At 46.9% G+C, this 266,399-nt stretch overlaps 11 protein-coding genes and 2 non-coding genes across 17 annotated transcripts; 5 read left to right on the plus strand and 8 right to left on the minus strand.

Annotated features, from left to right (window-relative positions):
* Positions 1-1,573: 1,573 nt before the first annotated feature.
* Positions 1,574-1,645, minus strand: TRNAQ-CUG (transfer RNA glutamine (anticodon CUG)). Its single transcript has one exon. It is a non-coding gene; the product is annotated as a tRNA-Gln (tRNA).
* Positions 1,646-11,741: 10,096 nt separating this feature from the next.
* On the plus strand, positions 11,742-12,843 carry LOC132572213 (zinc finger protein 239-like). The gene has a single exon (XM_060239056.1). The coding sequence runs from the start codon at positions 11,907-11,909 to the stop codon at positions 12,837-12,839; it is 933 nt and encodes a 310-aa protein (XP_060095039.1). The 5' UTR covers positions 11,742-11,906; the 3' UTR covers positions 12,840-12,843.
* Positions 12,844-24,932: 12,089 nt separating this feature from the next.
* Positions 24,933-28,974, plus strand: LOC132572212 (gastrula zinc finger protein XlCGF52.1-like). Its single transcript, XM_060239055.1, has 2 exons — positions 24,933-25,173; positions 27,652-28,974. Exons 1-2 carry the CDS (start codon positions 25,158-25,160, stop codon positions 28,911-28,913), a joined length of 1,278 nt encoding a protein of 425 aa, XP_060095038.1. The 5' UTR covers positions 24,933-25,157; the 3' UTR covers positions 28,914-28,974.
* A 7,788-nt stretch (positions 28,975-36,762) lies between these two features.
* On the minus strand, positions 36,763-36,869 carry LOC132573081 (U6 spliceosomal RNA). The gene has a single exon (XR_009555488.1). It is a non-coding gene; the product is annotated as a U6 spliceosomal RNA (small nuclear RNA).
* Positions 36,870-40,085: 3,216 nt separating this feature from the next.
* On the plus strand, positions 40,086-61,761 carry LOC132571826 (uncharacterized). The gene is made up of 7 exons (XM_060238618.1): positions 40,086-40,961; positions 42,916-43,036; positions 43,675-44,552; positions 50,653-50,665; positions 51,596-52,416; positions 59,259-59,385; positions 60,911-61,761. Exons 1-7 carry the CDS (start codon positions 40,164-40,166, stop codon positions 61,759-61,761), a joined length of 3,609 nt encoding a protein of 1,202 aa, XP_060094601.1. The 5' UTR covers positions 40,086-40,163.
* Positions 61,762-77,782: 16,021 nt separating this feature from the next.
* On the minus strand, positions 77,783-95,147 carry LOC132571827 (zinc finger protein ZFP2-like). Its single transcript, XM_060238620.1, has 9 exons — positions 95,053-95,147; positions 92,873-92,953; positions 90,324-90,530; positions 88,715-88,888; positions 87,278-87,300; positions 86,240-86,352; positions 84,486-84,518; positions 83,304-83,378; positions 77,783-79,177 (listed from the first exon to the last, which is right to left on the minus strand). Exons 1-9 carry the CDS (start codon positions 95,074-95,076, stop codon positions 77,814-77,816), a joined length of 2,094 nt encoding a protein of 697 aa, XP_060094603.1. The 5' UTR covers positions 95,077-95,147; the 3' UTR covers positions 77,783-77,813.
* Positions 95,148-99,477: 4,330 nt separating this feature from the next.
* LOC132571828 (zinc finger protein 154-like) lies at positions 99,478-125,253 on the plus strand. Its single transcript, XM_060238621.1, has 11 exons — positions 99,478-99,563; positions 104,218-104,392; positions 107,062-107,136; positions 108,790-108,932; positions 112,276-112,388; positions 112,666-112,716; positions 114,122-114,210; positions 115,040-115,166; positions 116,700-116,819; positions 118,500-119,420; positions 125,120-125,253. The coding sequence occupies exons 1-11, from the start codon at positions 99,478-99,480 to the stop codon at positions 125,251-125,253; spliced, it is 2,034 nt and encodes a 677-aa protein (XP_060094604.1).
* A 17,084-nt stretch (positions 125,254-142,337) lies between these two features.
* LOC132571164 (zinc finger protein 420-like) lies at positions 142,338-154,614 on the minus strand. Its single transcript, XM_060237845.1, has 4 exons — positions 154,473-154,614; positions 151,369-151,537; positions 147,720-147,827; positions 142,338-144,359 (listed from the first exon to the last, which is right to left on the minus strand). Exons 2-4 carry the CDS (start codon positions 151,520-151,522, stop codon positions 142,372-142,374), a joined length of 2,250 nt encoding a protein of 749 aa, XP_060093828.1. The 5' UTR covers positions 151,523-151,537; positions 154,473-154,614; the 3' UTR covers positions 142,338-142,371.
* A 5,858-nt stretch (positions 154,615-160,472) lies between these two features.
* Positions 160,473-177,963, minus strand: LOC132571212 (zinc finger protein 208-like). Its single transcript, XM_060237930.1, has 2 exons — positions 176,337-177,963; positions 160,473-162,098 (listed from the first exon to the last, which is right to left on the minus strand). Exons 1-2 carry the CDS (start codon positions 177,923-177,925, stop codon positions 160,499-160,501), a joined length of 3,189 nt encoding a protein of 1,062 aa, XP_060093913.1. The 5' UTR covers positions 177,926-177,963; the 3' UTR covers positions 160,473-160,498.
* LOC132571829 (neurotrophin receptor-interacting factor homolog) lies at positions 177,942-185,262 on the minus strand. The gene is made up of 7 exons (XM_060238622.1): positions 185,112-185,262; positions 183,003-183,116; positions 180,597-180,692; positions 180,117-180,218; positions 179,654-179,755; positions 178,009-178,242; positions 177,942-177,958 (listed from the first exon to the last, which is right to left on the minus strand). The coding sequence occupies exons 1-7, from the start codon at positions 185,260-185,262 to the stop codon at positions 177,942-177,944; spliced, it is 816 nt and encodes a 271-aa protein (XP_060094605.1).
* Positions 185,263-199,780: 14,518 nt separating this feature from the next.
* On the minus strand, positions 199,781-211,061 carry LOC132571193 (zinc finger and SCAN domain-containing protein 23-like). Its single transcript, XM_060237893.1, has 4 exons — positions 210,978-211,061; positions 207,618-208,402; positions 204,302-204,428; positions 199,781-201,692 (listed from the first exon to the last, which is right to left on the minus strand). Exons 2-4 carry the CDS (start codon positions 208,350-208,352, stop codon positions 200,923-200,925), a joined length of 1,632 nt encoding a protein of 543 aa, XP_060093876.1. The 5' UTR covers positions 208,353-208,402; positions 210,978-211,061; the 3' UTR covers positions 199,781-200,922.
* Positions 211,062-223,068: 12,007 nt separating this feature from the next.
* LOC132571202 (zinc finger protein 85-like) lies at positions 223,069-235,734 on the minus strand. Of its 5 annotated transcripts, none has more exons than XM_060237908.1 (5): positions 235,481-235,734; positions 234,075-234,216; positions 229,149-229,278; positions 228,915-229,022; positions 223,069-223,944 (listed from the first exon to the last, which is right to left on the minus strand). In XM_060237908.1, exons 2-5 carry the CDS (start codon positions 234,153-234,155, stop codon positions 223,190-223,192), a joined length of 1,074 nt encoding a protein of 357 aa, XP_060093891.1. In that variant the 5' UTR covers positions 234,156-234,216; positions 235,481-235,734; the 3' UTR covers positions 223,069-223,189. The 5 variants fall into 5 exon arrangements, with proteins under 5 accessions (XP_060093891.1, XP_060093893.1, XP_060093892.1 ...); XM_060237910.1 differs by having other exon boundaries at positions 223,069-223,941; positions 235,481-235,715; XM_060237909.1 differs by having other exon boundaries at positions 234,075-234,239; positions 235,481-235,713.
* Positions 235,735-248,713: 12,979 nt separating this feature from the next.
* LOC132571171 (zinc finger protein 397-like) lies at positions 248,714-260,385 on the plus strand. Its single transcript, XM_060237860.1, has 7 exons — positions 248,714-248,815; positions 249,396-250,333; positions 251,064-251,172; positions 253,019-253,101; positions 256,365-256,491; positions 257,368-257,472; positions 259,435-260,385. Exons 2-7 carry the CDS (start codon positions 249,632-249,634, stop codon positions 260,244-260,246), a joined length of 1,938 nt encoding a protein of 645 aa, XP_060093843.1. The 5' UTR covers positions 248,714-248,815; positions 249,396-249,631; the 3' UTR covers positions 260,247-260,385.
* The last annotated feature ends 6,014 nt before the right edge of the window (positions 260,386-266,399 follow it).

Here is a 266,399-nt window from a genome sequence, read left to right on the forward strand (position 1 = left end):
GCTGCAGGCCGATTGCTTTGTTAAACTGCCACCCCCCCCCGCCTCCTTTCAAAAAGAGGTGAGTGTACGGGACAAGATCTAAGCCATTCCAGTCAAAGCGCAATTGCAACAGGCAGGACTCCTCATTTGCAAGAGAGTGATCCAGGACTGATAAATCCCGGAGGTGCAGATAGGGGATCCCTCGGTTTGGAGACCCTCCCTCCCCGCTTCAGGGTCATCAAAAAACGGGGAGGGGGGGAAGGGAAATGTCTGCTGGGCACTCCATTATTCCCTATGGAGACTGATTCCCATAGGATATAATGGAGACTTGATTCACAGGTATCTGGGGCTCTCGGGTGTGTTTTGAGGTAGAGGCACCAAATTTTCACCATAGTATCTGATGCCCCTCCTCAAAAAATCCCCCAAGTTTAAAAAGGATTGGATCAGGGGGTCTAATTCTATGAGCCCCCCAAGAAGGTGCCACTATCCTTCATTACTTCCAATGGAGGGAAGACATTTAAAAGGTGTGCTTTAAATGTGATGGCCAGAACTCCCTTGGAGTTCAATTATGCTTGTCACAACCTTGCTTCTGGCTCCAGCCCCAATGTCTCCTGGCTCCACCCCAAAGTTTTCTGGCTCCTTCCCCTAAGTCCCCAGATATTCCTTGAATTGGACTTGGCAACCCTAGGTCGGGGGGGGGGGGGGGAGGAAAGGATGTCTAAGAGCTTGGGACGGAGAGGGCGGGGAGAGGACAGTGGCTGGTTTCCAAAGCTGCCTATTCTAGTTTTAGTGAGATTTTGGGAGACTCTCCAAGGCATGGCGATCAGCGAGGGAAGGGTGGCATTTTGGTCGCTGCACACCGCAGCATTTGATGAAAGGAAACGAGGAAGACAGACGAAACTTTTTGAAGCAGCCTCGCCCAGTTCGAACTGAGTGCATTGCAGGTCACTTCAGTGTTATGCACATTAGTAGGCTGAAGGGTGATTCGATTACATTTGTCTAGGAGCAAAAAACAACACCCTGAAGCAATTAGGGAAAAAACCCTTAGATGATACATCTGTGTGCTCTAGCAGTAAGACTTGCTCCAGTTAGCTTCGTAAGATGGAATTTCTTCCATTTTTGGCTCTGTCTCTCTCTTCCTTCAGATGGAATAATTTGCCACCGTGTATGCTTTAAAGAAGAAAATTGTAGAGGGATCGGCTTAATGACTATTGGCCCTGGTCTCTTGTAGAAGAACCTCCATGTAAAGAAGCAGTGTATCTCAGAGTACCAGTTTGTGGGCCAAACAGCTGGGACAGGTTGCTGACTATGTCTTGCTTATGGGCTGGATCAAACTGTTGAAGGCTCTCGATAAGGTATAGAATCCTAGAGTTGGAAGGGGCCGCACCGGTCATCTAGTCCAACTCCCTGCTCAATGCGGATCAGCCTAGAGCATCCCTGACAAATTTATATAGGTAGTCCCCTGTGCAAGCACCAGCCATTTCCGACTCTGGGGTGATGTTGCTTTGACTTTTTTACAGGGTGGTTTGCCATTGCCTTCCCCAGTCATCTACACTTTATAGACAAATTTATAGAATCAAAAATAGAATTTGGCAGGTTCCACCGAGATTCGAACTCGGATCGCTGGATTCAGAGTCCAGAGTGCTAACCATTACACCATGGAACCAAGCCTGATCCTCCTCCCAGGCTCAGAGAGAACAGGCGAGCCAATGACAAGGTATTTCCAGTCACTGTAGCTCCACCCTCACCCACCCAGGAGAATGAGCAACCCCGAGGTGAAGCAATCATCAACTGCCGCAAGCCAAGCTTATTCTCTTTCCCCAACAGCAGCCTTTGGAGGAAGCCCCTGTGGGGGGCGGGGTCTCATCCAGGATAATCTCCTGATGTGAGCACATGGAAGGAGCCATCCTTGGTTCAGCTCTCTGAGAGGCAGAGAGAGGGCTGGGAAAGCCTTGAGCCTGTTCATGGGGTCTGTTGGGTGGGCTTTGGCACTTCCCTGCCATGGCCCTGGTCCAATTTCCTGTCAGGGAAGGTTTTTGCCCAGTAGAAGGAAGGATGTGCTAGGCTCACATGGGAGGGAAAGCAGTGCCTTCTTCTGTAGCACTGTGCATACATCAAGTGAAGAAAGAGGCTCAGTAGAGCTCTAGTACTATCACTGATCCCGCTCATAGAGGCAAGGAAGGATGGGCTCACTGCTTTCTCAAAACTGTAATGTCTTTGGCAAGTCCATGGGGCTGTGATAATTTTAACAAAATGAACCTTTAAACAGAAGAGCCCTGCTTGATCAGAGCAATAGTCCATCTAGTCCAGCATCCTGTCACACAGTGACCCAACCAGTTCCTCTGCAGGGTCAACAAAAGGGTAAGGCAAGGCCATCCCCTTATGTTGTCTCTTGGCTTGGGGTTCAGAGGCTGACTTCCTCTGAAAATGGAGCCTCCCTTCAGTCACCATGGTTGTAACCAGTGTTCCCTCTCAGCTGAGTTAGTGTGAGCTAACTCACAGTTTGTTTAGCCTCCAGCTCACACATTTTTGTCTTAGCTGAGGAAAAATGGCCCCAAAGCACAATAATTTATGCAGTAGCTCCCAACTTTAATTTCAGTAGCTCACAAAGTAGAATTTTTGCTCAAAAGACTCCACAGATTAGAGGGAGTATTGGTTGTAACTACTGACAGACCTCTCCTCCATGGATCTGGAGGCTTGTTATGAGGAAAAAATTGAGGCGAGGAGAACTGCATGAGCCACTTTTGGGGAGAAAGGCCAGATATAAAGGAAGTAAATAAATAAACTATGGGAACAAAGGGCCAGGGCTATAGGGTTCTGCGCTTGTGTACGTATATGTGAAAAGGATCTTATGGTATTACTGAACGGTAGCTCGAGACATAAAACGGACTTCTCTGTTAATTCTTCTTACCTGTTTCTCTTTACGAGGAGGCATCTATCATGCTGACTAAGAATATCGCCATTCTGTCTCTGTTTGGCTAGAGAAACTTTTCACACAGACATTCCATCCCATCCAGAGAGATCTGCTCTCTGTCAACCTGACTTAGGCTTGGTTCCAAAGGCGCTGCTCTATTGACCTATCAGGACCTCTCCAGCCAAAAAGCTGTTCCATCTGCGGACGAGAGGAGAGAGAGTTTTGCCAATTCCTCTCTATTGCTTCAGATTCCCAGTTTCCCCCACCACTCTGTCCCTTTGGGTCCACTGAACAGGAGGAGTGCAACAGGTGGGGGTCACAGGAGTTTGCAGTGGGTGGTAGAAGGGAAACAGGGCTATTGCCAGGACTTTTTTGTAGCAGGAACTCCTTTGCATATTAGGTCACACCCCTCTTATGTAGTCAATCCTTTAAGAGTTTACAGGGCCTACTGTAAGCTCTTGGAGGATTGGCTACATCAGGGGTGTGTGGCCTAATATGCCTATTCATGGGGTCTGTTGGGTGGGCTTTGGCACTTCCCTCCCATGGCCCTGGTCCAATTTCCTGTCAGGGAAGGTTTTTGCCCAGTAGAAGGAAGGATGTGCTAGGCTCACATGGGAGGGAAAGCAGTGCCTTCTCCTGTGGCACTGTGTGTACATCAAGAGAAGAAAGAGGCTCAGTAGACCTCTAGTACTATCACTGATCCCGCTCATAGAGGCAAGGAAGGATGGGCTCACTGCTTTCTCAAAACTTTAATGTCTTTGGCAAGTCCATGGGGCTGTGATAACTTTAACTTAGCCAATCCTCCAACTTTAACTATGGCTATTGCATTCCTTTCATGCAGCCCCACTTGCATTGCTGAGGATCCAAGCCCATGGCAGAGGTGAGAGGGTGCCTCCTCTTCAGAAGGAGAGATGGTGGATCTGAGAACTCAAGTGGGAGAGGAAATGTCTGAACAGGAGGGAGCCACAGCAGCCCCACATCTGGAGATGAAAAAAGATATGCTCCCAGGTTCTGAATCATGGAAGGAGACAGGAGGAACAACAGGAAGCAGGCTACAGGTAACCAAACACTGAGTCCAATGGTAACAAGAGGAAGAAATTTTACTTCCAAAAATAGAAACACATCTTACATGACATGTAGGTACTTGAAGGGCTGTCATATAGAGGATGGCGCAGAATTGTTTTCTGTGGCCCCAGAAGGTTGGATCAGAGCCCACGGGTTGAAATTAAATCAAAAGAGTTTCTGGCTCAACATTAGGAAGAACTTCCTGACTGCTAGAGCGATTCCTCAGTGGAACAGGCTTCCTTGGGTAAGGGTGGGCTCTCCTTCCTTGGAGGTTTTTAAACAGGCTAGATGCCCAATTGACAGCAATGTGGATCCTGTGAATTTAGGGGGAGGCGTTTGTGGATTTCCTGGGCTCTTCTTCCTTGGAGGTTTTTAAACAGAGGCTAGATGGCCATCTAAAAGCAATGTGGATCCTGTGAATTTAGGGGGAAGCGTTTGTGGATTTCCTGCATTGTGGAGGGAATTGGACTAGATGACCCTGGACTAGACTAGATGACCCTGGACTAGATGACCCTGGAGGTCCCTTCCAACTCTTCTCACCACAGGAGGTGGTGGAGGCCACAAGTATAGCCACCTTCAAGAGGGGTTTAGATAAAAATATGGAGCACAGGTCCATCAGTGGCTATTAGCCACAGTGTATGTGTGTATATAAAATTTTTTGCCACTGTGTGACACAGAGTGTTGGACTGGATGGGCCGTTGGCCTGATCCAACATGGCTTCTCTTATGTTCTTATGATTCTATGAAGTCACTTATTGTGAACAGATTAACTTTTTAAAACTTGCTACAGCTCCAAGGTCAGAGAGAAGAAGAGAGGTCCTAGATAAGATAAAACACAGAAGGCAAACAATGGCCCAAGAGGTTCAACATCTAACTGATGAGAGGCTGGGGGGGCAACTGCCAAGTGTACCTGAGTGGGTGAGTTCTCTTAACCCTTTCCCTCCCCGATCCTCTTGCATGCGGAGCTACAATAAAGTAAGCTTTATTAATTTCAGAGGGAATTTCTCCCAGCTGCATATCTGAAGGGACCCAAGCTAGCCTGACCTTGTCAGGTCTTGGAAGCTAAGCAGGGTCAGCCCTGGTTAATACTTGGATGAGAGACAACCCAGGAAGTCCAGGGTCGCTATGCAGAGGCAGGCAATGGCAAGCCGCCTCTGAATATCTCTTGCCTGGGAAACCCTACAGGCTTGCCATAAGTCTGAGCCCTGAGCCCGTTCCTGGGAAGGGCAGGATAGAAATGTGAAATAATAACTCAGTTGTGACTCGATGGCAGTTTCAACCACCTCACAGTATTTACAGAATCATAGAGTTGGAAGGAACCTCCAGGGTCATCTAATCCAACCCCCTGCACAATGCAGGGACTTCATAAATACCTTTGGGGCTTTTTTTGTAGCAGAAACTCCTTTGCCTATGAGGCCACACACCCCCTGATGTAGCCAATCTTGCTGGAGCTTACAGCAGGCGTACTAAGAACCCTATAAGCTCTTGGAGGATTGGCTACATCAGGGGTGTGTGACCTAATATGCAAAGGAGTTCCTGCTAAAAAAACAGCCCTGAATACCTTCACCACCCAAACATGGGAAGAAAAACTACATAATATATATTTGTTTAAGGAATTCCTTTGCGTGTTAGGTGTAGTTTGGTGTAGTGGCTAGGTGTAGTGTAGTGGTTTAGTGTGGTGGTTAAGCGCATGGACTCTTATCTGAGAGAACCGGGTTTGATTTCCCACTCCTCCACTTGCAGCTGCTGGAATGGCCTTGGGTCAGCCATAGCTATCGCAGGAGTTGTCATAAGAACATAAGAACATAAGAGAAGCCATGTTGGATCAGGCCAACGGCCCATCAAGTCCAACACTCTGTGTCACACAGTGGCAAAAAATGTTATATACACACATACACTGTGGCTAATAGCCACTGGTGGACCTGTGCTCCATACACTGTGGCTAATAGCCACTGATGGACCTGTGCTCCATATTTTTATCTAAACCCCTCTTGAAGGTGGCTATACTTGTGGCCGCCACCACCTCCTGTGGCAGTGAATTCCACATGTTAATCACCCTTTGGGTGAAGAAGTACTTCCTTTTATCTGTCTTAACCTGTCTGCTCAGCAATTTCATCGAATGCCCACGAGTTCTTGTATTGTGAGAAAGGGAGAAAAGTACTTCTTTCTCTACTTTCTCCATTCCATGCATTATCTTGTAAACCTCTATCATGTCACCCCGCAGTCGACGTTTCTCCAAGCTAAAGAGTCCCAAGCGTTTCAACCTTTCTTCATAGGGAAAGTGCTCCAGCCCTTTAATCATTCTAGTTGCCCTTCTCTGCACCTTCTCTAAAGCTATAATATCCTTTTTGAGGTGCGGCGACCAGAACTGCACACAGTACTCCAAATGAGACCGCACCATCGATTTATACAGGGGCATTATGATACTGGCTGATTTGTTTTCAATTCCCTTCCTAATAATTCCCAGCATGGCATTGGCCTTTTTTATTGCAAACGCACACTGTCTTGACACTTTCAGTGAGTTATCTATCATGACCCCAAGATCTCTCTCTTGATCAGTCTCTGCCAGTTCACACCCCATCAACTTGTATTTGTAGCTGGGATTCTTAGCCCCAATGTGCATTACTTTGCACTTGGCCACATTGAACCGCATCTGCCACGTTGACGCCCACTCACCCAGCCTCAACAGATCCCTTTGGAGTTCCTCACAATCCTCTCTGGTTCTCACCACCCTGAACAATTTAGTGTCATCCGCAAACTTGGCCACTTCACTGCTCACTCCGAACTCTAAATCATTTATGAACAAGTTAAAAAGCATGGGACCCAGTACCGAGCCCTGCGGCACCCCACTGCTTACCGTCCTCCACTGCGAAGACTGCCCATTTATACTCACTCTCTGCTTCCTATTACTCAGCCAGTTTTTGATCCACAAGAGGACCTGTCCTTTTACTCCATGATTCTCAAGCTTTCTAAGGAGCCTTTGATGAGGAACTTTATCAAAAGCTTTCTGGAAGTCAAGGTAAACAACATCTATCGGGTCTCCTTTGTCCACATGTTTGTTCACCCCCTCAAAGAAATGCAACAGGTTAGTGAGGCAAGATCTTCCCTTGCAGAACCCATGCTGAGTCTTCCTCAATAACCCGTGTTCATCAATGTGCCTACTCATTCTGTCCTTGATAATGGTTTCTACCAACTTTCCCGGTATTGAAGTCAGGCTGACTGGCCTGTAGTTTCCCGGATCTCCTCTGGAACCTTTTTTAAAGATGGGGGTGACATTTGCTACCTTCCAGTCCTCAGGAATGGAGGCAGATTTCAATGAAAGATTACAGATTTTTGTTAGAAGATCCACAAGTTCAACTTTGAGTTCCTTCAGAACTCTCGGATGTATGCCATCCGGACCCGGTGACTTATTAGTTTTTAATTTGTCTATCAGTTGTAGGACCTCCTCATTTGTCACCTCAATCTGACTCAGGTCTTTCAACACCCCTTCCAAAATTAGTGGTTCTGGGGCGGGCAAAAAGTTCTCATCTTCTACAGTGAAGACGGAGGCAAAAAATTCATTTAGCTTTTCAGCCATTTCCCTATCCTCCTTCAGTAATCCTTTTACCCCATGGTCATCCAAGGGCCCCACTGCCTCCCTGGCTGGTTTCCTACTTCTAATATATTTGAAGAAAGTTTTATTGTTGGTCTTTATGTTTTTTGCAATATGCTCCTCATAGTCCCTTTTTGCCTGCCTGATCACAGTCTTGCATTTGATTTGCCACAGCCTGTGTTCCCTTTTACTAATCTCACTTGGACTGGTTTTCCACCGCTTAAAGGAGTCCTTCTTACCTTTTACAGCTTCCATTACTTTATTTGTTAACCACGCAGGCCTTTTCTTATGCCTGTTTGTGCCTTTCCTAACTTGTGGTATGTATTTTATCTGAGCTTCTAGGATTATAGTTTTAAATAGCGTCCAAGCTTTCTCAAGGGTTTTGACCGTATGTACCTTTCCTTTCAGTTTCTTCCTCACATGCCTCCTCATCTCAGTGTATTTACCCCTTTTAAAGTTAAACGTGGTTGTGGTGGTCTTTTTGGACAACTCCCTATTTATACAAACGGTGAAATCAATAACATTATGGTCACTGCTCCCAAGCGGCGCAATCACTTTTACATCTCTCACCAAGTCTTGGGCATTACTTAGGACCAAATCCAGGATCGCCCCACCCCTGGTAGGTTCTGAGACCATCTGCTCCATAGCACAGTCATTGAGAGCATCAAGAAACTCAATCTCTTTCTCTCGACCAGAACACATATTGACCCAATCAATCTGCGGGTAGTTAAAATCACCTATTACAACACAGTTTTTACGTTTAGCCGCTATCTTTAAGCCTTCCATCATATTATAATCGTCCTCTCTCTTTTGATTTGGTGGGCGATAACAAACTCCCATAGTTAAATTTCCTTTTGGGCCCTCTATGTCAACCCAAAGCATTTCTAAAAGTGAATCTAATTCTCTGATCTCAGCCTTACTGGACCGTATATCCTCTCTGACATACAGAGCCACCCCACCTCCAACCCTTCCCTCCCTATCCTTCCGATATAGCTTATATCCAGGAATCACCGTGTCCCACTGATTCTCCTCATTCCACCAAGTTTCTGAAATTCCCACAATGTCTATGTTTTCTCCCAGCACTAAACATTCCAATTCACCAATTTTACTTTGAACACTTCTAGCATTTGCATACAAACATCTATAATTTCCCAGGCGAGCTAGGCCCGCCACCTTCCTCCTGCCGCCTCGAGACACTGGCAGACAGTCCATATTGTTTGTCACCTTCACAGTGGACAACTCCGGTCCGTTACCCGGTAGAAAAATAGCAGCTAACCCTTCATCTCTTTGAGACGAGTCCTCCCGAACCAGAGACATTTCATCTCCTGTCGGCTTTCCCCCAAGATTTAGTTTAAAAACTGCTCTGCCACCTTTTTGATTTTAAGCGCCAGCAGCCTGGTTCCATCCGGGGACAAGTGGAGACCGTCTCTTTTGTACAGCTCCCGCTTGTTCCAGAAAGCATCCCAGTGCCTAACAAACTTAAACCCTTCCTCCTTACACCATCGTCTCATCCACACATTGAGACTTCTAATTTGTGCCTGTCTCTCCTGCCCTGCACGTGGAACAGGTAGCACTTCCGAGAAGGCTACCTTGGAGGTCCTGGCCTTAAGTCTCCCGCCTAGCAGCCTAAATTTTTCCTCCAGGACCTCACGACTGCATTTCCCCACATCGTTGGTGCCAACATGCACCACGACCACAGGCTCCTCCCCAGCACTGTCTATCAGTCTATCTACTACACGCGTAATGTCCGCTACCTTCGCACCAGGCAGGCAAGTCACCATACGGTCAGTACGCGGTTTCGCCACCCGGCTGTCTACTTGCCTAATGATCGAATCACCAACTACCAATACCCCCCCTCTCCCCCTGCTCAGGGATGGTTCCTTGGCGCGAAAGGATTCCCGCTCACCGACTGAAGAAGAGGTCCCTTCTGAGGGCGCATTCCCCTTATCCTCAGCACGGTGCCCTGTTCCCTCTCGACCCTCACGCTCTCTGGCAGCAACGGGGCTGCTACGTTCAGAGCGGGGCTCATCTAATACGCCCCCGAGAGTCTTCCCCAAGTGCCTAACTGACCGTCTCTGCTTCTCCAGGGCAGTCACCTCGGCCTCAAGGGTACGAACTCGTTCCCTGAGGACCAGGAGCTCCTTGCATCGAGCACACACCCAAGACTTCTGTCCTTTGGGCAGATAGTCATACATGTGACACTCAGTGCAAAACACTGGAAAGCCCCCAACCCCCTGCTGGCATTCTATCTTCATTGTATATATATATATTAAAATATACAGTCCTCTTTAAATGCTGTTTAAGTGGCTCCCCTTCTGGCGGGTCAACTTACCTAAACTTACCTTATTGGGAACTTACCTTATTTGGAGAACAAGGAAGCCAGGGATCTGGGTTCCTGCTCCTTAGAGAGCCCCTAGGCGAAGAGCCACAGGCCAAGAGCCCTTTAGCTCTCGCCCTTCGGCTCGCGCCAAAGGCTCGCGCCTTTGGCAAGGCGCAGCTTAAAATGCAAAGAGGTGGAGCAGGGCACTCCTCAGCAATCACTCTCAATCAGCAGCAATCACTCTCAATCTCTTTCACCCTTAAGGCAGTCAACCAAACAAAGAGCAGTCAACCAAACAAAGAGCAGTTCCCCAGCTATCACACCTTAGAATTTTAGGCAGCCCCACAAACCTTAGAATGTAGTCCTTCAAAACTCAGAAATTCTCAGCAATTTCTCCAGCTGTCTCAGCTATCAGAGCTGCTCTGCTCTGCTCCTCCCAGACCTCTGTGAGATGTGCTCAGCCTTTGGCAAGGCGCAGCTTAAAATGCAAAGAGGTGGAGCAGGGCACTCCTCAGCAATCACTCTCAATCAGCAGCAATCACTCTCAATCTCTTTCACCCTTAAGGCAGTCAACCAAACAAAGAGCAGTCAACCAAACAAAGAGCAGTTCCCCAGCTATCACACCTTAGAATTTTAGGCAGCCCCACAAACCTTAGAATGTAGTCCTTCAAAACTCAGAAATTCTCAGCAATTTCTCCAGCTGTCTCAGCTATCAGAGCTGCTCTGCTCTGCTCCTCCCAGACCTCTGTGAGATGTCAACGGGCAGCTGCTGTGAGAGCCCTCTCAGCCCCACCCACCTCACAGGGTGTCTGTTGTTGGGGGAGAAGATATAGGAGATTGTAAGCTGCTCTGAGTCTCTGATTCAGAGAGAAGGGGGGAGATATAAATCTGCAGTCTTCTTCTTCTTCTTAAAAAAAACAATCAGATTTGATTGAACAACAAAAGATGAGAAGTCTGGGCTCTTTGGGGGCAGGATCTGACCCTTATCAACATGCTTACTCATATCTGAATGGTTTTCTTACTGCCATTTCAGGTGCAGGGAACTTTAGAGAAGGAGGAGGCAAAACTGGTCCCATCAGAGCCAGAGGATAAGTTGAGTTTAACAGGTAAGAGTCTGTTGAGTCTGAACTGCTCAAAGCAGCCGGATCCCTAAGGCAACTTCCCATGCACAAATCTCTGGGTGTTGTGGGGGTGTGTGTGGATTTTTGAAAGCAACAGCAATGTGCTTTCAAGTGGAAGTTCTATGTCATTACAAAGAAGGCAGCAAGCATTCAGGTTCCCCAAATTCTTCATCAGGCCGGGATGTTTAGTAACCCCACAAATAGGAGTGAACATACATGTATAGCACAGGGGTGGCCAAACTCGCTTAATGAAAGAGCCACACAGAATAAACGTCAGAGGTTTGAGAGCCACAAGACATGAATGCCAGACGTGGGTGGGAGGGAGGGAAGGAAGGAAGGAAGGAAGGAAGGAAGGAAGGAAGGAAGGAAGGAAGGAAGGAAGGAAGGAAGGAAGGAAGGAAGGAAGGAAGGAAGGAAAATATATGGAAGGAGAGGTGGAAAGAAAGCAACTTTAATGTATTCTCCAAGCTGCCAGATGGCTTGGAAAAGTGATTTCAAGAAACAAATGCTTTCTCCAAGCTGGCTGATGGGGCAGTGGGAGCTTCGAGAGCCACACAATATGTGTGAAAGAGCCACATGTGGCTCCTGAGCCACAGTTTGGAACACTGCTGGTGTAGGAAAAACAACACTGACTAACAAACAAAACAAGGTTGGAGATAGTAGGGAAGCTTTCTATGCTTGTAACCACCCCCACCACTTCTTGTGGCAACAAATCCCCCATGTTAGTTCTTTCCTTTATCTTGCAGGTATTGGGCAGGTGCACAAGAATTTGGGGAATAGTCTTCAGGAGGAAGGTACTGAGCCTCTGAAACCAAGAGACGTATCGGTGGAAAAGAGCCGTCTTCTCTGGTATTACAAACAAGCAGCAAGACTAGAGAGTCAGCAAGCCCCAGGTAGTGAGGGGGGACACGATCCAATGGAGGGTGTGGTTGAAGCACATCTCTGTTGGGAAGGTAACTTAGTTAGGGATGAACCCCGAAACCATGATTGTGAGAGACTAGAAACACGTGCCAATGAAGAAGGAAACTTTGGACAGAGATCAGTTCTTCTAAAATGCCAAAGAATGCACACAGGAGTGAAACGATACAAGTGCTCAGAGTGTGGCAAGAGCTTCAGTCGAAGCACCAACCTTCTGGTCCATGAAAGGACCCACACAGGAGAGAAACCATACGAGTGCACAGACTGCGGGAGAAGCTTCACCCACAGCTCCAATCTCAGGGCTCATGAGAAAATCCACGCAGGAGACAAACCATATGTATGCACAGACTGTGGGTTGACTTTCTACCACAGCTCAAGCCTTACAGCCCATGAGAGAATCCACACTGGGGAGAACGTGTACAGATGCCCACACTGTGAGAAAGTCTTCACCCGTAGCTCTGTCTTTCGGAAACATGTAAGGATCCACACAGGAGAGAAACCTTTCAAATGTTCTGACTGTGGGAAAAGCTTCTCGCAGAGGTGCAATCTTATTATACATGAGAAGACTCACACAGGAGAGAAACCCTTTAAGTGCTCTGACTGCTGGAGGAGCTTCAGTCGAAAATGTGACCTCATGGCGCACCAGAGAATCCACACAGAGGAAGACCCGTATAAATGTTCTCATTGTGGGAAGAGCTTCTCTCAGAAGTCCAACCTGGTGATACACGAGAGAATCCACACAGACGAGAATCCATATCTGTGCTCACACTGTGGGAAACGCTTCCGTCAGAAGGGAAACCTTGTGATCCACATGCGGATCCACACAGGAGAGAAGCCATATCAGTGCATGGACTGTGGGAAGAGGTTCAGTCAAAAGGGCAGCCTCACATCACATGAGAGAACTCACTCGAAGGAGAAAATAACTATTTAATAGTTTGTCCAAGGGGTAGGGAGTGGGGGGAGGAAGCTTCAGTTGTGGTTTTCTGATTTGCCTTCACTTAAGTGGAGTTTGCATTATTTAAAAATACGGTATTTTAGAAAAATGTAGCACATTACCCAAAACATAATAGCACATTACCCAAAACATTCACAAATCCCATTAGTTACACAATTGTAGGCAGGGCTTTTTTTGAGCAGGAACGCACAGGAACACAATTCCGGCTGGCTTGGCATCAGGGGTTGTGACCTAATATGCAAATGCTGGGCTTTTGCTACAAAAAAAGGCCTGATTGTAGGTATGTCCCAGTAAGGTATTTTATAATTAATGACCCGGGGGGAGGGGAGAGAATGAGGTGCAGCTTCCACCAAAGCAAGATTATGTTAATCGCACAGGCAGTCAGGTCTCTAATGGCTAATCAAAAGCCCTACTGGGCAGGAGACCCATCTGGATCCACCCATTTTCAAAAAACACTTGGAGAGCACCACAAAAAGGTATTGGAAGGTGCCATGGTGCCCACAGTCAAGATGTTGCAGAAATATGCCTTAAAGGCATGAGAAGGCCAATTACTTTCCACCCTTCCTGTCAACAGCTCTCAACATTCCGAGGGTAACAAACACGCTCAGTTCTCACCCTACAAATCAGTTTCTCAACCTGCATCCCTGGGGAACTGCTATTTATTCTCTTGGGAAAGCTTACGTGTGCAAATGGACTACACATAGGTTTCAACGATGGGTAAATCTGGCAACTAGTGGGAGGATTGGGGGACACCAATGTCACTACATCAATTTCAGGTACAACCTGGAAGTGGCGATGGGTAGCTCTAAAAATCACTGGAAACTCTATTGTAAAACCATAGAGGGTTTTTTTGAGATTCCTAGAGCTGCTCATAGTCATTTCCGGGTTGTACCCAAAAGTGACATCATGATGCAGAGGCCAGCAGCAATTTTTTCCATTTATTTTTGTCCTGCTGCCATTTGGAGCAACAGCAGGCAACAAAGATGATCTACTCTACCAATGGGACTCCCTGGGACTATTTCAAGTCCAGAAAATGATTTGAAGGAAGGCTTAAACCCCCTGTGTCCATGTCATTTCCTGTTCTGTTTTTCCCTTCTCTAATCTGCCATTTTTCCTTCTGTCCTTCATGTGTCTTGTTCTGCTGTTTCCCCCTTTCTTCTTCCTTCCTCTTTTCTGTTCCCTCATTTTTCTTTACTTCCTTTTTTCCTGTTCAACCATTTCCCCTTCCTTCCTTTCTCTGTTTTTCCTTCCTCTCATCAAGTTGGGCAGCAAATAAAAGCTGAGATCAAAATGGGCATCTGACAGAGAGATGGAAATTTCTTATTTGTGGGTTTAATTGTTTTATATACCACTTAAGGGGGGGGGGGGACAAAAAAAGCTCTCAGGGCAGTTTGCATCAAAAGCAGATAAAATCACATAACTTTACAATGACCTCAGTGGAAGAGCAGCCATAAAACGCAGACCCATAATTCCTAGCGACAGTAAAAGAGCAGCCATGAAATGCAACCATAAACTAGCCAGCCAGCAATAAAAGGGCGGTGTTATAAGGGACGCAATAAAAGGCAGACGTAAACCAGCCAACAGCAGTAAAAGCAGCTCTGAAAGCCAACAGATCTTTTAGCCAAACAACGATGGTTAAAAGCTCCCTCTTAAAATTCCAGATGGAGCTAAAATTGCTTCCCTCGCAGCTGTGAAGGATCATGGGATATCTAATGCTCTGGAATAGGAGATGGCTGCAAAGTACCTCTTTGTTCTGACATTATATTTTCATTTTAGGGGTGCTTTAAAATATATATATTTTATCCTGCCCAAAATGAGGCCTGGCTTTCATCAGGGGTCATTTTGTAGAAAAAGAGATGCCGGAGCTCATTAATACAACTCATTTGCAGAACTCATTTGCATATGCCACACACCCCTGACATCACATGGAGGTTTACTAAATTATATCAGCTCAGCATCTACCTTCAAGTATTTCTTGAATTATAACTGTCATAATAAAACCTTTCTTCCAACATACTTTTAAAATTATTTTCTCCTATGTGGCCACAGTGGCATGATGATTTCCACCTGCTTTTCCCATTTTTTGTGGGGAAAGATATTAGAAAGCTTGTCAAATGTCAGAGTTCAGCAAAATTCTCACAGGGGGTTGAACAACGGAACCCAGAAGCAAGTATTTCAGGGGAGGGGGGGGAGATAAGAAAGAAAGAGCACAATAAAATTTAGAGGTTCCGGAGCTCTGCTCCTGTGAGCTCCTGCCCAAAATGAGGCCTGGCTTTCATTATGAATTTAGCCTTAGCTTTCTGTTAGGACTGGGGTCCCCAGTGTAGTGCCGGATGGTTGCCAGACTGCCCACTGACAGCTTTTCTAGTGCCTGCCTTTTTAAAGTGGGTGGGGTTAGGTGGGGTTATTGCCCATTGGCAGTTTGGTTGATTATTGCCCATTGGAAGTTTGGTTGCTGCTACCACAACACAAGGATTTTCACAGTGTGGCTGAAGGTAAGCTGCTGCAGCCATTTTGTGACTGGCTGTGCCTCCTGAGACAGCTGTTTTGTGGACGCCATTTTGTGACTGCGCCCACCACACTGCCAGAATTCCAAAAGTGCATGCAAGCTCAAAACCCCTGTGTTAGGAGGAGAATAATGTTCCTTTTCAAGCTGGTTGACTGCTGCTCTTTCAACTCCTCTCTCTCCCTAAGAATTGCTCTTTCACCCTTTCCCCACCCCCCAAAGAAAAATTCTGATGATGTACCAGCTGAAGAAAAAGAGGAATAGCCAACCTCTTCCCTCGCTGGGAATCAAACCCAGGATATTGTGGTGAAAGTACCAAATTCTAACCACTAGCCTACCAGGGAGAGAGCAAAGAAATATTCTCTGTGCCCCAGTTTAAGGACAGGCAGGCTGACCCCACAAGGAGAAAGCAAAGGGACAGGTGGACAACTAGCATGGTTTCTTGTATGGGACAAAGGTGTTCCTTGGCCAGAAGTGGGATGCAAACTGCCAGATCATGACTATGGAGAAATATGTTGTAACTCAGTTGTACAAATCTTCGCCTTTAGATTTAAAAAGATTTTCTGTCTCTTAGCAGAGAACAGGCAAGGGAGGCAAGGTCAATGGCTCTCCAACCTTGCCCACTAATGCTTTAGAATTGCTAACAGCCTCCCTGGTGAGAGACAATGAAATGGTCAGCTTACACCTCCAGCTAGGGGCTGACTCCTAGAAGGGGACAGAGACTTCAGAGGTGAAAAGTGTTTCTTCCTGGAGATTTCAGGAAAGTCTTCTTTGACCCACAGGGGGTGGGTAACAGAGATAATAAAATCCCTTGGTGTGGGGGGGGGGGAAGCCTTTTTTGGCCATTTTCTATCTAGGGAGCAGGAGTCTTCCCTAGGGCTGCCATTGCCCTGTTGGAGATGGGAAAGGCTATTCCTCCCCAGTAGCATGGGCTTCCCAGCCTACTTTCAGCTGCCTATCTGGGTGGGGGTGGATGCAGTAAACATGAGGGAACATCAGCAGCATCCCAACACACTGACATCATTCCCTATGGGCCCTGAAGTAATGTTAGTGAATCAGTGGGGGATGCTGGGGACAAAACTCTATGGTTAAACCATGCCAAACTTCCAGGCTGTCCCCAGCATCCCCTGACAATATGCCAAAGTGCTTCTGGGCACATGAGGAGTGATGTCACTGCAGACGGCTCCTCACTAGTTAAGTCCCCCTGCCGGTTGCCATACCCCACCTGGCAACCCTATTTCTCACACCTGAGCTCCAGTAGGTGGCCGCCATTGCCATGTAGAGCAGATAAATGGGTTGGCTGCTGAGAGAAAGACTCCAGGGTAATGGGAAGCTTTTCGAACTCTGTACTTCTAATTTAAAGAGCCTGTCTTAGAATAAGACCAGTTAGGACATACACAGAGTATGGGGCAGAGGAGTTGCATATTTACACCTTTGAGCTGGTTTGGTGTAGTGGTTAAGTGCGCAGACTCTTACCTGGGAGAACCAGGTTTGATTCCCCACTCCTCCACTTGCAGCTGATGGAATGGCCTTGGGTTAGCCATAGCTCTTGCAGAGCTGTCCTTGAAAGGGGTGCAGCTTCTGGGAGAGCCCTCTCAGCCCCACCCACATCACAAGGTGTCTGTTGTGGTGGGGGGGGGGGAGGTAAAGGAGATTGTAAGCCACTCTGAGATTCAGAGTGTAGGGTAGGATATAAATCCAATATCATATTCTTCTTTTGGATTCCTTAGTTGTTCGCTGTGCTGCGCTACATGGTCCTTTTATTTTTAATAAATGCTTTATAATTTGAAAACTTGTAGTTCTTCTCTGTACTACCTAGACCTCCACTCTTTGAACACATTGTTTAAAGCAGAGGCCAGGGGCCAGTCAGTTGGCAAATCACTAATACCCCAGTGGTGCATAAGTGCAGTAAGCTGTCCCCATGGTAACCAGTCTCTGGGTAGCAGGAGATGTAGGCATGAAGTAGGGCCTTTGAATGGCAACACAGAGATGGAGAGCTAGGAACACTGATCCTCTCAGCAGGTAATGCCTACAAAGGCCAGCTGGTGCAGCAGTACCAAAAGAGGGAGAGAAAACCACTCCAAGTCTTGGGGAAAGCTGGGAAAGCAGTTAGAATCATAGAATCACAGAGTTGGAATGGGCCATACAAGTCATCTAGTCACCCCTGATCAATGCAGGATCAGCCTAGAGCATCCCTGCCAAGTGTTTGTCCAGCCGCTGCTTGAAGTCTGCCAGTGAGGGGGAGACTCACCACCTCCTTCAGTAGCTGATTCCCCTAAGGAGTAGTGATAGTAGCTGATTCCACATTGCCTTGCTTAGCAGAGATTTGGTAGCCGCTGGTGCCTACATGCCTCAAAGGGCAAAATGGAGTGGTACTAGAAGTCAGCGGGGCTGTTCCACTTCATTTACCACTAAACCACCAGAGAGAGGTCCACGCCTTCTCTGCATTGAGAATTCAACCAAGGCCAGCGTAGAAGCTGTCACCTTTCACATGCCACTCCCCCCTCTGGAGAAGATGATGAAGAAAAAGGCATTTCCATTAGAACAGTTTGGGAGGGGGGAGAGAAGCCACCTAGGACAGGGACCTCTAGCCTGGTTTGACCTTGCCAACAGAGTGGGAGAAGCTGAGCAAGAAGGGGTTGCAGAGATTGTGGAAGAAGTTTTTTTCAAAGGACAACCCACACTTGCTATAAATCATGAACACAAACTTCTCTGCAATTCAGACACACGCCCTGCATTGAAGCAAGGATCACACCCCCTAGATTACCAAGCATCTCACACCCAGCGCCGGCCCAAGGGCTCATGGCACCCCACCCCCCGCCACCCCCCACAGTGCTGCAAGCAGCACCACACTCCGTCACACCTCTCCTGAGGGCACTGCACCAAGGCACAGTGCCTGCCCGCCTGCCCCTCCTTCCCTTCCCAACTCCTCCCCTCCCTGCGCGATCACAGCGCATCGTGCCTGGGCTGTACCAGCCGCAATGTGGCGTATATCTTATCATTCATTCCCTCCTCTTTTCTGGAACTGGAAGGGAGGGGGAGCCAAGCCTCCTCCTGCGTGTTCTTTGAGAGATAAGTTGCACACCATGTTGCGGTCAGCAGGGCCCAGGCGCGGCGCACTCTGATCGCACTGTGGGGGAAGAGAAGGGAAGGGAAGGGAAGGGAAGGGAAGGGAAGGGAAGGGAAGGGAAGGGAAGGGAAGGGAAGGAAAGGAAAGGAAAGGAAAGGAAAGGAAAGGAAAGGAAAGGAAAGGAAAGGAAAGGAAAGGAAAGGAAAGGAAAGGAAAGGAAAGGAAAGGAAAGGAAAGGAAAGGAAAGGAAAGGAAAGGAGAGGTGGGTGGCGGCAGGCAGAGGAGGCAGGCAAACTAGGCGCTTGCCTGGGGCACAGGAAGGGGGGAGCCCAATTCAGCGCCCCCACCCTCCTGGCACCCTAGGCAACCGCCTAGTTTGCCTACTGGGTGAGCCAGCCCTGCTCACACCTTTGCCTTTCTTCTGCCGCTGGAAAAAATGCACTGGCCATGTGCAAAAGGCACCATGCCAGGCTGTGCCTTCCCTGAGGCTGGAACTCACAGTGTTCAGGTTACAAGAATGAGGCACTGCCATTCGCTCAAGGGAGACTGCCAGACGCTTTGCGTGGAAAGCTAGGCGATGCATCAGCAAAAAAGAAAACAAGGCACATGCCCTTTCCTGGCCAGGAATCGAACCCGGGCCACAGCGGTGCTGAATCCTGACCACTAGACCACCAGGGGAAAAGACAAAGCAGTGGTCTCTGTGCTCCGACTTCTGGTAAACTAAAACCACATGAAGAAACCAAGGGATCGGTGAGGCATAAGGCCAAAACCTTTGCTGGCCAGGAATCAAACCTGGGCCATGGCAGTGAAAGCCTAACCACTGGACCACCAGGAAGAGAAGCAATCAAATGGTAAACTATCCCAGCTTCTAATACGCTAATACTATAGATTGAGGAATCAAGGTGTGTGTGAGCCACCTGCTTTGGGCAAAAACCTTCCCGGCTGGGAATTGAACCCAGACCGTGGTGGTGAAAGCGCCAAATCCTGACCACCAGGGAGAGAGGCAACTAAATGGTCTCTGTACTCCAATTTCTAGTTGCTTAAAACCATATGGAGAACGCAAGGGGGGTGGGCCACTCACATGAGTTCTTCTCATGTGACAAAAGTCTTCTCTACCATAGATTTTTACCATAGATGTTTTTGCTCCAAAATCAGAGCGTCGACCCAACAGCCTGGATGTGATGTCACTTCCGGGTCTTGTGGGCAGCAGTGTACACACGTCCCTGCTTGTCAGATGGTGCTCCTTCTTCGGGGGGATAAGTTCCCCCCCGCAACGGCCTGTGGAGAAATGAGACTTGGCAGCAAGGGACCCTTGCCTTCACAGGCGGAGGTGGGGGTGGGGGTCTGGTAACCCTAGATCAAGCCAAGTCCCCCTTGGAACTTGGCACCTTTCATATGCTCCACCCACACTACAGAAGGTTGTGAGGGGAAAGACCCCCAAAGGGCCTTTCTCTAAGGGTTGTTTTTGGGAAGAGAAGTCGCTTGGGGCAGAGACGCCTATCAAGGTTTCTCCTTGCCAACAGAGGGCCAAGCTGAGTTTGAGAAGGGGTAGCAAAAATTGTGGGGATTTCCAACACCCCCCCCCCCCAAAAAAAGGATAGCCATGCCAGGTTGTGACTTCCCTCAGGCTAGAACTCAGGATGTTCAGGTTACAAGACTGAGGTGCTGCCAGCTCTTCTAAGGAGGCTGGCAGGGCTGTTTGTGCAGAAAGCCAGATGATGCATCAACAGAAGCAAGCAAGGAAGAAAACAAGGCACACGGCCCTTCTCCAGGCCAGGAAGTGAGAGCACTGAATCCTGACCACTAGACCACCAGGGAGAAAGACAAGGAAATAGTCTCTGTGCTCCAACTTCTGGTAGGCTAAAACCACATGAAGCAATCAAGGGATAGGCGAGCCACCAGCATAAGACAAAAACTTTCCCTGTCCAGGAGTTGGATCCAGATTGTGGCCGTGAATGCACCAAATCATGGCCACTAGACCACCAGGGAGAGAGGTAAGGAAGTGGTCCCTGGGTCCCAGCTTCCAATAGACTAAATCCACACAGGAAAATCTAGAGAGAGGTAAGCAACCAGCAGAAGACAAAACACCTTCCTGGCTGGGAATCAAACTCCGGCTGTGACAGTGAAAGTGCCAAATCTTAACTCTTTGACCAAAAGAGAGAGAAAAGCAAGGGACCTGCACATAGCAGAGGATGGTTTCGATCCATCGACCTCTGGGTTATGGGCCCAGCATGCTTCCGCTGCGCCACTCTGCTGCCTGCCTGGGGAGTGCTCCTCTCTGGCTCCTGTCAGCTTGTCACCTCTGCAGTGCAGTCGGCAAGCGCATTGGCTGGCTACGAACCAGATGGTGATTTGAATGCCCGCAGGGACATCTTCGGATGTGCCTGGTTGTGGCTGAGGAAGGAAACGGAAGCTCATCTGTTCTGCTCTGCATAAGTAAGCTTAATTCCCTCCCTCACTGAGCCTTTAAAAAAAATTGGACATAGGAGAAAAAATCCTGGGAAGTTTGGCTTGCCTGCATAATTGGTCTGCCTGCGAAGGCAGGCTGCAGGAAAAGGGAAGGCATCTATGACAGGGCTCCCTTATTGGCTAGGAACAATGAACCCACTGGCTAGCCCAACCACGGGGCCTACAGTTGCCAACCTCCAGGTGGGGTCTGGAGATCTCTTAAAATGGCAACTGATTTCCAGATGATAGAGATCTGCCCCCCTGGAGAAAACAGCTACTTTGAAGGGTGGGAAAAGTGATGCTCAGTATTCTTGGTGCTTTGGAGGGGCAAGTGTGAGGAAGGACTTCTAGTGTCCTGGCCCCACTGATGGACCTCCTGAGGGAACCTGGGTTTTTTGGCCACTATATGACAGAGTGTTGGACTGAATGAGCCATTAGCCTGATCCAACATGGCTTCTCTTATGTGGGATGTATGGCAATATATCCTGCTGAGATGCCTCCTCAAAACCCACCCTCCCCAGGTTCCACCCCCAAAATCTCAAGGTATTTCCCAACCCAGAGCTGATAACCTGTAAGGAATTGGAGATTGGCTGTGAGGCTTTTGCGAACTTTTTTGCGGACAAGATCGCGTCGCTCCGCCTTGACCTCCCTGCCACATTGGAGGCAGTTAGTGAAACCGAGGCTCCGGGCCTGTCTTCGGATTATGTTCTGGATGGTTTCAGCCCTCTCAGTTTGGAGGAAGTTGACAGGATCCTCTTATCTGCACGCCCAACAACTTGTAAATTGGACCCGTGCCCCTCCTGGCTCATTAAATCTTGCCAGAGGGAGCTTAGATATCCTGTACGGGATATCATAAATAGATCCCTCGCGGAAGGGCAATTTCCAACACAGCTTAAAGAAGCGGTGGTCCGCCCCCTCTTAAAAAAAACATCTCTAGATCCGGCCCAATTGGCTCACTATCGGCCGGTTTCGAATTTGCCCTATTTGGGCAAACTTATTGAGAGGGCAGTGGCGATGCAGTTACAGACCTTCCTGGATGACGCTTCCGTCCTTGACCCTCTTCAGTCCGGCTTTCGCCCGGGCCATGGGACGGAGACGGTGCTGGTCGCCTTAGTAGATGACCTGCAACGGCATCTGGATCGGGGCGGCTCGGCAGTACTGATGTTGTTGGACCTATCGGCAGCGTTCGATACGGTCGACCATCAGCTACTTGCCCGCCGCCTCGCCGACGCGGGGATTCAGGGGTTGGCCTTGCAATGGCTTTCCTCTTTCCTTGAAGGTCGGGGACAGAGGGTCGCGATTGGGGATGAGCTGTCCCGGAGGCACTCGCTTGATTGCGGGGTGCCTCAGGGTGCGGTTCTTTCCCCGATGTTATTTAACATCTACATGCGTCCCCTCGCCCAGATTGCCCGAAGGTACGGGCTGGGTTGTCACCAGTATGCTGATGACACCCAGCTTTATCTGCTTATGGACGGCCGGCCGGTCTCCGCCCCACAAAATCTGGACCGGGCGCTACAGGCTGTGGCTGGGTGGCTCAAACAGAGCGGGCTGAGGCTAAACCCAGCGAAGACAGAGGTCCTTTGCTTGGGCCGTCGTGGCCCAGGGGGGGAAATACCCCTTCCGGTTTTTGACGGTGCGCCGCTGATGGCGGCGCACAGGGTCAAGAGCCTGGGGGTACTTCTGGAGCCTTCCTTAACTATGGAGGCCCAGATAGCAGCCACTGCCAAGTCCGCATTTTTCCATCTTAGGCGGGCTAGGCAGCTGGCTCCCTTCCTGGAACGCGACGATCTAGCAACGGTGATCCATGCTACGGTCACCTCGAGGTTGGACTACTGCAATGCCCTCTACATGGGGCTGCCCCTGTGTCGAACCCGGAAATTGCAGCTGGTGCAGAACGCCGCCGCCCGGCTGTTATTGGGGCTCCCAAGGTGGGAGCACATTCAGCCGGGACTTCGGGCGCTGCACTGGCTGCCAATATCCTACCGAGTTCGATACAAGGTGCTGGTTATTACCTTTAAAGCCCTATATGGTCTAGGACCTGCCTACCTGAGGGACCGTCTCTCCCCGCATGTTCCCCAGAGAGCACTGAGATCGGGATCTCAAAATCTTTTGGTTGTCCCCGGGCCAAAGGAGGCCCGCTTGAAGATCACAAGAGACCGGGCCTTCTCTGTAATGGCTCCATTTTGGTGGAACCAGCTGCCGGAGGAGGTAAGGGCCCTGCGGGATCTCACCCAATTCCGCAGGGCCTGTAAGACAGTCCTCTTCCGGCTGGCCCACAACTAACGGCCCTGTATACCGACTACCGAATGCTGTATATTGTATACTGAATTTTTACCTGAAGCTGAATGGAGTGTAGCTTTACGACTGCTGGCTGTTTTAATTATGTATAGTTATAACAAATGTTTTATTTTAATTATATATTGTGAATTGTTAATTTAAAGTGTAATTTTATACTTTTATGTTAGTTTTATATATGTTGTAAGCCGCCCTGAGCCACTCGATGGGAAGGGCGGGATATAAATCCCAGATAAAAATAAAATAAAAAAAAAAAAACCAGTGTTCCTTCTAAGCTGAGCGAGTGTGAGCTAGCTCACATTTTTTTAGCCTCCAGCTCACGCATTTTTGTCTCAGCTCAGAAAAAATGGCCCTACAGTAAACTAATGTATGCAGTAGCTCACAACTTTAATGTCAGTAGCCCACAACTCTAATGCCAGTTGCTCAAAAAGGTGAACTTTTGCTCACAAGACCCTACAACTTAGAGGGAACATTGCTGGTAACCCCAATCAGACCCTACTTCCCAGTGATCGACATGGGTGTGTCAGAACTTGAGCCCAGGATCCCTTGCACCTAAATGTAGGTGGTATGCTGCAGGGCAAACTATATTGACGCTATGGGAGGGGAATCTCCAGCAAAGAGCAGCCATCGGGGAGCTGGTCAGGGGCTGTCCCCCGGAGACCTTCACCCTGCCATCGAATTATTTATTTATACTCCACCTTTTTGCCCAGGGAAGACCCAAAGTGGCTTACAGTGTTCTCCATTTCATCCTCACACCAACCCTGTAAGGTATGTTAGTGTGGCTTGCTCAAAGTCACCCAGTGCACTTCCATGGCAAAGTGGGGGTTTGATCCTAAGTATCCCAGATCATAGTCTGGTGCTGAATGCTACACTCCTTTGCTTGAGGCAGAACATCTCCTGCAGAGTCCAGAATAGTGCAAAAGGAAACATGGATATGTACAGTATGTATATGTATGGGGGTGTGTGTTAGGGTTGCCAATCTCCAGGTGGGGGCAGGGGATCCCCTGGTTTGGAGGCCCTCCCCCTGCTTCAGGATCATCAGAAAGTGGAGGGAAATGTCTGCTGGTCACTCCATTATTCCCTATGGAAACCAATTCCCATAGGGTATAATGGAGAATTGATCGGTGAGTATCTGGGGCACGGGAGGGGACTGTTTTTTTAGGTAGAGCCACCAAATTTTCAGCACAGCATCTGGTACCTCTCCCCAAAACACCCTCAAAGTTTAAAAAAGATTAGACCAGGGGGGTCCAATTTTGTGAGCCCCAAAAGAAGGTGCCCCTATCCTTCATTATTTCCAGTGGAGGGAAGGCATTTAAAAGGTGTGCGGTCCCTTTCAATGTGATGGCCAGAGCTCCCTTTGGAATTCAGTCATGCTTGTCACACCCTTGCTCCTGGCTCCATCCCCCCCAAGTCCCCAGATATTTCTTGAATTGGATTTGGGAACCCTAAACGGAGGGCGAATCAGACACGCGCCCCGCCCGATTGTGAGAACGCGTGCAGTCAAGGGAGTGGGTCCGCCTAGGCTACGACCAGCAGAGGGCTCTCGAGAGGAGGCGACGGCGGCCGGTTCTTCTCCGGCTTAGCCAGCCTCAGGCAATTGTGAGCCGCGGAGCTTCCGAGGTCAAAGGCGTGCAAGATCCGGGTCGCTTCCCCCACCCCCGTGTGAATGAATGATATGGGGTTTGATTGCAGGAAGAGGCCAGAGCCGGCTTAGGGTGTAAAGCGGCGGGAGGAAACGGAAAGAGCCAAGAAGGATCCGGAACGAGACGCTTTGTATTATTTTCCTCCTCCTTACTGTCTAAAAACCGGGACGGAGCAGCTGCCGGGTTAGTGCAGACGGAGCGATCCGGTTTGACTCGCCTCCCCTTTCCCCTGTAACGCTTCTTTTCCAAACCGAAGGGAATGCAATTCCGATCCTGTCCATGTTTGCTCGGGAAAAAAAGCTACACCGGGTTGGGTAGTGTTTGCACGGGACATGCTTAAAATGGAAGGTCAGCATCGCATCCTTTTAATCCGGATTGATTACAGTGGCGTTATTCTTAACTTCTGCCTCAGTACTCTCAAATGAGTATTTACTAACGATACCAAAACGTAGTGGGAGGCTCCGCATAGTGAAGGGAGCTGGCGGGTTTGAGCCCATGGTTTGCTAAAATGGTTGTTGTCAACCTCCAGGTGATGCCTGGAGATCTCCCGGAATAACAACAGAGATCAAGTCACCAGGAGGAAGTGGCTGCTTTGGAAGGTGGTCTCTAGGAAATGATTCCCAGCTGAATTCCCTTCCCAAACCCCACCCTCCCCAGATCCCACCTCCAAAATCTCCAGATATTTCCCAGCTCAAAATTGGGAATCCTGTTTGCAAACAATACTATTTACTTTAGGGTTTGTAGAATCTTTCGGGCTCAAGTGCCATGTTCTACTGGAGAAAGTTTTTCTTCCAGACGTTTAGTTCTCAGCTGGAAGAAAACGTTTCATTCTCAGTCTGGAAGAAAAACTTTCTCCTGACTGAGAAATGAGAACGAAACGTCTGGAAGAAAAACTTTCTCCAGTAGAACACAGCACTTGAGCCCGAAAGATTCTACAAACCCTAATGATGATGCCAGCTGTGAAAACCTGAAATCTTTGATAATACTATTTACTGATAAGGGTTAATCTTTTGTGTCTGTACCAGGGAGGAAAATGGGACGTCATTATATTAGATTATTATTTATTAATAGCCCACCTTGTTTGCTGAGACTCAAAGTGGATTAAAGTTTAGAAAACAGTGCAGTTAAAAAACAGAACAAAGTATACCATAACCAGTGAAAAAACTGGAATGCAAGAATTAGAAAACTAATGTGCTATAGCAGTTAAAAGTGTTGGGCTAATATCTAGTAGACCTGGGTTTGAATCTTTACTGGTGCCATGGAAGCTTGCTAGGTGACCTTGGGGCAGTCATACGTCCTTAGGTTAACCTGCCTCACAGGGTTGTTGTGAGGATAACGTGGAGGAGAGGAGAACGGTGTCAGCCCCTTTGAGTCCGCACTGGGGAGAAAGACAGGTTGCAAATGAAGTCAATAAACAAATAAAAATAATGCGGCATAAATAACTGTATACAGTAAACGGTGCAATAAATATTATTGCTTAACATTGTAGTAGGCACTATATACAGTGAGGGAAAACTGGGTGCCCTCATGGCTTGCAATTAATCACATCTATAACTATATTAATTAAAAACAGCAAGACTTAAGGGTTGTACTAGAAAATGACAGACCCTAATATACAGAAGTTGGCAGTCACATATATGCGTATTCAGGGCTTTTTTTGAGCAGGAATGCCCAGGAACGCAGTTCCGGCTGGCTTGGCATCAGGGGGGGTGTAGCCTAATATGCAAATGAGTTCCAGCTGTGGGAAACAATGGTGGCATCAGGGGGTGTGGCTTAATATGCAAATAAGTTTCTGCTGGGCTTTTTCTATACAAAAAGCCCCGTGCATATTTATTCTTCTTCTCACTAAGGTACCGCTGTGGGACTTGACAGTAAAAGAATCTTTCTCTCTCCTTCCCAGCTAGGACCTTACAGTCAGGGCAACTGATTGTGGGTGGGGAGAGAACAAAGGGAGGAGATAGGAAGGAAAATCAAAGAGGACATTCTCAAGGCTGAGGGGATTTGCTGTACCATTGTATAATGCATATTCAGTGGGATTAGACAAACTCATTAAGAATACATCTATCACTGGCATGTAGTCATAATGGAACCTCCATGCCCGTAGGCATTGTAGCTCTGGATAGCCATGGAAGCAGAAGACAAGAGCAGCCTGTTGTCTTCATGCCTTATTTGTGGGCTTTCTGGAAGCATCTGGTGGGTCACAGTTGAAAACGGGCTCAGATTCAAGCCAGATGTTTCCACGGGCACAAGGACTTTTGCTCGTGGAGTGCAGTTTTCCTGTTTCAACCTTCATGTGGCCGAAGAGGAGACCCACCCAAGAAAGAGGAATTCAGGGGACATTTTGGTCTACTGTATCTGTGGGGGAGGTGGGAAAGTCATATTCTGTGGGTGAAAGTCCTTAGGATCTAGTCAGGCTCCAACCCAGAATACTAAATGGACCTTTGGTCCACTCCAGCAGGACTCTTGGGATGTTATTCCACAGCAGTGGAGCCACAACAAAAGAGACCTTGCACCTGTTGGAAGCCAATCTCCTTCATCAGCTGATCTTACAACCCCCAGGGTTGGGTGGGTGTGCTATGTGACTGAGTTGTCCCACTGATGGACCTCCTGATGGCACCTGGATTTTGTGACCACTGTGTGACACAGAGTGTTGGACTGGATGGGCCATTGGCCTGATCCAACATGGCTTCTCTTATGTTCTGTCTCCTGATGGCACCTGGATTTTGGTCACTGTGTAACAAAGAGTGTTGGACTGGATGGGCCATTGGCCTGATCCAATATGGCTTCTCTTATGTTCTTATGACATTGTAATTCTATTGTGTTCAGGTTACGGGTCTTTGAATGAGACAGAGGACATGCTTACACAGGAAAGCCGCCTGCGTGAGAAAAAGCACAAGATGTCATCAGGATGCACCAAAGAGAGAGTGTCCTTGCTCCATAAGCAGGGAGATGATATTGAAAGCCAGCTTGAAAACTCAGCAGGGAAGAGATCTGAGAAATCCATGTCTTGCCCAGTGGTGCACAAAGAATTCAGTGACTCAGATGAGCATCAGGTAATCCACAATATTAAGGAGGACGGTGAGACTGAATGTGTGAAAAGCTGCAATCAGAACTCAGTCCTCATTCCATGCGATGAAACAAACATGGTTGAGAAACTCCACAAATGTCTGGAATGTGGGAAAAGCTTCCATTACAGATCCAACCTTGTTGCGCATGAGAGGACCCACACGGGAGAGAAACCTTTTCAGTGTGCCCACTGTGGGAAACGGTTCCGTTTGAGTTCACATCTCTACAGGCATCAGAAGCTGCATACAACCGAGCAGCCATACACATGTCCAGATTGTGGGAAACTTTTCCGTCACAAAACCAGTTTTGACGCACATCAAAGAACCCACACAGGAGAGAAGCCCTTTGTTTGTTTGGACTGTGGGAAGAGTTTCACCCATCAGTCAGGCCTCATTGTCCACAAAAGAACCCACACAGGAGAAAAACCATACTGTTGCACAAAGTGTGGGAAAAACTTTGTTGATAGGTCAACCTTAGTGGCACATGAGAGAGCACACAGGGGAGAGAAGCCACATAAGTGTGCTGAGTGTGGGAAGACTTTTATTCACAGATCCAGGCTCATTGTCCACGAGGAGACCCACACAGGAGAGAAACCGTATAAATGTTCAGACTGTGGCAAAAGCTTCAGTTTAAGCTCCGCCCTCCTCACACATCAGCAGATACACATTGGGGAGAAGCCCTACCAGTGCTCAGACTGTGGCAAAAGCTTTGTGCAGAGAGGAAACCTTGTGGCCCATGAGAGAACCCACACAGGAGAGAGGCCGTATGAATGCCCGGACTGTGGGAAATGTTTCATTGTCAGCTCTAGCCTCCGAACACACCGAAGGACCCACACAGGTGAGAAGCCCTATGAATGCTCAGACTGTGGGAAGAGCTTTAGTCAGAGTTCCGTCCTTATGAGGCACCAGAGGATCCATACGGGTGAGAAGCCACATGAGTGCTCGGACTGTGGGAAACGCTTCTCTCAGCAGTCGAGCCTGATTTCACACGCACGGACGCACACAAGAGAGACGCCAGATTGACTGGGCAGCAGAATTAAAGAGCCCCTGAGACTTGTACTTACTAAAATGAGATGTGTTGTCATTGTTGTGTTATTTTTGAGTGGTGAGAATTTCTGGCAGGAATCAAGTCTTCAGCAAATGTCTTCCTTTCCCTCATTCCTTGTCGTTCTCATAACAATCCTTTCTAAAGGAAATATTAAAGGGGAAGAGAAGCTAAGCGTGTAGAACAAACCATAAAGTAGGCTTCTCTTTCCCACAGTGGCCAACTAGATGCCTCCAAGAGGAAGAGCAGGAAGGAAACACCCCATCCCTTCATTCCCCACAACTGGTATTCAAAGCTATATTGCCTCTGAATATGGAGGCTCCACTGGCAGTCAGGGCTTTTTATGTAGAAAAAAGCGCACCAGGAACTTATTTGCATATTAGGCCACGCCCCCTGATGCCAAGCCAGCTGGAACTACATTCCTGGGCGTTCCTGCTCTAAAAAAAGCCCTGCTGGCTGTAATTTAAGGGGAAATAATCTTAAAATTGTGGGTGTTATTCTCCTGCCCTGCATGATTTGTGGGTGGGGAGAGGGACAGAAGAGCGAGAGAAAGAGAGAGAGCCCTGCTTTCATTTTAAGTTAATATGGAAATATCTCTGGACAGAGTCCTCAGCCCAAGAGTCAGGGTTACCTGATGGAACCAGTCCTTCCTATTACCTCCTGGCTATTGAAAAGGTCTTAAATGGAATGGGGGGGGGGGAGAAAGGATAGGTAAGTATTACAAGCTGATTGGCTAATAAAACACTGAGCCAATCCCTGCAGTTCCTCACTATGTACCTTGTGTGGCCATAGACTTAGACTTATTGGGCTAGAAAGGTTGCCAGCTTCAGGATGGGAAATGATCTCCGTGTGACAGGGATTACTTCCTCTGGAGAAAGTCATCTCGGTTGCTCTCCTCTGTATTTTTTTTCCAGCTCTGCAATGTCTTTTTTTTTTTTTTTTTGCAATATGGTGACCAGAACCCAACACAGTATTCATGAAGAAGATATTGGATTTATATCCCGCCCTCCACTCCGAATTTCAGAGTCTCAGAGTGGCTCACAATCTCCTTTATCTTCCTCCCCCACGACCAAGAGTGGCTCCAGCACGAATAGCGTCCTAGGCAGGTGCCCCCTCTGGTGCCCCCCCCATGACACTCCACTCGCCCATACCTGCCCCGCCACCACGGTGCTCCACTCGCCCACCCCCTGCCGTCGCCACGCTCGTCCCCCACTGCTCGCCACAACTAATACAGCCCTGCTGCCAGCTTCTCACAGCCCGCGCCTGCGCGTTTTGTTAAAAGACTCTCTTAACAAAACGTGCAAGCGCGGGCTGCAAGAAGAAGCCGGCAGCAGGGCTTCGTTTTAGTCATGGGGGGACAAGCGATCGAAGCGCTGCAATGGCGGGGGGGCCGGAGGGGGCTAGCGGGAGTGGGGGGGAGGCAGGCAAACTAAGCACTTGCTTGGGGCACCGGAGGGGGGGAGAGGCCAATTCACTGCCCCCACCTCCTGGCGTCCTAGGCAACCACCTAGTTTGCCTAGTGGGTGAGCCAGCCCTGCCCACAACAGACACCCTGTGAGGTGGGTGGGGTTGAGAGGGCTCTCACAGTAGCTGCCCTTTCAAAGACAACTTCTGCCAGAGCTATGGCTGACCCAAGGCCATTCCAGCAGGTGCAAGTGGAGGAGTGGGGAATCAAACCCGGTTCTCCCAGATAAGACGCACATTTAACCACTACACCAAACTGGCTCCCACAATGAGGCCAGAACATAGATCTATCCAGGGGTATTATAATATTGGCTGTTTGCTCAACATAGAATTTGTCTTTTTCACTGCTGCAGCACGCTGGGTTGACATTTTCATTGGGCTGTCCACTACAACCTCAGTCTCCTTTCCTCTCAGTCTGAGCAAGTTCAGACCCTGTTAGCCTGGTTAGAATTTTTTTTTTGTAACCTGCACTGAATCTGCCACATCAGGACCAACACTAGGGGTTCTGCTGCCCAGGGCAAGGACCCCCCACCAGCGCCCCCATGCAGTCACACGCACGTTGCTGCTGTGACGCCTCTTTCACCTACCCGGGTCCTCAGGGCCAGCACGTGGGAGTCGGCAGGGTAGACAGCTGCTTGGGGCGCTACCCCACCAGGCACCCTTTATTCTCCCTTGCCCACGCAGAGCGCTCCTCTGAGCCTGCCTTGAAGGCTGGCTCAGAGAAGTGCTGCACAGAGCACAACGCTCTTCAGAGGCTTCCTTGGAAGCCTCTGAAGAGTGTAGTGCAGGGGGAAAGTGCAGCACTCTTGTGCACCACCCGCCACTCTCTCGTCCCCCACTCACCGTCCTGCACGATGACATCACTTCTGGTGATGTCATCATGTCGCGTGCATGCAATGAGCTCATAAAGGGCAGAACTCCTAGCACCAGGCTTGTGGGTCCTGGGCAGGCAAAAGTGGCAGTGGGGCTCCTCTGCGCCACTCTGAGGCAATCTTCCGAATAGAAGGCAGCCTCTGAGGTGCACACGTCGCCACCCCGCAGCCCCTTTCACCTGTCCAGGACATGGGCAGGCAAAAGGGGCGGTGGGGTGCCTCTGCACTGCTTGGATGTTGCCTCTGAGCAGTGTGCACATTGCTGCCACACCGCTCCTTTTGCCTGCCTGGGTCTTGGGCAGGCAAAAGGGGCTGCGGTGCCCCTCTGCACCACTCAGAGGCTGTCTTCTCAAGGTAAGGCAGCCTCCAGGCAGTTCAGAGAACCTGGAAGGTGCTGGGCAGGGGGCTGTTTTCTCATTTGGAGCTGCTCCTAATGGAACCAAACTGGCCAGCATGAGCAGGGACCTGCAGCCAGGTGGCGCCCTAGACAGCCGCCTACCTGGCCTACGGTACTTCTACTCTCTGACGATGCACAGTTGTCCACTCACAATTTCCAGAGGCCTTCCTCACAGTCATCCTTGGTTATCACCATCCTGAACAGTGTTGTATCATGCGGATACCTGGCCACTACTTACCCGCAGTTCCAGATCTTTTATGAAATAACACCAGCCCCAGTTCTATTGCTTCAGACTAGTGGCTGAATCTATTGTAAAAATGGTAGTCAGTAGGATTTGGCTGGCTTTTGGCTTTTAGCTTTTTCTCTCTGGGTGTTCTAAATAAATATAGCATTTCAGCTTTTTGAAACAATGCACACATAAGCGTACCTCCTCCCATCCCAGAGATAAATCAAGGTGGGTATCCATGTTAGTCTGCGCCTAGCACTAGAAAAGAACAAAAAGTCTCGATGTACTTCTAAAATTAACAAAATCTGTGGCAGGTTCTGAGCTTTCAACAAAAGCTCCTCCCTTGCCATACACTTCGTTAGTCTTTAAGGCACTACTGGATTCTTGCTCTTTTCTACTAGAGTTGCCAAGTCCAATTCAAGAAATATCTGGGGACTTTGGGGGTGGAGCCAGGGTGTGACAAGCATAACTGAACTGTGAAGGGACTTCTGGCCATCACATTTAAAGGGACCGCACACCTTTTAAATGCCTTCCCTTCACTGGAAATAATGAAGGATAGGGGCACCTTCTTTGGGGACTCATAGAGTTGGACCCCCTGGTCCAATCTTTTTGAAACCTGGGGGGGTAATTTCAGGAGAGGCACTGGATGCTGTGCTGAAAATGTGGTGCCCCTACCTCAAAAAAACCCGTAGCCCCAGATACCCACAGATCAATTCACCATTATACCCTATGGGAATCGGTCTCCACAGTGCCCAGCGGACATTTCCCTTCTCCCCCGCACCTCCTCCCGTTTTCTGATGACCCTGAAGCAGGGAGGGGGGGGGGGGAGAGCCTCCAAACCGGGGGATCCCCTGCCCCCCACCTGGGGATTGGCAGCTCCAACCCCCACCCATGAAAAACCCAACCAACAGCAATAATCATAATAAATAAAAGATGTGCAAGAAAACTCAAGAGAAAGCATCCAATGGGAAGGCACAGAACCTTTTTGCACGAAAAGCACGCGCACCGAAGGCTAGGCGACTTCCTCAAGAGGGTTAAAATCACTGACTTGCGGAAATGCTGCACGGAAGCGCGCCGTGAAGCCACTTCCGGTGCCCTCTCTTCCCTCTCCCTTCCTGGTGGGAATCAGACTTTTGAATTGTCTCCTCCGCGCTGCAGGGGTGCTGCGGGAGCTTCTCCCGGGGGAGGCGCTGCTACGTGCTCCCCTGCTGGATCGGCAAAGGGAGGTGAGTGGCGGGGTGGGCGGCATTCAGGAGGAGTGGAGAGGCAGGGATTGGCGTGGGGGTGGGGAACAGCTGCACAGGTCGCTAGGAGGGAGGGAAACACTGGATTCTCCCGGAGGAGAAAGGAGAGAAGCCACATTTGACTTCCAGAACTAACTTTCCCCGTTTCCTAAAGATTCCGCCCCCCCTCCAGCAAATCAGTTTTGTTAAAGCAATCATGAACCATGTTGATAGATCCAGGTGGGCAGCCGCGTTGGTCTGAAGCAGTAGAACAAAGCAGGAGTCCAGTATCACCTTTAAGACCAACAAACTTTTATTCAGAATAACAAAGTAAGAGTCAAGTGTACCTTTAAGACCAACGAAGTTTTATTCCGATCGTAAGCTTTCGTGTGCTCTAAGTACGCTTCATCGGTCGAGGAATGAGGTACAGTGAGCAGAGCTACATATACACATGTAACATAAATATATACGCCACTCTAGTTTGCCATTAGGAAAAAATACATTAAAATATCGCGGAAGATGGGTTTAGTATATGTAATGAGATAAACAGCCAATATCCCTTGTTTGAGCATGTCAATACAAAAACATTATTCTGATACACTATCCTAAAAGAGCAATACATTGGGATACTATGGGTATATAGCCATACCTGGTGAAAGTGAGTTTAGCATATGTAATGAGATAAAAAAAATACCAATATCCCTGTTCAGTCCTGGGGAGGTGTTTGTTCCAAGTTTCAATGGCAATGTTGTGCAATTCAGATTGAGGCTTAAATGACTTTTATTTTAGAGTTGCCAGATCCAGGTTGGGAAACTCCTGGAGATTTGGGGGTGAAATCTGGGGAGCAAAGGGACCCCCAGTGGGGAACAATGCCATAGAATCCACCCACCAAAGCATCCATTTCCTCCAAGGGAACAGATCTCTGTAGTCTGGAGATCAACTGTAATTCCAGGGGATTCTAAGATCCCACCTGGAAGCTGGCATCGCTATATCAGTGTTCCAAATGCACAAACTGGAATTGTTTAGGAGGGTGTTCTTGGGCAAACTGCGGTGGAATGGACCTGCTCAGAAGCTGTGTTAGTCTGTCGCAGTAGAAAAGAGCAAGGAGCATCTTGAAGAGGGCTTTTTTTTTGTAGCAGGAACTCCTTTGCATATTAGGCTACACCTCCCTGATGGAGCTTACAGTAGGCTCTGTGCTAAGAGCCCTGTAAGCTCTTGGAGGATTGGCTACATCAAGGGGGTGTAGCCTAATATGCAAAGGTGTTCCTGCTACAAAAAAAGCCCCGTTGAAGACTAACAATATTTGTGGCAGGAGATGAACTTTCATGAGTCTTTAGTATCTGAAGAAGTGAGCAGTGGCTCAGGAAAGCGCCTACTCTGCCACCAATGTTGTTAGTCTTTAAGGTGCTACTGAGCTGGTTTTTATTATGGATAAAGTTTTCTGGTGTGCATTGTCATGTTGCCCTGAACGGTTATATTTGCTTGTGCTGTTCTCCCCAACTGCATTATTTTGTTTTACTTGGGATCTTTGCTGTTTAAGAGTCAAATGTTATCATATCCTGTGATCTGCTCACTGGTTGACTGAGAAGTTTGTTTGTTTTCATATTTGTTACCTGCCTCAAGTTCCAATGAGAAAGGTGGGACATGAAGAATGCATTATTGTCAGAGCTTTTTTGTAGCAGGAACTCCTTTGCATATTAGACCACACTCCCCTGATGTAGCCAGTCCTGGAGCTTACAGTAGGCCCTGTAGAGCCAGTTTGGTGTAGTGGTTAAGTGTGCGGACTCTTATCTGGGAGAACCGGGTTTGATTCCCCACTCCTCCACTTGCAGCTGCTGGAATGGCCTTGGGTTAGCCATAGCTATCGCAAGAGTTGTCCTTGAAAGGGCAGCTGCTGTGAGAGCACTCTCAGCCCCATCCACCTCACAGGGTGTCTGTTGTGGGGGGAGAAGACATAGGAGATTGTAAGCCGCTCTGAGTCTCTGATTCAGGGAGAAGGGCGGGGTATAAATCTGCAATTCTTCTTCTTCTTCTTCTTCTTCTTCTTCTTCTTCTTCTTCTTCTTCTTCTTCTTCTTCTTCTTCTTCGCTAAGAGCTCTGTAAGCTCTTGGAGGATTGGCTACATCAAGGGGATGCAGCCTAATATGCAAAGGAGCTCCTGCTACAAAAAAAGCCCTGATTATTGTTATCATTGCTATTTCTCCCTGTCCACCCCTCAAAAAAGAAATCAGAGCTTCTAACAACAATCTTTTTCAGAGCTGCTATGATTTAAAGATTTAATTGGGTTTAGAACTCTTCATAGCATTATTGATTAGGATGGTAAAAATCTAAGATCAGAAGAGCATTGTTTGGAGGTATGCTGCCTTGGAACATGATTCAGTTTATGTATCATCTCTAATAATTGTTGGTAGCATGTTCTGTTATGGATCTGCATTTAAGATTAGAAACCAAAGAACTGCTGTTTTGATCTTCCAGGGCATGCTGTTGCTGATCTCATGCACCTCCAAGGCAGATTAATGGCATAAAATTTATGAACTGCAATTTGCTAATAAGTTCCAATTTAGTTACTCCACCATTTTATCAGGGATCTGGGATTCCCCACTCTCTGAAGGAGCTAATGTCTTGCATATTCCGTTCCTTAGGAAAGTAAATTAATTCAACTATATTGTACTGGCTCATCTTGTGTCCTCCATCCAGCACTAGCGTTTCTGTCAATCCCACTTTATATAACTAACAAAAGTTAGGAGATGCCCTCAGGTGATTCTTGTTTTAACTAGGTCTTCTTTAATTCAACAAACCCAAAAAAACTGTGTTTAGTGACACTACAAAGAATATACAATGTACAAAGAAGTATATTCAACAAATGCATACAATCTTAGATATACTGGCACAGTCTTAGTTACAAAAATTATTTCCAAATGATCAGGGGAGGGACAGTGGCTCAGTGGTAGAGCATCTGCTTGGGAAGCAGAAGGTCCCAGGTTCAATCCCTGGCATCTTCAAAAAAGGGTCTAGGCAAATAGGTGTGAAAAACCTCCGCTTGAGACCCTGGAGAGCCGCTGCCAGTCTGAGAAGACAATACTGACTTTGATGGACCAAGGGTCTGATTCAGTATAAGGCAGCTTCATATGTTCAGTCTCTTTACTCAAGCAGTATCTTAATAATGTTCACTGTTGTCTTCTGATGAATATATATTCTTGAAAAGTAGCCTCAAAATATAACTCCACACAAATAACCTCAAATTATAATTCCACACTACACAATTTCTGGATTTTGAAGAGCGTTTTAGTCCGTGGCCCTTTGTCAGGTAAATTCTATTCCTTCAAGAAAAAACTCTGTTTATATATTCATTCCAAACACATTCATTCCAAACACATATAAATAGAAATTCATATATAGCTTCCTTCCGGGGTCCTGATTAACAATGTTACTCAGCTCCACAGCTTCACATGATTCAGAAGGATTTGGGATAACTATACTGTGCTCCCCCTTTTGTTACTTTGGGTCTTATTTAAACCAGCCTCATTGGAATCCCCCTCCCCTTTCTGTTGTGTGTATAAATTGGATTGATGGACCCTTAACAAAGTGAGCGTTTTCTTCTGAACATTTAAGTTCTGTTAATCTCTAACGTGCCACTGGACTAGTTCCCCAGTTTAGTTTTTTTTTCTAAAGCATGTCATCCTTGCGCAGGGACCATGATAATCTTCCCTGTATTGTTCCAATTTTAGTATATGTGCTGCCGAAACAAGCACCCAGTGTAAGTGTTGTTGGAGGCATGCCACACAAAGCTCCGCTTCTGCAATGCAATGTATTTTTCGAAATATTTATAGTTGGTCTCTGCATGCAAAATATTTGTCAATTCTGGGTCTGGAGTTTGACTGTAATTCCAGGAGATCTCTGGGCTCTGCTTTAGAGGTTGGTCGCCCTAGTGCAGGGGTGGCCAAACTTGCTTAATGTAACAGCCACATAGAATAAATGTCAGATATTGAAGAGCCGCAAGACAGGAAGGAAGGTAGGTAGAAAGGGAGGGAGGGGTGGAAAGAAAGCAACTTTAATTTAAATGCATTCTCTAGGCCACTATCTGGGTTGGCTTGGAGAAGTGATTTAAAGAGACAAATGCCTTCTCCAAACCGACTGATGGGACAGTGGGGGGCATCAAGAGCTACACAATATGTGTTAAAGAGCCACATGTGGCTCCCGAGCCACAGTTTTGCTACCTCTGCCCTAGTGGCTTCCAATAAGATAAGTAAAATCAAGCATTAGGGTTTAAAAAAATCATAGCAGCAAAATTCTTTTAAACACATAAGAAAACATTGACCGCCTCCACCCCTGGTCCCTGTCAGCTTTAGACTCAGGTGGGTAACCATGTTGGTACATGAGGAAGTGTGCTTACACATGAAAGCTTATGCGTTGAATAAAACTTTGTTGGTCTTAACGGTGCCACTGAACTTTTTCTGTCAGTCTTAGAGGCGTTGTTAAAAATCAAGCTTCAGTATCCCTTACAACAACCCTTCAGAGTTGACTTGTTCTGCTGTCTCATATTCCAGATATTGACAGAAACTGTAGCTACTCTAACTGATTTCAGCTAGAGAAGAAAGAATCTGGGAAACGTCTCTAATTCACCCTCCCACAAGTCAGCTTATATTAATTCTTTACTTTGTGCCCCAGCTAAAATTATTTGCCAGCTACATTTTAAACTGGGTTGTTCCCATTTTGGCTTCTTCCCAGATTGCCAAGGGCTCCATCCAAGGGTCATTTTGTAGAAAAATAGGTGGTGGAGCTCATCCAGGAATTGTTATGCAGCTGCACCTACTATTCAATGGATAAGGTGGGGAGGAGGAGAGGGAACCCTCAGAAAGGTTTAGGAGCTGCATTCCTGTGAGCTCCTGCTGAATCCGAGGCCTGGATCTGATATCTGCTAGTTACACTCTGGGCCCACTGAAGTCAGCTAAGCATCCTATGCTGGCAGGCACATAAGACACGGCCTTTTCAGGGGCTGCCCCATATTTATGGAACAGCCTCAATTATGGAACAACATCTTGCGATTTTCAAGAGGCAGCTGAAAACAGTTTTATTTAGGACCCTTCTTGACTGATTTAATTTTTATTTATCAGCGGTTCCTAATTGGGAATTTTAAACTGTGAACTCTTATGCTTTTTTATAATGGTTGTTTTATGTATATTATTTTATTGTGTTTTGTTCATAATCATTTTGTTTATATTGTAAGACGCCCTGAGTTCCACTAGGGAGAAAGGTGCCTAACAAATGTTTTAAAGAAATAAAAATAAATGACTAAATTATGCAGGATGAGGACAGGGGGGCTTTAACACCAGGGCCCACGGGTGTGTCTTTCCCCCTCCCCCAACCTGAGGACGAGTTCTGGAGAAGTCAAAAGTTTACAGTCTTGTGTTGTGTTATTCGGGGCTTTTCTTTTTTTTAGCAGGAATGTACAGAAACGCAGTTCCAGCTGGCTTGGCATGAAGGGGTGTGGCCTAATATGCAAATGAGTCCTTGCTGGGCTTTTTCTACCAAAAAAGCCCTGTGTGAAACAGCGGCGATGTTAGAGGTGTGGCCTAATATGCAAATGAGTTCCTGCTGGGCTTTTTCTACAAGAAAAGCCCTGGTGTTATTTGATTGGTTTTGCATTTAAAACATTACACAGGAAAGTTTGTTTATTGCTCCCTTCTTTTACAACCCTTTGTTAGTACTTGCGGTAACAATGGGAGACAGGAGGGACTCATCTCTCTTTCACTGTCAGACACCTGTAAGAACTGTATTCAGAATACTTGACTGTGGAACTGAACAACAAAATTGGCCCTGACCTGGACAGCCCAGGCAAGCCTGATCTCATCAGATTTTGAAAGCTAAGCAGGGGTGACCTTGGCTAGTATTTCAGTGGGTGACCACCAATACTTCCCTCTAAGCTAGGGATGTCAAACGTGTGGCCTGGGGGCCAAATCAGACTCCCCAAGAGCTCCTTTCAGGCCCCTGAGCAACTGGCCATCATCTGCTTCCTTCTTTCTCTTTCTTGCTCCCTTCTGCATCACACCTTGCTTTGCCAGGCTTGCTCAGTCGCACAGGAGCTACAGAGAAAAGCCTCTATTTTCTCCATTGGTTGAGGTTTCTCTTTTAGGGAACAAGCAGGAGAGAGAGAGCTTGCTTTGCCAGGCTCTTTCAATCACACAGCAGAGCTACTGAGCCAGACCTCTCTTCCTTCTATTGGCTGAGGCTCCTCTCCCTCCTGGTCCCCTAGAGAAGAAAGGGAAGAGCCAGAGCTTCCTTTTCCAGTTCCCAGGATCCCATGGGAGAAATACAAAGAAAGCACCCTTAGGACCAACGAGTGCTAATGATTTAGAATATTGTAAGGTTTTTTTTAAAAAAAATATTTCTGTTTCTTTGTGTCTTTTATAAATTGTATATCTCTGGCACCTAATCTTAAATAGGTACACACATGGCCCGGCCTGACAAGGTCTCATTCATGTCAGATTCGGCCCTTATAACAAATGAGTTTGACACCTTTGCTCTAAACTGTGGAGTTGTTATTGTACTTTTTGAGCTACTGGCATTAACACTGGGAGTTACTGCATGAATAAGTTTACTTTGGGGGCATCCTTCCTGAGATAAGACAAAAATGTCTGCGCTGGAGGCTTAAAAATTCATCTAGCTCACACTAACTCAGCTTAGAGGGAACACTAGCAACCACTAAGGAAGTCCAGGGTTGCTGTGCAGAGACAGGCAATGTCAAGCCACCTCTGATCGTCCCTTTGTCTTCAAGCCCCACTAGGGGTCGCCAGAAAGCTTGACTGGTGGCAAATAAAAGTTACATGGATTTTGACTATGAATTATGAGGTTATTGTGTCAGAGGAGAGATTTGAACTCAGGACTGTGAAGCATAAGAAGAGTTTAGCTCATGCTTCTAACTGCTGCAGAACAGCAGTTCTGATGCTTTTTGTGTTCGATCCGTTTGCAGCATCACTACCGCCTCCTGCTGGTTGGCTTGGAGAATTTCCTGCTGTTGGAAAAAACAACTGACCCAACACTTAGTAATGGAGGACCAGATCACAGCAGCCTCTAAACTATGGCTGGGAACCGAAGGAACAGCAAAAGCCCTACAGGTTGTACATGTAAGGAGTATCGGACAGTTACAGACAGCCCCAGCCCCACAGCAAGTGAAATGTAACACAGGGGAGGGGTTGCAACAGCGCTGGGAAGCCCAGCTGCAGGAGTTCCTGAGGACACTCCAAGCTTCTAATTCTGAAGGGGGGAACACTCAGATGTCTGAGGAGCCCACGCCTTGGGAGGACGCTCAGGCTTTCCTGGCCTCCTTTGAGCAAGTCTTGTCAGCGTGCCGCTGGCCTCAAGACAAGTGGGTGAGCTTTCTCTTGCCGGCCCTCAGGGGAGAAGCTGAGCAGGCCTTCAGAAGCCTCAGTGTCCAAGACAGAGAGGATTATGGGAAGGTCAAGGCCGCCATCTTGCGAAGAGAAGCCATTGTGAGGGAAATGCAGCGCCAGTGCTTCAGACAGCTCTGCTATCAAGAAGTGGAGGGTCCCAGAGCAGTTTATGGGCGACTCCAGCAGCTTTGCCGTCAGTGGCTAAAAGTGGAGAGGCACTCGAAGGAGGAGATCTTGGAGTTGCTGATCCTGGAGCAGTTCCTGACTGTCCTGCCCCAGAAAATGCAGAGCTGGGTCCAAGAACATGGCCCGGAGTCCTGCGCACAGGCTGTGGCCCTGGCTGAGGATTACTTGTTCAAGCAGCAGCAAGAGGCTGAGAAGCAGCAGCAGAAAACACAAGAGTTGGACACTGATGAATTTAAAGGACTGCGGACTGCGCAATACGAGGCTGAGGTGAGGTGGATTTAGATGATTTGCCATTTTTTTATTGCTGATTTGCCATTTTTTTGTTGGCAGAGTCCGAGTGCTGAGAATCCAGAGAGGTAATCAAAGTCTTGCAAGTTCAAACGTGACCAAACAAAAATGGTAATTAGGAGGTTGAAACAAGTGGTAATTAAAGAGGTCATGGAATCAGAGTTGGATGGGACCTCCGGGGTCATCTAGTCCAACCCACTGCACAATGCGGAAAATTCACAGATACCTCCCCTCACACACACACCCAGTGACACCTTCTCCACGCCCAGAAGATAATCTCATACCAGATACAGAGCTGGTCCAAGGTTTGTCACTCTACCAAGTAGGACAGAAAGAGGGCATCTGTGCATAAACTGATGCCATGGCCACACTATAGACCAGGGGTGGCCGAACCTGCTTACACATATAATAAATGTCAGATGTTTGAGAGCCACAAGATATGAATGTCAGATGTTTGAGGGAAGGAAGGAAGGAAAACGTGAGGAGGGAGAGAGGTGAAGAGAAAGCAACTTTTAACTTTTAGTGCATTTTCCAAGCTGCTGGCTGGCTTGGCTTGGAGAAGTAATTTAAAGAGACAAATGCCTTCTCCAAGCCGGCTGATGGGGCGATGGGCTATGAGAGCCATATAATATGTGTGAAAGAGCCACATGGCTATAGACCAAAGCTATCTACCCAAGCTATAGACCAAAAGCAGTTTAATTTCAGTGGCAGAGCCTCTGTTTTGAATCCAGGAGGTCCCAGGTTCAATCCCCAGCAGCTGATGGGTCTCGAGTAACAGGTGCTGGGGAAGACCTTTCTCTGCCAGAGGCCCTGGAGAACCATTGGCAGTCACACTGGCCAAAACTAAGCTAGAATATTCCAAGGGTTTCTACTGATATAGGGAAGTACATGTGGTGTAGTGGTTAGAGCAGATGTCCCCAACATGTTGCCCAAGGGGGCAGTGGTGCCTGCTTTTCCCCATTTTTGTACCCACCAAGTGTTCTAAGATAGCAGACCACAAGAATATAAGAGCCCCGCTGGATGAGACCAGCGGTCCGTCTAGTCTAGCTTCCTACCTCACACAGTGGCCAGCCAGGTCCTCTGGAGGGCCAACAACAGGGCATGGAGGCCAAGGCCTTCCCCTGAGGTCGCCTCCTGACTTTGGGATTCAGAAGTTTAGTGTCTCTGGATGTGGAGGTTCCCCTCAGTCACCGTGGCTATTTATTTATTTATTACTTTAAATTTCTATCCCGCCCTCTCCGCAAGCAGACTCAGGGCAACTAATCATCAGTTATATAATACAATTTAAATTCAATAAAATACATTTAAAAACAATTTGTGGTGCTATACAGCTTTGATATGTCGGGATCTTTCTTTTTTCCTGTTAGTGATCCCATGATATTCGTAGCTCCTCAGCCGTGTGAGGTGGTGGTTCTCTCCTGGTTCAGGTGTTGAAGGCCTGTCGAAACAGTTCAGTTTTATAGGCCCTGCGGAATTGTGAAAGATCCCACAGGGCCCTTATGGCCTCCGATTATCTTCTCCCCATCAATCTATCTAAACCCTTTTGAAAGCTGTTTTTTTTTACGGCCATCATTATAGCCTCCAGCAGCCAATTACACATTTTAATCACTTGCTGTGTGAAGTAGCACAAAGCCATAGCTTCCTGCCCATTCTCTTCCACGTGTGAACCAGACATTAGTGACTGGGCCAAAACCCTCTCTGAGCCCGACTCCTGGATTGTTATCCACTGGATCACACTTTCTTTCTTTCTGGGGGCTAACCTGGATGATAATAATACCTCAACCATTGTTTCTGTCCTACACAGAGTACGTATGTGTGTGTGGGGGGGGAGAGATCACCTGATGAGGGTTAGGATAGGAACATCAGGACAAAACTTGGCCCTCAGTTGCAGCACTGCTCTCTCTGTCTCTGAGTGATTCTGTTTCTCTTCCAGGTTTCGGTTCCATTTGTGGAGGCAGCTGAAGATTCTTCTGAGGCAGGCCAGGTTCAGCTTGTGGATGCCTGGACTGGCAGGGAAGCCAAACAGGAGTATAGTGAGGAGATTACCTTACCAAGTAAGTAAGGGGTCTGTAATTCTGCAACACTGAAGAGGCTGGCTAACCTCATGCCTGCACCCAAAAGCTCATACCTTGAATAAACTTCTGTCAGTCTTAAAGGTGCTTCTGGACTCAAGCATTGTTCTATTGCTTCAAACCAACAGGGCTGCCCACCTTAATTGATGATAGATTCAGGGGGTAGCCATGTTGGTCTGAAGTGGCAGAACAATGTTTGGTAGTTGATTCCACTGTTGAACAACTCTTAACAGCAAAAAGTTTTTGCAAATCCATCAGATACTTTCCTGCCCTTAATTTAAACCCATTATTGTGACTCCTATATTCTGCTGCCAATAGGAACAGCTCCCTGCCCTCCTCTAAGTGACAGCCCTTTAGTTTCAGAAAACCCTCAATTCTTTCAGTTTTTACTCAGGAAAAGTTCCCCACCCTCTCAAGCATTTTGGCTGCCTTTTTCTACCTTTTTTTCTTGTTAAGCTATTTGTCCTTTTGTGCCCAAACAGAAATCTGCTGCTGAATTTGATGTTTATTTTGCGTTTTATTTTAACTGAATTGTCCTATTTTCTGTTGTTTTGTCATCACAGACTTTGGTGGCGGCGGGTTATAAATGTATTAAATAAAACACATTTAAATTCCTGCAGGTAATGGACAGCAATGGGAGACGAAGGTTTCCTTGCCTCAGGAAAGCATTGAACAAGTGGAACTAAACATGGCATCTTTGGGAAGAATTGAAATTTTCCAGAACAATGAGGAAAGAATGACTGTGAGTGGGCAGGGAAACCAACACGAGAGGGATGTGGAGGAATCTGTTTTCTGTGCAAAAGAGGAAAAAGAAGCCGAAGTACAGCAAATGGTCTCCTACCCTGAGGTAGAAAGTGCATCTTCTAACCTTACGAAACCCCAGAATGTTCACACTGGAGAGAAACCACACCTGCCGTGTGATAGGAACAGCTTTGATCACAGACAGGATGACATTATACATGAGAAAACCCACCCAGGAGAGAATAAAGTGCTCAAATGTGCCCTCTGTGGGAAAACCTTTAGCCACACCTCCAGCTTTAAGGAACATGTGAGAACCCATGCCATGGAGGTCCCATATCAGTGCTGTTATTGTGGCAAAAATTTTGTCCAGGGTTCTGTCTTCTGGGAACACATCAAGACCCACACAAGCGAGAAACCATACAAGTGCTCAGATTGTGGGAGAAGCTTCAACCGGAAGTGTTACCTGACAATCCACGAGAGGTTGCACAGGGGAGAGAATCCATACATGTGCATCCATTGTGGGAAAAGCTTCTGCAAGGGGTCTAAGCTTGTCATCCACGAGCGAATCCACACAGGCGAGAACCCCTACATTTGCTCAGAGTGCGGGAAGAGCTTCAATCAGAAAGGCAACCTCGTGACCCACATGCGGATCCACACAGGCGAGAAGCCGTACAAATGCAGTCATTGCGGGAAGACGTTCAGTCAGAAAGCAGGCCTTCGTTCACATGAAAAAACTCACACAGGAGTCAAAAGAACTGTTTAATACAGGCCTGGCAACTTTGGGGGTGGGGGGTGTTGATTTGGACCTGACTGGCAAAAACACAGGAGGTGGCAACAGGTGAGCTTCGGCACCTCAGGTCTAGGCCTCAAGGCCCTGGTTGCTCCTAGTAACCTAATCTGCCCCTGCTTGGTGGATGATAAGTCACTCAAGCCCAGGTGAGAGAACTGGGCCCATAAAATTCTGGTTGACTAATAGGTTTTTTTTAGATGGACAAGGATCTGAGTGTGCTGAATTCATTATGGCTATATTACCTTTGCCCTGACCTGGCTAGCCCAATCTTGTCAGATCTTGGATAAGCAGAGTTGGCCCTGGCTAGGTCTTGGATGGAAGACCACCAAGGAAGTCTAGGGTTGCTACATAGAGGTGGGCAATGGAAAGCCACCTCTGTTCACCTCTTGCTTTGGAAGCCCCATGAAGCCGCCCTGAGCCTACTTTGGCGGTGATGACGGGATACAAATCTAATAAACTGACAGGGGCACCATGAGTGAGCTGCAACTTGATGGCATTTTCCACCACCGTGTTATTTTTAATTAAAGTTTTCCCACCACCCCCTTTAAGGAGATTTATAAAATGCAGCTTCCTAGTTATTAGCTATATCAAGGTAGGTACGTTTGTGTGACAAAATGCCTCTTTGCCATACCAGAGTCCAGGTTATATATGTTTTGCAACTTAATTTTACAACCCCATACAGAGAAGCCATATCCCATTGCATCCAGGGAAATGCTGTTACCTTCACTGAGGTTTTTCTTTTAAATAAATTATTCTACGTAGAATCTTTGTGCGTGTGTGTAAAACATTTTCTACTTTCGAAGAGCACTTAAGCCTATTCTATGAACTATATTAGCTTTCCAGTTGTTAGTACAGCCTTAAAAAAATAAGGTAGCAAAACACCTTATTCATAAGCCAGAGCTATGTGGAAATTCTGAAGTGACTGAGCTTTCTGGTTTAGGAAAAAAAATGAGCAGAGTTTTGTGAAAATTGTGTATGGTCTGGAGAAAGCGAAGGTAAAAAAATTGTTTCTTCCTTTCCCCTATTACTAGAAGTTGGGGGGCACCTAATGAAATTTGACTGTAGAATCTGAACAGGAACTTGGTATTTACTAGAGGATTAGGGAAAGAGATTTGAGATTTATTTTATTCTGGTTTTAATGGAAAATTTAAAAAAATATTATTGTAAGCTGTCTTGAGCCACAAGGAAAAGCAGAGTATAAATGTTTTAATACGTAAAAAAAAGAATAATGGACGTTTCGTCTGTAAACAGCTGCTAGCCTGGTAGCTAGATGAAACCCCCATGGGCTGTCTCTGAATACCATTTGTTTTTGGGACAACAAAAGAGGAAATCTGTTGTCTTCATATCTTCTTTGTGGGCTTCAGAAAGCATTTGGATGGCCACTGTTGGAAACTGGAGGCAGGACCGGATCAACATGTTTTTTGAGGGGGGGGGGGGCAAAATTAAAAAATGATGCCCCCTTATGGGCCATTCTTTCTTATGGTCCCATAGAATACAATGGATTCCAAACCCAATTTGGCACCACCACCTCCCTCCATCGGCGCCCGGGGCAAGCACCCCCCTCTGCCCACCCCCCCTAGATCCGGCCCTGACTAGAGGGTTGACTAGATTGGCCTTCAGTTGGATCCAGGAAGGAAGTTCATATGTTTCTCAGCAAAGCTGAAGAATTTTCAGAAGAGTGAGCCACTGAAAGGTGTGCGGCAAGGGCCTAAACCACCTATGACACTTTATTTACTTTTTAAAAATGTATGTTAATTTCTATTCCGTCCTATCCCACAGATGGGTTCAGGGCAGATTACAACAAATTTAAACAAGTAACAACGAACAATTAGAAACTAGCAATGAATTTAAGCAGTTAAAACTATTAAAACAATAAAACAACTCAAGTTACTCCATTTCAGGTGAAAGACAATTAACTGGGCCATAATACAAACAAAGCTGGGACTGATGGTATCTCAGTAGGCCCGATAAGAGGATGGAATACTGTAGCAAGGGAGTCCTGTGACTATGAGCATCCACTGCCTCACTCAAAGGCCTGATGTAACAGCTCCGTTTTACAGGCCCTAGAAGAAGGTAGCAGATCATGTAGGGCCCTAATCTCTGCATGAATGGTTATGAGGTAGGGATGCCAGTCTTCAGGTGAGATCTGGGGATCCCCTGGAATTATACCTCATCTCCGAACTACAGGGATCAGTTCCCCTGGAGCAAATGGCTGCTTTGGAAGGTGGGTTCTATGGCCCCCTGCCCCACTGAGTTCCCTGTCCTTCCCAGGCTCCACCCCCAAATCGCCAGGAGTTCCCCAACCTGGATCTGGCAACCCTCTCTCCTCCTCCACTGGTGGCCAGAGGGGGCCTGGTAACCTTACATGTTACATGTTAAAAGGTACATTAAGTGGACAGGAAAAATGTCTGAGAAAGAAATGTCCTCATTTTGGCCCAGGCTTGCTAGCAATAGAGTAATTAACAGACATTCTCACATTCTGACACGTTACTGTTTTATTGGTTTCCCACGCAAATACTATCCAGACCAAATGTTCTTTCAATTGTTAATTTCACTATTTTGCCATTGGATTCTAACTTTGCATTCTAAACCACCGCCTACCAGCTATAAGTAGTTCTGCTCACTGTACCCCATTCCATTGTTTGATGAAGTATATGAAAGCTTACATTCTGAATAAAACTTCGTTAGTCTTAAAGGTGATACTGGACTCCTACTTTGTTCTCTTGCGTCCGGCCAACACGGCTGCACTCCTGGATCTACCAGTCCCCTTTGTTTGCTGGCATATCAACTTCTTCGTATTACATATTTTGGGAGGATTGATTTGCAGGCCAAACGTGTTGCCTGCCTTTGTTTAACCCACCTGCCCTTACTAGTTTCACATAATAAAAGTCAGCTTCCTTGCTAGGTGTTTAACATATATCCTTCTATCGTCTGATTCTGCCACCATTTTCTTGTGCTTTGTTGTGGTCTTTGTTTCACCATCTCTGAACTGATACTGGAAGCTGCTGTAATATCCTTTGTGGGAAGGGGACAATTTAAAAAAAACAAAAAACAGTATTTTTGATTATTTTTTAAAAAATGTTTTTTTAATGTAAAGGAGAGGTCTTCTCGGGATGCTGGCCTCTAGGTGGGTAGCAAAAATTAACCCTAAGGTTCTGTGCCCCTGTATAAATCGATGGTGCAGTCTCATTTGGAATACTGTGTGCAATTCTGGTCACCGCACCTCAAAAAGGATATCATAGCATTGGAAAAAGTGCAGAAAAGGGCATCTAGAATGATTAAAGGTTTGGAACACTTTCCCTATGAAGAAAGGTTAAAACGCTTGGGGCTCTTTAGCTTGAAGAAACGTCGACTGCCGGGTGACATGATAGAGGTTTACAAGATTGTGCATGGGATGGAGAAGGTAGAGAAAGAAGTACTTTTCTCCCTTTCTCACAATACAAGAATTCGTGGGCATTCAATTAAATTGCTGAGCAGTCGGGTTAGAACGGATAAAAGGAGGTACTTCTTCACCCAAAGGGTGATTAACATGTGGAATTCACTGCCACAGGAGGTGGTAGCGGCTACAAGCATAGCCAGCTTCAAGAGGGGGTTAGATAAAAATATGGAGCAGAGGTCCATCAGTGGCTATTAGCCACAGTGTGTATATATATGTATATATACCTTTTTTATATAAAAAAATTTTGGCCACTGTGTGACACAGAGTGTTGGACAGTCCTGGATGGGCCATTGGCCTGATCCAACATGGCTTCTCTTATGTGATAACCAGCCTCCAATGAATAAACCAACTTAGAAAAATTCATACAAAAAACTTCTATAATATTTTAAACATTCACATAAACCTCATTTTTACCAACATACTCTGATAAACAGAACACCTAACGTGAAAAGGACAGAGTCTTAAGCTTTATGATGCATAGTCCCATGTAGATATGTCCTTCCAAATTCAAGAGAAATCCTTAGTCCACTTGCTCTTGAGGAGATCCCACAGTCATTCTGAGTTGTTCCAATTCCAGTAATGTGGAATGTACACAGCATACCACAGCGACGAGATTGTACTTTGTATTCCCTCATTTCACTAAAAGCTTTAACCAGCTTTTCTCAATTTTATCAGAGCACAGCAAGATTCCACTTCCTCATTTACAACTAAGTTACAATTCTCTGAAGGTCTTGTGGATATTAATTTTACTTCTTCTTTGATATTTTAATTGGGGTGTTTTTTTATTCCTAATTCTTTTTGCTTGTTGCATTCATGCTAATTTGGAGGTTGAAAAGGCGTTCAGGTGCCATTTGGAATACCACAGAGACACAAAAATGGCGCCTTTGCCTCTGCTAGTGGAGGTTCCATATTAGCTGGGGATTGAACCCTGGATCTTCTGCATCCACCACTCTTGCCCTGAACGTTTGTAGCTGGGTGCCCTAGAAAGTTAAGCCTAATATTTGCACATCAAACTCTTCTTAGAACCACAACAGCAGGTCAAGGCGATATGTTCTACTGCTCAGTTGAAGAAGGAAAGGAGCAATGTGGTCTGATCTCATCAAGGAATCTTATCATTTATAAATAAAGTAATCAAAGTGTATTCATGACATTCCTTTTTAAAACTTCTCTTTTTAATACACTGCTTTGGACAGCAGAAACACAATTCGCTGTGCTCATTTTTTTTTTTCAACAGGGTGTCTGTTGTGGGGGAGGAAGATAAAGGAGATTGTGAGCCACTCTGAGATTTGGAGTGGAGGGTGGGATATCATTGTCGTCATTTTGGCAAAAGATTAATCATAATTCCCAAGCTCTTTAGCATGTTTTGGAATACCCTGTAGGGATTTAATATCCTGTGGTTTTATAATTTTTTAAAAATTTGGGTTAGAGATAGGGTTGCCAATCCCCAGGTGGGGGCAGGGGATACCCAGTTTGGAGGCCCTCCTCCCGCTTCAGGGTCATCAGAAAGTGGGGGTGGGGAGGAAATGTCTTCTGGGCACTCCATTATTCCCTATGAAAACCAATTTCCATAGGGTATAACGGAGAATTGATCTGCGGGTATCTGGGGCTCTGCGGGGGGGTTGTTTTTTGAGGTAGAGGCACCAAATTTGCAGCATATTATCCAGTGCCTCTCCCCAAAGTATCCCCCAAGTTTCAAAAAGATTGGACCAGGGGTCCAATTCTATGAGCCCCAAAAGAAAGTGCCCCTATCCTTCATTCTTTCCAATGGAGGGAAGGCATTTAAAAGGTGTGCGGTACCTCTATATGTGATGGCCAGAACTCCTTTTGGAGTTCAATTATTTGTCACAACCTTGCTCCTGGCTCCACCCCCAAGACTCCTGGCTCCACCCCAAATTCCCCAGATATTTCTTGATTTGGACCTGACAACCCTAGCTGGGGACCGCCAAAGGAGCACCACCGCCACCTAACATCCTGCAAACAGAAATTAAAGTTCGCTAGAAGCCTCTATGGAAACGCCCAGGGATGACTAAAACTTCCACTTTAATTCAGGGAGGGAGTGAATGTTAATGATCGGGGAAGGTCCCTCTTCAGATTCAAGAAACAAAGCGGGAGTAAGTTAAGCTGAACTGGTTAAACCTACCGAGTTGAGCTGTTCCTAGCAAGGCCTGGAAATGTCAGAAGGGAAAGAGACAGAGGGGCTATGGAACCACTTCCTCTCTCCCTCCTCCTAAGGAAGCCCTGGTGGGAAAGTGTCTTTTCAAATCTATATCAATAATGTTTCCCCCCATTCTGATGGGGGAGAGCGTCTGAGTTTGGAGCGGATCGTTTCTTAGGCAACGCGTGCATTTTTTGCATTGCTAAACTTGCGGCAAGAGGTGAGGGGGGGTACCCCAAACTGAGGTTCATTGCGGGGGGGGGAGGTTAGGGGGGAAAGGGGCTCACGGAAAACCAGCTGCTGCGGGGAGGGGGGAGGGTTGCAATGCAAAGGAAAGCCTAGTGGTCCAGCCAGACTTGCTTGGTCAGATGGAAAACGAAAGGGGTGGGGTAGTTCTGAGCTCATGTATGTCAGATCTGGCTCTTCATAACAAATGAGTTTGACACCCCTGGACTAACATTGTCTCACTTCAGATACAGCTAGAATGTGAGTCCTGTCTGTCCTTACAATGTCCTTCAGGTTGCCGTACACTAGGCAAAGCCTTGAGTTCAATGATTGAATGCCTTCAGATTCATGCTTAGGGTAACCCACAATGGAAGACCATTGCTCTCTGAGGCTCCAACCGCAACTATCTGCACAGCAATTGTAAAAGCTGGAGAGTTTCCTAAGCACAAATTTGAAGGAAGTACTGGGTATTCCGTCATTGAACTCGAGGCTTTACCTAGTGTACTGCAGCCTGAAGAAGGCTATTAGCTGCAGCGTATTGTTGGAACTCTCTGTCTGGGGCAAGTGATGCTCTGTATTCTTGGTGCTTGGGAGGGGCAACAATGTGAGGGCTTCTAGTGTCTGGTCCCACTGATGGACCTCCTGATGGCACCTGGGGTTTTTGGCCACTGTGTGACACTGAGTGTTGGACTGGATGGGCCGTTGGCCTGATCCAACATGGCTTCTCTTATATTCTGATGAAATGGATATTTACCTAGGCAGTCCTTTGCTGGTGTTGCTGGGAAATGAAATGGATAGTTACCTAGGCAATTCATTGCTGGCATTGCTGTCCATCAACCTTCTATTGTAATTCTGCCAATTGTTGTTAAATTCTGGCATCAAGTGTTTTTTCTTAATAATACTGAGATCCAATTGTTTCAAAATACAGAACTGAAAGCTAAGACTTGTATTAACAATTCTTACTTCTATATAGTTTTTCCTTTTGTTACAATACCACTTTTCTGTATAACCATATTGTTTTTTGTACAACCAGGAGGCTGGCAACCCTAGCTGCAGCGCGGGGACTTGAACCCACCTCCAGTTCGGCATTCTAACCATTTGGTCTCCCAATTTTTCCATCCTCTCTCACTATTAGAACAAAGCCCTCTTGCTAACTGAGGGTTCATCACCCATCCTTTGGCACTGGATGAGACGACCTCCAAAAGACGCCCTTTGTGCTGGGTGAAATTTCAAGGGTGCCGCCGGGACGTGGGAGCCTCCCCTCCGAACGGTTGAACACAAAGGAGGGAACGGAGCTAAGCCTGAACATGGAGGAGCAGGCCTCAGCCGGCTCTAGACCGTGGGAAGGGATGCAGGGAGAGGCAAAGAAAGGACCACAGGTGGTGCACGTTGGCAGCATTGGGACCTACCTGAGCAAAGGGCCCCTGCCCCAGGTGAAACGAGAACCGGAAGAGGGGCAGCATTGGGAAGCCCAGTGGCAGGAGTTCCTCAAGAGCGTGCAGGCCCCTGACTTGGGACCGCTGCCTCAACCTGCCTCAGGGAATGACTCGAAGGACTTCCAGGCCTCCTTCAAAGGAGTCGTCGACGCCCCACAGTGGTTGAGAGGAGGTTGGGCCACCCAACCCCCGTCTTGCCTCGGCAGAGGAGAAGGTTGCAAGGTGTACCGGAGCTTAGACTCCTTTGCGAAAGTCAAGGGAGAGATTCTGAACGAGGACACCGTCCGTCTGGAGAAGCGGCGCCAGCAGTTCCGGCAGTTCTGCTACCAAGAGGCCAAAGGGCCCCGGGAGGTTTGTGACAAGCTGCGGGAACTTTGCCATCAGTGGCTGAAGCCAGAGAAACGCACCAAAGAGCAGATCCTGGAGCTGCTCATCCTGGAGCAGTTCCTGATCATCCTGCCGTTGGAAATGCAGAGCTGGGTCCGGGAGAGCAGGCCGGAGAGCTGTGCCCGTGCGGTGGCCCTGGCAGAGGACTTCCTGATGGGCCGGCGAGACAGCAAGAGATGGGGAGTGCAGGTGAGAGAAAGCCAGTTGCCTAGAAGAACACAAGAGGGGACTCATGAGGGGATGTGTCCTAGTGTTGCCAGCCCTGGATTGAGAAATGCCTGGAGATTTGGGGATGGAGCCCAGGAAGGGCGGTGCTTGAGGAGGGGAGGGGGATCAATGGAATAGAATGCAATAGACTCCACCCTCCAGAGCAGCCATTTTCTTCAGGCGAACTGATCTCTGTAGTCTGGAGGTCGGTTGTAATTTGGGGAGACCTCCAGGTCACGCCTGGTGATTGGGAACCATGGTGCATTCAGATGTTTCCGAAAACCCACATGAAAATTTTTCAGTTGGTAGGTTTCACCTTGCCAGAGGACAAAACTTAAGATACATGTGCTGAGGTAACATAGGCCTCACTGGTGGACCTCACTATTAGAACAAACCTCATTATTAGAACAAACACTGGCAGTCTTTAGGCACAGAATCATAGAGTTGGAAGGCACCTCTAGGGTCATCTAGTCCAACCCCTGCACAATGCAGGAAACTCACAAACACCTCCCCCTAAATTCACAGGATCTTCATTGCTGTCAGATGGCCATCCAGCCTCTGTTTAAAACCTGCAAGGAAGCATAGCCTACCACCTCCCGAGGAAGCCTGTTCCACTGACGAACCGCTCTAACAGTCAGGAAGTTCTCCTAATGTGGAGCCGGAAACTCTTTTGATTTAATTTCAACCCATTGGTTCTGGTCCTACTTTCCGGGGCCATAGAAAATAATTCCACACCATCCTCTACATGACAACTCTTCAAGTACTTGAAGATGATGATCATATCACCTCTCAGCCATCTCCTCTCCAGTCTAAACATCCCCAGCTCCTTCAACCTTTCCTCCTAGGACTTGGTCTCCAGATCCCTCACCATCTTCGTCGCCCTCCTCTGGACCCGTTCCAGCTTGTTTATATCCTTCTTAAAATGTGGTGCCCAAAATTGAACACAATACTCCAGGTGAGGTCATGCCAGAGCAGAGTAAAGCGATACCATCACATCACGTGATCTGGACACAATACTTCTGTTGATACAGCCCAAAATTGCATTTGGCGTTTTAGCCACCACATTACACTGTTGACTCATGTCCAGCGTATGATCCACTAAGACCCCTAGATCCTATTTGCACATAATACTGCTAAGACAAGTCTCCCCCATCCTATAACCATGCATTGGATTTTTCCTACCTAAATGCAGAACTTTATATTTATCCCTGTTAAAATTCATTTTATTGATTTTAGCCCAGTTTTCAGCCTGTCAGGGTCATCCTGTATCCTGTTTCTGTCTTCTTCTCTGTTTGCAACCCCTCCCAATTTAGTATCATCTGCAAATTTAATAAGCATTCCCTCTGTTCCTTTATCCAAATCATTGATAAAGATGTTGAACAAAACAGGTCCCAGGACAGATCCTTGAGGCACTCCACTTGTCCCTCCTCTCCAAGAGGATGAGGAACCATTCACAAGCACTCTTCAGGTGCGATCTGTCAACCAGTTACAGATCCACCTAATGGTAACAGGATCCAAACCACATTTTACCAACTTGTCAACAAGGATTGTATGTGGAACCTTATCAAAGCCTTATTGAAACCAAGATAAACGATGTCTACAGCATTCCCCTGATCCAGCAAGGTAGTCACTTTCTCAAAAAAAGAGATTCTCCAGAAATTCTCAAAAATAATAGCCAGAGGCTCAGAAATTCTATCTCCAAGCTCTTTTAAAACCCTTGGATGCAATTCATCTGGCCCTGAGGACTTAGTTTCATTTAAAGAAACTAGGTGTTTATGTACTACACCTGTGCTGATCCTAGGTTAGAACTTCATACCCTCCTTATATGTTCTGTTTTTGCCATGTTGAGCACCGTTTCCCTCAGAAGAGAAGACTGAGGAAAAGTAGGAATTGAGCAGTTCCACCCTCTTTTCATAACCTGTTACAAGTTCATTTTCTTGCCCTCACAATGGGCCTACTATGTCCTTGCTCTTTTTCTTACTTTGAACATAAGAAAAGAACCCTTTTTTGTTGTTTTTAGCATCTTTGGCGAGCCTAAGCTCACACTGAACTTTAGCTTTCCTAGCTTTTTCTCTAAAGCACTGGTGATTTGTTTATATTCATCCTTGGTTATAAGACCCTCCTTTCAATTCCTAAAGGAGGTTTTTTTATTTCTCTTTAGAGAGCTGTTTATAGAGCCACTTCAGCTTCTTTAGGCTTTTTCCATTTTTTCTTCTCATAGGAATCGTCTGTGATTGCGCTTTCAGTATTTCACTTTTAAGAAACTCCCACCCCTCCTGAATCCCCTTCCTCCTAAGTATTTCTGACCATGGGATTTTACCCAGCATAGTTCTAAGTTTATCGAAGTTTGCCTTTCTGAAGTCCAACCTATAAGTCTGACTACGTATAGCTTTCCCCTTCCCTAAGACTGTAAATTCCAAAATCACATGGTCACTACTGCCCAAGGTGCCCACTATTTCCACTTCTTCAATCAATTCTTCCTTGTTGGTGAGAATCAAATCCAAGATAGCAGATCCCCTTGTTTCCTTCTTCACTTTCTGGAAAAGGAAGTTGTCAGCAAGACAAGTCAGGAATCTATTTGATTTTTTATTTTTAGCAGAGTTGGACTTCCAACAGATGTCCGGGTAATTGAAATCTCCCACGATCACTGTATCCCTTCTCTTGGAGAACTTTGCAGTCTGCTGTAGAAGTATCTCATCCAAGCTCTCTGCCTGACTTGGTGGTCTATAACAGACCCCCACAATAATATCACTATTATTTCTTACTCCTTTTATCTTTACCCAGAGACTCTCAACTGAGCTGCCATGCTCAGATTCACATATTTCCTCACAAGTATATACCTCCTTCACATATACTGCTACGCCTCCGCCCTTTCTCATTTGCCTGTCCCTTTTAAATAAGTTGTACCCCTGAATCCTAATATTCCAGTTGTGAGTGTCATCCCACCAAGTTTCAGTAAGGCCTATTATGTCATAGTCTCCTTCCTGTATTAGGACTTCCGGTTCCTCCTGTTTGTTTCCCATACTCTGTGCATTAGTGTAGAGACATCGGAATCTACGTTTTATGCATCCCGAGGGTTTAGTTTCCATACAAGCCTGCAAGTTAACATTACCTAGCGTAATGTTCTAATCCCCAGTTTCTGGCATTATACGAGGCTTTGAATTATTATCTCGCTCCCCCATACGATTTAGTTTAAAGCCCTCTTTATTAGGTTAGCAAGGCTGTTACCAAACACCCTTTTTCCTACCGCCGTAAGGTGCAAACCATCTCCCGATAGACCACCATCTTGAAAGCGTAAGCCATGGTCCAGAAATCCGAAACTTTCCTGACGACACCATCGACGTAGCCAGTTGTTTATTTGAAATATTCTTCTTTCTCATCCTAAGCCACGGCCTTCAACAGGAAGCACTGACGAGAACACAACCTGTGCGCCCAGCTCCTTCACCTTCCAACCCAGAGCCACATAGTCTTTTCTATTACGTTTGGGGCTATGATGGGCGGTATCGTTCGTTCCCACGTGGATCAGCAAGAAGGGATAGTAATCCATGGGCTTGATAAGTCTTCCAATCCTTTCTGTCACATGTTGGATGCATGCACCCGGCAGACAGCAGCCCTCTCGGGATGACAAGTCCAGTCAGCACACTTTGGGCTCCACCCCTCTGAGCAAGGAGTCTTCAATCACCACCACCTTCCTGTTCCTATATTGGGGAGCAGAAGCTCCAGGCTTCTTATCCACAGGATCCTGAGAAACTTTCTTCAAGCTTCGTGGAGGCTGGGGAAGTAGCCCCTGTTCCAGTGGTTCAGAATCAGTTACTGTGGGGAGATCCTGGAACCTATTGCTGAGCAGCAGGGGCTCAGAACACCTCCTGATTTTCTTTCTCCTTTGGGTTACATTTTTCCAGGAACCCTCCTCCTTTGTTGGGTTCCCTTCTAATTGATGAGATACCATTTCCTCTCCCTCCTCTTGTCCTTTCAAGAGCGCCTCATGCGTTTTGTCAAGAAAATCCTCTCCTTCCCTTATACACTGCAGTGTGGACAATCGTGCCTCCAGTCCCTGTATCTTCTCCTCCAGCAGGGCCACTAACTTACACTTGCTGCAAGTGTAATTCGTGCTACTCTCAGGTAGAAATACAAACATCCCAGTCTTTACATGTCACTGCCTCTGCTCCCTCAGCAGCCATACTGCTGCAATACATTTCAACTGCCACTTGAAACTACTTGTGGGTAACTACCCACCTTTCTACAGAACCCCCAGATAAGACCCCCAGGTTAAGAGCCACAGGCCAAGAGCCCTTTGCCTCTTGCCCTTCGGCTCACGCCTCTGGCAAAGATGAGCCTTGCAAATTAAAGGCTCAAGCCCCCACCCACCTCTGACTCAACAGCCAGAACAACAGCAGAGGGCGGGGCCAGCAATTACCCCAGACAAACAAGCTCTCCTCACTCAGCAACAGCTACACAAAAGACACACGAAAGCAGTCAGAGAAACCCCTCTCCAGCAGGCACCAAGCACTCACACAGTTCCCTCCCACAGCAACCCTAGGTAATGTTCACTATTAAAACAAACCTCGTTATTAGAACAAACACTGGCAGTCTTCAAGCAGTGGGTGGACGAATACTTGTCAGGGACGCTCTAGGCCAGGGGTGGCCAAGCTTGCTTAATGTAAGAGCCGCATAGATAGAATAAACATCTGAAGTTTGAGAACCTCAAGACATGTATGTCAGATGTTTGAAAGCTGCAAGGGAGGGAGGGAGGAAGGAAGGAAAATAGATGAGAAGGGGGGAAAGAAAGCAGCTTTAAATGAATTCTCAGCTGATTTGGCTTGGAGAAATGATTTAAAGAGACAAATGCCTTCTCCAAGCCAGCTGATGGGACCGTGGGGGCTTTGAGAGTCACACAATATGTGTGAAAGAGCTACTTGTGGCTCCCAAGCCACAGTTTGGCCACCTCTGCTCTAGGCTGATCATGCATTGAGCAGGGGGTGGGACTAGATGGTCTGGATGGCGCTTCCCAATTGTGATTCTGTGGTTCTGTTATTCTCATCTCCGGATGGCACCTGGTTTTTGGCCCTTGTGTGACACAGAGTGTTGGACTGGATGGTCCATTGCCCTGATCCAACATGGCTTCTCTGATGTTCTTAGGGCTCATCAGTTGACAGTTCTTTCTCAAGTACTGGATATATTTGCAGTGGTGCTTGTAAGGAACTAAGGCAGTTAAACGTCTCAATTCCATAGATGAGCCAAATAGTACCATTTTATATGCTACATTACTTATAAATGTTATTTTAATTATTTTAATTGCTTTGTAAATGCTTTCAATCATAAATAAACTTCTTTTAAAGGGGAAAAAATGGTAGAGGGGTGGAGGTGTTTGAGCCCCTGTAGATTTGCCAACTTTGAGTTGTAAAATTCCTGGAAATTTGGGGTAGAGGCTGGAAGGGCAAGGATTGAAGAGGAGAGGCACCTCAGCAGGGTATAATGCCAGAGGGTCAGGGGTGGAATTCTAGCATGAGCTGCTTTGCGTATTAGGCTGCATACCCCTGATGTAGCCAATCCTCAAAGAGCTTACAAGGCTCTTTTTTGTAAACTCTCGGAGGATTGGCTACATCAGGGGTGTGTGGCCTGATATGCAAAGGAGTTCCTGCTAGAATCCCACCCCTGCATAGGGTTACCCTTCCAAGGAGCAATTTCCTCCAGGGTAACCAATCTCTGTAGTCTGGAGATCTGCTCAGAGGAGTTAGCCGCATTAGTCCATTGCTGCAAAATAGTAAAGAATCTAGTAACACCCTTAAGACTAACAAATTTTGAATTTTGGGATAAACAGTAATGGTAAAATAAAGTTTTGATAATAATTAAGGAAATAACTGTGTTTAAAAGAAATCAATGTGCTTGAAGACTGGGATTGATCTGTATTGATGTGGTCACAATTGAAGGTGTTGTTTATGTTATGTATGAGCTGCTTGGAAATGATTGAAGGCAGTGTGTGGGGTTTTTGTAGCCCGGCATGGACTCATTTGCATAATAGGCCACACCCCCTGACATCACCCTTGTTTCACACAGGGCTTTTTTTGGTAGAAAAAGCCCAGCAGGAACTCATATGCATATTAGGCCACACCGCCTGACATCGTCAGCTGGAACTGCTTTCCTGTGTGTTCCTGCTCATAAAAAACCCCCTGTATATACATAGTTACTTCTTTGTTCAGTTCTTTTTCTTTTCCTTTTTCTTTCTGTTCCCTTTAAAGGTTTTTATTTTATTTTAAGGAAGAATCCAGTAGCACTTTTAAGACTAACAAATTTTATTGTAGCATAAGCTTTTGAGAAACACAGTCTTGTCGTTAGATGCATCTGACAAACAAAGCTGTGTTTCTCGAAAGCTTATACTATAATAATATTTATTGGTCTTAAAGGTCCTACTGGATTCTTTACTATTTTGGAGACCTCTTGTGAATCTGCCAAATTTCCAGGTTCCACTTGCTTTGAAAATTTACATCTTTATGTGGCCCCTACCTCCAGCAACTGGTATAAGAACATAAGAGAAGCCATGTTTGATCAGGCCAATGGCCCATCCAGTCCAACACTCTGTGTCACACAGTATTCGTAGGTCCATTGCCTTTGAACATGGAGGTTCTCGTCAGCATCGGGTCTAGTAACCACTACTGGTCCTGTCACCCATGAATTTATCCAATCCTCCTTTAAAGCTATCCAGATTTGTAACTGTCACTACCTCCTGTGACAGGAAGTTCCTCACATGAATTTTGACGGTTGCTGTTGACTGTATCACGGCCGCTCCCTGGAATGTTTTTTCTTTTTCCCATTTACCCTTCCAGGTGCCAGTACCTTTCGCAGAGGTGGCTGGGAATCCCTCTGAAGTAGGCCAGGTTCTCTCAGACACTTGGAACCGGCAGCTTTGCAGAGTAGCCAAGCAGGAGTTGTGCCAAGAAGGAAGCACTCTGGGTAAGACTTTCTTGTGCAGAAAAAGGAAAGGTCCCCTGTGCAAGCACTAGTCGTTTCTGACTCTGGGGTGACATTGCTTTCACGTTTTCACGGTAGACTTTTTACCGGGTGGTTTGCCATTGTCTTCCCCAGTCATCTACGCTTTCCCCCCAGCAAGCTGGGTACTCATTTTAACGACCACAGAAGGATGGAAGGCTGAGTCAACCTCGAGCCGGCTACCTGAACCAGCTTCCACCGGGAATCGAACTCAGGTCGTGAGCAGAGCTTAGGACTACAGTACTCAGCTTTAACACGGCGCCACAGGTCTCTTTCTTGTGCAGAGCAGGTCCATTTATAAGAGTCAACAGACTTGTCATCCAAGAAAAATGTTCTCTTTCTTTTTTTGAAACCTGCAGAAAGTGTTAGGTCTGAAGCCTGATCAAAGTGGAAAGCTGTGTTAGTTTGTCTGTAGCAGTAGAAAACAGCAAGGGTCCAGGAGCACTGTAAAGACTAACAAAATTTGTGGCAGAGGAGGAGCTTTTGTGAGTCACTGCTCACTTCTTCAAATGCCTGAAGCTTGTTTGGACTTGCATCCAAGCTTTGACCTGGAAATCCTGGTGAAGAAAAAAAAGAAGAAGAAGATGATGATGATATTGGATTTGTATCCTGCCCTCCATTCCAAATTTCTCAGAGCGGCTCACAATCTTTACCTTCCTCCCCCACAACAGACACCCTGTGAGGTGGGTGGGGCTGAGAGGGCTCTCACAGCAGCTGCCCTTTCAAGGACAATCTCTGCCAGAGCTATGGCTGACTCAAGGCCATTCCAGCAGCTGCAAGTGGAGGAGTGGGGAATCAAACCTGGTTTTCCCAGATAAGAGTCCGCACACTTAACCACTTACACCAAACTGGCTCTCACGTTAAGCCAATGTGGATGGTATAGAAAGAGGTCCTCAAACTTTTTGACCCTGTGAGCACCTTGGAATTCTGACACAGGGTGGTGGGAACAAAATGGATACTTCAGGAGGCAGAACCAACCACATAGGAAGCCAAAGTGAAGGGGAGAAGAGTGGTCATTTTTTAAAAATACACCAGGAAAGAGAATTAAACCCACTGTTGCGGTGGCAGCTGCTGCTGAAACAATGTTGTTTTAATCTCTGCAGCTCCTGCTTGAGAAGAACCTGGAAATTCTGGGGGTGGAGCCTGGGGAGTGTGGGGCCCACCCTCCAAAGCAGCCATTTTTCCCAGGGGAACTGAGCTTGTTACCTGGAGTTGTAGCCCTGGGAGATCTCCAGACACCACCTGGAGGTTGGCAACCATAGAAATGTCCCCACTTGGACCCACCCACTTTCTAAAAACACTTGATGGGCTCCAGGAAAAGTATCAGAGGACACCACCTTGGGGACTCCAGGTGTAGACGCTCGGCAGCCAGAATAAAAATGCCCATTGATTTCTGCTAGAGAATTGTTGAGAGAATTATGCCAGACAGGTTTGTACCTCATGATTGTATCTCATTATTCTGATCCCCCCTCCCTTTTTTTTCTTTCAGGCAATGGGCTGCTGGGAGATTCCTTTCATCAGGAGGATTCTGATCAAGTGGAACCACACGACGCATCCATGAGAATCGGCTTAGTTTTCCAGCACTGCGAGGAAGGAACAGTGGGGCAGCAAGGGGCAGCAGCGAAGCAGGTGAAGGACACAGAAAACGGGATATCTGAAGCACTTTCCTCTTGGGAAGGTGACTTTCACGAGAAAGAAACCCCAAGGCGCAACTGTGAGGAGCTAAAAATGAGTGCTAACGGTGGTGAGGGAAACTTCAGACCAACTGGAGACCTTCTTAAACACGAAACGGTCCCCACAGTCAAGAAGCCCCTCAAGTCCTCACACTGTGGGGAAATCTTCCCTCAGAGTTCCACCCTTATTGTCCAGGAGAGAAGCCACACAGGGGACAGGCGGTTCAAGTGTTCCGAATGCGGGAAGAGCTTCAATCAGAAACGGTACCTGACGGGGCACAAGCGGATCCACAAGGGGGAGACCCCATACAAATGCTCGGACTGTGGGAGGAGCTTCAATCGCAAGTGGAACCTCATAGCCCACAAGAGGATCCACTCGGGGGAGAACCCCTACAAGTGCTCGGACTGTGGGAAGACATTCAGTCAGAAGGGGAACCTCATGACCCACGTGAGGATCCACACGGGGGAGAAGCCGTACAAATGTGCTGAGTGTGGGAAAAGATTCAGTCAGCGGGCAGGCCTGACTTCACATCGGAAAAGCCACATCAAAATTAACACTGTTGGAAAAGCTACCGTGGGCTATCTGATCTTCTTAAACCTAAGTGAATCCACACAAGAGGGGAGTCCTGTACAAGCTCAAAGAGTACAGACAAGTTTGCCTTCTTGAACTCAACTCGTTTTACATTTGAAGAAAATTAATTTGCATAGGAGCTAACTTTTTTTAAAAAAAAAAAAAACCCCTGACTATAATAGAAACAGATTGTGGTCAAATATTAAAGATCAGATAATTCCTGGGAAGGGGAAAGATTCTCGCTGTGCTTTTGCATGGGTAAAACCTTCATGGATAGTTGCCAGTGGAGCAGAACCAGTCTGTATAAAGTATCAAGGCAAAACTGTTCTTTGTACCATCTTCAGATAGTTGACTGGGGATTGCGTAATTCAGTACTTCACTGCATTTTTTAGAAAAACTCCTTGCACGTGGAAATCTAGGTGGCAAGAAGGAAGTTTATGTCCTGAAGTGCTGCCTTTCTATATGCAGAGACTTTTCTGTGTATTAGGGAGTGAGCATATGAGTGTTCCCTCCTCCCCCTGTAGTCTGTCCCAGAGCAGTTTTACCACATGGTCTGCAGTTAGCATTAACTGAGGTGAAAGGGGGTTGAATGGTATTTCCTAGGAATCTCTTCAAAAGCCATAAAACTTATTTTTGTGGTATTTTGTGGCATTCATAATCCTGAGGAAACTATTCATGCAACCACCTGAATGCATGGTGGTTGTCATTCAGCACATGCACAGAGGTAAGTCATGTGAGTGCTCTGGTGTGTGCAGAAACTGAAATTTGGCTCATGTTATGATCTAGTTTGGGGGTTCCCAACCTTTTTTGAGCCTGTGGGCACCTTTGGAGTTCTGACTCAATGTGATGGGTATGGCCCCAAAATGGCTGCCACAAAATAGCTATAGGAGGAGGTGGAGCCAGCCATAAAATGACTGCCACAGCTTACCTTCCTTTATACAATGAAGACAGTCATATGCTGTGATCGCACACACAAAATAATGCACTTTCAGTGCACTTTCCAACTGAGTTTTGCCAGTTCAGACAGTAAAATCCAGTTGAAAAGTGCACTGAAAGTGCATTGAAAATGCATTATTTTGTGTGTGTGATCACAGTCACACCGTAAAGTTGTGCTGTGATGGCAACCAATACTCCCTCTAAACTGTGAAGCCTTGTGAGCAAAAATTTTACTTTGTGAGCCACTGGCATTAAAGTTGGGAGCTACTGCATAAATTAGTTTACTCTGAGGCCATTTATTCTGAGCTAAGACAAAAATCTGTGAGCTGGAGGCAAAAAACCCCCTGTGAGCTAGCTCACAGAAACTCAGCTTATAGGGAACACTGGTGGTAACTACTGCCCAAGCAACATTTTGAAAAATCTATGCAGCTGATCAAATCTTCTAACCTGGCTGCACTCACTTGGCGGGCACCAGAAAAGTGCCACTCATGCCAATTTGGGGACCCCGATCTAGTTGAAAAACTGAGCTTATCTGACAACACCTGTCTTCCTGGAGCAGATGATGATGATGATGATATTGGATTTATATCCCGCCCTTCACTCCGAAGAGTCTCAGAGCGGCTCACAATCTCCTTTACCTTCCTCCCCCACAACAGACACCCTGTGAGGTGGGTGGGGCTGGAGAGGGCTCTCACAGCAGCTGCCCTTTCAAGGACAACCTCTGCCAGAGCTATGGCTGACCCAAGGCCATTCCAGCAGCTGCAAGTGGAGGAGTGGGGAATCAAACCCGGTTCTCCCGCATAAGAGTCCGCACACTTAACCATTACACCAAACTGGCTCTCCAGGAGCAGGCTCTCAAGCAGGAGACCAAGTTTCATCAAATCCCATGTTCTGTGATCCACGGTGGCCTGCTAGCTGTTTCTGGAAACTCAAAAGCAGGATATGAAGCTGGGGGTTCTGTTTTCTTTACTTTTTTCCTCAGAGCATCTTGGGTTCAGCGGTATACTCCTTCTGTACATGGAGGTTTTATATTTAGATATCAGTACTCATGCTAGCTCATTACAGATTAGTTTCCACTGGAGATGGTAACTAGAGGGATCTAGGACCAGGGGACCCAAAACTGTTTCTTGGCAGGAGGTGGAGCCAAGTCTTCATCTTTTGTATATAAAAGCTACTTTCCATCATTCCATCATGCAGCAATCAGCTGAACTCCAGAAGAGGCTATGCAAATAAAGGGGCAGGCTGGGTTGGGGTTGCCAACCTCCAGATGGTAGCTGGAGATCTGGGACTGCAACTAACATAGTTAAAAACAATAATTTTGAACTGCTTGTAAGCAGATCTAACTAAATGCCATCATGAATAAAACTGTCTTCAGCTGCCTTCTAAAGATTGAGAGGGGGGGGGGCAGGTGCACCTCCCTGGGAAGGTTGTTCCTTAACTGTGGGGCTGCCACCAACAAGGTCCTTTGCCTGCCATTCTGTTTCCTAGCATGCATTGCTTCTTTCTCCTAAGCAAAGAGCTGGTTCAAGGTTTTCTCCACCTCCGTGGACCCAGAGAAGTTTCATGAGACTCTATGAGACATCACCTTTGGGCAGGGCTTTTTTGGTAGAAAAAGCCCAGCATGAACTCATTTGCATATTAGGCCACACCCCCTGATATCGCCATAGCTTCAAATAGGATATTTTGTAGAGAAAGCACAGGAAAACTCATTTACATATTAGGCCACACCTCCTGACACCAAGCCAGCCGGAACTGTGTTCCTGTGCATTCCTGCTAAAAAAAAAAAGCCCTGCCTTTGGGGCTGCAGGGATCACCCATTCAGAAAGACCTTCCTCCACTGAAGTAGATGCTTCGCTTGGGAACTTCCCACCATTGGCCTCAGCACCCCATGGCAGCCATTTTGTGTGACAAAATAACACAGGCAGAATCCTTCCTCCAGTGTTTGATTCCTCCAGCAGAAGAATCTTTTTTAAAAACTTCTGCCGTGTGCTTGAGGCCCTGGGTACTTTGCTGAGGACCCAGTCCCCTCGAAAAAGGGTGAAGAGGCATGGGTGTCATCTGCTATTCAGCTCCTGTTTCGAGAAGGGCTCACATTCATCAACAATAGGAGTCCTATCGGATTGTCAAGTGGCTTCTGCCTTATGGCAGCCGTATGAATTAATCCTATCATTCATGAACAGCCTTGCTCAGGTCTTGCAAACTGAGGGCCATGGCTTCCTTTATTGAATCAACCCATCTCGTATTGGGGCTTCCCTTTTTCCTGCTGCCTTCAGTTTTTTCCTGGCAGCTTCATCTTTTCCTGCGAGTCTCGTCTCTTCATAATGGGACCAAAGTATGATAGCCTCAGTTTGATCATTTTAGCTTCTTGGGAGAATTCAGGGTTGAGTTGATCCACAACCCACTTATTTGTCTTTTTGGTGGTCCATAGAATCAGTAAAACTCTCCTCCAATGCCACATGAAGAACATCAGAAGAGGCCTGCTGGATCAGACCAGTGGGTCCATCTAGTCCAGCATCTGGTCTCACACAGTGGCCAAACAGTTCCTCTGGCTGTCCAAGAACGGGACAGAGGCAGAGGCCTTCCCCTGATGTTGTCTCCTGGCTCTGGGATTAAGAGGCGTAGTGCCTTTTAATGTGGGGATTCCCCCTAAGTCATCGTGACTAGTAGCCATTGATAGACTTTTCCTCCATGAATCTATGTCATCCCCTTTTATAAGAACTATAGAAGTGCTCTGCTAGATCAGACCAATAGTCCATCCATTCCAGCACCCTGTTTCACACAGTGGCCAATCAGGTCCTCTGGAGGGCCAACGAACAGGACACAGAGGCCAAGACCTTCCTCTGATGTTGCCTCCTAGCTCCGGGAACCAGAGGTTTAGTGCCTCTGAATGTGTAGGTTCCCCTCAGTCCCAATGGCTAGTAGCTACTGTTGGACATATCCTCTATAAATCTAACATTCCAAAGGAATCAGTTTTCTTCCTGTCAGCTTTCTTCACATCCATACTTCTGTACTCCCAAAAGCTGTGGCAGAATGAGAGGATTCATTCCTTTCTTTGAGACATTTGGACAGCTGAGGGAGGCATCCCTGGTATTTCAGTACTCTACGCTGTTGCATAGTGAATCTACTTGGAAAAACCAGCCGTGGCTGCTTGCTTCTTCTAGATTAAAAAGGATTTTTTTTCCAATGGACAAACTTTGTAAAAGAAATGCAGCCCATGCTCAAACGACTACTACAAAATTATTTTATTAGCCTTGATGTAGCTTAACAAACACAAACAAGAGAATCTATGCACTGCTGAACACATTTTAATGCCATCCACACACTAAATACATGAGCACGGTGCATTCGCTTTCACTCGTCAGCCTCCCAAATTCGTTAAGACCAGAGGATTGGTGCTGCTTCTGTTCCTAAGTCTTGCTTGTGAATTTCATCAAAGGTCGAACTGATCTTTTTGTGCCCAAAAGAAGTAGAGGTCAACATTCTATGGCTTAGCTTTACCCCTCAGCCCTTTCAATAGAGTTGCCAATCCTTAGGTGGGGGCAGAGAATCTCCCGGTTTGGGGGGGGATGTCTGCCGGGCACTCCATTATTCCCTATGGAGACCGATTCCCATAAGGTATAATGGAGAATTGAATCGTGGGGATCGGGGGGGGGCTGTTTTTTGAAGTAGAGGCCTCAGATTTTCAGCATAGCTTAAAGTGCCTCTCCCTAAAACACCCTCCAAGTTTCAAAAGGATTGGACTATGGGGTCCAATTCTATGAACTCCAAAAGAAGAAGAAGAAATTGGATTTATATTCCGCCCTCCACCCCGAAGAGTCTCAGAGCGGCTCACAATCTCCTTTACCTTCTTCCCCCACAACAGACACCCTGTGAGGTGGGTGATGTCAGTGGGTGTGGCCTAATATGCAAACGAGGATAATATGCTAAGGATAAGGGGAATGCGCCCTCAGAAGGGACCTCTTCTTCGGTTGGTGAACGGAAATCCTTTCGCGCCAAGGAACCATCCCTGAGCAGGGGGAGGGGGGGGGGTTGGTAGTTGGTGATTCGATCCTTAGGCAAATAGACAGCTGGGTGGCGAAACTGCGTAATGACCGTATGGTGACTTGCCTGCCTGGTGCGAAGGTGGCGGACATTACGCGTGTAGTAGATAGGCTGATAGACAGTGCTGAGGAGGAGCCTGTGGTCGTGGTGCATGTTGGCACCAACGATGTGGGGAAATGCAGTCGTGAGGTCCTAGAGGAAAAATTTAGGCTGCTAGACGGGAGACTTAAGGCCAGGACCTCTAAGGTAGCCTTCTCAGAAGTGCTACCTGTTCCACGTGCAGGGCAGGAGAGACAGGCACAAATTAAAAGTCTCAATGTGTGGATGAGACGATGGTGTAAGGAGGAAGGGTTTAAGTTTGTTAGGCACTGGGATGCTTTCTGGAACAAGTGAGAGCTGTACAAAAGAGACGGTCTCCACTTGTCCCCGGATGGAACCAGACTGCTGGCGCTTAAAATCAAAAAGGTGGCAGAGCAGTTTTTAAACAAAATCTTGGGGGAAAGCCGACAGGAGATGAAATGTCTCTGGTTCGGGAGGACTCGTCTCAAAGAGATGAAGGGTTGGCTGCTAATTTTCTACCGGGTAACGGACCAGAGTTGTCCACTGTGATGATGACAAACAGTATGGACTGTCTGCCACAGTCTCGAGGCGACAGGAGGAAGGTGGCGGGCCTAGCTTGCCTGGGAAATTATAGATGTTTGTATACAAATGCTAGAAGTGTTCGAAGTAAAATTGGTGAATTGGAATGTTTAGTGTTGGGAGAAAACATAGACATTGTGGGAATTTCAGAAACTTGGTGGAATGAGGAGAATCAGTGGGACACGGTGATTCCTGAATATAAGCTATATCAGAAGGATAGGGAGGGAAGGGTTGGAGGTGGGGTGGCTCTGTATGTCAGAGAGGATATACAGTCCAGTAAGACTGAGGTCAGAGAATTAGATTCCCTTTTAGAAATGCTTTGGGTTGAAATAGAGGGCCCAAAAGGAAACTTAACTATGGGAGTTTGTTATCGCCCACCAAATCAAAAGAGAGAGGATGATTATAATATGATGGAAGGCTTAAAGATAGCGGCTAAACGTAAAAACTGTGCCGTAATAGGTGATTTTAACTACCCGCAGATTGATTGAGTCAATATGTTTTCTGGTCGAGAGAAAGAAATTGAGTTTCTTGATGCTCTCAATGACTGTGCTATGGAGCAGATGGTCTCAGAACCTACCAGGGGTGGGGCGATCCTGGATTTGGTCCTAAGTAATGCCCAAGACTTGGTGAGAGATGTAAAAGTGATTGCGCCGCTTGGGAGCAGTGACCATAATGTTATAGATTTCACCGTTTGTACAAATAGGGAGTTGTCCAAAAAGACCGCCACAACCACGTTTAACTTTAAAAGGGGTAAATACACTGAGATGAGGGGGCATGTGAGGAGGAAACTGAAAGGAAAGGTACATACGGTCAAAACCCTTGGGGAAGCTTGGACACTATTTAAAACTATAATCCTAGAAGCTCAGATAAAATACATACCAAAAGTTAGGAAAGGCACAAACAGGCATAAGAAAAGGCCTGCATGGTTAACAAACAAAGTAATGGAAGCTGTAAAAGGTAAGAAGGACTCCTTTAAGTGGTGGAAAACCAGTCCAAGCGAGATTAGTAAAAGGGAACACAGGCTGTGGCAAATCAAATGCAAGACTGTGATCAGGCAGGCAAAAAGGGACTATGAGGAGCATATTGCAAAAAACATAAAGACCAACAATAAAACTTTCTTCAAATATATTAGAAGTAGGAAACCAGCCAGGGAGGCAGTGGGGCCCTTGGATGACCATGGGGTAAAAGGATTACTGAAGGAGGATAGGGAAATGGCTGAGAAGCTAAATGAATTTTTTGCCTCCGTCTTCACTGTGGAAGACGAGAACATTTTGCCCGCCCCAGAACCACTAATTTTGGAAGGGGTGTTGAAAGACCTGAGTCAGATTGAGGTGACAAAAGAGGAGGTCCTACAACTGATAGACAAATTAAAAACTAATAAGTCACCGGGTCCGGATGGCATACATCTGAGAGTTCTGAAAGAACTCAAAGTTGAACTTGTGAATCTTCTAACAAAAATCTGTAATCTTTCATTGAAATCTGCCTCCGTTCCTGAGGACTGGAAGGTAGCAAATGTCACCCCCATCTTTAAAAAGGGTTCCAGAGGAGATCCGGGAAATTACAGGCCAGTCAGTCTGACTTCTATACCGGGAAAGTTGGTAGAAATCATTATAAGGACAGAATGAGTAGGCACATTGATGAACACGGGTTATTGAGGAAGACTCAGCATGGGTTCTGCAAGGGAAGATCTTGCCTCACTAACCTGTTACATTTCTTTGAGGGGGTGAACAAACATGTGGACAAAGGAGACCCGATAGATGTTGTTTACCTTGACTTCCAGAAAGCTTTTGATAAAGTTCCTCATCAAAGGCTCCTTAGAAAGCTTGAGAGTCATGGAGTAAAAGGACAGGTCCTCTTGTGGATCAAAAACTGGCTGAGTAATAGGAAGCAGAGAGTGAGTATAAATGGGCAGTCTTCGCAGTGGAGGACAGTAAGCAGTGGGGTGCCGCAGGGCTCGGTACTGGGTCCCATGCTCTTTAACTTGTTCATAAATGATTTAGAGTTAGGAGTGAGCAGTGAAGTGGCCAAGTTTGCGGATGACACTAAATTGTTCAGGGTGGTGAGAACCAGAGAGGATTGTGAGGAACTCCAAAGGAATCTGTTGAGGCTGGGTGAGTGGGCGTCAACGTGGCAGATGCGGTTCAATGTGGCCAAGTGCAAAGTAATGTACATTGGGGCCAAGAATCTCAGCTACAAATACAAGTTGATGGGGTGTGAACTGGCAGAGACTGACCAAGAGAGAGATCTTGGGGTCGTGGTAGATAACTCACTGAAAATGTCAAGACAGTGTGTGTTTGCAATAAAAAAAGCCAACTCCATGCTGGGAATTATTAGGAAGGGAATTGAAAACAAATCAGCCAGTATCATAATGCCCCTGTATAAATCGATGGTGCGGTCTCATTTGGAGTACTGTGTGCAGTTCTGGTCGCCGCACCTCAAAAAGGATATTATAGCATTGGAGAAAGTCCAGAGAAGGGCAACTAGAATGATTAAAGGCTGGAGCACTTTTCCTATGAAGAAAGGTTGAAACGCTTGGGACTCTTTAGCCTGGAGAAACGTCGACTGCGGGGTGACATGATAGAGGTTTACAGGATTATGCATGGGATGGAGAAAGTAGAGAAGGAAGTACTTTTCTCCCTTTCTCACAATACAAGAACTCGTGGGCATTCGATGAAATTGCTGAGCAGACAGGTTAAAACGGATAAAAGGAAGTATTTCTTCACCCAAAGGGTGATTAACATGTGGAATTCACTGCCACAGGAGGTGGTGGCGGCCACAAGTATAGCCACCTTCAAGAGGGGTTTAGATAAAAATATGGAGCACAGGTCCATCAGTGGCTATTAGCCACAGTGTGTGTGTATATATAAAATTTTTGGTGTTGGACTGGATGGGCCGTTGGCCTGATCCAACATGGCTTCTCTTATGTTCTTATGAGTTCCTGCTGGGCTTTTTCTAAAACAAACAAAAAAAAGCCCTGGATATATCAATTTCAAAAGAGCAGATGACCTATCAATTTCAAACAAGTAGATGTGTCCATCTTATGCAGCAAGAGAACAGAGATGACCTTCGGGTAAAGGCAAACTCATTTACCTCAACACAACATCACTTTTTGGGATGAGGGGTGTTCAGCTTTCTGGCATTTTGCTATTTTGCCCTTTCCCAATCAAGTGAAAAGTTATTATTTTTTTAAACCCCACAAGGACTTCATAATAACCAATAAGCTTCTTAACCAACAGTTCATTCAACCCAGCAGTGGGAAGGTTGATCCATAACTGTAGAAGGGGCTGTGGCTCAGCAGTAGAGCCTTCGCTTGGCATGCAGAAAGTCCCAGCATCCTCGGCATCTTCTCTAAGGTTGTAGGTGATGTGAAGGACCTCAGCCTGATATGCTGGAGAGCTGCTGCCTTTCTAAGTAGACAGTACTTACTGGCTTTGATGGAACAAGGGTCTGCTTTAGTATAAGGCAGCTTAGCGTATTCATTGGCTGAGCCTCTGTGAGGTCATGCAGTATTCAAACGGTAGGGTTGCCAAGTCCAATTCAAGAAATATCTGGGGACGTTGGGGGTGGAGCCAGGAACAAGGTTGTAACAAGCATAATTGAACTCCAAAGGGAGTTCTTGCCATCACATTTAAAGGTACCGCACACCTTTTAAATGCCTTCCCTCCATTGGAAGTAATGAAGGCTAGAGGCACCTTCTTTTGGAACAAAGCAGGAGTCAAGTTGCACCTTTAAGAAGGCTCTCACAGCAGCTGCCCTTTCAAGGATAACCTCTGCCAGAGCTATGGGTGACCCAAGGCCATGCTAGCAGGTGCAAGTGGAGGAGTGGGGAATCAAACCCGGTTCTTCCAGATAAGAGTCCGCACACTTAACCACTACACTAAACTGGTAGATCCAAGTGAGCAGCCATGTTGGTCTGAAGCAGTAGAACAAAACAGGAGTCAAGATTCACCTTTAAGACCAACCAATTTTTATTCAGAAGGTAAGCTTTCATGTGCTCTCTTATGCACACTTCATCAGACGAGGGGATCAGGTATTGTGAGCTGAAATACAAGCAGTTTGTTGATAAAGAGGGCAAACTGATCACATGGTTACATAAAACAGTGTGGCTTGGCCATTTGGTCTGGATAGCCTTGAGGTAATAAAATTCCCTGCCCAATGGTGTTTCTGCAAATGTAGGTGAATCACAAAAGGACATGTATATCAGTTGTAGTTCACCCAATCTAGTCCACCCACAGTTGGTGGTCATGGAGGGGACAGGATTTAGAATCATAGAATCACTGAGTTGGAAAGGACCTCCAGGGTCATCTAGTCCAGCCCCTTGCACAATGCAGGAAACTCACAAACACCTCCCCCTAAATTCACAGGATCTTCATTGCTGTCAGATGGCCATCTAGCCTCTTTTTAAAAACCTCCAAGGAAGGAGAGCTCACCACCTCTCGAGGAAGCCTGTTTCACTGAGGAACCACTTTAACAGTCAGGAAGTTCTTCCTAATGTTGAGCCGGAAACTCTTTTGATTTAATTTCAACCTAATGGTTCTAGTTCTACCTTCTGGGGCCATAGAAAACAATTCCACACCATCCTCTATATGACATCCCTTCAAGTACTTGAAGATGGTGATCATATCACCTCTCAGTCACCTCCTCTCCAGGCTAAACATCCCCAACTCCCTCAACCTTTCCTCATAGGACTTGGTCTCCAGACCCCTCACCATCTTTGTTGCCCTGCTCTGGACCCATTCCAGCTTGTCTATATCCTTCTTAAAATGTGGTGCCCAAAACTGAACACAATACTCCAGGTGAGGACTTAGCAGAGCAGAGTAAAGCGATACCATCACTTTATGATGCCATCATTTGAACCAAGGTCTCCTAATCCAGTACTCTAACCCTCATAAGAAGAACAAGCAATGCTCTGTATTCTTGGTGCTTGGGAGAGGCAACAGTGGGAGGACTTCACATGTCCTGGCCCCACTGATGGGCCTTCTGATGGCACCTGGGATTTTTTGGCCACTGTGTGTACATAGTGTTGGACTGGATGGGCCATTGGCCTGATCCAACATGGCTTCTCTTATGTTCTTAACATAAGAAGAGCCCTGCTGGATTAGTCCAGTGGTCCATCTACTTCAGCATCCTGTTTTACACACCCAGTTTCTCTGGATGGCCAACAACAGGGCAGAGAGACTGAGGCCTTCCTGATGTTGCCTCCTGACTGTGGGATTAGTGCCATGGCTCAGTAGCCACTGACAGACCTATCCTCCACTAATCTATCTAATCCCTTTGTAAAACTGTTTATTCCAGTGGCCATCACTACACTCTTTGGCAGCAAATGCCTTGTATTAATCACTTTCTGTGTAAAGTTGTATTTCCTTTTGTCTGTTCTGAACCTACTTCCCATCAGTTTCTTTGGATGCCTTCTCCCAAAATACTAGAACTTAATACTCTTTGTTAAATATTAATGTCCCCCTTACTCTAAGGAGCCCAGCGTGGTTCCATACCCCTATATTATCCTAACTATAATCCTGTGAGGTGGGTAGGCTGAAAGAGCATGTCGGGTCACCAAATACTGACAAAACAAGGTAATTAAGATCTTGACCTGAAAAAAATCTGCTATGAGAGTTGCCATCTAACCACAAATGAAAAAGCCAGGATAGTTTTTCTACCTTTCACCAGAGCATGACCTGCAGAAATGAGCTGCTGAACTTTTCCCTCAGTAGAAATACAAATATGACTCTTTTTTTAAAAAAATGCAAATGAGGAAGGGTCTGACTTGTACAACCAAAACTGTACCATTGAGAAGACCCCTGTGTGATGGGAATAAAGGAAGAGTTGAGGGAGAGTGAAGAACTTCAGTAGTTCTTCACATCGTTAATTTTAGTATACTGAATCAGCTTGCAAATGCATATTGCTGTGGCTGTGGCTGAATCCGCCACTCCCTGATGGGCTGAGGGCCCAGAATGACGTTTGGGACAACACTGTAGGCTTCAGACTATTCAATAGGCCTTTTGTCCAAGGACTCATCAGAATTCAGAGAACAAGACACCCCCCCCCAACCAACCCACACAAGGAAAGGCCTCTGCTGTGTGTAGAAAGGCCCCTCAGAGTTTGGAAATGAGTCAAAGTGACGGTGCTGAATGGTGGGTAGGAAATGCTGCACCTCAGAGTGACAGATTTTGCTCTCTGGGGGACCGTAAAGTGTACAAGTGCCTCTTTGTCTTCACCGGGACTCTGCTATAAATAAAGGAGCTCTTCTGCCAGGCTTTTCGCTGAGACCACAGACAATTGATAGATCAGTCCCTTCTGCTGCAATTCGCCTAGAGCTGCTCATTGAGATAAACTGAACTGAATTAAGCCTAGAATACTGATGAGCAGATTTAGGGAACTGTCACCATCTTGCTGTTTCGCATTGTTTTTTTATACTGCTTTATATTGAGAAATTTTGTCTTTTACATTTTTTTATGCTTTAATAAAGGTAAAGGTAACCCCCTGTGCAAGCACCAGCCGTTTCCAACTCTGGAGTGATGTTGCTTTCACAATGTTTTTGTGGCAGACTTTTTACAGGGTGGTTTGCCATTGCCTTCCCCAGTCATCTACACTTTCCCCTCAGCAAGCTGGGTACTCCTGAGAACATAAGAACATAAGAGAAGCCATGTTGGATCAGGCCAATGGCCCATCCAGTCCAACACTCTGTGTCACACAGTGGCCAAAAAAAAATTATATATATATATATACACACACACACACACACACACACACTGTGGCTAATAGCCACTGATGGACCTCTGCTCCATATTTTTATCTAAACCCCTCTTGAAGGTGGCTATGCTTGTGGCCGCCACCACCTCCTGTGGCAGTGAATTCCACATGTTAATCACCCTTTGGGTGAAGAAGTACTTCCTTTTATCCATTTTAACCTGTCTGCTCAGCAACTGCCCACGAGTTCTTGTATCGTGAGAAAGGGAGAAAAGTACTTCTTTCTCTACTTTCTCCATGCCATGCATTATATTGTAAACCTCTATCATGTCACCCCGCAGCCAACGTTTCTCCAAGCTAAAGAGTCCCAAACGTTTCAACCTTTCTTCATAGGGAAAGTGTTCCAGCCCTTTAATCATTCTAGTTGCCCTTTTCTGGACTTTCTCCAATGCTATAATATCCTTTTTGAGGTGCGGCGACCAGAACTGCACACAGTACTCCAAATGAGACTGCACCATCGATTTATACAGGGGCATTATGATACTGGCTGATTTGTTTTCAGAGCTTTAATGGTACATTGTATTTTATTCTGCTTGTAACGCACCCTGAGCCTGCTTAGGCGGGATAGAAATCCCATAAATAAATAATAAAGTACACTGTGGTCTTTTATGTGTTTCTTATCATTGTTGTTTTACTTACATTGTAAGCTATTTTGAATTCCACAAGGTAGAAAGGCAACTAATAAATGTTTTAAGTAAATACATTTTTTTAATGTTGACGTCCTCTTGTCCAAAAAACAGCAAGCCCAAAAATACTGAATACAAAAAGCTGCCTTATAGTAAAAAAAAGTCCATCAAGATCTATATAATCTACTTAGAACAAAATAGGAGTCGATTGCACCTTTAAGACCAACTTATTTTTATTCAGAACTTAAGCTTTCGTGTGCATGGACACTTCTTCGGACGAGGAATGAGTCTCTCTCTGTTCAATCCTGGGGAGGTGTTTGTTCCAAGTTTCATAATAGTTTGTCATTCAGCAATTCCCCTCTCCATTCTGTTCTTGAAGTTCTGAGAGTGGGTTTAGCATCTGTAATGAGATAAAAAAACCAATATCCCTGTTCAGTCCTGGGGAGGTGTTTGTTCCAAGTTTCATAATAATTTATAATTCAGCAATTTCTCTTTCCATTCTGTTCTTGAAGTTCCTTTGCAGTAAAACAGCTACTTTGAGGTCACCCATTGAATGCTTTGGAAGGTTAAAGTGTTCCCCCACAGGTATCTCAGTCTTGTAATTCCTGATGTCAGATTTGTGGCCATTTATCCTTTGGCGGAGGGTTTGCCCTATGTAGAGAACTGAAGGGCATTGTTAGCATTTAATGGCATATATAATGTTGGAAGATGAGCAAGTGAATGAGCCTGAGATGGTGTAGTTAATGCTGTTAGGTCCAGTGATTGTGCTTTCTGGGTGTATGTGACAGCAAACAAATGCCCTCATTTTGACCCAGGTTTATTAGCAATAAAATAATTAACAGGCATTCTGACATGTTACTGTTTTATGGTTTCCCACGCTAATGCAACACAGATCAAAGGTTTTCTGAATTTGTTAATTTTACTATTCTGCTATTGGATTTTAACTTTGTACCACTTTGCATTCCAAACCCCACCAGCTATATGTGGCTCTGCTTACTGTACCTCATTCCTCATCTGAAGAAGTGTCCATGCACACGAAAGCTTATGTTCTGAATAAAACCAAGTTGGTCTTAAAGGTGCAATCGACTCCTATTTTGTTCTACTACTTCAAACCAACATGGCTGTCTACTTGGATATAATCTGGCAGCTGTTCTCCAGGGTCTCAGGTAAAGATCTTTCACATCACCTACTGCTAGAAACCTTTTAACTGGAGATGTTGGGGATTGAACCTGCAAATTTCTGCAAGGCAAGCATATGCTCTACCACTGAGCCACAGCCCTTGCTCCTGGTACTTCTCACCTTTCAATAGTAATGAAGTATAATCATATAAACAAGGTCTCTTCCTCCTCTCTGTAAACCCATAAGATTCAGTTGTAGCCAGTTCAGTGTAGTGGTTAAGTGTATGGTCCCTAAGCTGGGAGAACTGAGTTTGATTCCCCACTCCTCTCCTCCACATGCACCTGAGTGACCTTGGGTCAGTCACCATTCTTGAAAGAGGGATGGTCAGTCACCATTCTTGGGGAGGGATAGTGGCTCAGTGGTAGAGCATCTGCTTGGTAAGCAGAAGGTCCCAGGCTCAATCCCTGGCATCTCCAAAAAAGGGTCCAGGCAAATAGGTGTGAAAAACCTCAGTTTGAGACCCTGGAGAGCCGCTGCCAGTCTGAGTAGACAATACTGACTTTGATGGACCGAGAGTCTGATTCAGTAGAAGGCAGCTTCATATGTTCATATGTCCAAAGAGCTGCTCTCTCAAGAGCAGTCTTCTCAGAGCTCTCTCAGTTCCACCTACCTCACAGGGTGTCTGTTATGGGGAGAAGGGAAAGGACATTGTGTGTCGCTCTGAGACTCTTGAGTAAAGGGCGGGGTATAAAGCCAATCTCCTTCTACTTGAAGTTGGGGTGTGGGGGGGTGTATTAAAGTTTAGAAAATTTATTAAATTTTGCCACAACAGAAAAAAATAAAATGTTGAAATAATTTTTAATATTGATATTATGGTGGGAGGGGCCGACAAAGGCAAAAGTGCCTAGGCCCACAAAAGTCATAATGCAGCCCTGCACATACACCAGTCATGTATTTTATTATTATTTATATTATCAACCGCCCTGAGTTCTTGTGATGTAGGAAGCCAGCTAATAATTTCTAAAATAATAACAATAATAATCAGGGCCTTTTTTGTAGAAAAAGCCCAGCAGGAACTCATTTGCATATTAGGCCACACCCCTGGCACCACCATTGTTTCAGATAGGGCTTTTTGTAGATAAGGCCCAGCAGGAATTCATTTGCATAGTAAGCCACACCCCCTGACATCAAGCCAGCCAGAACTGCGTTCCTGTGCATTCCTGCTCAAAAAAGCCCTGATAACAATAATGAGGAGGAGGAATAATGGGGCTGCAGTTCAAAATGGCACTGAAAACTGCTTCCCCTCGAACTGGGAAAATTTACATTATTTTTATATTGTTTATATTATTTTTTCCTAGTACATGCAGAAGCAGCTGTGGAAGTGTTGGACATTTAAACTGTATATCCCCCCCACACACGCACGTAATTGCAATTGATTTTGAAAAAATCATCAAGGAAAAATAACATGACATTGGGCTTTAGTTCTTTTCCATGGCACATGAAAGAGAACAGTGAGTGTGTGGGGGGGGGGATATTGGAAAAAGAGTAAAGATGAGACATTCCTACAGATCCAGAGATGATGGGGGAAACCCACCATATTGCAGGCCAAACCCAGAATCCTGGCAGTGATGTATAGTGAAGGAAAAGGGGGGGGGGGCACACCAAGGCAAAATGGAGATGAAGGAACAAATAGGTGCAGAGGGAAATAGATCTTTCATAGTTAAACAAATCCTACACATTTTGTGTGCAGCTTCATTTGCTGGGGGGGGGGGAATCTTTCAGATTCTTTTTAGTTCCATTCTCAGTATGGTACACAGTGAGCAAGGCCTGCCTGGGAGTGAGTCAAGCCCCACAAGCAAGTCAAATTTAGGGCACTTCTTCAAATTTAACAGCCAGAGTGCTAATTCAAAAGGGCACCTCTGTGCATGAAATACAGCAATACTCATACAAACAAGTTTATCTCCTCCCGCCCCAGTACATTTGTCTTCAAAGTCACTGTGTGAAAAGCAATTTAAAATGCTTTCTTTGCATTCAGGCCCTTCAAGAGTTCTCCCCCAGATGGGTTCTCTGGTGTCTGCTAAGGTCCGAGCTCCACTTGAAGCTTTTCCCACAGTCCAAGCACTTGTAGGGCTTCTCGCCCGTGTGAGTTCTTTCGTGGGCGATTAGGTTGGAGCTCCATTTGAAACTCTTCTCACAGATTGAGCATTTGTACGGTTTGTCCCCGATATGGGTCTTCTTGTGGGATTTGAGATTGGAGCTATTGCGGAAGCTCTTTCCACAGTCTGAACATGGGAATAGCTTCTCCCCTATGTGGGTCATTTCGTGTGCACTTAGACTCGGCCTCTGGCTGAAGCATTTCCCACAATTTGAGCATTTGTATGGTTTTTCCCCGGTGTGGTTTCTTTGGTGTGCTATGAGGTCTGGCTTCCGTCCAAAGCTTTTCTCACAATCCAGGCATTTAAAAGGTTTCTCTTCCACATGTGTTGTGTCGTGTACCGCCAGATGTGAGCTATGGCTAAAATTCTTATCACAAACCCCGCATTTGTATGGTTTCTCCTCTACATGGGTTCGTTCATGTGCTATGAGGCCTGACCTCTGACTAAACCTTTTCCCACAGTCAGGACATTTATATGGTTTCTCTCCGGTGTGGGTCCTCTCATGCACTGTGAGGTCTGGCTTCCGGCTAAACCCCTTCCCACAGTGGGAACATTTAAAAGGCTTCTCCCCTGTGTGGGTTGTCACGTGGATGATGAGATCTGAGCTGCGGCAGAAACTTTTCCCGCAGTCCATGCATTTGTACGGCTTCTCTTCCCGGTGGGTCCCTTCATGGGCAAGGAGACCCGACCGCTGACTGAAACCCTTCCCGCAGTGCGAGCATTTGAATGGCTTCTCGCCCGTGTGAGTCCTCTCATGCGCAATGAGGTTGGAGTTCAAGCTGAAGCTCTTTTCGCAGTGGGAGCACCGATAGGGCCTCTCGCCCGTGTGCGTTCGCCGGTGAACGATAAGCCCAGACCGCTGGCAGAAACTCTTTCCACAGTCTGAACACTTGTACGGTTTTTCACCAGTGTGGATCCTCTGATGCCTGCTGAGGCGAGAGCTCTGGCTGAAGCTTTTCCCACACTCGGTGCACATCTTTTGTTTCTGGTTCCCCAGAGGCCTCAGCTGAGCGATATCTCTGTCGAGGTCCCTGTCATTTCCTTGGCAAGATCTATTCTTTCCCCCATTTCTCAGGCAGTTTCCTAGCTCTCTCTTTGATTCATGCTGGCTCTCCAAAGTGTCTTGCATTTTTGGGTGCAGGGGAATGCCCTCTGTGACTTTTCCCATTGGTCTCTCATGCAGTTCCTTATGCTCAGAATGATCTATGTCAGGCTTTTCATCCGCCGTATCATTTATTTGCTCATCTCCTGCCAGAGGAAAGAGGAAATTTCCAACATTATTTATTTACTTAGATGTTGGACACCATCTTTTAAAAATAATTAATAATAATTTTTATAAATATTATCAATAAATAATCATTCACAGCACAATCCGGGGTGGGGGGGCGGAAAGTCTTTGGGAGCAGACGAGCCATTACGTGGGCGCAGGAAGGGTTTGCGCCAATGTAGACCAGTGCCACCACAGTGGAGGGGAATTACGTGGGCGGGGGGCTGCCTGAGCGCCACTCCGCCCGAGGGCAGAGGCACCTGAAGGCTGCGCACGAGTGCGGGTGGAAGTGAGGCGAAGTACGGCATTCAGGCGAAGGAGGGGGTGGAGTTGGGGGCACAGCCAGGCTTAGGCGGCTTCCTGAGCAGTTTGGCCCATGACACGCCCCCCTGAGAGGTGCAACCTTACACCTGCAAAAACAGCAGCGCCCCATAGGCACTCATTGAAACCAAAAACAAAGGTCACCTCCGCCGCTGCGGAAGCTCGCAAACCCTTAGGAAGTGGCGTGATTGCCTCGCCAATCCCCTCACGCCTCAGGCTGACGAGCCCCCTCCCCAGCACCTAATCGTGGTCTCCCCCCTCCTAGAAATACTTCCACTCTGGCCTCACACTACTCCGTTGTTAGGGAGAGGAGCGCATGGCAGGAAGTTCTGCCAGCGAGCTCCCAACCATACAGACTTAGAGTGAGAGACAGGCAGGCATGTTGGTGACGGGTTTTGCACTGCATGGTTGTTTTCACGTATCTTTGACTTGCGAGGGGGAGAAAGAGGTCTCTCCCCTTGGGCTAACTGCTCGTTTCCAGGTCTCCACAGGTTCCGGGCTCCCGGAGGCTCTGCATGAAAGGACTGTCGCCCATAGCTGGGTAAGTTCCACTGTCCCCCCCCCCCGGCCTCCCCCTCCCCTCGCTCTCGACCGCTCGGTGTGCGAGCGTCTCTGGCACTTGAACCAGCAGTGGGCTCCAGCAGGGGGCATTTGCTGACCCTGCTCCCCTGTGTTGCTGCCTGCTCCCTTCCCTTGGTCTGTCCTCTGCCGTATTCCCAACCCTTGGCAGGGCATGGGGTGTGTGTGTATAGCAGCTGCCCTGTTGCAGGGAGGTGGGTCATAGATTGTCCCTTTAAGAGAGCGCTCAGCTGAAACACAGCCTGCTCTTCCAGACGCCGTTTCTGCAGGTGCTCTTGATCTCTGTCTCCATTTTGCAGGTGGGACTCCAACACAGAGGCTACCATGTGTGTCGCTCCACCGCCCCACCCACTCCCTCAGCTGTTTCTGCCCGCCACTCTGGATGGAGCCCCGCCCACGGCGAGACTGTCCAGCGCACACTAGGGAGACTGTTGCACTCTGTTCCAGAAAAATAAAGTCTGAGCTGTGCCCTCTGTTGTCTCTCCTGCTTAGCATCTGCCTCACATTTCCTGGGCAACCCCCACCCCCCGTCAGTGGCCTCTCCGAGGGAATGCCTGGGAGGGTGGGAAGACTTGGTTTTGGGAGGGGGGAACGGTCTATGAGCCGCTACGCTATCCCCCGCATGGCTGGACAGGGGAGGGGGAGTGCCGCCCCTCAGCCTGCCTGGGCTGACAGCCCACCCGACCCCACAGGGCTGTTGTGAGCAGGGCACTAAGGGGGGGCTGATGAAATGGACTCAGAGTTCTGCGGCTGATGCACTCGCACTCTGAGTTCTGCAGCCCCCAGGGGAGGTGTTCCGTGCACATGGCAGGGGACATCAGGGCAACACAGGGGGTCTCTGGGTGGAGGGATGTCTGCTGCTGGGCTGCTCACTCCCAGACACACATTCCAGCTGCTGTCTATGACAGCAAACTCCTGCACTTGCTACTTTCTTCTTGTCTGTCTGCTATTGGCAGAGTCTCTGACGGTGGGAGGATGTGAGGGGATTGACGGCTTCTCCGTGGTCCCGTGTGGGCCTGTCTCGCCCCCACCCCCGCCTCACCACCAAGCCAGGCTTCTCGTGTGCACATGCCCAGCCTCACTTCTGTTCCCTCCCCATGTTGGTGGTACGTCTCTCCTTTGCCTTTGATGGTCTGCCCATCATTGGCTCTGTTCTCTGTTTGGGGGCGGGTTGGGGATGGCTATCAGCCTCTCTGGGGCCGCCTCTCCCCATCCCTGACTGTCATGAGTCACGACGCATGCGCCAGGACTGGCCAATGGGGGATGGGTGGGCTGGCCCTCCCCTCCGGCTGCCTCCGCCTCCCTTGCGTGCCTACGCCAGCGACCGTCTCCCTCATGGCAAGGTACGCCTCTTCCCTCCCCAAGCTCCAGTGTGCTGAAGTCCTCAGGAAGTCTACTAGCAGCGCGGCAGCTATGCCACGGCTGGCCGCCACTTATGTCTGGATTGGGCTGCCCAAAAATTACACGATAGAGGCAGAAACTACATAGATTACATCGCCGTTTGTTTTAGATGTACCACTGAAATCTAAAAGAAAAGGGACCAGTTTGATACAAGAAGATGGGATACAGCCCTTCAAGAAAACAGATTGTGTGCATGGTTTTATCTGGAGGCAGGGAATCCTGGTAAAAGTTTATTCTAACAGACTATCTCTATGTTTTAGAGTTCCCTAAATACCAAAAAGCCACCTCCTTTGCCCACTTTAATGTGTTACCATCAGCACATCTGGAAGGGAGACATGCATGTATCCGTTACTCTCAAAATGTTTGCCCCTGCCAATTGGGCATGGTGAAAACAGTCAACCATGTGTTACTCCATATTGTCATTAAAGGAAAAGGTAGTTCCCTGTGCAAGCACTGAGCTGTTACCGACCCATGGGGTGGAGTGACGTCACGTCACGATGTTTTATTGGCAAATCTTCTATCGGGTGGTTTGCCATTGCCTTCTCCAGTCATCTACACTTTATCCCCAGCAAGCTGGGTACTCATTTTACTGACCTCGGAAGGATGGAAGGCTGAGTCAACTTTAAGCCAGCTACCTGAACCCACCTTCTACCAGGATCAAACTCAGGTCATGAGCAGAGCTTGGCTTTGGCTGCAATACTGCAGCTTACCACTCCACAGGGCTCCCTATATATTGTCATTTAGGTTTCTATAAATAATCTTGTCAAATTTTCCAGACAGATGAATTTCATATGACCCTTCTCCTCTTAGATCAATCTAACAAAATCACCATTAAGGTGACCGAATTCTGCACCTTGGTGTGCTCATGACTGGGGAAGGCAATGGCAAACCACCCCGTAAAAAATCTGCCAAGAACACAGTGTTGTGTGATGTCCCCGGTGTTTGCAAAGGGGACTACCTTTACCTTTCTATGCTGAGCAAATGAATTAAGTCTTTTTATTAATAATGTCTGCACTGTTGAAGTCAGCCCATTATAAAACTCTGAAATTTTATTGTACATCGATGTGCCGATGGCACCCTTTGTGTCAGTTTTAGCTGACCTATGAACATGAAAAGTGAAGATTAATTATATAAGAACAATATTGCTAGAATGAAGACGCTCCAGGCTTTTCTTCAGCATTCATCTGTTGACAGCTGGACAAGTGGACATTTTCCTTCCAATGTTAATTTAAAAGAAGTCTGAAAAATACTGTGATATTTAATGCAAAACCATTTGTTTTTTATGCTTCAGGATCGAGGCTTTTTGCTATGGCCCATAAAAACTGCCACACTGCTGATATTCTAACGACTACAGAACAAGCAAACCACAGGACACTCCTACTGATAAAAAGGGGCATTGAGATCACAGTTCTAGTTGATATATATTGTTATTTGCTTGCTTTCTTATTAGATTAGATTTTAGCCCAGGCTAGCCCAATCTCATCAAATTTCAGAATCTAAATAGCGTCAGCCATGGTTAATAATTGGATGGAAGACCACCATGGAGTCCATGGTTGCTATGCAAAGGAAGGCAATGGCAAACCACCTCTGCTTTTCTCCTGCCTGGAACACCCCATGGATGTGGCTGCCAAGAGTCGGTTGTGACTTGAAGGAATGTTTTTATTCTTCTAGATTTTTCTTCTGCCCTTCTCAAAAGGTACCAAAGAAGTTCAGAGGTTAACACTGCGTGGTGGGCTCAGGAAGCCTGTCAAGAAGCAATGCAATTCTTGAAATATTTGCTGGTCACTTTAAACAGGGTCCTCTCACCTCTGTTGGGATGTCTAATTCCATTCCTTCCCTCAGGGTTCTGTGGATTTTCGATCCAGGGCTTTTCACCTGGTTCTGGAAATGAAGGCCAAGCAGGTTTGGTATTCCTGAGATTCTCTGCTGGATAAAGAAAGCCATGGTAACCAATATCTCATGGTAGCCAGAGTCAATCATCTCACTGTTGGGAAGAGGTTGAGGATCAGTGGTAGGTCCTCTGCTTGGCATGCAGAAAGACCCAGGTTCCACCCCCAGCGTCTCCAGCTAAAAGGATCAGGGAGCGGGTGATGTGAAAGACCTCCATCCGAAACAGCCTTTGCCCACCAGAGTAGACAATATTGACTAGTCAGAGTCAGTATAAGGCAGCTTCATATGTTCCCATATGGTTGACTAAAAAAACTGCTAACAATCTGTTTCCACAACATACTACAATTCTTCCTTTGGCTTGATTTTCTTCCACATCCTCCATGAATCTATCTAATCCCATTTTATAAGAACATCAAAACAGCCCTGCTGGATCAGACCAATAGCCCGTCTAGTCTAGTCTCCTGTCTCACACAGTGGCCAGCCAGTTCCTCATACAGCCAACAATGGGGCATAGAGGCTGAGGCCTTCCCCTGAAATTGCCTCCAGGATCTGGGATTCAGAGGTTTAGTGCCTCTGAATGTGGAGGTTCCCTCAGTCACCATGGCTAGGAGCCACTGATAGATTTAGCCATATGACAGCTTCAAACTCTATGGTCGACTATAGAGAACACCACATGAAACAGTAGTCCTTCCCCAGGAACTGCTCATAAATTTTCAAGAATTTCCCAAGCTGGAGTTGGCAATGCTACAGAAATCCCAGAGAGAGGGTGGGGTTCAGTCAGAAGACTTTGGAGTCCTGCAATAAACAAGTCCTCCCTCCACACACTTTGCCCATTATATAATTATGGATACTTCCTGGTGCGCAGTGGGAGATGCCCAGACAGGCTAGCCAATCTCATCAGATCTTGGAAGCTAAGCAAGTTAGTATTTAGATGGGAGACCACCAAGAAAGTCCAGGGCTGTTACGTAGAAGTAGGCAATGGCAAACCATTGCTGTGTCTCTTGACTGGAAAACCCAACGGGGTCGCCATAAGTTGGCTGTAACTTGACCGCACATGACCCACACATTGGGGGATGGGGTGTGTGGAAATCTGAGTACCTCCATTGAGCTTCAGTTCCAGCTGAAGAGTCTCTGCAGAAGGAAAAGGACAGGACAGATGAACACAGGCTTGGATTTCTTTCTCTCCGAGTTCTTCATAGCAACATCACCGAAGGCCCCATTTTTACAAATGCCATTAGCTGGTAAACTCCTGCCACTTGTTGGCATTACATCACACGAGACGTGGGCAGGGCCAGCCCTCCCACTAGGCAAAATAGGCATTTGCCGAGGACGCTGGGCTGGAGAGGGTGCCAAATTGGGCCCTCCTGGCACAGTGCCATAGGCAAATGCCCAGGTTTTGCCAGTGCACAGTCTCTGTATCACTCCCTGAGTGTCCTCCACCCGGAGGACGCTCAGGGAATGATACAAAGACTGCGCGCTGCCAGGAGCCTTTCCTGCCCCTCTCCGATGTTTCCGAACATCAGAGAGGGGCGGATGAGGGCTTCTGGCTGGCGCGCAGTCTCTGTAGCACTCTCTGAGTGTCCTCCGCCTGGAGGGCGCTCAGAGAGTGCTACAAGCTGCGGCAGGGGCTGGAGCGTGGTGCCGTGTTGTGGTCCCACTGATAAAAAAATAGGGGAGGGGCAGCCCAAGGGGACCGCCCCTGGATGCAGGGAATCATCACAGCTGAACGTTTCCATAAAGCACTGAAGCCAGCCTCCACAGATTATCTTGAATCAGGTTTCAGGAGCTGACCAATTTCGGTCACTTTCAGCGTTTGAAACCGCAGTGTCATCCCTCTGACACCTCTGTGAGGTAGGCCAGCTCTGGTCCCCCTCATTGCAGAGGGGGACTGAGAAGGGCATTGCTAGGCAGGTCCAAATTATGACATTCAAGAGCCTTAGGCACTTTTGCCTTCATGGGACTCTCCCACTATAATAATATCAATATTAAACATTTTTTTGATATAACTTTAAAGACTGCATTTTTTCTGTTCTAGGTAAAACTTGATAGAATTTGTGAGCCCTAAACATTTCATTTTTTTCCTGATGTAAGAGAAAAAAAATTAAAACATTTTTTCAACCCTGAAAGTTTGGGTTCCCCCCCCCCTTCTGATTAAAAAATTTCATCAGAAATTAAAACATTTTATGGGTTCCTAAAAGTATTGTGGGCCCTGTGTTCTGTGCCTCCTGCGCCTAATAGATAAACTGGCCTTGTTGCTAGCCTAAGGCAGGGGGGAAGATTCAAACCGGGAGCCTCCCAAATCACAGGTCTCATAATCCTTTCCTAGGATCAACAAGCACTTGGATGTGTAGAACCTCAGGAGGACAGGCCAGGATCCAGAGAAAGGTAAATGGTTTTCCACTTGGCTTAAGAGTTTCGGCTGTTAGCTCCTCCCTAAGGTTAGGGCTGCCAAGTTCCTGGGCCGCTCGGGAGGAATCTTCCCCCGACATCACCGGTGCGATGATGTCACTCGCAGTTATTGTATCATTTGCTATTGTAGCGCTATTTACAGCTATTGTACCACTTGCTATCGTACCATAGAGTTTTCCCTCCCAAATTGCTAGCGCATCCAGGAAAACCATAGAATTTTCCCGGAAGCTCCTAGAGCAGCCTGTGTGTGACATCGTCAGCACAATGTGTGTGACATCGTCAGCAGGGGACTTGGCAACCCTTCCTCAGGGCCACCCCTGGGGCACCTGACACAGCCAACCTCTGTCCCCTCACTTGTTACAAGGGCAAGAACAACAACAGCAGCAAGAGGCGGGGGTTCTTAGAGGAGCATGGACAATAATGACAGCTACGGTCTCCTTTACCTTTGAACTGCAGCAGTGTCCCGTGCAAAACAGCCCTCTTCTGAGAGAAAGCCAGCAGTCTCTGCTCCAGCTCCACCAAGTGTGTCTGAGGCTTTGAGGAGAACATCTCACCTCTGCAAAGGAGAAAAAGGGGGGAGGCCCTTGGCTCAGTGGCAGAGCATGTGCTTGGCTCGCAGAAGGTCCCAGGTTCAACCCCTGACATCTCCAGTTAAAAGGGATCAGGGAGGACATGAAATAAAAGAACCTCTGCCTAGAGAGCTGCTGCCAGTCTGAGTATACAAGGCTGACCTGACTGGACCAATGGTCTGACTCAGGATAAGGGCACTTTGTGTGTATTTGGCACATCCTTGCAGGATTCAGCCAAAGGTCTGCCTTAGTCCAGTTCCTTGTTTCCAGCAGCCACAGGGAGGGCAGGAAAGCAACCGCCCTTCTTTGTGCCCAGCATCTGGTGTTTTATAGTAGACTGCCCCTGAATGTGGAGGCTCCATGTGGATATTCGGGCTAACATCTATCCTCCTTCACTAGGAGCACCTTAAAGACTAACAAAATTTGTGACAGGGGAGGAGTTTTCATGAGACACGGCTCATACCCTACTCCCACCACAGATTTTTATAGTCTTTAAGGTGCTGCTGGACTCTTGCCCTTTTCTACTGCTTCAGACAGACTAACACTCCTCCACTTGCATCTTGGGTCAGCCATAGCTCTCATAGGATTTGTCCTTGAAAGGGCAGCTGCTGTGAGAGCCCTCTCAGCCTCACCCACCTCACAGGGTGTCTGTTGTGGGGGAGGAAGGGAAAGGAGACTGTGAGCCTCTCTAAGATTCTGAGATTCAGAGTTAAGGGTGGGATATAAATCCAATGTTGTCGTCTTTTTCTTCTAGATAAACAGCTAAACAGCCATTTCGAAGACCTAATGAGAATGTGAACTGTAAGTTCTTTACTCAGCGGCTTCGTTCTGAGCAGCGTTCCCTCTAAGCAGAGAAATTTCCAACCCCCAGACAGTGTAGGAGGCACACCGAAAACCAAACCTGGGACTCACCTGCACCCAGCACTGTCCACATCCTAGAAGGAAAGAGAAAGCGGATAAAATTAGCAGCTGGTGAAACTCCTTGTGGCTTTTGTGCGACTGTGTGTAAGTGTCATTAGTCGATTTACTGGACACATTCCATATGATGGGTTGGGTCTCATGAACATAAGAAGAGCTCTGCTGAATCAGTCCTGTGGTTCATCTGGTCCAGCCTTCCGGATCACACAGTGGCCATGAGTTCCTCTGGACAGCCAGCCAGGGCTTTTTTTGTAGCTGGAACTCCTTTACATATTAGGCCACATCCCTCTGATGTAGCCAATCCTCCTGGAGCTTACAGGACTCTTAGTACAGGGCCTACTGTAAACTCCTGAAGGATTGGCTGCATCAGAGGTGTGTGGCCTAATATGCAAAGGAGTTCTTGCTGCAAAAAGAATAATAAAGCACAGAGGCCTTCCCCTGATGTGGCCTCCTGGCTCTGGAATTAGGGTTGCCAATCCCCAGTTGTAGGTGTTCCTTCAAATATGCTGGCTGTTTGGCCTAACACTTAAGAGAAATTGCTAAGAGGATGGTTGCATCTTGAAGAAGCTCACGCGAAACAAGGGTTCAGTGCGACCTTGTCCTTGGAAACTTGGATTACTGGCTGCATCTTTGGACAGACATTAAACATCTGGAGTGCTACACCAGGATTGCATGGAATGAGATGGGAAGTTTTACCATAGGATGAAAAGAAAGACTCGTGGTGCTATTGCTTCCTTTTCTATTAAGGACTAGAAGTTATGGTTGTTTTGTAATTTGTGATGGTGGAATTTGTGTTTATTTTTGTTGACCTTGTATAATTTAATAATAGAAGCTGGTTTTCACGGTGGGTTATGTACCTTTGATTTTTTAATCCCCAGGTGGGGACAGGGGATCCTTTGGTTTGGAGACCCTCCCCCGCTTCAGGGTAATCAGAAAGTGGGGGGGGGGGAATGTCTGCTGGGAACTTTGTTATTCCCTAAGGAGGCTTATTCCCATAGAAAATAATGGAGAATTGATCTGTGGGTATCTGGGGCTCTGGGGGCCCTGTTTTATGAGGTAGATGCACCAGATTTTCAGTATAGCATCCAGTGGCTCTCTCCAGTATACTCCCTAAGTTTCAAAAAGATTGGACCAGGGGGTCCAATTCTATGAGCCCCCAAAGAAGGTGCCCCTGTCCATTATTTCCTATGGAAGGAAAGCATTGAAAAGGTATGCCTTCCCTTTAAATGTGATGGCCAGAACTCCCTTTGGAGTTCAATGATGCTTGTCACACTCTTGCTCCTGGTTCCACCCCAATGTTTCCTGGCTCCACCCACAAAGTCTCCCGGCTCCACCCCCAAAGTCCCCAGATATTTCATGAATTGGACTTGGCAACCCTATCTGGAATACCAAAGCTTACTGCCTCTGACTGTGGACTCTCCCTTTACTCACCATAGCTAGTAGCCACTCACAGACCTTGTCTTCCACGAATTTGTGTAATCCTTTTTTAAAGCTTTCTGCGCCTGTGGCGATCGCTACAGCCTCTGGACCACCCTCTTTAATCCCATCCCTCCTTTCAGTGGCTCTTGCACTCTCATTCCCCAACTCTAGGTCTCTGGACGACCTCTGCGGCAGAGGAGAAGAACTTGCAAGCCTGCCTATTTCCCCCTCCTTCCCCACTTTACACACTGTGGAAATATTCACATACATGGAAATATTCACATATTCAGACCAAGGAGGCTGACTGAGGTCCCAACGCTAAGCACATTTACTCGAGAGTAAGCTTGCATCGAGTTCCTCCTTGACCTCTGGGAGCCACACAATATATGTGAAAGAGCCACAGTTTGGCCAGCCCTACAGTGATTGATGTAATGATGCCCATTGTTTGCATCACTGAACTATGTGGCTCAATCATGCTGGCTCTTCGCGGAGCGAGGAATGCTCAGCTTGACATCAAGTTTCCTGGACGATGCAACGGATGATTGAATAATGCCCACTGTTATCATCAAGGAATTGTGTGGCCCTACCAAGCTGGCTTGTAGCACAGTGAGGGCTGCTCAGCTTGACATCCAGCTTGCTGGATAATGCAGTGGGTGATTTCACAATGCCCATTGTTTGCATCACTGAAACGTGTGGCCCGTTCATGCTGGCTTGTAGCACAGCGAGGGCTGCTCAGTTTAACATCTAATTTGCTGGGTGATGCTGCGGGTGATCTAATACCAGTTGTTTACATCACTAAAGGAGAGCCAGTTTGGTGTAGTGGTTAAGTGTGCAGACTCTTATCTGGGAGAACCGGGTTTGATTCCCCACTCCTCCACTTGCACCTGCTGGAATGGCCTTGGGTCAGCCATAGCTCTGGCAGAGGTTGTCCTTGAAAGGGCAGCTGCTGTGAGAGCCCTCTCCAGCCCCACCCACCTCACAGGGGGTCTGTCGTGGGGGAGGAAGGTAAAGGAGATTGTGAGCCGCTCTGAGACTCTTTGGAGTGGAGGGCGGGATATAAATCCAATGTCTTCTTCTAAACTGCTTGGCCCTACCATGCTGGGCTGTAGCATTGTGCAGGCTGCTCAGCTTGATATCCAGTTTGCCAGATGATGCAGTGGGCGATCTAACAATGCCCACTGTTGGCCTCACTGAACTGTGTGGCCATACTGTGGCCTTGTAGCACAGTGGGCAGAGGCTGACTGAGGTCCCGATGCTAAGCAAGTTCACTTGAGAGTAAGCCTGCATTAAGTTCCTTCTTGACCTCTGGGAGCCACACACAGTATGTGTGAAAGAGCTGCGTGTGACTCCTGAGCCACAGTTTGGCCATCCCTGTACAGAGCAATAACAATATGCCAATAGGTGATTTTGTTCAAAGCTCTGAAAACACCCCCGGGTGGGGGAGGGGAGGGAGGGAATGGTCTCTTCCATGGGACTAGGCCAAGGAAAATTCTGGAAAACGTATCACATGGATGCACTGTTGTATCAGCAGCCGCAGTAGCAAGGAAACCAAGAAAAGCCCATTCCTGTGAGGAAAGCACCTTAACGGGGTTTTTTAAACTGCAATGCGCCCATTCCTTACCAACAGGAGCTGTTGTCTCTTCTCTTTTCCCAGTTCCTGCAGGCAGCAGCTTTCTCTGGGAAATCTGACAGTCTTTTTCCTTTGGCAGACAACGTAGCTCTGAATCTTTTCCAGCCAGCCTTCCACAAGCTGCTGCACCTCGTCCAGAAGGCCGTGCATTTCCTTCCAGTCCAGGGCTGCCTTCTTCCCCTCGGATTCTATTTCCCTCTGCCAGGAGATGAAGGATGAGGGAGGTCAGCTCAGCAGAAGGTAGGAAACAGATCAACCAAGCCGAGATTTCTATGCATCGTCCATCCAGCCTTCATAATCATAAGTTTATTTAAAATAATAATAAACTGATAGTGTGTTTTTGAATATCAGTTTGGGGTTTTTTTTAAAAAAAAGTCTATGAAATCACTGAGCAGTTGGGTTAGAACGGATAAAAGGAAGTACGGTACTTCTTAACCCAAAGGGTGATTAACACATGGATTTCGCTGCCACAGGAGGTGGTGGCGGCAACAGGCATAGCCAGCTTCAAGAGGGAATTGAATAAACATATGGAGCAGAGGTCCATCAGTGGCTATTAGCCACAGCGTATTGTTGGAACTCTCTGTCTGGGGCAAGTGATGCTCTGTATTCTTGGTGCTTGGGAGGGGCAACAGTGGGAGGGCTTCTAGTGTCCTGGCCCCACTGATGGACCTTCTGATGGTGCCTGGTTTTCTGGGCACTGTGTGACACAGAGCGCTGGACTGGATGGACCACTGGCCTGGTCCAACATGGCTTCTCTTATGTTCTTATGTCTAAACATAGAGGTTCCATTTAGCTATCAAGGCTTATATATCGTGGCTCTAGCAAGGATGGAAAAGAGCTCTTTTGACTACCTATCATCTGTTAATGGACTTAATCTTTTTGAAAGCTATGTATGTGGCATTCACCCTGAGCTGTGTGGCCCAGGCTGGCCTGATCTCATGAGCTATGCAGGGTTGGCCCTGGTTACTGCTTGGATGGAGACCACTGAAGAATCCAGGATCACTGTGCAGAGGCAGACAATGGCAAATCACCTCTGAATCAATCAAGATGGGTGTTAGTAGGCCTTGAACTCAGCAGGAGCTCATAGCACAGCTCCTGAACCTTTCTGATGCCCCCCTCCTCCTCTCCACCTATCTTGTCCACTGAATAGTAAGTGCAGCTGCATAACAATCCCTGGATTAGGAGAGCAGGCAGCCAGTCAGCCACCAGGAGCTTTGCCACACCCCCAGCAGCCCTCATTAACCCCTGGAGAAGCCTGCACCACCCTTTCTCCACTTATGTGATTTTGGGTGGTGGGCGGTTTGCTGGCCTTTTGACTAGAGGGGGGGTGGCCTAAAGAGAGCCGCAGGAGAGCAAGGCCTGCTTGGGCTGGCTGGATCTCTAGCCAGCCCAAACAGGCCTCGCTCGCCCGGGGCTCTCCTTTCTTGCATCAGTTTGCTTTTTGTTGGTGGGGGGGCGGCAGCATATGTTAATGAGTTATGCTAATGAGCTCCACCACCTACTTTTCTACAAAACTATCCCTGGGTGTTAGTCTGTCTGCAACAGTATAAAACAAAACTTTCTCGCTATCCCCGGGCCAAAGAAGCCCGCCTTAAATCCACCAGGGATAGGGCTTTCTCTGTTATGGCCCCTACATGGTGGAATCAGCTGCCGGAGGAGGTGAGGGCCCTGCGGGACCTTGTTCAATTCCGCAGGGCCTGCAAGACAACCCTCTTCCGGCTAGCTTACACCTGACTGACGAGAAACTTAACGTAGCTTTCCAGACTTTTGTTATATATTCTGTTACGATGCTTAATGTTTTAATGTTTTAAATGTTTTAAATATTTATACATCTAAATGTTATTAATTTTATGTTTGACTCCCTGTTGTAAGCCGCCCTGAGCCACCTCGTGGGAAGGGCGGGATATAAATCCAAAATAAATAAATAAATAAAAGAGCAAGAGTCCGGGTGCCCCTTAAAGACTAACAAAATATGTTGCAAGATATGAGCTTCCGTGATTCACTACTCACTTTTTCGGATAACCACGACTCACAAAAGCTTCTACCCTGCCGCAAATTTTGTTAGTCTTTAAGGTGCTAATAATAATAATAATAATAATAAATTTTATTTCTACCCCGCCCTCCCCGCAAAGCGGCTCAGGGCGGCTAACAGTAAGTAATGTATTAACATAAATAGTAAAACATTAGATTAGCAATTAAAATTACACATATAAAAACCCGTTAATTCAGTTAAAATACTTAATTTACAATTACATTATATATATATCTGGCAGTAATAGCTGTTCTGGCGCTGCTAGACTCTTGTTCTTTTTCACCTCTAAATGTCTCTTGCCTTGAAAAACACTATTAGGTCACCCTAAGTTTGCTGTGACTTCACAGCACTTTCCATCACCACAGAGTGGCATTCACTGTGTCTTGTGGCAGTGAGTTCCACTAACAAATTATTTCTGTGTTTGATTTCGAAAACGTAATGCCCTAACACCCAATGTGTTGCATGACAAAATACATCCTGGGAAAGTGATGGGCCTCAAAGGCCATACCAGCAAGTCTTCACTTCGCTTTTCTTCCTCTGTTTTGATGTCTCCCTTTCTTGTCAGGCAGGGCAGGCAATCCTGTGGCATCTGAGGGAGATGGAAAACCCAAAAATAATAATAATAATCAGGAGGAATCAGCACAATTTTAAGTATGTTGGTAACTGACTAAAGTAGTAAGCCCAACAACCACTGAAACTCATTTGTGCTTCTAAGGGGTGGGATTCTAGCAGGAGCTCCTTTGCATATTAGGCCACACACCCCTGATGTAGCCAATCCTCCAAGAGCTTACAAGGCACTTTTTTGTAAGCTCCTGGATGATTGGCTACATCAGGGGTATGTGGCCTAATATGCAAAGGAGCTCCTGCTAGAATTCCACCTCTGGTGCTTCCTGAGAGAGCTACCAAGCACAATTTTCAGCCACCTCTCTGCTGACTAATTAGCAGACTAATCAGTTACATTAAATATGCCTTTTATTTGTTATTTTAAGGGAACCTATATGCCAGCAATCCAGAGACTTGCTCAAAGTGATGTTGATTTGAGGAATTTATATTCCCTACTTGAATTTATAACTATTTTTTGTTAGAAGGAAAACCATTGTTAATCATCTTACTTGCCTTTCCCCAATTCAGTGCAACAGAATGAGGAGTCTGAGGGTGCCGGTAACACAAACCCCACCACCACCACACACAAAGGGCCAACAGTTTACACACCTTCCCTTCACACGCACTTGCTTCACTGGTCATTAGGCCATTTACCCGATGTGCCAATGCACAAGAGTGCCTCTGTAGAGTCCACATTTCTTCCTCATCATCCATTGAACACATCTGAATCCCTCATATAGCTGGGATTCGTGGGCTTCCCAGTTCACAGGATAGGGCTTCCCAGCCTCCCTGGTCTTTAAGGAAAGGTTGGGACTGGGAGGCCCATTTCATATGTTACATGAAGGTCCACTTCCAGCTGTTTCAACCTGCCTGAATGCTGACTGAGGAATGATGCCTTCAGGTAGAGCCAGGAATTGTCCATGATGATGATGATGCTTTTTTGTCGCAGGAACGCACTTGCATATTAGGCCACACCTTCCTGATGCAGCCAATCCTCTTGGAGCTTACATTGGGACCTGTATGAAGAGCCCTGTGAGCTCTTGGAGGATTGGCTACATCAGGGGTGTGTGGCCTAATATGCAAAGGAGTCCCTGCTACAAAAAAAGCCCTGATCATCATCATCACCACTATCATTGACAGAATGCCATTTTATCCCACCCTTCCTTTTCCTGGAACTCAGGGTACCATACTTTCCCCATCTGATCCTCACAACAACCCTACGAAGCAGGTCAGGAAGAGACAGCATGGCTTTCCCAAGACTGCCCGAAGAAAGCACACTACCAGAGGAGGGATTTTAAAAAATAAACATCACATACTCCTTTCTCCCCAGCGAAGTCCCAAAGTGACTTACATTGTTTTCCTTTCCTCCCTTTTACTTTCATAACAATCCTATGAGATAGATTAGACTGAGCGTGTGCGACTGGCCCAAAATCACCCAGCAAGCTTCCCATGGCAGAGTGGCTGTAACCGCTACCCCACATTGGTTTTTCCTACATATGGGCAGAAAAGAAGCATGCAAGGCAGTAAAGAGAGATAAGTTCCCTACAGAAGCAGCGCAGGAAATTCCTTGACAAACAGTGGGCAGACAGACAGATGTAGAACTAACCCAGCCTTCCTATCGAGGATACCCGCACGATGCAAGTATTTGCAAACAAATGTCTTTTGAAAGATTTCAGGTTTTCACGGCTGGTAACATCATTAGGGTTTGTAGAATCTTTCGGGCTCAAGTGCCGTGTTCTACTGGAGAAAGTTTTCCTTCCAGACGTTTCGTTCTCAGCTGCGGAGAACATCCTCAGTGGCGTTGCAGCCGGAGCAGGCGCTCAGACCTTCTTGGCTGCTGTGCATTGAGTGCTGTGCATTGCCCACTCAATGCACAGCAGCCAAGAAGGTCTGAGCGCCTGCTCCGGCTGCAACGCCACTGAGGATGTTCTCCGCAGCTGAGAACGAAACGTCTGGAAGGAAAACTTTCTCCAGTAGAACACGGCACTTGATCCCGAAAGATTCTACAAACCCTAATAAAAATGTCTTTTGCATGCAAAACCACCACAGAACGTAAAGCGTGATTTGACATTTAAGATTCCCTACCTGCACTTGTTCTTGTTCAGTCATTTCCTTTTTCTCTTCAAAGAAAGGAACAGATCCAGAATGAATAACATAAATTATGCCAGTTTGCAGCCAAAGAGGGTAGATGGGGAGGGGGGTATTTCAGATTGGGCTGGGTATTTTCAGAGCAGGTCACAAGGGGATATAACGCGGGGGGGGGGGGTGACAAGAAGTAAGATTGTTAATTAGTTCTGGACTTTCTGCAGTCGAGCTCCCTGCCTAGAGCCTGCAGATTTCCCCAGCTCAGACTCGGAACTTGTGACTCATGTCAAGGTTACCTCTGTGCATGAAGAGAGCATCTCCCTTTTCTCATTGCTCCCAACTTTTAGAATTGGAATGAAAGGCAGAGGAGGAACAGACGCAACACAAGAGAACATGGGTTCATTTTCAAGGTATTGCTGATTTCTTTGGCGCAGTAAACTGGATAGCCCAGAAAATTTCTACCCTAGGGCTCCATTGGCCTTACCTGGATGGCCTAAGCTAGCCTGATTTTGTTAGATCTTGAAAACGAAGCAGGGTCAACTCTGCTTAGTACTTGGATGGGAGACTACCTAGGAAGTCCAGGGTTGCTATACAGAGACAGGAAAGGGCAAACCACCTCTTAGGGTTGCCAGTCTCCAGGTGGGGCCTGGAGATCTCCTGCTTTCACAACAGATCTCCAGCTGGCAGCTTTTCCCTGGAGAAAATGGCTGCTTTGAAGGGCGGACTCTATGGCGTTATGCCATTCTAAGGCCACTTCCCCTCCCAAAACCCCCGCCCCCTCCCAGATCCACCCCCAAAGTCTCCAGGTATTTCCCAGCACAGACCTGGCAACCCTACTCTGAACGTCTCTTGCCTTGAAACCCCCACTGAGCTGCCCCAAGTCGGCTGCGACTTGAATACACTCCCCCCCCACACACACACCAATTTCTTGGCTGTTTTAAGGTGGGAGACAGAGGGAGGATTCCAGATAGAATTGTGTGTGCCCTGCCCTTCCTCCCCATGCAACTTTTTTTTACCTTTCACAAACACATCTGTGAAGTCCCGGGCTTCCATTTCTTAGCCCATTCTTCCCGTTTCTCAAGGGATTTCAGGGCTCACCAAGCGGGCAGTTGGCAAAACCTTTCAAATCTCCCACCCGTGGCTGGCACCCGCCCCTGACGCTCCCCATAGCTTTGCACTGCAAGCAATTGCAGTGGATCCAAGAGCCCCCCCCCCCTTCTCCAGGGCTGTCAGGGTGTTTGAAGGCTTCTCCCCTCCTCCCCACCCCGCGAGATCTTCAGCTGCCGACCACCGGATGCAGCCAGCCACCCGCCTAGAAAGACCAGCCCCCTCTGGGTGAGGCTGATGCATAGAGAGAGGCAGCCGCAGAAGGAAGCGCCAAACTCGGCTCCTGGAAAGCGAGCGCGGCCGGAGCCATCTAGTGGCTCGATTCGGGTTTTAATCTCATTTGACGCTTTCTTATGCTCTGACAGATCCAAGCCGGCAGCCGTGTTGGTCTGAAGCAGTAGAACAAAGTAGGAGTCAAGTGTCACCTTTAAGACCAACAAAGTTGGGATACCATATGTAATGAGATAAATACTCATCTTCCACTATATTTTAATGTATTTTTCTTCTAATTGCAAACTATATGTATGTTACACATGAAAAGGTAAATTAGTTGGATGGGGAAAACTTCTGAAAAGGGAATGCCCTCATTTTGACCCAGGCTTATAACAATAGAGTGATTAATAGACATTCTCACATTTTGACATGTTACTATTTTATTGGTTTCTCAGGCTCATGCTACCCAGATCAAAGGTTTGCTCAATTTGTTAATTTTACTATTTTGTCATTGGATTTTAAATTTGTATCATTTTGCATTCTAAACCACTGCCTACTAGCTATGTGTGGCTCTGCTCACTGTACCTGATTCATCGTCTGATGAAGTGTGCTTAGAGCACACGAAAGCTTACATTCTTCCAGAGAAAGTCCAGAGAAGGGCAACTAGAATGATTAAAGGGCTGGAGCACTTTCCCTATGAAGAAAGGTTGAAACGCTTGGGACTCTCTAGCTTGGAGAAATGTCGACTGCGGGGTGACATGATAGAGGTTTACAAGATAATGCATGGGATGGAGAAAGTAGAGAAAGAAGTACTTTTCTCCCTTTCTCACAATACAAGAACTCGTGGGCATTCGATGAAATTGCTGAGCAGACAGGTTAAAACGGATAAAAGGAAGTACTTCTTCACCCAAAGGGTGATTAACATATGGAATTCACTGCCACAGGAGGTGGTGGTGACCACAAGTATAGCCACCTTCAAGAGGGGATTGGATAAAAATATGGAGCAGAGGTCCATCAGTGGCTATTAGCCACAGTGTTTTTGTATATATAAAATTTTTTGCCACTGTGTGACACAGAGTGTTGGACAGGATGGGCCGTTGGCCTGATCCAACATGGCTTCTCTTATGTTCTTATGTTCTTATTCTGAATAAAACTTTGCTGGTCTTAAAGGTGAACGTGACTCCTACTTTGTTCTTTTGCTCTGACAGGGACTTCTCTTGCAGGCTTGGTTGTTGTCCCAGACAGTGTTCCCTCTAAGCTGAGTTATGTTGGAACTCAGTCCTAAAATGGCTGACTGACTCCATCTTAGTAATAGTAATGTTGTTTCTGCAATATCATGCTGAGTCATGCTGCATCATGGTCCAGCTGTTACTTGTTACTGAGGTAAGGTGGGATGACCTCACCTGTAATTAGGCTTTGTGCTGACTCACAAAGCTGATGCAACCTGCTGGTAAGATTGCATGATTGGTATATGTACTTAGGGAAGCTCAGTGAGCTTGCTCAGTCTGCCTGTAAGGATTGTGGGTACTGTGAGACTCACTGTCTGGGTGGCAGCGAACACTGCTGGTGTTGGATCCTATGCTACTGTGCTTGGATCGTGCTGTGTATACTTACTGCTGTATACTGTTATCTACTGAAGTGTGTACTGATTACTGTGTATGACCTTGGCCTGGCAACGACTCTGAATATTGGATACTATCCTGGTAAATATATCTACCATTGAATACAGTTGTTTCTCTTGTCTACTAATTCCTGTGTTTGCCTGTTCCTCTCCTTCAGCTCTTCTGCTGCGTGCAAAATTCTCTAACATTGGTTATGGGCCCAGAGCTCCCAGTGTTTCTAGAGGTGGTGCTGTTCTGAAGACAGAGGAGGCAACACAGCGTTTTTGGAAGAGACGGAGGCAGACTGCCAAGTTGCCCAGGTGTCCAGTGATAAGTAGCAGAGATGGAAGCTGCAAATGTTGTTTCCTTGTCTGGGCTCAGCATTACTAAGCTGAACGGGACTAACTATGCTACGTGGTCCCAGAAGGTCAGTCTGTTATTAAAGCACCAAGAGCTGTGGGAGGTGGTGGCTGCTCCTATCACTAGCCCGGAGGGTGAAGAGGAGGCTGATGAGGAGGCAGAGGAAGCTGCTGAGGACAGAAAAGCTGTAGACCTTTTGCGTAAAAAGGATGTTAAGGCTTTGTCTTTAATAGGTCTTTCTCTAGACGACTCCCAGCTGGTGCATATAGCAGGACTGGAGAAGGCTCATGACTGTTGGAATGCTTTTAAGCAAATGTACGTCCGAGGAACGGTCGGCTCTCAGATACGTCTGGTGAGGAAGCTTCTGCATACCAGGTTGGCAGCTGGTGCAGATATGTTATCTCATATTGAGGCTATGCGTAGAATGTTTCTAGAACTAAGAGAGCATAACCAAATGTTTTCTGAATCACAGGAGGTGTGCATACTTTTAAGTTCCCTAGATGCATCATATGACGCTGTGATAACGAGCCTGGAGGGTTTGCCTGAGACAGGGTTGACCATGAACGTCGTAACTGGACGGCTTCTTGATGAATTTGGCAAGAGACAGTCCAATTCCTCTCTACGTGCAGAGAGAAAGCCTGTCGGTAAGCCAGAGAGGGGCAGTGGATTTACTGTTAAGGAGGATCTTGACTGTCAAACAGGTAATGTAATGGCTGTAAGGAAGAAATGCTTCCGGTGTGGCTCTTCTAAACATTTGTTTAGGAATTGGCAAGGCCAGAAAGGGAAAGAGACGGTCTGAAAAGAGGTCAGCTGCTGATAAGAGTGGTAATGTGCATCTCGTTACTACTGGTAAGTCAACTAATTACACTCAATCTTTCCTAATTGACAGCGGAGCGTCGGAGAACCTCTGTAGAGAGAGGAGTTTGTTTACTACTTACACACCTGTTGATAACAATTTTAACAATTGCTAAATAATTCAGTTTCAATCCACTTCAGAGACGGTTTGTCGGCTCTTAGATGATGTTAAAGACAGACAAAGCGTTTAATGGCACATATCAATACAGCCGCTAGGATTTTACTTGCACAGAAATGGAAGCTCCAGGAAATCCCTATGAGATTGGACTTGGTGGGGAAAATATTGGAAATGGCGGAGATGGACGACCTATCCCAGTTGCTTGCTGGGAATTCTAAGGAGGAAGCAAGAAAATATTGGGAGAAACCATACATGTGGTTAGATACTTACGGCTTAAGATTTACTGGTGTGAACTTTCATTTTTATCTTTTACTATATATATAAATCTGCAATATATAGAATAGACAGTTTAAGTGAAGACTTAAAATTGTTATAAGATCTTATATAAATTATAGTGATAGGATGTGAAGCGTATAATAATATGTTAAAAACATTTTATTTTAACGATTCACTGTCACACAGAATGGATTATAATTGTATTGTTAGCTGTATTATTACTTTTCTATTTCCACTTTCCCTTTCCCTTTTCTTTTCTCTGGAAAACAAATAAAACTTTCCAAACTTAGATGATGTTGAAGACTGCCACCCCAACTGAATTTCTTTCCATGAAATCGGACATTACATTGGGTATGCTCTGTGATGTCCAGTCGATATTCTGAATGTGTGAATGATTCATTGGAAATCCGCCCCCCCTTGGCAAGGAATGGATTGATCTCTTTTCTTGACAATTTGGCTGCTGTTCTGCCTCTTGGGTCAGCCTTGATTCCTGAAGTTTCCTGATATTTTTATCTTTATCTGGCAGCTACTGATGAAGTTTCTCACCCTCCTCATTCCTCTGATCATCTTCTGCTTAAAGAAAGAGAAAGATTTCATTGGCACTTGGGAGAGTCAGTTTGGCGTAGTGGTTAAGTGCATGAACTCTTATCTGGGAGAACCGGGTTTGATTCCCCACTCCTCCACTTGCAGCTGCTGGAATGGCATTGGGTCAGCCATAGCTCTGGCAGAGGTTGTCCTTGAAAGGGCAGCTGCTGTGAGAGTCATCTCAGCCCCACCTACCTCACAGGGTGTCTGTTGTGGGGGAAGGAGATTGTAAGTCGCTTTGAGTCTCTGGTTCAGAGAGAAGGGTGGGGTATAAATCTGCAATTCTTCTTCTAAAGTCCAAAGGCATCTACATGACTGCAGTAGGAAAGGACTGATGGCCCTTTGACCTTGTCCATAGGGTTGCCAAGTCCAATTCAAGAAATATCTGAGGACTTTGAGGGTGGAGCCAGGAGAAAGGTTGTGACAAGCATAATTGAACTCCAAAGGGAGTTGTGGCCATCACATTTAAAGAGACCACATGCCTTTTAAATGCCTTCCCTCCACTGGAAATAATGAAGGATAGGGGCACCTACTTTGGGGGCTCATTAGACCCCTAGGTCCAATCTTTTCGAAACTTGGAGGGTATTTTGAGGAGAGTCATTGGATGCTATGCTGAAAAATTGGTGCCTCTACCCCAAAAAAACAGCCTCCCCAGAGCCTCAGATACCCACAGATCAATTCTCCATTATCCCCCTCCATAGGGAATAATGGAGTGCCAAGAGACATTTCCCTCCCCCCTCCTGCTTTCTGATGACCCTGAAGTGGGAGGAGGGCCTCCAAACCGGGAATCCTCTGCCCCCACCTGGGGATTGGCAACCCTACGAGTCGTCCAGCTTAACTAAATCCGCCCCCACCTTTCCCCAGTATGCAAGATTTAAGGATACCACAGCCCCTGAAGAACCACAGTTGAGCTCCTGTCCAGAAGGAGCTTCTGAGTCTCCAAATCTCAAACCCAGAAGACCTCTCTACCTCCTTACCAGCGGGATTTATAATGCTACCAAACTAAGAGTTGCACAGAAGTTAAACAGAAAAGGCTCATAGGTATTCCTTGTCTGTTCCCTTGATATAAACATGAAGGATACCCACTCTCAGCCAGCTCTTTTGAGAAGCAAATTCTCTCCTGAGATCCTCTTGAGAAGCAATCCAGCCCTTCCTTCGATTCAAGGCTCCTGTCTGTCTCCATCAGTTTCTCTTACATTCCTTTCCTTGGACAAGAAGCAAGACAGGCCTAAAATTAGTGTATTCTGCATTTCGGTAGAAATAATCAAATCCATAATTATAGGATGGTGTAGACTTGTCTTGGCAGTAGTATGCATGAAAAGGATCCAGGGGTCTTAGTGGACCATACACTGAATATGAGTCAACAGTGTGAAGTGGTGGCTTAAAAGTAGGGCTGCCAATTCACCGCCTGGGAGGTTCCCAACCCACCAGTCCACATTGGGCCTGTGGGGGGGGACCTCCCTCTGCGTTGCTGGCGCAATAACAGCATCAGGAAGTGACGTAATCAAAATGGTGACACGCATGAGGGCCGCTCTAGGCATTTCTGGGGAAACTCTATGGTTTTCTCAGACATTCTAGCCATTTGGGAGGTTAAAACTCTATGGTACAATAGGTACCATAGAGTTTTAACCTCCCAAATGGCTAGAGAGTCTGGGAAAACCATAGAGTTTCCCCCCAGAAACGCCTAGAGCGGCCCGCATGCGCACTACCATTTTGACGATGTCACTTCCAGGTGACGTCATTTCGTCGCCTGCCAGGACTTGAAGAGGATTTGGCAACCCTACAAAAAGGCAAATATGATTTTGGGCTGTATCAACAGAAGTATAGTAACCAGATCATGTGAAGAAATTATATCGTTTTACTCTGCTCTGGTTAGACCTCAACTAGAATATTGTGTTCAGTACTTGAAGGGCTGTCATATGGATGATGGTGCAGAACTGCTTTCTGGTGCCCCAATGGGTTGAAATTAAATCAGGAGAGTTTTCAGCTAAACATTCAGATGAACTTCCTGACAGAGCGGTTCCTCAGTGGAACAGGCTTCCTTGGCGGGGGGGACTCTGTAGGTTTTTAAATAGAGACTAGATGGCCATCTGGCAGCAATGCTGATCCTGTGAACTGAGGCAGATCATGAGAGGGAGGGCAGGAAGGGTTGCATCAGTGCTTCGTTCTTGTGACCCTTTCTTAAACACCCAGGGAAATGCTGATCACCATTATGGGATCAGGCAGTTTGGCCAGAGATCCTGGAGGTTTTTTGCTGTCTTCTGGGCATGGAGCAGGTGTCACTGGGTCTGTGTGAGGGGGGAGGCTATTTGTGAATTTTGTGCATTGTGCAGGGGGTTGGACTAGACCAGGGACAGCCAAACTGCAGCTCCGGAGCCACATTGGCTCTTTTGCACATACTGTATTGCTCTTGAAACCCCCACCACCCCATTTGTCTCTTTAAATCGCTTCTCCAAACCAACCCAGTTGGTGGCTTAGAGAATGCATTTAAAATTATAGTTGCTTTCTTTCCACCTCTCCCTCCACCTCTTCTTTTTAGTTGCTTTCTTTCCACCTCTCCCTCCCTCCTCCCTCCCCATCTTCCTTCCTTCTTGTCTTCCTTTCTTCTCATGTCTTGCAGCTCTCAAACACCTGACATTCATGTCTTGTGGCCCTCAAACATCTGACATTCGAGTCTTATGGCTCTCAAACATGTAATTTCTATGTGGCTCTTACATTAAGCAAGTTTGGCCACCCCTTTACTAGATGACCCTGGAGATCCCTTCCAACTATGATTCTATGACTCTAATATTTTGATTCATGCATAATCCCAATGGCAGCAATTCACACCTTTGGCACCTAGGAAATACATGTGTTACTCAAAGAGGCAGTTTTCAAGTAGTTAGGGGAATTAGCATAAAAGAGACAGAGTGAAAGACGAGTAACTGAGATCTCCACCTACGTATGTGGGGATTTTTCCCTATGAGAACGCTCGAAAATAACCAGGCAGTTGTACAATGAGTAAATTTTTTATGAAAAGAAAAGGATTAATCAAGAATGCATTATTAAGAAATCATTTTCGTCAAAAAATGCATTATTTATTAGGAGAGGTAATACTTGGTGAAAGTGCAAAAGAGATCGTATTAAAAATTGAGAAGCCTGGGAAAAGCCATTTAGCAAAACAGGACATTAAACTGGTTTTGCCTGTTGCTGCTATATGGGTTAAATTAACGGAAGAATATAGGCGCTGGATCCTTAATCATATGTGCCTACAGGGTGGAAGAGAAAACCGAGTTTATGGGAAAAGAGATGTGAATTGGACTTTGGTTTTTCTACCATCCGCTGCATACCTGTGTGGAAATACATGCTTATGAGAACAGTAAAAGCACTACAGTCATGGTTGAAGATTTTTTGATTTGTTATTAAAAGAAATGGACATGGTATTTTAAAGAGGTTTCTGGAACAGAGCCTTAAGGCTTTTCCTCCAGTTCTACTTTCCCGTGTGACTCTTGATTGCTCAACCTCCAGGTGGAACCTGGGGATCTCTGGGTTACAACTGATCGGCAGACGATAGCGATCAGTTCCCCTGGAGAAATGGATTGCTTTGGAGAGCAGATGGTTTGGTGTTGTTTATTTGATTCATGTATACCTCACTTTTCTCCCCAGTGGGGGCCCAAAGCGGCTTACATCACTCTCCTCCTCTCTGTTTTCTCCTCACAACCACCCTGTGAGGTAGGTTAGGCTGAAGGTATAATTGACCCAAGGCCACCCTGTGAGCTGCCGTGCCACGAGTGGGAATCCGAACCCAGATCTCCTAAAGATCCTTGAACAACACTCTCAACCACTACACCAGGCTGCTGGTGAGGTCTCCACAACCCATCCCCTCGGCAAGCTGTACACCCCAAATCTCCAGGAATTTCCCAAGCTGGAGTTGGCAACCGTTTAAAAAGTAAATTCCATGTGGCGAGTGTGCTCTGCGACCACCAGAGGGCTGTATAAAATGCTGGGCTCTGAGACGTGGATCGCTCCTCTCTTTGTGCTTGCTTTCCCCCCTCTCTTTCGGGGGGAAAGCAAGTTTTCCAAGAACTTTTCCCGCAGCATCCGGCAGTCCCTTCTCCACACACACCTCAAGAAGCTGCAAGCGGATGCCGCTGCGACCCTCGCATCCTTCAGGCCAGCGGGGAAGGACATTGATAGAAAGAGCCGTGGAGATCCGCTGCTTCTCTTCCTTCTGCAGGGAACAAAGGTAGGTAGGGATGGAAGGAGCGTAGGGAGTAGGGAGAGAAAGCAAGCTTTATAGAGCTACCTGACCACAACTCTGCCTTATTGTTATCCAGACCTTCCTCCACGGAGCACAGGGGTGCATCTCTCCTCACAACAACCCTGAGAGGTAGGTTATGCCGAGAGAGTGTGGGGATTTGATAGGGTTACCAGGTCCAGTGGAGGAGGGGTGGTGGTTTGCCAGCTCCAGGTTGGGAGTCTCTTGAAGATTTGGGGATGGAGCGGCAGGAGCGAGGAGGACAGGAACCTCAGGTCACTCATTTTTGGGCAGGGAAAGAGAACAGCATGCCTGGATGGCTGCCATGTGGGTAGGACGTTTGGATTTTCCCAGACACAACCAGTGTTCCCTCTGAGCTGAGTTAATGTGAGCTAGCTCATAGATTTTTATTTATTACCTCAAATTTCTATCCCGCCCTCTCCGCAAGTGGACTCAGGGCGGCTCAGTCAGTTCAAACCAGTTCGGACGTTATATTTACAATTAAAACCAATAAAATACAATTACAATTAAAACATTCCATGGTGCCTCCAGCTCACACATTTTTTTTGTCTTAGCTCAGGAAGGATGACCCCAGAGCACACTAATTGATGCAGCAGCTCGCCACCTTAATGCCAGGAGCTCACAAAGTGGAATTTTTGCTCACAAGACTCTGCAGCTTAGAGGGAACACTGGACTCACAACCACAAAAGAGCCATTTCCCCCACAACATGGGGGAAATGTCCTCCCCCCACACCCGGTAGAGTATAAATGAATCAAATAAATAATGCCAAACCATCTGCCCCCCTGTCCTCCCCCCCCCCACAGCTTCATCCTCACTGTGGGGTACAATGCCATCAAGTCCACCCTCCAAAGTATCCAGTTTCTCCAGGGAACTGATCTCTCAAATCTATATATGAGCTGTAATTCCAGGGGATCCCCAGGTCCTACCTGGAGACTGGCATCCCTAATTGAGTCTGTTTCCTAGCTGCTGTTGGGGAAGTCTACCAGAAATTCATAACATATAATTGAACAGAACCAGCCAACCCGCACACACACACACACACCCCGCCTTCCTGCAGGGCTCAGTTAGTTTTCAGATACAAATCAAAAACCTGGGAAGTAATAATCAAGAGGAGCGTCGCCCTGACTGTGTGGAGAGTGACTTTCCTTTCTCCATCAGCAAGCGCCAAGAGAGCCAGTTTGGTGTAGTGGTTAAGTGTGCGGACTCTTATCCGGGAGAACCGGGTTCAATTCCCCACTCCTCCACTTGCAGCTGCTGGAATGGCCTTGGGTTAGCCATAACTCTTGCAAGAGTTGTCCTTGAAAGGGCAGCTTCTGTGAAAGGTCTCTCAGCCCCACCCACCTCACAGGGTGTCCGTTGTGGGGAAGAAGATAAAGGAGATTGTAAGTCACTCTGAGTCTCTGATTCAGAGAGAAGAGCGGGTATTTCATCTTCTATTTAAGAAGAGGGTGAAAGCAGAACAACTCAGAAGGACTTTTTAACAGGATTGTTCTTTCTTTAAATGCTAATTGGGATTTTGTTAGTCTAATAGGAGGCATGTGTATCAGTTCAGTGGTAGAAACAATAGGGCTGTGACCATACTTATCCTAGCCTGCCCTATTAAATCTGCAGAAAAACAAAGGGGGTGGGGATGAAAAACAGCCCTGCTGGATCAGACCAGTGCTCCACTTAGTCCAGCATCCTGTTTTTCCACAGTGGACATTCAGATGCCCCATGAAGACCTACAAGAAGGGGCTGCCAACCTCCATCTGAGGCCTAGATTCCGTCTGGAAATACAACTGTATCACCAGACTCCAGAGATCAGTTCCTCTGGAGAAAATAGTGGCTCCAAAGGGCAAACTCTATGTAACATTCCGTAATCTCTATGGAATGAGATTTCTCCCTCCATAGGCTGGACCCCCAAATCTCCAGGAATTTCCCTGAACAGAATTGGCAACACTGTCTATAAACAGAGTGATATCTCCTAGTAATTGGCACTGAGAGGTACATTGCCTCTGGACATGGAGGCCCCATTTAGTCATTGTGGCTGAGCACTATCAAGCCATGTAAACAGCCAGGGGGAACAAACATCAATCGTCTTGTGAAAATAAGGCTAATCACAGTGCTGACTGTAGGAAAGGTGTATTTACAAACAGCCAATGAGGAAGAAAACTCTGCCAGGGCCAGGTGATGCAATTCATTGCAAGAGCCGATTAAGACACTTCTGGCTCCCTCAGATGCTAGGCAAGAGGTGGTTTGCTTTTGTTCCAAGAGGGAAAGACTGAGGAAAGAAAGTGGGCAAAACAGAAGCTTTCTGCTTCTCACAGGTGGGATGAATCTTTTGTGTGTCTCTCCTCCTCCTATGGCTTTAAAATAGGAGGCTGGGTGCTTACAAACAAAAGGAGAATTTCCTCAAATTTGAGAGGGGCCCCAAAGACCAGGAGGAATGAGGGAAAACTGGTTTTGCGCCAGCTTCTGTATTCAGAGGCTTCAGTTTCGGCAAACGGTTTTGTGTGGCAAAGAGAGTTGTGAGGCTGCGGTGTTCTCATCTTACTGCTGTGCTGCTTCCCTCAAGAGAGATTTATTTTGGGTATAGAATTTGATCTAGATAGCAGCAGAGAAGTTTTTCATTTGTTGAATTTCCTTGGACCTGCAGATGCAGCGAAGCAATGAGGATAATTCAGGAGAAGGCACGAAAGATGAACGTTTCAGAGAAACTGAGGCACTTCTGGTAAGCATCCAGAATCCACTTGGAACAAAAATCCCAAAATTCTGCCACTGCAACACATTCAAGGGTGAGATCACATATGTAGGTGAAATTTTATGGTTCAAACGCCAGTTTTGTAATTGTTGCCCTTTTAAAAAAAAATGCCACTGGGGGTGAGGAATTGATAGGATAAAGGCTCTGGGGTTGGAAAAAGGGCGCTTAAATTTGTAACTTGGGCCGGCTCCTCTGCGATGCGAGGTGAGGTGATCACCTCAGACTGCAGATGCCTCTGTCGCCAGGGCAACCAGCAAAAGGATGGCTCACGAGAGGGAGGCAACCTGTGAGCATTTGGGATGCTTTGAATTATTTTATTTTTTAAACTTTTGTTTATTAGGTTTTAAGTCACCACTCACCCAAAGGGTCTTGTGGCAATTTACAACATTTAAAAGCCGATAAGGTAAAAACTAGAAACAATATAGGAGCTTACCTGTATTGACTGATATTTAAGGGGGACTCTATGGCTGTGATCATACACACTAAATCCGGGGTGTCGAACTCATTTGTTAAGAGGGCCGCATCTGACATAAATGAGACTTTGTTGAGCCGGGCCATGTGTATCATAAAATGTAATGCCGGGTAGCAGAGATATAAACTTTATAAAGGACACAGACACACACAGTTAAAGATTTTGTATCTCTCCTGTGTGAGTGAGGGAACTGGGCAAAGGAAGCTCTGGCTCTTTCCCTCCCGCCCCAGGGGATGAAGAAGGAGCGTAGCCTCAGCCAATAGAAGGAAAAGAGGGTCTGCTGTATGATTGAGAGAGCCTGGCAAAGCCCGCTCTCCCTCCTCCCCTTCCTCCCTGAGGGAGGAGCCTCAGCCAATGGAGAAAATAGAGGCTTTGTTCTGAAGCTCCTGTGTGGTTGAGCAAGCCTAGCAAAGCAAGCTGTGACAGAAGGAAGCAAGAGAGGGGGAGAAGAAAACAGACTTGCTTGCGGGCCTGATTGAAACCCTCCGGGGGCCTGATTTGGCCCCCAGGCTGCATGTTTGACACCCTTGCAATAAATAAAGCACTTTCAATCCACTTTCAGTGCAGTTTCCAACTGGATTTTGCAAGTTCACACAGTAAAATCCAGTTGTAAAGTGGATTGAAAGTGCATCATTTAGTGTGTGTGATTGCAGCCTATTACTGGCAGCCTGATAGCCCATCCTAGCCTGGTCTTCACAGAAGCTAAGCAGAGTCAGCCTTAGTCAGTACTTGGATGGGAGGCCACCAAGGAAGACCAGGGGTTGCTATGCAGAGGCAGGCAATGGCAAACCACCTCTGCTCATCTCTTTGCCTTGAAAACCTTCGTGGTCCTCCTGAGGTCACCATGAGCTGGATGTGACTAGATAGCACACAATTACAATTAGGCTCAGGGCTTTTTTTTTTGTAGCAGGAACTCCTTTGCATATTAGGCCACACACCCCTGATGCAGCCAATCCTCCAAGAGCTTACAGGGCTCTTAGTGCAGGACCTACTGTAAGCTCCAGGAGGATTGGCTACATCAAGAGGGTGTGGCCTAATATGCAAAGGAATTCCTGCTACAAAAAAAAAACCCTGATTAGGCCACTCTTGCAGATTCATGACGCAACTATTCCCTTGTGGAAAGTCCTTCTCTCTTGTCCCTCTGATTGCAGAGGGAGATTGAAAATGAGAGGAAGATTATCCTTCGGGACTGGCAGGAGCTGCGGAAGTTTATCGAAGAGCAAGAAGGAAGTGCATTGAGGAGACTGGAAGAGCTGGAGAGAGAGATCGTTGTGAGGAGAGATGAGAGCGTATTGTGGGTATGTTTGGAATTCTGACATGGCATGGTGGGCACAGCGGCAAAATGGCTGCCGCAGGAGGCGGAGCCAGCCACAAAAGTATTGCCTCAGCTTGACTTCAGTAACATAGTGCAGATCCTTGACGGTTGCTGCCAAAGCAACATTTAATAAAAAATCTGCACAGCCAATCGAAAGTCTTGCTGGCAAAAGCCCTGCCTGGCCCCACCCACTTCCTAAAAACACTTGACAGGTTTCATGGCACCCAGGGGTGGAATTCTAGCAGGAGCTCCTTTGCATATTAGACCACACACCCCTGATGTAGCCAATCCTCCAAGAGCTTACAAAAAAGCCTTGTAAGCTCTTGAAGGACTGGCTAAATCAGGGGCATGTGGCCTAATATGCAAAGGAGCTCCTGCTAGAATTCCATCCTTGATGGCACCCGTGAGTTTCACATCAGGCACCCTCGCTCTAAGCCCTGTTTGGTTCTGCAGAGGAACTGGTTGGCCATTGTGTGAGACAGGATGCTGGACTAGATGGACCACTGGTCTGATCCAGCAGGGCTCTTCTTACATTTTTACATTCCAAACAACCGGTTTTTAAAAATCTGCCACCCAAATCATCAGGGGCACACCTTTTAAATCAATGCCAAGGCTTCTAACCCAGTTAATCTGATTTAACATCACAGCCTTAATTCCCTCCCTCCTTCCCCTGCATCTGGTCTAAATTAAAAGTATAATGTCCTTTGAATTTCCACCTAACAACGTTTCCTACCAGAACCTGTAAGTGCAAGAACTTAGAAAAATATGGAGGTCTTTGGTTCATGTCTAATAGGTTTCCTTTTCTCTTTCTTTCCATGTCTACTCTAGAGCATTAGAAGGACCAGAAGCAAGTGAGTTTTCTGTCTTTATTGCCCACACATTGCTCTGCTTAGCTTGTTTATTAGCAGAGGTGGAATTCTAGCAGGAGTTCCTTTGCATGTTAGGCCACGCACCCCTGATGTAGCCAATCCTCTCAAGAGCTTACAAAAAAGAGCCTTATGAGCTCTTGGAGGATTGGGAGGGGGTGTGGCCTAATATGCAAAGGAGCTCCTGCTAGAATTCCATCCCTGTTTATTAGAACTGCCCTGAATTGGAGGAGGTAGCCGCTGGGGTTTCTTCCACATGCCGGTGATTCCTGCTTGTGCCCTTATTGCAATTCCAGAGGCATTTGCATTTGCACCAAAGCATCCACAAGGGAGCATTCTCCATGCTGTCCCTGGTGCAATGAAGCAGTTCAGAGTGTCCAACTACAATTTGGGAGACCCAGGTTCGAATCCCTGCTCTGCCATGGAAGCTTGCTTAGTGACCTTGGGCCAGTCACACTCTCTCAGCCTAATCTACCTCACAGTGTTATGAAGGTAAAATGGAGGAAAAGCCATTGTAAGCCACATGGGAGTGAAATGCAGGGTATAAATCAGGGGTGGCCAAACTGCACCTCAGGAGCCACATGTGGCTTTTGAAGCCCCCACCACAACCTCATAGGCCAGCTAGGAGAAATCATTTGTCTTTTTAAATCACATCTCCAAGCCAGCTGGCAGTTTGGAGAATCCATTTAAAGTTAAAATTGCTTTCTTTCCACCTCTTTCTTCTTCCCCATCTATTTTCCTCCCTCCCTGTTTTGTGCTCTCAAACATCTTACATTTATTCCAGGGCTTTTTTTTTTTTAGCAGGAACGCACAGGAATACAGTTTCGACTGGCTTGGTGTTAGGGGGTGTGACCTAATATGCAAATGAGTCCCTGCTGGGTTTTTTGTAGAAGCAACTGCGATGTGGGAAGCAACTGCGATGTCAGGGGATCTGCCCTAATATGCAAATGAGTTCCTGGAAGGCTTTTTTTATTTAAAAAATGCCCCCTGATTGTGGCTCTTACATTAAGCAAGTAACATAGGCCACCCCTGGTATAAATAAATAAATATCCCCTTGTGCTTGCCATTCCCAACCACACCACTAGAGGGCATTCTGACACCTTTGACAAGAAGAAGAGGAAAAGACTGGATTATTCCCTGTCCTCCACTCATAGTCTCAGAGCAGTTTACAATCTCCTTTCCCTTCCTGTCCCCACAACAGGCTCCCTGTGAGGTAGGAGGGGCTGAGAGCTCTGACAAAAACTGCTCTTGAGCAGAACAGTTCTGAAAGAGTTATGACTGACTCAAGATCACTCCAGCAGTTGCATGTGGAGTGGGGAATCAACCCCAGTTCTCCCAGAGAGTCCACACACTTAACCACAACACTGTCTGGAACCACTACTCTGAGAGAGTTATGACTAGCTCAGGGTCACACCAGCAGATGCATGTGGAGGAGGAGTGAAGAAATCAAACCTGATTCTCCCAGATTAGAGTGCCCTGCTCTTAATCACTACACCAAACTAACTCAGATCTGTAATTGTTATATCACTATAGTGATATAACTATAAATTATAAAAGGCTGGCCCAAAAGCCTGCCAAGAGTGCTGGAAGGGGAAGAATGTAAGGTATGAGGGGATAAAAAAAATTGTTTTTATTTCATTTTCTTATACAACAAAATTTTCATATACCACAAAATAAAACACACATAAATCAAAAATCACTATACCATCAATACAAAATACTCAAAATAAATAATGATACAATCAGATTTGGGAATTGTGTTATGTTACCATGTTGCCTAACTAACAAAAGACTGAACAGTGTATAAATTAAATAAATTCAAAGTAACCAACTAGTTTTAATAAATTGAGAGACTCGTACCCCTGAAGGACAGTTCTCTTCTAGTAGTGTCAATATTGAAACCAGCGTTCATGATAGTTCAAACAATATGAAAAATGTGTCCAGATTCTACTGAACCCGTCCTTAAGAGTAGGTATAACTTGCATGGTCCAGTGAAATGCCTAGGGAAACTGGTGCCAAAGTGAGCAAGGAGGCCCAGAAAGTTGCAACCTCCCTTTCCTTGTTGTGATCAGCCTCTCTTTCACTATGATTCTTCTGGAAAGCTCATATACTCGTATCTGGGAGAACCGGGTTTGATTCCCCATTCCTCCACTTGCAGCTGCTGGAATGGCTTTGGGTCAGCCATAGCTCTCATAGGAGTTGTCCTTGTGAGAGCTCTCTCAGTCCCAACTACCTCACAAGGTGTCTGTTGTGGGGGGGGCAAGGTAAATGAGATTGTGACTGCTCTGAGATTCAGAGTATAGGGTGGGATATAAATCCAATATCTTCTTCAATATCTGTATGGAAGCAGCCAAGGGTTGTGACAGAATGGGACCCATGACTGACTGCGCTGGATGTAAATATTTTAATTAAGAAGTGGGACATATTCTTCCCCTTCCCCTCTCTTTCTTCATCAGAAAAAATTCGGTATTCTGTAAGCCCGAAATGGACCTTATGGAGCTGGAACAGAGGATGAAGCATTTCTCTCAGAAAAGGATTGCTGTGCAAGAGGTGCTGTTGACCTTTAAGGGTGAGTTCAGCTGTCGAGGCTGACTCTGTGAGCACAGGATAAAGTTCGTTTCAAGGGGAGACCATGTTTGTAGAACTGTTTGATTTATGTCCAGTTCGATTCAAGTCCAGGAGCATCCTAGAGACCAACAAGAGGCTCTTCAGAAGCTCTGGCTAAACCTTGAAACTCATTGTTGGTCTTTGAAGTGCTCCTGGACTCAAATCGAACGTGTTTTTATTTTGCCTGTGTGATGCAGTCTAACCTGGAGTCTAACTTTCCCCCATCTTTCTTTCCTCAGGAATTTTGCATTCGGAGCTGGGGAATGCCTTAACTCTGCCTTTCTCATCTGGTAAGAAAACACAAATATGTTCTTCACACCCACATCCCACAACCCGGTCCCCCCTATGCTGACCTGACAATAGTTGGGTTTTAGATTTGTGATTCAGAAACAATCAAGTGATTTTCCTATTAGTATTGTCATTGCTAATGAATGGTCCATTACTAAAAGTATATGCATGTATCCACATATATATTCATATAATTACTTTTACATATTCACATATACTCATGTATTCATACTGTATCTATATTTCCACCTGTACTGTTTTATACAGGGGTTTTTTTGAAGAGGAACGCAGTTTTGGCTGGTTTGGTGTCAGGGGTGTGTGGCCTAATATGCAAATAAGTTCTTGCTGGGCTTTTCCTACAAAAAAGCCCTATGTGGAAAATGGTGTTGTCAGGGGGTGTGGCCTAATATGCAAATATGTTCATGCTGGGCTTTTTCTGCAAAAAAAAGCCCTGTGTGAAACAATGGTGATATCAGGGGGTGTGGCCTAATATGCGAATAGATTCATGCTCAGCTTTTTATACAAAAAAGCCCTGTGTGAAACAATGGTGGCATCAGGGGGTGTGGCCTAATATGCAAATGAGTTCCTGCAGGGCTTTATATAGTCATGTATGAAATTATCCAGATATATTCATGACTGTGTTAATCTCTGCCTTTTAATATCAGCATTGTTTAACATTTATATGTATTCATTATGGTTTCATAGTATAATGTAGAATCGTATGAGGCCTCAATAGAGGGTAGGTTACTGTGGGAAGCCTGGGACTAATCTTGTCTCCCAGGGAATGAGAGATAGGTACCAATGGAAAGATGTCTGCTTAACTGGAATGCGGCCTTGGAGAAAAGCGACACCGTGATCTGGGAATTAATTCAAAGACTTTTAGGCAGCAGAAGTTCAGTTGGCGAAGTTGATGGGCCATTAATCTGTAACCTATATCTGAATTGTGACTTTTGGTTATTATTGGTCTTGGAAGATGGTAGTCGGGCATGGACTTACACATGCTATATTTGCTAAATGATTCTTCATTAAAAGCTTCTTTTGGAAGACTTGTGACAGATTCTGGGCAAAACCTTACAGATGACCTATTTCAGCAGACTTTGTTTCCCTGTATTTATCAAGCAGAGTTAGTGTGAGCTAGCTCACAAATTTTTACCCTCCAGCTCAGACATTTTTGTCTTAGCTCAGGAAGGATGACCCCTGAGCACACTAATTTATGCCGTAGCCAAATCGCTCGCTCCTAACTTTAATGCCAGTAGCTCATGAAGTAGATTTTTTGTTCACAAGACTCTGCATCTTAGAGGGAACGTTGCTTGCAAGTTCAGTGTTGGACTCCCGCAGGGGTGAGAGCTGGGGAGCGGGGGGGCGGGTTTACAAACGAAGAAATGCTTTTCAAAATGTCTTTTCCAGTCTGCCTAGGAAAGTCATCCTTCTGTTTGAGGTTTCTCTGTTGCTGCCGAAGATGTGGCAGGGAAGCGGCTGCATTGGAGCTGGATCAGGTAAGGGGATCTGCAGGGGCGTGGCTGGGGAGGGAGAAGGGAATTGTGGGTACAGAATCCGGGGGGTGGGAGATACTCCAGTTTGGGGGGCCCAACTTGCTGGCACAGAGCAGGTTGCTAGGGGGTCCCCACCCCCAAACAGCCCTGTTGCCATAAGACGTGCCCTGCACAATGACGTCACCTGGAAGTGACGCCATCGTGCTGGGCACACTGTGCCACAAATGCTCTAGGACTTACGGTAACATTCTAATACCATAGAGCTTTACTGCAAATCCTAGAGCATCACTCCAAGGATGCTCTAGGATTCGCTGTAAAACTCTAAGGTACCATAGAGTTATATAGCGAATTCTATAGAGTCTGTGGCATGAAGTGCCTGGTGCAACTACATCACTTCAAGGAGTGGCAGAGGGATTGGCAACCCTACACCTGTCCTGACACCCATTTTCTTCACATGCACATTTCCCTCATACACGTTTGAACCCATGTCAGAAGTATTTGGGGGAACTTCCTTTGGAGTGGAATAACAGGTGACAGGGACAAAATTAAGCTGTCTTCTTCCTCCTAGTACTCCTGTGCTGAATATCCCTCCCCTTTGGTGTTGCTTCCTCCCACACATTCCCACATAACATATAGTTTTCAGCAAACAACTGAAAAAACACGCTGCAGCTGCTCAGAGACACACTTCTATTTCCCCATACTTAGTTTGTTTTGAAAGTTTGAGATGGGTGCCAGCTATGGGTTTGTTGGCGAAAGCCCTGAAGAGGCCGAGCCCAGACTGAGGCTTTATTTTCTTTCCTTCCGTTTTGAACTGAGTTCTCTGGTGTTTTAGGAGCCTGTGACCTTTGAAGAGGTGGCAGTCCGATTCACCAAGGAGGAGTGGGCTCACCTGGACCCCCACCAGAAAGCATTGTACATGGATGTTATGCAGGAGAACTATGAAAACGTCACATCTGTGGGTAAGACTTCCTTTCCCTTGGGTTTTATGGGCAGGGGCCTGTCTCAGTACATGTAATTTATTCTCACCTGGCCCTTTGGGCTTAAAAAAAAAAGAAGACAGTTTCAGAATGTTGCCATGTTGATCTGCAGTAGAACACCTAGTTTCAAGTCTAGCAGCATCTTTGGGATCAACAAGATTTTGGGAGCATGAACTTATACCTAATGACATAGACATCAATCAGCTATTCTGACGTATATTGCCTTGTTTTTTGTTGTTTTAGCCCAGGGGAGGGACGGTGGCTCAGTGGTAGAGCATTTGCTTGGGAAGCAGAAGGTCCCAGGTTCAATCCCTGGCATCTCCAAAAAAGGGTCCAGGCAAATAGGTGTGAAAAAGCCTCCGCTTGAGACCCTAGAGAGCCGCTGCCAGTCTGAGAAGACAATACAGACTTTGATGGACCAGAGGTCTGATTCAGTATAAGGCAGCTTCATATGTTCAGTCAACCAAACTAGCAATCACCAGACCCCAGTTTGTGATTCTTTTAATCTGCTAAAAAAATTCCCATGATTTTGCATACTAATTCACTGCCTACTTTCTCCATATTAAGGACTGCTTGCCATTCCATCCTGTGGTCTGATGAAGCGTGCTTCTAGCATACGAAAGCTCACATTCTGAATAAAACTATGTTGGTCTTAAAAGTACTGCTTGACTCCTGCTTTGTTCTACTGCTTCAGACCAACACAAATGCCACAAATTCAAGGCCAAATGAGATGTGACAGTGGCCATGGGGAAAACCTGGGCTCCAGTGCCATTTTAAATTAGAATTTAGCCATTTTAAAATTGCTCTGTGATCCTTATCAGGCACACAGCATGGAAGTAAGAGACAATCTTGCTTCTCCCTTTTGTGCCTATAAAATATTAGGCCAGCCCCCACAGCTGTTTCCCCACTTTAAAAGGCATGGTGGTGGTGGGGGAACAAGAGTGTCTGTTACCACCCTCAACAACCATTTCAAAATGGCTGAATTCTCCTCTAAAACGGTTGGCTCCATGGTTGTTGTCACGTCTAGTTTGGTCCTCAGCATGCTGGATACGATCTACAATCTCTCTTCCCCGTCTCCACATTTTATTTATTATTTATTATCTTTGATTTCTAGCCCGCCCTCTCCACAAGTTGGCTCAGGGCGGATAACAACAAGTAGTATAAAAAAACAATCCAAAACATCATAAAGCCATCTGACAATAAAATTAAATATCAGTTAGAATATAGATTAAAATACCAGTTTAAATGATCACTTAAAATTATCATGGTGGTGACATAAACTATTATCCCACATAAGACCTCACAGCTGGAAAAGGCAGCTCAGGTAAAACTGCTTCTGCATAATATTAGTGGTCCTGTGGGCAAAGAGCAGCCTTGTATACACACAGGGCCACACATAAATAATCCATGGACTTTGGCACTCTGCTGGGAAATTATAAAGATGGTTTAGCAACACATGACTACCAACAATGACATTTCTCCCTCCCCCCTTCTTTTTTTTCTCCATGGCAACAGTGCTTTCCCTCACCAAGTCTGTTGGGACACCCTGGGCAGAAGAAGGGGAAGGGGCATGCTTCCTGATTCCAAATTCTCAGGGCCCTGACAAAAGGAACCATTGTGAAGTCATCAGTACAGGTGAGAGAAACCACTGGTCTGTACTACCCAGTGCTGTCTAATCAGAGGACTGTTCCTTCCAGGCCTGCTGCCAGGCCAGAGGGGGGCAGTTAGGGTTGCCAAGTCTTACCTTGGCTTTGGCGGTGGCATGATAATGTCACCTGGAAGTGATGTCATCACGCTGGGCTCATCGTGCCGGGGACGCACTAGAATTTGGGTAAAAACTCTATGGCACCATAGAGTTTTAACCCACTTCCAGGTGATGTCATCATGCCAGGCACATCGCATGACGATAGCGCTCTTTGGGGGCGGGGATCCCCAGATGGCCTGCTCCATGCTGGCAGGGGATCTCCCACCCCAAGTGGGAGTTTGGCAGCCCTAGGTGCAGTGATTAAGAGCACTGGAATTTAATCTGGAGAGCTGGGCTTAATTCTCCATTCTTCCCCCACAGGAAGCCTGCTGGGTGACCATGGGTCAGTCCCAATTCCCTCAGAGCTCTCTCAGCTCCACCTACCTCACAAAGTGTCTGTTGTGGTGAGAAGGCAAGGTAAAAGCCAGCTCTTCTTTTTCTGCCTTTGGGTTTAACTCCCCGCTCTGCTATTTCCATGTCCACCCCAGACCAACTGTGGTTTCTGTCAAACCAAATGTGCCCCGGAGGGGGTTCACAGCCATTTGTAAAACTTGATTCTCAGGAACCTGCTTTGGCTTACAAGCTTCCTCTCTTCGCACTGTTTTTCTGACTGGAAATGACTTTTTAAAATATTATGCAAACGTACTTCATAAATCGGAGACCCTTGCCTTCTAGAAGAGGGTGAATATAACCCAAGGTAAAAACACACAATGAAACACAGGGGTTCCATGTTGAAATCTCTCTCCCAGGTGTACGTGGGGGGCATAGTTTGGATCTGAACGACGGTGTGTAGAGAAAAGGTGTTTAAGCCTTCTCCTCTCCCATGCCATCTTCCTAATTTGAAATGGACCCAGGAAGCTGTTACATGAAGGCATAGCAGTACATGTAATTTTCCTGAATGGGACAAATAATGACTCCATGGGGCTGTTTCAGGTGGGAGAAAATCTTGCAAGGAGGAAGAGCTTCATCTTCTCTCCCTAGTCACTGTCATTCCCATGCAAACTGGGCATCCATGCATAAAATCATAGAGTTGAAAGTGACCTCCAGGGTCATCTAGTCTAACCCCCCTGCACAATGCAGGAAATTCACAAATACATCCCCACCCCCACTTCCAGTGACCCCTGCTCCATGCCCAGAAGATGGCAAAAACAAAGACCAAAACCTCCAGGGTCCCTGGCCAAACCGGCCTGGAGAAAAATCGCTGCCTGACCCTAAAGTGGCTTCCTGATCCCACATGCCTGAGAATTATGTTTCATAACTGCTGGGAGTACTGTGCTGTGGTCTGACAGGAACCACAGCATAGCCAGAAACGGTGAAATGGTTACAACAATTAGCCACCTCATAGGGTTGTTGAGGGTATAAAATGGAGTGGGGGAATCCTGAGATCCTCTGAGAAAGAGCAGGGTAAAATAGAACCGAATAAACCAAAGTCAAGTTTAGCAGATCCTGTCAGGGAACCCCAAGGTGGGAGGCAGGGGCTGAGTGCTTCGACCCACAGGACTGTAGAACAGGAAAGCAGAACCAAAAGTCAAACTTATTCATGTACGTCTCTTCCCCCTCCTTTATTCCAGCTCATGTTGTCGAGAATAGGGTGGAGAATAATGTACTGCCGGACAATTCTGAGCAAAACGTACCTCATGACGCTTCTTTCCGAAGCGCAAACAATGGACCCCTCCTGAGTCATGAGGGAGGGGAATCATCTGGGCATCGACGCAGATCAACGAGGCTGCAAAAAACCAAAACGGGAGCTGAAGAGGAGAGTCCCATTCCTCCTCAGGATGTCAAAAAAATCGCTGTCCAGAAGAGGATCGGTAAGGATGGGAGACAAAAGGCATGTAACAAATGTGGGAAACTGTTTACTCAGAGTGTCCTTCTCCTCAAGCATAAGAGAACCCACATGGGCATGAAACCTATCAAATGCTCAGACTGCGGTAAAATCTTCAGCCGTCATTCCTTCCTTCACAAACACAAGAGAACCCACAGAGCAGAGAAATTGTTCCGCTGCTCGGACTGCGGAAAATCTTTCCATCAGCGTTCCCATCTTGCCTCACACAAAGGGATCCACACCGGAGCCAAACCTTACAAGTGTTCAGAGTGTGGGAAAAGCTTCCGGCGAGGGCCTGACCGTAATAGACACCAGAAGATCCATACAGGAGAAAAAATGCATAAATGCTTGGATTGTGGAAAGAGTTTCCTCCTGAGTTCGAGTCTCATGAAACATGAGAGGACCCATACAGGAGAGAAGCCATATAAATGCTCGGACTGTAAGAAAAGTTTCAGCCAGAGATCTCACCTTATTGTTCACAGAAGAACCCACACGAGGGAGAAACCATTCAAGTGTTCGTTCTGTGGCAGCGGGTTCAGTCAGAAAGCTCATCTCACGGCCCATGAGAGAACTCACACAGGAGAGAAACCCTACAAATGTTCTGAATGCGGCAAAAACTTTAAACTGAACGCGACATGTAGGAAACATAAGAAAACTTATCATTTTGGTGCGTAGATAGCGGGAGACATGTCTGTCTGAGCCAGAGAATCCCTGAGGAGATTCAACTTGTACAAATGAGACAGTGCAAGGAACTGCATGAAGAAAATTGCATGAAGAAAGAACTATAGTGTAGTGGTTAGAGTGCAGGATTCAGAGCAGGGAGTTCTGGGTTCAAATCCTCAGGCAACCCTGCAGCTCATTGGAAAGCGTACTGGAGCTTTTCTACCAGGCAAACAGCTCCTGACAATTAGCTGTCATTAGAAAATCTCTACAACCACTAATAATCATTTGCATTTTTAAAGTTCCTATCTTTAGTACCCTTTGGTGTAGGCCAAACCAAGCTGGTAGACCCCACTCCACTGTTGCCAGGAAATTATAGGCCTTTACAGGATTATAGTTTTACCCAGGAGTGGAATTCTAGCAGGAGCTCCTTTGCATATTAGGCCACACACCCCTGATGTAGCCAATCCTCCAAGAGCTTACAAAAAAGAGCCTTGTAAGCTCTTGGAGGATTGGCTACATCAGGGATGTGTGGCCTAATATGGAAAGGAGATCCTGCTAGAAGTCCACCCGTTTTTACCATACTCATGGGACGAAAGTACTGCGTGTGCTCTTTCTCATGCCTGTGTTCTCCATTTTGTCTGAACACATGAACACACATGAAGCTGCCTTGTGCTGAATCAGAGCATTAGGGTCAGTACTATCTGCTCACACTGGCAGCAGCTCTCCAGGGTCTTTCACATCACCTCCAACCTGAGCCTTTTAACTGGAGTTGCTGGGGATTGAACCTGTGACCTTTGGGCATGTCAAGCAGATGCTCTGCCAGTGAGCCACAGCCCCTCCCAATAATGTGTGGATTTTTACTGTGGAACATGCGTGCTTGACAAAATGGCGTGAAGGTGCATGTAGCATGTTCTTCTCATAGGCGTAGGAAAACGTAATGACTGAAAAGAGCTAATTCATAACAGTATGTAGCTGTGCATCTGAGGGCTTTGTGAAGTTACCTTATACCGTCAGACCACCAATCCACCCCAATATCTGTGGTGAATAGTGGATGGCACTCCCAAAGGGTTGCAGTGGGAAAGCAGGCACAAAATGGCTGCCACTGGGTGTGGGGGAAATCAGATCTGCTTTGGGGAAGAGAGGCTCTTTAGATTCCATTTCCAAGGGAAGGGGAGCATTTGTTCCCTACATGGCTAGTGAGAAGTTGCCAAACCCATCCAAACACACAAGGAAGTTTGTGTCTCAGTGGTCAAGAGTATGATGTGCCTGACAGGGCTGAGCTCAGCCTTTGCTAATCAGAATCAACCTAAATTCCCTAATGGGTTTTCTTCCTCTTTTCTGTTGAATAAACCTACAAAAAACCTCCCTGGATCCTTCCAGCATCCTGTGTCACATGGCTGACAATCAGTTGCCCTGGGGTTGCCAGTGGAACTCTGGTAGCTAGGGGTATATTGAGAGGGGAGGACAATAAAACTGGCATCAGGCTGACATTGCAATGTCACTTCCGATGTGAATCCGGAAGTGATGTCACCAGGTTGGGGTGACACTCTAGGATTCCCCTGAAATGTGTGTGGCACCAGTCTCCTTGACCCTCAGTTTTGTTCCCACTGCTCGTAAGGTCGCCAGTTCTGGCTTAGGAAATTCCTGGAGATTTGGAGGTGGAGCCTGGAGAGGACAGAGTTGGGGGGAGGCAAGGGACCTCGGTGGGGTATAATGTCATAGAAGCCACCCTCTGAGGCTGCCATTTCCTCCAGGGGAACTGATCTCAGGACTAGAGAGCCATTGTAATTCCAGAACCCCAGATTCCACCTGGAGGTTATCGGTTTTACCTTACTTGCGTGTACTGCATGTGCTCTTTCTCATGTGCTTGTTCACCAAACAGCTGTTCCCTAAATTGACCTAGAGGGCGAACAAACAGGGCCAAGAAGCCCAGGCCCTCACCTGTAGTTTCTTCCTAGAAAAGGAAATACCCTTCAGTCACCATGGCTTGTAGCCACTAAGAAGAAGAAGATATTGGATTTATATCCCGCCCTCCGCTCCGAAGAGTCTCAGAGCGCCTCACAATCTCCTTTATCTCCCTCCCCCACAACAGACACCCTGTGAGGTGGGTGGGGCTGAGAGAGCTCTTACAGCAGCTGCCCTTTCAAGGACAACCTCTGCCAGAGCTATGGCTGACCCAAGGCCATGCTAGCAGGTGCAAGTGGAGGAGTGGGGAATCAAACCCGGTTCTCCCAGATAAGAGTCCGCACACTTAACCACTACACCAAACTGGCTCTCCAATGGATCTCTGCTAAATGAACTTTTAAAACTAACCTGCAGCTTGAGGAAGTGGTGTGTGTATGGGGGCACTTGTCAATAGACGAAATAATCCAATTTGGAACTATGACAACCTGTGGCATGGGAGCTCCTTTTGTGAGAACCAGAGCTGCTTTTTAGAATATGAACATATCTGGCTTAAAAAATAAGCACCTTTCCTCTTTCGAAAAGAGATAAATAAGGGGGAAACAAGAAAGAGATTTATAAAATTATGCATGGGGAGTTGACAAAGCGAACTTTTTCTCCCTCTCCCAAAAGACTAGAACTCAGGGGCATCCAATGAAATTGATGGGCAGTAGGTTCAGGATGGACAGAAGGAAATACTACTTTACACAGAGAGTGAGTCAAATGGCATTCGCTGCCAAAGGATGTAGTGAGGGCCACATGAATAAACAGCTTTAAAAGGGAATTAAATAGATTCATGGAAGAAGAGGAGATTGGATTGGAGCAGTTTACAATTTCCATTCCCTTCCCCTCCCCACAACAGACACCCTGTGAGGTAGGTGGGGCTGAGAGAGCTCTCCCAGAACTGCTCTTGAGCAGAACAGCTCTGAGAGAACTTGTGGCTGACCGAAGGTCACATCAGCAGGTGTATATGGAAGAGTGGGGAATCAAACCCAGTTCTCCCAGATGAGTCCGCACATTTAACCACTACACCAAACTGGCTCAGTCTATCAGTGGCTACTAGCCATGGTGACTGAGGGGAACCTCCACATTCAGAGGCTGTGAATCCCAGAGCCAGGAGGCAACACCAGAGGAAAGCCTCAGCCTCTGTGCCCCGTTGTTGGCTGTCTGGAGGAACTGGTTGGCCACTGTGTGAGACGGGATGCTGGACTAGATGAACCATTGGTCTGATCCAGCAGGGCTCTTTATGTTCTTAAGTCTGTTAGAGCCCCCAAATAAAAATGGCAGGGCACCTGATTCCACTCAGCTGTTTATTTATAAGATTTATATCCTGCCCTCCCCTGTGCTGTCTCCAGAAATTTACCATTACTGGTACTGATGCTGAACTGATCCTGGAGGGGGAAATTAATTTGTAAGCATGGCAGGGCACTTAAAGAGTGGAAGAGGTACATTGAAGATGAAGGTTTTCACTCTTAAGTCAGTAAAAGCTTTTGAACTTAGAAACAACTAAAGCAAAAGAAATGGAAAGTGAAGAAAACTATGCCTGTTGTTTCAGACGCTCAGACATTAAAAGATAGATAGATGCTTCGGCTTGGATAGAAAGTTCTTGAGACTTGCAGGACATGGCTGGCTTTCCACTGGCAGCCCAAAGAAATGAGAAAGTCACTTTCCCCCCATGTGAATTCTCTTCCTGAAGTCAAGAGTTGCCTGGTGGTGAACACAAATGGTATTGCCTTATACTGAAGCAGACCTTTTTGGTCTATCAAGAGCTATATTGTCTACTAAGACTGGCTGCGGCTTTCCAGGGTCTTAGGTAGAGCTCCATGGATCTTGGCTTCCTTACTGCAGCACTGCTTTTGGGAGCATCTAATGGCCCACTTTACAGGTTTTCCTGTGATCTTTTGCAAACCTAATTCAATACTATCTGTTTGGAAAGACCACCGTTAAGCTATGTGGACAAAAAGATGTGTCTTTTTTTGCAGGTCTAGCCCATATTGGTGCTATTTTCCTTGCCCCCATGGCCTATCCAAAGGCACCATTTGCCTCCACTACCAGACAGAGGGGGGAAATAATTTAATTTAAAATGGTGTGTAATTTGCCTACAGGGACAAGTACTGCCAGGAAAGTGATAACCATTCTAAGCCTGTTGTTACAAATAAACGTTTGATCTTTGTATTATATGTGCCTTTTCTGTGAAACTGATTACTAATTTTCTCGTGGTGGGTCCAAATAAGACAGTTACTCTGTGGAAAATCATAAGAACATAAGAGAAGCCATGTTGGATCAGGCTAGTGGCCCATCCAGTCTGTCACACAGTGCCCAAAACCCAGGGGCTCTCAGGAGGTCCACCAGCAGGACCAAAACTCCAGAAATCCTCCCACTGTTGTCCCCCAAGCACCAAGAAGACAAAGCAGCACCACCCCAGACAGAGAGTTCCAACAATATGCTGTGGCTAATAGCCACTCATGGACCTCTGCTCCATATATTTATCCAATCACCTGGAAGTTTGCAAATTGATCCCTTTTCTTACAGGGTTTGGGTTGCCACGTAGGGTGCGAGCACATGGCTTGGAAAAGGGAGCATTGGAACCTTGACCTGGATAGCCCAGGTGTGACCGTAATGAACGGGTTAACAAGAAAACTAAGGACGCATAGAGCCTGCATCAGGTGACCTGAGGGTGGGGGCTAGAGTGCTTGGAACTCTCAGAGGTGATTGACAGCTAACGGTTGAGGGCAGTTAGTGTCTGACGGAGTCTGAGGGAGACTGCTGAAGAGAGCAGTTGGTCTGAGAAGGAGCTGAGACAGGAGCTGAGGAGAGTCTTTGAGAGAAGCAAAGCTCACTGTTCACTCTATTTAGACAGCCACGGGGCTGTGTGTGACTAGAGGAGAGTCACAGTAAAAGACCTGAGAGGTCACAGACACAGAGACACTTCTCTTAAGAGCTAAAGAGGTGGTTGAGGGAAAGATGTGGGTCTAGAAGTCTGAAGGGCTGGGAGAAGAGACACCAGTCGACTTAAGGGACTTGGCACATTATACCCAAGAGGCCAACCCAGAATAGTGTTGGAGAGTGAAAGCTGTATGATCTGTGAAACCTGGGAGACCTAAGTGAACTAGATATTATAAAGCCTGAACTACGAAGAAACTGTTAACTGCTTGAGATACAATATAGCCCATGTATATATTTCCCATTCCCCAGCTGAAGACGGTGTGTGTACGTTAATAAATTTCTGTGGTTTAAAGTTCTCTGGTGCCAATATATTGGGAAAGCTATCAAAGCTGCTGTGGTCCCCTACCTACAAACTGAGTTTATATCCATCTGAAAGCAAAACAAAAACCCCGAAGAGACTAGTAGTGAGAAATCCATATTACACCCACCCCTTGAGTTCCATAGTTGTGAGGTAAAAATTCAAAAGAACTGAGGTGGAAGAGGGGCTGGGGTAGCCATAAGCCGCATATAGAAGCAATCCAGTGAGACCGCGAGGGGCGCTGTTATACCAGGTAAGCCCAATCTCATCAGACCTAAGTAGGGCCAACCCTAGCGAGTACTTGGAAGAGAGACATCCAAGGAATATCAGGGCCCAGACGCAGAGGCAGGCAACCTCCAAGCCACCTTCCTGAAACATCCTAGCCTGATTAGGGGTCACTAGAAATCACCGTGACTTCCAGGCATGCAAGCACATGAACACACTCTCTCACACAAACACTTTTAAAAGGAGCATTGGACAGTGCATTGTTTAATCTATTTAATCTCTGCAATTGTCAGATTTCAAGAGTAACACCAGATGTCTAAAAAAGCCAAAGAAAGGAAGTGACAAGATTTTCAACATGCGCAGTGGTCGTGTCCAGAAATTTGAGGATAATGTGATCATTGAAATCCATCACAGGACCAATGTTTAAATTCCCAAAGATACCAAGGTTACCCTTGGGGCTACCCTTGAAGAGTGTTCAAAGGCTGCACCTAGTGCAGAGTGCTGTAGCTAGATTGATGGTCAGGGCTAGCTGTCAGGAGCACGTGACCCCGATTCTACCGCAATGACACTGGCTCCCAAGCCCACGTCCAGGTGTTGACCTTGACCTTTAAAGCCCTACACGGCTTGGGACCAGGGCATCTGAAGGACCGTCTTCTCCTCGAGCAGGAGTGGCCAAACTGAGGCTGGGGAGTCACATGTGGCTCTTTCACACATTGTGTGGCTCCAGGTCAAGGAGGAACTTAATGCAGGCTTACTCTCAAGCTTAGGAGCCCCGTGGCGCAGAGTGGTAAAGCTGCAGTCCAAGCTTTGCTCACAACCTGAGTTTGATCCCAGCAGAAGCTGGGTTCAGGTAGCCAGCTCAGGTTGACTCAGCCTTCCATCCTTCTGAGGTCGCTCAAATGAGTACCCAGCTTGCTGGGGGGAAAGTGTAGATGACTGGGGAAAGCAATGGCAAAGCACCCCGTTAAAAGTCTGCCGTGAAAACGTTGCAATGCGATGTCACCCCAGAGTCGGAAACTACTGGTACTTTGTCTTTTTACTCTCAAGTTCGCTTAGAACTGGGATGGGACTTCGGCCTCTGAGCGCTGACCCATACATAGGTGAATATTTTCAGCATGTGCGAGCTGGGGAAGAAGGGGGAAATAGGCCATCCTTGCTGTAGGCTGATCCTGAACTGAGCAGGGGGTTGGATTAGTCCCACTGCATCATCCACCAAACTGGATGTCAAGCTGAGCAGCCCTCAATATACTACAAGTCAGCATGATAGGACCACACAGTTTCAGTGATGCAAACAATGGGCATTATTAGATCACCCACTGCATCACCCAGCAAACTAGATGTCCAGCTGAGCTGTCCTCATTCTGCTACAAGCCAGCATGGGATGGCCACACATAGAACCATAGAGTTGGAAGGGACCTCCAGGGTCATCTAGTCCAACCCCCTGCACAGTGCAGGAAACTCACAAATTTTTGTTGTTCTTCAGTTGCACAGTTGAGGCCAACTCTTTGCGACCCCCTGGACCAGGTCACGCCAGGCCCTCCTGTCTTCCACCATCCTCCGAAGTCTGCTCAAATTCGTGTTTGTTACATCAATAACACTGTCCAGCCATCTCATCTTTTGCCATCCCCTTCATCTACATCAGTAGTTGGGGCATAGACTTGGATTACTGTGATATTGAATGGTTTGCCTTGGAAACAGACCACGATCATTCTGTCATTTTTGAGATTGAATCCCATCTACCTTCCTCACTCTCTTGTTAACTATAAAAGCCACACCATTTCTTCACAAATACCTCCCCCTAAATTCACAGGATCAGCATTGCTGTCAGATGGCCATCTAGCCTCTGTTTAAAAACCTCCAAGGAAGGAGAGCCTACCACCTCCCAAGGAAGCCTGTCCCACTGAGGAACCACTCTAATGGTCAGGAAGTTCTTCCTAATGTTGAGCCGGAAACTTTTGATTTCATTTCAACCCACTGGTTCTGGTCCTACCTTCTGGGGCCACAGAAAACAATTCCACACCATCCTCTATATGACAGCCCTTCAAGTACTTGAAGATGGTGATCATATCACCTCTCAGCTGCCTCCTCTGCAGGCTAAACATGCCCAGCTCCTTCAACCTTTCCTCATAGGACTGTCTCCAGACCCCTCACCATCTTTGTCGCCCTCCTCTGGACCCTTTCCACACATAAGAACATAAGAGAAGCCATGTTGGATCAGGCCAACGGCCCATCAAGTCCAACACTCTGTGTCACACAGTGGCAAAAAATTTTATATACACATACACTGTGGCTAATAGCCACTGATGGACCTGTGCTCCATATATTTATCTAAACCCTTCTTGAAGGTGGCTGTACTTGTGGCCGCCACCACCTCCTGTGGCAGTGAATTCCACATGTTAATCACCCTTTGGGTGAAGAAGTACCCAAACTATCAGTGATGCAAGCAAATGGGCATTATTTGATCACCCACTGCATCACCCAGCAAACTGGATGTCAAGCTGAGCAGACCTCACTATGGTATTCAATGGCATATCTTCTAGCAGCATAAATATTCCAGCTGCACCCTAAAAGTATTTACATGTTGCAATCCATCATGATGAAGCAAACCAAACCAAACTGTGTATCAAGGAATCCCAGGATGAACCTCTACGAAGATTTTTCTTAAATGTTATAAAATATGTCATCTAACATGTCATCTTTTCTACCAGGCAAACAGCTCCTGACAATTAGCTGTCATTAGAAAATCTCTACAACCACTAATAATCATTTGCATTTTTAAAGTTCCTATCTTTAGTACCCTTTGGTGTAGGCCAAACCAAGCTGGTAGACCCCACTCCACTGTTGCCAGGAAATTATAGGCCTTTACAGGATTATAGTTTTACCCAGGAGTGGAATTCTAGCAGGAGCTCCTTTGCATATTAGGCCACACACCCCTGATGTAGCCAATCCTCCAAGAGCTTACAAAAAAGAGCCTTGTAAGCTCTTGGAGGATTGGCTACATCAGGGATGTGTGGCCTAATATGGAAAGGAGATCCTGCTAGAAGTCCACCCGTTTTTACCATACTCATGGGACGAAAGTACTGCGTGTGCTCTTTCTCATGCCTGTGTTCTCCATTTTGTCTGAACACATGAACACACATGAAGCTGCCTTGTGCTGAATCAGAGCATTAGGGTCAGTACTATCTGCTCACACTGGCAGCAGCTCTCCAGGGTCTTTCACATCACCTCCAACCTGAGCCTTTTAACTGGAGTTGCTGGGGATTGAACCTGTGACCTTTGGGCATGTCAAGCAGATGCTCTGCCAGTGAGCCACAGCCCCTCCCAATAATGTGTGGATTTTTACTGTGGAACATGCGTGCTTGACAAAATGGCGTGAAGGTGCATGTAGCATGTTCTTCTCATAGGCGTAGGAAAACGTAATGACTGAAAAGAGCTAATTCATAACAGTATGTAGCTGTGCATCTGAGGGCTTTGTGAAGTTACCTTATACCGTCAGACCACCAATCCACCCCAATATCTGTGGTGAATAGTGGATGGCACTCCCAAAGGGTTGCAGTGGGAAAGCAGGCACAAAATGGCTGCCACTGGGTGTGGGGGAAATCAGATCTGCTTTGGGGAAGAGAGGCTCTTTAGATTCCATTTCCAAGGGAAGGGGAGCATTTGTTCCCTACATGGCTAGTGAGAAGTTGCCAAACCCATCCAAACACACAAGGAAGTTTGTGTCTCAGTGGTCAAGAGTATGATGTGCCTGACAGGGCTGAGCTCAGCCTTTGCTAATCAGAATCAACCTAAATTCCCTAATGGGTTTTCTTCCTCTTTTCTGTTGAATAAACCTACAAAAAACCTCCCTGGATCCTTCCAGCATCCTGTGTCACATGGCTGACAATCAGTTGCCCTGGGGTTGCCAGTGGAACTCTGGTAGCTAGGGGTATATTGAGAGGGGAGGACAATAAAACTGGCATCAGGCTGACATTGCAATGTCACTTCCGATGTGAATCCGGAAGTGATGTCACCAGGTTGGGGTGACACTCTAGGATTCCCCTGAAATGTGTGTGGCACCAGTCTCCTTGACCCTCAGTTTTGTTCCCACTGCTCGTAAGGTCGCCAGTTCTGGCTTAGGAAATTCCTGGAGATTTGGAGGTGGAGCCTGGAGAGGACAGAGTTGGGGGGAGGCAAGGGACCTCGGTGGGGTATAATGTCATAGAAGCCACCCTCTGAGGCTGCCATTTCCTCCAGGGGAACTGATCTCAGGACTAGAGAGCCATTGTAATTCCAGAACCCCAGATTCCACCTGGAGGTTATCGGTTTTACCTTACTTGCGTGTACTGCATGTGCTCTTTCTCATGTGCTTGTTCACCAAACAGCTGTTCCCTAAATTGACCTAGAGGGCGAACAAACAGGGCCAAGAAGCCCAGGCCCTCACCTGTAGTTTCTTCCTAGAAAAGGAAATACCCTTCAGTCACCATGGCTTGTAGCCACTAAGAAGAAGAAGATATTGGATTTATATCCCGCCCTCCGCTCCGAAGAGTCTCAGAGCGCCTCACAATCTCCTTTATCTCCCTCCCCCACAACAGACACCCTGTGAGGTGGGTGGGGCTGAGAGAGCTCTTACAGCAGCTGCCCTTTCAAGGACAACCTCTGCCAGAGCTATGGCTGACCCAAGGCCATGCTAGCAGGTGCAAGTGGAGGAGTGGGGAATCAAACCCGGTTCTCCCAGATAAGAGTCCGCACACTTAACCACTACACCAAACTGGCTCTCCAATGGATCTCTGCTAAATGAACTTTTAAAACTAACCTGCAGCTTGAGGAAGTGGTGTGTGTATGGGGGCACTTGTCAATAGACGAAATAATCCAATTTGGAACTATGACAACCTGTGGCATGGGAGCTCCTTTTGTGAGAACCAGAGCTGCTTTTTAGAATATGAACATATCTGGCTTAAAAAATAAGCACCTTTCCTCTTTCGAAAAGAGATAAATAAGGGGGAAACAAGAAAGAGATTTATAAAATTATGCATGGGGAGTTGACAAAGCGAACTTTTTCTCCCTCTCCCAAAAGACTAGAACTCAGGGGCATCCAATGAAATTGATGGGCAGTAGGTTCAGGATGGACAGAAGGAAATACTACTTTACACAGAGAGTGAGTCAAATGGCATTCGCTGCCAAAGGATGTAGTGAGGGCCACATGAATAAACAGCTTTAAAAGGGAATTAAATAGATTCATGGAAGAAGAGGAGATTGGATTGGAGCAGTTTACAATTTCCATTCCCTTCCCCTCCCCACAACAGACACCCTGTGAGGTAGGTGGGGCTGAGAGAGCTCTCCCAGAACTGCTCTTGAGCAGAACAGCTCTGAGAGAACTTGTGGCTGACCGAAGGTCACATCAGCAGGTGTATATGGAAGAGTGGGGAATCAAACCCAGTTCTCCCAGATGAGTCCGCACATTTAACCACTACACCAAACTGGCTCAGTCTATCAGTGGCTACTAGCCATGGTGACTGAGGGGAACCTCCACATTCAGAGGCTGTGAATCCCAGAGCCAGGAGGCAACACCAGAGGAAAGCCTCAGCCTCTGTGCCCCGTTGTTGGCTGTCTGGAGGAACTGGTTGGCCACTGTGTGAGACGGGATGCTGGACTAGATGAACCATTGGTCTGATCCAGCAGGGCTCTTTATGTTCTTAAGTCTGTTAGAGCCCCCAAATAAAAATGGCAGGGCACCTGATTCCACTCAGCTGTTTATTTATAAGATTTATATCCTGCCCTCCCCTGTGCTGTCTCCAGAAATTTACCATTACTGGTACTGATGCTGAACTGATCCTGGAGGGGGAAATTAATTTGTAAGCATGGCAGGGCACTTAAAGAGTGGAAGAGGTACATTGAAGATGAAGGTTTTCACTCTTAAGTCAGTAAAAGCTTTTGAACTTAGAAACAACTAAAGCAAAAGAAATGGAAAGTGAAGAAAACTATGCCTGTTGTTTCAGACGCTCAGACATTAAAAGATAGATAGATGCTTCGGCTTGGATAGAAAGTTCTTGAGACTTGCAGGACATGGCTGGCTTTCCACTGGCAGCCCAAAGAAATGAGAAAGTCACTTTCCCCCCATGTGAATTCTCTTCCTGAAGTCAAGAGTTGCCTGGTGGTGAACACAAATGGTATTGCCTTATACTGAAGCAGACCTTTTTGGTCTATCAAGAGCTATATTGTCTACTAAGACTGGCTGCGGCTTTCCAGGGTCTTAGGTAGAGCTCCATGGATCTTGGCTTCCTTACTGCAGCACTGCTTTTGGGAGCATCTAATGGCCCACTTTACAGGTTTTCCTGTGATCTTTTGCAAACCTAATTCAATACTATCTGTTTGGAAAGACCACCGTTAAGCTATGTGGACAAAAAGATGTGTCTTTTTTTGCAGGTCTAGCCCATATTGGTGCTATTTTCCTTGCCCCCATGGCCTATCCAAAGGCACCATTTGCCTCCACTACCAGACAGAGGGGGGAAATAATTTAATTTAAAATGGTGTGTAATTTGCCTACAGGGACAAGTACTGCCAGGAAAGTGATAACCATTCTAAGCCTGTTGTTACAAATAAACGTTTGATCTTTGTATTATATGTGCCTTTTCTGTGAAACTGATTACTAATTTTCTCGTGGTGGGTCCAAATAAGACAGTTACTCTGTGGAAAATCATAAGAACATAAGAGAAGCCATGTTGGATCAGGCTAGTGGCCCATCCAGTCTGTCACACAGTGCCCAAAACCCAGGGGCTCTCAGGAGGTCCACCAGCAGGACCAAAACTCCAGAAATCCTCCCACTGTTGTCCCCCGAGCACCAAGAAGACAAAGCAGCACCACCCCAGACAGAGAGTTCCAACAATATGCTGTGGCTAATAGCCACTCATGGACCTCTGCTCCATATATTTATCCAATCACCTGGAAGTTTGCAAATTGATCCCTTTTCTTACAGGGTTTGGGTTGCCACGTAGGGTGCGAGCACATGGCTTGGAAAAGGGAGCATTGGAACCTTGACCTGGATAGCCCAGGTGTGACCGTAATGAACGGGTTAACAAGAAAACTAAGGACGCATAGAGCCTGCATCAGGTGACCTGAGGGTGGGGGCTAGAGTGCTTGGAACTCTCAGAGGTGATTGACAGCTAACGGTTGAGGGCAGTTAGTGTCTGACGGAGTCTGAGGGAGACTGCTGAAGAGAGCAGTTGGTCTGAGAAGGAGCTGAGACAGGAGCTGAGGAGAGTCTTTGAGAGAAGCAAAGCTCACTGTTCACTCTATTTAGACAGCCACGGGGCTGTGTGTGACTAGAGGAGAGTCACAGTAAAAGACCTGAGAGGTCACAGACACAGAGACACTTCTCTTAAGAGCTAAAGAGGTGGTTGAGGGAAAGATGTGGGTCTAGAAGTCTGAAGGGCTGGGAGAAGAGACACCAGTCGACTTAAGGGACTTGGCACATTATACCCAAGAGGCCAACCCAGAATAGTGTTGGAGAGTGAAAGCTGTATGATCTGTGAAACCTGGGAGACCTAAGTGAACTAGATATTATAAAGCCTGAACTACGAAGAAACTGTTAACTGCTTGAGATACAATATAGCCCATGTATATATTTCCCATTCCCCAGCTGAAGACGGTGTGTGTACGTTAATAAATTTCTGTGGTTTAAAGTTCTCTGGTGCCAATATATTGGGAAAGCTATCAAAGCTGCTGTGGTCCCCTACCTACAAACTGAGTTTATATCCATCTGAAAGCAAAACAAAAACCCCGAAGAGACTAGTAGTGAGAAATCCATATTACACCCACCCCTTGAGTTCCATAGTTGTGAGGTAAAAATTCAAAAGAACTGAGGTGGAAGAGGGGCTGGGGTAGCCATAAGCCGCATATAGAAGCAATCCAGTGAGACCGCGAGGGGCGCTGTTATACCAGGTAAGCCCAATCTCATCAGACCTAAGTAGGGCCAACCCTAGCGAGTACTTGGAAGAGAGACATCCAAGGAATATCAGGGCCCAGACGCAGAGGCAGGCAACCTCCAAGCCACCTTCCTGAAACATCCTAGCCTGATTAGGGGTCACTAGAAATCACCGTGACTTCCAGGCATGCAAGCACATGAACACACTCTCTCACACAAACACTTTTAAAAGGAGCATTGGACAGTGCATTGTTTAATCTATTTAATCTCTGCAATTGTCAGATTTCAAGAGTAACACCAGATGTCTAAAAAAGCCAAAGAAAGGAAGTGACAAGATTTTCAACATGCGCAGTGGTCGTGTCCAGAAATTTGAGGATAATGTGATCATTGAAATCCATCACAGGACCAATGTTTAAATTCCCAAAGATACCAAGGTTACCCTTGGGGCTACCCTTGAAGAGTGTTCAAAGGCTGCACCTAGTGCAGAGTGCTGTAGCTAGATTGATGGTCAGGGCTAGCTGTCAGGAGCACGTGACCCCGATTCTACCGCAATGACACTGGCTCCCAAGCCCACGTCCAGGTGTTGACCTTGACCTTTAAAGCCCTACACGGCTTGGGACCAGGGCATCTGAAGGACCGTCTTCTCCTCGAGCAGGAGTGGCCAAACTGAGGCTGGGGAGTCACATGTGGCTCTTTCACACATTGTGTGGCTCCAGGTCAAGGAGGAACTTAATGCAGGCTTACTCTCAAGCTTAGGAGCCCCGTGGCGCAGAGTGGTAAAGCTGCAGTCCAAGCTTTGCTCACAACCTGAGTTTGATCCCAGCAGAAGCTGGGTTCAGGTAGCCAGCTCAGGTTGACTCAGCCTTCCATCCTTCTGAGGTCGCTCAAATGAGTACCCAGCTTGCTGGGGGGAAAGTGTAGATGACTGGGGAAAGCAATGGCAAAGCACCCCGTTAAAAGTCTGCCGTGAAAACGTTGCAATGCGATGTCACCCCAGAGTCGGAAACTACTGGTACTTTGTCTTTTTACTCTCAAGTTCGCTTAGAACTGGGATGGGACTTCGGCCTCTGAGCGCTGACCCATACATAGGTGAATATTTTCAGCATGTGCGAGCTGGGGAAGAAGGGGGAAATAGGCCATCCTTGCTGTAGGCTGATCCTGAACTGAGCAGGGGGTTGGATTAGTCCCACTGCATCATCCACCAAACTGGATGTCAAGCTGAGCAGCCCTCAATATACTACAAGTCAGCATGATAGGACCACACAGTTTCAGTGATGCAAACAATGGGCATTATTAGATCACCCACTGCATCACCCAGCAAACTAGATGTCCAGCTGAGCTGTCCTCATTCTGCTACAAGCCAGCATGGGATGGCCACACATAGAACCATAGAGTTGGAAGGGACCTCCAGGGTCATCTAGTCCAACCCCCTGCACAGTGCAGGAAACTCACAAATTTTTGTTGTTCTTCAGTTGCACAGTTGAGGCCAACTCTTTGCGACCCCCTGGACCAGGTCACGCCAGGCCCTCCTGTCTTCCACCATCCTCCGAAGTCTGCTCAAATTCGTGTTTGTTACATCAATAACACTGTCCAGCCATCTCATCTTTTGCCATCCCCTTCATCTACATCAGTAGTTGGGGCATAGACTTGGATTACTGTGATATTGAATGGTTTGCCTTGGAAACAGACCACGATCATTCTGTCATTTTTGAGATTGAATCCCATCTACCTTCCTCACTCTCTTGTTAACTATAAAAGCCACACCATTTCTTCACAAATACCTCCCCCTAAATTCACAGGATCAGCATTGCTGTCAGATGGCCATCTAGCCTCTGTTTAAAAACCTCCAAGGAAGGAGAGCCTACCACCTCCCAAGGAAGCCTGTCCCACTGAGGAACCACTCTAATGGTCAGGAAGTTCTTCCTAATGTTGAGCCGGAAACTTTTGATTTCATTTCAACCCACTGGTTCTGGTCCTACCTTCTGGGGCCACAGAAAACAATTCCACACCATCCTCTATATGACAGCCCTTCAAGTACTTGAAGATGGTGATCATATCACCTCTCAGCTGCCTCCTCTGCAGGCTAAACATGCCCAGCTCCTTCAACCTTTCCTCATAGGACTGTCTCCAGACCCCTCACCATCTTTGTCGCCCTCCTCTGGACCCTTTCCACACATAAGAACATAAGAGAAGCCATGTTGGATCAGGCCAACGGCCCATCAAGTCCAACACTCTGTGTCACACAGTGGCAAAAAATTTTATATACACATACACTGTGGCTAATAGCCACTGATGGACCTGTGCTCCATATATTTATCTAAACCCTTCTTGAAGGTGGCTGTACTTGTGGCCGCCACCACCTCCTGTGGCAGTGAATTCCACATGTTAATCACCCTTTGGGTGAAGAAGTACCCAAACTATCAGTGATGCAAGCAAATGGGCATTATTTGATCACCCACTGCATCACCCAGCAAACTGGATGTCAAGCTGAGCAGACCTCACTATGGTATTCAATGGCATATCTTCTAGCAGCATAAATATTCCAGCTGCACCCTAAAAGTATTTACATGTTGCAATCCATCATGATGAAGCAAACCAAACCAAACTGTGTATCAAGGAATCCCAGGATGAACCTCTACGAAGATTTTTCTTAAATGTTATAAAATAAAATTACGGTATATTATTTTTTTTTAGTTTCTAGCAAAATAATGGTTCAGACTACAAGCAACACATTATCTCAGGATCATACAGGAAGAAAATAAGAAAACTAGTTTCTTCCAAGCTTTGAGTTAAATGGCACAAAACCTTAAATTGGATGCAAACAAATGATGCAGACTTCCAGCCTAACCTGCCTCACAGGGTTGCTGTTCAGATCAAATGGGACAGAGGGAAAGCTGCCTTGGTTTCCCCCACACACACTGTCGAGAAAGACTGTGCTTTTCCTATATAGAAGCTGGAGAGAGGGAGAAGGTGATGGAAACCTGAAGTCAGGGCAGATATAGGGAAGGAGATAGGGTTGCCAACTCCAGGTTATGAAATTCCTGGATATTTCATGAATGGGGTTTGAGGAGAGATGGGACCTCAGACAGGTACGCCATTTCCTCCTAGGAAACCACTGTTGCCAATCTCCAGGTGGGGGCTGGAGGTCACTCAGAATTACAGTTGGCAGAGATCAGCTCCTCTGGAGGTGTTGGGGGGGGAGTGAATGCCTTAAATTGGGTGGGTGGGAAGACAGCAAGGGGGGCACTCACTTGGAGCCTCCTTCTGGAACCCGTTGTATTTTTCTTCACAATGGGCCTTACTCCTAGTAAATAAATAAATACACAACCATTCAAATTAACCCTTGAGGGGGAAAGGACAATAGTGCTTCGCCTCATAGTGTAGTAGCATGGAATAAAGTCAACATGGCTTCTCTTTGGTCTATACCAAAAGTGTTAAATTCATTTGTAATGAGGGCCAGAGCTGACATAAATGAGACCTTGTTGGGCCAGGCCATGTATGTCATAAAATGTAATGCCAGGTAGAAGAGAGATAAACTTTATAAAGGACACAGACAAACAAAGATTTTAAAAAAACCCTTTAAATATGCTTAAAAGATTAGCACTCTTGCAATATTTTGTTTATTTAACAGTCTCTAATAACTGACACCTCTTGCTCTGAATTATTGCATCAAAATCTGGAGAGAGTTTCTATGCTTGAGAAATCTTGAGTATGTTATTCAGGTATGTGTCTGTAAGTTGCAAACCTACTTCTGATTTATTGACATTCATTACAGAAATCTCATGGTCAATGCTTTGAGCCTAAGATCTGGGGGGAAACATGAAATGGCTGGGCATTGTGAGCTTTTGTACATAAGTTGCTTCATGTGCTGTTTAGCCAATGAAGAAAATAGAGGTTTTGCTCTGTAGCTCCTGTGTGATTGAGCAAGCTTGGCAAAGCAATCTGTGATGCAGAAGGAAGTGAGAAAGCGGGAAGCAGATGACAGTGAGTTGTTTGTAGGCCAGATAGGAGTCCTCTGGGGGCCTGTTCCAGCCCTCGGGCCACATGGTTGACACCCCTGGTCCATACCCTAATTACAGCCTTTGACCTTCTGACACCAGGTGGGCTCTGAAATTCAATTTAAAAAATTGCCTTTGTTAGAACTTTCCAGAATCTGCTAATTGCCCCCTCACCTAGCTAAACAACTAGGTACATGTCCTGATTATTAATGCCTCATTCCTGAGTCCAACTTTGAAAAAAATAAGGATGATAGCTACAGGAGGGCTCAAATGAACAACTGCAGGCCGGACTAGGCCTCCTAATAATCACATTAACCCTTGAAATTAGGGTGCTTTGCTTCACACACCTCTGCCACGGAAGATGGCTGCATTACCCCGGGCTTGTCAAATCCTCAAGCTAAGTTACCTCACAGGGTGGTTGTTGCTATGAAGATAAAACAAAGAAGAGAGCAATGCTGTATGCTGCAGTAGAGTTTGGGGTGCATCCTGGAGCGTAACCTGATGTGATGACATCACTTCCAGTTCTGCTGGGAAAGTAAATTTTGCACCCCCAATTCTTCCTCGAGACCTGACGTCTTACAAGCAGCAGCACACAGTGGCTATTCTGAGTTTTCTGACCAGTGATCAATGGTTGTAACCCCTTCTACCTTACTTCAGTCACAAGTGTGATTGGTAGGTTCCTATTCCAGCAAGAAAGACAGCTACAGAAGTCTTTCTCACTATATTTTGTAATTTCACTGACGGAGGGAAAAAACAGGGATTTATGCAATTACTCTACATGAATCCAGATCTCAGCATTTAGACTAGGGTTGCCAAGTCCAATTCCAGAAATATCTGGGGACTTTGGGGGTGGAGCCAGGAGACACTGGGGTGGAGCTAGGGGGGAGGGGGGGAAACGGCGCCAAGGAGCGTGGCAAGCCGCCCCATCTCGGAGCGGGCGGCCGCTGCGCTGCTGCCGCCTCTTCTCCGCTCACCGTAGCTGCTCCTCCAAGATGGGCTCAGGCTGAGCCCATCTCGGAGGAGCAGCTAAAATGAAGCCGAGAAGAGGTGGCAGCAGCGCAGCGCCATCGCCCACTCCGCCTCTGAGGTAAAATCAGAGAACGGGAGGGTGGAGGCAGGCCAGGAGCGTGGTGAGCCGCGAATCTGGGTCCTTCTCTTCTCCGCTCACCGTAGCTGCTCCTCCGAGAATCTGGAGCCGCGAATCTGGGTCCTTCTCTTCTCCGCTCACCGTAGCTGCTCCTCCGAGATGGGCTCAGGCTGAGCCCATCTCGGAGGAGCAGCTACAGTGAAGCCGAGAAAAGGCGGCAGCAGCGCAGCGCCATCGCCCGCTCCGCCTCTGAGGTAAAATCAGAGAAGGGGAGGGTGGAGGCAGGCCAGGAGCGTAGTGAGACGCGAATCTGGGTCCTTCCTTTTATTTTGAAAATAAAACATCCCCCCCCCCCACACACACACACAATCAGCTCCCAACTCTCTTTAGGATTGTCCTCAGCAATGTTCCCTCTAAGCTATGGAGTCTTGTGAGCAGAAATTCCACTTTGTAAGCAACTAGCATTAAAGGTGTGAGCTTCTGCATAAATTAGTTTGCACAGGGGCCATTTTTTTGTGAGCCAAGACAGAAATGTGTGAGCCAAAGGCTAAAAAACCTGTGAGCTAGCTCACACTAATGCAGCTTAGAGGGAACATTGGTCCTCAGACTCCTTTCTTACTTCTCAGCTTCCAGGAGTTCTTTTGCTCCACACCCTGAAGTATTCAGGAGAATACTTAAAAAGATCCAGAGAAGCTGTGGGGAGCACACTGAAATCTGGTTTTAGCTGAGGACAGAGTAACTACATATGCCCTGTGCCTTTCAGAAGAACAGAAGAGCTCCACCGGATCAAACCGAAGGTCTCTGTCACCCAGCATCTTATTTCCCAAAGTGGCCAGCGGCATGCATCTGGGACGCCCGCCACAGGGGAGGAACAGCTGCCCCACAGAAAGACCCCTGGAGACCAGCATTCGGAGGCAGACTATCAGGCTCCCAGTTGCTCAGGGGCCTGATAGGAGCCCTCTGGGAGCCTGATTCGGCCCCCAAACTGCATGTTTGACACCTCTGATTCTAGTTCAATCCCCTGCTCAATGCAAGATCAGTCACTCTAAAGCACCCTTAAAACCTTGTCCATCTGCTGTTTAAAGACTGCCTGTGAAGGGGAGCTCACCACCTCCCTAGGCAGCAGATTCCACCGCTGAACTACTATTACGATAAATAGATTTCCTAATATCTGGCCAGTACCATTCCTCCTATTTAAACCCATTATTGTGAGTCCTCTCCTCTGCTGCCAACAGGATCAGCTCCCTGACCTCTTCTGAGTGACAGCTCTTCAAATACTTAACAATCATGTTCTCCCCTCAATCTCCTCTTCTCCAGACTGCCAGTTCCCAGCCCCTTCCACTTTTCCTTGTAGAGCTCAGTCTGGGTGGGTGGGAGCTGTTGCCAGGAAAGCCCAATTAGAGTAAGTAACTGAGCAATAAGTACAGCTAAGATTGAATTAAGACAGTTGGTAAAACCTGAGGATAGCAGCAAATTATAGCATACAGCTTAATAAAAGCGTTTACAAACAGATGCAAGAACTGAATAACGTTAGCATGTGTGGATCTGGGTGTGCAGCCATGTTGGGGTGAAGCAACAGAACAAAGTTTGAGTCTCGCCAGCACCTTTAAGACCTGCAAAGTTTAATTCCGAGTATAAACTTTTGGGTGCATGCACACTTCTTCAGATACATACAAGCCTTACATATAGGTAGGGGTGGGGGTTAATTGCCAGGAAGGGATGCATAAGTACAGCTAAGATTGGAATAATGCAGTTGGTAAGGTCTGTGAATAGCAGGAAATTAAGAATTAAAAACAGATATGACAGCTAAGTTTTAGCCCAGTAGCACCTTTAAGACCAACAAAGTTTAATTCTGGGTATAAGTGAGAACTGAGTGACTTAGCATCCGTGTTCCTTCTGAGTTAGCTTTATGCCACAAAGCCAAATACCAAGGTCCGGTGCAATGTTAACATCCGAAACCTCCTTACCTGGCCCCCCCGTTACAATAACTGAAGTTGGTCCGCTTAAGACAGAAAGTCCCAGGGCACAAATGATGATACCACCAGAGCCAATTAAGATGAACATTGAGTGGTGGCTGCCAGTCCTGGACTGTGATTGCACACACTAAATAATGCACTTTCAATGCACTTTCTAACTAGATTTTACTGTGTGAACTGGCAAAATCCAGTTGGAAAGTGGATTGAAAGTGCATTATTTGTCTGTGTGAACTCAGCCCTGATCACTCTTTTTACAACGTTTGACCAGACAGCACAGATTCCTAATGATTGGGCTTGACAATCATTGTGCTGCTACACAAAAAAAGAAGACAAATCCAATCCATCTAATTACCACCCTATTCGTTTGCTCAGCATAGTGAGTAAGCTATATATGAGACACCTATGTTGGAAACTCAGACTGGCTAGACCAGGGGTGTCGAACTCATTTGTTATGAGGGCCAGATCTTCACCTTGTCATGTCAGGCTAGGCCATGTGTGTCATCAAATGTAATGTCAGGTAACAGACACACACATAGCCTAATCCACCTCATAGGCTTGTTGAGCCTCAGCCAACAGAAGGAAGAGAGGCTTGGCTCATTAGCACTGCTGTGCAATTGAGAGAGCCTGGCAAAGCTAGCTCTCCTTCCCCCACTTCCTCCCCAAGGGAGGAGCTTTGCTCTATAGCTCCTGTGCGATTGAGCAAGCCTAGCAAAGCAAGTTGTGATGCAGAAGGAAGCAAGAGTCGGAGAAGGAAGCAGATAACGGAGTTGCTCGCAGGCCTGATAGGAGCCGTCTGGGGGACAGATTTGGCCCTCAGGCCACATGTTTGACACCCCTGGGCTAGACAGACCCTCATAGCTAAAGAACAAGTAGGCTTTAGACCCAGCCACTCCACTTTAGACCAATGCCTATTTCTACACCATCTAATGAAATATAGTGCCAGACCCCGTGGGGGCACTCTAGGTAGGCTTGGCTGACTACAAAACAGTTGTTGCCACCATTACTAGAAACAAGATTATGGGCTAAAATTAAGGCCTCATCAATTAATTGTAGACTACCTGCCCTTATTCGTATACTGCACAAGAATAACTTCCTGGGACCAGGAGGTCCAATTCTATGAGCCCCAAAAGGAGGTGCCCCTATCCTTCATTATTTCCTATGGAAGAAGGCATTTAAAAAGGTGAGCAGTCCCTTTAAATGTGATGGCCAGAACTCCTTTTGGAGTTCACTTATGCTTTCACACCCTTGCTCCTGGCTCCACCCCCAAAGTCTCCTGGCTCCACCCTAAAAAACCCCAAATATTTCTTGAATTGGACTTGGCAACCCTATCAGAGTTTGAGAGCCGGAAGGAAGGAAGAAAAATAGGGGGGGAGAGATGTGGAAAGAAAGCAACTAACTTGAAATGCATTCTCCAAGCTGGCCAGGGCGGTGGGGGCTTCAAGAGCCACACAATATGTATGGGAGAGCCATATGTGGCTCCCAAGTCACAGTTTGGCCACCCTTGCTATAGAATTTCCCAAATACTGCAGAGCCTTCACTATGGCCTGGTTTAATCTTTTGTTCTCAGCATTTCTAGCAGGGAGATACCCAAGTGTTCCATACCTCAGCACCTTTGCCCCTGCCAATCCAGCACCATTGAAATGGTTAACTACAATGTTATTACATTGTAAACTCTACAAGGACACGTCCTCCATACACCTCACCCCTAATATATCTAAATTCCAAGGCAGATTGGACACATTTTACACATCCTTCCTCCTGGCAGCCCTCCATCAAAGTCTCTAAATTCTGAGGTAAAGTTTTATTCCTGAGGAAACTGGTAACTCAATCCATCAACACCTAGCAAATATAGGAGAGTTTCTAAACTTCAAACTTTTCCTTTAATGTTTCCGCCTATATGCTATGAATCCAGAACCTCTCATTATAATGTGAGAATGTTGTTAAGAACATATGAACATAAGAGAACCCATGTTGGATCAGGTCAATGGCCCATCCAGTCCAACACTTTGTGTCACCCAGTGGCCAAAAAACCAGGTGCCATTAGGAGGTCCATCAATGGGAACAGGACACTAGAAGCCCTCCCACTGTGCCCCCCCCCCCAAAGCACCAAGAATATAGAGCATCACTGCCCTAGACAGGGAGTTCCATCAATACACTACGGCTAATAGCCACTGATGGACCTCTGCTCCATATGTTTATCCAATCTCCTCTTGAAGCTGGCTATGCTTGCAGCTGACACCACCTCCTGGTTTGATCTCTGGACTGTAAATAAAGAATGATGATGCTGCACACAATGGCTATTCTGACAGAAACCCCTCTATCTTGCACGATTGGCAGGGTCCCATTAGAGCTTGAAAAACAGCTAGAGAACTCTCTCCACTCTAAAGGAAAAAACACAGGGATTTGTGCAATTTCTCTGCGTGGATCAACATAACTACAGTAACACCAGATTCATGAGGAAGACTTGGGCTTCTCCACTGTGTGAATGCTTCAAGGTGAAGTTCCCCCACCTAGTGTGAATTCTTTGGTGGGGAGTCAACTTTAGGCTGGGGCTGACACTTTTCCTATTCTCAAAATATTTTTATGGTTTCTCTCCTGTGTGAATCCTCTTATGTTTACTAAGACTTGATTGATAAGAAAAGCTCTTGCAGCAATCCGAGCAATTAAATGGCTTAGCCCCAGTGTGAACCTGTCGATGGGAAGTAAGGTGGTCGCTCCGTCCAAAGCTCTTCCCACACTCCAAGCATTTGTAACACTTCTCTCCTGTGTGAGTCCGTTGATGGCTAGCGAGGTGGCTACTTTGAGAGAAGTCCTTCCCGCACTCCAAGCATTGATAGGGCTTCTCTCCCGTGTGAACCCTTTGATGGTTAAGGAGGTTTCCGCTCTGAGAGAAGTCCTTTCCACACTCCGAGCACTGATAGGGCTTCTCTCCTGTGTGAATCCGTTGGTGATTAGTGAGGTTGCCGCTGTGGGAGAAGTTCTTTCCACACTGCAAACATTTATAGGACTTCTCTCCTGCATGAATCTGTTGATGGTTAGCAAGGCTGCTACTCTGGGAAAAGTTCTTACCACACTCCAAGCACTGATAGTGTTCATCTCCTGTGTGGATCCTTTGATGTGTAATGAGGCTTACATGTTGACTGAAGCTCCTCCCACATTCCAAGCATTTATATGGCTTCTCCCCTGTGTGAATCCTCTTGTGTTGATTAAGGCCTGATTTATGAGAAAAGCTCTTGCTGCAATCTGAACACTTAAATGGCTTCTCCCCAGTGTGAATGAGTTGATGTGAAGTAACGTGGTGTCTCTGTCGGAAGCTCTTCCCGCACTCCAAGCACTGATAAGGCTTCTCCCCTGTGTGAATCCTCTTATGCTGATTAAGGCCTGATTTATCATAGAAGCTCTTGCTACAGTCTGAGCACTGAAATAGCTTCTCCCCAGTGTGAGTGAGCTGATGGGCAAGAAGGCTTACTCTACATCTGTAGCTCTTTCCACACTCTGGGCACTGATAGGGCTTCTCTCCTGTGTGAATCCGTTGATGGTCCGTGAGGTTGCCGCTATGAGCGAACTTCTTTCCACACTCTAAACATTTATAGCGCTTCTCTGCTGTGTGAATCTGTCGATGGCTACTGAGGTGGGCACTCTGAGAAAAGTTCTTACCACACTCTGGGCACTGATAGGGCTTTTCTCCTGTGTGAGTCCTTTGATGTGTAACGAGGCTAGTATGCTGACTGAAACCCTTCCCACACTCCAAGCACTGATAGGGCTTCTCTCCTGTGTGAATCCTTTGATGGGTATTGAAGGTTACACAGTGACTGAAACTCTTCCCACACTCCAAGCATTTATATGGCTTCTCCCCTGTGTGGATCCTCTTATGTTGACTGAGGTCTAATTTATGAGAAAAGCTCATGCCACAATCTGAACACTTAAATCGTTTCTCCACAGTGTGAACGAGTTGATGTGAAGTGAGGTGGTGTCTCTGTCTGAAGCTCTTCCCACATTCCAGGCATTGATAGGGCTTCTCCCCTGTGTGGATCCTCTGATGTTGATCAAGGCCTGATTTATTATAAAAGCTCTTGCTACAGTCTGAGCACTGAAATGGCTTCTCCCCAGTGTGAATGAGCTGGTGTGAAATAAGGCTTACTCTACATCTGTAACTCTTCCCACACTCTAAGCATTTATAGGCCTTCTCTCCTGTGTGAATCTTCTGGTGTAATGTTGGGCTATCCTTCCAACTGAAGCACTCTGCACACTCCAATAAGCCATATGTTTTCTTGCCTGTTTGGAGTTTCTGGTCTTTCTTAACACTGGACATGCAGCTGAACTTTTCCCCTTTCACAATACACTTGTCACTTCCATTTTCTTTTTGTATTTTGCTTTCCTCTGGGATCTCATTCTTGCTTCTGCCCTGACTGGCAACCAATTTCTTGCCCCAATTCTGTTCTCCTTCTCTTTTTCTTTTCCACAGCCTCAGCGGTCCATCTCCATCCCAAAGTTCCACCTCCAGATACTCGTCTCTTTCTGAAGACATCTCTCCTGGGTTCTCCCGTCTCTCGGTCTCTGGGACATCTCCTGCGGGAAAGGAAACAGAGAAATCCAATAAGACTTCCTGGAAAGAAGGGCCACTTTGCACAGCCTGCCATTGCCAAATGGTACTTTCCCAAATAAGAGGCCTGGAAGAGCATCTATATAACCAGGGCTTTTTTTCTATAGCAGGACCTCCTTTGCATATTAGGCCACACACCCCTGATGTAGCCAATCCTCCAAGAGCTTACAGGGCTCTTCTGATAGGGCCTACTGTAAGCTCCAGGAGGATTGGCTACATCAGGGTGCATGGCCTAATATGTAGAGGAGTTCCTGCTATAAACAAAGCCCTGTATATAACTCTCTTACTTATAGTTATATATAGGGCTTTGTTTGTAGCAGGAACTCCTCTACATATTCGCCTATGCACCCTGATGTAGCCAATCCTCCTGGAGCTTACAGTAGGCCCTATCAGAAAACAGAGGAAGAAGGTGACAGAGAGACTAGAAGGGCAGACCAAAGAGGAACTGTTTCTCTGCAGTGCAATGGCCCCTGGATTGGCCTCTTTTTCCAAATAATGGATATTGGTTGTTTATCTCATTATATATACTAAACCCATCTTCCACTATATTTTAATGTATTTTTTTCTAATGGCAAACTAGAATGATGTTTATATGTATGTTACATGTTAAAAAGTAAATTAGGTGGACAGGAAAAACCTCTGAGAAAGATACGTCCTCATTTTAACCCAGACTTGCTAGTAACAGAGTAATTAACATACATTTATTACCTCAATCTCCCATTCTGACATGCAGATAGATCCAAGTAGGCAGCCGTGTTGGTTTAAAGTAGTAGAACAAAATAGGAGTCAATTGCACCTTTAAGACCAACTTAGTTTAATTTAGAATGTAAGCTTTTGTGTGCTCTAAGCACACTTCATCAGACGAGGAATCCAGCATTTCCCATTCTGACAGGTTACTGTTTTATTGGTTTCCCATGCAAATCCTATCCAGACCAAATGTTCTTTCAATTTGTTCATTGCACTATTTTGCCATTGGATTCTGACTTTGTACCTCTTTGCATTCTAAACCACTGCCCACCAGCTATATGTAGCTCTGCTCACTGTAGCCCATTCCATTGTCTGATAAAGTATGCACGCACACAAAAGCTTACATTCTGAATAAAACTTGGTTGGACTTTTTTTTTTTTAGTTTTCTTTCTTTTTTAAAAAAAAACCTTTGTTGGTCTTAAAGGTGCTACTGGACTCCTACTTTGTTCTAATGTTTCAATACTATAATCTGTCATTCCTCACATGGTAAGATTTTCTTTTCATGCATTACCCTTTCAAGGATGTAACAATGAGAACTTTGCAAGCAGAGCGAGTGTTTCACAGAAACGGCCAGGCCTGCTTTTGTTCCATCATCAGCCCTCTCCTGAAAAAAGCTACATCAGACCCGGACGAATTGGCACAATACCGACCGGTCTCAAACTTGCCCTTTTTGGGCAAAATTATCGAGAGGGCTGTGGCGTTGCAGTTACAGGATTTTTTGGAGGACGCTTCCGTCCTGGACCCATGCCAGTCCGGCTTTCGCCCGGGCCATGGGACAGAGACAGTCTTGATCGCCCTCATGGATGACCTCCGGCGGCAACTGGACCGAGGCGGTTCGGCAGTATTGCTGCTGCTAGACCTATCGGCTGCGTTCGATATGGTCGATCATCGGCTGCTGTCCCGCTGCCTCGCCGACGCAGGAATTCGGGGGCTAGCCTTACAGTGGCTCTCCTCCTTCCTGGAAGGTCGGGGACAAAGGGTGGCTATTGGGGGGGAGCTGTCTCAGAGACACCCACTTCACTGTGGGGTGCCTCAAGGGGCAGTTCTCTCCCCGATGCTGTTCAACATCTTTATGCGCCCCCTTGCCCAGATTGCACGGAGATACGGGCTTGGCTGTCATCAGTACGCTGATGATACCCAGCTCTATCTATTGATGGACGGCCGGACTGGTGATGTCCCTATAAATCTGGACCAGGCGTTACAAGCCGTGGCTGACTGGCTCAGGCTGAGTGGGCTGAAGTTGAATCCGGCGAAGACTGAGGTCCTTTGCGTGGGCCGCAGCGGACCAGGAGGGGAGATCACCCTACCGGCTTTTGACGATGCGCCACTGATGCCAGTGCGCAGGGTCAAGAGCCTGGGAGTGCTACTGGAATCCTCTTTATCAATGGAGGCCCAGATAGCTGCCACTGCTAGAGCCGCCTTCTTCCATCTCAAGAGGGCGAGGCAGTTGGCTCCCTTCTTGGAACGCAGCGACCTAGCAACTGTGATCCACGCAACGGTCACCTCGAGACTAGACTACTGCAATGCCCTCTACATGGGGCTGCCCTTATACCGAACACGGAAACTCCAGGTAGTGCAGAATGCGACGGCCAGGCTGCTGGTGGGACTACCTCGGTGGGAACACGTACAGCCTGGGCTGCGAGACCTGCACTGGCTGCCGGTTGTGTACCGTGTTCGCTATAAGGTGCTGGTCATTACCTTTAAAGCCCTATATGGCCGAGGACCTGCCTACCTTAGGGACTGCCTCTCCCCATATGTCCCCCAGAGAGCACTGAGATCTAGCTCTCAAAATCTTTTAAAAATCCCTGGGCCAAGAGAAGTTAGACAACCAGGGAGCAAGCCTTTTCAGCAATGTCCCCTCAATGGTGGAATCAACTTCCAGAGATGATGAGAGCCCTGCGGGACCTGAATCAGTTCCGCAGGCTTGCAAAACCTTTCTCTTTCAGCTTGCCTTTAAGACAGAACCTGGCTAAATTGAAATTGACCTGTAGCCATCTAGCCATCTTAGGTATGATTGTGACCTATAGCACCTTATAGCACCTGTTTATCTATTTTAATTAATTTATATAATTGAATTGTATTTTAAACTCTTGTTTACATTGTATTTTATTCTAATCATGGTGTTCCATGTCTGTGAGCCGCCCTGAGCCCGCCTTTGGCGGGGGAGGGCGGGATATAAAAATGGATTTACTTTACTTACTTTACTTTACAAACAACAGCCTCAAGAACTGTGACGATGTCACGCAATGTCACACTACAGGAGGAAAACCCAGAGAGATCCATCCTGAGTGAAACAAAATAGGCTGAGATAATCAAACAAGGTGAGGAGGAAGGAACCAGACCTGCGAATGCTGTTCCTTGGAGCAGCTGTACATGTAGCATCAAGTCTCACTGGGCCCAGACTTGGCTACTCTTCCAAGGGTCACACCCATGAGATGTGCCACCATGAGAACTGGACACCTTCGACATAGATGGTGCTCTTGATTAGAGAAAACGGAAATATGTGGAAGTCCCTCAGAAAAGAAGTCCTGTAGAATGAACTGAAACAGTCTTTGTGCAATATTTCTGCCTCCCCTTACCTGTAAAAGGGACACTTGCACATCTTCCCGATTCCTCAGAGGTCCAGAGGAACCGCATTTCTCTTGGATGGTGCTGCGAATCGAGGAATGGTCCAGGCACCCAAAGTCCTTCGGGGGGGAAAAGAAAAACACCACAAAGGCATGTAGACTTTCCAAGAATGCTTATGGTATCAATAATACACCCAGGCTTTTGTGGGGGTTATTAAAACTATTTACAAGCCCCTCATCTGAAAATAAGCAAAAGCTGGAAGCAAACGCAATGCAAGCATTATTGGAAGAACGTAGCAGTTTTTAGGTGACCACTGTGAAACGCCTCAGTACATTCAGTCCCCCAAACAGGGAAACTTCACCAATGATCTGATACCTCTCTAGTTCACATGCCAGATAAACTACCTCCTTTTTCCTCACTCACAATTTCCGGCTAGCAATTCTCAGCCCACCCACCCTAGACACAACTAACCCAACCTCCTCCTGACAAGCTCTTTTTTAAAAAATTATTTTATTAAAGTTAACCAAACAAAATACAAAAACTGATGTACGTATAACACAATACAGAATGGTGAGTTATTATTATTATCTGTTTATTTATATTCCGCCCGTTCCCCATAGGGGCTCAGGGCAGAATACAACATGAATAGTAAAATCATAATAAAATCAACATGACAATAAAACAGCATTACAGTAAAACCAATTTCAATATACCATCCAACAGAATAGTTCAGCAAGACCAGACAGCATAACAATACGATGCAGCAAAACAGCGAAGTAGGATAGTACAGCAGGGGAGACCACAATAAGCCAACGTACAAAAAGCACATAACAAATAATAAAATGATGATGACAATAATAATAATAATTTATTTTTCTGCAGATGCTTAAATGGAGCTACATCATATAGCAGGGGTGCCAAACTTGCTTAACAAGGGAAGGAAGGAAAATAAAAAAGGGAGGAAGGGAGAGGTGGAAAGAAAGCAACTTTAACTTTAAATGGATTCTGCAAGCTGCCGGCCAACAGGGCAGTGGGGGCTTCAAGAGCCACACAATATTTGTGAAAGAGCCACAAGTGGCTCCCGAGCCACAGTTTGGCCACCCCTGTCATATAGTAACAAAACCATCTTGTCAACAGTTCAAATAAGGAAGATAGTTCCAACCATGTCAGACAAACAAAGACCTTCTTAGTATGAAATTTATAAAAGGGGACCATAATGCTTCAACTGACAGCTCTTCACTGCTGCCCCGGATTCAGCTCCCATCAACTGGTTCAGGGCACTGCTCTCATTGGTTGAGCCTGCCACTGGGTGCCAACAAGCCCCAGGTGCCAGAAGGAAGGTGATGGGTATTAAAATTGGAAGAGATGTAGAATTTAAGTGCTGGCTATTAAGTAATTGTGTTTTATTGCCTACGTCCTATATATATTTTTCCCTTTTCAGTACATCTGTCCCATCACTAATATTGCCAGCTCTGGTTTGGGAGGTTTGGGGATCAGGGTTTAAGGAGGGGAGGGAGTTCAGCAGGGATCCGATGCCACAGAAGAAAAAAATCCTGCAGCATCCATCCTCTATAACCCCGCTAGAACGTCCTTTTCTCCTACACTCTGTGGCAGGGGTGTCGAACTCATTTATGAAGGCCAGATCTGACATAAAGGAAACCTTGTGGGGCCGGGCCATGTCGGGCCAGGCCACGTGTGTACCTATTTAAGATTAGGTAGCAGAGACATAAGCTTTTTAAAGGACATAGACAAATATGACTAAAGATTTTAAAAAAACAAAATAAAACTTAAAACATTAGCACTTGTTGGCCTTAAAGGTGCTTTCTTTGTATTTCTCCCTTGGGATCCAGGGAACTGGGTAAAGGAAGGAGGGGGAGGAGCCTCAACCAATGGAGAAAATAGAGGTTTCGCTCTGTAGCTCCTGTGCGATTGAGCAAACCTTGCAAAGCAAGCTGAGATGCAGACGGAAGCAAGAGAGAGGGAGAAGGAAGCAGACAAAAGCCAGTTGCTTGGGGGCCTGAGAGGAGCCCTCCGGGGGCCTGATTCAGCCCCTAGGCTGCATGTTTGACACCCCTGCTCTATGGAGTCCACCGTCTAAGGAGACAACTAGATGGGATAGAATACCTGGGTTGGAACCAGGGAAGCTGTTGCTATTTTAGTGCCTAGCAGGGGGGAGAAATAAATACACCTGGCCCACTGCAATCCCGATCAGGATCTAGCCTTCATAGCTTTCAAAAATTTCCCATCAAGCATTAAAATGCTGTCATCATCCCAAGTTCAACTGGAGAAAGGCCTCACATCTCGTTATGTCCCGAGGCTGCCCGTGTCCTACAGAGGAACTGATCTTTGTAGTCTGGAGATCAATTGTCATTCCAGGAGAACCCCAGGCCTCAGCTGGAGGTTAAGCAACCACACAAGAGAATCACGGTAATAAGTAGCAAGGAGAGAAAGCGAAAAGCTTCCGTGATTACCAGCCGCACCAATGAAAAACAATAACAATGTTATGAAGTCTGGTGTTGTTATAAATCACATTAAAGGCAAAATCCATGCAGTTCCTTATACAAAACAGAACATCACAAAATAACCATCGGAAGTAAAGTCCAATTTTAGAGCAGACCAGTGTTGTCTTCTTGCCAAAAAGTCCGATGTTACGCGGAGGAAGACTGATGTCACAATAAGTTCATATTCAGTTCATAAGGCAGTCCAATCTTTGCGACAAGGATATACTAATGCCTTGTTTCACAAATGCTTCAAGCTTCAAAAATCTATTTCAGATACAAAGGTGTCAACGCCAAAAAATTCAAGTCTCTCAAAGCAAAGGTGTGCATTGATGTTCTGTTTTGTATAAGGAACTGCATTGATTTTGCCTTTAATGTGATTTATAATAACATCAGACTTCATAACATTGTTATTGCTTCTCATTGTGAGGCTGGTAATCACGGAAGCTTTTCGCTTTCTCTCCCAGCTGGAGGTTGGCAACTTAATCCACTAAACTGTTTTACACATCTATCAGTGGCTATTAGCTATGAGCCTGCCTTTGGCGGGGAGGGCGGGATCTAAAATAAATAAATAAATAAGTGTATTGTTGGAACTCTCTGTCTGGGGCAGTGATGCTCTGTATTCTTGGTGCTTGGGAGGGCACAGTGGGAGGGCTTCTAGTGTCCTGGCCCCACTGGTGGACCTCCTGAGGCACTTGGAGTTTTTTTGGCCACTGTGTGACACAGAGTGTTGGACTGGATGGGCCTTTGGCCTGATCCAACATGGCTTCTCTTATGTTCTTATCCTTGGTAACAGAACTGTAAAACTTGCCCCTTGGAGTGGGATAGACGGCCTGGACTCAATTACCTGTGCTCTCATAGCTCAAGGGAAAAGGGAGGAGACTCCCAGGCCCCCCTCCCTCCATCACACATGTTCATGGGCTGATTTACAGGCCGCATGGGGCAGTCTGTCCAAAAATATTCATTTCTCCAGGCAGTTTTAAATATACCAAGAAGAGATCTCTGGGGCCTAAGCAAGCTGGTCAGTCCAGATGGGGACAGTGAAGCCTGGGGATCTGAAATTTGGGGGATTCGATACCTGATTGCAATGGCCTGGACTTGTTACAGACACTCCCTCATCCCTCCTCTTCCGTGTTCAGGATAAAAGGGCCAAAAGCCTTACCCAGAGAGGCTGCCATCTCGCAATTCTCCTGCATGACTTCCCAGTACAGAGCTCTTTGGGCACGATCCAGCAGAGCCCATTCTTCCTCCGTGAAGAACACAGCCACCTCTTCGAAGGACACCGGGGGCCCGGAAGGAGGATTTCCCCCATTCATCTTCTCTGACTGTCCCTGAGTGTTCACACAGGAAAGCAGAATCCCACAGGTGAGTCACAGGAAGGAAACATATGGAAAAGTCAAACTCATGGCAAGAAAAATAAATGTGTCTTTTCAGACTCTGAAGAATATTGCAAGAGTCATATATAATCTGGGGAAATGAGAGGAGTGCCATCTTGGAACAAGGCTCTAAGAAACACAGATTCAGAGACATGCTGCTAGCCAGACTTCTCTTGCATCCAGTTTGCTTGAAATTTGCATGGAATTCAATGCAAGCAAACACAGATGGACTGTTCCCTTATCTACAATAATATCTTTGATCTCTATAAATATAAAGAGAAGTGCCTGTGTATTGGACGAAATACTGGGTCTTCCCCTCCCCCATTACCATTTAAAATTTGCTGCATTTGTGCTGGATTATTTACGTGTGTGTCTTTCTGATTCTGAACGTGAATTGAGTGAATTGACCTCACAGAAACATGAACGAGACCTCACAGAACGTGAATGAGAGCCAGAGTAGCGTACAGGTTAGTGTGTTGGCAGGGCTTTTTTTGTAGCAGGAACTCCTTTGAATATTAGGCCACACCTCCCTGATGTAGCCAATCCTCCTGGATCTTACAGTAGGCCCTGTACTAAGAGCCCCATAAGCTCCAGGATTGGCTACATTAGGGATGTGTGGCCTAATATGCAAAGGAGTTCCTGCTACAAAAAAAGCCCTGTGTGTTGGACTGGGATCTGGGAGATTCGGGTTCCGATCCACACCCTGCTATGGAAGCTCCCTGGGTGACTCTGGGCCTCTCACTCCCTCAGGCTAGTCTACCTCACAGGGTTGTTGTGGTGGGGATAAAATGGAGAAAGGCAAACAATGTGATGTGGTGTTTTGAGTCTCCATTGGGGAGAGCTGTGGGGAATAAAGAAAGATAACACTCTGTGTTCAACACAGGTCAAACTAATGTCCTTTCTTTCAGAGTTTCGGTTGCCACATGCGGTGTATGAAAGGAGGAGCATTGAAGAGTCACCTGCATTGTTAAATCTATAATGTGCTCCAGCTGTTGTATTTCAAGATCACCAAGAGCGGAAGAGGCCCTCCTGACCATCCCAGCAATCAAATAAATGTGTCTGGTGGGCTCACAAGAGAGGGCCTTTTCAGTGGCAGTCCCACAATTATGGGACAACCTCCCCAGAGAGACGTCCCTGGCCACCTCACTGGCAATTTTTAGAGGGCAGTTCAAGCTGGTTTCATTTAGGACTACATTGGCTTAAGTTTACCAGCAGTACTGAGTTGTGACTTTAAATGTTAGTTTTAATATTTAAAATATATTCTATTTTTATGTGTTTTACCTATGCTGTAAACTGCCTTGAACTCTGTAAGAAAGAAAAGCAGCAAGGAAATGCTGGAAATATATTGATATTTTAAAAAAAATGAAATGAAAAGGCTACCAAGGTGGCTCTTCCTGAAGAGCCAGTTTGGTGTAGTGGTTAAGTGTGCGGACTCTTATCTGGGAGAACCGGGTTTGATTCCCCACTCCTCCACTTGCACCTGCTGAGATGGCCTTGGGTCAGCCATAGCTCTGGCAGAGGTTGTCCTTGAAAGGGCAGCTGCTGTGAGAGCCCTCTCCAGCCCCACCCACCTCACAGGGTGTCTGTTGTGGGGGAGGAAGGTAAAGGAGATTGTGAGCCGCTCTGAGACTGTCCTTGAAAGGGCAGCTGCTGTGAGTCCTCTCAGCCCCACCCACCTCACAGGGTGTCTGTTGTGGGGGAGGAAGGTAAAGGAGATTGTGAGCTGCTCTGAGACTGTCCTTGAAAGGGCAGCTGCTGTGAGTCCTCTCAGCCCCACCCACCTCACAGGGTGTCTGTTGTGGGGGAGGAGGATAAAGGAGATTGTGAGCCACTCTGAGACTCTTCGGAGTGGAGGGCGGGATATAAATCCAATATCTTCTTCTTCTTATCTTCTTCTGTGTGCAGGAAGCTCTTGGATTGGAGCAGCATCCCATCACTGGCAGCCTGCCGAGCTATACCCTCAGCAGTGTTCCCTCTAAACTGAGTTAGTGTGCTAACTACCTCACAGTTTTTAAGCCTCTGGCTCACACATTTTAGTCTTAGCTCAGGAAAAATGGTCCCAGAGCCATGGATGCAGTCGCTCACAACTTTAATACCAGTAGCTCACAAAGTAGAATTTTTGCTCCCAAGATTTAAGAGGAAGTATTGACCCTCAATCCAAATTATTAATCCTAGGAGGGGTGGAGGATTAGGGCCAGGGTTACCAATTCTGGGTGGGGAAATTCCTGGAGATGTCAGCGTGAAGCCTGAGAAGGTCTTCAGTGGGGATATAACTGCTGAGATCGACAGGCCCCACCTAACATAAGAACGTAAGAGAAGCCATGTTGGATCAGGCCAATGGCCGATCCAGTCCAACACTCTGTGTTACACAGTGGCCAATACACACACACACACACTGTGGCTCATAGCCACTGATGGACCTCTGCTCCATATTTGTATCCAATCCCATAACAGAGGACCCTGCCGGCTAAAAAGGAGGGAAGAGAAGTGGAGGAGGCGGAAGAGGCTGCTTCCACTTAGCAGCAAAGGGGGAAAATGTTTAGCACTGGGAAATTTCCCTCCGGCTCAAAAGGCAGGGGCTGAATTGAACCCCCGAACTGGGGACTCGAAGGGGGGGGGGCGGTTTCTGGCCGACGCTTTTCCTGGAGGGCGCTGGCTTCTGCCCCATCCGCTGAGCTCGGACACCTTTTGCAGATTTAGCACGGGCAAGAGTGAAAAATACGCAAGGGGTGAAACCATCCCGTGTGCAAAGATCCCTCCACCTTCCAAACGTGTTTCCCAGACAACACATCGGTGCGCCGAGACACCTATGCAGCTCTTTCTGTCCAGGCGCAATTCTTCCCCCGCCCCCTTTTTTGCCCCAGATCTCTTTCGGGAAGCATGAACGCACCTCCGCTGCCGCCGCGCAAAAGCCAAATTCTTCCTCCGACCTGGAAAACAGATCTATAAGGTTGTCCTCCAAGGAACAAAGCGTCAGCCTTAATCTACCAGTCTCAGCTTCCCTGTCCTCTCTAGGAAGCAGCCAAATACAAAGACAGACCCACAGATACAGTCATCGGAATCTGTCGAGTCTGCCCTGTGGTTTGCACGGGATTTTGGGAATTGTAGTTCCCCGCTACAAGAACAAAATAGGCAAATATTTGGATGAGAGCATTTCTCTCCGGCTCTCTTTAGGATCCTTCCGCGACCTCCTTTCTTGCAACTCTGCTTCAAAGGAATTCTCAGGCATGAAAAGAAGAAAGAACCGCTAACTATGACCACTAAGTATCACTCATCTACCGGATTAATAGCATTCAGTCCAATGCACACTTATTAAGACTGCTGCCCATTTTTTCTTGAATTCTTCAGTGTCAGCAAAAAGGGTGGGGGCTTTCTGGATCCTTAAACCCCTAGATATCTTGGTGGTTTTAAAGTACTCTTTCAAAAAAAAACCAGCATGCAAATGCATTCTGAGTCTTTTTGTGTGTGTGTGTGCTTTCATATATTGGATCAGGGCTTTTTTTGCATATTAGACGGTGGCAAACCCATTACCAATCCAAAGGCAGATGCGACACTATGAACGGGGGATCTCAGCGGCGAGGGATCTCAGAGGCACCTTTAAGACCAACCAAGTTTTATTCAGAACGTAAGCTTTCGGGTGCTCTCTAAGCGTGCTTCATCAGACGAGGGGATCAGGTATTGTGGGCTGAAATAGATGCAGTTTGTTGATTAAGAGGGCAAACTGGCTGTGATCACATGGTGAAACAGTGTGGCTTGGCCATTTGGTCTGGTTGGTTGGTTGGTCTGAAAGGTGGCACTTGACTCCTGCTTTCCCATACTTCTTCAGATGAGGGGATAAGGTACAGTGGACTGAAATACATGTAGTTGGGTGGGTTAAGCAGAGCATAGTGCTGTGTGAGTGGTCTGTTGTGAAGTGATAAGTGGGAGATGCCTCTTCAATGAAGGATCAGTCAGAAACGGCAATACATGTGCGTTCCCAGCAGAGGCTTGTGTCATACCCACTTTTAAATTTCATCTGCTTTGAATATATGAAGCCACTAGACTGGCGATTTTGTAAAGCCAAAAAAGAACTTTTTGAGACCGCAAAACATCTGTAGTGTCATTGTGAGCACTGGCACTTTAATTCATCCCACGGAAGCAGGTGGATCCTCTTTGAAGGCTCTAAAGTCGGAAACTGACATGTATACATGAATATGGACTGTGAATTTTTGTACTTTTTGTATCCAATTTTGTAATCGACTATTGAAAGGAATGGTTTTTGGAATAATAATATAATATTTTGAATTCTAACGAGAAGTATTTGTTTCATAGCTGTTGCTGCTTTAAGAGGTCTGAACAGTGTTCATCATTGATATTTTCGTTTAATATTTAGTTAATATTTCACAGGTTTTTTGTATGTTTTAAATCTTAAGAGTTCAGCAAAATTCTCACAGGGGTTTGAACAATGGAGCCCAGAAGCAACTTTATTTGGGGAAGGGGATAAGAAAGAAAGAGCGCAATAAAATGTAGAGGTTCCTGTGAGCTCCTGCCCAAAATGAAGCCTAGCTGAAACTATCAAAAGTGAATTTGGACACTACATTCTGGGCTTTGCTGGGAGTCTCCCCATTTTCTGGTATTGTAAGAGGCTACTATGTATGCTAAATTGTACATTGTTTTTGAGCTTAGCCTCTATGAGTTCATATTTCAACCTTAAGAATTCTGGACTTTGAACAAGACATATTAATGGTTCTCCAAATGAGCATTTCACATGTCTTTGTACTGCATATAAGAAAAATAGATACTTTAGTTTGGATACAACTTTATTGTGTCACTTTCACAGTTTCTTGTTGCTCTATTCATTCCTACTCACAGCCTTGGACTCATACTACATACCCCTCAGTCACTGTACCTCCTGGCACCAACCCAGGGAAAAGGGGAGGCTAGAGGGGACACGGAGCAAAGGAACAACTTCTGTCCCAGCCTCGGAGCTGGGCTGCCTTTCCCTCCCTCACTGAAGGGCCATTTTCCTGAGAGGGGAGTGAGAATATCCCACTGGAGATCTGGCTGGTATTGTCCCAATGACCTGCTCCTACATAAGAACATAAGAGAAGCCATGTTGTATCAGGCCAAATGACCCATCCAGTCCAACACTCTGTGTCACACAGTGGCCAGGTGCCATCAGGAGGTCCGTCAGCGGGGCCAAGACACTAGAAGCCCTCACACTGTTGCCTTTTCTCCCAAGCACCAAGAATATAGAGGATTCTCCTCTGCTGTTTTTTATCCTTGCCTTGTGAGGTAGGATACCTGAGCGTGAGTGACCAGCCTCAGGCCATCCTACAAGCTATTTAATGGAGTCAGGATCTGAACCCAGGTCATAGGGATGCCAGTTTCCAGGTGTTACCTGGGAATCCCCTGGAATAACAGCTCATCCCCAGGCTACAGAGATCAGTTCCCCTGCAGAAAATAGATGCTTTGGAGGCAGTGTTCCCTCTGAGTTAGTGTGAGCTAGCTCATAGTTTTTTAGCCTCTGGCTCACACATTTGTGTCTTAGCTCAGGAAAAATGGCTCCAGAGCAAACTCATTTATGCGGAAGCTCACAACTTTAATGCCAGTAGCTCACAGAATTAAATTTTTGCTCACAAGATTTCACAGCTTAGAGGGACTATTGGAGGGTGGACTCTGGCGTAACCCACTGAGGTCCCTGTCCTCCCCAGGCTCCAGCCCCAAATCTCCAGGAATTTCCCAACCTAGATCTGGCAACTCTCCCCACCCCCATCCCCTGCTGGTGAACATGAGGCCTGGCAGCCCTCAGACTCCCCGCCCCTAGTCTGACACTCTGAACTGCTATACCACACTTAGTAAGAATTCTTGAGGTTTCCTCCCCAAAGGGAAAAGTAAACCATTGCTCTTTACAGTCAGTGTTGTGGTGGGACAAAGTCCGGGTGTCATTATGTAGACTTGAGTCTCCCCTACAAGAGACACGGTGCTATGAGAGTGTCATGCATTTCCATGATGGCTCTCACACTGTGAAGGAGAAGTCACTTGGAAGCTGGCTCAGTGTTGCTTAGTTTGGACTCTTGAAGGCTCCTCTTTCAAGCAGTGAATTTTCCCTGCTCTTCCCCTTCCCAGCTGGTCAGAAAGATTAGCTGCTCCAAAGAAGTCAAGGTACCAGCTGGTGACTGGTCTGCAAAAGACCTCCTCCTGTTCAGGACTCCCCCTGTCTCCAGGGCATTAGCCACTATCAGACCAAGGTATCTGTGATTTACAGACCCTCCCCCCTAAAGACACATATAAAATTGGCATTTTACCAAAATACCACGAAAAATAAAATTAAACTAAATCTGAATAGAACAGAGAGACCTTCAGGAACTTTTGAAAGCCTTCGGTAAGTTTTGAAACATCAAAAGTTTTCATTCTAAAAGTTTCAAAAAATCTTTTGAAACATCCAACATCAGGCCTGGCTGGCATCTGTAGACAGGGAGACTTACAGGTATGATGCTACCACAGAGAAGGTCATGGAAAGCCAAGGAAGACTGCTGCATAACCCTAGGCCTATCACTCAAACTAACCTACCTTACAGAATGTATTTTCAGATATAGTGACCTGTATCTGAAGAAGTCAGCAGTGATGTGTGAAAGTTCCTCCCTGCTCACAAATTTTGTTAGTCTTTAAGGTGCTCTTGGACTCTTTCTTTATTTCTGCTGCTCCCCCACAGAGTTGTTGTGAGGATAAAACAGAGGAGAGAATAATCCTGTATGTTGCAGTAGAGTTGGGGGGTGAATCCTAAAGCGTCACCCTGATACGATGACATCACCTCCAGTGCTGTGGGGAAAGTAATTTTGTGCACCAGCCCCTGTAACTTCAGTTCCTCCTTGTAATCTAAGAGGCACAAGCCAGTTTTCTTCTGAAATTCTCATGTATGCTCCGATAACAAATGGAAATTTGCACAATAATCTCTAGTGCCTCTTCTTTTTCTGAATCCAGCTTGAATATGCAGCATTTCTCCTATCATATATGGCAACCATCTTTGCTGTAAGATTTTGAGCATCATTAAATTAAATCAATGCAATGATCTGATAGTTGCTGCAGTCTTTGATGTCTCCTTTCTTTGGAATGTGAACTGTTTCTAGTCTGCAGGCCCTTTCCCTCAACTGTTAAAGTACTGGCACAGTTGTTAAGATCTTGATGGACTCCGTTTCTGTGGCTTGGAATAGTTCCATTGATACTCCATCTGTTCCTAGTGATTCATTTCCAAATGTACTGAGTGTAGTTTTCACTTAACTTTCTTGCTTAGTACTTGCATCCCTTGGGAAATGCTGATCACCACTTTAGGGTCAGGAAGCAATTTTTTCCAGCCCAGTTTGGCCAGGGATCCTGGAGGGGGTTTTTGCCATCTTCTGAGCACAGAGCAGGGGTCACGGGGGGTGGGGGGGAGGTATTTGTGAATTTCCTGATCTGTGCAGGTGGTTGACGACCTTGGAGGTCCCTTCCAACTCTATGATTCTAAAACTTAAATCAAAAATTTAATCTTGGAAGAAATCTAGTATCCTTTCATCTATTTTGTATATTTTTTTCTGTGTATTGATCCCACTTTGTTTTTATTTGGTCTTGTTCATTTAATGTATTTCTACATAGATCTTTCGATATTGCCTAACTCTGCGTTCAGTTCCCCTTTGATTTCTCAGATCTGGTGGAACAGGTCTTTTGTTCTTCCTTTTTTGTTTTTCTCTCCTGTTTCTTTACAGTGGTTATTATCCTAGTTCTCTTTGTCTCTATCGTGTCGCAGGAACACCACCTAACCTCCCTTTAAAGCCATGCACTGGCAGCAAATCCCACAATTTAATGATTCGGTCCAAGTCCTTTTTGCCCATCTTGAATCTATTTCTCGTCAAATTCACTGGGTGCCTCCCGAGCTCTAGTATTTTAGGAGAGAGAGAAAAAGCTCTTTCTATTCATTGTCTCATTCATCATCATGGCTGACCCTCTTTAACACGATTGCAGTATCCTTTTTGAGCTACAGCAGGGGTGGCCAAAGTTGCTTAACATAAGAGCCACATAGAATAAACATCCTATGTGTGAGAGCCACAAGACAGGAACATCAGATGTTTGAGAGCTGCAGGAAGGAAGGAAGATATGGACAGACACAGACAGACAGACAGATAGATAGGGATGGGGGAGGAAGAGAGAAGCAAAAAGAAAGCAACTTTCAATGCCTTCTCCAGGCCAGCTGATGGGGTGGTGGGGGCTTTGAGAGCCACACAATATGTGTGAAAGAGCCACATGTGGCTCCCGAGCTACAGTTTGGCCACCCCTGAGTTACAGCAACAACAACCAGCTGGAGTGGTCAAATGCATGCCAATATTCTGCAGACTGTAAAATATGATTGTAATTTTTTTTAAAAAGCCAGCCATGCCTATTTACATCCCATGCTGTCAGTTGGAAGAGCTCATAAGGAAGCTTGCCACAAGAAGACAGTAAAACCACAATGTGAAGATCTTACGAGTTACAAGCGGCAGCACACGACAGCTATTCTGACCACTGCTCAGAGGAAGTAACTCCCTGTATCTGATTGACTGGCTTTTATTTGATCATGAAAAACCCCTAGAAAATTCTCTCCTGCTTTACCCTATAATTCACTGATTTAAAAAATCCAGGCATTTATGCAATTTCTCTGCATGAATTCACAGAAGTACAACAAGACCAGATTCATGAGAAAGGCTCTGGTTTCAGTCTCAGCATTTAGACAGCTCCTTCACTGTGTGAACATAGGAACATAAGAGAAGCCATGTTGGATCAGGCCAAAGGTCCAACCAATACTCTGCCCCATAGTGGCCAAAACCCCCAGCTGCAATCATTTTGATGTGAAGTTTTTTTCGCCTAGTGATGATGTGTAAACCTTGCACCGGGACTGAAACTTGTCCCACATTCCAATAATTTTTATGGATTCTCTCCTCTGTGAATTCTCTTGTGTTGATTAAGGCCTGATTCCTGACAAAAGCTCATGCTACAATCTGAGCACTTAAATGACTTCTCCCCAGTGTGAATGAGTTGATGCGAAGTGAGGTGGTGTCTCTGTCTGAAGCTCTTTCCACACTCCGGGCACTGATAAGGCTTCTCCCCCGTGTGAATCCTCTTATGCTGATTAAGGCCTGATTTATCAGAAAAGCTCTTGCTACAATCTGAGCACTGAAATGGCTTCTCCCCAGTGTGAGTGAGCTGATGTGAAGTAAGGTGGTGTCTCTGTCTGAAGCTCTTTCCACACTCCGAGCACTGATAGGGCTTCTCTCCTGTGTGAATCCGTTGATGGTCAGAGAGGTTGCCACTCTGGGAGAAGTTTTTCCCACACTCCAAACATTTATACGGTTTCTCTGCTGTGTGAATCTGCTGATGGCTACTGAGGTGGGCACGCTGAGAAAAATTCTTTCCACACTCCAAGCACCGAAAGGGCTTCTCTCCTGTGTGAATCCTTTGATGTGTTATGAGGCTTGCGTGCTGACTGAAGCTCTTCCCGCATTCTAAGCATTTATATGGCTTCTCCCCTGTGTGAATCCTCTTATGTTGTTGGAGGCCTGATTTATGGGAGAAACTCATGCTGCAATCTGAACAATTAAATGGCTTCTCCCCAGTGTGAACGAGCTGATGTGAAGTAAGGTGGAGTTTCTGTCTGAAGCTCTTCCCACACTCCAGGCACTGATAGGGCTTCTCCCCTGTGTGAATCCTCTTATGTTGATAAAGGCCTGATTTATCAGAAAACCTCTTATTACAATCAGAGCACTGAAATGGTTTCTCCCCAGTGTGAGTGAGTTGATGTGAAATAAGGCTTACTCTACATCTATAGCTCTTTCCACACTCCAGGCACTGATAGGGCTTTTCTCCTGTGTGAATCCGTTGATGGTCAGTGAGTTTGCCACTCTGAGAGAAGTTTTTTCCACACTCCAAACATTTATAACGCTTGTCTTCTGTGTGAATCTGCTGGTGGCTAATGAGGTGGGAACTTTGAGAAAAGTTCTTACCACACTCCAAGCACTGATAGGGCTTTTCTCCTGTGTGAACTCTTTGATGTGTAAGGAGGTTTACAAGCTGACTGAAGCTCTTTCCACATTCTAAGCATTTATATGGCTTCTCCCCTGTGTGAATCCTCTTATGTTGATTAAGGTTTGATTTATGAGAAAACCTCATGCTACAATCTGAGCAATTAAACGGCTTCTCCCCAGTGTGAACGAGCTGATGCGTAGTAAGATGGTGGCTCTGTCGGAAGCTCTTCCCACACTCCAAGCATTGATAGGGCTTCTCCCCTGTGTGAATCCTCTTATGCTGATCAAGGCCTGATTTATGAGAGAAGCTCATGTTACAATCTGAACAATTAAATGGCTTCTCCCCAGTGTGAATGAGTTGATGTGACATAAGGTGGTGGCTCTGTCTGAAGTTCTTTCCACACTCCAAGCATTTATAGGGCTTCTCCCCTGTGTGAATCCTCTGGTGTAAAGTAACACTATCCTTCCAGATGAAGCTCTTCCCACACTCCAAGCAGCCATATGTCTTCTTGCCTGTTTGGATTTTCTGGTCTTTCTTAACACTGGACATGCAGCTGAACCTTACCCCTTTCACAACACACTTATCCCTTACATTTTCTTTTTGCATTTTGCTTTCTTCTCGGATCTCATTCTTGCTTCTGCCCTGACAGGCAACCAATTTCTTGCTGCACTTCTGTTCTCCTTCCCTTTTTCTTTTCCACAACCTCAGAGGTCCACCTCGATCCCAAAATTCCACCTTCAGATCCTCGTCTCTTTCTGAAGATTCCCATCCCGGTTGCCCTTGTCTCTCAGTCCCTGATACAGCTCCTGCTGGAAAGGAGAGAGAAATGAAATAAGAACCCCAAGAAAGAAAGACCATTTAGAAGAAGATGATATTGGATTTATATCATGCCCTACACTCTGAATCTCAGAGCGATCACAATCTCCTTTACCTCCCCCCTCCCCCACAACAGAAACCCTGTGAGGTGGGTGGGGCTGAGAGAGCTCTTACAGCAGCTGCCCTTTCAAGGACGACTCCTGTGAAAGCTACAGCTGACCCAAGCCCATTCCAGCAGGTGCAAGTGAAAGAGCGGGGAATCAAACCTGGTTCTCCCAGATAAGAGTCCATGCACTTAACCACTACAGCCTGTCATTATCAAACGGTACTTTCTGAAATAGGAGGGCTGGGAGAGCATCTATATTACCACAAGCAAGAGAAAAGGGCAGGCAGAGGAAATGGGGGACAGAGGGACCAGAAAGGCAGACCAAAGAGGAACTGCTTCTCTGCGTTCCAATGGCTGTGGGACAGTCCCTCTTGCTCCAAGGACTCTGTGGCAGCACAACCACAGCATCTCCATGCTCCTAACTTTGTGGAGATTTTTGTCCCCCAAGGACAGTGAAGGAAAAGTCAGCTTTTTTACCTCCTTTGGAACTTCCCCATATACAGAAAGTTTCCTCATTTGCAAAATGTATTTCTCTGGACCATTTCGATGCCCCCCCTCCAAGGAATCTCCACAAGGCAGCTTATAAAATGAAATGCAACAAAGCCAGAAAAGCTCTTAAAACACAGCTCTCAAAACCCCAGGTAGAGTGTCCAACAACAAAATGTGGAAATGGATTTTAGATATTGCTCTGGCTAAAAATTGATAACAACACCCTTTTTTGTTGTAAAAACAACCTTAATGATAAGTCTGGGTAAAGAGAAACATTTTGGCTTGGCAACTAAAAGAAAGTAGCGTAGGCTCCAGGTGAGCTTCAAGGCATCCCACAGTCAAGATGTCAACCTTGATATTAGCCTGTCTGTCCATCACCCACCCAGACTCCAAAAGGAGGGCAGAGCTTCTGAGGCTAGACAGTAGAGGAGGAAGCAGTCTTTTCAAGTGACTTGTCCCGAAACCATTCAGGGCCACCTTATATGGGCGAGGACCTGTCTACCTTAGGGACCGTCTCTCCCCACAAGTTCCCGTGAGGGTACTTAGATCTGGAGTGCAAAACTTACTATTGATCCCCGGGCCGAGGGAGGCAAGATTGAAAACAACTAGGGAAAGAGCCTTCTCAATCGCGGCTCCCCACTGATGGAACCAATTTCTACAGAAGGTCAGAGCCTTGCGGGACCTTGCCCAATTCTGCAAGGCCTGCAAGACAACGTTGTTTCAGTTAGCTTTTAACTGAGACTGTCAATATATCAGCTTTAAAGGAGGCATAAGAATACTGAACGCCATCTATAACCAAATGGCAATTAGCACCGAACTGTTTTATACTGTTTAATTGTTTTAATTGTTTAATTAATGCTCAATTTAACTGTCTTATTGTGATTTTATTATATGTTGTGAGCCGCCCCGAGCCCGTTTAGGTGGGGAGAGTGGGATATAAATCAATAAGTCAAATCATATGGGTTATAATTGTGCCCAGAATAGGCACTCGCCACAGATCTTTTAGCACCAGGGTGACAGCATCCTAGAATCTTGACCCAGACAGTAGCCTGGCTACCCCATTCAGATCCAACTGAAGTTCTGAAAAGCCACCCCAAAAATCAGGCCAATGAGGACTGTCAGTTCCATATTGCAAATCTCGCTTGTTTTGCTTCTGTAGTAACAAAAGGGAATCCACTGGGAAATATGAGGAGAAGAAGAAGGAGAAGAAGAACGCAGATTTATACCCCGCCCTTCTCTCTGAAAGAGTCTCAGAGCAACTTACAATCTCCTTCATCTTCTTCCCCCACAACAGACACCTTGTGAGGTGGGTGGGGCCGAGAGAGATCTCCCTGAAGCTGCCCTTTCAAGGACAACTCTTGAGAGAGCTATGGCTGACCCAAGGCCATTCCAGCAGCTGCAAGTGGAGGAGTGGTGAATCAAACCTAGTTCTCCCTGATAAGAGTCTGCACACTTAACCACTACACCAAACTGGAACTTCCTCCCTCCCCACAACACATCTCCCTTTCCAGGATGTCAGAGGAAGGTGTGTGGCCTAATAACACTAGGAGGGGACCTGATAAAGGTAGGCCTGCAGGAAAATTTGCAGCAAGGCCCAAGATCTGAATGTGAAGGAAAACTTGTCCTGAGGCCTACAAGGTGCTCCACTCCTCAGCCTCAGGCCTCATGACACAGAAGAATATAAGATCAACAGGGTACGGACTAGAGATCCTTCTGGGATAGGCCATGTTTGTTTTCCTGAAGGAACCCCCGAGGCTTCTCCCTCTCACCTAGTTCAGTTGAGAAGGGAATGTCCTCTTGAGATCCTCCTGGTAAACTCTCCAGAGCTTCTCCTGAGGCAAGGTCTTCTTCTTCTTTCGAGGTCCCATCTTCTGGTTGGAAGGAGGGAGAAACAGAAGAGGGAGGACATTGGAGAGGAGCAAATTATTGTGTAATTATTAGCCTGTTAGGAGTGTAGCCCCCTCTCTGGGTTCACAACTGGACAGGACTGGACTGTTAGTAAGAAAATGCTCCTGTTGGGGTAGTACTCCAGCACTCACCAGCTACCTACTTAGAGATAAATAGTAGAATCTAAGAATTAATCCAGCATGGAGAAATTTCTGATGAGCACACACATTCATCCAATCCCTGGACCAAGGGAGGCCAAACTGAAAACAACTCGGGAGCAGGCCTTCTCAGTAACGGCTCCCCATTGGTGGAATCAACAACCAGCCGAGGTTCGAGCCCTGCGGGACTATAATCAGTTCCGCAGGGCCTGCAAAACTATCCTTTTTCAAATGGCCTACAAGATTGAATCCTGAAATGACATCTAGCCATCTGATATACGTCGTTCTGTGTTATAGCACCTTATTTGTTGTGGTTTTAATTAATTAATCTATTTATTCAATGTATTTTATTGTATTTTACCGTATAATGTATTTACTGTAATTCATGGCACTCTCCATGTCTGTGAGCCGCCCTGAGCCTGCCTCGGCGGGGAGGGCGGGATATAAATAAAAATTATTATTATTATTATTCATGAAAGCAATGTTTAGTAACTATTTACAAAGCTGTTTAAACAACATCCTGGCTAAAGCTTAGGAGGCTTCACTAAGGTGGGCAGCCATGTTGGTCAGAAGCAGCAGAACAAAGTCTGAGCCCAGCAGCACCTTTAAGACCAACAAAGTTTAATTCGGGGTATAAGCATTCCTGTGCATGACCACTTCTTCAGATACAGCGAAGCAAGACTTCCACAATGTAGTGCGTTCTTTCAGTTTGTAACTGACAGATTACAATGTGGAGAGCATGTGTAGTCACCATGAAAGAATATCCATGGCCTATAGTGTGAATTTTTAGTAATTGCACATCACACGGGAAAGCAACACCTAGTTTTAAAAAAATATATTTTTCATATATTTACTCCTAGACGTGTGTTGTTTTATACTACTAATATTGACTACTGAGGAAAGCCCTAGGGGACCAAAACGTGTACGGTCTATTGGTCATAAGACATATCTATCAATTGTATATGTGTAATTATTACCTCTACGTGTAAAAGGTTTAAAGAGTCTGATATTTGGACAATTTCTTCAACCTATTTTATCTTTTACTAATATGTACACCATAATAGATATTTGTATTTTTATAATAATTTATTTTGACAGCTTGACCTTCATAATTCACATATCTTGGATTGAATCCCCACCCCTTTTTTTTGTTTATTGTGTGTGTGGGCTGCCACTAAATTGAAAAGGGGTATTTATGAGCAATCATTCATGCTACTAACAGACCATTGCTCTCTGAAATGGCTGCAAACAACAGAAAATGCTAACACCTTATTGCACCAGGTGGTCCTGGTGTATTCAAGTGTACAGTCTTAACAATCTTCATATCAGAAAACAGAACAACCAGTGATGGTCAGTGACCTGTTAGTGACCAGCCTGGACCAATGAGAAACCAGCAACAACCAGGCATTTCAGATAAAATCCATGAGAGCTGGAGTCAGATCAGAGGACCAGCATAAGAACATAAGAGAAGCCATGTTGGATCAAGCCAACGGCTCATCCAGTTGAACACTTTGTGTCACGCAGTAGCCAAAAAAATCCCAGATGCCATCAGGAGGTCCATCAATGGGGCCAGGACACTGGAAGCCCTCCCACTGTCCCCCTCCCCAAGCACCAAGAATACAGAGAATCACTTGCCCCAGACAGAGAGTTCCAACAATACGTTGTAGCTAATAGCCAGTGATGGACCTCTGCTCCATATGTTTATCCAATCCCCTCTTAAAGCTGTCTATGCATGCAGCCGCCACCACCTCCTGTGGCAGTGAATTCCATGTGTTAGTTACCCTTTGGGTGAAGTACTCCTTTTATCCCTTCTAATCTGACTGCTCAGCAATTTCATTGAATGTCCATGAGTTCTTGTATTGTGAGAAAGGGAGAAAAGTACTTCTTTCTCTACCTTCTCTATCCCAGCAAAAAGCATCTGATCAGATGAGTACTAGCCATAGGGTGAGATGAAAAACTTATTTTTGCAGAGGCTATACCAGAGATAATGGTGGAGGTTACCTCCCCAAGTCAATGGCATTACCAAACAGAAACTGCATGCTGTTCTTAAAAAGAGACAAATGTTCCCCTATAAAGAAGCGGGGTGTTTTGCTAGGTAAGTATTTCATGTGTTTTATTTCTGTGTTTTAATGTTTGGTTTCATATGTGTGTTGCTGTGGTTTAGAATGCAGACTTCTATCAGAAAAAAGAGGGGGACACTGGATTGGTGACTGAAATGTGTTACTGTTATGACTGGCTGGTAGCCGATCCTAGGGGGCTGAGTTCACTGGGTTTGTAGAGACGTGTTCTGAGTTGACCAAGAGAGAACAGAGCATTACAAGAAAAAGCCTTTCTTCCTCAACAGTCCTCGCCTATCACCTGGGTATCCCCCTTCAGTGTCTCCTTGCTGGCTTCTCAACCCTACAATGGCACCTCCTACATGCATGCCACACTGAGATTGTGCGACAATATAAGGCAGATATTCTCATCATTTTGGAGGTCTTGCCTGGATGTTTCCAGAGGATGGCTCTGCAGGGCCTGAGGCAGGGGGTCTTTCCCAGCAGGGGGTCTTTCCCAGCCCCCTTCCAGTCCGATACCCTTTTACATTTCCTTGAATTTAACCAGAAACTTTCGATATACACAATGCTCCCTCTAAGTTGTGGAGTCTTGTGAGCAAACATTCTATTTTGTGAGCTACTGCCATTAAAGTTGTGAGCTACTGCATAAATTAGTTTGCTCTCGGGCCATTTTTCCTGAGCTAAGACTAAAATATGTGAGCCAGAGGCTAAAAAACTGTGAGCTAGCTCACACTAACTCATCTCAGAGGGAACACTGATCACAGGAGCTCTGCCACTGAACGAGGGACCCTTCTCCTATCCAATTTCCGGTCCTCCCCAACTTTCCTGTTCCTCTGTGGGAGAACAAAGAGATGCCAAAATGCAAGAGCTAGAAGAAGAAGAAGAATTGCAGATTTATACCCTGTCCTTCTCCCTGAATCAGAGACTCATAGCGGCTTACAATCTCCTATGTCTTCTCCCCCCACAACAGACACCTTGTGAGGTAGGTGGGGCTGAGAGGGCTCAAACAGCAGCTGCCCTTTCAAGGGCAAGTCCTACGATAGCTATGGCTGACCCAAGGCCATTTCAGCAGGTCCAAGTGGAGGAGTGGGGAATCAAACCCAGTTCTCCCAGATAAGAGTCCGCACACTTAACCTCTACACCAAACTGGCTCTCTAGGGAAGAATGGAAGGGATCTGTTGGGATGTGTTCTTTTCGGAATGTTTTTAACGCATTCATTTGGAGGCCCTGTGGCACACGTGGACGCAAAGAGGTACGTTCTGTTCTCTGTGAGGGGCGAGTGCTTGCCCTGAAGTCACAGAGGGGCCCCGCAAGATGCTCCACCTTACCTTTACGTTCCACGCTCATTAGAAAAGGGGAAATATCCTTACCCACAGAAGCTGCAGACTTGTAATTTTCATACATGACTTCCCAGTAGAGGGCTCTTTGGGCCGGATCCAGCAGAGCCCATTCCTCCTGCGTGAAGAACACGGCCACCTCCTTGAAGGACACCGGAGGTCTCTGAAAGGCACATATTAGGGGAGGGCCCTGATTCCCAGAAGACAGTCACTTCAGGAGGGAAAAACAAAACTGCATATTTCACGTTAGCAGAATTAAAAAGAAAACGTTTCAGATGCTAAAGCCTGCTTCGGCGGGGAGGGCGGGATATAAATTAAATATTATTATTATTATTATTATTATTATTATTATTATTATTATTATTATTATTATTATTATTATTATTATTATTATTATTATTATTATTATTATTATTATTATTATTATTAAAAATACCATCTTGAACCCTAATCTGGATAGCCCAGGCAAGCCCGGGCTCTGCACAGAAAAACCTGCTCCTTGCTTGACTCTGTTTCTTTAAAACATTTCTGCTCTGGCCTGGATAGCCTAGGCAAGCCCGCTTTCATCGGATCTCAGAAGCTAAGCAAAGCTGACTAAGGTTAGTACTTGCATGGGAGACCAGGCCTGTAGCCATAGCGGGGCCTGTGGGGGCACTGCCCCCTGATTTTCAGGCAGGGCCTCCAACTCCCAGGGTGCAGCCTGCTTTTTGTCTTTTTGCCTCGGCTCAGCTGGCAAAGTGTCATCAGCTGCAGCCAGAGCCCGGTGAGCTGAAAAGCAGCAGGCGGAGAGGAGGGAGACAGAGGAGTGGGAGGCATGTAGAATGGGCTGGGGATAGGGAGATGGAAGGAAACGCCCCTGCTTGCAAGCTAGGTACAGTCCCTTCTTAACTCCAAAGTTTTAGGGCTGGCTGCCTTGACTTGGCCACTTTCAGAGCCTCCCCCCATCCCAGAAAATGTCTGAGAAGCTGCAAGCCCCACAGTTGATGGGAAAGGGTGCCCCCCCACGACTTTTTAAATCCTGCTATGGCCTTGGGGAAGACTGTCCTTGAAATACCCAGTTGAGAGGACCCAGGCAGGCTTTCAGCCACCTCTCTGAGTATCCTCCAGGCCCCCAGTAGGGGTCAGTCAGCAGAGGTTGACATGACTTCCAGGTGCAGATACACACACACAAATACCAGAAAGAAAAGAAAATACTATCTTCCGTGTGGCAGTAATAGACATACACAGAGGTGGATTTTTAACACAATGATTCTTCTTTAAACATTTTTGTTTCAAAAAGCTGTCATCTAGTGGAGCTAAATACGGTCTTGTATTTTTGTTCTATCCCCCCACCAAGGTCTTATATCTTTGTTCTATTCCTTCCTGCCAAGAACAAGTTGTATAATGAAAGACTGAAATAGCTGGGTATGTTTAGCCCGGAGAAGAGATGACTGAGAGGTGATAGGATCACTATCTTCAAGTACGGGGGTGTCGAATATTTGCAGTTTGAGGGCCGAATCAGGCCCCCGAAGGGCTCCTATCAGGCCCCGAGCAACTGGCTGTCATCTGCTTCCTTCTCCATATATCTTGCTTCCTTCCGCATAACAGCTTGCTTTGCCAGGCACTCCCAATTGCACAGCAGAGCTACTGAGCCAAGCTTCTCTTTCTTCTATTGGCTGAAGCTCCCCCCCCCAGTCCCCTGGGGAAGGAAGGAAAGAGCCAGTGCTTCCTTTGCTCAGTTCCCTGGATCCCATGGGAGAAATACAAAGAAAGCATCTTTAAAACCAACGAGTACTAATGTTTTAAACATGTTTTAAGTTTTTTTAAAAATATATATTTTGGTTTGTCTGTGTTCTTTATAAAATTTATATCTCTGCTACCTAATCTTAAACAGGTACACACATGGCCCGGCCCAACATGGCTCGGCCCAACCCAACATGGCCTGGCCCAACAAAGTCTCATTTATGTCAGATCCAGCCCTCATAACAAATGAGTTCGACACCCCTGTTCAAGTCCTTGAAGTGCTGTCATATAGACTAGAGCAGGGGTGGCCAACGGTAGCTCTCCAGATGTTTTTTGCCTACAGCTCCCATCAGCCCCAGCCAGCATTACTGATGGCTGGGGCTGATAGGAGTTGTAGGCAAAAAACATCTGGAGAGCTACCATTGGCCACCCCTGGACTAGAGGATGGTGCAGAATTATTTTCTGTTGCCTCAGAAGGTCAGACCAGAACCAAAGAGTTGAAATTCACTGCCACAGGAGGTGGTGGCGGCCACAAGCATGGCCACCTTCAAGAGGGGTTTAGATAAAAATATGGAGCAAAGGTCCATCAGTGGCTATTAGCCACAGTGTGTGTGTGTGTGTGTGTGTGTGTGTGTGTATAAAAATAATTTTTTTTGGCCTCTGTGTGACACAGAGTGTTGGACTGGATGGGCCATTGGCCTGATCCAACATGGCTTCTCTTATGTTCTTAAATTAAATCAAGAGAGTTTCCGGCTCAACATTAGGAAGAACTTCCTGACCATTATAGCAGTTCTTCAGTGGAACAGGCTTCCTTGGGAGGTGGTGGGCTCTCCTTCCTTGGAGGTTTTTAAATAGAGGCTAGATGGGGATCTGGTTTGGTGTAGTGGTTAAGTGTGCGGACTCTTATCTGGGAGAACCGGGTTTGATTCCCCACTCCTCCACTTGCACCTGCTAGCATGGCCTTGGGTCAGCCATAGCTCTGGCAGAGGTTGTCCTTGAAAGGGCAGCTGCTGTGAGAGCCCTCTCCAGCCCCACCCACCTCACAGGGTGACTGTTGTGGGGGAGGAAGGTAGAGGAGATTGTGAGCCGCTCTGAGACTCTTCGGAGTGGAGGGCGGGATATAAATCCAATATCTTCTTCTTCTTCTTCATGGCCATCTGACAGCAATGCAGATCCTGTGAATTAGGCAATTCACGAGAAGGAGGGCAGGAGAACTAAGCATTCATTCTTCGTTCTCATAGCCCTTTCTTACATATTCAGGGAAATGCTGGTTGCCACTTTGGGGTCAGGCAGCAGTTTTTCTCCAGGCCAGTTTGGCCAGGGATCCTGGAGGTTCTTGCCATCTTCTGGACATAAAGCAGGAGTCACTGGGGAAGTATGTGTCTGTGTGGGAGGAGGCATTTTTTAATTTCCTGCACTGTGCAGGGTGTTGGACTAGATGACTCTGGAGGTCCCTTTCAACTCTGTGATTCTATTCAGATCAAACTGATCCTTGGAAAGGGAAGGGAGAGATGTGGGGCATTATAGAACATCAACATACCGCTTCTTAGTGGCTTCTAGATATTTGTGCTTGTTGCACTGAATGCAATCTGTAATGCCTCAAGAGATTCCGGGGTGGAACGAACAATAAACGTACTACAGACGTTTATATTGTTCTGCAGAAAGCTGGCAGGATGTCGGGCTGGTTGCAAACTCCTTATAGTATAATAATAAGGTTTATATATATAATATAATAAGGCATATACAAATGCCTTAAGGTGCAAGCAATTTGGGACTTGGGTCCACCCCCCCCACCCCCCTTCCTGCAGGCGCCTCACAACCAGATCTTTCTCTCCGTTTCCCCTTCGTTCAGTTCATCCACTATTCTTCTCATCCGCAGCTCCATTCTTGCAGAAAATCTCTTGGTGGGGAGGGGGGTGGGAATCAAAAACTCACCTTTCCTTCCAAGAAGCAAAAAATGCCAAACTCTCCCTCCGCACGGGGAGAGCACGGAAGAGAAGCATCCCTGCTGAATTCCATGAGGTTTTGCTCGAAATCTGGAATTAAAAAGAAAACTAAAGGGAACGCTGAATGTTTTTGCATTCCCCTTAATTCGTCTCCTATGCCAAGAAAACCCTAGACGGTTCTCTTTCCGGGTCGGAGGGGCTTTCTGGGCAACGTAGTTTTCAGCTGGAGAACAAAATGCAATATTTAAGTCCTGAAGATTCGGGCAGAAAAAGGTATCTCTTCCCTCCGACTCTCTTGGCATCCGTTCCAGCTTAAGCACTGCTCCCTAATTCCAAGCTAATTCCCAGGGGCGGCTGGTTTCTTACGCGGTGTCCCACTAGTGACCAGGAGCACAGGTAGCTTTCAAGAGGGGATAGGGTTGCCAATCCCCAGGTGGAGGCAGGGGATTCCCCCGGTTTGGAGGCCCTCCCCCCCACGTCAGGGTCATCAGAAAGCGGAGGAGGAGGGGAGGGAAATGACTTCTGGGCACTCCATGATTCCCTATGGAGACCGATTCCCATAGGGTATAATGAAGAATTGATGAACATATGAAGCTGCCTTCTACTGAATCAGACCCTTGGTCCATCAAAGTCAGTATTGTCTTCTCAGACTGGCAGCAGCTCTCCAGGGTCTCAAGCTGAGGTTTTTCACACCTATTTGCCTGGATCCTTTTTTGGAGATGCCAGGGATTGAACCTGGGACCTTCTGCTTCCCAAGCAGATGCTCTACCACTGAGCCACCGTCCCTCCCCAAATCTGCAGGTATCTGGGGCTCTGGGGTGCTGTTTTTTGAGACAGAGGCACCAATTTGCAGCACAGCATCCAGTGCCTCTCTTCAAAACACCCTCCAAGTTTCAAAAGGTTTGGACCAGGGGGTCCACTTCTATAAGCCCCCAAAGAAGGAACCCCTATCCATTATTTCCAGTGGAGGGAAGATATTTAAAAGGTGTGTGGTCCCTTTAAATGTGATGGCCAGAACTCCCTTTGGAGTTCAATTATGCTTGTCACACCCTTGCACCTGGGTCCACCCCCAATGTCTCCTGGCTCCACCCCCAAAGTCCCCAGATATTTCTTGAATTGGACTTGGCAACCGTACAAGGGGATGAGGCACATTCATGGTAGAGGGGCCCGTCCGTGGCTGCTAGTGGGGCTTCCGAAGACAAGGGAATCTCCATATTTAGAGGCAGTCCACCTCTCTATACCACTGCTGGGAGATGTCTTAAGGCTGCTGCTGGTGGGAATAAGCATCGGTCTCTGTGTCCTCTTGTTGGCCCACCAAAGGAACCAGTTGGCCACTGCGATGCTTGACATAAACTTGCCAACCTCCAGGTGGAGCCTGGAAATCTGGGATTTCAGCTCATCTCCAGACTAGGATTGCCAGAGTGCAGATGGCAACCCCCAGCAGCAATCAGAGAGCAGGGACTGGTGTTAGGGCTGCCAATCCCCAGATGGGTTACAACAATGAAGAACCTCAGTATAACCATGGTAAGTAAGAAAAGACAAGACAAACTGTGTGGCACTATATACACAAAGAGATCAACTAACCAGCTTATGGAACTTGTCACTAAAAAGGCCTCTATGCTAGAGGTCTGGATATCAGCAAATATAACACAAAGTTTTAAAAGGGGCCCTGAGGGAAGTGACGGAATTATACAGGTCAGCTAGCCTAACATCTGTTCCAGCTGAATTAGTAGAATGAATCTATCCATCCATCCATCCATCCCAGGGGTGGCTAAACTTGCTTAACGTAAGAGCCACTTAGAATAAATGTCAGATGCTGGAGAGCTACAGGACATGAACTTCAGATGTTTGAGGGCTGCAAGACAGGAAGGAAGGAAAGCAAACAGTTGGGGGAGGTGGAAAGAAAGCATCCTTAAATGTGTTTCCGAAGCCGCTGGCTTGGAAAAGTGATTTAAAGAGACAAATGCATTCTTAAAGCTGGCCAACGGAGCAGTGGGGGCTTTGAGAGCCACATAATATGTGTGAAAGAGCCACATGAGGCTCCTGAGCCACAGTTTGGCCACCCCTGATCTATCCATCTATCTATCATCTATCTTGCATCTCCTTGCTTCCTTCTGGAGCTTTTTATTTGTAGCAGAAATCCCTTTGCATATTAGGCCACACTCCCTGATATAGCCAGTCTTCCTGGAGCTTACAGTAGGCCCTGTACGAAGAGCCCTGTAAGCTCTTGGGGGATTGGCTACATCAGAGGGGTGTGGCCTAATATGCAAAGGAGCTCCAGCTACAAAAAAAGACCTGCTTCCTACTCTCTTTCCCACCAACCTACCTACCTTTTATCTGCCCCCCATCTTCAGTTACATTTATTATTTATTTATTCATTTATACCCTGCCTGTCTTGACAATGGGGACTCAGTCTTGACAAATGGGGACATCATTCTCCTCTCCTCCATTTTATTCTCACAACAACCCCGAGAGGTAGGTTAGGCTGAGAGCCTGTAACTGGCCCAAGGTCAAGCCAAAACAAAGCAATGGGACAACAAAACCCAACTCAAAGAAATAAATTAGGAAAAACACAAACAAAAAAAATTGAAGCAAGCTGCAAAAATGTAGAAATAGAGAAACTAAAATAAAAGTACACTTTAATAACAACAATGAAATCTATTCACACAGTGTACACCGGAACGCACTAGTTTCTCCTTACGTCAGTGTTAAATCTACATATATCAGGCTAAGAGCACAGAAAAATATCACTGCAAACACCTGAAAAACAATGTTTATAAAAATAAAAACCAGAATACGAAGAAAATACTTTCTAACACGCACCTATATCTGTCAAATAAACTACATTACCAAATTTGAATCAATAGAACAATGTATATTCTGCTCAAATATTCTGTGGAAGAGCCAAATCACTAGAATTGAGAAACTGCTTACTTGGGTGGGAAAGGGAGACATCTGTGCATTGAGTAACCCAATTTGTAGGAACCTCCTATATTTTCCAAGGACTAGACTCTTAAAGAGAGAGGCAGTGCACAATCAATATGCATCAAGTTGGTTTTTTTAACCCACAAAACAGGAGTTCCACGTACTTCATTTAAACCACAGGGCATCAATGCCTTCAGCCTCTTCTTAATAGTAATTGCTGTAGTTCTGATGTTGAAGCAGTAATCTTCTCCAGGACAAAATTCTGTGCAGTTGGCTTGGCTGAATGTGACTGGCCCAGATAGGGTTGCCAGCCTCCAGGTGGGGCCTGAAGATTTCCCTCTTTTACAACTGCTGTCCAGCTGGCAGAGATCAGCTCCCTTGGAGAAAATGGCTGCGTTGGAGGGTGGACTCTGTGGCACTCTACCATGCTGAGCCCCCCCTCCCCTTTTACCCTGCTTAGCCACTATGATCTGAGATCATCTGACAAGACTGGCCTAACCTGAGCTATCTACAGCAGGGCAGTACTGATTTACCTTACCTCACAATGTTTTTAAAAACATCTTCAGTGGGTAAAAGAAAAAAGTCTACTTCTGTTTCAAGAATTAAACCTTCCTTTAAGGGTAGGAACATTTCTTGTAAATTAATTAGTTCAGGAAAAAAATAGGCATTTATCCCATTTCTCTGTGTTGACCCTCCTATGCCAGCTTGGTGTACTGGTTAAGAAAGGCAAACTCTAATTTGGATAAACAGGTTGATTCCCCACTCCTCCTCCGCATGAACACAGTTCTCTCAAGAGCAGTTCTCAAAAGAGCTCTCTCAGTCAGTGTTCCCTCTAAGCTGAGTTAGTGAGAGATAGCTCACAGATTTCTAGCCTCCAACTCACACATTTTTGTCTTCGTTCAGGAAGGATGACCCCAGAGCACACTCATTTATACAGTAGCCCACAACTTTAATGCCAGTAGCTCACAAAGCAGAATTTTTGCTCACAAGACTCTGCAGCTTAGAGGGAACATTGCTCTCAGCCTCACCTATCTCACAGGGTGTTTGTTGTGGGGAGGGAAGGGAAGGAGATTGTAAGCCACTGTGAAACTCCAAGCAAAGGGCGGGGTATAAATCCAGTCTCTTCTTCCGTGCACAATGTCAGATTTTTGAGAAAAGCTCTTATTATACTGCCATCATTTAAATGATGTCTCCCGTGTGAATGCTTCCCTGTGAAGTTTTCCCTTTAGTGTGGTTTGATGATGAATGAGGGTTGTGCTCTGACTGCAATGCTTCCAACCCTCTGAGCATTTTTAATGGCTTCTCACCTGTGTGAATCCTTTGGTGAACAGTTAGGTGGGTATTCTGAGAGAAGTTCTTTCCACACTCATAGCATTTGTATGGCTTCTCCCCTGTGTGAGTCCTTTGATGTTTAATGAGGTTTGCATTCTGGTTGAAGCTCTTTCCACACTCAGAGCATGTATATGGCTTCTCCCCAGTGTGAATCCTTTGATGTATAGTGCGGTAGCCACTGGAAGAGAAGTTCTTACCACACTCCAAACATTTATATGGCTTTTCCCCTGTGTGAATCCTTTTATGTTTATTAAGGCTTGATTTATCAAAAAAGTTCTTATTACAATCTGAGCATTCATATGACTTTTCCCCTGTGTGAATATTTTCGTGTTTATTAAGGCTTGATTTATCAAAAAAGCTCTTGCTGCAATCTGAGCATTTATATGGCTTCTCCCCTGTGTGGATCGTTTGGTGACGAGAAAGGGTTCTGCTGTGACTGAAACTCTTTCCACATTCCAAACACTGATATGGTTGCTCCCCTCTGTGAAGCCAAAAATGTAATGTAAGGGCTGTACTGTGACTGAAGTTATTCCCACACTCCAAGCATTTATACGGCTTCTCCCCAGTGTGAACTCTTAGATGTGAAGTAAGGTGTGCTTGCTGATTGAAACTCTTCCCACACTCTGAGCATTTATATGCCTTCTCTCCTGTGTGAATCCTCTTATGCTTATTAAGGCCTGATTGATCAAAAAAGTTCTTGCCACAATCTGAGCATTTATATGGCCTCTCCCCTCTGTGAATTCTTTGATGTGTAGCAAGGTCACCACTGTGAGAGAAGTTTTTTCCACACTCCAAGCATTTATATGGTTTTTCGCCTGTGTGAATCCTTTTGTGCTTAGTGAGGTTGCCACTGTCAGAGAAGTTCTTTCCACATTCCAAGCATTTATACGGCTTCTCCCCTGTGTGAATCCTTTGGTGACGAGTAAGGGTTGTGCTGTGATTGAAACCCTTCCCACATTCTAAACACTTATATGGTTTCTCATCTTTGTGTAGCCAGAGATGTAATGTAAGGGCTGTGTTGTGACTGAAGCTCTTCCCACACTCCAAGCATTTAAATGGCTTCTCCCCTGTGTGAATCCTTCGATGTGAAATAAGGTGTGCATGCTGACTGAAGCTCTTCTCACATTCCAGGCATTTATATGGCCTCTCTCCTGTGTGAATCCGTTGATGTTTAGTGAGGTCGCCACTATAACAGAAGCTCTTTCCACACTCCAAGCATTTATATGGCTTCTCCTCACCTGTGTGAATCCTCTGGTGATGAATAAGGCCTGTGCTCTGACTGAAGCTCTTCCCACACTCTAGACATTCATATGGCTTCTCCCCTGTGTGAACCCTTTGATGTTTAATGAGGTCACCACTTTGAGAGAAGTTTTTTCCACACTCCAAGCATTTATATGGCTTTCCCTCTGCATGACTCCTTCGATGTGCCATGAGCATTCCATGCTGACCAAAACCCTGAGCACACTCTAAGCATTCACATGGTTTCTCCCCTTTGTGAAGTCTTTGACGGTCAACAAGGACTTTATCGTGACTGAAGTTTTCCCCATATTCCATGCATTTAGGCAGGTTCTCAGCTGTTTGGATTTTCTGATTTTTCTCATCGTTGGCTTTGCAGATCACTTTTTCATTCACAGGGCTCTTAATTCTCATTCCCTTCTGTATTTTGTCCAGGTTTGGGACTTCATGCAAGTTCTTGCTTTTATAAGCAACTGCTTCTTTCCACTGCTTCCATTTTGATTCCATTTCCCTTCTCCACTGCTTCTTGGCTCCTTCTTGGTTCCCAGGGTCTTCTTCTGCCTCCAGATCTTCTTCTCTTTCTACAGACATCCCTCCTGGATTCCTTGCATTCTCTGCCTCCCACTCATCTTCCGCTGGAAAAGAGAGACAGAAATTAAGTAAGACCACAGGGAACAAGTACTGCAGAGTAGGAGCAGGGCCTTTTTTGTAGCAGGAATTCCTTTGCATATTAGGCTACACCCCTCAGATATACCCACGCTCTTGAGCGTGGGCATAAATGAGTGTGGGAATATACCCAATGCATTTATATACATATTCCCACACTCTGAGCATTTATATGTCTTCTCTCCTGTGTGAATCCTCTTATGCTTATTAAGGCTTGTTACAAAAGCTCTCACCCTAGACCTCAGTTTAACCCAAAGACGAAGATGGGTTAGTTATATTTGCTACAATGACAGAACAGTTAGTGTGTGGGAGAAGCTGTGGGTTAAAAAGCAATCTTTCTTCTAAATTAAACAGCTGTTCTTACACAGAAAAAGGGTTTGCTTAGAAGCAAAAAAGCTTCATTACTTCAGTGTTGTTCAAACACATAAGGGTTTTCTTTATGCTGTTCGGTTCTTGGCTTCAAAATAAGTACAGTTCTACTTCTTTTGCTAAAATTCCATAAACAGACCTAGCCACAAAGATTTGCTTTCAGCATTTGCCATTTAGATAACATCTTCCCCCAAAGAATACAGACTTATCTCAGTTCACAGCACTTCGCTCACATGAAAGCCCTTATGATTCCCTCAGGAGCCAACATGTGAGCTCTTGGGCCTTGTGCTGGCTGACAGAAGTGTCTCCTCAGTCAACACAACTCCTCTCTTCCCTTCATCCATTAAACTGGTTGAGGGGAAGCCCAGTGGCTAAACATCCACTGGGGAGGTGTGCTGCCTCCACCCTGTCATCTTCATAAGAACATAAGAGAAGCCATGTTGGATCAGGCCAATGGCCGATCCAGACCAACACTCTGTGTCACACAGTGGCCAAAAAAACCTCAAGTGCCATCAGGAGGTCCATCAGTGGGGCCAGAACACTGTTGCCCCTGAGGACTCCTGGCTGTACACCCTCTCACTGTTGCCCCTGAGGACTCCTGGCTGTACACCCACACTGCCTTCTTAATCCTTGTCTCTGAAGATTTTTGCCCCTTTGACAGTCAGGTGAGAAACCAGCATTTTCTTTCCTGTCTAGGCCAGTCACATATGCCAAAAGACCCCCTGGTTTCAAATTGGAAACAAAGTAATAACTAACATCATTTTGATATCCTTGCTTGACCTATTTTCCTTTTGAGGGGATGGGCAGGAGCCCAGCTGCATTGCTTTAAGAGGCATGAAGTTGGTGTCCACGAGGGAACACAGAGAATGAGCAGGCAGTGTGAATGACCAGGACTTCCTCCCCCCCTAAATCTCCCCATCCAAGATAACATATTCACTTTAGGGCACAAAGAAGAGACTGTTCTTGGCTCGGTTTCTTGTTTCCCCAACAAGAAAGGATATTGACTCTCACCCTGCTCAGCTGGGAAGGAAATATCACCTTGAGATTCTCCTGGTAAAGTCTCCTCTGTTTCTTCTGAGGCAAGGCCTTCCTCCTCCTTCAAGGCTTCATCATCTATGTGAGGAAGAAAGAAAGAGGAATATCTGACTATCAAAAGAGGAAAGGAGCAAATTCTTCTAGGATGACTTAGAGAAGGCTGGACTGTCCTACAGAAAACATGGAAACTTTTTATGGTTTGCATCTGGGCCAAAACGGAGGATGTCATGCTACGGAAGTAAAATTCAGAGCAGGACGCAGCAGTCTTTCTCAGATCAAATTAAAAAGGACTCTAATTCTCATACCCTGAAGGGTCATAAGAACATAAGAGAAGCCATGTTGGATGAGGCCAATGACCTATCCAGTCCAACACTCTGTGTCACACAGCGGCCAAAGCCCAGATGCCATCTTGTCCTCTGCTACACATACAGGGAAATACCTTCTGGTAGCTCTGCTTCCTTAGAGTCCTGGATAAACTGCTCTTCCTCTTTCACCAGGCCAGAGAGGCTGCCATCTTTACAAATCAGAGATCTTCCTACACCTGGGGAAATTCAAGAGAAACACGCTATTGACATATGACTTTATATACAGCTGCACATTATCAAGTTTTGACTGGTACTTCCTTTGTTTATTTCATTGTCAATTCCGCATGGAGCTCTTGCTCGGTGCTTCCCCCAAAATGTAGTGAATTACAATTTGACTTCTGCGTAACATCACAGTACTTTTGACCAAGGTCTCCCCTGGCTCTGCTTGAGGGTTCCCCAAACTTCCTCTGGCACTATCTTTCGGATTGCACCCAAACAGATGTGGGGAAAGCAAGTCAAAAATCCACAGCAAGACAGATGTGTATGTCCTTGGGGAAACTAAATGGGATCCCCATTCTCAAGACACTTGAGGGTCCCCATAACTAAAGAGGTACCTGATGGTAGCTCTACTTCTTTGGAATCTTGGACAAACTCCTCTTCCTTTTTCACTAGGCAAGAGACATGGTCATCTCTGGAAACTGGAGATCCCTCTGTAATTAAGGAACAAATCAAGAAAAATTGACCTTTTTTTCCCTTAAATACATTTCAGATAATCTAGGTTTTTTTAAAAGTTTTTTTTTTTGCTTTTTTAAGGGAATACAGAAAAAAGAAAGGGAATAGGGAAAGGAGTGGAATACAATATAAAGGTAAAGGTAACTCCCTGTGCAAGCACCAATTGTTTCTGACTCTGGGGTGACGTTGCTTTCACATAGTTTTTATGGCAGACTTTTTATGTGGTGGTTCCCCAGTCATCTACACTTTCTCCCCAGCAAGCTGGGTACTCATTTTACTGACCTCAGAAGGATGGAAGGCTGAGTCAACCTTGAGCCGGCTACCTGAAGCCAGCTTCCACCAGGATCGAACTCAGGTCGTGAGCAGAGCTTGGACTGCAGTACTGCAGCTTTACCACTCTGCACCATGGGAGCTCATGGAATGCTATATAGGAGCAATTTAACTGGTATAGGGGAATGTCATGAAGAGACAGAACAGAATGATTTAAAGGGTCAGGATAATGGCCTACTCAGTATATTCTGTTTTTTTCATATTACATTATCATTTTTGTCTTATCTACGTGATCTAGTTTTAATGGATATTCACTATACATATGTGAGGGGACAAATTTGAATTTGTGAGCCTGCCTTATAGTCAGACCAGTGATCAATCTAGGTAGGCATCTGACCAGCAATGGTTCTCTCAGGTGCCAGGCAGAGAAGGGTCCTTCCTAGAAGTTGCTGCCTGAGATTTGGTCACTGGAGATGCTGAAGGTTGAACCTAGAACGTTCTGCATGTAAAGCAGGGGCTCTAACCACTGAGCTATGGCCCCCTCGACACAGTCGAAGGCTGTGATATCGTGAAGTTAGCCCACCAAAAGGAGGAAGAAACCAGACCTACAGCTGTTATTCCTTGGGAAAGTCCTGCATTTGTTGTCCTGATTAACATGGAATCTGACATGAGTTACACTCATGAGAAGGGCCGCAATTTTTAAAAAGACACAGTAAATAAATAAATTCTACGAAATTAAAAGAAGGGGGGAGGGGGGGAGAGAAAGGAAGACAGAGGGAGAGAAGGAAGGAAGGGTTTAAATTTGCTGAGACTGAGAGGGGAAAAGATCTTGGGGTAGTAGAGGATAGCTCAATGAAAGTATCAACCTCAGTGTGCTGCACCAGTGAAAAAGGCCAATTTTGTGTTAGGGATTATTAGGAAAGGGACTGGCCACAAAACGGCCAGTATTATAATGCCCTGTACAGATTTATGGTGTAGCCTCATTTAGAATACTGTGTACAGTTCTAGGACACCATCATTTCAAAAAGGACATCATGGGGGGAAAGTACAGACAAGGGCAACCAAGATAATTAAAGGTTTGGAGCACCTTCCCTATGAAGAAAGGCTGAATAGCCTGGGACTTTTCAGTTTAGAAAAGAGATGACATGATAGAGGCTTACAAAATTATGTGTGAGGTGGAAAGAATTGACAAAGAGAACTTTTTCTCCTCCCAAAATACAAGAGCTTGAGGGCATCTAATGAAGCTGATGGCCAGTAGATTCAGGATGGACAAAATGAAATATTTATTTACACAGAGGGTGATTAAAATGTGGAATTCACTGTCAGAGCATGTCGTGATAGTCACAGAAATAAACAGCTTTAAAAGGGGATAAGGAAGATTAATGGAGGATAAATCTATCAGTGGCTACTAGCCATGGTGACTGAAGGGAAACTATACATTCAGAGGCACTCAACCAGTTTGGTGTAGTGGTTAAGTGTGCAGACTCTTATCCGGGAGAACCGGGTTTGATTCCCCACTCCTCCACTTGCACCTGCTGGCATGGCCTTGGGTCAGCCATAGCTCTGGCAGAGGTTGTCCTTGAAAGGGCAGCTGCTGTGAGAGGCCTCTCCAGCTCCACCCACCTCACAGGGTGTCTGTTGTGGGGGAGGAAGGTAAAGGAGATTGTGAGCAGCTCTGAGACTCTTTGGAGTGGAGGGCGGGATATAAATCCGATATCTTCTTCTTCTTCTCTGTATCCTGGAGCTGGGAGGCAATATCAGGGGAAGGCATTGGCTTCTGTGCCCTGTTGTTGGCTGTCCAGAGGAACTGCTTGGCTACTGCTACTGCTTGGCTACAGGATGCTGAACTAGATGGACCGCTGCTCTGAACCAGCAGGACTCTTCTAATATTCTTATGACACCTTTTATTTGGATTGTGTTTTATTAAAGACTGAACACATGGAGCTCCCTTGGGAAAAAAAATTCTAAGGAATACCCTGAAATGGCAGCTTCACTATTGTGCTTCCTCCAATCCTTACCTGACAAGAAGACATTTGTACACCCTCCAGGCTCCTTAAAATTCCAGAGGAATGGGACCATTTCCCTTGGATGCAGCTGAGAAGAAGCTAGGACTGGCCCAGAAACCTGAAGTCCTTCCAGGGACAAAACAAAACAATATGGAAGGATTGAGACATTCCACAAATGTTTGTGTGCCAAGAATATGCGCACACTTGTTTTATAAGGAAAAAAAGCTATTTCTAATAAACTATCAACAAGATACTTGTCCTGAAATGAGTCCAAATCTGTAAACAGACATAATGTTAAGGAGGACAATGAAAAAGGAGAAATCACAAGGTGAGTAGATTTTTCAGATGTGGAGTGAAAAGCTGGGACATCCAGAGGTAAGCTGTTTTCCAGGGGTATGGTGGTAAGAGAATTCCTGTTAGGAGGGAGGGGATATGAGCTCTGGGAGGACAAAGAGCCCCTTGTAGTTCTTCCAAGTGGCCTGAAAGATATTCCCTGAACTGCAGAACAAAGAAGAGGGAGGGAACTCCAACCCCACCCCCCAATCTTGGGCCCACTGAATGCTCTGAAAGTATTGGATGGTCCAGGAGAAAGTGGAGGTGGGCCTAGACAGTGCCCAGCTTAGCCCCCAGGCAAGGGAAACTGGCAAGGGACAATAGGGCACAACAGCAAGAAGTGATTCTTTCTCGACAATGCACCACCTTTAATATCTCCTGCCTGGCTTCTCCACCTCATAATAGCACCTCTTGCCTGCATGCCACACGGATGCTATGAGACAATATATGGCCAATACTTTCCTCCCATTTTCCAAGATCTTGCCTGGATGTTTCCAGGGGGTGGCTCTGCAGGACCTGAGGATCGGGGACTTTTGACATGCAAAGCAGGTGCCACTGAGCTAGGGACCCTCCTCCTTCCTATTCAATTGCTAAACACCTCCCCAATGGTACTTAGCTTCTGGTGCTCAAGCAAAGGACTGTGGGAAAACCAATACACGGAAAGGCTGCAGAAGAGAAACAGAGCTGCAGAGATCTGCTAGGATGCAATGACTTCTGAATGTTTTTAATGCCCTCATTTGCAAATACAGTAGAAGACAGAAACAGGATACAGGATGATCTTGACAGGCTGGAAAACTGGGCTGAAACCAATAAAACGACTGCATTTAGGTAGGAAAAATCCAATGCATGGTTATAGGATGGGGGAGACTTTTTTGGCAGTAGTATGTGCGTAAAGGATCTAGGGGTCTGGTGGACCATATGCTGAACATGCATCAATAGGGTGATGCAGGCTAAAAAGGTAAATGCAATTTGGGGCTGTATTAAGTATTGTGTTGACATCATGTCAAATCACTTTGACTCTCCTCTGGTAAGACCTCACCTGGAGTATTGTGTTCAGTTTTGGGCACCACAGTTTAAGAAGGATATAGACAAGCTGGAATGGGTCCAAAGGACGGCAACGAAGATGGTGATGGGTCTGGAGACCAAGTCCTATGAAGAAAGGTTGAAGGAGCTGGGCATATTTAGCCTGGAGAGGAGGCGGCTGAGAGGTGATATGATCACCATCTTCAAGTACTTGAAGGGCTGTCAGATAGAGGATGATGTGGAATTGTTTTCTGTGGCCCCAGAACCAATGAGTTGAAATTAAATCAAAAGAGTTTCCACCTCAACATTAGGAAGAACTTCCTGACCATTAGAGTGGTTCCTCAGTGGGACAGGCTTCCTTGGGAGGTGGTGGGCTCTCCTTCCTTGGAGGTTTTAAAACAGAGGCTAGATGGCCATCTGACAGCAATGCTGATCCTGTGAATTTAGGGGGAGGTATTTGTGAGTTTCCTGCATTGTGCAGGCAGTTGGACTGGATGACCCTGGGGAGGTCCCTTCCAACGCTATGATTCTATGATTTGATGCACGTGGAAAGAAGACGTACATTTTGTCCTCTTTAATACCAGCTTGGTTTTATAAAGGTGCAATTGACTCCTATTTTGTTCTACTCTTCAGACCAACATGGCTGCCTATTTGGATTTTGCCCTCTGTGACAGGTGAGTGCTTGTCCTGAAATCAAAGAGGGGCCCTGGAAAATGCTCATCCCTTCACCTTCCAAGTTCATGAGAAAAGGGGAAAAATCCTTACCCACAGAAGCCGCAGACTCATAATTTTCATACATGACTTCCCAGTAGAGGGCTCTTTGGGCCAGGTCCAGCAGAGCCCATTCCTCCTGTGTGAAGAACACAGCCACCTCTTCAAAGGAAACCGGGGGTCTCTGAAAGGCAGATGGCTCCATTTCATCATGCTTATTAAATCTGCAGATGATACTAAATTGGGAGGGGTTGCAAATACAGTAGAAGACAGAAACAGGATACAGGATGACCTTGACAGGCTGGTAAACTGGGCTAAAACCAATAAAATGAATTTTAACAGGGAGAAATGTAAAGTTCTGCATTTCGGTAGGAAAAATTCAATGTATGGTTATAGGATGGGGGAGACTTGTCTTAGCAGTAGTATGTGCAAAAAGGATCTCAGGGTCTTAGTGGACCATACGCTGAACATGAGTCAACAGTGTGCTGTGGCGGCTAATAAGGCAAATGTAATTTTGGGCTGTATCAACAGAAGTATAGTGTCCAGATCACATGAAGTGATGGTATCGCTTTACTCTGCTCTGGGGTAAGATGTCATGGGTGCTGGGGACCCTGCAGAAGAAACCGAGCCTGCAGAGCCTGCAGAAGGAACTGTGCCCCTGCCACCTGCACCAGTGCCCCTGCCTCCTGCTGAAGAAGATCCAAGCCCCCCTGCCTCGCCCTCTCGGGTGGCTCGTGTGCGTGACCGCCTTCGTCAGGACCTAAGGGATCGGAGGAGGGCGGCACGCTCACAAGCAAGACGCTCCCTGAGCCCTGAGTGGTGAAAGGATTCTGGCCCTTCTAAGTGTGAGGATGCTTAAGTTTCGGCAGGATCCTGGCTGCTGCTCTGAGACAGCAATTAGCCCAAATGAGCAACAGGCAGCAGAGGGCTATATAGCTGTGGGCTTTGGGAGGAGGCTTTGTGGAAGCAACTAGTCACATACCTGACATCCTAGCATCCACTCCGGTTCTTGACTTTGGCTTTTGGATTCCTGACTTTGGCTTGGACCTCTGGACCCCCTGACTTCGGCTTCTGAACCTCTGACCTGTGATACCTGGATTACGATTCTGTTTTGGCGCCTTGGACCCTCCTTGCTCACGAGTTGCCGACCTTGGACTGCCCCTGGACTTTGCCTGACTCAGCCCCAGCTCGTGACAGATTGCTTCCACCCACAACCAACACCCATTCCACAGGATGGATGCTGAAGCAAGTGGAACCACAGGACTACTGGCTGCGCTCCAAGCCCAGGTACAGCAGCTGACACAGGCAGTAGTACACTTGCAGCAACAACCTGTGGCCAGTGCTCCAGCCAAGTGCCCAGTTCCCCCACCTGACAGATTTGGGGGTGCCGTGGAAGAATTTCCTGCTTTCCTAGCGCAGTGCCGGCTGTACTTCGAACTAAGAGCTCGGGACTTCCCCAACGACAAAACAAAGGTGTGTTTCATCATCAGCCTGTTAAAGGGGCCGGCGGCCAAATGGGCCACACCCTTGCTGGTTGCGTCCTCTCCCCTGCTGACTGATTACCAGGGGTTTGAGGCCCACCTGTCTGCTGCCTTCTCAAACCCAGTCCAAGCAGCCACAGCCAACCGGAAGATCAGGGCGCTGAAACAAGGCAAATCCTCAGTGGCTCAGTATGCCACCGAATTCAAGCTCCTGGCCCAAGACTTGGCGTGGAATGAGGCTGCCCAGATGGACCAGTTTACCGAGGGGCTGGCAGAGGAAGTCCTGGATGAACTGGCCAGGGTGGAGTCGCCACCCACGCTCCAAGGACTTATCACCCTCTGCCTCCGCATTGATGGCCGCCTGGAAAGTCGCCGCCAAGCCAAGACCAGAGGGCGCCAGCTCCCTGCGCCGTGCCACTTGGCTCCTCGCCCATCCCCAGTTAGTACCAGAGCTGAGGAGGAGCCTATGCAGCTTGGAGCTGCTCGACCCCGCCTGACTCCAGAAGAAAAGGCCAGACGCCGCACGCAGAATCTGTGCCTTTACTGCGGTACGGCAGGCCACTATGCCTCTGGCTGCCCTGCTAAGCGTCGGATACCCGGACCCTCGTTGCCACCGCCGCCAAAAGAGCAGCCCCAGGCGTAAGTGGGCCCTCCAGCCTGGGGCGACTAGCTGGGTCCTCCGAACAGCAGACTGATACCCCGGGCCCATTCCTGCTACCAGTCAAACTCCGTCTGCCTGATGAACGCTGGCTGTTTGTATATGCCATGCTGGACTCGGGAGCGGCCCACTGTTTTGTAGATGCTGCCTTTGTAAAGCAGCACCAGATACCAGTGCAGACAAAAGAGACTCCAACGCTGGTGGAGGCTATCGACGGGCGCCTCCTCCGTTCTGGCCCCGTCACCCAGGAGACCTGCCCCATCACCTTCCACGTCCAGCAGCACCAAGAACAGCTGCAGTTTAATGTCGCCCGCATGCCTCGCTTCCCGCTGATTCTGGGCCTTTCCTGGCTGAAGCTGCACAACCCCATCGTGGACTGGGCCCAGCAGGAACTACGTTTCCGAGACCCATGCCCCCATCTGACTCCTCCCACCACTCTAGCAGCCGGCATCCCGAGTGGTGGTCCTCAGCTCCCTCAGAAGTATGCGGACTTCGCCGATGTCTTCGAAGAGACAGGAGCGGATCAGCTTCCCCCTCACCGGCCCTATGACTGTGCCATCGACCTAGTACCTGGGGCACCACTCCCGGTGGGGCGTCTGTACCCGATGTCGGAGCCTGAGTTGGCAGCTCTGCGAGACTACCTGGACAAGAACCTGAAACGCGGATTCATCCGACCCTCAACCTCTCCCCTGTCTGCTCCAGTCCTCTTCGTGAAGAAGAAAAGTGGGGAGCTGCGGCTGTGCAATGACTACCGGGCCCTGAACAAGATCACCATCCGCGACCGATACCCTCTACCACTGATCCCTGAACTCTTGGATCGCTTAAAGGGGGCCCAGATTTACACCAAGCTGGACCTCCGTGGAGCGTACAATTTGGTGCGCATACGGCCCGGAGACGAGTGGAAGACCGCGTTTGGGACCCGATACGGGCAGTACGAGCACCTGGTGATGCCCTTCGGATTGACCAATGCCCCCGCTGTCTTCCAGAGGTTCATGAACGACATATTCCGGGACCTGCTCGACCGCTTCGCGATCATATACCTGGATGACATCCTAATTTACTCTCGCAATCCTGCCCAGCACGCCGAGCACGTCCGCCAGGTCCTGCAGCGCCTACGAGCCCATGGCCTCTACGCCAAGCTGGAGAAGTGCGACTTCGACCTGCGCTCCGTCGAGTTCCTTGGACACATTGTGTCACCGCAGGGGATCCTCATGGACCCGAAAAAAGTAGAAGCGGTCCTGACCTGGCAGGCTCCTCAGAATCGCAAAGACCTGCAGCGGTTCCTTGGTTTTGCCAACTACTATCGGCAATTCATCCCAGCCTACGCATCCCTGACCACACCCCTGACTCAACTACTCCGCCCCAAAGAACCCTTCCGCTGGTCCCCAGAGGCCGATAACGCCTTCTCCACCCTGAAGACTCGCTTTGCCACCGGGCCACTCCTGAGATACCCTGACTCCCAGCGTCCCTTTACGGTGGAAGCTGATGCCTCCAACGTGGCCCTGGGAGCAGTGCTGTCCCAGCGCGAGGAGCCGTCTCAGCCACTCCAGCCCTGCGCCTATTACTCGCGCCAGCTCACTGCTGCAGAGAGGAACTATACCATCTGGGAGAGGGAGTTGCTCGCGATCAAGGCGGCGTTTGAGGTTTGGCGACATTACCTCGAAGGGGCTCGCCACCCTGTTCAAGTGCTCACCGATCACCGGAACTTGGAACACCTCCAGACCACCCGCCGTCTCAACCAGCGCCAGATCCGGTGGTCCCTATTCTTCTCTCGCTTCGACTTCCGGATCTCCTACATCCCCCATACCCAGAACCGGAAAGCAGACGCGCTCTCCCGGAAACCGGAATACGCCCCTGCCTCAACTGAGACCGTGCCCGCTGCTCCAATCCTGCCGCCCTCAGTATTTGCAGCCACCTCCACTTCACCAGCACTCGTGGAGGACATTCGGGCTAGCCAGGCCAATGATCCCTGGGTCCAGCAACACCTCCAGGCTCTCCAAGATGACCCAACAGGCGAGTTCACGACTCGAGGCGGCCTCTTGCTACACCGCGAACGCCTCTATGTGCCGCCCGGGCCCTTGCGAGCAGAAGTGCTACGCCTGACCCACGACTCGTTACCCGCCGGGCACTTTGGACAGCATAAGACCACCCACTTGCTGACAAGGGAATTCTGGTGGCCACGAGTTCGCGCTGATGTTGCCCGTTATGTCAGCTCCTGTGACGTCTGCCGACGGGCCAAAGACATCCCAGCCAAACCCTCAGGGTTGCTACAGCCCTTGCCCACATCTTCAGGACCCTGGGAGACCATCTCGATGGACTTCATCACGGAACTTCCGCGCTCCAAGGGTCAGACTTGTATCTGGGTGGTCGTCGACCTATTTACCAAGATGGCCCACTTTGTTCCGTGCCCGAAACTTCCCACAGCTCAGGAGACGGCCCAGCTTTACCTGCAACACATCTTTCGTCTGCACGGACTCCCAGCCCATCTGATCTCCGATCGGGGCCCTCAGTTCTCCTCTCGGTTCTGGCAAGCCCTCCATTCCAGCCTGGGTACTCGAGTGCACCTGTCCTCAGCCTACCACCCACAGACAGATGGCCAGACAGAGCGCACCAATGCCACGCTAGAGCAATATCTCCGCTGTTACACCTGTTACCAGCAGGATGACTGGACCACTCTATTGCCCCTAGCGGAGTTTGCATACAACAACGCGGTCCATTCATCCACCCAAATGACCCCGTTTGCTGCAACCTACGGGTACCACCCTCGGTTCTTCCCGGCAATCCTACCACCCACGAATGTCCCCGCCGTCGATGCCTACCTGCAAGAACTCCGCGCCAGCCAAGACTTGCTCCGAGAGCAGCTACAGCAGGCCAAGGAGGCATATAAACGGGCTGCGGACCGAAAGAGGCAAGAAGGCCCTCCAGTGCAGCCGGGGGATCAGGTGTGGCTCTCAACTCGCTACCTGCGCCGGCCTGGTCGGTCTCACAAGCTGGATGCACGGTTCATTGGACCCTACCCCGTCGTAGAACAAATAAACCCCGTCGCCTTCAGGCTCCAGTTGCCACCCCACCTCCGCATTCACCCTGTGTTCCATCGCTCCCTCCTTGTTCCAGCTGCACCCCCTGACCCAGCTCGGCCTCCTTCCCCACCGCCGCCACCACCGGTGTTGGTGGATGACGAGGAAGAATATGAGGTGCGCCAGATTCTGGACTCCCGGTACCATCGTGGAGGCCTCCAGTACCTTGTGGACTGGGAGGGATACGGCCCAGAAGACCGGTCCTGGGAACCTGTGGACAATCTTCATGCCCCGGACTTGGTGCAACGATTCCACAGCGATCACCCCGACCTCCCAGGCCCCTCGACGGAGGGGGGCCCTGGGGGGGGGGATAGTGTCATGGGTGCTGGGGACCCTGCAGAAGAAACCGAGCCTGCAGAGCCTGCAGAAGGAACTGTGCCCCTGCCACCTGCACCAGTGCCCCTGCCTCCTGCTGAAGAAGATCCAAGCCCCCCTGCCTCGCCCTCTCGGGTGGCTCGTGTGCGTGACCGCCTTCGTCAGGACCTAAGGGATCGGAGGAGGGCGGCACGCTCACAAGCAAGACGCTCCCTGAGCCCTGAGTGGTGAAAGGATTCTGGCCCTTCTAAGTGTGAGGATGCTTAAGTTTCGGCAGGATCCTGGCTGCTGCTCTGAGACAGCAATTAGCCCAAATGAGCAACAGGCAGCAGAGGGCTATATAGCTGTGGGCTTTGGGAGGAGGCTTTGTGGAAGCAACTAGTCACATACCTGACATCCTAGCATCCACTCCGGTTCTTGACTTTGGCTTTTGGATTCCTGACTTTGGCTTGGACCTCTGGACCCCCTGACTTCGGCTTCTGAACCTCTGACCTGTGATACCTGGATTACGATTCTGTTTTGGCGCCTTGGACCCTCCTTGCTCACGAGTTGCCGACCTTGGACTGCCCCTGGACTTTGCCTGACTCAGCCCCAGCTCGTGACATAAGACTTCACCTGGAGCATTGTGTTCAGTTTTGGGCACCACATTTTAAGAAGGATATAGACAACCTCAAACGGGTCCAGAGGAGGGTGACAAGGATGGTGAGGGGTCTGGAAACCAAGTCCTATGAATAAAAGTTGAAGGAGCTGGGCATGTTTAGCCTGGAGAGGAGGCGGCTGAGAGGTGATATGATCACCATCTTCAAGTACTTGAAGGGTTAGGATGTGGAATTGTGGAAAAGGGTTAGGATGATGTGGGATTGTTTTCTGTGGCCCCAGAAGGTAGGACCAGAACCAATGGATTGAAATTAAATCAAAAGAGTTTCTGGCTCAACATTAGGAAGAACTTCCTGACCGTTAGAGCGGTTCCTCAGTGGAACAGGCTTCCTCAGGAGGTGGTGGGCTCTCCTTCCTTGGAGGTTTTTAAGCAGAGGCTGGATGGCCATCTGACAGCAATGAAGATCCTGTGAATTTAGGGGGAGATGTTTGTGAGTTTCCTGCATTGTGCAGGGGGTTGGACTAGATGACCTTGGAGGTCCCTTCCAACTCTATGATTCTGTAATTCTATGATCATCTCTTGATCTCCCTGAGCATGCAGAAGCGTGGCCTGATTCCCAAAAGCCATTTGATTAAGGGGGAAAGAAATGCAGACTACACAGAGACTTATTTTCCTCACTTCCCATGTAGGCTACTAACTTTCATATGACGCAAACTTCCCTTCGCTCTCCAGCACCTCACTGTCTCTCCTTCTGCCCGCATATGTACAAACATGAACCTGAACACACATGAATCTGCCTTATAGTGAATCAGACTCTTAGTCCATCAAAGAAAGTATTGTCTAGTCCAGAGGTGCAAACTCATTTGTTATGAGGGCGGGATCTGACATAAATGAGATCTTGTCGGACCGGGTCATGTGTGTACCTATTTAAGATTAGGTAGCAGAGATATAAACTTTATAAAGGACACAGACAAACACAATTAAAGATTTCAAAAAAAAACCCTTTAAAGCATTAGCACTCATTTGTCTTAAAGGTGCTTTCTTTGTATTTCTCCCATGGGATCCAGAGAACTGGGCAAAGGAACCTCTGGCTCTTTTCTTCCTTCCCCAGGAGACTGGGGGTGGGCCCTCAGCCAATAGAAGGAAGAGAAGCTTGGCACAATAGCTCTCCTGTGCAACTGAGAGAGCCTGGCAAAGCAAGCTACCCCTCCCCCCTTCCTCTCCAAGGGAAGGGCCTCAACCAATGGAGAAAACAGATTTTGCTTTGTAGCTCCTGCGCAATTTAGCAAGCCTGGCAAAACAAGTTGTGATGCAGAAGAGAGCGAGAGAGAGGGATGTGACAGCCAGTTGCTCAGGGGCCTGATAGGAGCCTTCCGAGGGCCTGATCTGGCCCCCAGGCCGCATGTTTGACACCCCTGGTCTAGTCAGACTAGCAGCACTGCTCCAGGGGTCTTAGGCAGAAGGTCTTTCGCATCACCTACTGCTAGATCTTTTAACTGGAGATGCCAGGGACTGAATCTGAGACCTTTTGCATGCAAAGCAGATGCTTCACCGCTGAGCCATGGCCCCAAAGCACATTCCGTCACCAAGGGTACGACTACCATCCCAGCCAGCCCCCCCCCCCCCATCCCTTCTACCTAAGAGGTCTGTATTTGAAACTACAACAAATGCACAATATTGTGGAGTTGCCAGCTCCAGGTTGGTAAATACCTGGAAATCTTGGTGGGGGGGGGAGTGGTGGAGCTTGAGGAAGGTAGGGTTTGGGGCATAATGCCATTGTGTCCCACCTTCCAAAGCACCAATTTCCTTCAGGTGAATTGATCACTGTTGCCCTGAAAGCAGCTAAAATAGCTGGAGTCATAGGGTTGCCAGGTCCCCCCTTGGCCCCCGTTGGGGATGGGGGGTAGGTAGGGTCACCAGATCCAGGTTAGGAACCCCTTGGAGATGGAGTCTGGGGAGGACAGGGCCCTCAGAGGGATACACTGCCATAGCGCCCACCCTGCCAAGCATCCGTTTTCTCCGGGGGAACTGATCTCTGTAGTCTGGAGATAAGCTGTAATTCCGGGGGATCCCCAGGTCCAACCTGGAGGCTGGCATCCCTCGGAGCTCTCTAGCCACCGCCTGGAAGCTGGCACCCCTGCGATATTGACGTGACAAAACACTACAGTACTGCAGAGAGACTTCTCTATTCCGAGGGGCGGCTGGATCTCAGGTTTAAAGAAATAAAGGGGACCATTAGAAATGAGAACCGACTCGGGCTGGCTGCATGAAATTTATTCAAGCGCATTAAGATTCAAGCGCTCTCTCTCCAAATATTCTGTCCTAGAAGCTCTCTCTCTCACTCACACACATGCACACACACCAGGTGTTACTTTACTTTACTTTACTTTATTCGATTTATATCCCGCCCTACCCCACCGAGGTGGGCTCAGGGCGGCTTACAACAATAAAAGCTAACAAAGGTCGATTTAAATACAATTAAAATTATACAATAAAATACATAAAAGCCTAAAAATACATAAAACTCACATCGATATACACTATGCTACTATTCCTTAAATCAGTCCTTCAAATTTCCAATATTCAGTAATCTGATGTTTAAGATTTAATATTCAGGCATTCTGCTCACAGTTAATTATATGCCAACCGGAAGAGGGTTGTTCTTCACGGGCTCCCTTCATTTGCTCCATCCACAATTCTTGTCCCCTCCTCCGCCACCCATTCCTGCAGAAGATCTTTTAGAGGGTGGCGGGGATAAACTCACCTTTCCTTCCGAGATGCAAAAGCCAAAATCTTCCTCCACCTGGGGGAAACGCGGAGGAGACGAGTCAATCTTTAATTCCATAACGTTTGTTTGTTTTTTTGCTCGGAATTTGGAAGGAAGCTAAAGGGGTGGGAGGAGAGGGGTGAAGTTTTCTCTGCCCCCTTATCTCGTCTCCTAAGAAAAGAAAATCCTAGGACCTAGAGGGTTCGGGCTCGCGGGGGCTTTTGGGAAATGCAGTTCTCGGCTCGAGAAAAACGCGGTATAACAAGACCTGGAGGTTCAGAGAAAGGGTTTCTCTCTTCACTTGTGTTCCCTTTAAACGGAGTTAGCGTGAGCTAGCTCACAGATTTTTAGTCTCCGGCGCACACATTTTTTGTCAGCTCAGGAAAAATGGCCCCAGAGCACACTAATTTATGCAGTAGTAGCTAGGGTTGCCAATCCCCAGGTGGGGGCAGGGGATCCCCCGGTTTGGAGACTCTCCCCCCGCTTCAGGGTCATCAGAAAGCGGGGGGAGGGGAGGGAAATGTCTGCTGGGAACTCTGTTGTTCCCTATGGAGATTTATTCCCATAGAAAATCATGGAGAATTGATCTGCGGATATCTGGAGCTTTGGGGGGGGCTGTTTTTTGGAGTAGAGACACCAAATTTTCAGTATAGCATCTAGCACCTCTTCCCAAAATACCCCCCAAGTTTCAAAAAGATTGGACCAGGGGGTCCAATTCTATGAGCCCCCAAAGAAGGTGCCCCGATCCTTCATGAGTTCCTATGGAAGGAAGGCATTTAAAAAGGTGTGCAGTCCCTTTAAATGTGATGGCCAGAACTCCCTTTGGAGTTCAATTATGCTTGTCACAGCCTTGATCTTGGCTCCACCCCTAATGTCTCCTGGCTCCACCCCCAAAGTCCCCAGATATTTCTTGAATTGGACTTGGCAACCCTAGTAGTAGCTCACAACTTTATTGCCAGTTGCTCACAACTTTAATGCCAGCAGCTCACAAAGGAGAATTTTTGCTCACAAGACTCTGCAGCTTAAAGAGGGAACGTTGCTCTGCACCGTCATTTTCCGGCTCTGTCAGTCCCAGTTATAGATCCAAGTGGGCAGCCATGTTGGCTTGAAGCAGTAAAACAAAGTAGGAGTCCAGTAGCACTTTTAAGACCCAACGAAGTTTTATTCAGAATGTAAGCTTTCATGTGCATGCACATTTCATCAGACGAGGAATCAGGTACTGTGAGCAGAGCTACCTATAGCTGGTAGGCAGTGGTTTAGAATGCAGAATGGTAGAAGTGTGCATGCCCACAAAAGCTTACATTCTGAATAAAACTTTGTTGGTCTTAAAGGTACAACTTTAGTCCCAACTTAAACCTTCCTTCAGTCTTCCTTTGCTTCCAGGCTATTCCCACAGGCTCAGTATTCCGTCTAAGCTGAGCTGGTGTGAGCTAGCTCACAGTTTTGTAGCCTCCAGCTCACATTTTGGTGTTAGCTCACGAAAAATGCCAATAGCTCACAAAGTAGAAGTTTTTCTCACAAGACTCCACAGCTTAGAGAGAACATAGGCAACTGGGCTCTCGTGCACTGTCTGTGACCAATACTCCCTCTAAGCAAAAATTCTTCTTTGTGAGATACTGGCATTAAAGTTGCAAGCTACTGCATATATTTGCTGGCTCTGGGGCCATTTTTCCTGATCTAAGACAAAAGTATTGAGTTGGAGGCTAAAAAACTGTGAGCTAACTCAGCTTAGAGGGAACATTGTCTGGGACACACTGCCAGAGGCCTGTAGTAGCCATGGGCACAAATTGATAGATTTAAAAGGGAATTAGAAAGACTGGTGGAAGAGAGGTCCGTCACCGGCTGCATACCATGGGGGCTAATTAAAGCTTGCCAGAGGGAGCTTAGACGTCCTATACGGGACATTGTAAATAGATCCCTCTCGGAGGGGCTTTTTCCAACACCTCTAAAAGAAGCTGTGGCCCGTCCCCTCCTGAAAAAAGTTACATCAGACCTGGCCAAATTGGCAAATTACCGGTCAGTCTCGAATTTACCTTTTCAGGTAAAATTATTGAGAGGGCAGTAGCATTACAGTTACAGAGTTTTCTGGACGACGCTTTCATTTTAGACACCCACCAATCTGGCTTCCGCCCAGGTCATGGGACGGAGACATTGCTGGTCACCCTGGTGGATGACCTCCAGTGGCATCTGGATCGAGGCGGCTCGGCGGTGCTGAAGCTGTTAGACCTATTGGCTGCGTTCGATACGGTCGACCATCAGCTACTGACCCACCGCCTTGCCAATGCGGGGATTCATGGGTTGGCCTTGCAATGGCTTTCCTCTTTCCTTGATGGTCAGGGACAAAGGGTGGTGATTGGGGGAGAACTGTCCTGGAGGCACCTGCTTAACTGTGGAGTGCCACAGGGGGCGGTGCTCTCCCTGATGTTGTTTAACATCTACATGCCTCCTTGCCCAGATTGCCTGAAGGAATGGGTTGGATTGTCACCAATATGCTGATGACACCCAGCTCTATCTACTAACGGACGACCGGCCTGTGTCCCGAAAAATCTGGATTTGGCATTGCAGGCTGTGGTGGGATGGCTCAGGCTGAGTAGGTTGAAGCTAAATCCAGCGAAGATAGAGGTTCCTGGAGCGCAATGACCTGGCAACAGTGATCCATGCAACGGTCACCTCGAGGTTGGATTACTGTAACACCCTCTACATGGGACTGCCCCTGTGCCAAACCCGGAAACTGCAGCTGGTGCAGAACACGGCGGCCAGGTTGTTTTCGGGGCTCCCCAAGTGGGAGCACATACAGCCGGGGATGTGGGAACTGCACTGGCTGCCAATAGTGTACCGGATTCATTACAAAGTGCTGGTTATTACCTTTAAAGCCCTATATGGCCGAGGACCTGCCTACCTTACGGACCATCTCTTCCCATATACTCCCCAGAGGGTGCTTCGATCCGGTTCACAAAATCTACTGGTAATTCCCTGGTTGAAGGAGGCCAAACTGAAGGTCACCAGGGAAGGGCCCTTTTCGATCGCTGCCCCCCACTGGTGGAACCAACTCCCAGAGGAAATGTTGGCATTGCGGAATCTTGGTCAGTTCCACAGGGTCTGCAAAACTATCCTCTTCCAGCTGGCCTTTAATTGATACGGAGCCTACATCATAGATGGAATACCGTCACACTGTAAAATCTAACAAGATCTGAGCATTAAATGATATGTTATTGTAATCTCTAAATATATAATTTTATAGAATGTACTATTTTATAATATGTATTGTTTTAATTCTGTGAGGTTTTATGTTGTGAGCTGCCCTGAGCCTGCTTCGGCGAGGAGGGCGGGATACAAATCAAATCAAATCAAATCAAAAATAAATAAAAGAAACTTCCATATTCATATAGATTCAAGCCAGTCCAACACCCCCACTTTTAGGCCATGACCTTTCAAGAATCCAAGCCGCCTTCATCAAATATCAGATGTATCTAACAAAGGGAGGTTTTAGATTCAAGTCCAGCAGCACCCTAGAGACCAGTGTTCCCTCTAAGCTGAGTTAGTGTGAGCTAGCTCACAGCTTTTTAGCCTCTGGCTCACACATTTTCGTTTTCGCTCAGGAAAAATGGCCCCAGAGCAAGCTACTTTAGGCAGTAGCTCACAACTTTAATGTCAGTAGCTCACCCAAGTAGAATTTTTGCTCACAAGACTCCACAGTTTAGAGGGAGCATTGCTAGAGACCAACATAATTTCCAGGGCATAAGCTTTCGAGAGTCAAAGCTCCATCAGGCAGGGCTGTCTTAAAGCATGGGCCTGATGGGCACTTGCCTGTGGCCCCACGAGCACAGGGGCCTCATACTAATCAGTGTATGATGCAGTACTTATCTACCATTTACATTTTTATTCCTGTGAGTAGTTGTAGTAGGGGCCCAGTACACTGCTTTGCCCCAGACTCATAATGCTGTTAAGATGGCCCTGCCATCAGGTTCTACAGCAAACGATCTGCTACCATCTTTGGGCTCAACTTAGGGCTGCTAGGCCCCCCACAAGCTACCAGCAGGTAATGGGGGGGTACAGTTGTCAAATCCTGGTTGGGAAACTCCTGGAGATTTAGGGACAGAGCCTGGGGAGGACAGGGACCTCAATTGGGTACCATACCACAGAGTCCACCCCCCAAAGCCTCCATCTTCTCCAGAGGAACTGATGTCTGTACTCTGGAGATGAACTATAATTCCAAGAGATCTTCAGGCCCCACCTGGAAGCTGACATACTCAACTCTAGTAAAGGGGTGGGGAACCTCCATCGCGAGGGCCGTATGCAGCCCTCGAAGTCAAATGGTGTGGCCCTCGGGGATTGCTGGGCCGAACGGAGCCATGTGGCAGCCTTTCTGGGGCCTAGCTGGCCAGTGAGGATCATGGGACCCAGCCACGCTGTGCAGCAGCCTCCCCAGGGCCAGGCAGGAATCACAGGGCCCAGATGTACTGTGCGGCAGCCTCCCTGGGGTCTGGCTAGCCAGCCAGAATTGTTGCAGGGCCTGGAAAAGTTAGTGTCACAGTTCAGTTTGCACTTGATTATCCCAGATGGTGTGGCCTAATATGCTAATGAGTGTGTGATCTAATATGCTAATATTAGGGGATGTGGTCTAACATGCTACGGAGTTCCTGCTGGGCTTTTTCTACAAAAAAGCTCTGGACCGATGCATTTGCCTAGGGCGGGCTGTGTGTGTGTGTGTGTGCCAGATTAGGCTCCCCCCACATGACTTCAAATAGAAAAACAATTGTTTGCATTAATTTTGCTGGCCTGAATCATTCTCCCTTGGCGGAGCACTGTTTTTTAAGTTGATAATTTTTTATGGCCCACGAATTATGTTATAAATATCCATATGGCCCTTGGCAGAAAAAAGGTTCCCCACCCCTGCTATAGTAGATGTGACAGTGTCCCCATGTACACATACCGCCATTTTAAGCCTGGGATTTTCTTCTTTCAAAATGCTGCAGTACCTGATCCTGAGAGCCAACCTGGGGGGAGGCCCAGGTGAGCTCCAGAAAGTGGTAAGGGTAAGAATGCCAGCCTCCAGGTTGGCTCTTGGGGATACCCTGGAATTACAGCTCATCTTCAGACTACAGAGATCAGTTCAAACAGAAAAAAATGGATGCTCTGGAGGGTGGACTCCAGGGCTCTTTTTCTGAGGGAATGCAGCGGAATGGAGTTCTGGAACCCCTTCATGGAAACAAAATTCCTTTTAAAAAAATTCATGAGGCGGCACCTTTGTTTTTCTCCAGGGCTTTTTTTTTGTAGCAGGAACTCCTTTGCATATTAGGCCACACACCCTGTGCAAGCACCAGTCGTTTTCGACTCTGGGGTGACGTTGCTCTCACAACGTTTTCATGGCAAACTTTTTACGGGGTGGTTTGCCATTGCCTTCCCCAGTCAGCTACACTTTCCCCCCAGCAAGCTGAGTACTCATTTTACTGACCTCAGAAGGATGGAAGGCTGAGTCAACCTCGAGCCGGCTACCTGAAAACCCAGCATCTGCCGGGGATCCAACTCAGGTCGTGAGCAGAGCTTGGACTGCAGTACTGCAGCTTCAACACTCTGTGCCATGGGGCTTGTTAGGCAGGGCCAGAGATGGGGGCATCTCCATCATTTAGCAACCACTACCTCTCACATCACCACCACCACCACCACCACCACCCCCCCCCCCCCGGCTAGGGAAGCTTCCTGGGTGACCTTGGGACAGTCATCCTATTTGTAGTTCTTCTGGCTATTGAAGTTGTATATGTAGGGCTACACTGGTGCGTGACATGGTATGAATCCAAATGTTTGAAAGCAAGGTTTTCGTGGACTGTTTAGCACTTTAGTCTTTATTTATTTTGTAAATAGAAGATAATGATGCAAAATTAGAGAAATTATACAAATTCACTCAGCTGGGTATTATTTATTCCATTTACAGAATCCTAACTTTTCATGGTGCTGAATGTGAGTTTCCTGGGTGCAGAAATTAAAGTTTCAGAGAGTGCTCACCTGTGCTCAGACCCTTCCCCAGAAGCTGATGGGGAAAAATGCATCTCAGGCAGCTGCCCCATGTGGCCTGCTCACATAACCAAAAAACATTCTCGTTGATTTGACTGGATTTGCTGAAGTGGTCAAAGGATTTTTCCAAGCCAGAGATACATATGTTTTCCTTTCTTTCTAGATCTTGTGATACATTTTAAATAATAACTTTTAAAATAATAATGGCCTGGGGGGGTTGCCAAAGAGGAAAAGTTTGCCAAAGAGGAAAAGTGCTGGCAAGCTGTCTACAGCTATCCAGCAAATTGGCTTGCTGGGCCTCTCCTGGGAGAGAACTGCCCAGTTATAGAGCCACAAATGAGACTATCTTCTGTAGAAAAAGCCTAGCAGGAACTCATTTGCATATTAGGCCACACCCCTTTATGGCACCATTGTTTCACACAGGGCTTTTTTTGGAGGAAAAGCCCAGCAGGAACTCATTTGCATATCAGGCCACACCCTCGACACCAAGCCAGCCGGAACTGCATTCCTGTGCGTTCCTGCTCAAAAAAAGCCCTAGGTACCACAAAACCTCACCTCCTGGGAAGGTGAAACCCAGACCAGGACCTCCTTCAAAAACTGCTTGAATAACCCTCCTTACAGATATTCAAGTGTATACTCTATAACAGGGGTCCCCAAAATGGTCCCATGAGCACTTTGGCACCCACAGACATCTTTCCTGGTGCCCATCAAGTGAGGGCTTTTGCCCGGCAGGGCTTCTGATTGGTTGTGCAGATTAACAGCCATCCTAAAATGCTGAAGAGGTCCTATTAGTTATATATACTCTCACTTCCTGACATGTGGTTGGCTTCACCTCCTGCAGCAGCCATTTTGTGATTGTGCCTACCATTCTAAAGGTGCCTGCAGGCTCAAAAAGGTTGGGGATCCCCAACTCTATGCTAAAGGACTGACCTCAAATTCCTGGCATTTATAGGGGTGCTATCTCGTATGAATTCTCACATGAGTCTTAAGTTTTGAATTCTGGTTGAAACACTTCTCACGGTCAGCACATTTGTATGTTTTAAGCCCCTTGTGGACTCGGATATGGGCCACGAGGCTGCCTTTTACGCTGAAGGTTTTCCCACAGTCCGAGCATTCAAATGGTTTCTCCCCTGTGTGGATCCGCTGGTGCCTGACAAGGTCAGAGTTCAGCCTGAAGGACTTCCCACACTCTGAGCATTTGAACGGCCTCTCCCCAGTGTGGATCCTGTGATGCCTCACAAGGTCATAGTTCATCCGGAAAAACTTCCCACAGTATGAGCATTCGTACGGTTTCTCGCCTTTGTGGATCCGATAGTGCCTGAAGAGCCCGTACTTGGTACTAAAATATTTCCCACAGTCTAAACACTTGTACGGTTTCTCTCCTGTGTGGGTTTTGTGATGTCTGATCAGTTTATCCTTCGTAGAGAAAGATTTCCCACAGTCCCAGCACTGATATGGTTTCTCATCCATATTGGTTCTCGTGCGCTTCATGAAGTTTGAACACTGATCAAATTCAGCTGAGGTCACTTCTTTGATGGTGATGTCACTCAAGTCTGGATAGCTCCCCCTGCTAGCAATGGAGTTATCTGGTCTTCCATGTAGACCAACAGTCTGCTCATGAGACTCGATGCCATTCTCTGTGGCTCTTTCCTCTGAAATGTCACGTGGTCCAGCTTGCCCAGAACTTTCCTGGCTATCAGCTTTTTCCTTCTTTGTGAATCTCTTATCTGAAGTTTAAGAAGAGATTAAAAATAAGAATTTTCATAGTGGTGGTGGAAAATGCTGTTAATGTTTCAGCCAGGGCTTTTTTTGGTAGCAGGAACTCCTTTGCATATTAGGCCACACACCCGACGTAGCCAATCCTCCAAGAGCTTACAGGGCTTAGTACAGGACCTACTGCAAGCTCCAGGAGGACTGGCTACATTAGGAGGTGTGGCCTAATATGCAAAGGAGTTCCTGCTACAAAAAAAGCCCTGGATTTGCAGCCAACTTTTGGTGACCCCACACAGTTTAAGGCCAGAGTGAAACAAAGGTGGTTTAACATCGAATGCCTCTGTATATGATAACTGCAGCCAGAATTCTCTATGCACCATACTAGAAGGAAAGTAAGATACCTGACAGAGATAAATTGATAGTTAAGATTTTAGATATAGCTGAATTAGATATATTAATGCCTGTAATAAATGGAAAATCCAAGCAAGAAGCTTTTAATAAATGGAAAAAGTTATATGATTGGCTATAAATACTGTAATGCAATATAATGCATATTACAAGACTAAAGGTATTGGAGAAAATAAGGTAAACTCACAAATTAGTTTTTGTAAAAAAAACCCCCAAAAACGGAATTTGTTCACTTTCTACCTCTGTATGGATATATGTTGATTTGCGTAAGTAACTAGCTTGTATGAAAATTTTGTGATAATTTGTTTTTCAGTTATGATTCCGATATATATCTAAACAATTCATAAAGCTAAATATGAAGGCCTAATTAAAAAGTCAGGTCAAAGGAATGCCTCTGTGCAGCAACCCTAGACTTCCTTGGTGGTCGCCCATCCAAGTAGTAACCAAGGCTAACCCTGCTTAGCTTCACAAGATCTGACAAGACTGGGCTAGCCTGGGCCATCCAGGTCAGAGCACAAACAACCACCGTGGTCTAAAAAGCCCAAGGCACAGGTTGAGCATCGATAAGACAAGGTGTTGGTTTTTACCACCAGTATGGATCATGTGCGGTCCCACCCACTGTATTGTGTCATTCCCCACCCTCTTTTTGGCAGCAGGGCCAGCCCAGCCTGGAAGGCAGATCAGTCAGAAATGGACGGCTTTCCCAAATGAAACTAGAGATCAAGGGGTGTTTGGCGCTCTGGTATTTCCATCTCTGTGTGCATTCTCATAGTTGAACACATGAAGCTGCCTTATGCTGAATCACACCCTTGGTCCGCTGAGGCCAGTATCACCTACTCTGACTGGCAGTGGCCTCAGGCTTTCCCATCACCTCCTACCTGGTCTTTTTAGCTGGAAGAAGAAGAAGATATTGGATTTATATCCCGCCCTCCACTCCGAAGAGTCTCAGAGCGGCTCACAATCTCCTCTACCTTCCTCCAACACAACAGACACCCTGTGAGGTGGGTGGGGCTGGAGAGGGCTCTCACAGCAGCTGCCCTTTCAAGGACAGCCTCTGCCAAAGCTATGGCTGACCCAAGGCCATGCTAGCAGGTGCAAGCGGAGGAGTGGGGAATCAAACCCGGTTATTCTAGATAAGAGTCCGCACACTTAACCACTACACCAAACTGGCTCTCCACCGTGGAGACTCTGGGGACCAAAACTGGGACCTTCTGCAAGCCGAGCAGGTGCTCTACCAGAGAGCAATGGACCCTCTCCAGTCCCCTGAAGTTGGTATTAGGACAACCAGCTGAGGTCTGGAAATCCCTGGAAGCCTTTCTGTGTGTGTGTGGGGGAGAATTGAAGCTAGACACCATGTGGCATTGCTCAATCACACAGTGTCACTTCCTATCAAAACCGGAAGTGACATCACCTGTCACTGCGATACTCCAGCCATCAGAGATTGTTTGGTTAGGTTTATATCCCACCCTCCCCACCAAAGAGGGCTCAGAGCAGCTTACAGATCATTGGAGATAATAAAAACAGTAAGACCAATAAAATAACAGTAAAAGTGCTAAATCCAAGATGGCAAAGTGCAACGAACTTCTTTATCCTCCAGATAAAATAATAGGTCTAAGCTTCACAGTGACTCTATTTGGTCCGCTCAAAACAATGATCTCTGGTTGAACAATCAAAGGCTTGGTGGAAGAGCTCCATCTTACAAGCAGTGTTCCCTCTAAGCTGAGTTAGTGTGAGCTAGCTCACAGTTTTTTAGCCTCCGGCTCACACGTTTTTGTCTTTGCTTAAGAAAGATGGCTCCAAAGCAAACTAATGTATGCAGTGGCTCACAGTTTTAATGCCAGTAAAAGGATTCTCACAAAGGAGAATCTTTGCTCACAAGACTCCACAGCTTAGAGAGAGTATTGCTTACATGAGGTCACTTTCAGTTACACAACCAGAAGAGACCTCATACTATTGTCACAATGGCAAACCCCGCCCCACCCCGTTTCACCCGTGGCAGTACTGGGCAGTAGATGAGGAGGCAGGAAGTATCCCACTGTGGCAGGAAGCCTGTGTCCCTGGCTCTTTCCCCCAGGAAAAAGCAAAACCACAATGGATTGTGCAAAGTGGATTCTGCAAATAGACTCATTTTACATAATTGTCAGTTGTCGTATTCAACCTTTCTCAATGCAGATCTTTATTACAGAAAGCGCTTAAACCCCATTGCTATACTTACCCACCAAGTTGGCATTTCCTTCACTCTCTTGCTTCACTACATTCCAGATCCTCCTCTGGGCATTACCTGGGGATGCCTCCTCTTCGTGAGGGAAATTCACGACCACTTCCTTGGACAAATCAGTGTCCTGAAACAGCAAATGTCATTTGATTCAAATATATTGTGTAAGAAGCTGGATGCTTCACAATGCCAAGATTTGTTTCCAGCCCCTAGAAGTACAGAGTGGCATATGTGACTTGTTCTCCCTTTCCTGTTAACCTCACAACGCCCCTGCGAGGGAGGTTAGTCTGAGACAGAGTGACTCACTTGTGATCATCCAGGGAGCTTCATAGCAGCGGCAGCTCAGGTCTCCCAGTCAAAATCTAGTACGACCTGAATTTTGGCCAGTGTTCCCTCTGAGCTGAGTTAGTGTGAGCTAGCTCACAGTTTTTTAGCCTCTGGCGCACACATTTTTGTCTTTGCTCAGGAAAAATGGCCCCAGAGCAAACTAGTTTATGCAGTAGCTCACAAAGTAGAATTTTTCCTCACAAGACTACACAGCTTAGAGGGAGTACTGGTTTTGGCAACTGTGTGACACAGAGTGTTGGACTGAATGGGCCATTGGTCTGATGAAACATGGCTTCTCTCACTCTTTTTTTGTATCTTGTGTGTGTCTGTGTGCACCTGGAAGTCATGGCAACTTAAGAACATAAGAGAAGCCATGTTGGATCAGGCCAATGGCCCATCCAGTCCAACATTCTGTGTCACACAGTGGCCAAAAAACCCAAATGCCACCAGGAGGTTCATCAGTGGGGCCAGAACACTAGAAGCCCTCCCACTGTGCCCCACCAAGCACCAAGAATACAGAGCATCACTGCCCCCCCAAGCACCAAGAATACAGAGCATCACTGCCCCAGACAGAGAGTTCCAACGAAAAGCTGTGGCTAATAGCCACTGATGGATCTATGCTCCATATGTTTATCCAATCCCCTCTTGAAGCTGGCTATGCTTGTAGCCACCACCATGTCCTGTGGCAGTGAATTCCATGTGTTAATCACCCTTTAGGTGAAGTAGTACTTCCTTTTATCCATTCTAACCCGGCTACTCAGCAATTTCATTGAATGTCCATAAGTTCTCGTATTGTGAGAAAGGGAGAAAAGTACTTTCTCCACCTTCTCCATCCCATGCATAATCTTGTAAACCTCTATCATGTCACCCCCCAGTCGACGTTTCTCCAAGCTAAAGAGCCCCAAGTGTTTTAACCTTTCTTCATAGGGAAAGTGTTCCAACCCTTTAATCATTCTAGTTGCACTTTTCTGCACTTTTTCCAATGCTATAATATCTTCTGGTGAGTGACCCCAACTGGGGACCTGGAGAATATTCAGGGTGGTGGCTGAATAAAGCCTGCCCCCATCCTCCTGACTGCTGGTATTTCATGGAGGTCTCCCATCCAAGTTAATAATAATAATAATAATAATAATAATAATAATAATAATAATAATAATAATAATAATAATAATAATAATAATAATATATTTTATTTATATCCCGTCCCCCCCAGCAGGCTCAGGGCAGCTCACAACATATAAAAATTACTATTTACATTATACAATATAAAAACATTATCTCAATACGATATATATAATTTGCTAATTAAAACCATTTAATTCTTGCAAGGGTTGACCCTGGTTAGCTTCCAAGATTTTATTAGATCAAATATTGCCCGAAATATTTTCTTTTACAGTGGGATTTCCCTCACTGAAATATTTTTTTCTTCAATTGTATGCTAGTATCTCTTTAAGATCACATTTGAAATTTGTGTAACTTTAGTATAAATATTATTACTTTGCTTGTTCTTGATATTGTATGATTATATTCTTATATGTTTATAATCTGTATTATATATGAAATTTTAATAAAAGTTATTTATTGTTATTTTTTTTAAAAGATCGGACTTGTCTGGGCTATCCAGGTCAGGGCGAAACATGACTTCTGTATGTTCTTCCATTCTACTGCCATAAACGTACATCAGCACTGCCAGTCTCCACGCCGGACTAAGAGGGAGCCCCCTGGTCGCTCCCTTTCCTTCCCCGTCTTCTTCTTATGTCAATTTATCATCCCCCTCCTGTTATCATCCCTGTTTTGATTTGCACTTAAAAATTACTTTTTTTTAATAATGAAAAGGAGAAGGATCTTTCCTCTGTTGAACTTCTGCTACTTGTACAGCTTTTAAAACCGTAGGAACTACATCAGCAGGAACCTTCATAAACTAAACATCTCATCGTTTGCCCATTCTCTATTCATAGATCGCAGGGTCATATATGCAACACAACAGAAGCCATTTCAGAAAAAGCATTCCCTCATTGTGAGAGAAGGGGGGGAAATACCTCTTCTAGTATGGCATTAGAAGAAGTATTCCTTTCAGCGACAGAGGAGAACTGCCTGAAGGAGAAGTCTCTCCTATGTGAGGAGCAGAATGCCCTTTACAGTTGCCTTAGAAGAGGCATCCCTTCCTCATGAGAGAACAGAGAAAATCATCTCTTCCAGAACAGCATTCTGTGAGACAAGGGGACATACTTCTTCTAGTGTTGCATTAAAAGAGGTATTCCCTTCAGCAAGAGACAGAAGTATCTATCTGAAGGAAAAGGCATTCCCTTCTCATGAGACAACAGAGGAAATAACCTCTTCCAGAACAGCATCAGAAGAGCATTCCCTTCTCCTGAGAGAGACAGAGGAATCTATTTTTTAATCTAGAATGTCATCTAGTGAGGAATTCTCTTCAGCTAGCGATAAAAGGACTGCCTTTTACATCTGTATCAAAAGAAGTCCCTCTTATGTGAGAGGACAGAATACCTTTTACAATTCCCTCTTGTGCACAATACAGAAGGGGGAGTGCCTCTTCCCCAAAAAAACCAAATACACCACAAGGACAGCACCATGCAACAGGAAAAGGCAGAGATCAGTTGGTTCAAGAGACACATTTACTCCCTGTTGCAACAGACAGTAAGATCAGCTGAATAAACTTCTTTGAGATTAAAAACTTGGCTCCACATGCAAACTATTTTTTCCCCATTTCCTGATGAAGAAATAGTTGGAATTGTGCTGGGGTTTCTAATACCAGTAACTATCTGTCAGCTGCACCTGTTGGATTCCTTCCTTCCTTCCAAGAAGGTGCCTACCACTGCTGGCTTTGCAAATAGCCACATTTTATTTAATCAAATTTAAAAAATGCGTCGCCCAATCAACTAGGGCAATCACTGGGATGAATCCAAAAGAAATTTAATGGGTTAAATGCTGCAACCTCACTCAGACTTGCAGAACCCAAGCAGACTCTCACCTGCTGTTCCCATATCCTGGTTTCCCTCTGAGTCAGTATGAAATCCTCTGCCAAGGCCACCACTTGGGCACAGCTCTGCGCCCCCCGTTCTTTCACCCAGTTCCGAATTTGCTTGGGTAGGATGGCCAGGAACTGCTCCAGGATCACCAGCTCCAGGATCTCCTCCTTGGTGTGCATCTCTGGCCTCAGCCACTGATGGCCAAGTTCCCACAGCTGGCTGAAAACCTCTCGCGGCCCCTCAGCTTCACGGTAGCAGAAGTGTCTGAAACGTTGGCGCCTCACGTCCACTTCCTCAGTCTCCCTCTTGTCCTTCACATTCCTGCAGTCCCCTTTGTCTCTTGGGCCACCCTTCCCCTGTTCCTGCTGGAATGCTTCCCGGAGACTCACGAGAGACCTTTCGCTAGACTGTTGGCCGGCCACAGAGGCTTCCTCATAGGGAGCCAGGAGGGTCTTTGCTTGGCCCCAAGAAGTAGCTTCTGGCAGTGGTGGGATCCCCGTCCCACAGTGAGGGGACTCCATTGCCTTGAGGAACGCCTGCCACTGGGTTTCCCAGAGCTGCAGCAGCCCCTCATGCCCCACAGGTCTGCTCTGGGCTTCTGCAAGCAAGGCCATCCCAGAGCCTGTCTCAGGTTTAAGGACTCCAAGATTTTTCAGGTCCATTTTCATCCCCTGCTCTGCTTTTGCCTGGAGCCAGAGTGCTGGGGCTGAGCATTCTCTCTCCTTCCTTTCAGCCATTTCCTCTGGTGGGGAGATGATTCCAACACAGCTTAATTCCTCCTCTGCTTCTGTAAAAGTGAGGAAAACAACCAAAATCGAACTTTGTGTATCTGGGTAACTCTAAATGTAGGGCTGCCAATCCCCAGGTGGGCAACACTACAGCAAACCACCACAGCTAGATTAAGAAACCTTGAACGCGAGTGAAAAAGTCTTAAGAGACTACTTTTCTATCCAAAAAGCCCTGTAAAGAGACTTTAAAAACTGCAGTTGAAAATGAAAGGTAGGGTTGCCAGGTGTGATCATCACACCGGCGGGGAAATTTGGACAGTGGTCTGGGAGTGGGCTGCAATGTCCCCAACACAATGGCATCATGTGGAAGTGACACTGTTCTGGCAATGATGCTCTACTTTTGGGGCAAACTCTATGGTTAAAATTGGGCTCCAATCACAGTTTGTCCAAAAAGCGGTGTGTTGCTGCATGATGTCACTGATGTGGTGACATCACTTCTGCTTTAGAAAGTAATTAGATAGGTTCATGGAGGATAAGTCTATCAATGGCTACTAGCAGGGCTTTTTTGTAGCAAAAGCCTAGCAGGGATTCATTTGCATGTTAGGCAACACCCCCTGACATCACCATTGTTTCACACAGGGCTTTTTTGTAGAAAAAAACCCAGCACAAACTGATCTGCATATTAGGCAACACTCCCTGATGCCAAGCCAGCTGGAACTGAGTTCTTGCTCAAAAAAAGCCCTGGCTGCTACACTCCACATTCACAAGCTCTGATTCAGAGAGAAGGGCGGGGTATAAATCTGCAGTCGTCTTGGTCTTCTTCTTCTTGTTGAATGGCACCTAAGAGCCAGTTTGGTGTAGTGGTTAAGTGTGCAGACTCTTATCTGGGAGCAGGGCTGACTCACCCACTAGGCAAACTAGACGGAACTGGGCTTCCCCCCCCCCCTCCTGGTGCCCAGAAAAACCGCCTAATTTGTCTCCCTCCCCTTCCACCGCCACTACAGCTAGTGCCCGCCCACCCAAGCTCATCCTGCCGCAGCCACCAGCTTCTCCCCCCCCCCCCCGCCGCTTGCCCTGCCGCTTCCAGCTTCCGCCTCCCACTTGCCCTCCCCTCTTGCCCTGCCGCCACCGCAGCCAGATCCCACTCGACCGTCTCCCCCCCTCCGCTCACCCTGCGGCCAAATCCCGTTTGGTTTGGTGTAGTGGTTAAGTGCGTGGACTCTTATCTGGGAGAACCGTGTTTGATTCCCCGCTCCTCCACTTGCAGCTACTGGAATGGCCTTGGCTCAGCCATAGGTCACGCAGAGCTGTCCTTGAAAGGGCAGCCGCTGTGAGAGCCCTCTCAGCCCCACCCACCTTACAGGGTGTCTGTTCTGTGAGAAGAAGATAAAGGAGATTTTTGAGCTGCTCTGAGTCTCTGATTCAGAGAGAAGGGCGGGGTATAAATCTGCAGTCATCTTCTCATCACCATGGACTCAAAGGCAGCTAGGATGGAGAGAGCTCTCTCCAATCACATCAGTTTAATGTACCTAATAGAGTTGCCAGGTCTGGGTTGGAAAATACCTGGAGACTTTGGGGGCGGATCTGGGAGAGGGCGGAGTTTGGGGAAGGTAGGAGCCTCAGCAGGGTACAGTGCCATAGAGTCCACCCTTCCAAGCAGCCATTTTCTCCAGGGGAGTTGATCTCTGCCAGCTGGAGATTATTTGTAAAAGCAGGAGATATCCCGGCTTCACCTGGAGGCTGGCAACCCTAGTACCTAAGGTTGTTGCGTGAAGGAAAGAGGGCAGGCAGAGCTAGGGTTGCCAAGTCCAATGCAAGCAATATCTGGAGACTTTGGGGGTGGAGCCAGGAGACATTGAGGTGAAGCCAGGAGCAAGGTTGTGACAAGCATAACTGAACTCTGGCCAAGCCGCCCTGAGCCCGCCTTGGTGGGGTAGGGCGGGATATAAATCGAATAAATAAATAATAAATAAATAAATAAACATTTAAAGAGACCACCCGCCTTCCCTCCATTGGAGATAATGAAGGATAAGGGCACCTTCTTTGGGGGCTCATAGAGTTGGATTCCGTGGTCCAATATTTTTGAAACTTGAAGGGTGTTTTGAGGAGAGCCACCGGATGCTATGCTGCAAATTTGGTGCCTCTACCACAAAACACAGCCCTTCCAGAGCCCCAGATAACTGTGAATCAATTCTCCATTATACTTTATGGGAATCATTTTCCATAGAGAATAATGGAGTGCCCAGCAGACATTCCCCCCCCCCCCGCTTTCTGATGACCCTGAAGCTGGGGGAGGGCCTCCAAACCGGGGGATCCCCTGCCCCCACTTCGGGATTGGCAACCCTAGGCAGAGTCCATGGATGTTATTCCCACCCACCAGTTCCTTGAAGGATGGGGGCAAAATTTCATACACACGCTGTTCTTTGTAGGGGATCCCCTGAGGCTATGAAGCTCGGTTTTGTTTTGCAAACAATGCAATAAGGCAGAGCTACCGTTGGCCACCCCTGCAATAAGGGAACAAGATCTCTCTCCTGCCTCTCTCTTTCTCCACCCCCACCCCCCATCTGTCTGCAGCGGCTCCGCCTTCCGCCTCCCAAAGACCCAAATCCCCCCCCCCCCGCGCTTAGTTTGCACCTTCCTTTGACTCGCTGCGGCTTCCGAAGTACCGCCCTTCAACTCTTCTTTTCTGCACCGAAGAAATGGACAAACCTGGGTTAGTTTTCCCGATGGGCGGAACAGGAAGGCGCCGTCTCTCCATTTCTTTCTTTCTCTCTCTCTCTGTCTTCGGTCTATGGTCTCCTTTTACTGCCCCCTCTCCTCCCAGATTTCTCGTCCTCTCTAGGAAACCGATCATCTCAGTGTGCATTAACCCAGCGGTGGCCGAACTATGTCTCGGGCGCCACATGCGGCTTTTTCACATATTGTGTGGCTCCTGGAGCCCCCACCCCCACCCCGTCGGTAAGCTTAGAGAAGGCATAAAAAAAAAAAGGTAGTCCCCCAAGCACCAGTCTTTTCCGACTCTGCGGTGACGTCGTTTTCATAACGTTTGCACGGCAGACTTTTTATAGGGTGGGCCATTGCCTTCCCCAGTCATCTACACTCCCCCCGCCCCCAGCAAGCTGGGTACTCATTTTACCGACCTCGGAAGGATGGAAGGCTGAGTCAACCACCTCGAACCAGCTACCTGAACCAGCTTCCGCCAGGATCCAACTCAGGTCATGAGCAGAGTTCAGACTGCAGTACTGCAGCTTTAGCACTCTGCACCAGGGGGCTCTTAAGAAGGCATTCCTCTCTTTAAATCACTTCTCCAAGCCAGCCAGCAGCTTGGAGAAGGTACTTAAAGTTAAAGTTACTTTCTTTCCACCACCCCATCCATCCGTCTGTCTGTCTGTCTTCCTTCCTTCTCTCAAATATCTGACACTCATGTCTTGTGGCTCTCAAACATCTGACATTTATTCTGTGTAACTCTTACATCAGGGGGGGTTGTATAAAAAAAATCCCAGCAGGAACTCATTTGCATATTAGGCCACACCCCCTGACAGCGCCATTGTTTCAAACCGGGCTTTTTGTGGATAAAGCCCAACAGGGACTCATTTGCATATTAGGCCACACCCAGCCAGAACTGCATTCCTGCTCAAAAAAAAAATCCCTGTCTTAAGCAAGTTTGGCCACCCCTGCATTAACCATTACAGGAGGAGGAGAAGGTAAATGCCAAAGGATGCTTCTGCCAGAATCAAATCCTTTTAAAAATATTGTAAACATGAGTGCTTCTCTTGACTCCTGAGATACTCATTAAGTAAAGCATGATGTTGCGTAGGACTCAAGAGCTCCCTGCCATGTGGACTTAGAGCACACAGTGTTGCACTTTGGTTGAAGAAGAAGAGTAGTTTTTTGTTCTCTGCTTTTCTCCACCTTCAAGAACTCTCAAAGCTGCTTAGGCAGTTGCTTGGATTCATTGTCCAAAGGAGTCAGTAACCTTTTGCTTTGCAAATGCATAAAAGGTCTTTGATATGGTTAACTGGAAGTTTTGGTGGGCCTTTTTGAAGACGTTGGGTGTATGTGAGAGCCAGTGTGGTATAGTGTTTAAGAGTGGCAGACTCTAATCTGGAGAACCCGGTTCGATTTCCTGTTCCTTCTCCACATGCAGCCAGCTGGGTGACCTTGGGTCAGTCATAATTCTCTCAGCCCCACCTACCTCACAAGGGTCTGTTGTGGGGAGAGGAAGGGGAAGGTGATTGTAAGCCTCTCTGAGACTCCTTTGGGTAGTGAAGATTGAGTTATAAAAAACCAACTCTTCTCCTCCTCTGTAATTGGTTGATGTCTTTGTATATTTCTTCAAAAGCTTAGGTTTGGGCAAATGGAACATCAGGGGTGGTCAAACTGTGGCTTGGGAACCACATGTGGATCATTCACACATCTTGTGCAGCTCTCAATGCTCCTACTGCCCCAACGGTTGACATGGAGAAGGCATTTAAAGTTAAAGTTGATTTTTTTCCACCTCTCTCTCCTTCCCCGTCTATTTGCTTGTCTGCCTGCCTTCCTTGTCTTGTGACTCTCAAACATCTGATGTTCATGTCTTGCGGCTCTCAAACATCTGATATTTATTCTATGTGGCTCTTACATTAAACAAGTTTGGCTGCCCTGTGGTACATTATCAAATCAGTTTTACTTGAAGTGAGGAGTTAGACAAGAGTGTCTTATTTCTATCAAGGATCCCTAGTCCAGAGACCCGTGGGGATGGAAACCAACAAACCACTCTCAGAGGAACAGGCTCCCTTGAACCCTAGGCAGGGCTGTGTCATGGGTGCTGGGGACCCTGCAGAAGAAGCGGAGTCTGCAGAAGAAACTGTGCCCCTGCCACCTGCACCAGGGCCCCTGCCTCCTGCTAGAGAAGATCCAAGCCCCCCGCCTCGCCCTCTCGGGTGGCTCATGTGCGTGACCGCCTTCGTCAGGACCTCAGGGATCGGAGGAGGGCGGCACGCTCACGAGCGAGACGCTCCCTGAGCCCTGAGTTTTAGAAGGATCCTGGCCCTTCTAGGAGTGAGGATGCTTGAGTCTCAGCAGAATCCTGGCCGCCCTGAGTCAGCAATTAGTCCAAATGGGCAACAGACAGCAGAGGGCTATATAGCTTTGGACTTTGGGAGGAGGCTTTGTGGAAGCAACTAGTCGTTTACCTGATGTTCTAGCATCCACTTTGGCTCCTGACTTTGGCTTCTGAACCCCCTGACTTTGGCTTTGACTTCTGGACCCCTGACTTCAGCTCCTGGACCTCTGACCTGCGCATTGAACCCTCCTTGCTCACCAGCTACAGACCTTGGACTGCCCCTGGACTTCGTCTGACCCGGCCCCAGCCCGTGACAGGCTGCCAATAATTCCTCCAACTCAGCCTACGCTCAGAGACTGAGGAACCAGGGCTCCAGCCTTATTCTGAAAATCAGCCCTGAAAAGTTGTCCAGTTCCCTGCTGAGCTCCACCCCGATGAAGTCAAGAAACAAATTAACAAAGGCAGGATGGTACCCAGAGAACAGGAGATTGCTGAATTACGAGTTATTGCAACACTCGGGACTTAAAATTTTGTTCTGCTGCTTCAGACCAACATGACTGCCCCACCTGGATCAACCTCTCAGGATTGCTGTGGGGATAAAATAGAGGCAAGGTGTTGGGAGAAAGGCAAGGTGGAAATAAATAAATTTACTGAGGACAAACTGCTGGGCTATAAAGGGGTGGATGGATTTTAAGTTTTAAAAACTAAAGGGGTTGAATGGTTTTATTAGAAATAATTCAGAATGGTTGAGTCCTGCTTACAGAAAATTGAGTGGGATAGAGTGTCAGACAATGGAACTTCAAAGTAAGAGGCCTTGCATTTGTTACAGTGTTAAGACTTTATTTGGTAGTTCATAGTTCCTGAGCATGGATACATTGGAACTGATACTTGCTCCTAGAAGCATATACATTTTAACCAAAGGCACATCAAAGGTTTTCTGAACAAATTTACATTCCCATAATATGGCGATACATTTCACACGTTTGCTTTCTCTTATCTCGCGGTGGTTCCCATTCTCACAGGAACAGCTCTGCTGGCTTCCCTGAGGCAGTTTATCTTCAAAGGACTGTTGTCTTTGTTAGTACCAAGGACAGGAATTTACAGTAGGGTTAGTAACAGTTTCACTTCTACTTTGATATGCATGGCCTCTGTTTGATGTTAGTAGCAAATGCTAGAAAATGGAGTTAGTTAGGCTAAGCAGTACATTACAATCTGAGCACATCACTTTATTAAATCATAACAGTTTTCCAGTGTCTGACATAGATCCAATAAACTAAACTTTGAGGGGGTGAACAAACATGTGGACAAAGGAGACCCAATAGATGTTGTTTACCTTGACTTCCAGAAAGCTTTTGATAAAGTTCCTCATCAAAGGCTCCTTAGAAAGCTTGAGAGTCATGGAGTAAAAGGACAGGTCCTCTTGTGGATCAAAAACTGGCTGAGTAATAGGAAGCAGAGAGTGAGTATAAATGGGCAGTCTTCGCAGTGGAGGACGGTAAGCAGTGGGGTGCCGCAGGGCTCGGTACTGGGTCCCATGCTCTTTAACTTGTTCATAAATGATTTAGAGTTGGGAGTGAGCAGTGAAGTGGCCAAGTTTGCGGATGACCCTAAATTGTTCAGGGTGGTGAGAACCAGAGAGGATTGTGAGGAACTCCAAAGGGATCTGTTGAGGCTGGGTGAGTGGGCGTCAACGTGGCAGATGCGGTTCAATGTGGCCAAGTGCAAAGTAATGCACATTGGGGCCAAGAATCCCAGCTACAAATACAAGTTGATGGGGTGCCAACTGGCAGAGACTGACCAAGAGAGAGATCTTGGGGTCGTGGTAGATAACTCACTGAAAATGTCAAGACAGTGTGCGTTTGCAATAAAAAAGGCCAACGCCATGCTGGGAATTATTAGGAAGGGAATTGAAAACAAATCAGCCAGTATCATAATGCCCCTGTATAAATCGATGGTGCGGTCTCATTTGGAGTACTGTGTGCAGTTCTGGTCGCCGCACCTCAAAAAGGATATTATAGCATTGGAGAAAGTCCAGAGAAGGGCAACTAGAATGATTAAAGGGCTGGAGCACTTTCCCTATGAAGAAAGGTTGAAACGCTTGGGACTCTTTAGCTTGGAGAAACGTCGACTGCGGGGTGACATGATAGAGGTTTACAAGATAATGCATGGGATGGAGAAAGTAGAGAAAGAAGTACTTTTCTCCCTTTCTCACAATACAAGAACTCGTGGGCATTCGATGAAATTGCTGAGCAGACAGGTTAAAATGGATAAAAGGAAGTACTTCTTCACCCAAAGGGTGATTAACATGTGGAATTCACTGCCACAGGAGGTGGTGGTGGCCACAAGTATAGCCACCTTCAAGAAGGGTTTAGATAAAAATATGGAGCACAGGTCCATCAGTGGCTATTAGCCACAGTGTGTGTGTGTATATAAAATTTTTTGCCACTGTGTGACACAGAGTGTTGGACTTGATGGGCCGTTGGCCTGATCCAACATGGCTTCTCTTATGTTCTTAAACTAAACTTACAACACTATAAGCCATCCGTTTGCAAAGATCCCCACTTGGGAAACATCTCTTGTCTTTTTGTTTCCCTCACGTTCCCTCCAGCTCATTCCTTCCTAGCCTTTCTCTTCCTTTCTCATCCATCCAACTCATGCATAATTCCTGTCTTTCTGTCTTCCCCTTCCATTCTAGTTGGAAGAGACCTCTGGGGCCATCTAGTCCAACCCCCTGCACACTGCCCATGCTCCATGCTCAGAAGGTGGACAAAAAACCCTCAAACATCCCTGGCCAAACTGGCCTGGAGAAACTTGCTTCCCAGGCCTCATTTTGGGCTGGTGCTCACAGGAACCTCTAAACTTTATTGCGTTTTTTCTTTTTTACCTCCCCCCCCCCCCCAAAAAAACCCCTTGCTTCTGGGTTCCATTGTTCAAACCCCATGTGAGAATTATGCTGAACTCTAAGACAAACTTGCTAATATTTTCTCCCACAAAAAAATGGGGAAATAACCAAAATGTATAAAGCAGACAGATGGAAATCTCCATCATGCCACTGTGGCCACTAAGGAGAAAGTCATTTACAAAGTATGATGGGAGTAAGGTTTTATTTTGACAATTATAATTCAAGAAGCATTTGAAGGTAGATGCTGAGCTGATATAATTTAGTACACCCTCCGGTAATGTCAGGGGTGTGCGGCATATGCAAATGAGTCGTGTGAATGCGTTGTGCTAATGAGCTCTGGCACCTCTTTTTCTACAAAATGACCCCTGTAATGCTTCCTGACCCCAAAATGGCCAGGGGCCAAGATAACTAAGCACGAGCTCTCTTTAGTTGGAAAGCATCAACTCACCTTTTTTAGCCAACTTGAGGAAGCCCACTTCTACTGAACAGGGAAAATGAGGCAGAGGAGAATCTTTGCTTAATTTCTTTCAGATTTCACCATAAACAGGGAAGAAAAAGAGTCAAGAGAGCTCCACCTCCTTTATCTCTTCTACGCCTGGATAAATCTTTCAAGAGTCCTCAAGAATTGTATTTCCCAAGGTAAGAACAGAATTGCAATGACCGGAGCGAACCATTTGGGGATGCCCTAAAATCCGGAATGGAGCAAATCAGCCCTGGAATGGGCATTACACAAAGACAACTGCAAACCAGAGGCAGGATGTATTAAAGACACTTAATCTTGTAGAAATGTGAGCACTAAAAGAATACACTTTTAGGAACCCTTTCCCCAGCCAAACATTGAAATAATATACTTTTATGAACCCTTCCCCAGCCAAAATGCAGGCAGAACAGTACAGAACGAGCATTCAGAAACCATTGGAGTGTAATGGTCACAGCAAGTAGGGTTGCCAGGTCTGGGTTGGGAAATACCTGGATACTTTGAGGGTGGATCCAGGAGAGGATGGGGTTTGGGGAGGGGAGGGGAGGGATGTCACCTCAGCAAGACTCAATGCCACAGAGTTGACCCTCCAAAGCAGCCATTGTCTCCAAGGGAACTGAGGTCCCTCTCCTTTCCCAAACTCTGCTCTCCACAAGCCTTACCCCCCCCCCCAAAAAAAAATCTCCAGGGATTTCCTGTGGCTATCACAGGAGGGCCTGCCAGATCCCAAAAGGCTGTTTCAGGGCAAGGCAGGACAAGAAGAGTCATCTTCTCAAAACCCAGAAGGCAACGTACTTCCTCAGGCTAGCAGGGTCAGAGTGGGCCTGTGGTTAGAATGTCAGACTAGAAACAAGAGCCGTGTTCCCTCTAAGCTGCAGAGTGTTGTGAGCAAAAATTCTACTTTGTGAGCTACTGGCATTAAAGTTGTGAGCTGCTGCAGAAATTAGTGTGCTCTGGGGCCATTTTTCCTGCGCTAAGACAAAAAGATGTGAGCTGGAGGCTAAAAATCTGTGAGCTAGCTCATGCTAACTCAGCTTAGAGCAAACACTGACCAAGAGAGGCACTGGCAGAGCCCGGCCAGGCTGTGAAAAAGAGATGCAGCAGCTCATGCAGGGATGGGGACAGGTGTGGGGACTGGAGGATGGGCAGTGAGGGGGGGCGAGGCTAATTTGCTGGGGGCATCACCCTCAAATGCATGCCCATGGCTACAGCCCTGAATGAGACCCAAGTTTGAATCCTACCTCTGCCACAGAAGCTTGCTGGGTGACCTTCAACCAGCCTCATCGGCTACAGCTGCCAGCTCTGGGTGGGGAACTATCTGGTGGTTTCGGGGGCACAGCCTGGGGGCAGTGGGGTTTGGGGAGTGGATAGCCCTCAACAGGATATCATGCCATAAAGTCAACCTTTCTTCCCTAGGAAAACTGATCTCTGGTTTCCAGAGACCAGGTGTAATTCCAGGAAATCTCCATCCACCACCTAGAAGCTGAAACCCTGTTCTTGGACAAATCTACCCCACAGAGTTGTTGTTGGGAGAATAAAATCGACAGAAAAATGAAGTAAGCTGAGGGGGGGAGGGAATAGGACATTTGTTATAATCTAATTTTATCTGCAGTGCACCAAAAAGATCACCCTTAATGTTGCTTCATCAGGTATAGCAATTCCTGTGGTAGGAGGCAGAACGGTTAATTCAGTATCCAAGCTACTTTTAATAATTTAGTGTTCGAACCACCATTAAATACCCAAAGTGGTGGGGGTCTTGGGTTGGTGAGCAGAGCCAGCGGGTAGAGTCTAGCGTCTAACAACCAAGTAGGCTTCCAAGGGAAACATTGGAAATAGTCACATGAACACATGAAGCTGCCCTATACTGAATCAGACCATGAGTTCATCTAAGTCAGTACTGTCTACTCAGTCTGACAGCAGCTCTCCAGGGTCTTAGGTTTACGATATAGGATTTATACCCCGCCCTTCACTTGGAGTCTCACAGCGGCTTACAATCTCCTTTACCTTCCTTCCCCACAACGGATACCCCGTGAGATAGGTGAGGCTGAGAGAGCTCTCCCAGAAATTGCCCTTTCAAGGACAACTCTATGAGAGCTACAGCTGACCCAGGGCCATTCCAGCAGCTGCAAAGGGTTCTCCCAGGTAAGAGTCCATGCACTTAACCACTACACTAAGCTGGCTCTCACCAGCATTTCACATCACATCACCTACTACCTGATCCTTTGCTGGAGACTGAACCCAGGACCTACTGAATACCAAGCAGAGGCTCTGCTACTGGGCCATAGCTCCTCCCCACACTTGTAGGGAAATCACTCTGGTTCATGGAAGGGGGGGGGGGACAAAAAACCCTGTGAATTATGCTAATTATAGACTCTATAGTTGCTATGGAAACACCAAATGCCTGAAGTTTAGGTTAGGCCTAAACTTCAGGCAGCATTTGGTGTTTCCATAGCAACTGTAAAGTCTATCATTAGCATAATAGTTGATAGAACAACAGCACAGCATAGTGGAGAAACAACAGCTCAGGGACAGAGCATCTGCCTTCATTCAGAAGGTCAAATCAGCCTCTAGTTAAAAGGATTGCAGGTGCTGGGAAACATCTCTAAGAGCTGCTGCCAGTTGCAGAAGACAATCCTGACTTGGATGGGCCAATGTCTGATCCAGTATACCGTAGCCTTGAAATGCAAAGGCCTGCAAAAACAGGGGGACATCTCCCATTATTTTCCCATTGATTTCTGTTGAACAGAAAAACGGAAATGTTTTTGAGAGTTCACTGAAGACAGACTTCTGACAAATATTTTCTCTTTTAGAATGAGTGAAATGCTTTTTTAACGCAAGGTTTTTTCCCCACTCAAAACATAATGTATGGGGGCCTGACTCTACAGTTGCTATGGAAACACCTATATAGCCCAGGCAAGCCTAGTCTTCTCAGATCATGGAAGCGAAGAAGGCCAACCCTGGCAAGTACCTGGATGAGAGACCTCCAGAGAATACATGGGCCAGGACAGAGGAGTAGGAAATAGGAGTAGGCTACCTCTCTGAATGTCCAAGACCCATTAAGGGTTGTCAGAAGTCATGGCTTCCAGGCATGCATGCACACATACAATACTCACACAAAAAATAATTTTAAAAACCATATGGTATGAGAAAAGTTTGAGTGCTTTGACTATTTTCCAGAGGGGGGGGGATCAAGAAACTTGGGAGAAGTCTAAGAAACTCCCCCCCCCCTTTTTTTGAATGAACGAGATGAAAGAAAGTGTTACTCAAAAATGTGTAGAACAAACATTTTAATTGAGGACGATCTGAAGCATTAAAGAATGATTCCTATGTATACTGTAGACACACATAATATTTTCAGGGTTTGCTTGTTTAGCGTAAATAATTTGGGCAACAATAAGTTATGTATTTTTATGATAAGAAATGATTAAAGATCTCGGTGATTTCAATAATACAAAGTTTCGCTTAATATCCAAACATGCTGATACTCCAATGTATTGTGACAGGCTGAGAACTTCTGTCCAAATAATACCTTTTCTTTTCTACCTGCAGTTTTTATTTCTGCCTGCCTCTCAGATGACAAAAATTAAAAAAAATTGCTTTGGTAGCATCAGGTGCGGCAATGTGCAACTGCTCCTCGAGTACTGGGCATACTTGCCAATTTTTTTCTTGGAGAAAAGGAACATCTTTACATTTTCAAGTTCTGTGAATACGCTACATGGTACAGCTTTATGTGCTAAGCTAGGAATCATGCATTTTGCATTGTTCATTGAGTAAAAGTAGTTACAGGTCTGATTATGTATTGCAGATTGCTGTGTTTCATTGCTTTAGCATTATTTCCCAATCTGTCCTGTAGCGATGCCTGATCATACAAGGTTTCTTCCAATGAAAGAAGGCTATCCGAAGTCAGAGAAGATTCTCTGAATCCCAGAGCCACGAAGCCTCTGAATCCCAGAGCCAGACCACATCAAGTGAAGGCCTTGGCCTAGGGTTGCCAATCCCCTCCCCCCCGCTTTAGGGTCATCAGAAAGCAGGGGGAGGGGAGGGAAATGTCTGCTGGGAACTCTGTTATTCCCTATGGAGATTTATTCCCATAGAAAATCATGGAGAATTGATCCGTGGGTATCTGGGGCTCTGGGGGGGGCTGTTTTTTGGGGTAGAGGCACCAAATTTTCAGTGTAGCATCTAGTGCCTCTCCCCAAAATACCCTCCAAGTTTCAAAAAGATTGGACCAGGGGGTCCAATTCTATGAGCCCCCAAAGAAGGTGCCCCTATCCTTTATTATTTCCTATGGAAGGAAGGAATTGAAAAGGTGTTCAGCCCCTTTAAATGTGAGGGCCAGAACTCCCTTTGGAGTTCAATTATGCTTGTCACAGGCTTGATCTTGGCTCCACCCCCAAAGTCCCCAGATATTTCTTGAATTGGACTTGACAACCCTACCTTGGCCTATCTGCCCTGTTGTTGGCAGTCCAGAGGAACTGGTTGGCCACTGTGTGAGACACGAGGCTGGATTAGGTGGGCCACTGATCTGATTCAGCAGGGATCTTCTTGTCTTCTTCAAGGAACCAAAGCAAAATCTCTCAGATCCTCCTCCTCACTGAATAAATTTCATCAATCTTTAGTTGTTTGGCAATTTTTTTCCATAGGAGGCACCCCAGGGCTTGTGCAGCCCCGCTTATTGCATAACATAATAATATATGGTTATATATGGTAAACACTGAAATGCTGAGATTCTCCCAGCCTGCCAAATCATACCTGTATTTCCAATATAGTTCCTTACTTCAAAGCTGTAAAAACAACCCATGGCTAGCCAATATCTCTTTGCAATCATCCGTGAAGACTCAGCATGTTCTACGTATTCACACGAGAAGAAAACCAAAACTGGGGGCGAAACTCTGATTAGCGCTATTGCTCTAAAATGAGTACCCAGCTTGCTGGGGGGGAAAGTGTAGATACTGGGGAAGGCAATGGCAAACCACCCCGTAAAAAAGTCTGCCATGAAAGCGTTGTGAAAGCAACGTCACCCCAGAGTCGAAAACGACTGGTGCTTGCACAGGGGACTACCTTTACCTTTTTCTGTTGCCAAATGACGATTATGTATTGCATTTATTTCAATCCTCCCCCCATGTCTTCAGAAGCTCCAGAAATCTAAGACAGCTTCACGTGTTACGTATGGACAAAACCGCAAGAAACAGCATCCTGGTTTGCATCACTTTTAACATCTGAATGCCGCCAACCTGGGCCGGTTCCAGAGTTTGGGGGCCCCAGGCAGAGAGTTCTTAGGGGGACCCTTCTCACCCACTGATATGTCCCACCCATATGTCCCCTTTCTTGTCCATGAATTCTTCCTCAAGTACTTGCCAGAGTTGGCCCAACTTAGCTTCTGAGAACCGGTGAGATGAGATTGGGCTTGCCTTGGCTATCCAGGTCAGGGTTCACTACGGTAATTTTTGAGGCCTTGTTTTGGGTGCTCTCGGGGCTTTTTTTTTGTAGTAGGAACTCCATTGCATTTTAGGCCACACACTCCTGTTATAGCCAGTCCTCCAAGAGCTTACAGGGCTTGTAGCACAGGGCCTACTGTAAGCTCTTGGGAGGACTGGCTACATCAGGGGTGTGTGGCCTAATATGCAAAGGAGTTCCTGCTACAAAAAAAGCCCGGGGTGCCCTGCCTTTTCAGATTAGACAGGTGGCAACCAGGGAGAGGGCCTTCTTGATTGTGGCACCAAAATTCTGGAATTCTCCTCCAGACCTGCCTGTCCTCTTATGCCAGCGGGTGAGGAATGTTGGCGTTCCCTCAGTGATCCTCCTTCCCCGTGCAATGTTCCCACTGTTATTTTTATGTCTTTGTATGCATTTTAGCTCTGATTTTAGATAATAAAAGGGACCTTCAGGGTCATCTAGTCCAACCCCCTGCATGATGCAGGAAACTCACAAATACCTCCCCCTAAATTCAAAGGATCCTCATTGCTGTCAGATGGCCATCTAGCCTCTGTTTTTAAAAAACCTCCAAGGAAGGAGAGCCCACCACCTCCTGAGGAAGCCTGTTCCACTGAGGAACCTCTCTAATGGTCAGGAAGTTCGTGTTGAGTTGAAAATTCTTTTGATTTAATTTCAACCCACTGGTTCTGGTTCTACCTTCTGGGGCCACAGAAAACAATTCCACACCATCCTCTATATGACAGCTCTTCAAGTACTTGAAGATGGTGATCATAATTTTAATTACATGGTGCTGTTCTTTTGGGTTGGTTTCAATGGTTTTAAAATGTGTTCTTGCTATGTAGGGTTTAACTGGTAGTTGCCTTGATTTTTGTAAAAAAAAAAATTAAATTAAAATAGCACTCCAAGCATTTCTAAAATAAAAATTCTGGGCCCAGCAGAAGATAGCAGTGCTCAGTATCTGCAGAAAGCCTTCCTTGACACAGTTCCTACTCCCTGTGGACTCTGAGGTGAGAGGTCAGGTGGTCACTCCGACGGAAGCTCTTTCCACATTCAGGGCATTTGTAGGGCCTCTCCCCTGTATGGATGCTTTGATGTGAGATAAGGTGTGCTCTCCGAATGAAGCTTTTGCTGCACTCCAAACATTTATACAGTTTCTCTCCTTTGTGGATTCCTGCATGAGAAAAAAGGTGAGCATACTGACTGAAGCGCATCCCGCACTCCGAACACCGATACGGTTTATCACCCGTGTGCATCCTTTGATGCAAAGTAAGGCTTGTGCTCCGGCAGAAGGACTTCCCGCACTCAAAGCATTGATACGGCTTCTCCCCAGTGTGCACTCTTCGGTGCGAAGTCAGGTGGTCGTTCCTGCGAAAACTCTTTCCACACTCAAAACATTTGTATGGCTTCTCCCCTGTGTGCACTCTTCGGTGAGCAACAAAATCTCTATTCTGACTGAAGCTCTCATTACACTCTGGACATGTGTACCGTTTCTCTCCTGTATGGCACTTCGGGGATGAAGTAAGGTTCTTCCTTTTATTAATGTTATTTTCACATCCTGTGTGTTTATATAGTTTCTCTCCTGTCTGCAGCCTCTGACGTCTTTTAAGACTGGGTTTCCTCCTTTGTCGCTGCTTTGATCTATCTTGATTCCCAGTTTCCTCTCCAACCTCCAGATTCTCATCTCTTCCTGAATATCCCCCAGCTGTTTCTCCCTCACTCTCGGTTTCCCTCACGCCTGCTGCTGAAATAAAGAGAGAAACACAGTCATGAGTCCTGGGACACAGAAGACAGGTGACTCCTGAATATCTATATAAAAGACACCTCAGGAAACAAACAATATTGCCAATCACATTAAACCTAAGTTAGGAGCACTTCAAACAAACCGATAAACATGTGGAGAAATTTATCTGAGAATGTTTGTCACACAGTGGTTAGAGCAGGGTTCCTCAACTTGCCAATGCTTCCTTTGGCACCTGGTAAGTTTTTCAGATAGTGGGCGGAACCATTGTAATAATAATAAATTTTATTTGTATCCCGCCCTCCCCGCCTAGGCAGGCTCAGGGCGGCTAGCAACAAGTTCAATAAAATTATACAATATATAATGAGTTTAAAACAGCATTTAAATTATACAGTAGTTTAAAACAACAATATCTAAAACAGTTCCGGTTGTCTAAGTCTAAGTCCATAATTTAACAATGGCGGTGATATCCTGATGTTATTCTGTGCATTTATATAATGGCAGAGATCACTAGATAAAATTGTTGGTGGGTTGAACAGCCATCTTATCAGCGGTCTACAAAGGCCTGCTTGAAAAGAATGGTCTTACAGGCCCTGCGGAATTGGTCCAGATTCCGCAGGGCCCGCACCTCCTCTGGGAGCTGATTCCAAAGGCACGGGGCTGTAACAGAGAAGGCCCGTGCCCGGGTGCTCTGTAATTTTGCCTCCTTTGGCCCAGGGATAGTCAGCATGTTCTTCCCTGCTGACCTCAGTGCTCTTTGGGGCTCATATGGGGAGAGACGGTCCCTCAGGTAGGCAGGTCCTCGGCCATATAGGGCTTTAAAGGTGATAACCAGCACTTTGTAGCGGACCCGGTATGTAACTGGCAGCCAGTGCAGTTCACGCAGCCCCGGCTGTATATGCTCCCATCTCGGGAGTCCCAATAGTAGCCTGGCCTAGCTGCACTAGCTGCAGCTTCCGGGTTCGACACAAAGGCAGCCCCATGTAGAGGGCATTGCAGTAGTCCAATCTTGAGGTGACCGTCGCATGGATCACTGTTGCCAGGTCCCGGCGCTCCAGGAAAGGAGCCAACTGCCTTGCCCGCTTCAGGTGGAAAAATGCCGACTTGGCAGTGGCCGCTTCAGGTGGAAAAATGCCGACTTGGCAGTGGCCGCTACCTGGGCCTCCATTGATAGTGAAGGCTCCAGTAGGACTCCCAGGCTCTTGACCCGGCCCGCCGCTTTCAGCAGCGCACCGTCAAAAACCGGGAGAGGTATTTCCCTTCCCAGAGCGCCGCGACCCACGCAAAGGACCTGTCTTCGTCGGGTTCAGCTTCAGCCCACTCAGCCTAAGCCAGGTTGCCACGGCCTGCAGTGCCTGGTCTAAATTCACTGGGACGCAGTCAGGCCGGCCATCCATTAGCAGATAGAGCTGGGTGTCATCCGCATATTGATGACAACCCAGTCCAAAACTCTGGGCAATCTGGGCAAGGGGGCGCATGTAGATGTTAAATAACATCGGGGAGAGAACTGCTCCCTGAGGCACCCCACAATCTAGTGTGCGCCTCCGGGAAAGCTCACCCCCGATTGCCACCCTTTGTCCCCGACCTTTGAGGAAGGAGGAAAGCCATTGTAAGGCCAGCCCCCTAACCCCTATGTCGGCGAGGCGGCGGGTCAGTAGCTGATGGTCGACCGTGTCGAACGCTGCCAACAGGTCTAACAGTATGAGCACCGCCACGCCACCTTGATCCAGTTGCTGCTGGAGGTCATCTGCCAAGGCGACCAGCACTGTCTCCGTCCCGTGGCCCGGGCGAAAGCCGGACTGGCAAGGGTCTAGGACGGAAGCGTCATCCAGAAAACCCTGTAGTTGCAGCGCCACTGCCCTCTCAATAATTTTACCTAAAAACAGTAAATTAGAGACCGGTTGGTAATTTGCCAATTCGACCGGGTCTGCTGTACATTTTTTCAGGAGGGGGCAGACCAAAGCCTCTTTCAGAGGTGATGGAAAACGCCCCTCCGAGAGGGATCTATTTATTACGTCCCATAAAGGACATCTAAGCTCCCTCTGGCAAGATTTAATCAGCCAGGAGGGGCAAGGGTCCAAATCGCAAGTTGTTGGGTGCGCAACAGAGAGAATTCCATCGACTTCCTCCAGGCTGAGCGGGTCAAACCGACCCAACTCAAAACCCGAAGACAGGCGCGGAGCCTCAAGTTCCCGTACTGCATCCAATGTGATAGGCATGTCTTGGCGGAGTGACGTGATTTTATCTGCAAAATATTTCGCAAAAGCCTCACAGCCTATCTCTAATTCCCTAACATTTGGTTTGCCTTGAGGCAATGTAGTAAGATCTCCAATTATTCTAAATAATTGTGCCAGGCGCGAATTTGCAGATGCATTCTTGGCGGCAAAGTAATCTTTCTTTGCCATCTCATAAAACTTCACTGCCATCTCATAAGACTTCATAAACGTTCTAGAAGATGTTCTCGTTGCTTCGTCCCGAGTATGCCGCCACTGCCTCTCTAATCGTCTAAGCCCCTGTTTCAGCCGGCGTAGCTCCAGGGTATACCATGGAGCCAGCCTCCTGCGAGGGCGCAGAGGACGTCGAGGTGCGATTTCGTCGATGGCCCTGGTTAACCGGCCTTGCCAGGCCTCCACCAGGTCATCAAGGGAATTGCCAGGGGGCCAGGGGTCCCCCAGTGCCATTTGGAACCGTTCCGGGTCCATCAGATTCCGGGGGCGAGCCAAAATAGGCTCTCCGCCCATACAGGGTTGGGGCAGCATCCCCACACGGGCCTTAAGGGCTAGGTGATCCGACCATGGTACCGCTTCTACCGCGATATCGTTCACCGAAATCCCGGACGCAAAGATCAGGTCTAACATGTGCCCGGCCTGGTGCGTGGGTGTCGTAACAAATTGAGAGAGGCCCAGTGTCGCCATGGAAGACACTAGGTCCATCGCCTGAGTGGAGGCCGAGTCGTCGGCATGGACGTTGAAATCACCCAGGACCATAAGCCCTGGGTACTCCAACGCCCAGCCCGCCACAGCCTCCATCAGGGATGGTAAGGCGCTGGCCGGTACGTTAGGCGGACGGTACACCAGCCAGATCGCCAACCCCTCTCCGACATCCCACGCCAGACCGGCACATTCAATGCCCTCGATCTTTGGGGCCGGGAGAGCCCGAAAGGAGTAACCCTCCCGTATGAATAATGCCAATCCTCCCCCCCCGCCCGCTATTCCGCGATTGGTGAAAGACCGAATAACCTGGGGGGGTCATCTGGGAAAGAGCCACTGTCTCCCCATCTCACACCCAGGTCTCGGTCACGCAAGCCAGGTCCACGTCCTGCCGAAGCAGGAACTCCCTGAGGGTCATGGTCTTATTATTTACGGACCTGGCGTTGCATAACACCAATGACGGAGACAGGCTATTCCTCTTGTCCCCACTACCTGTCACTGTTGGGATGGGAAGTAGACTGGAAGGGAGCCGAGCACCATGTTGTCGCCGTCCCCTTCCCTTACACCTCTGTCTATTCCCACCGTCATACTTTCCCCTCCCCAAGAGCACTGGAATCCCTGGGCCAAGCATCCGCGCCTATGCCCGGGGTGATCTTACTAGTACTGGACAGCTTCGCCCGCCCCCCCCAGGTTCTCCCAACCTACAGTTATTTCGCACCCCACCGGCCACTCTGGTCTCCCAGTTACAGACCCACTACCTATTTCCCAATTTAGTTAATTAATTAATATAAGAAACCCTCCCATAATTCTCCCTCAAATTGATTAGTTAAAAACCTAATAAATTCGATCCTAGCATCACTAACAAAATAATACCCTCAACAGTCTTCCCGGTTAATGAGCTAAGAGGCAGAACTTGTTCCTGGCTCCCCTCATTCAAAGGAAAGAGTTTCCCATGGCTGCAAAGTGTTGGGGATGTATGCATGTGTATCACATTTGGTTCCATATCCTGCAGCAGCCAATTTAGTATTAGGCTCTGACTTCTGTGGCAGCCATTTTGGAGTGGCATTCTCCACTCCCTCTCAAAATTCCATTGGTGCCCACAGGCTCAAAAAGGCTAGGGACCCAAAGGGTTCGAGTGTCAGTCAGGGATCTGAGGAAAACCAGGTTCCAATCTATACTCTGCGAAAGAACCTCACTGGATGATCTTGGACCAGTCATGATCTCTAGACCTAACCTACCTCACAAAGTTGTTGTAAGGATCGGGGAAGAAAGCAAGGAGAATGATGTGATAAGCTGCTTTGGAAAGGGGAAAGCGATGTCACTTTCCATCACCCCACCCATTTCTCATCCCCTCTAATTTGTTCCTGATGTAGTTATAAGTATTAGTGTTCCCTCTAAGCTGAGTTGATGTGAGCTAGCCCACGTTTTTTTAGCCTCTGGCTCACACATTTTTGTATTAGCTCAGCCTGCCCAGGAGGGATGGCCCCAGAGCACACTAATTTATGCAGTAGCTCACAACTTTAATGCCAGCAACTCACAAAATATAATTTTTCCCCACAAGACTCCACAGCTTAGAGGGAACATTGGAGACAAGGAACAACTATAAAAACATGACGCCTGTTACCTGAGCCTGCTTTGGCGGGGGTGGGGGTGGGTGGGGGGGAGGGAGGGATATAAATCAAATAACCTTACCTTACAGTGTTGGCTTTGGGAGACCTAACGAATAAACCCAACGAATAAACCTAACCTAACCTTCTGCATTCAACAAAGAGGAAGAGCCCTCTGTCATCTGAATTGGCCCCTCATACGAACAGATGAAGCTGCCTTATACTGAATCAGACTTTGGTCCACAGAAGTCAGCATAGTCTACTCCGAGTGGGAGTGGTTCTCCAGGGTCTCAGGCTGTGGTCCTTCACTTCACCTGCTGCCTGATCCCTTCAAGCAGATGCCAGGGTCTGAACTTGGTCCTTCTGCCCGCAAAGCAAAGGTTCTTCCAATGAGACATGGCCTCTGCCCTCGAGATCCTTGCTTCCTCCCCATTACCTGTGAATCTGATGTTGTCCCATCTTGCCGCTTCCTCAGAGCTATGGAGGAGCCATCCTTCCTCTTGATGTTCCAGGGAAAGAAGGTTTGGTCCCAGAACTGAGAATCCTTTGGAGAAAGAGGGGGGTGGGAAAGGCCTGTTACATCGTGCTATTAGATTAAAGAAGGGCTGAGGAAGAAGCTTCCAGGCTCCTTTTTCTTCCATGTTTACAACAAAAAGGCAAGGACGCATACCCAAAGAGATCACCGTCTCATAATTTTCCTCCATAACTTCCTGGTAGAGAGCTTTCTGGTCTGGATCCAGCACTGCCCATTCCTCTTCTGTGAAGAATACAGCCACTTCCTCAAAGGACACTGGTGGTCTCTGAAAGAGGTAACGTTTCCCAAATGAATGTCTCTTCCTGTTTCAGAGCATTTGCAGGGGATAGCAAAATCTCTCTCAGCAAAATCCATATGTGTGTGTGTGTGTGTGTGTGTTCGATTTATATCCCACCTTCCCTGCCAGAGCAGGCTCAGGGCAGCTTACACATTCATGTATATATATGAAAAATAGAAGTACATTAAGACATAAAATCGTAAAAACATCAAAACATTTCAAGTGCTATATTAATCTCTGGATGGCAATCTGTTTGATAAGATGGATAACTGGCTAATCTGTTTTTATATCGCATTTTACTATTCTGCCGTTCCAGTTGGATGTTATAGATAGATAGATAGATAGATAGATAGATAGATAGATAGATAGATAGATAGATAGATAGATAGATAGATAGATAGATACATTTTATTTGTATCCCGCCCTCCCCGACCAAGCGGCTCAGGGCGGCTAACAGCATAAAATTCGATACATACATTGTATAATAAATAACATTTAAAAACAGTTAATTAAATCCATAAAATTCTAAAAAAATTAATACATTTAGTGCTATTCCATCAGTAAGTTTAGTTGGCAATTTAGTAGTATCAGCTGGTGAAGGCCATTTGGAACAGAGTGGTTTTGCAGGCCCTGCGGAATTGTTCAATGTCCCGCAGGGCCCGCATTTCCTCTGGGAGCTGATCCCACAGCTGTGGGGCCAGAACTGAGAAGGCCCGAGTACGGGTACTTTGGAGTCTTACCTCCTTTGGCCCGGGGATAGTCAGCAGGTTCTTCCCTGCTGACCTCAGTGCTCTCTGGGGTTCGTACGGGGAGAGGCGGTCCCTAAGGTAGGCAGGTCCTAGAAACAGATCTTAGGTTCATGCTAGAGTGCTCCAGTTGTTTCGGAGTCTGTTGTAGCCTGTGATCTTAATTAACAGATGCCCAGTGGAAGAGCGCCATCTTACAGGCCCTGCAGAACTGTGCGAGCTCTCGCAGGGCCCTAACCTCCTCAGGGAGCTCGTTTCACCAGCATGGAGCTACAACAGAAAAGGCCCTGGCTCTGGTCATCATACATACACACATATGCATATAAAATACTGGAAGATCTGAAACCGGCTGCAATAAAAATCGCATTTTTTCATCCAGACTTGGAAAGGTATCCTCCCAAAAGTTCAGAAAAGTGGAACTGACCAAAGGCTGCTATGCCACAGTTGATCTGTACCACAGGTACTCCAACAATGGTTACTGGTCTGCCTTCTTGGTTCTGGTGTTATTTGTGTTTGCTCGAGGTTGGGTGGGGGGTTGTTATACCCATGGCAGACCTTTGTGGGAAGAAGGATGGCACAGCAGTGCCCAAGGGCAACAACATGCACAGGATTTTCAGGCACCTCCGTAGGTCTGCCATCAAGCCATAAGAAGGCAGCTCCATCATGGGCCCTGTGCACGGTGACAAAAGAATACATTTGCGCTGGCCTAAGGATAATCTGATCTGATCACTCTAACACTTCCAGAGCCATCAGGAAGGCAGCTGTTCCTTATCAGAAACTCCTCTACCAAAAGATATCCTTTTGTCTTCCATGGGTGTGGGATCACACCTCTCCTCAGTCTGTCCCTCAAGCTCTTCCTGGACATTATCTAAAAGGTCATCCTTGTTTCAAAGGTGTGGGACCACACCTTTCCTCAGTCTCTCTCTCTGGACTTTCCTGGACATAATCCTATCATGCAGATGGAAACAGTTCCCTCTCTTAACAATAACTACGTCTGTCTCCCACAACAACCTGACCACACGCCAGTTTGGTGTAGTGGTTAAGTGCACGGACTCTTATCTGGGAGAACCAGTTTTGTTTCCCCACTCCTCCACTTGCAGCTGCTGGAATGGCCTTGGGTCAGCCATAGCTCTTGCAGAGTTGTCCTTGAAAAGGGAGCTTCTGCAAGAGCTCTCTCAGCCCCACCCACCTCGCAGGGTGTCTGTTGTGGTGGGGGGGTGGGGTGGAAGAAGGTAAAGGAGATTGTGAGCCGCTCTGAGACTCTGAGATTCAGAGTGAAGGGCAGGGTATAAATCCAATATCATCATCTTCTGCTTCATCATCTCAGGAACCAAGAATATTAAATTATAATGTCATCCATCAGCTCAATTTGGTATCTACCTATCAGACCCGTCGAACAGTTTTGTTCCTAGCTGGGAAACCTCTCACACTTTTGTGTGTGAGGAGAACCCTCCCCTGCACCCATCCTACTTCCAGCCCCCCTCTGTCAATGGGTATAAGAATAAGGGCACTGCCTATGCTCCATGTGTGATAGATAAGACAACAATGGCAGATCACCTGACCCGCCTTCTTTTGGGATTCATTTTGCCTCAATAAAGATTTCAGTTCATTGCAGTCTAAGTGCTATTCCTTAAAATAAAAAAGGTAAAGGTAGTCCCCTGTGCAAGCACCGAGTTGTTTCCGACTCTGGGGTGACGTCGCATCAGCACGTTTTCATGGCAGTCTTTTTACGAGGTGGTTTGCCATTGCCTTCCCCAGTCATCTACACTTCCCTCCCAGCAAGCTGGGTACTCATTTTACCGATTTTGGAAGGATGGAAGGCTGAGTCAATCTTGAGCCAGCTACCTGAACCCAGCTTCCACCAGGATCGACTGCAGTACTGCAGCTTTACCGCTCTGCGTCACGGGGCTCCTATTCCTTAAAATAAGAAACTTTAAATAAAAAATGCTTCCATGGATCTGCATTTTGCTATTATCAGCATTCTGACCACACGGAAGGGAAACACTTTTACAGGAGGGAAGGAGAAGAAGAGATTAAGTTTTCCATTTGTGGACCAGAACTTTCTTGCCTTCCCCCTCCTAGGGTTGCCAGCCTCCTGGTGGTAAGGACAACCCAAAAATACTGTGGAAAATTAACGAAGTATCATGCACTAAAAATTACTACTATTGAACCTAATTCCAAAACTCTCTTAAAAGTTAAACAGTCCAAGATTAGAATTCAGGTGGTGGCTGGAGATCTCCTACTATTACAACTGATCTCCAGGCTTTAGAGATAAGTTCACCTGGAGAAAATGGCTGCTTTGGAAGGTGGCTTCTATGACATAACCCAATGAAGTCCCTCCCCTCCCCAAACCCTGCCCGCCTCAGGCTCCACCCCTCAAATCTCCAAGTCCATCCCAACCAAGAGCTGGGAACCCTACCTCACACACTGTGGCCCTCTGATCTCCACAAAATACTGTTCCTGAGGGACAAAAGGCTCTGAGGAATGACTCAGGTGGGCAGGGTGCCTGCAGCAGGAAGGGGGAATAGGTGGAAATTGCCAGTTCAGTCTGGATCCAGCCAATTGGTTTAAGAGAAGGAAAAGGACCGGAGACAAGGAGTTGAAGAAAGAAGAAGCCCTTAAAAACCTAGAAGATTAGTATGAAATGATCAGGAGTACGTTGGAAAGGCAAGGAGAACACAGGTAGATTATGGACCACAGAACCAAATAAGGGGCAAAGCCAGACACAGAGCTTGAATTTTGCTTCATAGTTGGAACCAGCCAGCCAGGCTGTGGCTGTCAAGTCCCTCTAAAGAACTTCACATAAGAGAAGTCATGTTGGATCAGGCCAATGGCCCATCCAGTCCAACACTCTGTGACACACAGTAGCCAAAAATACCAGGTGCCATCAGGAGGTCCGCCAGTGGGGCAAGGACACTAGAAGCCCTCTCACTGCTGCCCCCCAAGCACCAAGAATAAAGGGCATCACATGCCCTAGACAGAGAGTTCCATCTATACCTCGTGGCTAATAGCCACTAATCGGCCTTTAGCTCCAGATGTTTATCCAATCCCCTCTTGCCATCTATGCTTGTAGCCACAGCCACCTCCTGTGGCAGTGAATTCCATGTGTTAATCACTCTTCCTTCTATCTGTTCTAACCTGACTGCTCAGGAATTTCATGGAGTGCCCACGAGTTCTTGTATTGTGAGAAAGGGAGAAAAGGACTTCTTTCTCTACCTTCTCTACCCCATGCATAATCTTGTAAACCTCTATCATGTCATCCCTCAGTCAACATTTCTCTAAACTAAAGAGTCCCAAGCATTTAAACCTTTCTTCATAGGGAAAGTGTTCCAGCTCTTTAATCCAGGGGTCTCAAACATGCAGCACGGGGGGCAAATCAGGCCTCCAGAGGGCTCCTACCAGGCCCCCAAGCAACTGGCTGTCATCTGCTTCCTTCTCCCTATATGTTCCCTCCTTCTGCATAAGTTTGCTTTGGAAGGCTTGCTCAATTGCACAGGAGCTACAGAACAAAACCTCTATTTTCTCCATCGGCTGAGACTTGGGGAGGAAAGTGGAGGAGGCAGAGCTAGTTTTTCCAGGCTCTCTCAATCACACAGCAGAGCTAACGAGGCAAGCCTCTCTTCCTTATATTGGCTGAGGCTCCTCTCCCCTTCCCCAGTCCCCTGGGGAAGAAAGGAAAGAGCCACGGCTTTCTTTGCCCAGTTCCCTGAATCCCATGGGAGAAATTTTTAAAAAAGCACCTTTAAGACCAACGAGTGCTAACGTTTTAAGTTTTTAAAAAATATATTTACGTAATTGTTTCTGTCTGTCCTTTATAAAGTTGATATCTCTGTTATCTCAAATAGGTACACACATGGCCTGGCCCAACGAGGTCTCATTTTTGTCAGGTCCAGCCCACATAACAAATTAGTTTGACACTCCTGCTTTAATCATTCTAGTTGCCCTTTTCTGCACTTTTAACAATGCTATAATATCTTTTTTGAGGTGCGGCGACCAGAATTGAACAGAGTACTCCAAATGAGTGCATAACATTCTCACCTGCCCTTCCGCCATGGCCACCTGTTGATTTCTCATAAGGTGTACCTCTTCCACTGCCGCTGCATGGAGACCAAGCTGCATCCTTAACGTTTGGGAGATTTCCTGCACCACTTGGTGTAACTTCTCTTCTGGTACCTTTACTCTGGACGACAGAGGCAGGCTGAGCTTCATAATTCATGAATACATGTAAACAATATTTAAATCGTATCAGTAAGCAATTTCAGAAAGAGACAAAGAACTCTTGTGCCATTCTGTTTAGTAAATGTTTAATCCTGTTCCAAGATCTTTTTCTTCCCATTCTGTTATTTAAAATCCCCTTAGCTGTCCGGTCCTGAAGGCTTTATGAAAAATAAGAAGCTTTATTTCTTATATTTCCTTATTCCGTGGGAATATCAGGGGCTCTTCAAAATAACGATTTGCGTCTTGTTCTGGACAGGTTCCTAATACTTGATCCTAAAGTAAATTAATACTGTGTATCCTGCTAAGTTTCTATAATGACTTAAGTAAGATTACATTTCCTCCTACCAGGGCTTTTTTTGTAGCAAGGAACTCCTTTGCATATTAGGCCACACACCCCTGATGTAGCCAATCCTCCAAGATTTTACAGGGCTCTTAGTACAGGGCCTACTGGAAACTTCAGGAGGATTGGCTACATCGAGGGGTGTGTGGCCTAATATGCAAAGCAGTTCCTGTTACAAAAAAGCCCTGCTACGATCCCCTTGTCCATTTTTTAAGGTGCATGCTGGAGTTTTAAGATATATTAGAAATGTATCTATTACTCTCACCGCTCAGCCTCCAAACCTTCCCCGTTTCTCCATCCCCGCTGGGACCTTTTGGGCAGTGACTCGTGTTGTTTGCACATCCTGTTTACGTCTCTAAGTGGGTTTTGCAAGACCACAGCACACTCTAGAGAAGCAAGTGAGGTACTACACAAAGAGAGACTTGGGGATGCCAGATTTATAAAAACGGGAATAATCATCATATCCGAACTGCAGATTGACAACTATGTTGCAACAGATTCAACGCTGAAAGATATCATCAATAAAAGCAGCCGTGGAACGATTAAATAGAAATAATCACAATCAAGTGACAATAAAACCATTGCTCTGTACTTGTTCCAGCCCGCTTTTTTCTGCCTCTCCTTCCACTATTGTTCCCCACTGCCAACCCCCAAGGTTGCCAATTCGGTTGGGAACTTCCTGGAGATGCGTCCATGAAACTTGGGGAGGGCAAAGTTTGCCACGCAGTTCATCCTCCGAATGAGCCGTTTTCTCCAGGAGAGAAAATGTGTAGTCTGGGGAACACTATAATTCCCGGAGATCTCCAGGGTCTATCTGGAGGCTGGCAACCTTAACTCACCCCCCCTCCTTTTATTTATTTCCAAAAAGGGCTCCTTGTCGACTTACCTTTCCTTGCAGAAGCCAAAATTTCCCTCTCCAATCTAGGAAACCCAAGAGCAGGAAGTGAAGAAATCACTGCTTCACTTTACTTTCCTGAACCGCCCTCCAAGCCATTCTAGGAAAAAAAGAAATCCCGCAGCCCCCTAAACTCCATTAAGCTGCAGTCCCAAACAGAAACACTGAAACCAAAGGGGTGGGGGTGGGGGAGCTAGGCTTGCACCGTGGTAAGTCCGGCACTCGCAAGGGCTTTTGGGAGTTGTGGTTTTCATCAACAGCAAACCGCAAACTAAAGGCACGTGTAAGGGCTTTGGAAGGAATTTTTTTCTGAAAGTTCTGAAAGTTTTTCTGAAAGTTCATTTACAACAAGTCCTTTCCTGATTTTCAGCTTCGCCTGTCTTTTCTGGCAGATTTCCTCCCGTGTTTTGTTCTTTTAACATTTTGGAGAACTAAAATTTTTGCCCACTGTTTTGTTTTGCGGGATATTCCTTGGTCTTTAATATAAAAGGCGCTAGATTATTTGGGATTTTGGTTTGGACCAACGTGGCTCCCTGCGGTCTGTGAATATTTAAAACCTGTGCTTTGCTCGATTTGTAAAACATTTTCTTCCTTTTGACAACCAGTGGCAGCTTGTTTGCCAACAGTCATTTGCCGGGTTTCATGCTATTTAGATTTTAGCATTTACTATTAAATTATGCTACTTTTCGCAATCCTTGTTTCATTCTGGGCTTTTTAAATATGTGCTATTTATCATCGGCCTTTCTCATTGAGATCAAGGCAGATTGGATAATCTGTAGACCTGACAGCGTAAAGTGCTGTCGAGTTTACAGTTGCCAGGTCTGTGTTGGAAAATATCTGGAGACTTTGTGGGTGATTGCTGGAACTTTGGGGGGGGGGGATGAGAAAATTCAAAAAGAGCTTATGCAGTCCCACAGAAACATTGATGTATTGTATATGATGAAATAGCCAGAGAGGTATGGCCACAAAAGGCTATAATCAGTCTGCCCAAGAATGCAGAGCTAAGACCAAGGGCCTTAGAAAGAATTATAGGAAAGTTTTGGCCCACAATTATAAATCTGGCAGTTCCAGATTAACTTGCCGCTATTATGAGGAATGAAATAGAATATTGCAGGGGAGGGCCAGTATGATAGGAGGAGATGGTCTCACAGTTCTGTGGACACAATCCAGCATTCCCCTGAACAGAGCACTACCCATCTCTGAGGAATCCACCCTTGAATGTCAAGATGCAATGTCTGGAGCTAGCAGTACACTTGGTAAGAGTATGGTCGCGTATGTAAGTATGCCCTCTTTTTACTTGCCAAATTCCTGCATTAGTTGTCCTGCTTGGACAGCCAGTTTAGTGTAGTGGTTACGTGCACGGACTCTTATCTGGGAGAATTGGGTTTGATTCCCTGCTCCTCCACTTGCGGCCTTGGGTCAGCCATAGCTCTGGCAGAGGTTGTCCTTGAAAGGGCAGCTTTTGGGAGAGCTCTTTCAGCTCCACCCACCTCACAGGGTGTCTGTTGTGGGGGAAGAAGATATAGGAGATCGTAAGCCGCTCTGAGTCTCTGGTTCAGAGAGAAGGGTGGGGTATAAATCTGCAGTTCTTCTTCTGCTTTATTCACATCTAACAGTAAAAAGTATGGCATTGTTTTTCAATTTCATTCCCCCACCCCACCCCGTGTCAGCACTACTGTTATTGGAAATCCATAGACTAGCTATGGTGAGATGATGTGGTCATCTCTATGGGGTGGGGGGATGTATGAACATCTTGCTTTGACAGCATATTTCCACACATTTGACTGGATTAACAAAGAAATGTCCCGCCTGTAGAGGTCCTAGCTGGGGCAACTATGGGTGGTACAACCTTAACTTTGTCCAAACTTTTGAGAAGAAAAACCATGTTAGCTAAAAGAGTGTTCTCTGGTAGCCTTGCCTTGGTCAGATATCAGTGAAACCAATACTTAGCAGTCTGCACTGATTTTGTTCACACTCACATCAGTATACTAAAATGTAGATAAAAATTATGTTCATTACAGAGGGAGATTCTGACAATGCCATGCATCACCCAAAGGGTGATTAACACATGGGATTCACTGCCACAACAGGTGGTGGCAGCTACAAGCATAGATGGCTTTAAGAGGGGATTGGATAAGCATATGGAGCAGAGGTCCATCAGTGGCTATGAGCCACAGCGTATTGTTGGAACTCTCTGTCTGGGGCAGGGATGCTCTGGAGTCTTGGTACTTGGGGAGCCACAGTGAATTCAAGAAGCATGTTCAAGGTAGGTGCTGTGCTGATTTAATTTAGTCCACCTTCCAGTGATGTCAGGGGTGTGTGGTATATGCAAATGAATTATGCAAATGAGTTGTGCTAATGAGCTCCGCCACCTCTTTTTCTACAAAATGGTCCCTGATCAAAGCTATCACATTTTATTTTACAGACAACCAGAAACACCCCAAACAACCAAACAATAACTAGTTTTCTCCTTCCCGCCCTCACTGAAACCCAACAACACAAAACAAAATTCCCTTCCCACCGTCATAAAGAACTGAGAAACAGACAAAAAAAATTACACCGTCCCCTAGGGTTGCCAAGTCCAATTCAAGTCCATCAGCAGGTGGCGTTTTCCGCAGCAATCCTCATTGGTCGGTCCTATGTGGCCCTATGTTATCTGATCGGACTACCAGGTAACAATGGGGGAGGCTCCAGGAGGACCATTAATAGAAAGAATGGAGAGGAAAACTCCTGCTGTGATGGTGATCGAGAGCTGTTAAACATGTCAATGGATGGCCAAATTGACACCTAGGCGACACGTCTACACAAAAAAAGCTACTTGGCTTTCAGGTGAAGATGCCTTTTTTCTGCTGGCACCATCCTTTGTTTTGGGTTCTGTGGGACAAAGGTTTAGGCAGTCTGTGCGCTTGAAATGAAATCGAGAAGGCAATCCGTTTCTCAGTTCTGCTACCCAAGAATCATGAAGGAAGAATGGTCTCTGAGCCTATGCAGAGTTCCACACTCATGGCACAAGGCATTCCTTTTAGCAAGTACTAGCTCAAGCACTCCCACATGAGGAAGCCCCAGTCTTTTTCCCCCAGAAATGTTCTGTCCTTAGCTCATCCCATTTGGGGAACTTGAAAGCCATAATTCTGGGGAACTTCAGAGAATGGCATTCCCACATGGGCAGGCTTTGTCTGTGAGCCTCCCCTCCCCCCAAGGGAAATCTAATTTTAAAACTTGAATGTCTCTTAGAATACAGAAACCTTGTTTTGTAAGGTTAACAGGTAACAGAGGCATCTTTTCCCTCAAGTAAATACAGAAAAAGAGAAGTAACATTAGACAAGGGCAGTTCTCCAGCCAAGAGCTGGAGATCCCCTGGAATCCCAGCAAGGTTTCTAGCCTTTAGTTTTCTCTGCAGGGTAAAGGGAGTTTGATGTAATATCTTTATTTTAACCCTTTAAAATGGCAGAATCAAGAACCTGAGAAAAAGAGGTTGAAAAAGGTTTTGTTAATTCAAAGCATTCAGGGCAAAAGGTTAGGAAATGACCATTTCAACTTTCAAATTGGCTGAATGTAAATCTTTGAAACTCCCAAGCCCATCTTTCTCTGCCACTTATAAAATCAGAAAATATTCATTGCCTCAGCTCTATGAATTTTACAGTGGTATAGCCTCTGAGCTTGTACGGAGTGCCTAAAGACTAGCCCAAATAGAGCTGGCTAAAGTATTGCAAATGCTCAGCACTCGTGCTCCTCCTCCATCAGGAAGAAATGCTAATCATCCCCCCTCTTGCTCATAAAAGCCCACAGTCGATCTCAGTAGGCTATATATGTGTTTTATTTAAGGGCCAAGTGTTAACCTGGGTGCACCTCCTAATTTAAGGTTTGAACGGCTAAGCTAATAGTACTGGGCCAAAGCCTACTTCCCTCAGCACGACGATGTGAAGGTGACTGACATAGGAAACTTTGTTCATCATGCAGTGTCCCTGAAGGGTCTGGGTAAAAGTCGGATCTACATGGATCTTCATGAATTCATATGATTTTTACATTGAAATGAAATCAAACCACTTTAATTCTATACATCCTGTCTTAGACTATAGGCAGGACCACAGAAATCATGCCTCCACGAATTCGTGGCACCTCAGCAGTGCAAAAACTGAGTTGCAAAGCACGGATCCTCATGAATTCATATGATTTTTATGGTGAAATGAAATCAAACCACCATCATGTTATAGATCCTCTCTTAGACTATAGGCAGCACCAGAAAAATCATGCCTCCACGAATTTGTGGCACCACAGCACAGAAAAAACATGTTTCCGAACCACGGATCCTCATGGATCCTCATGTTTTTTGCTTTGGGCCACTCCAAGATAACCAGCCAATCACATATCCTGTCCATGGGAAGAGTTTGCACCACAGAAATCATGGATCCACGGCTTCATGGCAGTGCCGGGGACCAAAAACTTGATTTTGGACCACGGATCCTCATGGATCCACATGATTTTTGCCTTGGATCCCTCCAAGCTCACCATCCAGTCACATATTATGTCCATGGGCAGAGTTTGCACTCCAGAAATCGTGGATCCACGGCTTCATGGCAGTGCCAGGAACCAAAAACTTGATTTTGGACCACAGATCCTCATGGATCCACGTGATTTCTGCTTCGGATCCCCCCAAGCCCTCCATCCAGTCACTTATCATGTCCATGGGCAGAGTTTCCACCACAGAAATCGTGGATCCACGGCTTCATGTGTCAGCTTGTATACATCGAAGCTTTGGTTTATGGCTTGAATTGTTTATTTACTGTGAACTAACCCTCAGCCTTTTGCTACACTAACCATATAACTGTAGAATGCCTGTTAGAAGGGGGGGGGGGGAGGCTAGAATACCCGTCGGCCTTTGAAATGTAAAACATCTTGCCATTTCCAGGCGCCTGGAACAGACAAGCAAGGCCATCTGGGCGTAGGAGAGCCGGCCCTGCAAAGAGAGATAACAGATTACTGCCCTGGTTCTTCTCACCCTAGAAATCCCAGGTCTGTGGTGGGAAATGATTTAAACCCCCTAGCCTTTGGTGTGTATCCTTATATACCCATGCTTGCACCCCTTTCGTTATTAGTATCAACGAACCTGCCGTTCTGGCATACATTGTTGTATTCAATAAACAGAAACTTTCTTTTCAACAAAGCTAGCCTGTCTTCTATTGAAATCTTCAATGTCCCTACGCTGACATTGTGGAAGCGCCAGGGACCAAAAACTTAGTTTTGGAACACAGTTCCTCATAGATCCACATGATTTTTGCTTTGGATCCCCCCAAGCCCTCCATCCAGACACATATTACCGTATGTCCATGGGCAGAGTTTAAAGCACAGAAATCATGGGTCCACGGCTTCATGGCAGCCCCAGGGATCAAAAACTTGGTTTTGGACCACGGATCCACATGACTCCTCATGATGTTTACTTTGGGCCACCCCAAGCTCACTATCCATCACATATCATGTCCATCGGTAGAGCTTGCACCACAGAAATCATAGATACATAGCTTCATGGCAGCACCAGAGACCAAAAACTTGGTATTGGACCACGGATCCTCATAAATTTTGCCTCGGATCCCCCCAACCTCACCATCCAATTGCATATCATGTCCATGGGCAGAGCTTCCACCACAAAAATCATGGATCCACGGCTTCATGGCAGCACTATGGAAGAAGAAATTGGTTTTGCACTATGGATCCTCATGAGTTTACACCCCAGAAATCATGGATCCTGGGCATCGTGGCAACATCATGGAGCAAAAACATGGCTTTGAAGCACATATCCTCATGGATCATCATGATATCTGCATTGGATCATCCCAAGCTCACCATCCAATCTCATGTTGCATCCACGGAAAGAGCTTGCATCACAGATATAATGGATCCATGGCTTCGTGGCAGCTCCATGGATCCAAAACATGATTTTGAGGCACGGATCCTCATGGTTCCTCTTATGAGAAGATAGGAGTCTTGGAAAACAGTTTCACAGTAGACCTTTATTCCTGGTTTAGCGGTGTCCCCAAACTGACATTCTACACCAGGGGTGGCCAACGGTAGCTCTCCAGATGTTTTTTGCCTACAACTCCCTTCAGCCCCAGCCAGCATGGCTGATGGCTTGGGGGGATCCAAAGAAAAATCATGTGGATCCATGAGGATCCGTGGTCCAATAGCAAGTTTTTTGTCCCTGGTGCTGCCACGAAGCCGTGGAACCACAATTTCTGTGATGGAAACTCTGCCTATGGACATGATATGTGATTGGATGGAGGGCTTGGGGGGATCCGAAGCTGAAATCACGTGGATCCATGAGGATCCATGGTTCAAAACCAAGTTTTTGGTCCCTGGCGCTGCCACAAAACTTGAATGTCTCCTAGAACAGAGACACCTTGTTTTGTAAGGTTTACAGGTAACAGGCATTTTTTTCTCAAGTAAAGAAAAAGAGAAGTAACATTAGACAAGGGGAGCTCTCCAGATGTTTTTTGCCTACATGCAATACTCTACAACTTGTTGCATGTGCGAATGTGCAGAGGCTGGAGTGTTTTTGTCAGACCAACAGCAGCTGCCTGAGATCCGCTACAGGATAATTTCCGCACTAGGATAAGTCCCAACTGGAGAGAAAATAGAGTTGCCAGGTCTGTGGTGGAAAATGCCTGGAGACTTTGGGGGTGGATCTGGGAGAGGGCAGGGTTTGGGAGGGGAGGGGCCTCAGTATGGTGCAATGCCCTAGAGCCCACCCTTCAAAGCAGCCATTTCTCCAGGGGAGCTTATCTCTGCCTGCTGGAGATCAATTGTGAAAGCGGGAGATCTCCAGGCCCCACCTGGAGGCTGGCAACACTATGAGAAAGGTGGGCTATAACTTAAAAAATAAATTTATTCTGCAGCAGCTAATTCAATTTCTTACAGACCTTAATGCAAGGAAGCCAGCACGGTATAATGATTAGAACATGGTTCCCCCACTTTTTCAAGCCTCCAGGGACCTTTGGAATTCTAACATGGTGGGGAGGGGAGGGAAATGTCTGCTTGGCACTCCATTATACCCAATGTTAAAATGAGAGCAATGCCGCCACCTTGTGGATAAAGTGAATCAATACAGCCCTCGTGTTCATCACACCCAGGCAGTGTAGATTGTATGAGAATACTCCGGATTTATATAAACCAGCTTCAGTTCACAGAAAATCTGGCTTAAACATCCGAGGTCAGTAAAATGAGTACCCAGCTCACAGCAGACTTTTTACAGGGTGGTTTGCCATTGCCTTCCCCAGTCATCTATACTTTCCCCACAGCAAGCTGGGTACTCATTTTACTGACCTCGGAAGGATGGAAGCCTGAGTCAACCTCGAGCCGGCTACCTGAACCAGCTTTCGCTGGGTTCGAACTCTGGGGCTAAAATTTTCCTCCTTACAGTCCAAAACAAAACAAAGATGGGGAGGAAATCCTTGCTGCCTTCAACTCAAAGAAGGAACTGTTGTTACTGCATGTTCCCTTTCAAGTGTATCCTTACACATATGTGGACTCTTTAACTTGGGCCTGGACACTCACTCAGAATCATAACTAGTTCTGGGGAAACCTTGTTCCACCTCCACAGTCTGGCTACCTTGGAAAACTAAAAAAAAAAAAATGACACAGACCACGGTTGTGTAACAGTAGAAATAAATGTAAACACATTGTACAAACCAATTGCCAAATATTATTGACAAACCAAAGATTTAGAAAATTTACAAAATGTTAAGAATTCGAGAACAATGACAAAATTACATCTAAACACTTTTACATATATGTTGAAGCATGACGGGAGTCAAGTTTTATTATGACAATTATAATTCAAGAAGCAATTTAAGGTAGATGCTGAGCTGATATAATTTAGTACACCTTCTGGTGATGTCAGGGGCGTGTGGCAGATTCAAATGAGGGGATTCTTTGAGGGGGTGAACAAACATGTGGACAAAGGAGACCCGATAGATGTTGTTTACATTGACTTCCAGAAAGCTTTTGATAAAGTTCCTCATCAAAGGCTCCTTAGAAAGCTTGAGAGTCATGGAGTAAAAGGACAGGTCCTCTTGTGGATCAAAAACTGGCTGAGTAATAGGAAGCAGAGAGTGAGTATAAATGGGCAGTCTTCGCAATGGAGGACGGTAAGAAGTGGGGTGCCGCAGGGCTCGGTACTGGGTCCCATGCTCTTTAACTAGTTCATAAATGATTTAGAGTTGGGAGTGAACAGTGAAGTGGCCAAGTTTGCGGATGACACTAAATTGTTCAGGGTGGTGAGAACCAGAGAGGATTGTGAGGAACTCCAAAGGGATCTGTTGAGGCTGGGTGAGTGGGCGTCAACATGGCAGATGCGGTTCAATGTGGCCAAGTGCAAAGTAATGCACATTGGGGCCAAGAATCCCAGCTACAAATACAAGTTGATGGGGTGTGAACTGGCAGAGACTGACCAAGAGAAAGATCTTGGGGTCGTGGTAGATAACTCACTGAAAATGTCAAGACTGTGCGTTTGCAATAAAAAAGGCCAACGCCATGCTGGGAATTATTAGGAAGGGAATTGAAAACAAATCAGCCAGTATCATAATGCCCCTGTATAAATCGATGGTGCGGTCTCATTTGGAGTACTGTGTGCAGTTCTGGTCGCCGCACCTCAAAAAGGATATTATAGCATTGGAGAAAGTCCAGAAAAGGGCAACTAGAATGATTAAGGGGCTGGAGCACTTTCCCTATGAAGAAAGGTTGAAACGCTTGGGACTCTTTAGCTTGAAGAAACGTCGACTGTGGGGTGACATGATAGAGGTTTACAAGATAATGCATGGGATGGAGAAAGTAGAGAAAGAAGTACTTTTCTTCCTTTCTCACAATACAAGAACTCGTGGGCATTCGATGAAATTGCTGAGCAGACAGGTTAAAACGGATAAAAGGAAGTACTTCTTCACCCAAAGGGTGATTAACATGTGGAATTCACTGCCACAGGAGGTGGTGGCGGCCACAAGTATAGCCACCTTCAAGAGGGGTTTAGATAAAAATATGGAGCAGAGGTCCATCAGTGGCTATTAGCCACAGTGTGTGTGTATATACAAAAAATTTTGCCACTGTGTGACACAGAGTGTTGGACTGGATGGGCCGTTGGCCTGATCCAACATGGCTTCTCTTATGTTCTTATGTTCTTAAATGAGTTGTGCTAATGAGCTCCAGCACCTCTTTTTCTACAAAATGACCCCTGCTTTCTCCTATGTGGCCACAGTGGCGTGATGAAGGTTTCCATGTCTGCTTTATATGTTGTGGTTATTTTCCCATTTTTGGTGGGGGGGAAATATTAGAGTTTGTCAAATCTTAGAGTTCAGCAAAATTTTCACAGGGAGGCTGAACAATGTACTGGGGGGTGGGGGAGAGAAAGAAAGCGCACAATAAAATTTAGATGTTCCAGAGCTCCGCTCCTGTGAGCTCCTGCCCAAAAAGAGGCCGGCTATTATATGCTTCCAGTCAATTTTCCCCCTAAGCTTGTCTTGTGAGCAAAAATTCAACTTTGTGAGCTCCTGCATCAATTAGGGGTCTTAGTGGATCATATGCTGAACATGAGTCAACATTGTGATGCAGTGGCTAAAAAGGCAAATGCAATTTTGGGCTGTATCAACAGTCCTTACCTGGAGTATTGTGTTCAGTTTTTGGGCAACACATTTTAAGAAGAATATAGACAAGCTGGAATGGGTCCAGAGGAGGGTAACAAAGATGGTGAGGGGTCTGAACACCAAGTCCTATGAGGAAAGGTTGAAGGAGCTGGGGATGTCTAGCCTGGAGTGGAGGCGGCTGAAAGGTGCTATGATCACCATCTTCGAGTACTTGAAAGGCTGTCCTATAGAGGATGGCGTGAAATTGTTTTCTGTGGCCCCGGAAGGTAGGACCAGAATCAATGGGTTGAAATGAAATCAAAAGTTTCCGACTCGACATTAGGAAGAACTTCCTGACCATTAGAGCGGTTCCTCAGTGGAACAGGCTTCCTCGGGAGGTGGTGGGCTCTCCTTCGTTGGAGGTTTTTCAACAGAGGCTATATGGCCATCTGACAGCTATGAAGATCCTGTGGATTTAGGGGGAGGTGTTTGTGGGTTTCCTGCATTGTGCAGGGGGTTGGGCTAGTCTAGATGACCCTAGAGGTCCCTTCCAACTCTATGATTCTATAAATTAGTGTGCTCTGGGGTCATCCTTCCTGAGCTAAGACAAAGATGTGTGAGCTGGAGGCTAAAAAAACTGTGAGCTAGCGCACGCCAACTCAGAGGGAACGCTGCTTCCACTGTATAATTGTCACACGAAAATAAATAATAATCTCTCTGGATCTTGGGAAATGTAGTTTTGTGAGGGGGAAAGAAAACAGAGTGGCAGCAAAGCTAGAGTGTCAACTCTGCATATTTCCTGTTCCCATCATAGAGATAGAGAGAGACTAGAGTTACACCCGGTCCCACCGGCTTCCGGTATTATTTGGGCACTCGCTAGATCTTTTCTCAGAGTGGTAAGTGCGCGTAATGCGCTCTGCATGCCCGTGCTTGGAGTCGGGGTGCATGAAATGGGACTCTTCTCTCTGCCCTGCGAAACAGGAGAGCTGCAGGAGGGGACCCAGCGTAGCAGAGGCGGCGGGGAGAAGACACTGGGTGACCCATGAGGTCTGCTTTCTAGATCTCCCCTCTGCCACTCACTGCATGGCTCCCGGCAAGCCGTTGTCTCTTTCAGCGCCCCTCTCTGCAATATCTGTGGGATCATAGGGTTGTCCTACCTTGCAGGGCTGGTGGGAGAGCTGCAGCGCCATCCCGAGCCCTGGCAGTGGTATGGGAAGAGTCAGAGTTACATCCTCGGGCTGCCTAAAGTCAGGGCCCAAGAGGTTGTTTGTGGTGCAGCCTGGGGCCAGAATTCCTTAACGTCTCCCAACCCAGACGGAGGGTTGCTGCGAAATTTACTCAGTGCCGTGGGGTGCGCGGGTTTTTTTGCGCGGTGCCGTTCCCTGAGGAGGGATTTCAGAACAAAAGCTCAGCTCTTCTTCCAGCAGCTGTCGTCCGCGTCTATGGGTTTTTACAATAATAAAGCCCGCCCCCTTTCCGCCACGTGAATAACAACTCAGACGACTTTGCAGGGTTGCGGTGAGCAGCGTTCCCTCTAAGCTGCAGAGTCTTGTGAGCAAAAATTCTACTTTGTGAGCTTCTGGCGTTAAAGTTGTGAGCTGCTGCATAATTTACTTTGCTCTGGGGTTATCCTTCCTGAGCTAAGACAAAAATGCGTGAGCTGGAGGCTAAAAATCTGTGAGCTAGCTCACGCTAACTCGGCTTAGAGGGAACACTGGTGGTGAGCCCTCGGTCCTCTGTTTAGCCCAGGGGTGTTAAACATGCGGTCTGAGGGCCAAATCAGGCCACCAAGCAACTGGCTGTCATCTGCTTCCTTCTCCCTATATCTTGCTTCCTTCTGCATAGCAGCTTCCTTTACAAGGCTTGCTCAATTGCACAGGAGATACAGAGCAAAAACGCTATCTTGTCCATTGGCTGAGGCTCCTCCCTTTGGAAGGAAGGGGGGGGAGGCAGAGCTTGTTTTTCCAGGCTCTCTCAACCACACAGCAGAGCTACTGAGTCAAGCCTCTCTTCCTTCTATTGGCTGAGGCTTCCCCCTCCCAGTCCCCTGGGGCAGGAAGGAAAGAGCCAGAGCTTCCTTTGCCCAGTTCCCTGGATCCCATGGGAGAGATGCAAAGAAAGCACCTTTAAGTCCAATGAGTTCTGATGTTTTAAGTTTTTTAAAATATATATATTTAATTGTGTTTGTCAGTATCCCTTATAAAGTTTATATAATAATAATAATAATAATAGCTTTTATTTCTATCTCGCCCTCCCCGCCTAGGCGGCTCAGGGCGGCTAACAACAGCTCATACGTTAACATAAATAATAAAACTTTAGATTTAACAATTAAAATTAAACATATAAAAACCAGTTAGTTAAATTAAAAAAGCATAATTTAAGTTACACTATATGTATATATATATATATATATATATCTGGCAGCAATAAGACTGTTCTGCTGCTGGTTCTGCCAGTTTAGATAATATTATAGATGGCGGTTCTTTGTACCAGGCAACTCAGCAGTCGATGTCATTATAGGCTTGTCTAAAAAGGGCGGTCTTGCAGGCCCTGCGGAACTGGTCGAGGTTCCGCAGGGCCCGCACTTCCTCCGGAAGCTGGTTCCACAGTGCAGGTGCCGCAACTGAAAAGGCCCGTGCTCTGGTGTTTTGGAGTTTGACCTCTCTCGGTCCAGGGATGGTCATTTTGTTTATCTGCTACCTAATCTTAAATAGATGCACATATGGTCTGGTTTGACATGGCCTGGCCCAACAAGGTCTCATTTATGTCAGATTCGGCCCTCATAACAAATGAGTTCGACACCCCTGTTTAGCCTGTTCCTCTGTGCAATGCGGGGAAGGGACGATGAATTTCACCCCCTCTCCTCAAATGGTAATGGGGGAGTAACTCTGGGCTGCTCAGTCCTCTCCTGCCTTCCTCATACGGTTCCCAGCTTTGGTTGGGAAATACCTGGAGATTTTGAGGGTGGAACTTGAAGAGGGTGGGGTTTGAGGCGCTTCAGTGGGACATAGTGGCATAGAAGACCACCTTCCAAAGCAGCCATTTTCTCCAGGTGAACTGATCTTTGTCACCTGGAGTTGAGTGGTGATCCCTGGAGATCTCCAGCCCCCACCTGGGGGTTCAAACTGGAGAGCTCATGGGTGGCCAAACTGTGGCTTGGGAGCCACATGTGGCTCTTTCACATATATTGTGTGGCTCTTGAAGTCAGCAGCTTGGAGATTGCATTTAAAGTTAAAGTTGCTTTTCCTTCCTTCCTTCCTTCCTTCCTTCCTTCCTTCCTTCCTTCCTTCCTTCCTTCCTTCCTTCCTTCCTTCCTTCCTTCCTTCCTTCCTTCCTTCCTTCCTTCCTTCCTTCCTGCGGCTCTCAAACATCTGGCGTTCACGTCTTGCAGCTCTCAGACACCTGATGTTTTATTATATGTGGCTCTTACATTAAGCAAGTTTGGCCACCCCTGGGTAAGGTTATGTGACTTTAGAATACTCTGTGAGGGTTTTTAACTAATGCATATATTGGAAAAAAACAAAATATTTAACTGCAGTATTTTTCTCATATTAATTTGAAAGACTTTTTACAGTCCATTGCACAAAGACAATATACAATCTTCTTTCTTTGTTTATAGGACTTCCTGAAGTCCGATACAGGTGTGACTGCAGAACAAAAAGGCCTTTGAAGAGAAGCCCAGGACAAATAGAAGTGTGGAGCCCTGCTAGATCCAGTGGAGGTACAAAGCAGTGACAATTGAAATACTGTATCCCTTGGTGACCTGCCTGAGGAAAGATTAATTCCGAAAGTGGATGGAAGCAGCAGTCCGATCTCAGCCACACCTCTTTGGGAACTGCAGTCACACCTGTATTGGCAATATACACTGCAGAGATCCCCCCCCTCTCCAAACCCAGCCCCCAGGCTCCACCCCCAAAATCTCTAGGTATGTCATGCCATAGAGTCCAAAGGTCCATTTAGGCCTTCTAATTGGAGTCATTGCTAGGAAACAGACCCTGGACAAAATGGCTGCCCATAGATGGACCTGCTGCTAGAAGGGGGAGATGTAATGATGTCATCTGACAAATGTTCTTTTTATGGGGATGGCCTTTCCAGTCTGTCTTGACCCTTTCAGAAGGAAAGAGTTTTGAACTTGGGGCTTTGTGGCTCAGGGTCATAGCCACGCTAGATCTAGATGAAACCCACAATGACATATAAATAATGCATGGGTGTGTTTTCCAGTTTTCCCACTCTGGTCATGAATTTTGAAGTGGTTCATTCAGTTTACATGTTGCTTGAATGGTAATTGTGTCCTCCTTTAGCCCAGGGAAAAACTTCCTGTGTGAAGCAGAAGCATCTTTGAAGGATGGCCATGGGATACTGGTAGACAAAACAGCAAGTTTGGGTCCCATCAACCCAGAGGCCAGTTCACCCTCTTAGAGGAATGTAAAGCCTGTCGAGAAGGCCATTTGGGACTAAGGGCTTCCGTCAAGAATCAACCTGACTGGAGAACCATCACTTGTTTTCTGGGTCTGGATTTGTGAGAATACAGCCAGGAATGAATATGATAAAGGAGCAAAAGTCTGCAAACGCAGAACAAGAAGAAGGCCCAGGGGAAACTATCAGGATCGTTCATCCTGAAGATACAGCGGAGCAGCCCAGATGGAGAGCATGGCAAAAGGGCAGAGAGGAACCACAGTGGAACGCTCAGTGGCAGGACTTCTTGAGGAGGCTGGATTCCCCTCATGTTCGGTGGGAGAAGAACCCTAGTCCCTGGGAAGACACCAAGGCCTTCCTGGCTTCCTTTGAGCAAGTGGCCCAAGCCTGCCAGTGGCCTCGGGACGAGTGGGCGGCCCGCCTCCTGCCGGCGCTGAGCAGAGAAGCCCAGCAGGCCTTTGAAAGCCTGGAGGCTGAAGACAGGGAGGATTATGGGAAAGTGAAGGTGGCCATCTTGCGCAGGGAAGCCAACCGCATGGAAACGCTGCGCCAGCACTTCCGGCAATTCCGCTCCCAGGAGGTGGAAGACCCCCGCCGGATTTACAGCCAGCTTCAGGAGCTTTGCCGGCGTTGGCTGAGGCCGGAGAGGCACTCGAAGGAGCAGATTCTGGAGCTGCTGATCCTGGAGCAGTTCCTGGCCATCCTGCCGCCGGAGCTGCAGAGCTGGATCAGGGCTGGGGAGCCAGAAACTTGTGCCCAGGCCGTGGCCCTGGTCGAGGATTTCTTGCTGAGCCAGCAAGAGGCTGAAGCAGAGAAATGGCAGGTGAGTCCCGAGGAGTCAGTAGCAGCGGGGGTTGTCCTTTCAGCACGCTCTTCCTGAGAGCCGGTGAGCGCGCCCCGCCCCCCGTGGCATGGTTTTAGCCGTATTTCGAGTGTTCAGCCGGGGGGGGGGGCTTTAAAGAACTGGAACGCGGCGCTAGAGCCAGTTCTGGCGTTGAAAATGACATGGGGGGGAACGGCCCAAACGAAGGGAGGGATGAGGAGGCGCGGCTGGGGGAGGAGGCAGGGGGGCACAGAGCCGTGACAGGGAGGGGGAAAGCACGGAGCTGCGGGGTGGGAGGCGAAGGGGATGGAGGGGCGGGCAGCGATGGTAGCGGCGGGGGAGGCAGGCAGGCAAACTAGGTGCTTGCCTGGGGCACCGGGAGGGGGGATGGGGGAGCCCTCCGCTCCCACCCTCCCGGCGCCCTAGGCAACCGCCTAGTTTGCCTAGCGGGAGGGCCAGCCCTGCCCAGAGAAACCTGCCTAGGAGTTGTTACTAAAAGCCTTCATTTCCCAGGATCCTGTCTGTCCCTCTGATTGTGTGGCAAGGTTTTGGAGGGAAACTAAACCAGAGAGGGGTGGGACCTGGGAGGAGAGCGTAAAAAGGGCCAAGCACTGACAGGGTGTGTTCTCTCTGGAAAAGGCTGCAGGAGAGAAGGCGGCGCCCCTAGCCTGCCCCCCCCCCACTCTATTCTGAGTCAGATTGTTCTCTCTTTTTTCTGCGGCTGCTGCAGGAGGTCTGCCTGGATTCCCTGGAGGCAGAGGAGGAGTCCTCAGACGCTGGGCAGAGAGAGATCTATGAGGATGTTGAACAGAATGGCAACAAAGAAAGCCATTTGCCGGGTGAGGATTCACGGAGTTTCTTCGTCTTCTGCATCAATCATGTCTCGGGGATGGTTCTGATGATCGGATGTGAAGGGAGGCCAAACCTGTAGTGCTGTTAGTTCCTTGGAAGAGGGGGATTTGGCAGATGTGGGATGTGAAGAGCCACATCTGTCAAAATTCCCTACTTTTACAATAGAGTGAGAGAGCGACAGCGAGGGGGAGAGTGACAGAGAAGGATAAGAAGAAGAAGATATTGGATTTATATCCCGCCCTCCACTCCGAAGAGTCTCAGAGCGGCTCACAATCTCCTTTACCTTCCTCCCCCACAACAGACACCCTGTGAGGTGGGTGGGGCTGGAGAGGGCTCTCCCAGCAGCTGCCCTTTCAGGGACAACCTCTGCCAGAGCTATGGCTGACCCAAGGCCATTCCAGCAGCTGCAAGTGGAGGAGCGGGGAATCAAACCCGGTTCTCGCAGATAAGAGTCCGCACACTTAACCACTACACCAAACTGGCTCTCCAGAGCGAGGGGGAGAGCAAGAGAGCGACGGTGACAGTAAGAGAGCAACAGCAAGAGGGAGGGAGAGGGAGAGAGCGACAGCAAAAGGGGGAGATCAAGAGAGAGTGAGAGAGCAACAGGAAGACAGTGAGAGAGAGCGACAGGGAGAGCGCACAAACAAGAGAGCTGGGGCTGGGCAGGCTGGCCGCTGGAGGGAAGAAGCAGCCAAGCCCCATGGCCCCCCCCCCACCAAATTTTTTTCTTCTAAGTCCCTCCGCCCAAACTTTCCCGGCTACGGGCCTGCTCCTACCTAGTAGGACTTTAGATTGCCCATTGGCCGTTCAGACAGGTGCTGCCACAGTGTGAACATGTTAAGCTGCCTTCTACTGAAGCAAACCCCTGGTCCTTCAAGGTCCAGGTCCGCATGCTCACCTGTACGGGTGAGCATGCAGCCGGTGCTCCACGGCCTGCACTGGCTGCCTATAGAGCACCGGATTCGCTTCAAGGTGTTAGTTCTGACTTTTAAAGCCTTCCGCGGCCTGCGACCAACAAACCTGCGGGACCGTCTCTTCCCGTATATGCCCCAGAGGTCACTTCGCTCAGCCTCCCAAGCTCTTCTAACCATCCCCGGCCCAAGAGATCCCCTTGCTTCTACCAGGGCCAGATCTTTCTCAGTCCTGGCCCCAACTTGGTGGAATCAGCTCCCTATGAAGATCCTGCTGAACTATTCTGTTGGACTAAACATTGTGATCGGTTTTTACTGTTATGTTGTTTTGTTGCTATGTTGATTTTATTGTGCTTTTATTATTCATGTTGTGCTCCGCTCTAAGCCCCTATGGGGAATGGGCAGGATATAAATAAACAAATAATGATATGTCAGTCTTGTCTACTCAGACTGGCTGCTGCTCTCTAGGGTCTCAGGCAGAGGTTTCCCATCACCTACCGCCTGGTCCTTTAAATGGAGCTGCCGGCACTAGAACTTGGGACTTTCTGTACGCCGAGCAAATGCTCTGCCTTGACTCCTCTTTCTCAGTGTATTTTTTAATATTTGCTCCTCTTGTTTGGGCTTCTCTCTGTGGTTGTGGCTGACTCAGCCTCCAGCAGTAGCCATTTTGTGGTTGCGCCCACCACCCTGTGTCAGAATCCCCGAAGTGCCTATGGGCTCAAACGGTTGGTGAACTCTGCCTTTGAGGTACAAATGGAGACATTATACATGGCAGAGAGAAGAGGGAATTCCAGTAGGGCTTTTCCCACCCTGCATGCTTTGGCCCAAATTCCCTCCTGAGCACCTCTCTCCTCTTTTGCATTGGATCGGACGACAAATGGCGCGATTCCCCCTTCTAATGTCTCCCTTCCCTTCACTGCAGGCAAGGGAACCAAATGCCTGAATGGCTCCAGTCCATCGCTTTCGCCTGAAGGACAGGAAGAGGCTGGAATTGGGCAGAAGGAGGTGCGTAACAGTCCAGGGGGGCCAGTTTGCAGTGGAGAAGGCCAGGGCACTGCATGAGCCAGCTGCTGTTCCGCTCACCCACTCGCAGCTGCTGGAATGGCCTTGGGTCAGCCATAGCTCTGGCAGAGCTGTCCCTGAAAGAGCAGCTTCCGGGAGAGCTCTCTCAGCCCCACCCACCTCACAGGGTGTCTGTTGTGTGTTTGTGTGGTGGGGGGAGAAGGTAAAGGAGATCGTGACCGCTCTGTGATTCAGAAAGGAGGGCGGGATATAAATCCAATATCATCATCACCACCACCCTTAGTGATAGCTGTGGTTTCCTAGTCCCTGTTCTTTTTCACCTTTGAGGGAAATTCAGGGGACATTGGCATTCAAAGATGCTGGAGTTGTTGTTTGGGGGGTTTCAGCCCCTGCAGAAATTGAACCTCCAAGCAAGAAACAAATGCATCATCTCTATGGGAATGCCTGTAAACACACATGAACACACAGGTGCCACCAGGCAGAGGTTCATTTTGAGCCACTGATTACCTGTTTAGAGCGTAATGGCAGGGGTTTCCCCCACTCCATGTCTGCTTAATCAAGGAGCACATACAATCTTTGTTTCTAATTGGATGAACTATCTGAGAGAAGATAGCTTGCTTCAAGAGGGGATTGGATAAAAATATGGAGCAGAGGTCCATCAGTGGCTATTAGTCATAGCATATGGAGAGTCAGTTTGGTGTAGTGGTTAAGTGTGCGGACTCTTATCTGGGAGAACCGGGTTTGATTCCCCACTCCTCCACTTGCATTTGCTGGCCTGGCCTTGGGTCAGCCATAGCTCTGGCAGAGGTTGTCCTTGAAAGGGCAGCTGCTGTGAGAGCCCTCTCCAGCCCCACCAACCTCACAGGGTGTCTGTTGTGGGGGAGGAAGGTAAAGGAGATTGTGAACCGCTCTGAGACTCTTCGGAGTGGAGGGCGGGATATAAATCCAATATCTTCTTCTTCATCTTCTTCATATTATTGGTACTGTCTGGGGCAGTGATGCTCTGTATTCTTGGTGCTTGGGGGGGAGCAAAGTGGAAGGGCTTTTAGCCCCAGTTGTGAACCTCCTGATGGCACTTGGGGTTTGGGGGGTTTTTTGCCACTGTGTGACACAAAGTGTTGGACTGGATGGGCCATTGGCCTGATCCAAAATGGCTTCTCCTATGTTCTTAAGATACATTCAGCAGGCCCAGGAGAAGAGTCTGTCACAATTGCAGGGGGAGTGATCCTTTTTGGATAACTTGAGTCCTTGCCTGTAGAAATGAGCAAGAGTCTACTAGTGCCTTAAAGACTAACATAAGAACATAAGAAGAGCCCTGCTGGATCGGACCAGTGGTTCACCTAGTCCAGGGGTGGCCAAACTCGCTTCACAAAAAAGCCACATAGAATAAAGGGCAGATGTTTGAGAGCCGCAAGACATGAACATCAGATGTTTGAGAGCCGCAAGACAGGAAGGAAGGAAAGCAAATAGATGGGGGGGAGGTAGCGGTGGAAAGAAAGCAACTTTAAATGCATTCTCCAAGCTGTCTGCTGGCTTGGAGGAATGATTTAAAGGGAGAAATGCTTTTTCCAAGCCAGCTGATGGCTTTGGGAGCTACACAATATACCGGTATGTGAAAGAGCCACATGTGGCTCCCGAGCCACAGTTTGGCCCTCCCTGACCTAGTCCAACATTCTGTCTCATGCAGTTCCTCTGGAACAACAGGGCATGGAGGCTAAGGCCTTCCCCTAATGTTGCCTTCTGGCCCTGGGATTGAGAGGATTAGTGCCTCTGAACATGGAGGTTCTGTGTAAAGTAGCATTTCCTTTTGTCCATCCTGAGCCTACTGCCCATCAGCTTCAGAAGTGAGCAGTGACTCACAAAAGCTCCTCCCCTGCCACAAATCTTGGTCTTTAAGGTGCTTCTGGCTCTGGCCCTTTTGTATCCTCTACACATAGGTGAACACAGCTACCTGTCTTGATCTAAGGACCTTGCCCGTATATACGATGATTCTCTTTGCTTTTATTGCTGCAATTATGATAAAGGGAAGAGGGTCTATTTGTACATTTTCTTCTCCATAAATTAACCACAGTCCTGTTTCTGTGTCAGAACCAGAAACCCAGCTTCATGAAAAGTCTCACCCTGCTTTTCTAGTCTAGGAACATAAGAGAAGCCACATGGTTTCAGGCCAATGGCCCAGCCAGTCGGACATTCTGTGTTCCACAGTGGCTAAAATCCAGGTTCATGAGAAGCAGCAGCGCCCCCTTGAGGAATCAGGTGCAAATGCTGATTAGTCTTCCCTGTGGAGATGTTTGCCTTTCTAGCCTTCATGGTTTTGAAAGAGAAACTTGGAAACACTTCTCCTTAAAAGCCTGGTGTAGTGATTAGGGTGTCGTTCTGGGATCTGCGAGTCCCAGGTTTGGATCCTCAGTCTGCCCACAGAACTCGCTGAGTGATCTTGTTCCAATCACACTCTCAGCCTACCTCGCAGGGTTGTTGCGAGGATGAAACGGAGGCGAGGAGAACGAAGTATACCCCTTTGAATTCCTTTTAGGGCAGGATAAAAGTGTACTAATTAAATAAATGGCCCTTGACCTGGATGACCCAGGTTAACCTAATCTCATCAGACCTGAGGGGTCAGCCCTGGTTGGTACTTGGATGGTACCGAAGAAGTTCAGGGTTGTTACACAGAGGCAGGCAATGGCAAGCCACCTCTGTTCATTTTGAGAACCCTTTGGTGCCAGTTGCAACTCTATAGCACTTTTCATCACCAATTAAATAAGCATAACTGTCTTCCCTGCTGACATGCCTGGTCACTTGTAGGCAGTTTTAACTTACCATGGGTGGCCAAACAGTGAGCTTTTTAATAGTCGACCTTTTGCACGTTGTATGTCCAGGATAGGAAAGGATGCTACTGGAATGGTCAAGTGGAGTAGCCTTGTTGGTCTGAAGCGATAGAACAAAGCTGGAGTCCAGAGACACCTGTAAGACCAACCAAGCTTAATTCTGGGTAGAAACTTTCATGTGCATGAAAAACGCGGAAGCGTACGCTCAGAATTAAACTTGGTTGGTCTTAAAGGTGCCTCTGGACTCAAACTTTGTACTGGAATAATCAGTTTACAGTTTTGTTGTAGATGTTTAAGTGGAATGGGAATTGTCAACGGTTGTGGCTCTTGGGAGTTAAAGGGTGGGGTTTTTTTGTGGCAATGCCTTCATGTTTGTCTAGCAACAGGTTCTGTCAGCTGGGAATGTTCCTCTCTTTCCAGGGTCTGATGAAGGTCCAGGAGGCAGGTGCGGCTGTCCGTGTGATCGAACAGAACCCAACTGAACTTGGCCCAAGGACCATGTTTTGGCAAGTCCTGCAGGAAGACGGGGAGAATGTCGATTCTTTGGGTAAGGATGTCTTTCTGCTCAGGTACAGACAGTCTAGTATACATCTCTGTCCCTGTTAGAACTGAACACACACAAAGCTGCCTTCTACTGAATCAGACCTGTGGTCTGTCAAAGTCAGTATTGTCTACTCAGACTGGCAGGAACTCTCCAGGTCTCTGACTGAGGTCTTTCCCATCACCCTACTGATAGATTCCTTTTAAATGGAGATGCCGGGGATTGAACCTGGGACCTTCTGCATCCCAAGCAGATGCTCTGCCAGTGAGCCACAGCCTCTCTCCCAAAAGAGGAAAATGAGTGTGCCTGCTATGTGTTTACAAGCATCGCATAGAAATTTGGAGGTTACCAGAATGTGCACTTGAGCGCCAGCTTTTGCTTCACTTTTCTTTCCCTTAGCTCATGTTTTATTCCTCTGCTTTTGTTTCCAGAGTTGCTAAGCATAGTACCTTTTGTCATAAGAACATAAGAGAAGCCATGTTGGATCAGGCCAATGGCCCATCCAGTCCAACACTCTGTGTCACACAGTGGCCAAAAAACCCAGGTGCTATCAGGAGGTCCAGCAGTGGGGCCAGGACACTATAAGCCCTCACACCGTTGCCCCTCCCAAGCATCAAGAATTAGAGCATCACTGTCCAGATAGAGAGTTCCAACAATAAGCTGTGGCTAATAGCCACTGATGGACCTCTTCTCCATATTCTTCTTGTCCCTTTCTTCAGTTGGATATATGTTGGTTTGTTGTTGTTCAGTCACACATATAAGATGAATTGCTTATGTATGCTTCTGATCTGTCAGAAAGTGTGTGTGTAGGAGGAAATCACGAATACTTTGTGTGCCTCAAAGCGCTAGAAATAATCGTGTCTTTTTCTCTCTATGCTGAAGAGGTTTTGGTTCCTAAACCTGACCTCCTTTCCCATCCAGAAAAAGAGGATGTGATGTTTATCCAGTTTCCGGAGGAAAAAGAGAGACTCACAGGCCGAGGCTCAGGTAAGGAGATGGTACGGTTGTTCTTTCATGTGAAGAAGTCTCACTCTGCTTTTCCAAGAACATAAGAGAAGCCATGTTGGTTCAGGCCAGTGGCTCATCCAGTCCAACACTCTGTGTCACACAGTGGCCAAAACCCAGGTGCCATCAGGAGATCCACCAGAGGGCCAGAACTCCAGCAGCCCCCTCACTGTTGCCCCTCAAGCACCAAGAATACAGAGTATTCCCTCCCCAGACAGTGTGTTCCATCTAGACCCTGTGGCTTATAGCTACTGATGGACCTCTGCTCCATACATTTATCCAAGCTCTCTTCAAGCTGTCTATGCTTGTCAGCACCGCCACTTTTTGTGGCAGAGAATTCCATGTGTTAAATACATTTTGAGTGATGAAGTACTTCCTTTTATCTCTTCTAAGCTTACTGTTCATTCATTTCATTGAGTGCCGACAAGTTCTCATATTGTGAGAAAGGGAGACAAGGACTTCTTTCTCTGCCATCTCTATCCCATGCATAATTTTATAAGCCTTTATCATGTCACCCTCAGTCTTTGTTTCTCCAAGCTAAAGAGCCCTGACCTCTTTAACTATCTTCATAGGGAAGGTTCCCTCTAAGCTGTGTAGCCTTGTGCACAAAACTTCTTCTTCGTGAGCTGCTGGCATTAAAGTTGGGAGCTACTGCATAATTTTGTTTGCTCTGGGGCTAATTTTCCTGAGCTAAGGCAAATATGTATAAGCCGGAGGCTAAAAAACTGTAAGCTAGTTCTCCACCAACTCAGCTTAGAGGAAACACAGTTTAAGGACTAAAAAAGGACTAATTTTATAAGCCTTTATAATGTCACCCCTCAATCTTTGTTTCTTCAAGCTAGGGAGCCCTAACCTCTTCAACTATCTTCATAGGGAAGGTTCCCTCTAAGCTGTGTAGTCTTGTGAACAAAAATTCTTCTGCGTGAGCTGCTGGCATTAAAGTTGGGAGCTACTGCATAAATTACTTTGCTCTGGGGTTATCCTTCCTGAGCTAAGACAAAAATGCGTGAGCTGGAGGCTAAAAATCTGTGAGCTAGCTCACGCTAACTCAGCTTAGAGGGAACACTGGTGGTGAGCCCTCGGTCCTCTGTTTAGCCCAGGGGTGTTAAACATGCGGTCTGAGGGCCAAATCAGGCCACCAAGCAACTGGCTGTCATCTGCTTCCTTCTCCCTATATCTTGCTTCCTTCTGCATAACAGCTTCCTTTACAAGGCTTGCTCAACTGCACAGGAGGTACAGAGCAAAACTGCTATTTTGTCCATTGGCTGAGGCTCCTCCCTTGGGGAGGAAGGGGGGGAGGCAGAACTTGTTTTTCCAGGCTCTCTCAATCACACAGCAGAGCTACTGAATCAAGCCTCTCTTCCTTCTATTGGCTGAGGCTTCCCCCTCCCAGTCCCCTGGGGAAGGAAAGAAAGAACCAGAGCTTCCTTTGCTCAGTTCCCTGGATCCCATGGGAGAGATACAAAGAAAGCACCTTTAAGACCAATGAGCGCTAATGTTTTAAGCATGTTTTAAGTTTTAAAAAAAATATATTTAATTGTGTTTGTCTGTATCCTTTATAAAATTTATATATCTGCTACCTAATCTTAAATAGATACACACATGGTCTGGTTTGACAAGGGCCGGCCCAACAATCTTTGTTTCTAAGCTGTGTAGTCTTGTGAACAAAAATTCTTCTTCGTGAGCTGCTGGCATTAAAGTTGGGAGCTACTGCATAATTTGGTTTGCTCTGGGGCTAATTTTCCTGAGCTAAGACAAAAATGTGTAAGCCGGAGACTAAAGAACTGTGAGGTAGTTTAGCTCAGCTTAGAGGAAACACAGCTTAAGGACTAAAAAGGAAAGGAAAGTATACATATTTTAATAAAGCAATAAAGAAGGAGGTGGTGGCAGACTAGAAAGAAGGTGGCCGGGTCACAAACAAAACTATTTTCTCTGTCTCTGCAGGTGGCAGGAAAGAGACTCAACTTAAGGTGAAGAATTCCCAGCACAGGGAAAGCGAGCCGGAGGATACAGTGCTGGACTTAACCGAGGAGTTCGAGACGACACCGGCGATTCAAGAGCGAAGATACAAATTCCAAAAGCTGGCAGGGAGAAAGCTTGTGAAGGGAAGGGACAAGGAATCCAGCATGTTCACAGGAATTCATATGGCAACCAATAGCAAAACCCCAGTGCATCAGAGTCCCAGCATGCCCTTGGCCTCTAAGTACGGGAGACGATGCCGCTACAAATCAGGACTTGTCATGATCCGTGATGGAGAGGACTCTTATGAATGCCCTGTGTGGGAGGAAGATTTTCAGCAAAATCCTTACCTTTGTAATGAGCCAAGAAGCCATCCGGGGACCGATTACTCTGACGGGTGGATGAACTTGCACCAAGGAGAGGCGTTGCTCCGACATCCGAGCGCCTATCCGGTGGAGAATGGCTACGAGTGCTCTGAATGCGGGAAGAACTTATCTTGCAGAAGGACGCTCAAGGCCCACAAGAGAATCCACACCGGAGAGAGACCCTACGAATGTTCTTACTGTGGGAAATTCTTCAGCCACAGCATGAATTTGAAGCGGCACCAGAAACTTCACACGGGCGAGAGCCTATACGAATGCCCCGAGTGCGGCAAGACCTTTTACCGGCGCGATAAATTCATTGAGCATCAGAGGATTCATACGGGGGAGAGACCTTACAGGTGTCTTCAGTGCGGAAAAAGCTTTAGCCATAGGGGGACGCTGGTCAGCCACCAGAGAATCCACATTGGGCGTTGACAGAGCTTAGACTGCGAATGTGGAATTTTTGTCAGAGACTGATAGCAAATCTTATTGTTATACACCTGAGAATCCCACAGGCAAAGAAGCCTGTTTTAAAAAAAAAAACCCTGGGAGCATCACATGAACACATCTAAAACTGCCTTATAGTGAATCAGTCCTTTGGTCCATCAGAATCAGTACTGTCTATTCAGACTGACAGCGGCTCTCCAGAGTCTCAGGCTGAGGTCTTTTCTATCACTTCCTGCCTAGAATCATAGAGTTGGAAGGGGCCTCCAGGGTCATCTAGCCCAACCCCCTGCACAATGCAGGAAACTCACAAACATCTCCCCCTAAATTCATAGGATCTTCATTGCTGTCAGATGGCCATCTAGCCTCTGTTTAAAAACCTCCAAGGAAAGAGAGCCCACCACCTCCTGAGGAAGCCTGTTCCACTGAAGAACCGCTGTAATGGTCAGGAGGTTCTTCCTAATGTTGAGCTGGAAACTCTTTTGATTTAATTTCAACTCATTGGTTCTGGTCCTGCCTTCTGGGGCCACAGAAAACAATTTCACGCCATCCTCTATAGGACAGCCCTTCAAGTACTTGAAGATAGTGATCCTATCACCTCTCAGCCGCCTCCTCTCCAGGCTAAACATGCCCAGCCGATCCTTTTAAACAGGCTACCTGATCCTTTTAATCGTTGATGCCAGGGATTGAACCTGCAAGCCAAGCAGATGCTCTGCCAGTGAGCCACAGCCCCTCCCTGACTCCACCAGGAATATTTAGCAGAGATGAACTAAAGACCAGAGAATCTTATCTTGGATTAAATAGACCGAATCACACCCTGGGTGGAGTGGGGGAGAATTGCTGCTCTCAGACTACAAGGCCTATTTAATCCAGTGTGGTGTTCCTTAACTATGGCTACCCCAATAAATTGGATTCAGGCACAAAGGAGAGTTGCCCCCTTTTGCTAGTTCTCAGAAACTGATTATTCTGGGGTGCACTGCCTTTGTATAGGGAGGTTCTACATTCCTATCTGAGCTAACTGCTGTTCATAGGACTACCTCACAGTGGCCTCCTCTCTGGAATCCTTTATTGTGTGAACTAACATCTTGCGTCCCTTCAGACTTGACTAAGGATCGGTTTCCTTGGCTGTTGCTGATAATCTCAAGGGAGAAAACGTGCTCTTTTCCTTCACACTTTCTAAAATTTTATGTTTTATTGTTTCTCTCTCCAACAAACACACACACACGGTTGTCATCTTTGCTTTCTTGAAAGGTGGGGGAAAGCCCCAAACTTTTCAGCTTTTCCCTACAGGGAAAGTGCTCCAATAGTGGTTGCAAGTAGGGCTGGAAAAAGCAGTTCTAGCCTTTGAATCCAGGCTTAATGTGTGAAAAGGGGCAGCCACGGCTTTTCGTGGTGTGAAGGAAAAGAACATCGGTGGCCTGGCCAATAGCAGCCCATTCAGCTCTGCTAAAGGGGGTGGGATGGGTTGGTTTTTTCCCTCCAGGCAGCTGGCAAGTTTAGCTTCATCCCCGCCATCACTTTGATTGCCCTTTCTGGCACCTTGTTGGGCTCTACAGAGAGGAAAGAGCCTCACACACACACACACGCACATATACCCATGAAAGCTGCCTTATAAGAACATAAGAGAAGTCATGTTGGATCAGGCCAATGGCCATCCAGTCCAACACTTTGTGTCACACAGTGCCCAAAAAAACCCAGGTGCCACCAGGAGGTCCATCAGTGGGGCCAGGACACCAGAAGCCCTCCCACTGTGCCCCCCCAAACACCAAGCATCACTGCCCCAGACAGAGAATTCCAACAATAAGCTGTGGCTAATAGCCACTGATGGACCTCTGCTCCATATTTTAATCCAATCCCCTCTTGAAGCTGGCTATGCTTGTAGCTGCCACCACCTCCTGTGGCAGTGAATTCCACGTGTTAATCACCCTTTGAGTGAAGAAGTACTCGCTTTTATCCGTTCTAACTCAACTGCTCAGCAATTTCATTGAGTGTCCATGAGTTATGTTCTTATACTGAATCAGGCCCTTGGTCCATCCAGCTCAGACTGGCAGCAGCTCTCCAGGGTCTCAGGCAGAGGACTGTCACATCACCTCCTACTTTTGACTGGAGCTGCCAGGGACTGAACCTGGGACCTTCTGCATGCCAAGCAGATGGCTCTGCCACTGGGCCGCAGCCCCCTCCTCTTTGGTGATGGTTGCAACTTTCTAAGCCTCATGAGATAGAGACCCGAAGCAGAGCAGCTCCCATCCTTCTGAGCAGAGAGCACTTGGGAGAGTGCACTTTGTCTCACAAAGGGTGGAGAAGCTTCATTGGCTGGGAATTACTCCTCCACCAGAACAACTAAAAGCCCCAGGCACCCTCTTCTTCAATTGCATCCAGTCCTCCGATCCTTCAGGGGGTGCCTCACTGTGATTGGACAAGAAGAAATTTAACCGCTGCAGCTTTGGGGAGTTGGAAGGGTGGGGATAACTCCGCTGGCTGGATCTGGTTTTCCATTGTGCTCCACAATGTTGTGTTATAAACCAACTTTTTTGCCATCTGCACAGTTGGGTACCTTTTAGATTGTAAATATAGTTTTGCATTCTCTAAGTGCTGCCTGCATGGTCGTGTCACACATCAGACCTTAGAGGCAGGAATGGTTCCACCAATGTCGTCTTCAATAAGCCCCCAAGGGAGTGGTGGAACACCTGAAGGTTCCTTATCAGGGCTTTTTTTGTAGCAGGAACTCCTTTGCATATTAGGCCACATACCCCCCTGACATAGCCAATCCTCCTGGAGCTTACAGCAGGCCCTGTAAGAAGAGCCCTGTAAGCTCCAGGATTGGCTACATCAGGGGTGTGTGGCCTAATATGCAAAGGAGTTCCTGCTACAAAAAAAAGCCCTGTTCCTTATACTGAATCAGACCATCAGAGTCAGTACTGTCTACCCAGACTGGCTGTGGCTCTCCCTAATAGCCCATCCAGTCTATGTCACACAGTGGCCAAAACATTCTATGTTACACAGTGGCCAAAACCTAGATGCCATCAGGAGGTCCATTAGTGGGGCCAAAACTCCAGAAGCCTTCCCACTGTTGCCCCCCAAGCACAAAGAATACAGAGCATTACTGCCCCAGACATATTATTCCATCTATACCTTGTGGCTAACAGCCCCTGATGGACCTCTGCTCCAGATGTTTTTCCAGTTCCCTCCTGAAGCTGTCTATGCTTGAGCCACTGCCGCTTCATGCAATCCCATGTGTTAATGATTGGTGAAGAAGCACCTGCTCTAATCCTACTGCCCATTCATTTAATTCAGTGGCTCAAGTTTCCTATTCTCAAGTTTTGCCCAGGGTCCCAAAATCACAAAGGCTACCCCTGCTAGAGCTTCCCCAACTCTGCACTGCGCAGAAGCAGTATCTTCTGGCCCTCTCCATGCTCAGGAGAACAGTTACAACCGATTGAATTTCTATGCCAGGCAACAGTTAAAGCAATCTTAAAAGAAAGGACCTTCTAGCCTCTGTGTTCCTAATTTCTAGGAATTCTGGCAAGGCAGGAATAAGAGAATCCGCAGGCTGGTTATTTAAATCAAAACAACAACAGCAGTGAATGATGGGAAGGAACTCCAGACTCTGAACTAGGGTTGCCAGCTCTGGGTTGGGAAATACCTGGAGATTTGGGGGGTGGAGCCTGAGGGGTATAATACATCAGAGTCCACCTGCCAAAGTGACCATTATCTCCAAGTGGCTGGATTTCTGTCACATGGAGGTCAGTTGTAATAGCGGGAGATCTCCAGAGTTAGTTGGCTGTTGTTTCTCTGCATGAATCAGGATTCCATGCCTGCGGCTTATTCCTATTCAGAACAGGCTGACTCATCCAGAAACGCAAAATAGGTAGAGGTAGGAAAATCTAGAAGAGAATTCATAAGTTTTTGCACGCTAAAACTTTTTGTGTGTGGCAGATCCGACCTGTCCTTGTAATCTAAATTCAAGAAAGATTGAGCCTCAGCTGCAGAAATGCTGGATCTTTAAGCGCAGTGGTAAATAAGACACATATCCTTTGAAAAAGCTTTTCAAGTTTTGTAGCTTAGGCATCTGGACTTATAGGGTTCTCAGGTCCATGCTGGGAAATACCTGCAGACTTTGGGGGTGGATCTGGGAGAGGGTGGGCTTTGGGGAGGGGAGGGGCTTCAGCATGTTACAGTGCCATAAAGACCACTCTTTAAAGCAGCTGTTTCTTCCAGGGGAGCTGATCTCTGCCAGCTGGAGGTCAGTCATAAAAGCGGGAGATCTCCAGGCCCCACCTGGAGGCTGGCAACCCTGGCAAGACATTCTGCCAGGTCTGTCTGCAATTCAGACAATTTTCACAGTATCTCGATTGGGCTGTGGCGTATCTTAAACATCTCTTAGACAGGAGAACGAAGAAACACGTCTGGAAAACACACGAGGAAAGGAAATATATTGCAAATTGTAAAACCAAGGATGACGTGCCCATAAGCAAAGGAAACATTATTAAAAACCCACATGCTGTGCTCTCCCATTCCGTAATCCCACTAAGCAGCTTGCAAAAAGGAAATCAAACCGCACTATTAAGATTTAACAAGATAAAAGCCTGGGGGATAAACGTTCTGACTGCTGTTCAACAGAAGGACTCTCCTTCCGCAGAGCAGCTGACCACCGAGGAGGTCTAAGAAGGAAGCAACCAGGAAGCCCACTAAAGCAGCAGTCCCCAACCTTTTTGGCACCAGGAACCAGTTTTGTGGAAGACCATTTTTCCACGGACCAGGGTGGGTGGTGGGTGGGAGTGCATGATAGTTTCAGGATGCTAAAATTGTGCACTTTATTTCTATTAGTTTGGTGTAGCAGTCAAGTGTGTGGACTCTTATCTGGGAGAACCCAGTTTGATTCACCACTTGCAGCTGCTGGAATGGCCTTGGGTCAGCCATAGCTCTGGCAAGAGTTGTCCTTGAAAGGACAGCTTCCCGGAGAGCTCTCTCAGCCCCACCCACCTCACAGGGGATCTGTTGTGAGGGAGGAAGATAAAGGAGATTGTAAGCCACTCTAAGACTATGAGATTCGGAGTGGAGGGCGGCACATAAATCCAATATTGTCTTCTTCTTCTTCCACTGTGATATATAATGAAATAATTATACAACTCACAGCCCGGTTGCTAACAGGCCACAGACCAGTACTGGTCCCCGGCCTGCGGGTTGGGGACCCCAGTACTTAAGGAACCTCCTCTCTCACTCTCCTTTCACTGATGTGGACAGTAGGGTTGCCAAGTCTGACTCAATAAATATCTGGGGACTTTGGGGGTGGAGCCAGGAGACTTTGGGGGTGGAGCAAGGGTGTGATAAGCAAAATTGAACTGCAAAAGAAGTTCTGACCATCACATTTACAGGGACCATGCTTCTTTTAAATGCCTTCCTTCCGTAGGAAATAGCGGAGGATAGGGGTACCTTCTTTGGGGGCTCATAGAATTGGACCCCGTGGTCCAATGTGCTGACAAGCAGCAATGCATTCTGTAGGAGGTTTGCTACCAATGAGTAACCCTCATTAGCAAGGATTTTTTGTTAGGAAAAGGCCGGCAGGAATTCACTTGTACATTAGGCCACATCCTCTGATGTCACCATTGTTTTGCACAGCAAGAACTTGTTTGCATATTAGGCCACACCCCTTGCACCAAGCCAGTTGGAACTGCATTCCTGTGTGTTCCCCTCAAAAAAGCCCTGTGCATTAGTGAGATAAGGTTTACAATGTTTTCCACAGCCCATGGGGTAGGAGAGAACTTCAAGGTGGTAGTGGTTTAAATCCTTTGAGAGGGCAATAATTTTTCATTAAGTAGTTCAAATCTTTTGAGCAGGCTGTATTTTTTTTCCTTGCCCCTCTGCTCAAGGAGCGTTTGTAATAATGGAGAGATTGGCATGCAACTTAGGTGACTTTTAATTGTGTGCATCATTTGTGACAATCTTCTATATACAAATAAGTTATTTGATTAGAACTTAGATCCAGGTAGGCAGCCGTGCTGGTCTGAAGCAGAAGAACAAAGCAAGAGTCAAGTTGCACCTTTAAGACCAACAAAGTTTTACTCAGAATGTAAGCCTTTGTGTGCTAGAAGCATACTTCATCGGACAATAGGATGGAATGGCAAGCAGTTCTAAATATACAGA

Source organism: Heteronotia binoei, chromosome 5, assembly GCF_032191835.1.
Source record: "Heteronotia binoei isolate CCM8104 ecotype False Entrance Well chromosome 5, APGP_CSIRO_Hbin_v1, whole genome shotgun sequence".
Lineage (NCBI taxonomy): Eukaryota > Metazoa > Chordata > Lepidosauria > Squamata > Gekkonidae > Heteronotia > Heteronotia binoei.

Excerpts from the sequence above, each read along its gene's own strand:
- LOC132572213 (XM_060239056.1), top strand. The coding sequence starts at position 11,907 with ATGGAGGGTGTGGTTGAAGCACATCTCTGTTGGGAAGGTAACTTAGTT.
- LOC132571212 (XM_060237930.1), bottom strand. The coding sequence starts at position 177,925 with ATGGAATATGGGGAAAACTTCAGTCACGATAAAGTCCTTGTTGACCGT. Across the intron at positions 162,099-176,336 it reads ATTCACACAGGTGAGAAGCC|ATATGGCTGCTTGGAGTGTG; the intron begins ATTAAAAATGCT and ends AGGCAAGAAGAC.
- LOC132571202 (XM_060237908.1), bottom strand. The coding sequence starts at position 234,155 with ATGCAGCTTGGTCTCCATGCAGCGGCAGTGGAAGAGGTACACCTTATG. Across the intron at positions 229,023-229,148 it reads TGAGACGGTGATCTCTTTGG|GATTCTCAGTTCTGGGACCA; the intron begins GTATGCGTCCTT and ends CTTTCTCCAAAG. Across the intron at positions 223,945-228,914 it reads GGACAACATCAGATTCACAG|CAGCAGGCGTGAGGGAAACC; the intron begins GTAATGGGGAGG and ends TCTTTATTTCAG.
- LOC132571193 (XM_060237893.1), bottom strand. The coding sequence starts at position 208,352 with ATGGCTGAAAGGAAGGAGAGAGAATGCTCAGCCCCAGCACTCTGGCTC. Across the intron at positions 204,429-207,617 it reads CCAGGATATGGGAACAGCAG|GACACTGATTTGTCCAAGGA; the intron begins GTGAGAGTCTGC and ends TTGCTGTTTCAG. Across the intron at positions 201,693-204,301 it reads AGGAAATGCCAACTTGGTGG|ATAAGAGATTCACAAAGAAG; the intron begins GTAAGTATAGCA and ends CTTAAACTTCAG.
- LOC132571164 (XM_060237845.1), bottom strand. The coding sequence starts at position 151,522 with ATGAATGGGGGAAATCCTCCTTCCGGGCCCCCGGTGTCCTTCGAAGAG. Across the intron at positions 147,828-151,368 it reads CGAGATGGCAGCCTCTCTGG|GACTTTGGGTGCCTGGACCA; the intron begins GTAAGGCTTTTG and ends TCCCCCCCGAAG. Across the intron at positions 144,360-147,719 it reads TGCAAGTGTCCCTTTTACAG|GAGATGTCCCAGAGACCGAG; the intron begins GTAAGGGGAGGC and ends CCTTTCCCGCAG.
- LOC132571829 (XM_060238622.1), bottom strand. The coding sequence starts at position 185,262 with ATGGAGCCATCTGCCTTTCAGAGACCCCCGGTTTCCTTTGAAGAGGTG. Across the intron at positions 180,219-180,596 it reads AGAAGTAGAGCTACCATCAG|GTGTAGGAAGATCTCTGATT; the intron begins GTACCTCTTTAG and ends GAATTTCCCCAG. Across the intron at positions 178,243-179,653 it reads TTCCTTCCCAGCTGAGCAGG|CGGAAGATGAGTGGGAGGCA; the intron begins GTGAGAGTCAAT and ends TCTCTTTTCCAG.
- LOC132571171 (XM_060237860.1), top strand. The coding sequence starts at position 249,632 with ATGAATATGATAAAGGAGCAAAAGTCTGCAAACGCAGAACAAGAAGAA. Across the intron at positions 256,492-257,367 it reads GGAGAATGTCGATTCTTTGG|AGGTTTTGGTTCCTAAACCT; the intron begins GTAAGGATGTCT and ends TCTATGCTGAAG. Across the intron at positions 257,473-259,434 it reads ACTCACAGGCCGAGGCTCAG|GTGGCAGGAAAGAGACTCAA; the intron begins GTAAGGAGATGG and ends CTGTCTCTGCAG.
- LOC132571826 (XM_060238618.1), top strand. The coding sequence starts at position 40,164 with ATGGAGGACCAGATCACAGCAGCCTCTAAACTATGGCTGGGAACCGAA. Across the intron at positions 43,037-43,674 it reads TGAGGAGATTACCTTACCAA|GTAATGGACAGCAATGGGAG; the intron begins GTAAGTAAGGGG and ends AAATTCCTGCAG. Across the intron at positions 59,386-60,910 it reads CCAAGAAGGAAGCACTCTGG|GCAATGGGCTGCTGGGAGAT; the intron begins GTAAGACTTTCT and ends TTTTTCTTTCAG.
- LOC132571828 (XM_060238621.1), top strand. The coding sequence starts at position 99,478 with ATGGCGGAGATGGACGACCTATCCCAGTTGCTTGCTGGGAATTCTAAG. Across the intron at positions 104,393-107,061 it reads TCCTTCTGCAGGGAACAAAG|ATGCAGCGAAGCAATGAGGA; the intron begins GTAGGTAGGGAT and ends TTGGACCTGCAG. Across the intron at positions 112,389-112,665 it reads GGTGCTGTTGACCTTTAAGG|GAATTTTGCATTCGGAGCTG; the intron begins GTGAGTTCAGCT and ends TTCTTTCCTCAG.
- LOC132571827 (XM_060238620.1), bottom strand. The coding sequence starts at position 95,076 with ATGACTGAACAAGAACAAGTGCAG. Across the intron at positions 92,954-95,052 it reads CTGAACAAGAACAAGTGCAG|ATGCCACAGGATTGCCTGCC; the intron begins GTAGGGAATCTT and ends CATCTCCCTCAG. Across the intron at positions 88,889-90,323 it reads AGAGACAACAGCTCCTGTTG|AGGTCGTCCAGAGACCTAGA; the intron begins GTAAGGAATGGG and ends CCTCTGCCGCAG.